Genomic DNA, 220,313 nt, shown 5'->3' on the forward strand with positions numbered 1-220,313 from the left:
CGTACTGTTTCATGAATACTGGAGCTACCTTAGAATTTCTTTCCATTAAAAACCAACCACACAGAAAAGAATCCTACCCCACAGTAAACAACAACAACAAAAAACCCAACAATTTTTGTACTTTTGTGACTAAAAACATGAACTACTCTTTATGAACTAGGAGGGGATCTCATTAATGCATATAAATATGTCAAAGGCAGGTGCTAAGAGAATGGTGCCAGACCCTTTTCAGTGGTGCCCTTTTCAGTGACAGGATGAGAAGCAATGGCCATAAACTAAAACACAAGAAGTTTCACCTCAAGATGAGGAAGAACTTCCGTACATTGAGGGTGGCAGAGCACTGGAACAGGCTGCCCAGGGATACCATGGTGTCTCCCTCTCTGGAGACATTCAAAACCTGGACATGTTCCTGGTTTTGCCATCTGCTCTAGGTGACCCTTCTATCTTGGCAGGAGGGTTGGACTAGATGATCTCCAGAGGTCCCTTCCAACCCTAACAATTCTGTGAACTAAGTTTTTGCTATTACATATGTTTGTAAAGGTCTATACAGAATCTGAAAGCTAATGCCTTTTCTAACTAAACTCATTATTTCATTTGCACGGCCAAACTTCATCCATTTAAAAAAGATCTAATAGAGCAAACTTTTCAGTAGAGCAGCATCTTGCCAACCTTTTTTGGTACAGGTACCACCTGACCTTAACAAAACATCCAAAGACCATCTTAACAGTGTTGGTGTGGTAGGTTTCATTTTCAGTCAAATAAAAATCAAACTTAACTTCTAATGTCCATTTATCATTTTTATTTTCCAATGTCTTGTTTCCTTGGCTGCATTTGGCTTGCCTGTATGAACAATTAAACACATTTTGAACTCATGTTCTTATGGCTTATCAGAGTGTGAGAATCACTGTTATAGGACATAAACCTAACAGCTGGCAGGCAACTACTAAACCTGAGGGAATCAAATCACCAAATGAAGGAATGAATAGAATGCATGAAGGTAAACATTACAAGAGTAGAGGGAAGAAACCAAAATGCAGAAGTAATAGAAGTATCCTTTCTTACGTTCTGACTTGTAAGTAATGGTCTTTCTCTCCTTACACACCTGCACCTGTACACACACACTGTTAATCTCTAGGATAAGTAAGCAAATTCTCACATGAGAACTGAGGCTGTTTATCTCCAGATTTATTTAGCTCCTGGTACAGCCATTAGTAGTTTTTAACTTCCCATGTACAAATTTTATGATTTAGTTACGAAGAATAGACTAAAAGCACAAGGTGGGTGGGAATGCTGGCGTTATTTACCCCCCTGTACTATGGAAAACGCCCGAAAAAAGTATTAACTTAAAAGTTACATTGCAAGCATTTCTCCCTTTAAGGAGCAAATTCCAAGAGTTCTCTGATCAAAAAAATGTGCTGTGATCCTCTCAGTGGTCCCATACAGACATCACTAGCAAAAATGCATTACTTAATCAGCTGCCACAGCACGATAGGCAGCCATCATATAGCTTACATCCAGACCACACAGTAGGTTAAAGATCAATACAATACCTTGCACTACCTCCAAAAAATAAAACAATCCACAGCTTATAGCTACATTCTGCATCAACTGACATGTTTCATCGTTGTTATTCAGTGAGGGGAGAATGACAGGAATTTTACAGAAAAATAGAGATAGAAATAAACGTAGAAAAAGCATTGCTAAGCTGTTTAGTTACACCTCGTGAGCACCATTACCCTCTGCTCACCATTACCCTCACCTCTCTGGTGAGAGGTCTGCACACATTTCATTTACACGGCAGAAATGCGCAAATTCACTTGTTCCTAATTCTAAAACATAGTATGGTCTTTCACAAGTTTGAATCTCATCAGGCATCATTTTATCCTATTTTGTATCTTGGCAAGGCTTTAGGAATGCAGACACCCAGCCACTGGTTCTATAACAATGATGTACAGTGTAAAGCAATCCACATTGTGCTGCTTGGCCTAAGCAACTACATGTATTTTGGAGTGGATGTACTTGTGTGTGCCTAAAGAGAACAACACACTTCCCATGAAAGTACCCATGTATGATGACTAGTACACCATCTTTTCCTGATCTGTCACTAAAGGAGAGAAACAGAGCGCCCTAGTGTAGCCTGGTCTCACCTTTTTTATTTGAGTCAATAAGCATTTCCTACTCTGTGGAATGAGGCCACTGTCAGAGAAAATGAAGTAAATGCTTGGCTTTTGTCTGCAGCTGTAAGACCCAAATTCCTTATTGTAACAGGCTGGAAACTGGGTGATGGCATAACAAAATGCAGAAACTGTCGAGACAATACTAGTTATGCTGCTACCACCTTTGTAATTATCTTGTCCTTGAGTGTCAGGCTATTTCACGAATACTTGTAGGTATTGGCTAGTGCTTAGACTGGACCAATTTTTTTGCATGTCAGAAACCAAGAGGGGATCAATCAAATTACGATCGATTACATTTCAAGTGAACTGTGTAATTTTTGCAGTTTCTGGATGAATCTTAAGCCTAACAACAGTCATTATTCAGTGGTCTCTAATTTATGCTTAGATGCAGACTTTCGCCTTTTATTAAGAAATATAAACAACAGATAGAGGTTTTAGGAGTTTTATACCAGTAAAATGGGGATGAATATCTCAGAAAAGAGATACACCATATCCTAACACAGCAAACCTGAAAAATCATACTCTGCCACATTCAAGTTTTGTCACCAGAAGAAAATACATCACTTTTTTCCTTGTGTATAATTGTTTTTTGGTTATATTTGACAAATCCTCTGAAATGTTCAAGGACATTGATGTCTAAAACTGTACTGAGCTTTAGGTTGAGAGGCAGCTTTGGAGAAATCACTTTTCAGCCCAGGGTATTTTCAACACTTGTCTGCATGTTACGTTCTTCAAGGAGAGTCTTTCACATTCCATCTCACTTAGACTGGCTCTTCGCTGTCAGAGCCAGCATGTTCTAAATGTAGAATCTCAACTTTATTTCCTCTGAAGATTGAGCAGGCTGATATTAAAATAAGCAAAAGATGTGCTAAGGAAGACATACAGGTAGGTTTCTATATGCATGTTTGAAAGTGGCCTGTAACAGTCTGTAAGACAACAGAGTTATGCATTATATACACATGAACTCTTATGTAGAACAATATAGAAGTATGCTTCTAGTTTAAGTATAGCTGCTGGATATTACTGGGATTAGGCTTTGACTTTCCTATCTAAAGTTGTCTTAAAAGATGATTTAGCTCCACAACAGCTTTTGCTGATGAGACTGGTGCTGTTTGCATCCTGCTCTATTCACAAATATATGTTCTTTTTTTCAGTACTGGTGTTCATTGGACCCACAGTGAAACAGTTTGGAGTCCTGAACTTGCAAAAACGCCTAAACCTCCTACATCAGTGATACAAAATATATATAAGTAGGTAAAGCTACACCAAGCTTACATCACAGCTCTAGGGAAAGCAAAATGACAGTCTCTATCATATTAAATTCATTTTCTCTTTTCCACAAAACTATGAAAGTCTTAAAGACATGAACACCCCATACAGCTCAGAGAAAAGCTCAACTGGAAGAAAGAGAAGCATCTAAAAATAGCAGCTATTGAACATGAACACCTCCCTTATCGCCGTACCATTTAGAAACAAAAAAGGGGATGTCAAGCTCTTCCCATTGATCTAGATTTTCTTTATGTTCTATCTCTTCAGCTCAAACTGTGCAACAACCACAAATGGAGCACATACCTCCTGTGTGAGGAATGTTTACAGCATTACATGTTCTTTATTTACCAAAGAAAGAAGCTAGTGCTACTCTGGGAAAAAAAACAGTGCAGATTACTGCTCCTGATATATAGATTTTTTGTAAAGGCCAACGGGGAATTCTGAATCCTCTTCCCAAGGCTTTGTCTTCATCGTGTCATTACCAGAGATTCCTTCAATTTGGGTGGGAGCCTTATATTTGAAATGAGCTTTGAAGAGCGGAAGTAGGACATTTTCCCCCTCCTTTCCTCTCTACCTCTACTCTGGAGAATTAAAAATATTTTGAACATGGAAATCTGAAAACTGCTAGATTAATGACCCTTTTTTTACACTAGCTTGTTCCATTATAGATGTAAAAGGAAACTCCAATACACAGTTGGTAATCTTTCTTGCAATGTGTGTTGCTGAAGGCTTTAGCATAAGGAACAAAGAACCTGGTAAGCACGTATTTGAATGAGTAGTTATGGGTAGAAACTGGTATTTGCATTATTTTTCTTTTTACATTGTAAAAAAAGATGGGCGATAGGGAGGCAAGCCCGTTCCTACAATTTTCCCACCACAGTTATAAGCTAGTAGGATAGCAGATAGCATGCCCTGCCTGAGCCGAGCTTGCATCTATTTGTTTTGCTTTGTGTAATAGCCTTCCATTTTTACTGGCTGCACTAAATTTTTAGCCTCACAGTTCCAAATACTGCCACTGGTGTGGTCAACAGCTGTTTGTAAATGAAACGTTTTAATAGAAAGAACTCAGGGTAAGATTGAAATCTTTCTGATCATTGGAGGAAGAGCTAGCAGTGTAAACCAGCTGGAATTACTGACAGCATGGGGAAAAAATATTCCCAATGACTTTAGGTTGCTTTCTTTTTCAGATAATGGAAATATCGGCAAGACATACTTGCTTATGAGATACAGATTTTAATATTTTACTATGCTGCCTTTTTCAACTTCAAGTCCAAATTATCCTAGCAAGCAATATTTCACAAAGCAATAGCATTAGAGAATAACAATTTTCAATTTGAAAGCTGAAATTCCAAGGTTTTAGGTGATAGGCTTACAAATGTAACAGGTATTCTAGCCCTAACAGTTTGATACTGAAGAAATCAGGTCAGAACTGAGAGGAAAGGTAAAATGGCAAAATATGCATAAGATTTTCAAGCTTTCTGGTGTCTGACAGTCACAAAATATGATAAAGGAAAAGCATAAGGAGCAACAAAGTCTCAGTGAGAGACAAAACAGGAATTGAAAAAAATCTATATAGGCAGACACAAATCCTTCATACAGACATTATGGGCTGCTTACCCTCCTGCTGACATTGCAGAGAGAGACAATAGGTCAGACTTGAATTGCCTAAACTGCCACATAGCAGCTTTGTGTGTTGGTTCATAGGAGGCACAGACATTTACTGCCCAAGACACTCCTTCAGCAACACACAGACCTTTATTCCCCCAACTGCAGCAGTTAGTGTCCTTAAAATCCTGCAGCCTTTGGTAGCTTGCTTTCTCAGTTCTGAAGCCATAGGTATTCTGTTGTATTTCTTGACATTATTAGTTGTTGAGGCAGAAGTTGTTTCCTTGCAGTAGGTAACTTTTATGTTTCAAAATACATAAAAGGGAACAGTTTGATGCAGGTTTCTAAACCATAAACATTTTTTCAGAGCTTTACTTACCTCTTAGGACAAAATCTTGGATTAGCACTGTTGACAATAGCTTTACATGGAAAGAAAACTTGTGTATTCCAATTGAACTAAACTCACCATTTTAGATACCCTACTGAATTTTCTTGAAGTAGATTCACTGATGCCGTGATCGGATTTGTAAGTGATGGAAGGGCAAACCAGCATCCTGATGCCAACAGCATCTACAAAGCTTTATATGTACTTACAGATCTTTATGTACATTCTAAAAAGAATAATCGAATGCAAAACAACTCTCTTAAATGCTTTATCAGTATGTTGTGCAAAGTTTCACTTGAAGTTTGAGTGAAGTAACTGAAGAACCCAGATTTAACCAAAATGTAGGAAAAAAGTCAGAGTAAATTAAATCACATAAACCTATTATTAATAAGCCTATTATTAGTGTTTCTTCTAAGTTCCTATTAGCATGTAATAACTCAAAAGAAGAACAATAGCAGCTTAAGAAACCTAGGATAACAGATTAAATATTTGAACAAAAATATTTTTAATCCAGGATTAATTTAGTGTCATATTGTGCCCAGAGAGGGCTCTAATAGCATTCAGCTACAGCTATCCAGTTCTTACACTCCTAACATCTAGAGTGAAAGAGTTGCTATTAAGCCTCAGTGTTAATTTGTCAGCTCACAAATCCACAAAATTGAACCCTTCCAGTATCTGCTTGCAATTCCTTACAGACAGCTATTATTAGTTCACAGGTCCTATCTCAGCACGTAAAAGTCAGACAACACTAATGCTATCTATGCTATCTTCCATACCACACTACAAAGTATTTGTTTGAATACAGTAGGAGGTCCCTGTTCTTAATTATGTTAATACAGAAATATAAACATTACACAAAGCTTACTAAACTTTTATAAACAGTATTACACTTTTTTATTTCATAAATATGACTCACTGAACAGCTGGTGTTGCTGCTGTGTGTACTTCAGAGACAAGAATCCTGCAGTTCACTTGTAGGTGAAACTTGTTATCCTCTTGAAAACCATGGAACAAAATATCCGGACTGGCAAGCTAGGATTTTGTGTAGTAGCATTCTGAAATCTGGGTATTTAGTCACTTTTACCATTAATGCACAGTCTCTAAAATGTTAGTTTGAACAGATGCCTACTGAACTAAACTGGCACATGCTCCCCCAGCAGTGCCAGAAGAGCCATCACTGTTTTCTAGCTGTCAAACGAGATTATCGCCTCTTTCTCTTTGCCAAGGGAAAGGATAGTCCAGACAGTTAAGACCACTTCAGGCAAAGTCAGCAGGGCTAGTTCAATTTGCTCATGAAGATTGCTTCAGATAATTGGCTTAATTAACTGTAATGGATTAGGGAGTACTCACATGGCCTTTCCTGGCAGCAGAGCTGCAGGATGGAAGAATTCCATCCTTGGAGTTTCTAGATGTCTGAGAGGCTGTTTATTCCTATCTTTTGTGCTGAGAATTAGTAAAAAAATAGTTCCTGTAAACCAGGTCATAAGTTTTGCTGTCCACAGGCCGATCCCAACAGTTTAGAATGCTCCCAAGACCATACTGGAATGACAAACCATGCTTGGCTTAAGACTGCAGCTCAGTAATTTCTAAAAGGGCTAACAGCCCATTAGGCAGTGCTTCTTCTTGTCAGTCCTACAGTTTCTTAAATGGCTTAAGCTTCTTCGTGAGTGGCTTCAGCCTTAGTAATGCAACAGCTCAGGGAGTGTCAGTGCAGGCTTCCCCAGAGGCATCCTGGACCTCTGTGCAGGAATCAAATTTAAGCACAATTCTTCAGTTCAGCTTTCCCACTTCTGGTTTATCACCAACATCTGAACATGTTTAATAAGAAACCAAAACCAATCTAACAAACCCAGACTTACTACTACAATCAGGGAACATCTTCTAACAATTGTTACTATTGATTAGTATGACAGATTTGAATACTACAAAGACGTATCATACAGACAAGATATCCTAACCCAGAAAAATTAAAATTTCTAAGAAGAATAGAAAATACAACACACACACCCCCCAGATTCTAAATATTTGAAAAATATTACATTTTCTCCACATCACATCAGTTGATCTATAAATTCCAGTTTCGGAAGCTGGACTTGAATCCCATTAGGACCATGAAACATGGTTAATAAATTTCAGTGATTCTTATTCTGATTAAGTCCTCTAAAGTCTGAACTACCAGAAAAGATAATATAATTTATTCCTTTGAGGAAGGACAGACAGGATATTTAAGAACTAACCTCAAGTCTGAGAAGTAATAGATAGCAGAATAGAATCAAGGAACTATATAAAGGCACTTGCTTCCTACAGATTTATGTTTCTTCCACTAGTAGAAGAGCTATCGGAGTTCTTACAAAGTCTTAGCTGGTTCCCCAACTGTGAGGTATTTTCCTGAAAACTATGAACCTGAAAATTTGGGGGTTTGAAAAAGAATGTACTCAAGGCACTTTAAAGGCTTAAACAGAAAGGGTCTGTTAGCTTATGGCAGCAGGATACACTTTTAGGAAAAGGTAAAGAGCCTGTACTCAGGAAGCACACCAGCAAGAGCACAGAGCCACCCTCGTAACCTGCTTGTGTGACATTACACCCAAGAGAGCACAAGCCCTACACTGTACGAGAGTATCCAAGCAGAACAGCCAGAGGAGAATCAAATTAGGAGAAATTTAAGAGATTGCTTAAATTTATATATGAACTTCCTATTCAGGTATCTATTAAGTCTTGATGCAAAACAGAAGGGTAAAAGAAAATTCATACAACTGAAGTGACACTGCATCTGAGAATCTACTTTGTTTATTTCAGCAAGAAGTGCCCCCAAACCTAAAGTACAACATTTTAAAATCTACAACACAAAAATAGAAAATATTCAAAATGCACAGAAACACAAGTCACCTTTAATGTGATTAAAACGTCACATGAGATTTTTTGCAGTTAAGTGGCAATTAAGGATGTGCTTTACAACACTGTATAGAAATCTGCAAGTTCCTGTACAGGCAGGATCCTCACGCTTGTGCAAGTCGTTCTAGGACTCTTCGGTAATCTGAAACAAGCTGTTGGAAGCTCTCTTCTAACTGCTCACGTTGCATGTTTAGGTCTATTTGGTTCAACTGATTAGTCATCTCCTCTGGTCTTAGACACCTTCTCATCTTGGCAAGTTCTCTCTGTTTTTTCTAAGCAATCAAACAAATAGCAGTTTGAACACAACAATAATTATCAAGAATATGGTATTTCATTAAAATTTATTCAATTTCAGTATCTAGTTCTTTAAGAGGTCCCTAATCCCAAAAAAAGCATTTACAGTGTCTGATTAGTACATCTGTTCTGTTAAAGCCTTACAGTTTCTGTATTACCAATGAACTAGTGAAGTGAAAAATGGTTTTGATTTTTTTCCTTAACCAAACAGATTAGGTCTAACAATACACCTACTACTGAAGATGTATGGCATGAAAAACCCGATTGTAAAAAAATGACCAGGATATTTAGTTCTACACTGACATTAATCACACTGGTGTCCCACTGTGTGGCTGTTCAGCCAACTAATTTCCCCATAACTATCAAAAATTAATTTTAAGCCTCCTGTATACAGAAAATTTTCACAAATTCTTACAAATTATTCAAGTAACAGTTGTCAGGGACTAGCAGTAACAACAGTGAAATGAAATAAGATTATTTAAAAGCATAAGTGTATTTGTACAGCAAGAAGATGAGTTCTCCTTGCTGTGTCACATGTGATATTTTTACCTGTTTCTTAAAAACACTTCAAAATGCTTTTGTATTTCCTTTTCCCAGATATACTTTTATACAGCTGATATCTATATCTGAATATATAGATCTTCAGGTACTTTTAATTCTTCAGTCTTCTCTTGCTTTGTAAAAGCAGAATGTCATTCAACATTTCATTAAAAAAAGACATTATGTATGCCTGGCATCTTATCAATAAATCTTTGCAATGCCTATGGAATCAAGAAAATTTCACCCAACTATTTCTACCATCAGTCTCAAAATTAATCTCCTTCTGTTCTCTAATTTTACAGTTATCTCTCACAGGAATATTTGTTTTCTTTCTGTGGTTGATGCTGAGGGTCATGAAGGAGGAGTGGAGACCACAGTAAACTGTAAATGAGTAAGATCAGAAAAGCTTTTATAATCTCCCACAGATTCCACAGATAGGCAAAGTTCAGTTCAGAAAAGGAGATTCTGTACTTAAGTCCTGATAAGGCCTCCAGGCACATTTCTGCCAACAATCAAGAAACCTTTCTTTGTAGAAAATGTCAAAAGCAGCACAGATGTTCAAGTTTTAGATTCTTGTTAGCTCTACCTAGTCAAAATGTATAAGATACTCAAAACATGTGGTGAGTTGCCCAAATCAAAATAGAGATGAGTACCTTCTGACCAAGCTTCTGTCAGTAGAAGAAAACCTTCTTATTCTAAATCTAAGTCTGCTTAATTAACAGGAATATCTGTTTAGATTATAAGTATTAGCTCTGAAAAAAGGCTGTCAGCTTTTAAATGCCCATTGCATCTGATGCTGTAGCGTTAGACCATCTCTAAGTTCCAGATTCCTGGTAAAAAGCAAGCTCCCTTTGCGTGTTTCAGATAACCAGTTGTTCCAATATCCATTTCCCTCCAAATATACTACCAGCACATCCAGGGACACAAGATTCTGAAAACTGCCATCAGTAACATTTTATCTGGGCAGTTTCAAGAGGATTCTTAGGGAGCAAGTTACTGGGCTAGGCAGAAAAGTATATTCTGTTGAACTAGCAAACCCAAACAAAGTTATCAGCACAGCAATGGTATTTACTTCCAACAGGGATGACATGAAGAACAAAGACATGATCAGGGAGACATGTCTACCAGCACAGTCCACTAATATCAAAATCAAATCATCGTCAATTAATCAAAAGCAGAGTTCTTCAGAAATGAAGAAACTTCACAAGCTGCTCACCCTCCAACTACCTTAAAGTGATGCTCTGTTCACTAATATAACAAATCTTCTATTTCCTGTATTAGTATTGCTTATACAGAGAGCAACATACCTGCTGTATCAGTCATTCCAATCTAGTGGTGCCATATATATAAAAGTCTCAGTATGTTTAGCAACCTTGCTAATGTGAAGACTTCAATGAGAATAGATATATTACATGTTTTTTCCCCTAAAGTTTCCACATATAGTTTTATTACTGCTACTGTTAGCCAGGAAATAGCTGTAAGATGCAGTATCATTTCTACTAAGGTAGTGACAATTTAGAATTATTCTATTATACAGCACTATTAAAATGAAGCTATCATATGCTTCACATAATAAAATGATATCAGTAGTAGAGTATGCAGTAATATTCCTGATTGTTTATTAAAGTTTGCTCTCCCTCCCTCCAAATTACCATCTATATATTAAAAGTTAGTTTAATTTTATTTCTGAAAATTTTTTGAAAACAGCACTGTAACTAAAATTTATTGGAAATTGTTTAAAATGAGTGTATGAGTAAGCTGTTTACTAGGTAGAACTATCACAAACAAGGTGACTATTTCAGAACATGAAACTTAAAATCAGGGAAAAAGGTTTTGGTTGCTTTAAGGATTCCTTTGAATCCTCATTGAAATAGCAGAAAAATCAGAAATGCAATATTCTAAAGTAGTAATATTGCACATCTAGCAATACAAAATCCATTCATTATCCATGCATTTATTGCATGAAAAGACTGAAGTGGAAACACCTGCTGGAAGCAGTAGAATTGAAGCTGCTTATTGGGAATTTTGCGTTTCCCTCACAGGACTTCAGTACTGAGTGAATGAACTGAAACCATGTAATAGTCCTGTTTGCTGAAAAATCACCTTATTTGTAGTGGACACTGACTGAAATTTAACAAATGAGACAAGACACTCATGAAAGAGAAAATGTATTGATTAAGGTTCTGCCACTCAGCATGACATGGTGTTATCTCCAGATCAGACAAGTATTTAATACAGTGCTGGGCTCTCATTTCTGCTAACAGCCCCCATAATCCCAACATGAATACAATCAAAGTTTTGGTATTGTAGTATAACAGGGTAAGTGCTGCTTTAGGAAGGTTTGCAAGCTAATCGAGGTATTCCTCATACTCTTTTTTCAACAGGATTTTGGTTTCCTTAGCAAGTACCTAATTGATGAGAGTAGCTAATGTGCCAGTTATAGCAATAAATCTGGATTTATTTGTGGTCTTTTTTCATCAAGAGTCAAAGACTGATGCCATTAGCAACTAGGATATAATTTTTTCAACCTGTATGTCAAAGGGTCAGTTTATGCAACACAGACCAACTATAGTGAAGATCCTGGAACCCATAATTAATAGGAACTAAGAAAATTACTTTGTATCTAGTTTAGTATTTGCTTGAATTTTACTGCTGAAATTACTGTATATTCCATCTGCACAGAGTTCTATGTTGATTACTCCTAGCAAGTTGTTTTGTTAAGACCTAGCTAACAAGTAGAACAGGAACCTAAACTACTACCTAGTCTGCAGTATAAACTTATTACAGCATTTACATCTTCAAATTTTTGGCTTGCCTATTTAAGATATATTTTTAGCCTTTTCAAGAAATTGACAATTTTTTCCCCTTAAACCTACATGGGCATAATGCCACTTGTAGCTAGATACCATAAGCTTAATAGCAACCTCCTGCTGGAATTGGGCAGGAAACAGTCAGGATCTTCAGCACTGCAATGTACGAATGATCTCTTCATCTGTACACGTGCCAGCTGAACACTGCATAACTAATAGTAGTTGATTGGCAACATAATTGGCATCAACTACATTTATGGAAATGAAAGTAAAATCAAGTATAATTAGCCCTGAAAAAAGTATTAAATGATACTTAAGTTATATACACCTTATAGGGGCCAATCAGTCTTCTCTTAACGTCCAACCGGTAGCTCCTGGACTGTTCCGCATCCCCCATATTTGTTGCACGCAATCGGAGAATTTCATAGACTCGTCTTGTGTGTTGCTAATGAACAGAAAGGAGAACAAAAACCACGTCTGAATGAAGAGGTCACTCAACAGAACTCAAAGTGGAGAAATATTGAAATATTAGAGTAATTCCTCAACCTATCAGAAGACAATCAGAGGCATGGACAGAGCCTCTGTCAAATCTATCCTCCTATCAGCTGGGTTAAATGAATAAACATTCTTCTTTTAACTTCAAAACCATTTTCTTCCATGCAGCCAGTGTCCGGTCTCTCAAAGTGTTGCACCAGCTGTAGAGGTGCTTCAAGGACCTACTGTTAATAAACAGCAGAAAGCCCAGAAACCAGAATCCAAAAATACTTCAAAGAACTGAAGGACTGGAACTAGAGTGACATTAAACAATATCAAACAGTAGCTACTCTGTTAATTTTAATAATCCCCATATACCTACTGCCCTTCAGAAGGCCCACGAAGTTCTAAATATGAAAATGAAACAAAAATATTTAAAGTTTTTTGTTTACTAGTGAAGAAAATTAATTAGTAAACGGAAAAACAGAAGTGCTTTTGGTATCACTATCTGATAGTATGACATCTGGGGAGAAAAAAACCCCACAGGTTGTATGAAAGCAGAATTTAAGACCAAGTATAAATAAGGTGGTTTGTTTGCTATACTAGCATGTTTTTACACCATTAAAAAAACCCAAACCGAACATTTATCCTTTCAGATTTAAAATACAGAAGGTTTACACAAACTATACCATTTTCATGAACACATCTGAATATGGCTTCACATTCCCCATCCCTCAAGCCTCAAAGTTTTCATTAAACTACATTCGAATACATTTTTTTATTAAGCAACTCTGCCATTTCACTATACTCACAAACGAGTTTAATAACTTACTGAGATTACCAGCAAATTTAATTTTCAATTTACCTGTTCAGTTCTCCAAGTGTTTAGAGTTGCCTTAGTAGCAGTTGTTTACCACTTACGTGTTTATTCCCAAAGCAACATTTATTATTTACATAAATACACTTGAAAGACATCAAAACCATGTCAAACTCTATTACAACAACAGACTTTTGTAAGTAAAAAAGGCATTTATCTAAAACCAATAGCTAGGTCTCTCCAGACACATCCTGAAAAACTGTCAAAATAAGCCAGAGTGTGTAAATTCCAAGTCTCCATCTCTAAGTTTATATTGTTATTCTATTATTTTGATAAGAATATGTCCAACTACAATGGTTCTGATTTAGTACCTTATTTATTTTTAATTTTTGTTGAGCTTCCGTCACCATTTCTTGACTGAAACCCTGCATTAACTTTACTGGGGAAAAGCACAGCAAATCCTGACAGAGCTTTACAAGAACAAAGTCTCTTAGCTTCACATAGTTCTCCGACGGATCTTCAGCTAGAAAGAATAAAAAAAGCCTATCAGCATTATTTGTTTTCTCATCTCTGGGATGTAATTACAAGGAACTATGGACAACAAAAGCAGATACAGCATTCATCAGTGTAATACCAAGGTTGTGGGTTTGGTCCCCTTATGGGCCATTAAGATTAAGACTCAATGATCCTTGTGGGTCCTTTCTGACTCAGATTATTCTGTGATTCTGTGATATAAAAAACTGTGTTGTTTAAGTAGTTAATTTTAAGTACTGCTATCAAAGGTTTAGGTGTTTGACAGCAAACATCAAGCAGGTCACTGAAAGAGAAACTTGTAATATTTGTGTATGCAGTACTGTACAGTTTTATATTATGTGCATTTATAAGAAACTAACATACACGTTCAATCCCATTTAACTTCTTAGGGAAACAAGACTACTCTGTGTATAACACCTTTTTTTCTATATCCTCTGTCTATTCTATATTTGACAGAGTGGTAGAACTACTAAAACACAAATAAATTAGGTGGACAAAGAGTGGTGAAAATATCCTACTGTACACAAGTAAGCTAGCTGAAGACAGGTACTGACCACGATTTATAGTCTATGTTAGCAAGGAAGACAGGAAAAGGTAGAAAGACCCAAAGGACACGATTATCCAAAATTAAAAGGCTGGAACCACCTAAGCAAAAGTTGATCACAATTTCAAGTTACTTCCATTTTGCTTAAAATGACAGCATAGCTATCAAAATTGCTGCTTTAAGAAAAAAACACCAAAGTTGAGAACTAGCCTCAGTTAACATCAAAGTGGTCCCATCCACATTGTTCCTATTTATGAACAACATTGTGAATATATTTCTTTCTTCCTTGTTTGTTTAGACAGGCTCACCACAAATAAGTAGCAGGGCCATGTTTCCCCCCAACCCTCATTTTCGCATGAACTAACCTTGTTGAGTTTATTGCTAACCAGCTTATACCCCACCTGTGTTTTTCTTTAGTTTTGAGGAACACTGTAAATAGTTGAAATTTGCAGTTTTAGGATGATCAAAAAGAAAAAACAAAAGTTACCAAGGACTGGGATAGAAGTTTTTGCTATCTTTGTCCAGCACTACACAACTATTTTTTTTGGTTGGAGGATGCTTATGATGATTGTATCAGTTAACATGTTTTATGCATGAGTGGCCTAATCTCGTATGGCAAACCTTATAGCACTTACTCTACAAAAGAGATTGGAGAAGGTGCACTAAAGTTCACTCCATTCGTTTGAGCTCAGATTAGTTAAGAGAAACATGAGGCGGTTTCTGTACAGTAAGCACTATCAGCATACATTTTGTGTGTGTCAGCATGACCAGGTATAAGCAGAACAAAATATTTGTTGTAAATGTGAAACTCGGAAGTTTTTTAATACATTGTTAGCTCTTTCAAAGAGGTTAACTCTTTTCAGAAAGGTTAAAGGCTTTACTTCTCAATTTTACATGATACTTAACTAAATACCCTGCCAATGTCAGGACTGTCCAGCCGAATTTCCTGCTCAAAAGGACAATAAATAATTCTGTAAGAGCCTTGAATGAGATGTAGAATATTGTAAACTTTCTCCTGCTTCATTCCATAAAAAAATTAAACCCTGTTTTAGTGCACATTTACTGGTTGCTACAACCCTGTATTTAAGGCACTGAGCCATGCATATGTCAAATGATTTATGCAGTACCACACGTTAAGACTTTATTCATCCTCAGTTAAAGCTTTGTACTATTAAAAGGAAAAAGTAAATGCATGATGCAGATGATTTTCTGTTGCATAAACAAAGTTATACTTCCTTGGGTTCCCATGAACTGGATTAAAATTATGAGGTGGATTACCTTTTGGTATGATTATGCTGCAACAATGCATTATGAAGCAAGCAGTCAATTGTGTTTTAATTAGAATGGGGAGTTATTTCTAACCAAGATGAGACTGCACATAGAATTGAATGGTCAAGTTGTGCTTCAACTGTATTTCTTCCTATGCTAGACTTGAAACCACAGGACAGATGTCACACTTGTGGCAATTTCTAGTGTTATTTTTGTTATGCACATCCACCCTTTATCCCCTCTGCCATTTCCTCAATAATCTTTTATTTTTAGGTATTTGTGCACACACCTCTAATATCACAGATGCCTTCAGCCAGCAATGTGTGCTCCTAGAGCACAAGTTCTCTACGGACTTTTACTGTCTGTAAAATTTCATCTTGCACACTAATATTAATATGCTATTTTAGTTAGATGAGTGTGTGCCCCCGAAGTTTGAGTTTTGGTTAACAGAAGGAAGTTGAACAAGGAATTTGACAAAGCTTGATCTCTTGGCAAACTCAGCTGTGTATCTCACAATAAAATGGCTAATTAGCTGGTAATCCATTCATGCTAGGGATGGAATTTTCCTGGTGTACTGTTCTCTAAGTAAAGTATTTAAGGAGCTACATTATATACACTTCTGTAAACCAGGGCACTATTGATGCTGGACTGCGCAGAAGCTGAATCTTCAAAAGGCTGTGTAATTCTGACAAATGAACACAGAAGTTAGCTTGTGGGCTCACAACCTGTGAATGCTACAAGTTGCTTGTTAAAAATTTAACACAAACCTGTTATATCAAGTACTGTAGGAGAAGACATATAGTATCTATGAACTGTTTCAAGCAGCTGAGCACCATGGCCTTCTCCTTGGAATGGTGGCAAGATCAGCATCTGACTACAGACAAAGGAATGCATTTTCAGTTCAAATTATGCATTTGCAAATATAAAGTCTTAAAAACAAAATGGTATTTCATTTTAGATTAAAGTATGTGTAGCAACCTTAATGTTAAAATGTAATTTTCAACAGTCTTAAAATTGTTAAATATTCCAAACTTGTTTGAGATTCCCTCCGCTTCAAGAAGGAAACAATGAAATAAATCAGTGCATAGACAGCTAATAATGGGGATTTTTTTAAACAAATCAACACCATTATAAACAAGTATTGGGAACTTCAGCAGTTCCCTCTTCTGAAATAAAAGGCAAGGCACGAGTTACACCGCCAATTACCTTACACGTGGCCGGGTTTTGTCTGGGTACACATAGTAATTATAGACTGTCATGTAGCCTACGGTCGCAAAGAGCGTCGCTCCATCCTTATTATACTTCTCAAATCTGCAGATAAAACAGAAAGCCAAGCAGGTCAATTACAGTCGCGCTCCCATGCAGTGTCCATTTTCTTTTCCATTCTCCAACTGAATTTTCAGTGTCAGCAAGCTACTCTGTGAGGGCCCAATGGGTACACCTGCTATGTTCTGAATGTACAATTCACTTAATTGGTGTGCAGCAACTTGGATAAATCAGGCCTCTTTACAGCACTTCAGTGCACTTGCCTATTATAAAGATGAATAGGTGGCAAGTAAAAGAAAACACAGGCAAAGCTCATTTTACTGTTTAAGCCTACATTCAGGGCTCTAACGGACAACAGCATTTAATTCAGCTCTATTCTCAGGCTTTCCCAAAGCATAATGGAGGAAAACTCAAGCCTCATAAACAATGGTTTTTCTTTCCTGGGAAAAATATCATTATACTGCTCCAATAATTGGCCAGCCACAATTAAAATGCAGGCTTTGTGGAGGTAATAAGGTCCACTGTTGCTTTAGAACTGTACTTACACTAGAAAGTAGTTCCATCTTTCATCATCTACATCAATAAAGCTAGCAGTTTCAATAAACCACATCAAGAACGTCTGAAGCCTTTCATGATATTCTCGAAAGCCTGGACATGTCATGTCAGCCTAGGGAAAAAGCCAGGAGAAGTCAGGTGAAACCTATCACAGATGTAAGAGGACAAAAAATATGCAAAACATAATTAAATTCTCGGATATAAAAAAGCATGTTTACAATGATTAATAAATGGATAAAATGATAGTATTTATATACTATAGTTGAATCATTACAGAAAGTGCATCCTTGCAAAATAAAATTGCATTTGGTTGCTCGAAAGCAGAAGTTTAACTTAATTTTTCATACCTTGTATATCTGGTATGTTATATCTTCACCAGCTTCCTCATTATGGATAGAATATGTGTGTAGCAGCATTCCAAAGGGCTTAAAGTTGACCTCCTTCTCCAGCAGAGACACAAAGTCATCTGTGTTTGTGCAAAAACCAGGCGGAATGATTTCTCTAATTTTACTTTCAACATCATCTGCCTGCAGATTACAAAAAGGGGCAGGATCAGTGGAAGATGAGAAAAAACCAGCATTGATGTCATTATTGTGCTATAAGAAATGATTATATGAGAGATGATATGGCCTACCAGTAAATTAAAAAAAAAAAAAAAAAAAAAAAAAGAAGGGAAGCATTTCTGTTGTTTAGTGGTGACCTTCCAGCAAGTAAAGAAGCTGCACTGGTGAAATCAGAAAGGTCACAATCCAGCCACTGTAAGCATCAAAAAGTTCTTGGTTACAGCATAAGTTAATGAACACTATTATGTTTAGAGATTGCTACACTTGTCCAAGTTTGTCTAAGAGTGTTGATAGCTATTCTGTAAGTGGAGCACATTCAGAAGCTAAGACATTCCAGACAGCAATTCTCCAAGACTATGCTATGCAACACAGCCTTGTAGAATTCAGGTTTCCAAACAAGCAGCTTGCAATAACTACTAGGTAATGCAGAACTAAGCAGAGAAACAGACACAAAGATCAAAAATGTTAGCTCCCAAACAGAAAAGTGACAGCTAGCACACTCTTGCATTCTTGTGTTCCCCTGCTTGAAATGCCTGTCTACAGGATCAGCTGCAAAACACATTACAAACTCAGACAACCACATCCCCCATTCTAATAAAAGACAGTTTTGAAAACAAAGTTTGACACAAAATAGTACAATTTAAGAATACTGTCAGCAAATCTGACCTGTAGCCTAACGTACTGTGGAAGACAAAATATTCTGACACCAAAATTTAATTCAGAGATTTCACTTTGGTTATCTGAAAAGTTAGAGACTATCAGCTGAGCAGACTTCATAATCCTTTTCAGACCCCCAGAAGACCACTTGATTGAATACATTTACTACTTCTTTTTAACCATGAATATTTGATGAAGTTTCACAATAACGTATTACTGCTTCTCACCAGGCAATAAAACTTAATGAATTGGTCTCAACTTAACAAAACCGTTCTCCTCAATACAACCCCTAAAAGCCTGACATTACATTCAACAAAATGAGCTTACATTCAATTCAAACTTGCCTCTAGACAATGAATCCAGGTTTTTACTTAATGGAGTTTGCCGTGAGTTCAGCTGTAATGTTTGTATTGTATCTATTTCCACAAGGACGGACACAAGAACACTTTGTGTTAACTTACTAAGCAGCTCTTTCACACCGTTTACATGCATGATGGGTATTAGTTCAAAACCAAGACCCTTGCTACTTAGCATTCAAAACAGGGAAATTAAGATGCTTAGAACAAAATACACTACAAAAGGCTAATACAACATGCTACTAATTCCTGTCCTTTCAACCACAGGCCCTTAAGTAGAAGCAATGCACCTGCAAATGAATAGCACTTTATCATTCAGTTACAGTTTTATTGTAGAGAAAGATGGATTTAGTTCAGCACAAACAAGTTTTATTCTTAATGGTTTGGTACTACCAACATTTATATTTATATTTGGAGAGAGAGCTATTAAGCAGTTAAAATACAGCTCTACAATACTTGGTGTAAGAACCAAGTTAAAACATGTACAGTCTTTACATCCATTTCATTCTCAAAACAAAGATAATTTATTGGAGCCTTTGCTATTCTTCACAGACCAATATTAACTAAAACATTTTCTTTACACTTACTGATTTAAGTGCATTACATAAAATCAGCCATTTTTTCAGAATCAATGAAATACATTAAAAAACATATTTATATGGAATACATTTTAGAAAATACTTTTTTTTTTAAAACCATGCAAATGCACTGTTTAAGCAGATCTTAGTCTGCACTGCTTACAGAGCTGTAGGGAACCACAACTAAGAATCCATAGTGACTCATTTTATATAGCTGAAATAGGCATGTAATAACAACCTAGAATTAAAACAGTACTTCCAAGCATCAGTTCAGTATCTCAGGCTATGTGGAAGCTATCTAAAAAAGGTGAACATACAGTATGAGATACCATATAAATAATGATTAAGTAATTTTGCATCCCTTCATATTTGTAACTTTCTTCATTAGTGGTGAGAAGGAAGCCAAACTTTCACCTGCTGAAAGCCTGTAAGATAACACATCCATCACTGGTTGCCACCAAGGAAAAATCTTACTTTCAAAAAAATAGAAAGGATTAAAAGATGACAGAGACTTAGCAGATAAAGCACCAGATAATACTTCTTGGTTCTATATGACTAAAACATATTTTCACCTATTGCCTCCTAAAAATTCTCTCCCCTTGAAATGGGATCTGACATAATTTAAGAAATGAAAATATAGTCTTCAGTTACTTTTAGGGTTAACAGGATTTCTCTCTCTTACAGAGCAAATCCCAGAATCCTCAGTTGGAGTGATGGCAGAAGTTTAAGTGATCCAATTTTCAATTAGCAAGTCCTGGAATACTGGAATCTTGACATATCAACAACATAAAAAATAATGTTTCATTAACACCTGTACTTTTTAACAGAAACATTAATTACTTTGTAGGCCCTTTCCAAACCCTTCTGAGGTGCTCACATAATCCAAGGACCTACCAGAATTTGTTTACTGCCTTCCCTTGTGTATTTCCTTGCTATTGTTGAGAGGGTAATTTCACTCATATCTTACCAACAGGAATGGATGCACGTAATGGCACAGAAGTTTCTCTTCAGAAAAACAATCCTGTTGACTACTCCAACAATGTTTAACATAGGCAAAGCCACATACAATGAAGCAATGCAAAACCCTGAATTAAGCCAGCCAAGAACTGTTGAGCTTTTGGTTCATAGAAATGCTGCCTGTAATGTATTACCTTCATAATCAGAATCATGTGTGGTGATGACAGGGAATTTGGTATAGGCTTGTAATTACACTTGATTTCTAGTAGGACTGTTTAAATGGGTAATGTCTTTGTACATTGCATTTGAGTCTGGATAATTTTAATATAGAGATTATTCTTGTACTAACAGGCAGCTATGACATTTGTATACCATGTAGATGCTGTTTCAAAGTGACTGAATTTAATTATAGAAGCATATTTAAAAGCTGAATTTCTCTAACAATTACATGCATGTATTTCAGTGGGGAGCAATGGAGTGATCAGCAGTATTACATGAAAGAAAGAAAAATATGCCAATATTAAAATAACACTTTTTCATTAACTTTTGTATCAAAGTCTATAAACGTATAGACTAGCTGCAAAGCAAGATATATAGAGTTTAGTGAAATACTTTTCCTCCATCCTATCATAAAATGCAGATGAAAAGGAAAATATTGGAACAGCTGCAAATCTCAAAGCAGCAATACAGAGGTCAATGCTATTAATATTTACACTAGAAGAAAGCAGCTTCTCTTTAGATATTTGAAAGAATCAACTTCACCCAAGGGAAAATTCTGTCTATTTTCATTAAATGAAGTGCCAACTTCTGTTCAAAACACAATCATACTCTGCTGAGCCTTCCTCAATAAAGATGGAGCTAAACCATGTTCAGATGTATAAATATGACTGGAGTTCTGTCTCTTGACATTTCAGGATCGTATCTTTTCCTCATGTTCAAAAACATCTTGGAGAAAAAAAAAGAAGAGGTATTGGGATAAGTATTTCTGTCAGTCCTAGCAGGGACTGTAGCAGCTGCTTTAGCAATAATCAAACCAAATTTAATATCACAGAATAAAACCACCTGCCATTGAATGGGCTTGTATGGGTATTTAGATACAAAATCCTAAGCTGTGAATAACTTTGTGGAGCATTAAAACCAACATCTTACTTGTAACCAGTTATGTTAAAGGCAGAAACTGCTGTCCTTTCCTAAACACCATCTATTCACAGCACAAAAATTATCTGTCATGCATGGTGGATAATCTGCCTCTTAGTATAATTATCCTCAAGGAGCAGAGATCAGCAAACAAACAGTTAACTCAGAAAAATAAATGTTAATGTGCATTCAAATTAACATCCTGCTGTAATGACAGCTTATGTTTTAATCTCTGCAAATGCATTCATACTTTAAGGTGGTTAAACTGATGGCAAATACAAATGAGAGCAAGATTGATTACAGCCATGTCTTTTTTTCTGCATAGGTTTAGATACAGCAATATGAGCAGCCTATTTGAATGTACAGTGTTAGTAACACTAAGGAAAGCACAGAGTGAGCAACCACATTCTTCCCATCCAGTCAAAGCCTGTAAATGCTCTGGAAAGCACAGAGAAGCCTCCCTCAAAATGATCCTCTTTTCTGTCTTCACCTCAATCCCTTAATCAATTGGAGGAATAATTCTGCATAAGAAACAGGGCTTGAAAAAAGCAATGATTCTGATCAATTAAAAGTTTCAGTATGCTTAGGACAAGACAGACCTTGTTTACCTTGCCTGTACCTCCAGAAAAGTAAAGTGGGTCTCCATTTGTACAGAAAATAGACTGTCAGTAAAAAGGTGCTATGGTGTGAATTCCTGTTGTGATAATTATGAAATTATACTGGTGAAAGGTTGGACCATTTGATTTTAATATGTTTACTACATCGCCAACAGCTTTCCTTTTTCCCTTATTTCCAAAAAACTTCTTAAGATTGAAGAACATGACCTTTCACTCCTAAGATATGTTGCTCTAGCCTTGAAAGTATTTCAGATATTGTCCAGGCACTTAGCCTGTTGAACTAAGTATACTCTAAAACACCTTCAGAATAAAGAAGGACAAACCTTTAAAATTCACTTACCAAAGTAATTCCAATGTATTTCTCCCTTTACAATAGGCCTCTCCTTGCAATTATTTAAATAAACTCCAATGAACTTGAAATTAGTAATTTACATACAGCTCAGAATATTCTCAGAATATTCTGAGAGCATATAGACAGTACGAGAGAAAATAAATCTTTTCTACAAGTATTCTACAAGCTCAGAAAACCTGTAGGCAAAAATAGGAAAAACAAACAAAAAACCCTGCAGATAACTGTATATCATATTTCTTTAAGATGTAAAGCACACATGATACCTGTCCACAAGTTTATAATCTCTCTTCTGCCTTACTTGTCCTCCACATTTAAAGAGACACACATACCACATCATGAAGTGCTTACAGGAATCTCCTTTTCCTTCTTACTGAATTCTCTTCAGCATAAAACCTGGACTCAGTTAACGTGAAAATACAGACTTGTCAAGTAGAGGGATTTTCTGTGGAATTGGCTTTGGTATTAGCACTTCATGTCTCACTGTACTGCTTGACACAGTTTTGATGGCACTGGAGTCAAAGAAGGGGAAAATGTACAGATGAAGTCCATAGTTCTTTTACAGCTTAGCAAAAAAGGAAGGTTTTTTTGTTTACTGTTAAGTTAAATCATGCTTTGGAGGGATATTACTAAACCTAGAATTCCTGTCCATGCCCAAGTAAACCTTCTAAATGTCATGTCAAAGGTAGAAGCACACCTGCACTTACCTCCACACAGTCAAACTTCTCGCTTACTTTCGATGTGTATTCAATGCGGAAGAACGTCGACAGGTTACCAGCGATGTAATACAAAAGGATCTTCAGCCCCTTGTAGCCAAAAGCAATTTCACTGAGAAAGAAGAAAAGAACAATCAGGAACTCTACACAAAGCAAAATATTCACATCACAGTGCTTTCATCTCATTGGAAGTTCACATCATCTTTCCCAGTAAGGTAGAGTAAGCTTCCCAATAGGAAAAGGGAATCAAACTGGATTGTGCACTATCCGGACAGAGACAATGACTTAAACTATTGCTACTGTGGTGCTCCTCTAGTGGAGAAATACAACATGTTTCTGAACTCAGCAAGGCAATGTCTCTGCCCTTACTGTAACAGCTCAGGAGAGATATAGCTAATACCTGAAATAGCTAATACTGTGTTTATGTTTTTTCAATAGCTTAAACTCCTTAACAGGTCGATCAATAACATTTATTAGAAATTACTTTGCAGTGTAGTATAACATTTTGGAATAAACTACTGCAATTTATACTGTACAAAACACAGATAATGAGACATAGCAATATGTGGACAGTTTTTGGTTGAGTTTCTGTTTAGTTATCCAATGTCACCAGAACTGAGCAAATGCAAAAAAAAAAAAAATATATATATAACACAAAAGCCTTTTCTACACTTTGAAAATATGAGTTGCCTGAATACAAACCCTATATTCTTATGAAGTATAGAGAATTGTTTTTCTAGCAAAAATCTTGATAAAACAGTAGTGTTCACAAATTAACAGGTCAATTTTTGTTATTTTAAAGCATAGTTGTTTTTTTTTACTGGGATTTTTCTTTTATGATAGCACATTCATAATTTAAAACTTGAAATAGAAGTTCCAGAACAATTGCTTGTTAGTTATACTAACAGATTGGAGAGTTCTCCCATTACTAGAATTATAATTATTGTCAATAATAGCTGCAATAGATGTGTAATAGTGTAACTAATTTATTACAATTTATATACATAGTTAATTGTAATTGGAGTACTCAGAATGCTTTTAAAAAGGAAATGGAAATTAAGAAACATAACTATTTCAAGAAGCCCACAGAAACATGCATCTGGATTTTCCTTAGTAGGTTGGGTTTGTTGTTGTTGTTGATCTTTTTTAACTATGGTCAGATTGTTGAATATCACTCTACTGAAAATATGAAATGACACTTCAGCACTAGGGACAGAGTGGCTGACTTCCCTACAGTACTAATTAAGTCAGCATACTCTAAAAAGAAGAAACAATACTTTTCTACTTTGACTTTAGTAAGGATTTTTGACACCATTTCTAAAGCATTCTTTTGGACAAACTGGCTGCTCATGGTTTGGACATGTGCACTGTTCACTGGGTAAAAAACTGGATGGATGGCCAAGCCCAAAAAGTGGTGGGGAATGGACTTAAATCCAGCTGCAGTTGGTCACGTGTGGTGCTCCCCTGGGCTCAGTGGTAGGGACAGTCCTGTTTAATATCTTTATCAATGACCTTAATGAGGGCATCAAGGGCCCCCTCAGTCGATTTGCAGACAACACCAAGTTGGGCAGAATGTTGAGCTGCTGGACTTGGGTCACAACAACCCCACTACAGCACAACAGACCTGGGGAAGAGCAGCTGGAAAGCTGCCCAGCAGAAAAGGACCTGGGGGTGCTGGTCAACAGCAGCTGAACATGAGCCAGTGTGTGCCCAGGTGGGCAAGAAGGCCAACAGTGTCCTGGCCTGTATCAGCAACAGTGTGGCCAGCAGGACTAGGGTGGTGATTTTCCTCCTGTACTCAGTATAGCAGGACTTCTTGTTTTCTAACAATTTGGAAGCAACTCTTCCCTTCTGGACCTATTAATTTGACTATGGGAACTTTAACTTACTCATCTCCAAACACTTGATGGCTGTACTCTGGATTAAATGTTGTGTTGTCATCCTCCAAATCCTCAGGAAAGCGAACTGAGAAGGGGGAAAAAAAAGATCATGACCAAGTCATTGGCTTTGGTTTGTTTATCCACAGATGCCCTGGTAGCTGTTCATGCATTCTTCTGCACAGACAACTTCAGTTAAGAAACTATCTCCATTAGGCTGACATACAAATGAAATGACATCCTGTACAATTCAGGTGCATGTTGTTTGATCTGAGGATGTCAAATCACTATTCAGAATAAAACTGAGAAACTGCCACAGATGCACACATGTATATGTTTCATACATGTATCTCCTGAATATTCTGCCTTTAACTTCATCTTGCACACTGAGGACACTGCCCAGTTGGCTATTCCTGCAATAAGCACATCAATCATGTAATCAATGTTGCCTTCTTCTGTCATTCTTCTCCTAGACGCAGGTGAGAACACTTCACTGTAGATGATTTTCAAGGAGAGATGACTGGAAAGGAATGTTTATGTGCATTTATATTCATGTCAAAATTTTGGAGAATCAGCATGGATACATACAAAACAGCTGCAACAATATTATACTGGTACTTGTACCAATATTACCAAAATACTTAGTGATTTTTTTTTCTTCCTGGTTCTTTACTTTTCTTCAAAGCCTAGTAATAAACATGGCTTTCTCTGGTAATGTAAAAACATTCACTATTATGGCATCTATTCAAACTCAGCAACTTACTGAACAAGCATTTTATTCATGCTTATGGAATTATAGCTTGCTCCACAGCAATTATGACAGAAGTTCTTCCATCATTAAACATATGATTTATTAGTGGATGAAATTAGAGATTAAAGTAAGATTTTCTAGGAAAAAAATTTAAAATAGTGAGAAACTTGATTCCTAAACATTCTGTGTATTTGCAGTTTAAAAAAAATGCCTAGAATTGGAAGGGCTGTAACTCTTAACTTAGGCATTAAAGATACAGTTCAGTCATGCTAACAAAGTACAAGTAGCTCAAAACAACTGTTACAGTTTTAATGCTGAATGAGTTGATATTGCATTAGCATGAGTATGCAATGCTGCAAGAGTTAATATTGCTATTACAGCTTTTTTTTTAAACCATGTGGAATATTGAACTACAGCTTCATTGCTGCTTTACTCCAGTAAAACCAGAGACAAAGAAAAGTTTTTTTCTGATAATATTAGAGAGGAATTATTCAAAGAGAAAAATGTGAATGAGGAGTGTCCAAGTGACAAGATAAAAGTCTGACCCTCTCAAAAGCAAAAGAGATGGTTGCTCTTGCCTTCTCAGGTTTAATTCAGAGACCAACAGATTTGAGGCAAAGTAACAAGTGTTAAAAGAAAGCAAACAAAAGAGAAACAAAACAAAAACCAAAGAGCAATTCTCAGAAGAAATTATGACCCTGAAGATGATAGTGTATGACTGCTTTTATATCCCATGAAAAACATGCAATGTTTGGTATTTTTTTAAATGGTACAACTTTGTAGCATCTCATATCTTCCTCTTAACACAATTTGTATGTGGAACATCTAAACTCCCTGGAAGAAAAAAAGCAAAAAATTTTAGCTGAAATGGGCAATGGGTACCTTAATTAAAAACCTGATATAGTAGCTCCTTGGATTTCTAGACAAGTTTCACTCAGATGTCATTATCTCTAATTTTTTTGTCTTTAGAAAGGTGGAAGAGAAAAACAGAACATTCGGTCTACTCTTTGAAATAATCTTTCAGAGTAAGAGAAATATTCACAAATACAGTGGTTGAAAAACTAAAGTATTTTGCTTATAACAACATTTTGGCTCACAAGCCATTGTGTACTGAAAATGCTACTAAGCTGTACAGAACAGATTGCTAATAGTTCTGAAAAGTGCTTAACAAGTTTATTACTTCAATTTCCTTAATAAATTAAGGTATATGTACTGCTCAAGGGAACAAATAGTTGAGGGGCTGTAAAGATTAAAAATTAGACAGATACACCTTATTCTTCAAGTTATTACAGCTGCACGTAAGTTTAAGACATAAGCAAGTCCACCAAGAGTTCTGTAATTGTGACTGTATTTTAAGTATCCTAGTAAGCAAATTGGCTAAAGAGAGCAATAAACAGTTCTTGAAAGATCGGTATATTTTCTCTTCAGATTTTAAACAAATTTCACTAAAAATGTCTTGTGTAATCCAGATGTCAAGGGGGAAGGGCAGCAAAAACCCCAACCCAACAACACTTTTTAGCCTTTTATCCCCCCCCCATCAAAGAAAGAGGAAAGGGAAGTATGTTAAAAACATATAATTAGATATTTGTAACCCTAAAGAAATTAGTTCTGCTGCTATGGTCACCATGAAGTCAACACATACTTAGGACTACACCATGTCACAAGGATTACAGAAGCAAAGAATATAACAAATGCTTCAAGAAAATAAGATGATGTAATTCCAATGCACTCTGGTAACATGGTAATAAAGTGCTGATTATCATGCAGAGATAGGACTGAATTTCTACAGCTGTACTTTAATTCCAGTAGTCTCAGCAAACTAGACCATGTATTTCTTTCTTGAGTTGCATGCTCACATTAACAAGGACATATTAATACCTGGGTGAATTTAAGTATAAGAACATTTCTTAGGAAGGTACTGATACTCCAATATCAATTGTACAGCATTTAAAAAGGGACATTACCTAGCTTCAGCTGAATTGCTTCATTTGTATTACACTTGTACTCAGCCAGCTTCTTCTCCATAGCAGTAAGTCCTGAAGAAAAAGTTGGGTTTTTTAAGGTTTAAGGGGTGTTCAGTCTATGTGTCACTATTATTCAAAGATCATATTAGAAAAAGGGTTGTAAAAACTACAGAAAACACACAACACAAAACCACTGAACAAGATTAAGAAAAGCTACAATATGCTACAGTGTGGTAACATGGAGAACATAGAAATTTATCTTAAACACTTCTCTGGAACTATAAACGAGAACTAGAAAACAGACAAGCATCTCTCCATTTAGGTTCTAAGAATTAAAGACATTACCATAAAATTAGCAAGTGTTATAAATTATTACCAATTAAACATGTATTTTAAAATGTAAGTATGAAATTAAGAATTCAATCTAACATGTTATTTAAAAGAAACTGGTTAAGTAACACGTATTAAGTGTTTGCATTAAGTCATTTTCACAAACAGGTGTTCATGAACTGCAGTGGTATGTAAACCACCGGCAATTATTTGGCTACCACTGCTCTTCCAGAGCGGATGTGGGAGAAAAAAGCAAGCGAACTGCATTTAGTCTGTTTTCCAAAGAATCCAGCACAGAAGACATTTCACTGATGGCATTTTCCAAGTGCTTTACGAACACAGCCCCCCTTCACTCCAGAAGTATCACCAGAAAGCTCTAATATAGCTTACTTCAGTCAGTGAACTTGGGAGGAAAAACAGTTTCGGGCTATTAATTCCCTGCCCACTCCCAAGAAACTCGCGGACAAGGAGATATACTCCGGCTCAGCACTACCGAGCTCGGGGGCCGTGAGCCCGAGGACGCCCCGCAGCAAGAGCACGACCAGGGTAGCCGGGAGACAGAGACACGGCCGGCGGCAGAGGCAGCCGCGCTCCCCTCCCTCACACCCCGTACCGCGGACCGTCCCTGCCGCCCGCTGCCCCCGTCCCGGCCTCACCCGCCATGTCCGAGCGGCCCGCGCAGCGCGAACCAACCCGCGCGCCCGCCCGCCGGAAGTAAGCGCGCGCGAACGCGCTTCCGCTTCCGCCCGCCGACAGCGGGCCAGGAGCCAATGGCTGTGCCGCGCGGCGCGCGCGGCTCGCGCGCATGCCCAGCGCTGCCTCGAGCCCTGCGCTCGCGCGCTCGCGCGCTCGCTCGCCTGCCCGGCCCCGCCTCGCCCCGCCCAGGGGGGGCGCGCATGCGCAATGCTGGCGGCGCGGGCTCGCACGTGTCCCAGCCCCGGCGTGACGGGAACGTCCGCCCGCTCGGCCCAGCGCCCTTCGCCTCAGCGCCCCCCGCACGCACCGAGCGCACGGCCCAGCGCCACGGGCACGCTGCAGCCGAGCAAAGAACCAGAGCTGTAGCGTTAGGAAATAAATAAATAAATAAAAATCCGTGTGCTGAACCGCTTGTTACAGCCACCGCGTAGAGGATATTTCTGCCATTTTCTTTTAAGGGATTGGTTTTTGATGCACTTATAAACACAGATTGTTACTCTGTGTGCTGCTTTGGACTGGGATAGAGCGATTACTTTTCTTCCCAGTGGCTGGTGTGGGGCCAGTGGTGGATTTGTGCTGAACACAGGGTTGATAATACAGAGTTATTTCTGTTATTGCTGAGCAGGGCTTGCGCAGAGCCAAGGCGTTTTCTGCTCTCTTGTGCTGCCACACTGGCAGGGAGGGGGGTGTGCATGGGAGGCTGGGAGGAGACACAGCTGGGACAGGTGACCCCAACTGACCACAGGGATATTCCAGACCGTGTGGCGTGCTCAGTATAGAAAGTGGGGGAAAGAAGGAGGAAGGGGGGATGTTTGGAGTGATGGTGTTTGTGGTTATACATGGTGGGGGCCCTGCTTTCCTGGAGGTGGCTGAACACCTGCCTGCCATGGGAAGCAGTGAATTAATTCCATGTCTGACTTTGCTTGTGTGCATGGCTTTTGCTTTCCCTATTAAACTGCCTTTGTCTCAACCCACGAGTTTTCCATCTTTTACCCTTCCTGTTCTCTCCCCAGTCCTGCTGATGGGGAAGTGAGTGGCTCTGTGGGGCTTGGCTGCTGGGTGGGTTAAACCACGACACTCTGCAATTAGTATATATTTATGGACTTGCTGAGCAAGACACTCTAGTGGTCAGATGCTTATCAAATGCCTATCAGATGCCTATCAAATAGGCAGATTTCTATCAAAACTGTTCTTGCTGTCAGTTGTGACATAGCATGTGAACTCTGAGTTATATTCAAAGAATTTTTGTTGACCTATAGCCAAGAAAAGTTCTGCTTTCTAGAGAAAATTAGTTGTTTTAAACTTAAGAAAAGTGACTCATTTTGTGACCACTATTATAAACTGCCAACTACTGTATTGTAGTTTTATATCTCGCTGTGCTATTTGGCGTGTACCAGAATCTGCCCTTTTTATATTTTCCAGTGGCATGTGATAAAAGACACCTTGTTGGGGCCTTGAAATAATACAGCAAGACAGAACATGTAGTATTAGTTAAGCCAGGTTTTACAAGCACTTACTGTGATGGAACTGTCCAAATGAAACATGAGCTTGTCCTTTCTTGTGGCTGTGGCCTGTATGCTTTTCATTTTGAGATATAACACGAGTGTGCTCTACTGCTAAAGACCCTGTCAGAAGTTACTGAATTCCAGCCAGGTCTGATAACTTTGCCTCTGGTTCCTTTGTTTGAAATACAGGGCTACTACTAATTTGCAGCCAAGCTGCCAGAACATCAGTCTGTGAACTTGGAACCAACAGGTCAGCTGACCCTTGAGAGAGCAGCTGCATCTGTCACGCCAGAAATGAGCTTCACCAGCGTTTACAGGAGCTCGGTTTTGCACTGTGCAGGTGCAGCCAGCAGCCCCCGGCAGGACCCGCACCCGCGCCGCCGGTGCCTCGGTGGGGGCAGACACGGCACCCAGACGGCTCCAACGGCGGTGTCCGGCACCGGCCGCCGAGGGCAGCGGGCAGGGCCGGGCCGGGCCGGGCGCGGCGCTCCCCCCACAGCGCTGCGCTGAGGCAGCGGCTGCTGCGGCGGCGCGGCGGGCGGGCGGCTCCTCCTCCTCTCCGTCCTCCTCCTCCTCGGCGGGCGCAGCATGGCGGTCAAGGTGACTCTCCCGCTCCGCCGCTTGTGGCAGGAGGAAGCGGGCGGACCCCGCGCGGGGCCGGGGGCGGGCGGGCGGCGGGAGGAGGCGGTGGCCGCCGCCGGCGCTGAGGGAGCCCGCGGGGGCCAGGGGGAGCGGCCGGCGGTGATGGTGGGGCGGCCCCGGCGAGCGGCAGCACGGCGAGCGGCAGCACAGCCCGCGGTGCCTCCGCCGCCGCGGTGCCGCGGGGGGTGCGGGCCGGGGCCCCTGGAGGTGGCGGGGGTTGTGGCGGAGCCGGCCTGGCCCGCGGGCCGTGGCGGGGCCGTTCCGAGGGGCCGTTCCGGGGCCGGGGCGCCGCGGCTCTCGCAGGCAGCCCGGGGCTGACAGCTGTCACCGGCACCGAGCCTGGTGCGGTCCCACAGCAGCACAGCGCGGTCTTGGCTGGGGTTGGGCCTGTGGGTCTCAAGGGACGCCCCATGGCCGCCCTTACAGCGAGTGGTGTCGGGGCTCTGTCAGTGGCACGGCTCTCGAAGCAGTATCTTGCTTGTGTTTACAGGTGCACTCAGCCAAAAGAGCGGACCCCGCCGAACTACGAAATATTTTTTTGCAGGTAAAAAGATCTGTCTAGCGTTGTTTAAGTGACAGACTTCTGCTTTTTGCCCTCCCAGCAGTTTGCCATGGAATCAAACACATGTTGTGCTGCTGGGATACTTAAAACTTCACTTCGCAGGCACAGTGTATTGAAGAGGCTGTCAGGCATCGAGCAGAAACTGCTGGTGACACAAATCCTGATTAACCATTTCCAAATTATAATACTAAATATTTTTCTGAAGTATTTTCAAGTTTTCTATAAAATAAATAGCTATAACTAAGTACTGTTATTTTTAAAATATACTTTTCCAAGATTCAAAAAAATTATTCTGCCTGTATGTTTTATCTTTGGGGTTTATGTGTGTTCCTCTCACAAATGGATGGACCGCTGGCAATGTTTTTGGAACTTAAAATTGATAACTAAAGATTTATGCATTTCATAATATTATCCCTTGCAGGGCCTTATAATTGAGATATATATAAATAAGAGCATGAAGCTTTTTACACTCCCTTAGTTACAGTAAAGCACAGTCAGAAAGGAAAATCAAGTCAAACCTGTAACTTTGGTAATAAGCTATGAATCAGGCTTATGGAATAAGAACAACAACTGTGTTTTAGGTCCATAGTTGGGGCACTGATATTTCAAAATCACTAAAATAACTTCTTTTCCTTTTCTATTGAATGTTAACACAGTATATTCAAGAAGGTTTTCTCTGTGAAAAAGTTAAGAATATAAAATGAATATTAAAGCTAATACTGTAAATAATAAAATCTATTATTTTTGACATGTAACTTCTGGTTCTACTGTATTATCTAATACTTTCCACATATTACAAGTAGTCAGAGAGACCTTTTTGCCTGAGAGAGAGTTGTTAGATCCCAACCCTGATTTTGGCGGATATTTGTATACTGGATTACACTGGTAGTATTCCAGGAGTGCAAAAACTTAGAATGCTGACATCAAACTGTGACATCCCAGCATTTAATTTCTAGCAAAAAATCTTCCAACAGCCTGGGGGACAGTCTGGTTTTAAAACAGCTTCTTGGTCTTCTCCATGTCTTATCTTGTTATCTTCTAAGAAACATGCAAATTAAGTTGTGGATTGTTGCATGCTCTGAGGGATGAAAAAAATGAACACTCTTCTCTCTCCCCTTAAGTATTTGAGATTTGCAGTAAAAAGAGCATAGAAAGAAAGTTTATTTTGCATTATATTTGATTAAAATTGAGTTTGAAATTGTGTTTCTGTTTGATGGGTAGCAATTGAACTTAGTTGCAAGCTTCAAAAACATCAAAGGAGAATCATTCTTTCCAAGACTTAAGTTGTAGAGAAATACTGCTAGTGTTGCACACATCAGGGGTCAAATGTGTTGTGCTCTTTGCTGAGAGTGCTGGCCTGTCTGTGAGCTTCAGCTAAAGGTCATGCATTCCTTCCTAAATTTGGCATCCCTTGGAAATGGTTAGAAGGGAAGATGTGAACTGTAGGCCTCATCACCATCCACCTTAATCATAGAGAGTGTACTTAAATTTCCTTCTCTTCATGCATGTCTTCTAAAGGGCTATGTGCCCTCTGTCCATGTAGTTTACGTTGTATTAGTGGATTTCCAAAAGCTTGCTATATGTTTATTTTTACTATTTTGAACTGTTAAAACCCTAACATTTTACTTGCATTAAAAAGATGTGCTATTATTTCTCTGTAATCCTGTAACTATGAAATGCAGGCATTGAAATTCTTTGTCTGTGCACCATCAGCTAACTTAGGTGTTTGCTAAGCAGGCTTCAGTAACAATCATAAAAGAACATATTGGATAACAAATTATCCCTGAAGGATAAAAGAGTTAGGTAGAAACACAGCTGCTAGATTTCTTAGTGAACCTTCATTCTTTTTTCTTAGGGAAGACACAGTCAGTCTTTGGGAAATATAGTTGAATTATTCCCTGCTTGCTGAGTTCAAGTGTAACCTGTTCCAGCAAGGTGAAGAAAGAAACAAAAACAAATTCTCAGTTTTAATACAGGAAACTTTCCCCACCACCGCTTAAAAATTACCTGAGTCTCTTGCTCATAGCTTAACTTGATTTTAAAAATGTAATGTTGATAGTACCTGTAGGTCTCTTCTGCTTTGGAACTTCTCTCTCTTCTGCCCAGGTAAAATCATTGGGATAGAAAACTCCTTTAAATTGAAAACTAACCAATTTTAAAAATAAAGCAGTGTTTCTGAAAGTGTGGTGTGTACCTAGCACTAGATTGTACAACTAGAGTAGAGGGTTTGTGTGTTCATTTTAATGTGATGAATTTTAAAAGTCTCATGCAAATTCATCAAGTGCTTACCCAAGACAGTCTTTAAACGTATGGTAAGAATTTTGTGTTATAGCATTCAGGACTGAGGAAAATACAGATTTAATTGATGTGTTATATTTTACATTCATATTTAGTCATAATTTACATTTGCTTATTTTGTGCTAAAAGAGTCTTGATTTAAGTTGCATGGTGAAAAGGTAACCTGAGGACAAATGTATTTACATGCCTGGCTACTTTGTTAGGCCTTAATTTATTGGCTTGCTGCCAAGCTCTTCCAAAATGCCATGACCTTCTCATATGGAGCTCAATGTATCTGTCAGTTAATTATTTTTGTCTCAAAATTTTTGTAATAAAACTTCCTGGACACATTTTTTATTGTAGAACAAATCATTGTTTATAATAAAGTCAGATAAATTGTTATCTGGAGAAAAAAAGATGGTGGTGTTTAGATTTTGACTGTCTTTGATATGCACCTCTGCTGTCATACAGTTGAATTCCATTATTCTTGAAGATATGCTCAATACTCTGCATGTTTGATGGTCCTTCATACATAACATTTTCTTTGGATTTCATGTCTTGCAGCAGAATTGTGCTTCGTAATGCATTTTCAGTCACTTGTGTGTACGACTGGGAAGAGAACCTTTCAGAGTTGATTCAAGGAAGCCACAATTTCCTTATGCTATCATGTTGGCAGCAACATAGCTGAATTAAAGGATTCCTGTCCACTGTTTTTTGTTCCTGTTTTTGTGGAAATAATCTGTTTTAATTCTGCACAAATTCAGTAATCTGGTTTACAGTGCAGTCTTGCAAATAGCTGTCATCACAGCTGTAGGGTGGAAGAGGGAGAGGTGATGAGGGGATGTGAGGGACTGGTATTGTGGAAGGGATACAGGAGGTGCTGAAGCAGGCACTGATGCTGGTGCAAGCTCCTTTCTGCCTAAAGTGTGTCCAGACTGAACTGGTGGTGAAACAAGTATGAGACATGAGAATGATTCCCTTTACCTTACTGGAGTGTTACACCTTAACAGGTATTGTGTGTACATCTTATTGTTACTACTGTAATTCCTGTGGGTCCCTGGCAGAGTAAGCGTCTGTTTTGAGAGCTGACACTCCTTCATGTAAAGCTGTGTCAGCTGAATCAAGGTACTGCAGCATATAGTGGAAAAGGCCATTAGTTGAAGTTTGAATTCATTAGCAGAGATGTTGCACTTTAGATATTTGGAGGCACTGCTGTTTCTTTTTCTGCAGAGAATGCTTATTTGCTAGGACTTAGAAAAGCATAACACATTTTTACAAATAAATTAAAAATCACTACTTCTAATGCAAATCAATAATAAAATTTTAAATCTGCCTATGATTTTTATTTTAAAATTCAATGCTAGTAAAATTGAAAGAAATAACATTTCGATTTACTCAAATCCTATTTTTTTGTGTGTGACTTTTTACTTAAAATCATTCATTTCAGGATAAAAATTAATCTGGAAGTTTATTTCTCACAAAAAGAGAAAAGAAATAATATATGTTTTCCAAAATAATTATAGTAACTATCAAGAACAATTGTTCAGAAAATATCTGCTACTAGAAATGGTAGGAAAACTTACATACTGTGTTTTCAGCAAATGGAAAGCTACAGCATGGTTGTAATACCTGACAGTTTCTGAAAATATATAATTGTCTTTTAATTAGAAGATATTGATCGTTATGTGAACATATATATTCTTCAGGGAAATCTGATTGTTGGTAGTATAAAACTAGTACAGTAACACTGTTAGTTTAATCGAGGACTTTAATTTCAGAGCAGTTATGTGCAGACAGTTGTGCAACGTTTTAAGTTACATTCAGTAAAGTTACTAGTTTGTTAATCACCAATAATTAGCATTTAAATGGATTAATCTTTGTTTGTGTGCTTATGTTTTTTTTATTTTTACTGTAGTATGCAAGTGTTGAGAAAGATGGTGAACATTACATGACCCCAGAAGATTTTGTGCAGAAATATCTAGGACTTCATACAGATCCACATCACAATCCTAAAACAGTGCAGCTGTTGGCTGGAGTGGCAGATCAAACTAAGGATGGGTGAGAATTTTGCTTTCCATTTGAAACTTGTAATGCATTAGTACATGTGTGACTCGTGAGTTGGATAACTTCATCTTCTAAAATACATTATTGATTTTATTACACTTTAAGCTTATTTAGATAAGTTTGTTTACAAGTACAGTAGACTATAGATTTGGGAAAACTGGGGAAAAAAGGTGGTGTTTAACATGGGGTTTTTTTAAGTTCAGATTTGTTTTAGTGACATTTTAATAAATACTACAAATGCCGAGGAAGTCGAACTGCAGGGAAGTTCAGCGTAGTATGATTGCCTTGGAGTTCTTTTCTGTGTGTTCATGTCCATGATTAGATACTGTATAGCATCTTCAGTACCTGTAATTAAACATGAAAATATGGAAGAGCATTCTTATTTCTGTAGTGTGCAATTCAAATCAAACCGTTGAGGTCTTTTTTAAAGTGCTGACTCTTAGAAAAGAGAAACGTGAATGACTCTACTCAGGAAGAAGGTGTTTGCCTAATGAAGATAAGGTCACAGCACATAAAGCTTTTCCAGTGCTACTTACAGATGATCCTGCTTGCTTCTAGACAGTTCCCTCAAATCAATTTGCAAAATGTCTACTCTGCTGAGGTAGTACCCCCTAACTCATTTGTCTTCCACGGAGCCTTTTTTTTTGCTGTGTGTAGGCTTCTAGTTTTGGCCTTGGATTGTAGGAGGATGTATGGACAATGTTGAAGTAAATTGACAAAGTTAAGATGGATCAGAGAACAGGTCAAGAATGCAGAAGTGAGTGGGTATTTGGTATGGAGGAAAATGCTGTTAAAATAGTAAACATTTGTAAATGTGTAGATGTAACTTATTTTAAATTGAACTTAAATGTTTTTGTTTCCCTGTTGTGTTCTGCTTTAGAATATTTTATTAATTTGCTTATTGTCTTGAGCAGCTTGCTGCACAGTATCTGTGCTATACAAGTGAAATGATATATGCTATATACTTTTTACACTAAATGACGAAAGTAGGATCTTCTGTTTGATGTGTTACATGATTTTTCTTTTTATAAAGCTGCACTACTTTGCTAATACATTTGAATGTGCATACATTTTGTAAATCTAAATAACCTGTCTCTATTTCCAGTACATGGCTGCAGTTTGTTGCTCTGTTTCGAATTGGAAAGGATGTTTTGTATGTATCTGTTGAAATAATAGTCTATTTGATGACTAGTAAACCAACAAGCTTAGTATCTTGTTCCTCTCAAAAAGCTGTTGGTTATCTTTTATGGTATGCATTTCTTCAGAAAATGTCTTATAAAAGGATCTTTCTTGCAGTAAGAAATCAATAATTTGTTTTATTGCTAGAACAGAACTTTGAGGCATCACTTTTTGTTACTTTCCCTGTAAATTGAATATAAAGGGATTTTTTTTTTGGTGGTTTTTTTTATTTTTTTTTTAATCTGGGTAATATTTGAAGTGAATTAATCAAATATGGGTAAGTGTGCTTTATCGGCTTCTGTATGGGAAGGGTGGGATTTTTATTTTGCACTACTATATAGTCTGCAGTGCAAAATGTTTATCTGCTTGAATACTTGTCTGAAACTTATTTTTCTAAATGTTTTAAATATTTCTCCATAATCTGTATTTCATGTAAAGAATTTGTTATACCCCCATCATCATCAGTTTATTTATTTACTTCTACATTCACATTCTTTCATTTGGGGTGAGTTTTAATATATCAAAATCCAGACACTAATAACTATATAATCTGCATAGAGAGTTTAATCTGTAGCATGAATAACTATTGTAATCTTCAACTGAATTCCAGAATGCATCACATCTTTCCGAGGACATAAGTTATACAGAAGTGCAAGGAAGCCCTATTCCATACATACATTTGTAAATTAAATGACAACCCAACATCATGCAGCAAGTCATTGAGAAGCTTTGGGTTCTCTTACAAGATTTCATTTCTGTATCTACTGTTGTAGTCTCTTAGCCTTGCTTGCTCTTCAGATAAATAGTCACAGTGTTCTTGCTTGCTTTCATTGTTAATATTTTTTTATGTCTTTTAGGTTTAAGTTTGGCACTTCACAAAAAAAAAAAAAGGACATTTTGGAACTGGCTCTCTGTAGGCATGTGTTTAAAAAAAAATGGTTTTTTACTTTTTTTCTGATGGTAACCTGATCCTCATTTAACTGTTCCAGAGTACTGTTGCCTTCTCCCGTTACTGCAGTACAAGACTGGTTTGCTTTAGTGGAACTCAGTAAGGCAGTTTATAAAACAAAAGACTGTTCACTTTCAAAATGTTTATTCCTCATTGTTAAAAATGCATGTTCTTAGCAATTAATGCAATGACCTCTAAATCAGAATTTCACCTGAACTTCCTTGTCTCTTGCCTGTTTAATACAGCAGGATTTCACTGATGCTGTAAACATTCCTATGTCTTCAGGCTGCTGGCACTGGTTTTGAAATTAGGATAAATACCCTCTCTGAATAATGTACTTATATATATATGTGCCTAAACCAGTTTCTCAATTATATAAGTCAATTACCATTAGTAGGTATTGCAATTTTAAAATAAAAGATTTTTTCTCCCTTCAGGCCTTCAAAATTTCACGGTAGTAATTCAAAATTCTTCATTTTAGTTGCTTGTTTCTACATACTCTTTTTGTCAGCATATCATCCTTAAATCTGGAAATACATTCTTGAGCAAAGTTCTGAAGAAAGAGTTGGTATTTCACATAGTGGAGAGTCACAGCAGAGCTATACATAATGTCTAAAAAGCTGTGTTGTGTGGGGAAAAATGAACAAAGAGTTGTAGTAGGAAAAAAGGAAAGATAGAGAAGAACTGTAAACACATGGGTTACTTAGTGTGCTTTTGGAGGGTAAAAGTAGAGAGGAAATAAGAGGAAAAGAAATTTTTTTAAAAATGTTACAAATTAAATGAAAGGTGAGTGATTTGGTATCGTTATGGACTCTGTAGTGCAGTGGGTTCACTGGGTGATACTTGAGTAGTGATCGGGTGGGAAGCTCCATCATTCCGTGTAATCCAGTTCCTGTTATCTCCCCGCTAATGGAGGATCACGGAGGATATCCCTGCTCTTAGACATTGCAAGTTGAATGTATGGAAAGGCAATTGAATGTGTCTGTCTCCTTTTGCTGTAGGCACTGTTAAAGTGAGACCTCTGAAGACATCTTCTTTCAGGTTCAGGCTTCTACGAATGCGTTCTACAGAGATCGCCACTTGATTTTGTCAGTTGTAAAGCTTCCTGATTAGGAATTAATTTGTATGTCAGCTTTATGCTTGTATGTGAGGTATATTTTGAAATGATAGTATTTACAATTGTTTTAAAGGATCATCTGTTTCATACTAACCCCTTGTTTACCAAGGTCATCCTTCGGATGAGATTGGCTTTGCGTCCAAAGAACCATTCTCATATCTCTGATTTTTGTGGCTGAAATGCGACACATTAATACCATAATTCCATATTTGCCAGATCTTAATTATTTTCAAAATCACTATTTTTTTCTGTATTTCCTGTGTAATATCTATATGCAAGGATGTTAACATATGTAACCTTTTTTTAAAGTGTCTCAATTCTGCTTCTTGTGTACTTTGATAGAGAAAGACTAGATAAAGTAATGAATAGTGTAGCTTGATTTTCTTCTGTTTTTTTTTTCTTTGTAGGGAACAGAATTTATACTTGACTTATTAGCACTAAGCAGTGTTGTGTGAAGTAATTAAACTAAAGATATCCTTTGAAGAGTACTAAATTCAGATCAATTGTGTACATTTTCTAGGAAAATGCACCATCTACAATGATATTCTGTTTTAACAGCATTTACTGAAATAGTAATTTTTTGTTTAATTAAAGAAATGTAATTGGAATTCTTATTGCCATTGATAATTTATTTGATGCTAAAATATATATCCCATCGTTTTCTGTGCCAGCATTATCCTTTATCTTAGCTTAAGGCTTATCTTTCTGCAACTCTTTTTGCATGCGGCATTCGGACCCCTTCTAAATATTTTGTTTTTCTGTTAGTCAGAGTAAGCTGAGTGCCTCTAGAAAAAGTACTTATTATTATCCTAACAAATTATCTGTGCATTCAAGTCTGAGTTTATATGTAGTGACCACAGGGACTTGGATTTTCTCTTCAGTGTTGCAGAGATGATGTGGGAACCTTATCTGGGGCTATCGCTGCTTCCTTATCTTGCACAGAAACAACTTTCCTAATGCATCCTGAGTTGGCTTTTTTCTGTGTAGCAATTGTCTTGCATAAACAACTCAGAATCTTGTGATCTGCTGTTACACTGAAGTCCTTCCCTACCTTGTCATGTCTAACTGTTCTTGTGTCCAAATGTTCCTACATTCTTTATTGTCCCCAAGTACATGACTTGGTGGTTCGCATGATATTTGAAGTGTAATATTCTTTCTGTATGTGTAGTAAAGTTTAACTTTTTTTGACCCTGGTTTTTTTAATGAACGTTATACATTGTTTTAAGAAAATTTATGTTTTGTAGTATATTCCTGTACTTGAATTAAAGCATCTTTTCTTTCTCAGTAGAAATATATATAGTAATACAATGTCAGACCTGTAGATTTCATGGTAATAGAATTTCTGTGGTTTTATCTCTTAATTTTTAAGTGCTGTGTACTTACATTTAGAATTACGAAGTAATGAATTATAGGTGTTCAGTGGGAATTGATTATGTTTTGGCTTTGATGGATATGAAGAATTCAGTTGCTTTATAGAGGAAGAGAGTTGCATGAAGGTTAAGTAACTACTTAAATGTAACAAATACTTTTGAGTTTCTAGAGTCTTAATTATTTTATGTTAGAATTTTATTTTAATATGTGGATCATATAGTTTTCTAGAGTATCAAGTGCAAATGATCATTGTTATTATGAATATTTTTGTAAATCTTAGTAACTTCTGTGTTTTCCTTTGTAGGTTAATTTCGTTTCAAGAATTTTTGGCATTTGAATCTGTTTTGTGTACTCCAGATGCAATATTCATTGTTGCTTTTCAGTTATTTGACAGGAATGGCAATGGAGAAGTAACATTTGGTAAGAATACCTAAAGAAAAACAGTTTAAGAAAGTGATTATAATAGTATCAGTCATAATAATGGTTCCTGACCACAGGTGCATAGAAATGTATATTGTGCAGTACTGTACTGTTTCCCTAAGAGTTTGCATGAGTAGAACTTTTTTTTTCAAGTGATACAAGCTTAAGAAGTACACAGAGGCAAAATATGTTCTGCTCTGTCATCTTGAATCAAGATTTTTCATTTTCCTGAGGTAGTTTATACAATGATGTTTTGCTCAGTGTCATCCTAAGTGAAATTTTATGTCCTGGACTTTAAACTGCTTCAACAATGGGGGAGTTTTAAAATACATTCTGGATCTCCACATATCTTTGAAGAATTGTCATTAGATACAATAAGAGCTCAATATAGAAATTAAGGAGGTCTAATCTTTTGATTTCCTAGGTTAGTGTTCCTTTTCTTGAGGAGCAAATGTTTAATGTTATGAGTGTAACTTACAACTAGATCATATATTTGAAAAACTAGGAAGAAAATAATGGCCTTCAGTTTTGTTACCTTTTTTCCCCAATCTCATAAATTAGTAATCAGACAAAATTCTTTAGGCCAACTATACTGCTTTATGATATTGCTAAATAACTGTTATTAACATTGCAGTTTAAGGAGGAGTAGGCTTTATTTTTAAAACTTCATGTTTATGAAAATTAGATAAATCAATGGTAAGAATTTTAATAAAATGGATTGAGAATTAAATGTTATTTTTATCCAAAAGAATAAAGCTCTTAATAAAGAAAATACAAACTATGCTTGGATTTGTAACCACTTGCTGTTTGTACTATTTCATTCGTATGAAAAGTGTTTCAACTTGTTGAAAAAAAAGCGAGGGTCGTTTTATGGAAACAAACTGCTTGACTTACGATGTCTGTTAAATTACATCGTTAACTGAAGAGTCAAATACTAAGCAATTGGGATACACAACATCTTGAAAAGAAAATCTTTTAGAATTTACGTAAAGACGAAGTCAGTAAATGCAGTCATTACGAATTGGAGAAACTACTGCAATCAGTGTGACCACGTTAATGATGGTGTATTTAACAGTCTCACAAAACGGGGATTTGAACTTCGTAGCTCTCATGAGCACACCTGAAATTGCTGGTTCCATAAATGAACAAAATTGTATGCATTTCAAATTTTATACAGATTGCTCAGTCAGACTGAGGATTGTTACTTTTATGAGTGTGTAATTAAATTAAAGTCTAAAAGAACAACACAAACAAGAAAAATTGTAAACCAGAAAATGGCATGTTTTTTCTATATCTTGCTGAATTTTTTTAATAGGGCTGATAAATCTTGAATAGGAAATTCCTTAGGGAACTTAAAATTTACTGTTGGTTTCTTGTTTTTTTACGAAATTAATTATATTGCAGTTATTACTATATGTTGCAACATAACATAGTACATATTTTCTGTGCTACAGTTCCCACATTTACTGCTGCTTTTTTGCCTTTTTTAATTCTTGTTTGTAACATGGGCTGTTTACTTCATATGCCTAACATACAAATTAATACATGTGTGAAAAATGGCAATGACGATATGTGATGTTCAGAATTTGGTAACCCTTCAGGCAATTTCCAAGTCAATCTTCTGGCCTTTAGAGGCTGTTTTATGCATGAGTCCTGCACTCTTTCGTTTTCATAGCACATAAACAGAAAGGCACAGAGTTTAGTTTCACGTGGAAACAGGACAATATGGAAAAATAAGTCTTAAAATTAAAAGTTTTAGTAAATTATTAGAAATGTTCTGAAACGGAATAAGTTTAGATGGTGTGGGAATTGCTGTCAGACAAGTCAAGTCTGTTATGGACTGTGTAATGTACCCAAGTCTGCAGGTAAACCATGTTGGTTATGGGAGCAAACACCAGTCAAGATTTTCTAGCTCAGATGAAATGCTCTGTGGATGTGATTGCATTGATGCCAAAGCTAACTCAGACCAGTAAGTCTTGCCAGAAGCAGCATGGATTTACTGAGGTTTTCCTGCACTGTGCATCTGGAGCAAGGGACAGAATTAACTTGGATCTGTCTGTTAGACCAGTAACTTGAACCCAACACTGGCCTTGTGTGAGAGAATGCATTTTCAAAAAATATTCTCATAACTCAAATTTTCAGTTATCTGGAGAAAGTTAAGTATACTTGTTGAATTTTAGAACTGGCTCTGTACTTGAAAGCAGTTTGGTCTAGTTGAGTTCACATCTGCTATTTAGGATTTGTTTACTGACATGATTTTGGACCATGCTAAAGCACGTTAGCATTTTACAGTCCTCTTGAGCCTGTCTGCCACTTGTCTCTTAAAATGTTGAGCTTCCAACTCTCCAATGATGAAACTATTATTTAAATTGTATTACGGAAGAACTATCTTAGAAGAGGAGCAAGAGTTTATGATTCTTTAGAAACTGTTTTATAGAAATACTTGTCAGCTATGCTGTGCTAATCAAAGTACTTGTCTGTGCAATATCATATGTTAGTTGGAATTGTTGAAACATGAAGCCTTCTGTCACTTTAATATCATCTGCTTTCTTAATGCTTTGGGACAGTTTTCCAGGAGTTTTGGACATCCAGAAACCCTGTATGAATGACTTCCATAAATATGCATTTAGTATTCTGCAGCATTTGTATAGTAGGTTCATTGCAACGAGAAATTGTACCTACTTAGTATGAGCAAACTGCACAGTGTGCTTAGTACACTGGACTTGCTGTCAACCTGGTGAATAAAAAGCAGTAAAATGACTATTTTAATAACCCAGTGATACAGCTGATAGTGTAGTTTGTTACTTTTTAATTCATGTAGAAATGGAGAAATAGCATGTATTTTCCTGATCAAGTGATTCTACATCTTCATAAATGCTTCCTAGGTGAATATTTTATGCAAAATGTGTTGCTGATGAGCCCTTACAATACTGCATTAACCATAAAATATTTAAAAGGTAACAGCTAAAGCTGATGCAGAAAAGTGATTTTTTTCTCATGCATTGTTTTCTTGTTACGGGTTTCTGTCTGTAGCCAGAGAAAACTGACAAGTGCTTTGCTCTTTTGATCATGGGATGTAACTGCCTAAGCTGCTTGGAGAGTGAAATATTTGAAAACACTCCATAAAATTTATACTGTTGTACTAAGGAATATTATCTCTCTTCTGTGCAGGTCTTTTGACCTGAATTCAGGTTAAAGCAGACCTGAATTTGCTCAGGCTATTTGTGTTTTTCCAGTGTTGAAGCAGATAATCCTTACTGTGGCTCAAAGATGAAATCTGTGACTATGACTGAAACTTCTCTGAAAAACAGGTTGTCTAACTGGAAGTAAAAAGATTCTTTGTAATTTATCTCTTTGGCACACGATACAATGGTCTGGACTGCATCAGTTTTTCAAGGCTTTTCCCAGCTGTTCTTCCTTGTAGACTCACCACAAAGAAAGCCATTCTCTGATAAACTGGGGAATTTCAGAGATGCTTTTTTAGTTAAATACACATGCAGATACAGATAGAAAGATAGAGCTGAATTTGTTCGTGATTCTTGTGCACTCAGAATTATTTTGGAGATAATTGGAAAATATTTATGGAACTGAACATAAGGCTTTTAAAAACATCCTGCAACTCAAAATCTAATTACAAATATCTTGCAGAGTATAATAGCAGTCTTCTTCAAAAGTATTGAGGAGGAGGAAAGCAATCAGATGCCTAGTAATGCAACTATTTGAAAATTATATGATATTGGTGAACTGAAATAATAAACATCAATTTAATAGTTTCAGAAGTTGGGTGTACAGTGATACTGAAGTCTTGCCCATCTATTTTCTTAAACCAGTTTTAATCTGGGAGAGAAAGTTCAGGATTCCTCTAATCAGGACATAGAGTTTGAGAACACTGGAAGAAGATGAGCAAGAAGAACAAGAGAAAGGAGTTGAATATATGTTGTTATTAGTGCTTTTATTTTTGAGCATCAGGAAACATGGATCACTCCTAGTGCTCACTTCTCCACCGTTTCTGAAAGGGCAGTTGGATTGGAAATGGTAGGATTTGGATTTAATTGTAAAAGTTCTGCGTTCTAAAATATTATTTGCAACCATAAAGGCTGGAAACCTTTTATAATGTAAACAGAAAAATACAATCACATGTCTACAGAGCTGAGGATGTAAGAAAAACACTGTGTTTTTATTAAGTGTGCTATAAACCAGAACTGCTATTTTTTTGGCTTCCTGGTAGCTGTTAGTTGCCTGTTTTCAAGGTGTCTTTTACTTAACACGTGCAGATAATGTAGGAAACACCACTTCCTTCTGTCTTTTTTTTGTTTTGGTATGATCTTTTCAGACTTAAACCACAGTTTTAAATACATGTGAACAATGCAGGTTGGCAACTCCGTAATAATACTAAGTTCAAAACCATAGTTCAACAACAGGGAACAGAAAAGGAATTTTTTGTTAAGGCTGTCATTAATCTTAACTTTAAATAGATTCACTAATCCTTTTAAAATAAAAGTAGAAATACTATGTAGCTATTTCTAATTTGGCTTTCTCATGTCAAAGTAATTATTGTATTACTTACCTTTGGATCACTTTTAATATACTTCTGCGGCATCAGGTGCTACAAAAAAGTCTTTCTGCCTTTAACTGTGATTCTTTATTTTAGGCTTCAAAGTGAAAATATGCTATTTGCAGAAATAATGAAAACCAGCAACATAAATTTTAAAATGCATATGTACATTAGGCCTGAAATATCTACAAATGGGACAGTAGATTACTGAGTAGACAGAAGAAACTGCAAAACAACCCTGATAAACAACAAACCTTTAGTATGCTTTTGCTGCTACTTAAGACTTGCCACTTTTATATTTTTGTGTCCCTAACAAGCACGATTGATGTTTCATCACTGGTGAGAAGCAATGGCAAACTCTGTTAACACGTTGTTGGCACTGGAATTGTGTGAGGTTTCCACTCTGCTTCTTAGGGAGCTGCTAAGTCAAAACAAATAATAGGTACTACCTCAAGGTTTACTTGGGGTACTGAGCTCATCCTTACAGTGGGCCACCAACAAGACATCGTAGTGTTTATAATTTAAAGTATTCTTTCTCCTTATATGATATGGAGTATTGCCTAGAAACTTTGTTTTTCTCCTATCATTTTTCTGAGCCTGATAGGTAAGAATGTTTGATGGAGGTTGAGCCAGCCATGTGTACGCTGCCTGCAGATAGCTGCTCCAGGCATCTATAATTTGTTTAAAATGATTGGGTGGGGAAATTCTGCAGCAATCTTGTGAGAATGTGTGTTGCCTTGGAGGTAATGTACTAGTGCACTAGAGTAGTAGGTTTATTGTTCCTGGCGCTGATGGTAAGTTGAGTGTGTCATCAGGCTGCTGACTTGTATGCCCATCTGAGAAGAAAATGTACTCCTGTAAGCCTGGAAAGAAAGTTATCAGCTCAGTAGGAAAGAATTCCACTGTGGAAAGGTGAGCAAAGAGTAGAAGACATTAGTAAATGAGCAGCATGTATTGACAGAGATGATGAATGCATTCTGTAAAATGTCATACTAAAATGAAAGGCTTTAAAAGTGATTTGCTGTTTGCCCCCTGCAGAATAGCTCTGTTGGAAATTTGAAACATGTGTAGTTTATCTTAATTTAGAAATGTTACTAGGTTTCTGAGGGAGATAAACACGGGCAAACCCAGCATCTGTACCTTAACGTTACCTGTTTTCTTTGTTGTCAATGCTTTGGTACTACTGTGGGGAAAAAAAATAATTAAAAATTAAACATTTCTTCATAATTCAGAGTGGTGAAAATGGAGGTGATGATCACATTATGTATTATTTCTGAAATGTGATTGTCTGTTTGCTGCTTCTCATCACACAAGTTGTTAGCTGTGGTGATGGCTATTTCCTTTAGTATAAGAGAATAGCCAGCAAAATTGGATTAAAAAGGTATTCTTGATACATTGTGAAGAAAGCACCCATGCTCTTGGGTAGACACAGTAAATTTTAGCACCTGTTGAGAGGTGTTTGAGAATCTCAGATGGCTTTGGAAGATTGTGTTTAGTGTTTCTGTGGTTTTAACTGTGAGTGTGGTGTGGCACTGGCACAGGTTGCCCAGAGAAGCTGTGGCTACCCCATGCCTGGAGGTGCTCAAGGCCAGGCTGGACGGGGCTTTGAGCAATGTGATCTAGTGAAAGGTGTCCTGGTGGAGGGGGTGGAACTAGGTAATCTTTAAGGTCCCTTCCAACCTAAACCATTCTATGACTGTTCAGAACAAGTACACAATTTTGTCTCTGTACTCCAAGTGTTTCATAAACAAAGCCAACATGGAATTAATTAAGCATTAGATACAAGAGCATATCTTTAAACCCAGACTACTATAGTACGTGCAGTACACGTTACTGGGTGTGAATGCCTGTGGAAGAGAAATGGATAAGGCACCAAAATTTTCAGAGAAGCAACAGGCTAATTTGGAGACCATTTATTAAAGCTAGTTAGCCACTTCTGGAATTCTTCAAGTACTAGTACGCTCAACTGTTGAATATAAATTTATTAATTTAACTTATTTTTATGTGCTGAAGCATCTTGACTTGTGAGATGTTGATGACTAGTTATAAATGTTTTTATGAAGATAATAGTTTAAGATTCTTGGTTGTTTAGTACACAATTAAATGCTGGAGTGAGAGTTGTGAAAACACTAGGGGCTTGAGTCTCATTAAAAGTAAGTGAAAGGTCTATCTCTATGAACATGGATGGATAAGAAAAGAAATGTTTTAAGAAAAAAGACCATTTTTTTTTTAACCTTTGTTTAAGGTTAAAAGAAGCAATTATCAGAAACAAGTGATTTAAATGATTTAAATTCTCTGGCTGCTTCAGCACATTCTTTCCTAAGTTTTCATTAGGGGAATTTGGTGTTTATTAGAAATCAGTTTATACAGACATGTAGGTAGTTGCTGCTTGGCACCCTATTTGTACATTAGTAGCCAAGCCAACAGACCCAGTGAAGGAGGCCTGTCTTCTTCACTGCCCACAGTTCAGTGCTGTTTTGCAGAGTCCACAGTGAGCTGCACTGACCTGATTGTGTTTGTAGTACATGCAGACTCCAGGTAACTTGGTCAGAAGCTCCAGTGAATTAGTGGCAGATGGGGAATTTGAATTTACAGATCTTGGTTTGTTGATAAATAAAATAGTTTAACACTGTGTATTTGGTACTTTATCTCTCTTTTTCTTAACCCTCACCTTGCACATTGATACTGGTGAGTAGGTATGAGTGGACAGTTACAAGTACTCAGAATAGTTTTTTAGGTTTCTTGTTTACTCTAACAGCTCCTTTTGCCTACCTTGCAGTGGAAACTGGTTTTGTTTGTAGGTTTTTGACTATATTCTGTGTTTGACCTTTAAGTAAGGGTTATATTACAGTTAAACTACTAGCCAAAGTCTGCCCTTTGAATATGTAATCTCAGTCTAACTGCAAAGCAGATAATCTAGCCAAGGAATCCTACTTTGTATGTGCCTCTACTGAGACACATATATTCTGGACATTTACCTTCCTTTTCTCACTGAAAACATAAAACCATATGTAGTTTGCCTAGATTTGATCTAGAACTAGTAGAAAGGCTATTGAATTGAAACAATGAGTGAATCAAGTAGTCTTTTAACACAGAGAAAACAGTGGATTTGCTCCAAACAAATAGCTCTTGATAGAGTTATCAGATGATAATTAAATATCTTGTTGCATTTGGTCTTTTAGCATAACTGTTTAAACATATAAAAGATGTGGTTTCAGCTAAAATATTTTGTACTTTGCTTTAAATTTAAGCTGTATACCACATTTTATTTTGGTTGTCATCAGGTTCTGGGTTGATAAAAACAAACCATTTCAGGTACTATGAGGTAAATTTTGAAAAGTGTTCATATGATATGGGTAGATGTCCAGTTATACAGTTTATGTGGTTGGATAATCTGCACAAAAAGCAGGCTTGTTTGCAGCATGGCAATGCTGTGTATGAATAATGCACACCGTTTTTCAGATGAGGTTTTTGACTAAATTCAGATAATATGTTTAGCATTGGGATTTCAGTTGTACAGTATACATGTGGAGAATTCCATAATCTAAAATAGCGTTTTTTTTCTTCATTTAAAAGAGGACATCTCTATCTTCACTTATCTTAAAACATTTTAATAACTGAGACTATCAATTATGTTTTATAGGATTTGATTTTTGTGCTAAGGCCTTATCAAAAGCATCTAATAACGTGCTTTCCGCTGAGTTAATGATACGTTTTAGATGTCATTTCTTATACCTATCTTCAATAGCCATATTCAGACAGTGTGATTGTAATAATGAAGTTTCAATCAAACCATACTTAGTATGACAAATATTGCCTGAGACTGTAATGCAGGTATTCGTGCTCTTGATAAAGGGCCTAATTTGACTCCTGGCAGAGACAGAGAACCACTATTGATTTTTATATCAGAATGCAAAATAGCTCTTATTTGTCATGTATGAGAGAAATTGCTTCTTAATTAAAACGAAATAAAACACTCATTCCAAGGTTTTATGCAGTAATACAAAAAGTATCACGTTGTGTCTCAAATATATTCTTATAGGTCTGTAAAGGTTCAGTTAGCAATTATTCTTAACAAGCTAAAACACTTCTTAAACAGCTGCTGAAATCATCATTTGTTTGTATCCTTCCTGGAATGTTTGTAGATTTATTGTACTCCGAGGCTCACTTGTTGTTTTTCCCTCCCCCAAAGCAAATGTCAAAGAAATATTTGAACAAACTCTTACTCATCTTCAAATCCCCTTCAACTGGGACTGTGAGTTCATTCGACTGCATTTTGGACATAACAGGAAGAAGCATCTTAACTATTCAGAGTTCACTCAGTTTCTTCAGGTCAGTTATTAACCTTCTTCGAAAGTAGAACTGAAACTCATTTCACTTCTATTAATACACTAATACCATTATAAATTTTGAGCTTATTCTGGTAGCGGTAATCCTTATCTGATACTAATCCTGACAGTTATGATGAACTGTTATTTCTCCATTGTGAGCAGCATGTACTCATTGTGCTTTAATTTGCATACCATACTTTCAAAGAATAGGACTAAACATACTGTTTACGGAATTAACAATTTTACTGATTGTTGTTACACTGGATTGAGGGTCTACTTTTTCTGTCACAGGAGTTTAATAGCAAAATTAACCTCTACCAGAGAAACTTAGCATCCTTAATATAGCTAGTTGTTATCAACCATATAACTTCCCATATAGAGGTTTTAGCTTCTGTAACATTTCTTTTAGTTTTATAAATGTTATCCTAATACTTTTCTTCACTCACTGGCTTGCATGCTACCGCACATATATTGGGAGTTAAGTCTTAAATGCAGCCAACTTTGCAGGAGGTAAATCTGATTTCCTGAGATGTTGCTGAAACATCCTCTAGGAATTGGGCTTTAAAGGATTTCACTTGTTGAACTGCACCTTGTGCTAAGCCAAAAAGTTAACAGTTAAAACATTATGAATTGAACATTATACTAGAAAGAAATAAAGGAAGTTGTCAGTTATAAAGGATAGAGAAAGAGGAAAGTAGGAGGAATGTGCATTATAATTCGTGGAAGAGGAGTTGACGGAATTGTAGGTAATTGCACTGAATTCCATAAATTAACATACAATGATCACCTCATGATATAATTTTCTGTCTAGTAGACATGAAGAAAAATAGATCATGCACTTCCAGAGCTGGTCCTTGGTACAAAAAAAGTTTTGTATGTACTGTCTTAAAAGTAAGGGGTGATAATGTGCTTTGACATCTGCAATTATTGTCCAGGATAAAAATAGGTATCACAGAATAGTTTGGGTTGGAAGGGGCCTTTAAAGGTCATCTAGTCCACCCCCGCCTGCAATGTGCAGGGACATCGTCAACTAGATCAGGTTGCACATAGCTCTGTTCAACCTGACCTTGAGTGTTTCTAGGAATGAGGCACCTACCACCTCTCTGGGCAACTTGTTCCAGTGTTTCACCCTCATCATAGAGAACGTCATCCTTATTTCTGATCTGAATCTACCCTTTTTTTAGTTTAAAACCATTACCCCTTGCCCTACCACAATGAGCCCTAAGAAGTGTGCCCCCATCTTTCTTATAAGCCCTCTTTTAAGTATTGAAAGGCCATAGAAAGATCTTCCAGGATCCTTCTGTTTTCATCTGTCCAGGCTGAACAGTCCCAGCTCTCTCAGCCCTTTCTCATAGGGTAGGTGCTCCAGCCCTCTGTCATTTTTGTGGCCCTCTGCTGGACCTGCTCCAGCAAGTCCATGTCTTTCCTATACTGAGATGTGTCTTGATCTAGAGCAGACTCTAGAAAAACATACCTAACTGGAGGAACTGAAGTCTATATTGAGATACTGGAGTTTGGCACAGTTCTTTCAAGGCTGCAGTATAACTTGATACTTTGAAGTAACAAACTGTGTCCCATGTTTGACACTACATATTTTAAGTGATCCCAGGCACAAATCTGGGACATGAGTGCAGAAATGAGCCCCCAGATTATTAGTGAGAAGAACCCTTTTGTTGGGAACTCAGAGCAAAGTGATAAATATCTGTTCTGGTTTTATGTTTATTGTTCCAAGATACTGCCATGTAAGATAAAGTAACCTCTTACTGTCATCATATAATAAAAACCCTTAGCAGAGAAGGCTAGTATGGGTTGCAGTAGTTTCAGTATGTACACAAATTGGATATTGTTATCCCTTCTTTTAGATCAGGTGGTTTTTCTCATTTGGTTTAATGGCATCTTTTGGGGTTTGGGACTTGGATCAGAGCACATTTGTTGCACCTTGATCTAGAAAACCTTGATGATGAGTTTATGAATAGAGTTGAGAAATTACTGCAAAGGTGATATAAGCCAGATGGTTTGCCCTCTTCTTGCTGTCTGTCAGAACATGGTTATTATTTTAGCAGCTTCTAGAGATCTGAATGACAGCTGAATGTGCATTTATTGTTTGCTTGAATAGAAGGAAACAACTTTTTCTGGACATAGAATTTACAACCATCATTATTATCTTGAGGTTAGGTTACCACAGTGTGCTTTATATGAAGGTTTTTACAGTTGGTATAGGAGTTTTAAATTGCCTGAAATGAATGACTATTTCTGACATTATGGAAGATAGCTGTTTGGGGCAATCTAAATCTATATTATATAATTTTCACTGTCCTCCTGTTTATTTTCAAGTACTTTTCAATGAGTTAGTTTATAATAGCCCAGTCATATCTCATCTTGGATGTGTAAGAGATCAGCTCACTTTGAGTCTTTAAGATCAATACCAGAAGTTTCTCTAGCAGTATTTAATAAAGAAATAGATAGCAGACAGGAGAAGGGTATATGAAGTTTATTTTTCAAGTCATTTAATGAAAGTGCGTGTTTCCTTACAGTTGAATTGAGGCTTTTCTTTGAGAGAGGAATGATCTGTGGATAGAATCAGTGTGCAGACTTCTTGTTTTAGTTGAGCTAGTCTTGAAGTTTAAACTGTAGTTGTGCTGTGGTCTGTGTGCACAGACCTGTTGGAGCATAAGATTGTGAAATTAGCTAAAGTTTTGTGAACAGTGAGTTACAGAATTTGTTTCTAATCTGCTGTCTCTGAATATTCATTCTAGGAGCTGCAGTCAGAACATGCAAGACAAGCCTTTGCTCTGAAGGACAAAAACAAAACTGGTCTGATAACTGGGCTGGACTTCAATGAGATCATGGTTACCATTCGCTCACATATGCTAACTCCATTTGTGGAAGAAAATTTAGTTTCTGTAAGTGTAAAAAAAAAGGCCTTGAGTTCAGCAGTTTTTAGCTGTTATGCTTTAAGATGGTCCTGCTTCTCCCACTTTGTCGTCTACCTACTTGTCACTGCCTTGGTGCTAGAGATTAAGCTTCATAATAGAGTGGTCAGGGTGAAACATGGCAGCATTCCTTGGCTGCAGTAGTGAAAAGGTTGCCAGTCTGGTTTACATGTTTGAAGTGCCATTGGAAGCAGTTTGAGTTAGTCTACTGTACTTTCCACTAGAGCAGGGCAGACTTTGCTTGGCAAAGAAAGAATTGCAGAATTGTAGAACCATTTAGGTTGGAAGAAACCCTTAAAATCACCAAGTCCCATGGAAGTAATTTAGAACAAAAGGATTCAATTTTTATATTTGAATATATGACAAATCTCAGGAACTGGAGACTACTTACGGTTTTGTCCTTTTATATACTCTTGCACTCTTTTCTTTTTCAGATCAGAATTTGGAAAATCAGTATGTAGATTCTAGAGGTAGACTGGTTATGACTGTGATAGTTTGGCAAGATCTGTAGGTAAAGTAATGACATACAAGTTATAAACTTAAATAGCATGAAAATTATATAAGAATGAAATTTAGATAAAAGATAAAATGATTACTTTTATCTTATTATCTTACCTATAAATCTTGCCTTGCCTTACTAATAAGGCATATTGTCTTCCATAGAATGTAGAGTATCTACTCATTTTAGACTTTGAAGTAGATGGTCATTGATGTATGTGATGCAGCAGTCAGTTAGTACCTTTATCTGAAGTAGCATTTGCATGCATTTTTCTTGTAGAAAATTACTCAGTGACACATTTAGTGTGTCTATCAGATATATTGAACAATAATCTACTTACGTGATTATTTCCTAATCATTTCCTGATGTTCAATTTTTACTACAAAAATAGTATCCTGTCTAATAATTCTCCTCTCATGTTTCCATTAAAAATATCTTGAAATTACAGGAATAGAAGGATAACTTTAATTCTTTCATAATTTGCTCAAATGGATGTTTCTATAATTTGTAATTAGATGTTGTAGAAGGGCTTAAGGCACTTAACTGCATTCATTTCATTTTTAAAGGTAGCTGGTGGAACTGTTTCTCATCAGGTCAGCTTCTCCTTTTTCAATGCATTTAATGCCCTTTTGAATAACATGGATCTTGTTAGGAAGATATACAGTAATATAGCAGGTACAAGAAGAGATATTGAAGTCACAAAAGGTAAAGTATATTTCCTACATTTTATTAATTTTTTAGTTCTGTCAATTTTGTAATCTGGTGATGGTTAAGGCAAGTCAGAAGCTGCAATGGTATGCAAGGTTAGGGCTTCTGTAAAAGTGGTTTTTTAACCGTGAGTGATTTTCATCCTCATAGGTTAGTAAGTATTTTCAGTTAGCTCATTAAAGAGAAGATTCTGGCAGAAGTTGTGTTGCCCTTATTAGTTTGAATGGGTAACTGCAAGTCAGTATATTATTATATATATCTCACTGAAAGAGGTGCCTTGTTGCTTAGAGATAGAAAGATCCTGGAGAATGTGGTAAAATGGATTAAGTTTTAAGATCCATCATGAGTAATCTCTGCGTTGTTTTAGCTCTAGTTACTTTATTTATTATTAAATCTTTTTTTAGAGAAATTGTATGAGTTTATAACCTCATAAGTGCTTACTTGCCTGAGTGTTTTTATGTACAGTTTATGTCTGTTAGTACATGGCAAATCCCTGTGCATGGGAAAGGTTGCCATATCTAAGTCTCGCCACAGGCACGAGCGGATTGCTTCTGTAGTCATTTTATGGTAGATTTTATCACCAATTTTATTACCTGTATGGATGACACCAGTCAAATCATTGTGTGGTAAAAACATGCCAAATTATTTTTTTTCTTTTTCCTCTTTGTTTGGCTTATATTCCTGTGCTCTGCATAGGAAAGCATAAAATTCCTGTTTTCATCCTCCAAATTGTGCTAACAAATTGCCTAGCAATGTTTTTTGGTACAGATGCATAAATACATCTTGTTTGGGTTTGTGCTGAGAGAAGAGGCTGCTGTGTTTTCACTGCTCAGACTTGTTAATTTGGCTGGATGAATACCCAAACTTGGAGTCATTCAGAACTAGAAGAGGAAGAAGTCTGGACAGGATGGCAGTAGATGAGTCAGTTGCCCTTAATGCTGTAAATAATGGACCATTATTCTATCCTGTTCTGTTTTGCAGAACTTTAGAAGCAAGAATCACAAATTGTGGGGGTCATTTTATTAAGCTTTCTCATATGAGGAGTTTTGCTGTTTTTGATGAATTCTTACCATAAATCAGAGTTGCAGAGTCAGATTTGCTCTGTTGCAAAGGCCTGTTTCAGGATAGATGTTTTCCTAAAGATATCTTTCCCCTTTGCATTATGGATTTTGCTTCTTGGTGATAGACTTCATTTTTATGATATTAAAGTTATTTGTGACCATTTAAAGAGGAAGTGTGACAAATAACCCAGTTGTTGTATTTCTATTTCCCTTTTAAATCCAGAGGAATTTACCCACTCTGCAATCCACTTTGGACAAGTTACACCAATGGAAATAGATATTCTCTACCAACTTACAGATTTATACAGTGTTACCGGGTAACATAATGATTATTTTATCATTTTGCAATCATTATTTTTCTGTTTTCTGTGTGAAAACTACTTAGTTTTGTCTTAATCTTAAAAAGTGTTATGTTTCATTGTATTTCGTTACAGTAATTTGTTCAATGTAAACTGATTTTGGTGTGTGCAGGGGTTTTGTAAATGGATTGTGTATATGAAGTACAGTTATTAATTGTTCTATTATAGATATACATATGAAATAGCAAAACAGTATAAAAACAGTACTGCCAAAAGGCTGCAATGCACTGGTTGATGTTTTGCATGGATCTTTAATGCAAACGAGATCTTAGGTAGAAATAGCTAGAAATAGTTTAACTTGTGTATTATATTCCTTATTACTGGTAATCAAGAACTCGCTTCTGAATAACCCAAGCTCCCTTCATCTCCAAGCATTCTTTATTGCAGTGTAGCAGAGTTCTTAGGTGTGCATTTAAATATGACAGTCTTTTTTTAAACTCAGATGTACTCTCTGGGGGGGTGGCCAGGAATACTGTATTGAATATGTTTGATGTTTTATCTGACCGTAATTTGCTTTTCTCTGCCGTGTGTAAAGGCGTTTAACTTTGGCAGATATTGAGAGAATAGCACCACTGGCTGAAGGTGCATTACCTTACAACCTGGCAGAACTCCAGAGGCAGGTGGGTAGAAGAATAGAATTGTTGAAATTATGGGAATGTTTGCATGTACTTGCAAATGAAAAATAAGATTAATACACTTTTCACAGATTCCTAACAAGTGAAACATGCTGTGTGTATTGCTGTGAGGATAGAAACAGGGCAGACTATCAGACACTGTATGTGTCTAAACAGGGTATTAGATGTCATATTGAAGAATGGCCAGTTTAAGTACAAGCATGTATAGATACTTGGATTCCTTACCAAAAATACATTTGTTTGGTCCTGAAAAGGCTTTTCACAGGACACATCCCTCCATGAATTTCTCCAATACGAGTCCTTCCCATAGGCTGCAGTTCTTCATGAACTGCTCCAGTGTGGGTCCCTTCCATGGGATGCAGTCCTTCAGGAATAGCTCCAGCATGGGTCCCCTGTGGCATCACAGCCTCCTTTGGGCACATCCACCTGTTCCTGTGTGGGGTCCTCCAGGGACTGCAGGGGGATCTCTGCTCCACTGTGGACCTCCATGTGCTACAGAAGGACAGCCTGCCTCACTCTGGTCTTCATCACAGGCTGCAGGGGAATCTCTGCTGTCTGGAGCACATCCTCCCCCTCCTCCTTCACTGACCTTGGTGCCTGCAGAGTTGTTTCTCTGCCATGTTCTCACTCTTCTCTCCAGCTGCCATTGTGCAGGGGTTTTTTTCCCCTTCTTAAATACCTTTTCCCAGAGGTGCTACCACTTCCACTGATGGACTTGGCCTTGGCCAGCAGTGGATCCATCCTGGAGCTCGCTGCCATTGGCTCTGTCTGACATGGGGGAAACTTCTATCAGCTTCTCACAGAAGCCACTCCTGTCCCCCCCACCCCCAGCCTTGCCACACAAACTCAATATAGGTAGTAAAAAATATGAGTATTAAATGCAAAGCTTATAAATGTGGTCTTTTTTGAAAAATTGGATGAAATTATTGGCTTAACCATTCATCTGAAATAATAATTGGAATTTACTTGTTGGCAATTTGATCAAGACAGTAGAAGAGAAGCTCAAATGTATTGGGACTGATGAAAAGGGTAGAAATAAAAGATGAAAAATATCATAGTAGAAAGTTAACCCTTTATTTCACCAGACCTTTACATTCATGTTAGCTAGCTTTGCTTTTATCGTAGTTTCCTTAATAAACATACACATGTATAGCACAGCATAAGAATTCCAGGCTGTGCAGTAGGACGTTGACTATAAATAGTTTCTTACTTCAGTGGCTCTTTTAACAATGGTAAGAACTAAAGATATAGGGCCAAACATTATGCAGGTGTTTAGCTTAAGTTTAGACTTTCCACCACAGTTACTAGATACCATATTGCTCACTTTCGAGAGTATAGCTTTCAAGTTGTGTTAAAAATAAATCTAGATTTTGGGGCTTATCTTCACTATATTTTTTTGTTCAGGAGTCTGAGAGGTTTTCTCTTGCAAGCAGATCTGTCTAATGGTAGTTAAGTTGTGGATTAAATTTTACCTTAACCTTGGATCAGAAGTACTGATGCTATTGAAGCTCTCAACATAATGCTGTCCTGCTAATAGAAATATTCTGTTCTGTTCCATTCCATGCAAGATATATTTTAGGGAAATCCTTTTCCTGAAGCATTTTATGGGAGACTGCTCTCACAGGAGTAAATCAGAGGAAGTTAACTGTTAATAATGTAGAGATAATAATGCTCTCAAGAAAATCCTTGACACGGTTACACATCAGATTCAGAATGGAAGACATCCATACATGTTGAATTACATGGCTGCATAATCATAATATACATAGGCCAGTTGCACATTAGTGGTTATTATGCATAACAAAAAGTAGGATCTGATCTTAAAAGTTTCTGATGTGCAATCTTTGATTTATTTTTTACTGTTAGAACTTCATGAGAAATTGCAATTCCACACTGAGCTGTACGTTCTCGATCAAGACAAGAAAAGACAGTAGTGTTCATCTGAACTGGTGCATTTTGCAAGGATGTCTCCACATCCCCTTTCCCCCAGTAATATACAAAGGGAAGGAGGCTATCTAGGTCTTCACATCTCGTATGAACATATGGCATAGTGCTGGCTAAGTACGCCTTTGCGTACATCTCAGTAGATAAGTATAATTTTTCACCCCGAAGATTCCCAATTTCTTCCAATGTCTAAACAAATGTGTCCCAATTTCTTCCAGTGTCCAACTCACTCTCTTTGAGTCTGTCTTAAGAGTTTATGGAATGCCTATCAAGACATCCAAGGCTCTGATTCCCAAGTGGGCATAGCCTGGCTTGGGCTGGATTCTGCTCCCTGGCCATAACTCACTTGCACATAGGTAGCTGAGCTTCTTAGAATGAACCGCTGAGCAATCACATCTTGCAGCTTAGCATTTGTGACCCCAAATAAATAAATAAAAATTTCACTCATCACTAGAAAAAAATATACTCTTTTCACAGTCTTGAAGTAATACATTATGTTTTCCTCTTACTCTACTTTCTGTGTTAAGACCAGACAGCAGAAAGCAAAGTTCCTTTGATTTATAAGGAACAGTCTTTTATTAGACCTTATCCTAAGTGAACCCTATATTAACTTATTTTACTGTATTGACAAAATGAAAGATACTCCTTCATGAAGAGCAAATACCATCCCACTTAGGTCCAGCTGTCCCTGGAAAACGAAACCAATTCTATAATCACTTTTATGTGATTTAAAAGTTCCTTTGTAAAGAAAAATCTAAATTTTTACATAAAATCACTCTATATAGATTTAGTAGAAATGAAAATTAGCCTGCTTTCAACCATGTTTACTTTATTGTCAGTTTTTTTTCATTGTGTAAGATTTTTTTAAAGCCTAGCAGCTGAATATCCTATGGGGATGACAGCTACAGTAATTTTCTGTTTATAAATATTCATGATTTGAAAGCTATAGCATTAATTACACTCATTTACATATCCATCTGAACACACAAGTAAACTGAAAACTTTGTGAACACTTATTTAATAATATAAAAGTGACATTTCCTTCAGAAAGAATTTGATTTTTAACATTCAGTGATGTATTCATTAAGATTAATGTCTAAATGCAATGATTAGATTTTGATGAGAGCCATGTGAAGCTTAGAAAAAAAGAATAATCTTAAAACAGCTGAAAGGCAGCAGGTGTGCTAAACTAGGAGAAAATTTTTGTGGAAGAACTAGTTCTGCATCTAAGGCTTTTTGAGGTATATTATTGCATGTGTCTTTCATTTACATGAATCAAAAGGTTTGTATCCATATTTTTCAATTTATTTTTATGGGGTTTTTTAATTATTTTTTAATAGGAAATTATAGTAGTTTTGAAATATTGAGGATATTCTTCAAATTTATTACTTCTATTTGCTTGTAAAAGCAGTACATTTGATTTATGCTATTTTTATGCTGGTCCACATGTGCAGTGTTGGTGCTACCTAGAATTTCACTATTCCTCTCTGTTTACGTGTATTGCGGGGGAGGAAAATGCCTTGTGGAGGGAAGTGGTTTCAGCTGTATCTTTATTCTGTGGAAAAATTGTATAAAATATAATTCATGTTTCTTTACAGATAATGATCTCATGTTGATCTCATAGGCTTTTGTCCTACACTGTGTATGTACAGTGTAACTTTATGCAGTAAAGGCAGGTTTTTGCACACCCAGTGTAACCCCAGCCCCATCAGAGTGGGTTGCACTGAGGTCCGTGTTGTTTGCAGGGGGTATTTCACTTTTCAGAGCTTCAGAGTGCTGAACGTACCTTAGATCAGTAGCCTTGGTGAGTTAGCTGGGAGGTGTGCCCGTGGTAATCCTTGTGAAGAATTCCTGGTGTGCCTCAGAGCAAAGCCTCCTGTGGCAGTCTGGGTTCTGTAGACATTCCAGCTGTGCTGTCAGGAGCACATCTGCTAACAATACAGGGTACTTTTAAGAAAAACAGGCTTGTGTTTGGGAATCAAACTTTTGTGTCTGCTTTAATATGGAATTTAACAGTTAATATCTTGGCCCCTTATATGGCCCAGACGAATTATACTGCATAATATAAATAATCATCTTGTTTATGGTTGGAAGAAAATTTGGCCCGTCTTGCATACTTTATAGTACAAGTTTGTGAACACTTACATCTTGTTTATCAGTTACCTTGTTTCTAACAGCCATCTAATAATATGATTATGAGTCTCTGCAGATACTTTCTGTGCAGACTTGTATCTATTTAGAACACTAACAGATTTATAGTAGTATATGTCATTGAAATGAGTGAGGTCAGCATTGTATCTGTAAATTAACAACTGCCTGAAAAAGTCTTGTGGAGAATTCTTTGGGGAATAATTGACTTTCTGCTTCTTTTGAAAACATGAAATGTCATATTTATGCTATGCATTAATGTATATGTAATCTTAAAGTATGTCCTGTGCTGATAGACCCTGTCTGTGAGATACTGAATTCCTTTTGAGATATTTTGAGTCAAAATGGAGTTCCATGCCTTACAAATTCAACGGCAATGGAATGGAAAATAGCAAAGTTGTTTTGAATTTCTGTCTCTTTTTCTTGACCGTAGTTGTTACTAGTGTGCTGGTTTTGACACAACCAGGAATATGAAAGGAAGAATATTTTCTAAAAGGAGTATTTGAAAAATATGGTTCATTCATTAGGTGTAATATAGTAATTATTTTTTTCTTCCTCCTTAACATAAAGCTACCAATTTTTATCAGGTTCTTTCTGTAACATTATAAAAGCCATGTTTTCCCATGCAGATTTTCAAGTTGTTGTTTTTTTTTTCTCCTCACACAGCAATCTTTTGGACAATTAGGCAGACCTGTTTGGCTCCAGATAGCTGAGTCAGCTTACAGGTTCACTTTGGGCTCAATTGCTGGAGGTGAGTAATATTTCTGCTTTCTGTTTTCAAGCTTGGGTTAGTTTAACACTTTCACCAGACTATTTGATCTCATCTGAGGTGCATTTCTTGGTTATACATGTGAAGAATTGGATAATGGAACTGTTTTGATTGTGCTATTCCCTTTCTTTCCTTATCACTTGAGTTTTAGAATCCCTCCACAGTCCTTTGAAACTCTACTCCAGTAACAGATTTCCTTATTTGTAATTCAGATTGATTTCCTTCATTCTACACACCATTTTTATTTAATAGTGTCATCCTTTCTCCTTGAGACTTTTTTCTAGACCTTCGGTGTTGCTCTTTCTTGCTTCCAACATATCTTACCAGCTTATGTATTCTTTGTGTTTAAATAAATGCTGTAGAAAATCATCACAGTAATTACATACTACACTAACAATGATGTTGCAGAAATAATACTCCAAATGCTTTCTTACAGCTGTTGGTGCTACTGCAGTGTATCCCATAGACCTGGTGAAAACTCGTATGCAGAATCAGCGCTCCACAGGTTCAGTCGTAGGAGAGTTGATGTATAAAAACAGCTTTGACTGCTTTAAAAAGGTTTTGCGTTTTGAAGGCTTTTTTGGTCTTTACAGAGGTAAGTGAATAAAAAAAAAGGTGTACATATATCAAGTTGGTAATTTTCTGTCCCCCCTCCCTTTTTTCTAATACCTCAACAGCTAGTTTCCTATGAGAAAATCAGGATACTTGATTTCATGTACAATTTTGCTTTCAATTCAGAGCTCAATATTCATCTTCCATTGAGCACCCTTCATCATAAATAATTGCTGGGAAAAACTGGGCATTTTTTTGTTGTTGTTACTGACTTACTCCTTGCTGCTTAAGTTGTTTAAAGTCCTAATTTTTTGGGTGTAAGTGTTGTGGACCTGATTGTGGACAAATTGAGGATTGCAACTTTTGGCTCGAGTAAAACATTGGGAGTGGATTACTGTCTGAGGAATAAACATCCATTTTACTGCAAATATTTCTTTCTTAAGAGACAAAAGACAGTCATTTTGAAATGTACCTGTAAACTGGATGCCAGATCTTATGCCTCATTCTTTTGCAGGTAGTGGGACTTGTTTTATGATTTTATCCCATGAACAAAAATTGCATCCTGCTGTTGAATTATTTTGCTTTATTAAAATATCAACAGTGGAACTCAGAAAACTGTAATTTAAAAAAAGAATAAAACTCTAAAATACAGGTTAAGAATTCAGTTCCTTATCAGTTAGACTGGAAGTTATCTAATATCTTGTTTTAGCTTAGAATCTGAAAGAGTTTTTATCACATTGGTAAGCTGACTTACATACAGGGTACATGCTTGCCAGTTCTCTGAAATAGATGTTTGGTTGAATCTCTATTTTTAATTGTAATTTCACAGAACTTAATGAAGTTCACAATTTTCTTAAGGGTCAGTAAGGTATTTATTAATTGGCACACCTTTTTTTTTTTGGTTGGAGCAAAGTCACTCACTTCTGTGATGGTCACAGCATTTTGCTTTGTAAAGGACAGTATCTAAGTACATGTGAAAGCCTGTGGGTTCTGGCTAAAGAGTGTTTTGTAGTCTTGAAGGATTTTGCTATGAAAGTGAGTAAAGGGAGGAATAAGTTGATGAAAGGTTAATGAAATATCTGTAGTCTCCGTAAATTACATCTTACTGGTAAATTGTTTTCCTTTTTTGTTGCTAAATCTTTCACAAAAGCAAATAGTCTTTGAGTTCCATCTATGAGACTATTTCTATAATGCTGTTCTACAGTACTGTTTTCTTTCTCTTACTCCCCTGCCTCATTTTTGCATAGGAGCATCTAAAACTGATAATTAATTATTTTTAATTTGGTTTTCTAACCTTTCTCAAACACTTTGAAACTAATGATGATTCCATTGATGAGTTAAAAGCAGTGCTTTACACTAAAGAAACAATGTACTTGTTTGAAAGAATGTCAGTTTGCTAAACTTTTTAGTAGTCTGTTTAGTAATTGTCTTTAAGATTGTTTAGTGTAAGAAGTTCCTGTAGTGGTTTTGAAAATGTTACAGTTAATGGTCAGCATGTTGCTAAGATTTTGGATGCATAGAATTAGATGGTCTGTGGAAATACATTGAACAGCAGAAACATTTATGGTTCTTACATTCCTGAGCTGGATTATCCTAATTGTACTGTAATATAATGATACATATATACTGTAATGTAATGGTATCTACAGTAGTTGTTTACTGCAGTTTAAAAGATAGAACTCAATGCATACTGGAAATGTCATAATTTTAAAAAACTTATAATTTTTGGTCAAGAAAATTAAGATGCTTTTGAGTCCTGGCATCCAACTTTGGAACTAATGAAGTATCTTCTGAAGTCCCTCACTAGACCATGCAGGTCCCAGGTTCTCTGGCACACTAAATGTGTGTGCCCAATGAATTCAGCATGAAAGGGAGTGGAGGGATTGTCTTGTGGTTTTTTGTCTGGTAGCTTTGGGTTTTTTAAGTGTAGGCATTGATGAACTGGGTTGTCTTTTCGTGGTAAATCAGAGATTCAGACTGGGAGGGCACCATTTCTTTTCTATATTGTCAGCCTTTCTTTGTATTTAATAACTACTTTTCCTCAGCATAGTAAGTCTGGAAATCGCACAGAAAGTGCTACTTTGGAAGGAAACACTACACTCAATACATTAACTACTGCACTTTCTATTTAGGTACATTTGTTCTGAGCTTCCTTTTAAGAAAGTAGTATAAAAATTCTGCAGGCTGAGTATTTTGGGAATTTTGAACATTTAAAATTAATTTTTAGCTATGATTCTTTTTACTTAACAAATAGTGGAAAGCTGCATCAAGATGGTTTCATTGCTGTGGGATTTTTTATTAGTTAACTGGCAAACACTTTTGACAAAATGATATTCCATAATTATGGAATAACTTTAGGAAGTGACCACATCTAATAAAAATAAGCCTTTTGAGTTTATAGTCTATGCATATGCCAAAATTACCGTGGAGAAAATGGATTTAAAAATAGCAGATGTAGTTATAATGTGGTATGTTAGGAAGTTAAGACTGCCATCTACTGATTTTTTTCTTAAATCTATTAGTTCTTAGAAAAGTGTGTATGCTTTTGTCAAATGACATTTCATTTTGATAATAGCTATTTTCCAGGAGCAAGGGCCTTGTCAAAATCAGTTTCTATCCACTAATACTTCCTCTTAGTGAGATAAAAAATGCTTAATATGAATAGGGTTTAAAGAAGTTCATGCTGCCATGTTGAACTAAAAGGGGAAAATCCTTCATATCCTTAGTTGACTGGAGCCTTCAGAAAACTCAGATTAGTGAGTCAAGTAGAAGTGATTTGATAATTTATCATAGTTATGTGTATATCTCACAATTACTCTCCTATTTTAAAAAGTCATTGCAAGCCTTTGCATGGGAAAATGATCTTAAGGGGCTAAAAAAGTCAAACAAACTTTTATGTAGTAGGCATATCCAAGGTGTATGTTTGGTCTTTACACTTTTTTTTTTTCCTTCTGTACAGCAGCAGTAGCAGGCTTGACTTAGTTGAGGAAGGCAGATCTGGTCACCCTTTTCTTTATCATTTTCAACAGAAATTGTAATATAAAATTGTACTGGTATGAATATGCAGTGCTCTAGCAGCATCTCGTGCTTGAATGCCATCCACCGCAAAGGATATCCCCTGTGCAGAAAGGCATTTCTGTACAGCACTTATAAAATACTAATTTCTCTATTAGGAAGATAATGTTGCCTTATGATGTCTTTGTTTCTATAGGCTTGTTACCACAGCTGATAGGTGTTGCTCCAGAAAAGGCTATTAAGCTAACTGTACGTATCTTTTTTTTTTTTTCTCCTTGGCATCCTTTTGTTTTTTAACATGCACAGGATTTATTTCCTAAAATGTGTGAAAGATGACCACTTACAAGCACTCTAATATATATGTATACAGATGTACTTGATATATATTAATAAGGGGGAAAAATAACTCAAAATAGTGTGTAATATATTGTATCTTTATTAGGTTAATGACTTTGTCAGAGACAAATTTACTACGAAAGATGGTTCCATTCCATTCCCTGCAGAGGTCCTTGCTGGAGGCTGTGTAAGTATCTGTCCTGTATTCCTAGGAAAAATTGATTCTCAGTCATGTGCAGAATAGTTGGAATGGCAGTTAATGAGTGTGCTTTGTCAATTTGAACAGGAGTGTTCTTTTTTCTCCCAGTCACAAGTACTAAAACAAGTATTTTTTCTGTTTGGAAAGTTTTGTATACTTCTGAGTTAAGTTTCCTTGGAATTACATACTTAAACTACTTCTTTTGGCCCAGTATGTAACAGTTTCAGCACTGGTTTTATTCACAAAGGCTAAAGAGAGGGTGCCTATTCTGCCTTTCCATATGTTCTACTTGGTTGCTGTTCATCATTTGTTTGGGAAGATACAGATATTCCTTGAGAGTGGATTATAGACATGATTGAGTTTCCTTTGGGGGCAGGGGTGGAGGTGGCTAGAATGGTTCTAAAACATCTTTTTCTTGCTGAATATTTTAAGAAGGAAAAGAAATACCCTCTCTAACTTGCTCTATGTGAATTTTTTTTCTGTTTGCGAAAATGTGGAAAAAATGAATGATGTAGCCTTACCTTTCAGGTAACAGGTATGAGTGAATTGTCCATTTAAATGACTTTGTATAAAATGTAGCTGTGTTGCTCCAGATGCTAATTGCATCCCTCGTCTAAATACAGTTAAAAAACATACTGTGTTTTTGTTTAGATTGAGGGTTGAAATTCAGTGGATGTTTTAGCAATCTGTAAGTGGTTTGAATTGATATTGATGATAGATTTCTTTTGGTTTTGCACATTGGCTAATTTCATTTGTGAGATTCTCCTACAGTTCTTAACCCTATAAAATGTTTAAGGCTTGAGACAGGTTTCTTTTGTAGCAGAGAACACTAATAACTTCCAGTTGAGTAGGCTGACAGGCTGGTATAAAACCTCCTCAGCTTACAACAAAACCTGGGGCAGAAAGGTTGTTGACCTCTGCAAACTTTTAATTCAAAGAAACAGCCCTGAAGGGAGGCTGCTTATAGTTCTGCCTGATTGAATTTGACAGCCTGGTACATGGTTGAGTCTTCACCTGTCAGTGTACAAAGTTTATTTTCTGAGAAATGTGAGAAAGCAGCTATAATGTGTAGCTAGCAGAAGACTAACCTTTTTCTAGAAAGCTCAGTAACAGAGAAAGCACATACAGGTCATTTATAACAGAAGCTAATATAATTCGTTAGTGTTTTTCTCTGTGTTGTGTTTAAATTCATAATTAAAAACAAACATCAGATAATTTTATTATTTTACATTATTTTGTACTGAAATATATAATATTAAATTCAATCTACATTAGAGGCTTTTCCACTTCATGGTAGGTACTTCTTTTTCAAAGTAACTTCATTGTCTGACTGTAGTGAACATGCAAAAATTGGGGAGAAACTGAATTTCAGATAAGCTTTCAGAAATTTGGATGTTTCTGTGAAGCTGAGCAGATTTGTAATCTGTCCAAACACAACACTTTGTTCTAGCTGACTGTCTTAGCTGATATTCTCATCTCCTTTTTCAAGATAATATTCTTCTCACTCAATCTGGGAAAATTTTAAACAAAATTATAGAAGAGCTGTTGGCCACAGTTTGGCAACCTGGGGGGTGTTTCTCTGTAGCTTCCTCTGGATCATCTGATAATCTTACCACTTGATGACTTCTCTGTCTGTGCTGCTGCTTAGTTACATTTTAGCAATTCCACTTCTTCCTAAATACCAGAATCTTTATTGGCAAGCTTATGCAGTTAGGAGTCTGAAAGTGTAAGTTCATTGAAGCAGGACCAAGTTGATGTTAGTCTTTTTTATCCTCAGACCTTTTAATCCTCGTTGTGACAGCTCTTTTTTATTTTGACTTGCTCTGAAATAGTGTTATCTTTGCACTTTTCATGTTCATTTTGTACTGTTTTTCTACAAAATACTATGGGACATAACCAACAGTTACATCCAAGGAAGTGCCACAAGTAAGCTTTCTCCATTGCCTTGTGCAGGGGCACACAAGGCTGTGTGCTTTGTGTTTGAGTGATGCTACCTTTCTTTTTCATTTTTCCTTTATTCTCTTCCTTCTCTCTTTGTTAGTTCAAAATGATGGGTTACTTTGGGATTGTTTGGGGTTTATACATGCCAAAATTATTTTCAGCATCTGGATTTGGGTAACTTGGTTTTTTGTGGCTTTTCTTTACTGTTCAACACTTAAATGCCTTGCTAATAGTGCACTATAAATATAGGGTAAATTTAAAATATACTTTTTACCTTGTCATAACATCGGAAGAAATAGCATTATATCTGTATGTAGTTCTCAGAGATGTACTTATTACTGTCTCTGACTGTCAGTTGCCTCTGTTTAGTGTTGAACCATCTCCTCATTAACAGCAATAATGCAGTTTTTCATCATTTCTGCTGTGGAACTGCTTGCAAATGGATGAGCCAGATGAGCAAGTTGTATTTGCAGCCATTTTAGAGTTTACAGCAGAGGCCTTCCATGCTTTTGAAGCCTTCCCTCTTGCAAGGTGTCCAAAAGCACACTGTGCATACCACATACCACATCAGTCCTCAAACAGCAACCAAAAAAATTCTTGTGAGGAAGTGGAGGCAGCTTGGGAAAGGTTCCAGCAGACATAGCAGTTTTCTCCTCTCTGGATGGCAGTGCTGTATCAAAGCTTATGAATGGTGTTGCAGTCTTCTAAGACCCACACATGAGGACAGGTGAAACCTTTACATTAAGACAGTAGTGATTCAAGAGACCCTACCTAGGCTGTTCAGTATCTCAGCTCTGGAGTGTGTACAAGCAGTGTTGGACTGTCCAGCAAAGTTGCTGCTCACAGGCGTGGGCCTCATCCAGCAATGCTGATGCCCAGAGTCTGTATCTCTTTGGCCAAAATCATACTTCTCAGGCTTCAATTATTCTCAGCTTCTGTAAGCTTGTGGAATGAACTCTCATTTTCATTTAGAGGAAATGTCTTGATTCTCACAGCAGTTAGCAAAGACACCTTCCCAGGCAGTGGCCTGTTTATATGGTCAGCTGCCTGTCGGTTTTTTCCTTCCTTACTGCAGGGCAGGGACCTCCCACAGGCAGCCCGTGCCCTGTGCTCCTTTAAACCTACCTGATGGCTGCTGGGCAGTGTAAATGTCACTGGGAAGTGTAGGGTCTGCTCTGTCAGAGCCCAGATATTCCCAGCTGCTCTCAAGCTGTTGCTGTATTTGAAAACTGCAGAGCAGCTACATGGGGCAGCTCAGTTACAGCAGTCAGGTCATACTTGTCAATGAAAGGGCTCTGGTCCCTGATGGATGAAACTGATATCCCATCTTCCTACCTTCCTCAGAGTATGCTGGTTTGTTAATCATCAAAGGACTATCCACATTTATGCATGTTCAGAGCAAACAATTTCTTTCCCTACTGTTACTGCAATTAATTGAATTACATTTCATTACAATTCAGTGATTAACCTGCATTCCTGCCTTTGGAGTTTTCAGTTACTGGTAGCTTTGAGTTGCAGGGAGACTGAGTGAGGCTTTGGCAGTGCTTTCCTCTATCCCAACAGAGGCCTGGGAAGCAGAGAGTGCATACCTGATATGGACAGTGCTTCCCAAAGGAGCTCACATGCATGACACATGTGAGTACATGGAGAGGGGAAGGTGTTGTAGGGCAACTGCTCATCTCCACCTGGGAAGTGATGTTAAAGTAGACATCCAATGCTGAGTAAATGATTCATAATTACTGTTGCAGGAGACAGAGATGCTGTGATTTTAGGCTGTAATTCCTGTGAGTTACACAGGAAGAAATGGATTGATTCCTATCATCATTGTAATGTGCATGGTGCTTAGCATTTCGAATGGATGAATCATGGTGCATCAGAAAGATGTTTTTGCTTTATGCTGCAGGGAGGAAGAGGATGTGGAGTGCCAGGCAGAAAGGGTCTAGGAACCCTCACTGAGGTGTAGGCAATGCATCTGTTGATAATTAGGGGTTGGGATATGTGTGTGTGTTTCCACATACATACACAGAGAGGTCCAAATTTACCACTGATTTTAAAAGTTTTCTAAACATTAAATCTAACATTTAGTCTAAATGTTTTGGTATACTTGTAAAAAATAATTTCCATACATTTATTAAGATATACATACATACAACCAAATGTGTATATGGCTTTATCAAGCAAATAGGAATGTGTCAAATATTTATTTTTGAAAAAATAATTTAAAATGTTAATGGTTTTGTTTAACAAACACAAAAATATAGAATTATAGCTGTCAGGCTATTTTTCCTTCAAAATCCTGAAGATACTCTGCTTCTTTTATCATACTTTAAACAGATAAAGTTAGAAGCAGAATTAAACTTTACTACTTTATCTTGATCTCTGTTGTGGACATTTAAAATCTTTGAGAAAATGGTTGTTTTTAATAAAAGAGACAGTAAGCTTACTGTAGGTTCATGAAAAATGACAGCTTTGCCTTGAGAAAGAAGTGCAAGTTTTTTTGTTGTTTTTAAACAAGTCTGGTTTAAGTAACATCTTATTTCAGCTGCTTGTATGGGACATAGCTGTAGTCCAGGATGTGGTGGGTTCAAAAAGGAAGGAAGGAAGGAAGGGCTTGAAATAGGCCTCTCCCCCTTTGTAGCATATGCCTCTGGGGTGGAATTGGAAAGGGCAAGAGGTCTCATGTTGCAGGGTCATTTGTGTATTTCCTTCAGCCTTTGGCATGTCATGGGGCGTTTGCTGTGGGATCTCAAACTACATCTTTTCTTTCATAACCTTTGCTGTCAGATTTAGTTCCTTCATTTGCTCCTTGTAGAGTTATTTTACATGACATTAAGGTTAAGTAGAAGCTTTTATTACTGGTATTTTTGATGTGTATGAATAACCTCCATTCTGAAACAAATTTGTCAACCTTTTTTAAAGTGTCTGTTGCAATTTATGTGTGAAGAGAGGTTTTTATGAGGGGGGGAATCTAGATTTAGTGCACCATCTCCAAAAGAAATTCAAGGAGTGCAATGTATACCTCTGTGTGAATGTACACGTGCACAGGTATTTAACATACACAGCTGACAGCTGAAGTAAGATACTTTGAAAAAGAATGACACTGATTGCCAGTGATTTGTACAGGAGCATGGAGATTTGTGTTGCAACCCTGCATGCTTCCAGTTCATTTTTATTTGGAGATCCTTTGTGTCACTCTCCTCTGCATCCTCTTCTGCTCCCCAAGGCAGCCCTCTCCTCCACCTTGCATGTTATTAGTCAGATAGATAGTCCACCTTTTACTTAAAAAGAAACCACAAACTAACAAAAAGCAACCCTTGCATACATTCTTTAAAAAATACACAGTGAAAAAATGAGTTTTCTTGTTACATGTTCTGTATTAAAGTCAATGCTTGTCTTATGTGTACTTGTGATGTTGAAGGACCCAACTCCCCTGAACACAGCACTCCTCTTCATGTGAATCAAATCACTGCTGTGCACAAAAGTGTGCTGAGCTCCAAGTACAACAGTATGATAAGTCAAGACTTGGTTAGAAGTACATGGTGCTCATAGGGAGTATTTAACTGGGTATCCAGATAGTTACAACTCTTTTTGAGAAATTTGCCTGTTGAGAAGTTTGTCAACACTGTAAATACTCAATGTTCAAAGTGCTGATGTAACTAAAGAGCTTTTCAATTGGTTTTCTACTGATAATATAAGCACAGAGGTTTCCTTATATTTTATTTTGCTCAATAACCCAGTAATCAAACCATATTTTAATATTGTTGGAATACATAATTCTGTATTAATTATATAGAATTTCTAACATCGTATATATAATTAGTGTTGCTGCTAAATTATTAAAATGTGTTAAGAGTCTTCTCTTTTCCTTTCTGTATCAGAAGAGGGCTGTTGCTGATTTTGACAGAAAGGTAGGCAGTTGTGCACCTAGGAGAGGAAAATGTTAATTGCTGGAAGATTGAATTCCAAGTAGAAAATAGAAATGTTTACAAATTGGCCTGTTTGTGTTTCTATGGTGGCTGTTAGGCAAATAGGAAAAGTTATTTTGGCTGCTCTGCAGGATGTTCTAATTTTTAACATTAAAAATGAAAAATGGAATTTCACATATACATGTAAACAAATAATGCATATTTAGGAGGCAGATAGCTGGTAATTGTCTAGAAAGAGTGAATTTCTAGCCTAGTGTTGCAATTTAAAGTTATTTGAATTTTTTTGTGTGGACCATTGTACTATATAGTCAGAACATGCGGCTTAACATTTTATCTACCAAAATTATTTTTTAAAACTATGCAAGGAAGTGCTAAACATTTGAAATTGGTTTTCTGCTTAATGCAATACAAACAAAAAAAATTAGGTTGTTTAAATAACTTGCCAGATGCAAATTTTATAAATTGTATTTAGATTGGAACTTTGTCTAGCAAGACAGCCCCTCTCATCTTGCATGTGTGGGTGTGTGTGACCTGGGAAGGAAAAGGCGAGATGAGAAGTAAAGAGAGGCTGAAGAATGCCTTTGGGCATGAGTGGTGTCACATAACTGAGTTAACACCATGCAGTAAGTCCAAGGAACAGAGAAAATGGGAATCATTTTGGCTGGTCTGGGAGTTCTAGTGATCTTCCTGATGGTTGCAATAAATGTCCACAAAAACGTAGGCTTTATTTCTGAGAAGTGAAGTGAGGGAATAAAATTAAGATCTATAATATAGACCGATAATTTGAGTGAAAATGTTAAAGACAGTTACTGCTACAGTGGAGATGATTCATAAAAGCGAGGGTTGATCTCACTGTTTGGGTCAATGTGCCTCAGTAAAGCTGTAATGGTGCCAGTAATGAGTGGAGTAATAAATGAGGCTTGCAGTAACAGGCGGGCAGTGGGCTCAGGAACAGCTCAGTGAGGTACCAGACATGTGGCCAGTGGAGATGTCGATGCTTCCTGAGCCCATCCCATGGATAGTACTGAAGGGCTTGGTCCCAGCAAGAGCTGATGAGGTTTCCAATGCTCTTTTGTCTCTAGTCTAAATAATTCAGGTTACCAACTTCTAAACCGTGCTTCAGGGCTAATCTCCAGTTTATTGTGCCTGCTGCTGGAGAGAGGAAGATTGTTCTAAGGCAGAAAGGATTAGTGTTCATTAGCTCTGAATCAATTAGCAGAGAGCACCGTGCATGCTGTCTTGGAGTATCAACTATTGATTTTACTGCACCACACCTCTGCATGCACACACATCCCCCCAATACTACAGGAATGGTTTCTTTCCTGGTAAAATGTTTTAATTGCAGATGGTGTGCATTTGGTTATTTCACTGAAATTTGATGGATTAGAGGAACAGATCAGAATTAAGATGAGCTTTTATATTATGGAAGAAATGCTTTTTAAAGTTGGCTGTATTCAAGTGGTTATATGCCATAAATTTTAAGGAAGTGGGTTTAATTTTTAAATGAAAAAGGGTGGCTTAGGGAGAAAGGGGGAGAAGCTTAGTAAAATCTAGCTGTTTTGTGATGAACCACATACTTCTTCAGAAGTGAATGGTAGTACCTACAGCAAACCAGGGAGAAATATAAACATGTCATTTTAAATAGGTTTACGTGTCTCTGAAACTGAACTGTCAGACTGAATCCCTCTCAAACCTGAAACACAGTTCTTTGAAAGTCTTTGGTTAAAGTGCAGAATCAGAAGCAGCTTTTCAATGCTATTGCCAGGAAGTTTGCAAGGTAGTCCTTCAGTGCTGCTAACAGAGTATTTCCTCCAAGTAAATTCTGTCATGCTCAGCTCAAAGATATGGCTTCTCTTTCTATCTATTTTGAAATGTTATTCTTCCTATTTAAATTTCATATTTTGTTTCCACTTAGGACAATTAAAGACTGCTAAACAAAACTCCAAACACCTTTTCTAATAATTTAAAATTACACCATTACATGCAAATTTACCTTTTAAACAGTATCACTTCTAAATGCAAATGGCATGTCTACACATTTGTGATGGATTATTATTGAATAAACATAAGGTCTTCTTTATGTGTGTTTGATGCTCTAGTAGCACAAGTCTAATGATTATTTTAGTTTAGTATTTCCTGTAATATCTAATAGACAGTTAAACAGAGCCACGACTTCTAGAAAATGATGTCAAGGAGAAGAGAGAAACTGAATTAATCCACCTCTGTGAACTATAAACATGTAAATGTAAAAATTTATTTTGTACAAACGCATGATTTCTGACCTGGGGCTTTTAAGTTCCACACAGGTGCTTTATTAAATATCTCTCATATATTTTTACATGAGAATATCAGCCAAAGCAGTGAGAAGTGCAGGCCCTCAGCACATTGCAAAAGTTGGTACATCACCACATGCTCTTGTAATGCAATTTACTTTCTTTTTCTTTGGGTTTGCAGGCAGGAGCTTCCCAGGTCATCTTCACTAATCCTCTGGAAATTGTAAAGATTCGGTTGCAGGTAGCAGGAGAAATTACTACAGGACCCAGAGTCAGTGCCCTCTCTGTTATAAAAGATCTGGGCTTTCTTGGTCTTTATAAGGTACGTGCTTCTGCTTGGAGTGGCTCCATCGTTTTATGCTAAACTTTTGTATTGTTGAAACAAAAATTGTTAAAAACAAAGACTTATCTTTTGAATTTAAAACCAATCTCTTCCTGCAGGGCAGCCCCATAGTGGAAAACTGAAGAAACTCACTTCTAAATTAATGGCAGTGGGATACAAAAAAATACTCCCCCATTCTATCCTTTGGGCTTTTATGCCAAGCTACAGGGAGTCCTGTATTGCAGACCTGCTGGCTCCTGGCACTGATCATTTCCTTTGGTGGGGTTTTTTGAGAAGTTTCTCTAGCTTTCCCTGTGCGTTTTTCTTACATTTATTTTGAATCTCTGTTATCTCTATTGTTATCTTTCCAGCAGGATATTCTCTTTGTCTTAATAATTTGATGGCAGTGAAACAGTAGTGGAGTTTAGTAGGATTCAGATTTTTAAGAAGTTAAGTGGTGGGATTTGTCAATAAATTCCACTGAAAAAAGCCCATACTGTATGGTACTTCAGCAGAATGCCAGTCAACAGATTCCTTCCCTGCAGGTGTACTTACTGCCATCATTACAGATCAGATGTAATGGAGCAGAAGCTATTAGTTTTCTTAAACAAGGAAGAGTGTTTCTTCCTGTATGTTCTGCCAGTGCAAGGGGTAACACGTAAATTCAGCAGTTATATTAGCTGTGCACTTACAAAACATTGCTTTATGTGATTTGTCCATAGACCTGCAATAATACTATGAAAATGTGTACGTTTACTTTCAGAGTTGAAGGGTTTTGTTTTGAATTCAGTAGATGAGATTCATGACCATTGCATTTCCTTACTAAACTGTGCCCATTTCACAGCTTTTTTTTTCTCTTTTTGTTACCTTTCCAGTGCAGCTTCTTTGGTCAACCAGATGATGACCAGTGTGAGGTCTTACAGTCCTCGCTAGTATTTTAAAAGTGCTTTTGTGTTTGGTGGAAAGAATGGCCTGCAGGGACTTGTCTTGCTGCTTCCCTGGCTGTGGGTTGTTGTCAGCAAGATGTAAGGGACTGATCTTTGTCACTTCATTGCCTTTGGAGACATAATGTATAAAAAGTATTTATCCTAGGTACTGATGTTAGGATTGATGTCATGTATGGCTTAAAATCTTCCTGATTCCAGACACTTACTTTAGATGTGCTTTATTCTTATTTTCAAATTCCCCGTATCTTCTGTTTCCTGAGACATTTTATTTTCTGTGTTATTTATGTGGCAGATAAAAAGAGTTTGTGCTTTCTGGGTTCAGGCTGCTTGCTGGATATGAATTTTAGCCCTATCTACAGAATTTATTTGCATTATGTTTCTTTCTCTGTGTCAGGGTGCCAAAGCGTGTTTCCTCAGAGACATTCCCTTTTCTGCAATCTACTTTCCGGTTTATGCTCATAGTAAACTGATGTTTGCTGATGAAAGTGGCCATGTGGGAGGGCTTAATCTCCTTGCAGCTGGAGCCATTGCAGGTAATATTGCAGAATGTTTTCCAAAAGTAATTTTTTTATTCTTTAGTGAGTAACATTTAATATTCATTCAGTAGCCCCATATAAAGGAAGGGCACTGTACCATTGTATGTGATTTAATCTAAATTTGATCACTGTTACCCTTAGTGGGAGGCGATGTAATTTTGATGAGAGCTAATTACATTTGCATAATGTGGATAAACAGCGTAATGCAGCTCAGCAACTTGTAGTCAAATTTGATCTGTCTGTCTCAATGGGGTTTTACTTGTTACTGAGCTCTCAGAGTTGAAGGCTAATTTGAATCTTTGATGAACATAAAATGAGAGATCATAAGAGCTCGGAAGAAAATTGCTTACCTAGTTTGGGATTCTAGAATAACTAAAAGAAACTTTTTTCAAATCTATTTGCTAAAAATATGGCATTAGTTTGTAAAGAAGATGAAGTTAAAGTATCATACTCTCAAATTTAAAATATTTTAAGGCTTCTCAAACAAGTTTAGTATAAAGACAATATGCAGCTGTAATAAAAAGTTTTTACTGAATGGCAAGGGGTGTAAAAATAGAAGCTGTAGGAACTGCAGTGGTGGATATTTAAACATGCAGCCAGAGATCACCAGGTTCTGCACTGCCAAGAATGAGCTCAGTGGATGAAAACCAGGTATCTGCACACAGCCTCTCCATTGTGAACGATTCAGTGTTGGAATCTGCAGTTTAGAAACACCCTTGGGCTGAGCAAGGCCCTTTGTTACTTGTTACAATCATAAGGAGTCACTATAAACACATCAGTCACAAGCACCTGTGTGGGAAGAGCATTTCCCACACTGGACTTGATACAGAGCTTGGCTGCACCTCCTCTCTGCCAGCTGGTGTGTTCCTTGTGCCAGAGGGAAAGGAGACCAGCTAGGAAATGAGTGTTCGTAGCCCTGATAACTTCAGTAGTGCAGAGCTGCCAGAAGTGGAAGATTATTTAGCTTCCTGTACTCGTACAATACTCATATATATCTTTTAGTATATCACTAACTTGTGTCTCATACAAGACTTTATTTTTAGACTGCAACCTTTACAGCTTCTCTCCATTTGATCGGTGTTTCTATGTTGCTCATACTAAGTGATGAACTCTGTTAAAAATGTGTGTAAATCTTGCAGGCCTAGTTTTAGAGTATATACAGGAATCTGCCTTTCTGAATTGCAGATTTCAAATTCCCAATTGCTCACTCTATTCCTGTTATGCAGTCTGAACCCATCTGCCTGCAAAGGGAAATCTGCTTATGGTTGCTATTAGTGTGTGCTTGTAGGGTTAACCACAGTGCTTCTGTTTTCTTTTAAAACCTCCTGACTTGGTCAGTGACACTTTAGAGTTTATCATCACCTATGCGAGTCAGTGACTTGTTAAAATTTTTAATTCAATATTAACAAACTGTAAAAGTTCAACAGAAGTCTACATTAATTTCAGAATTCTAAGTCAGAAGATGGTTCATCTTTTTAAGGGGATGAAATTTTTACAGTATTCACAAGTATTCAGAAATCTCTCAGATAACACAGTTATATACTGTGGAGTACATTTATGGAAACCTTCTCCTTTCCTTTGGCTAGAAAGCCAAGAGTGGTGCCTTGGAAGTAGAGATTTGTTCTTCCATCACTGTTGGCTAATATCATGCTTTTGGTACTAAGCAGACTTGTAAAACACCTTCATTGTCCTCAGTCTTTTTATGGCTTGCCTACTGAAGTAAGCAGCATCTGTTCTCCTACAGAACAATCCAAACAGCAGTACAGACATGTTTCTGTAGAAAAGGTGTTTTAAGTAGTAGTTTTCTCATTAGCACCCTTAACAAATGGATGCATAGCATTCAATTCCCAAATCAATCATCTATGTAACTTGCAAAATATGTTGTAGAGTATTAATAAATACAGTAAGGCTGCATAACTAATTTTTATATATTACATATATAGCCTCTTTTATCTTGTTTCAAACTACTGTTAATGCCAGACCACTAGAAGATGCTGAGAGATTCGTTGGTGATAGTTTATTCTCTTTACTGTCAGTTATAGCCTTTAAAAGAAACACAAAACTATACCAAGCACAACAGTGTATATGAGCATCAAGAGTAAGAACCTGCATTTTTGGTAATGTCTAACCCTTGTAAAAATCTGAAAGTTTGCAGTTGTATTTTTCAGTTAGAAGTGTTTCATCTTTTACAAGATCCTTTGTGCAAATTAAATGTGGTTTTCTTCTAAAAGGTGTGCCTGCTGCTTCTTTGGTAACCCCTGCTGATGTCATCAAGACAAGACTGCAAGTGGCAGCTCGCGCTGGTCAGACAACATACAGTGGAGTTATCGACTGCTTTAGGAAGATTCTGAGGGAAGAAGGCCCCTCGGCTCTGTGGAAGGGAGCTGGAGGTGAGAAATGGACTCTCAATATTAAGGCTGACCCCAAACCTACAGATTAGCACTTGCTTTGTTAAGGACTCAAATTAGAGCAGTATTTACAAGGTCTGATTGTGAAAAACATACACCTTGTTAAAAATGTTTAGCTTCTTTCCTGAGAAATTCTTTCATTTGTTTAACACTGTGATTTGTAATATTTAACAGCTCGCGTGTTCAGATCTTCACCCCAGTTTGGTGTTACTTTGGTCACTTATGAACTTCTGCAGAGATGGTTTTATGTTGATTTTGGAGGCCTGTAAGTCAACTATTTGCTATTTAGCTTGCACAAAACAACTACCAAATTTAAAAAAACAAAACTATTTTTTTCATGCATGGGACCCATTAAAACTCATTGAGCACCTGTACTTAAAATTGCACCATTTAAAAAATCCCCCCCCCTTTTATATAATTGAGGGAAACTTGCATGCTCCTTCTAAACAGATGAGGAAATAAAGAGCCATTTCATATTTATTTCAATACACTAATTTCTATTTCCATTGTAGCAAGATAGTTTTGTCCATTTTCCTTGTGGCACTGGAAGTTAAAAGAATTTTAACTTTTACAGTAAAACTGTAACTTCAGTTTTGGGGTTGATTTAAAATTAAGTAGTGGTCTGGCTTCCACTTCACTATCAGAGTTAATTAAGGTCAGCTTTAACAGTCTTCCATACTCAGACAAAAGACTGAAGCATTTAAGCCTGAGTAACTTTATTTAAAGTTATTTCTTAGTCTAGATTTCATAACAAAAAGGCTTTTTTTCTTTTTCTTTGTTCAAACAGCAAACCTGCTGGATCAGAAGCTGCCCCAAAAACTCGAATTTCAGATCTTCCTCCTGTAAACCCTGCACATATAGGCGGATATAGACTTGCTACAGCTACATTTGCTGGTATAGAAAATAAATTTGGTTTATATCTTCCAAAGTTTCGAGCTCCTGGCATCACCTCAGTTCAAGCAAAAAGTAGCAGCTGAATCCTGAAAAGATGTTTCAACCTAACGAAGTGATGCGGTGGAAAGAGTTCACAAGAGTACTACTGTATTTTTCCCAGTCAGCTGCATGTGTTCTAGCTGAACTGAGCTTGCAAATCTAACTGCTCCTTTCTAATATTCATACATACCTGCATTTATTTATTTACACACAAGGAACTGATTGAAGCTGTGGTTCTATGCCTTGTTTTAACTGGTGGCATGAAGCTGTAGCCTAGACTTTGCCTTGCACAGCTTGCATTTAATGTTACTGTACATATTGTACATCTTTGTACAGAGACATCAGGGCATCTATACACGTACATTTATATAATGGGTATTGCAGTTCAAAATAGTTTGAAATGTACAGATGTTTTGAAGGCGTTTTGTTAACAATCGTGACAATAAAATGTTTAAAACCACTTACGTCAGTTCACTTCTTTGAGTTTAGAGAAAGTTGTCCAGTAGGACAACTTCCACAGATTAAAGAGCAGATGTGCCCACTTACTGAATGTACAGGACAGGACACAGCCTTTGCAGGAATGCACTTTGCTGTAGTTACAGCAAAGGAATTAAAATGCCATGTGCTGGATTGTAAGTGTAAGAGGATACAGTACCTAGATGAGCACAGCCAATATTTTATTGCAGCACTACTTTGTGACAAGGAATTACCTGGAAATACATGGTCCTAGTAAATGTGTAATAGATCTTACCTCTATGGTAGCATATTTAAAACACAATGAGAGATTTGCCAATTATTAGCAGACTCAAGAATTTTTACAGGGCTTACTACTGAGTGCTTTCTTTCCAGAATAGAAAACTTGTTATAAAAAAATTGAAGGCATTCTCTTTATTTTAGATTGTTGTACCATTGAAAGATTATGTTATTCTGTGGGGGTAAAAAAAAAAAAGTTACTTATTATATTATTTTTATATGCAAAACTGATTGGAGTGGAAGCTGAGTGGAAGTGAAAGGGGAGGAAAAAGCAAAAGCTTGAACTGTTTCTGGCTTAGTGTCTGCTCAAAGTTTCCCTGGTATAATATTTAAATGCAAAAATGTCAGAGGAAATAGGGGAGTCTAGATTTCTACAGTCCTAGAGGTAAAGGTAGTTATACTGCCCTTGCAGCCAGAGAAGAGATGGGTGGGTTTCCAGCCTTGCTCACTGAAGCACAGCAGCCTCCTATGTTGAGGTTTACGTGTTTCTTCTTGGGTTTAGCACCCTAGAGTGCAGCATGTCCCAGTGGTATGAACTGATTCAAGGTTCTGTTATTTACTTATTCAGGTGATAGCAGACCAATCAGAGATTTAGACAGTTTATGAAGAAACGGCTTCTTAAAAACTGAACACTACACAGACAAGCCCTCCTTCAGCTCTAGCCTCCAAGCAAGATACAAAATATTCTGATGCCTAATAATATTGAGCCAGAGGTTACAATAGACCTTGGGAGTTTGATCACTATTCTGCATCATGCATATATATAACCCAATGGGAAGGCTTCCTGTCTTTATTAGTTTTATTCTGTTTAAGGAATTCCTTGTTCTGTACAGTTCTCTGCACAGAGACAGGCTTCCCAGGAACCCTCTCTTGTATCTGTATATTTTGTCCTGTGCTTTTCTAAACAGATACAAAAGTGGTGGGTACCCACTGGCATTTAATCTTAGTCACAGCTTGTTGAGTGACTTGATCAAGGCCTTAGGAGACTTTACAATGCACAACAACATTTGTATTTCTTACAGCTCTAAAACTGGACAGTTTGGCTCCCAGAATGGTCATTTACAGTACCTACCATCACTGTTGGTCTCCATGTTGTAGGTATGGGTTTGACAACATTTTTAATCTGGACTCAGCTATTCTGAGAGGGAGGAAAACAAGCAGGAATGAATATAGAGTAGTACTAAATTTAATAAATGAAAATTACTAAAAAGGTTGAAACTACACAAAACTAGTGCCCTATGACCCGCAACATGTGTGCAACAGTCACTGGAAGAAAGTCTGATCTGCTGGATTTCTGAAAAGAAAAAGTCTGACAGAAATGTATTCTCAGGATAAAAACCTACAAGAACAACCGACCAAAATCCCAAGCACCCCCTCCCCCCAAAAACATCATGAAAACAGACACTCTGCTCACTAAGAATTCTTGTGCCCAAAGGGTACAAACCATCACATGATGTGCCTGTTCTTTATGTAGTTCACATGCTTCTCAGCTGAACAGAGCTGCTGTTGTAAGGTTGAGGAAAACATGCAGGGTAAATATCTGCAAACCAAGCAGCCTGACTGCATGGGAAAGGGGGGGGACACAGTCATTTTTAACACACCAACACCAATGGAAGCCTGAACACATTTCACTTTCAGACCCACTGAAAAAAAAAACCTCATGAAGACAGAACTGCTGTTCCTGCTGCCTATGTCTCTATAAACTACTCAGAACTGAGAGGAGGAGAAACAGAAAAAAATCCAAACAAACCAGAAAAGTTAAAATACAAACAATGAAGAAACAAGGAGAATACTTCTGGACATAAAGCTGATCAATAAATATAAGCCTATTTCCTATTTTTAAGCATATAAAACCAGCTCTTCTGAGAAAACAATAAACTTGTAGCAGATTTAAGAACAGCAGAAACAAATGTAGAATCCTAAGTTAAAGGCATCAATACTGGTTTAGAATCTAATTATTACAACTCAGAATATTCATTAAAAACCCCCAAACCACCAAAACCAACCCAAAAGCAAACAACAGGCCCCCATCCCCACTGCAACCAGTCTTGATGGAAAACTTTATAATGTGCTAAGAAAGAAAAAAATTAACCTTTAACAGAAATTGCAACCATTCTGTTTGAAGCCATTACAAAGTTTGTTTACAACAAAAATGTTAAAAATCAATGAAAAAAATCTTCCTTTAACTTAATACAGAAAATTAGTAGCAAGCCTGTGCAAATCATCATGCCATAGAAATTAAGTAAAAATCTAGTTCCTTATCCTTTGGAAAAGAAAAATTTGACAATAGCCTTTTTCCTATCAGCCCATGGCTTTGGTAGGAAGTGGAGGTTGAGGGTAGAAAAGAATTCTGTGATGTCTATAGTAAAACAAAAGGAGCAGCTCCCAGAAACTTTAAACTACTGCAGGGACACAGATTGGAGGTCAGGGCAGCTGACAAGTTCTTGTATTTATTTATGAATCAATCTCACCTTTTAATGCACCAATTCAGACAAAAAGAACTTGGTATTAAATATGTATTTCATTAATTCAGGGTGGATTATCAAGTAAGTTTGTAACTACAGACAAGTTTTATTCACATATATTACCCACTACCAGAGTCTGAGGCTTATCTATATATGAACAATGACATTTACTTGGAACATAGGCATGCATATCCATGGGTAATATGAGGAGTTCATTAAAGAATGCTTCAGACATTTACTACCTAATGAAGGTTAGTCTGTGTAATACAGAAAGTTTTAGGAACAGAACTTCTACTTTTCAGAAAGATACTGTTTCAGACTGGAATTTTCAGAAGCCAAGTAGCAAATTTATACCAGGTTAGTGTTTCAGCAAAGTAAGTTCCTTGCAAAGTCAAAGTTAACTGTATTAAAAGTTACACAAATCCAAGAATGTGCTTGTAATTTATATATAAAAAGTGACAATGCAAGATCTGATTTTCAGTGATCTTAATATGTTTTCAAAGTTCATAGTTGAATCCATACATTCCTCCCTTAAGCTATGATTTGAACTGACACATGCTTGCACTTTTAGGATTTGCATCAAATCATTCACAAATCTACCAGTGCTGCCTATTTTCCAGCTCTAGGCCGGGATTCGGGTCGCAGCTTCCTCTTCTGCGTCAGCTCTGTTGGCGTTTATTTCTGCCAGCGTCCGACCAAAGCGAGTCCACTCATCACCACGAGGAACAGCAATTTGCTGTGGACAAGGAGAGTGTTATTTAGACCTAATGATAAATAAATCTGAGCTCACTTTGAACGGCAGAGCACTTAAGAAATATTCAGAAGAGGTTCTCATAGAAAAGCTTACCTTTATTTAGTGTCACTTTTTAAAACAGTCTGACCATCAATAGCTCTAACTAATAAAACAAGCAGAATTTGAGAATCCTACATTTAAGTATATAATGATATTATTACAAACTTGGGCTATACACCTCCATCTGAGAGACTGCCTCCAAAACTGAATCCTAATGCTATATCCTCAGCCCATCAATCAGTTTTGTACTACTGCAGTACACATACTTGCAATAGCAACAGCTTCCCTGCAGGAACAAAATAGGAACTGCTCCACTGCAGTCACAATTCACATGTGCCACAGTTACAAAGAAGACAAAGTCTCTACAAACAAAACCACTGGTTCTTTCATCTTATTTTGCCAGCCTTACAGTAATGTTTTTCCTTTTTAACAGAGTGACAGCACACTAAAAAGTTATGCTAGAACACCCTAAATAAAACCCTAAAAGGAATCATTAATTTGAAAATAAAAATTAAACCTAAAAGTGATTCCTGTAATGACAGGAGAAAAAAAGTGAAAAGCAAGTTGCTAAGTAAAGGGCAAAGAAACTCAATATACTTTGCACAATATATGGTGTACATACCTCTCCCACATCATATATAACTATTTGTCCCTCTGAATCACCTACAGCAATCTCTCTCCCAGAATGTGTCCATCTCACACGGTTCAGAGCAGGATTGCCCTCCACAGTGATGCTTGCAGTTGGTACCTATGTGGATTTGAAACACATTGCTAAAAATGCATCCGGTTTCATAAGCTGTAGATTACAGAACACACCTACTCCCTCCATGCTGTATCAAAAGAAGTTCCCAGCACTTCAACTGATGCGCAGTAGGCAGATCAGAGACTGCACACCATACAAAGACTCAGTGACATGACTAAAACAACACAGTTTCTGTCCCTTGGCCAAAGTTCAAATGTCCTCTATCAAAAAACACATCTGCACTCTTCCTGCGAGACAGGAGGCACAGACATGCATTGAAGTCAACGACAAGGAGTCCTGGGATCTCAAGAAAGATTATGACAGAGGGCAGGGATGAAATCAGGTGTTTTGGCACGTCAAGTCCTGTCCAAAAGGCTAGAACCAGGTAATTCCAATTTGAAGCCAGGGGCTGGCATACGGTCTACAACTTTCTTCTATATGTAGTTTTAAGAAGGTGAAATTTAAGTACTAAGTATCTGTCAGGTTTTTCCTCTGACCTACCTCCAACAAGTCTTGGAAAAGACTTATACTATAATGAAGTTCATAACTCACGCTGGAAAACCAAACATTCAATTCTCTAAGTTGAGAAACAAATGACACCTTCACTGCAGTATTACCATGGCAATAGGAACAACAGTGGGGTGTGGTAACAGGTTTGTTCACACTGTTAAGCTATAGGCTGACAAGGTCACAGGGTGGGAGATCTAAAATCACTTTCACAACATGGATCAGTGTTACACCAGTAGACGTTTTGCACTCTTGTCACAGGTAAAACAATTATTGCTGTTATTCATTATAAGGAGTCATCTGAGTTGCAACCCTGTAATCAAAGAATGCGGTCTATTACACAGAAGCTACTTGAACTACAGAATATCTAAGAACAACAAAAAACCAAACCAAAACACTACGGTAAACTCTTGCCTTCTTTTTAAGTGTACAAACAGTTTTCCAGCTACATTTGACAGTTAACCTGACTTCCTCACCTCAGTATCATTGTTGAGATTCCACAGGTCAAGTCTGCCCATCCCATCCACACAGGCAAACAAGGCAGGGTGAGTTGGAGACCACATCACATCATAAACATAATCTGAGTTGTCTTCAAAGGAGTAGAGAGGTTTGTTATTCTGAAAAAAAGCAAAGATGAAAATGCAATACCCAAAACCTGCAATTCAAAATTATAAAGCTAAAGGGCAAACCAAAATAGAGAACTTCAATATAACTAAAAAGTAATTCACATTTTGACTTGCTTTAAAAAAATGCCTCTGCAGAAACCAGCCCAAAATTAATGCTATTATTAAAGGTATGCTTTCCAAAGCATACAGTCCTTTTGCTGGCTGCTACTGTAAAACAATCAATAGCAAGACAACATTTTAAAAGACTGTAAATTTAACACATTAAGAATCTTGTAAATCAAGCCAGTGATAATTCACTGACAGCACTTCAGACTGTTACTGGGAGATTCTAACTCTGCTTCCTCTGCTTTGCATTCTTCAGGGCATCAAACTGACAAAGAAGTAATTCTGGCAATGGGAATGACATATTTCAATTGTGAGCCTCATGAAGTTTAACTGACATCAGTTTTGATGCTGTCCCCTAGTCCTCCACAAAAATTGTAGCAAAACATTTGCCTTATGAATATATGAAGCAACTGACTTTACAACATGATTTACATTTGATTACATTGTAATCATTGTTGATAACAAAGGGCAAAAGGGTGAAAAGAATGGATCAGAAGTATACAAATGATGCACAAGCTGAAAGCAAAGCTTTATGTTGTTAACCGTAGTTTTGCTCATCAGCTGCCTCCTCTTTGCAGGACTGCAGCTAAGAACCTCAGGGCTTCACAGGATTTGACTTCAGGTTAGTGAACTGCCTTAAGTAGCTTACATTATAGCACCACCTTGTGTCAAGGGCTACGAAGAAAACCACTGAACTATCTAAGTTACCTTAGTTGTCCAAAGCTTTACTGTCCAGTCAAAAGAAGAGGTGACAAAAAGATGTGAGAAGTCTACAGGTCCAACTGCTGCATGGCAGTTGATACCTGTGATTGGTCCCTGGTGTCCTTCAAACATCTCACTGATTCCAGCTTTGCTGTTTCAGAATATACAACCAAGGTTAATTTATTTGGAAACTGTACATCTGCAGACAGAGATAGCACTGAAATGCAATTTAAACATAGCCACAGGAAGATTTTGCTGCTTTATATGGATGTTACCTCACTGCAAAAGGCTTCACCACAGCAGGATCGCAGAAGACCAGGCTTGAAAACAGACCTTAAGTTCAACATCTATTTTCTACTAACCCTCAGTGCCAGAATATATCCCAGGGAGAAGAGACTCATTCAGCAGGTACCAGTCCACACATTTAACTACATTGTCCTCCAAGCAATAGCTAAAACTTCCATTCACACAAGGAACAAAATCCAGTCTTCAGGAATGAGCATAAAACTCCCACTGATTTAAGAGAAGTTTATGGACACGGGGTTCAGACATAAACCAGTAACAATATATCCCTAATAGCCTCCTATCAGGAGCAATGAAAAAGAAGGGGGGGAACAGATGGGAAAGATGTTACACAGAAGTGATACAATTTTGGGTATTTTGGAACCAAAAAGCTGTGCAGCGAAGGTGATATGTATTTGAGATGAAACCTGGACACTCAATTGTATTTAAGAAAGCAATTGATAAGATACAGTCAAGACAATTTCAAAATAGATTGAACAGCAGGAGAACAGCTAGCCAATTTAAGATTTGTGCGTGATGTTACTGTACAATTATCTACAAAACTGATACGAAGTTTGGAATGTTCTGCTACAATTCAAATGAATAAAACCACAGTAACCTATGCTGTCCTCATCAACACAACTCATAATACCAATTCAATATTCCAACTTCTCCTGTTTTTAATGAAGCTCTTAGTCAGGAAAAAGTGTGCACTGCAATTCACAAACAGCTACTTTGAACTCCTTCAACACAAAGGAGGAAATATGCACTTTAAATGATTTTAGGAGTGTAAAGCATGCAGGGACTCATCTTTTCACTATTTTTATTTCCTTTGAATAATTAAAGTTTGTATTCACCTGCCATGACGGCATGCAGTGTACACTGAGCCTTCTTCACTGCCAACAACAAAGTTGTTGACATCTCCAATAGGGAAAGACATGCAGGTAACAGCCACAGCCTTGGACTGTTTGTGAACCAGCTCCATGCTATCCTGTAGTGAAAATATCAGCAACTTAATTTATGAAAAGAAATATTAACACCTACAAAATCATTTAGATTTTGCAATAGGAAGGGGTTTTTACTTCACTTGTATAGATTGGGCAGGAATAAGGAAGTTTTCTTATTAAAATTGTTTCCACCACTAATAAAAGTGCAACAAAAATATACAAAAGGATCAACAGAAAATATTTGATTCCACAGGTGGGCAAATATTTTATCAAATATCAAGCTATTTTAATTCTGGGTGTTGGGAAACTGTTGATTACTGTTTCTGAAGTTAGTTAAATTTTTTTACAAAATATTAACCTGGAATAAATACTGTATATATCCAAAGTTATCTTACCTGTGGTTGGGAAAGCATGTCCAGACTCCAAGAGCATATTTTCCCATCAGTTGAGATACTAATCAAATTATGAGCATTCTGGGTCCCAACAACATTCACACAGTACACTGGGTGCTAAGAAATGTAAAATACTGTCAGAAAGGAATTTACAGGTAATAACTGGTTCTGATATAATTAACATACAGTAAAATATACAACTTCACCTTTTAACAAAGCATAAAAGATTGAACAGATTGTCAAAAGTACAAATACTCCCCTATAAAACTGATACTTATTTTTCTGACACTGCGATAATGCCTAAATGTTCATGTCCATATTTTGGACATTCAGAAAAATCAATCAAGTGCACTGGACAGTTTCCTAGACATTAAATACATCTCAACATGGCACAGTCCTTAAAGATATTTCACCTCCTACCGTGTGAGCAGCAGCTGAAAGTGGAGTTCTCTGCACTGGGGTTCTCTTATTGCTGCGATTATCCCATAGCACTATCTGGCCTGAGTATGTGCCACCAACCACCAGATTGGGATGAAATTTTGCAAATGTAGCTGACATCACTGCTGACTGATAGAAAGAAAAACAAACAACAAAATATACATAAACTATCATTCAATGACACTATGTCTAAAGAAAATGAGGACAAATATCAGAACAAGTTCTTTGCCTAGATTCATTCAATACACTGTTTCAGTGTCCAATGAACTTAAGGATTCACATACCCTTTTTGACCCCTCAACAGTCTTTTTATCATTATAAAATGAAGTTTTCCTTGTCTTTTCTTTCACATGCATACATCTGTATTCCTCTGAACACAGTTTGTTAGCAAAGGAAGGCCCAATAACACACAAAATTTTGATAATGTTTTGCCAAATTCTGTGCTTATTTTCTTAGAGAATGTAGAAATACATTTTGATACAACAAAGTTACTTCTGCAATCTGGGCTTTGACAGTAACGTGACAACTTCAGGTTAAATTTCAATTCAACTATGTAATTTTCCAAAACAACAGAAAAAAAAGTGGCTATCTCAGGCTTGGCATAATGGAAGAGATTTGCATGTTTTTATCTTTCAGAAAACTACTAGAAAACTTTCATCTGCCTTTTTCTTGATGCATATTTCTAGTTTTCATCCTTGCTCCATCTCCTCAGGCTGTCTTCATTTTATTCAGTAAAATAAGCTGTAGTAGTATATGCAATCCCACTCAATCCCCTTACATACAAACCTTTGTGGTTCAACCATTACACAAAAAGACTTTTTTGTTTTTTAAATAAAGTAAGAGAATCAGTTCTCAAACACGACTGAATTCTGAATGACGTCAGAAATTCTGAAACAGGATAATGTTTCTCAGCCACAATCTCTAGCTATCAACATCTGTTGGCAAATAAACATGGTTAAAGTGAATGCCAGCCCAATGAAATAATTATATTGACAAACATCAGGAAGGTACTTGTCCAAATTCATCATGATAAAATCTTGAGCCTCCCAAGACAGAATCATACCTGGCAGTGAAAGACATACTCTGGGGTAGTTTTCTTGTACTTCATATTCCATACAAGGGCGACCCCATCAGGCTCGTGAGGCGCATCCTCATTGTTGTTGTAAGAGGCTACAAGTAGTTCTGGGTACTGCACAGTAAGTGGAAAAAAACCTCAAAGTAAGGAAGATGACTAGCTAATGGTTCAGATAATCTAGAATCTTTGCTTTCTTTCACCAAAATAGGGTTAAAAAAACCCACCTTACATTACAAACGAATGAAAAATTGTCAGTTAAAACTGTAATCGTTACTAATTTAGTTCATAAAACAGCATTAATGTACACATCAGTTCTTTCATCATAACTTGCTTTTAACTGTAAAACCCAGTACTTTTAAGTGAGCTTTCTTTTCAGTGGAGCTCGGAGTTACCTTTAAGTAGTCCATAAACCAAAAGCAAATATGCCAAAGACTTTTTTCATAATACAAACCTTTTGCTACTTTTCACAAAAGATTAACAGCTCTGTCTACTTTTTGCAAATCACGGTGAGAACACATTTAGAAATGCAGCCTGTATCAACTGTACTTCTTATTTGAGTCAAATACACAGAACAATTTACAAAGGTAACTGTTTAATCTAAGCATTATTTCTTACCTGAGATGACCAGTCCAAACAACTGACAACACGATGCTTTGACCAACGTTCATCAAAAAACTGCCTGTTTAATGACAGTTTTGCTCCTGCTTGAATCTCTCTATAAAGACAATTAGGAGATATTAATATTAGATCACTTTTTCAATTAAAAGTATTGGACATGGAAGTATTCAAAATTCACATTACCCTTCTTTGTCCTCTAAGTCTCTTCCACTGTAGTCAAAGAAAATGTTGATTTGCTCAGAAAGGGCTCTTTCAACAATCCTTGTGGAGTGATCAAAGAAACTTAAAAATTCTTCAGAATGCAAAATTTGTTGTTTTTCTTCTTCAGTAAGTTCATGAGGGGCAGCTGAAAAAAATTTATACATATGTTTTCTGAACTACATGCTTTCACCAATTCTTTTCAAGAATGAAAAACAAATATTTATCATGATTTAAAATAATTTTTACGTTTTATATTTTGCTAGCTGACTGATATTTAACAAATTAATTTTAAATGAATGGAACAAAAAGTTAAAAATGTATTGATGCCTTTCTTTACAGCACACTGAGAATGTCTTGAGGTAAACTGTACCTTCTTCCTCCTCCTCTTTTTTTAATGTTTTTTCTTCCTCAGGTTCCACTAACGGTTTTGGTGCAACAACATCATCTTCCTCTTCCTCATCTAAGGAGAAACATTATGGTGAGACTGTCAGTGTTTCTAAAGAGTAACAGTAACATTCCAGAAGAATCTCAAATAAGCTGATGTAAAATGGTATCATGCAGCTTAAAATGGTTGTATTTGTAAAATGCAGTCCCCAGGATAACATTATCGCAACCAAAATATCATTGGAATACTGTCTACACCTGGGTTTTAGTTGCACTAAATTACGTAGTTGCATAAACTGAACTAAGACACACAAGAAATTGTAAAGAATCCAAAGCAGAAATCTCTTACAGGCATTCACGATTCCACACAAAACCATGTGGTGGATGCATGTTCTGTGTAACATATTGACACATTAATGCTGCAGAATAAAGAAAAATCAAGTGTCTAAGTCTACAGAGCAGCTGCTTATCTGCGATCTGAAACCATCAGAGTCTAATGGGTCTGCACATGGCATGAAGATGGCTTACATTAGCTTTCAGGTTGCTATTCTGAGAGGCAAATTTTGCTAAGGATAATAGCAGAGAGATTACATTTTTTCTGTCATTCTAGATGCAAGTCTCATTATCTGTATCATGTTTGGCAATGAGAACTTTACAGGAAAATGTGTTTTCCCTAATTGCAATGAATAACAAAATGTTAATGTTCGGGAATACTGACAAGGCTTACAGCACTTTCTGCATTTCTACATTTTATTCTTTGAATACCGTAAACCAGAAAATACCTTTAAATTACTTAGTGTTTTGGAATATGTATTTCCTGGCTTTTCTTCATCCACTTTCTAGAATAAGCTTCTGAAAAGATTCTTTTTATTGGTTAAACAGCTATGTCATCTGCTTACAAAGGAATGGCAGCAGGAGACTGCTGCATGCCTCATCACAAGTAATGAGACAGTATTCAACAGGGACTAGGCTTGTTTGTTGCAGCCTCTCCCTGACCCATGTTCAAAGTTATCTAACACAAAAAGTAAAGGAAAAAAAAAATCCACATGCATGCACACAAAAAGGGTTAAAAAAAAAGGGGGTGGTTAAGGGATGGGAACCAGCTGCCAAGCCATGGTCCCAGCAGCCAGGCCAGCTGACTAGATAGCAACAACCAGATGGTACTGCTAGGATTGTCTCTCTACTGTGAGGTGGCAATGGGATGGCACAACATTTTTCTGCCTGACTGCTTCCAATCATGTCTTTCCCCAATGGCAAGCCTGTGCAATTACCAGCACTCCAGGAGGTCTACAGACAAGCCTTTACCCTGCAAACAAAATACAGCTTGTAGGCCATACCAGCTGCCAAACCACACACATAGTGATAGGTTTAAAGAGGTCTGAAAATCTTTCTAACTCCATAGTATAGGCAATAAAAATATAACTGTACCTGCAGGAAAGAAAGCTTTAAATGACACCGTATAATGCACACAATAATACAAACTCCAACTTAATCAAAATGATAATGACGTATGCCAATCCTACATTACTTGAAATTGAGCGATTTTTATGTTCTGACAAGTTTACAGAACTAGGATAAATGGCATGAATGATTTCAATATATGCTCATACTTTTGAACCAAATGGTGAAGGTTAAAATCTTTCCTTTCAAGGGCCTCAATCAGCCACAAAGGAAAACAGTAATCACTGTCTTTTCAGCCAGCCCAACCGCATTTGTCAGCCCTTTCTCCGTCAATGCAGCCAGAGCAATCAACCTGCCAAACATTCAGAATGGAAAAACAATCTGAAAATACAGGGTATAATGCACCTGCCAGTGAAAATGGCCATTTCAAGAAAAGCTAGTGATCTCAGTGACCCTGCTGAGGAGGCGGTGGTGCAAAGGGGAAAGAACCCGTAAAAGAATTCTTAGTGATCTCCACTCTCTTGCACATTGACACTTCCTTACAAAGCATGCCAATTACAGCTTTTGTGCTACTTAAAAAAAATGAAAGCTTTTTTGGGCAAAATAATCACGCAGAGAAACAGAAAGACACTGCTCCTTTTTAGATGGATTCGCATGTACAGCAGACTTGTAACCTGAAAACTGTATAACTTATAGCCATTCTAAAGAATGGAATTCTTAATGTCAAATCACTACAGGTATGAACAATGATTAAATAAAAAATGTAATACGAGTTAACATACATGGATTTTAAGAACAACAAATACAGGACCACATATTCATGTTACAGTGACTTCAATAAAAATCCCCCTCTTGTTCACTCTGCCAATCAATCTTGCAGAATTAAATGATGCCTTCAAATTTACAGATTTGGTTTTGGGTCACCCTGGATACATTATTCTAGCTTTGAAAGTCCCAAATTAGAAATTTCAGCCCAACCCCCCATTAGTCATACTACACTGATTCTAAGTACCATTTTCAGTGACAGGAGTCAACTTCTTGTCAAAGTAGACGGTCAACCCCTTAGTGCTAAGTGACCTTCTAATCTACATATTTTATTCAAAAGATCATATAGTTGATTGCTCCTGCCTTTTAATGTTTGAAACATAAATGGCATATATTATACAGAGCTCTAAATTCCTTCATAGTACTTTCACTGCATACAGCCAGCTGATATTACTGCATTTAAATGCAGGATACAGCACTTATTTTAATATTCTCGAAGTATCAGACTTGAAATTGAACATGTCATCTCACTGATTTATCTGTAACTACATAAATCTAAAACCTTCTGTCTAAAAAAGTGTCATATGCAAACTTTCTCATTCAGGGATCTGTAGGGGAAAAAAACCCAAAACAAAAAAACCCTACATATATACAAGTTCTTGACCTTATTATCCAAAACTAGAATGCTGCTTATCCAAACCTGGGATGCTTTCTCAGAGAAGTTTACGATCAAAAAAGGAAGCATTAAACTACTGGACTACAAAAGAGGTAAGAAATGTTTGTTTTAATTAGTTTTCTTGTGTCTCCTTTATCTTGAATTTATTTGATAACAAGTAAGATGCTGGAATTTGCAAGGAATTGGCATAATAATAACATATCACCAAAAGACTGAAAGGTTGGACACACTATTTCTGAAAAAGTTCCACATTTATGAAGTCAAGAACCACGATACAGTTGCGCACTGCATTTATTTCAAGTCAGCCAGCTCAATTTGGAAACCTTAAGGGAACTTCCTAACTTCATCCTCCTTATTCATTATTGACTGTCCCTACTGGCATTTTACGCCACTTCAATTGTCAGTATACCAAATACAATTTCAGATTTAAAAAAGGCTGCTAAGACTAGGAAAAGTCATAAGGCCGTGAAGACAGGAAATGGGACTGTCACATCAACATATTAATGAATATTCATTATAATATGCTAAGGGATTTACACCATATTGTTTCTGACAGGCGAACAGGGGATCTAAGGTTACAAACTGAGCAGCAAAGTAGCTGCTATTTTTATGCAATCTTTAATGGCAACAAATTTCTTGTCAATGAATGCTAAAAACGGATTTAATGAACCACTGAATTTTTACTTTGAGTTAACATCGAAATTGTGATGTATTTTGGCAAGACAGAAAGAAAAGCAGTGCTATAAATTAGGCTGCACCTAGCAATAAACACTGTAGAGTGCAGTTCCAGTTGTCTGAGTAATCTGTTGCTGCAGAGTAGGTTAATCAAAGTTAAATCATCTGTGAAATGGGTGGCTTTTGTTAAGCTGAATGTCTTCATATCAAGTTTTCCCATCTATATTTCACTGTACATTTAAAGGCATGTACTAGATAATACAGAACCACAGAATACTCTGAGTTGAAAGGGACCCACAAGGATCATACACGAATATACAAGGGTCTGGTATTATTATTAAAATATTAAAATGCATAAATGCTACATTCATCATAACAGCATCCAAGAAGCAAATCCTATACACCATACTGTTATTACTCTGCTTAATATTTTAATTCTATGTCTTGGAGACATTAGCAGACAATGCTCAAAGAGTGGAGCTAATACATTAATACTGTCCGCCTTAATTGTGACAGCTGAGCAAAATCATATTCCCCTATATGCCCATCTTTCTTTGAATTAATGACTTCAAGGACTCAGAACACATCTTTACTGGGCATACTGGTGGCTAATTTCTTTCCATGTGATTTTGAACAATATGTTATCAAATCACAAAGGAAGAGACCAAATAGTATAGTAGAGACCAGTGTAGCAAGATGTATAGATAAGAAAAAAAGAATTAACACCAATGATTACAATACTGTGTGTAGTGGTCAACATAGAGCCTGCAGAACATTAAGATATACCAGAGTTCACATCTGAATTACATCTTTGTTGTTGAAACAATTTCTGCTGCCTGCTAGAAAAAAATGAGTCAAGGAATGGAACATAATTTCAAATGTATTTTCAGATAGTAGATCTGAAAAATTCGTTGCCAAATAGAGGTTAAATAACAGCCCTAATAACCAGCTGACCAACACCAAAATTGAACAATGAGAGAACAAGGAGAAGTGTTACACACAGCACCAGTGAGAAATAGCAGAAAAGGGGATGTCAGAAAAAGGATGTTGCGGAATGAAGCAACCTAAACACCGTATGTTCATGTTATGATCATGACAAGTTACTGTAGTAATGGCATACAGACAGAGACACTTAGGCTTAGTTTATCAAGTAAGGGAGAACAGCACCAAGTATGGCACAACACTTTTATCAAGCCAAAAATAATTTAATTGGTCACTAAATAAAAAAGATGGTCATCATTACTGTATGTACAGAATGACAAAACTCACCAAAACAGAAACAGAACATGCTAAAAGAACATGGAAAAAAAAGGACCTATTTTCTCTGCTATATTCCTCATAACAATGAACCATTTCATCATTTCATTTTCTTTTACGTAACAAATACAACTGCTACAGGAAAGGAGGGTGAAAACTAAGGCTATTGAAAATTTAAGAGAAAAAAATCAAACCAATAGTGTGAGGAAAAACACCCCAACAAGTATTGCAAATTTACCTTCTAAGTGTACTTTGGATGTGGGCATCTTCCTATAGTGAAACATGTTCATCTTCCTATATGAAACATGTTTATTAACTTCAATTAATGGGGAAGTTTAAGATTCCACAGAGTTCAGTATACAGTGAATGACTTCCTGTGACAAAATACTTACCACTCTACATAAAATTCAACCTATAATCTCAGTGAAACTGACTTCTAGGAGACCCCAATTTTATTGTTTTACAATAAAAAAGACTTAATCTTCCTAAGACAGGCAGTTTCTCAAATACTTCGAGGTCATAATAAATCAACACATTAGTACTGCACTAAAATAATGGAAGTTGTAAGAACTGTTAGCACACCCAAGGAAGCTGTTCATCACCCAAGGAAGCTGTCACATTTCAAAATTAATTTAACTGTTACACTGAATCCAAAACAGGCATTTCCAAATGCCAACTTTTAGTTGAGGACATGAAGTCTCTTCTATTTAACTTACCTGGTATGTGTTGCCATTTCCATAACAACTGGAAACTGTTTTAAAACTAATTTACTTCTATTTCCTATTTATCTGTCTCTGGTGGGACAGACTGGTTGTAGTTTGAATGTTTCCTAATTCAGATTACAATACAACTACAAAACCACTGTGCCACACAGAATTGGATCAGAGAGAACTATTTAATTTGGTGTTTTGTTGTTTTTATTTCCTCCCCCCCCCGCTTCCAAATCAGTGTTAGCACAATGAAACCTACAGCACAAGCAGACCTAAACCTGCAGAATAACTGCACAGCATATCTAATAAAACTGCTTCTATCTTCCTTTATTCAAAAGCACAGCTCCAGCAGCATTCTAAAATCTCGAGATATATTAATTAAGGGTCCAGTTCACTTCATTTTATACGGAGGTGTGAACACTGGATCTAACTGAGCTCAGATGCAACTTTGTTCCTTTACAAAGGAGCTATTGCAGGTATAAATTCAGTTGCAAGCTCCACTTTCAAGTGTACTTTGCAAGGTAACTTTGTTTACAGTACGTGCTCTTAGATAAATAAAAACCACAACAACTCAGATTGTGAGAATAAGAAACTATAAGACACATTTTATAGAATTTAAATTTATCTAATTGCACCCAAAAATTCAGCATATTGCTTTTGTCAATTGTTTTTAAAGAGGTCAAAGTTTTCTTCCCACAATAAAAATCTCTTACCTAGTGTCTCCTTTTTTGGAGGCAGCGTGATTTACTCTTTTTTTAAGCCTAGGTCCTATTTGTGTTGTCATTGTAAAATGTGAACACAGAGCTTAATTATGAATGTATTCAAGCAGTCTTAAGACAGACCTCAAAAAGATCTTTGCTAATATTATAAAAAGGTACCTGTAAGCACACATACATTAAAAAAATTTATGATGGCCCTAGAGAAATCAGTCTTTCTAAGGTGGAATGGATCAGGAGACAACACATGTATTAGAGAGCTTTCTGGTAAATGTAGAAATAAAAATGACCACCTTTCCAACTGCACTACAGTAAACCTCTACTACAGCCTATCCACTGTGAAACTCAGATCATACAATCCCAAGCAATTTCCACTGTCAGCAGGCAGCAGAAATAAAACTCTTCAAGCACATAAACTATGAACGGAGTCTTCAGATTCCATGAACCTGACAGAGGGAAGAAAAAGAGACCTGAGGGATTAGAGAAAGGAAACGTTAAGGTCATAGGAGAAACGAAAGCAGGAAAACCCTAAACACTTATCTGTGCAGGGATACAGACAAAATGAAGAATGGAAAAGAAGCACAGTTAGCAAAAAAGCATATCCTCTGGCTCTCTGAATAATGAAGTTTGGAGGTATTTGCATAAATACCCAAAAGTTCACATACTAAAGAGCAGGAAAATGCAAAATTATGAATGTAGAATTAGGTACTAAAATTACTAGCAAAGACACATACTCAAAGTCAGTCACATTAAACTACCAAGAGATTGTGTTGTAGAACTACACACAAGTTAGGTCAAGACTAGTATTTTTGTTTGCAGCTAAATTCAAGTATTTCAACATTGTAAAGCAAATTTGTCCCAACCTAAGTACTTGGTGTTGTTGAACCTCATGAGATTCCCATGGTCCCACTTCTAGAGCTTGTTGAGGTCCCTCTGGATGGCATCCCATCCTTCAGGCACGTCAACCACCCCACTCAGCCTTGTGTCACCTGCAAATTTGCCAAGGGTGCACTCAATTCCTTTGTCTATGTCACTAACAAAGGTATGAAATAACACTAGTCCCAATATGGACCCCTGAGGGACATCACTTGTCACTGATGTCCACTGGGACTCTGAACCATTGACCACCACCCTCTGGATACAGCTGTTCATTCTATTCTTTATCCAACTGACAGTTCACCCACCAAATCCATCTCTCTCCAATTTAGAGAGAAAGGTGTTGTGGGGGACTGTGTCAAAGGCCTTACAGAAGTCCAAAGAGACGACATGTGTAGCCCTCCCCTTGTCCTCTGGTGTAGTCACTCCACTGTAGAAAGCCAGTAGGTCGGTCAGGACTTGCCCTTGGTGAAGCCAAGCCAGTTGTCTCAAATCATGTCCCTGTCCTACATGTGCCAAGTTGTGTGTGTATTCTAAAACGTCATAAATGCAAAATATATCCCATTTATTTATCAGCTGTCAGCTAATTAAGCAACTCAGTGTCTAATCTGAACAGTGACTAGGAGTGTGAAAATACCATGTATTAGTAGTAAGAGTGATGTTAAACAAGATGCAGAATGACAGTTAGCAAGACCTGTATGAATTTAATAACAGAATTTATATCAATTATCTCACATATCAACCTTCATTTACCTTATTAAGTTTCAAGATCACAAATGCTGGTTTCAATTCAGCCAGTCATTGTTATAATAATCGAAGACACCAAAAAATAACTTAGGTAGCAATAAGTTAATCATTCACCTTCCTTTGGCTGAGTCATAACAGGTGTTTGGGTCTCCTTTGTATATGTAACAATTTCTCGAGGAGGAAAGTCAACTTGTGTAATTTTGGCCATTCCAAGTTTAACAGGTCCACGTCTAAATAAAATTAATACAGAGATCAGAAAAAAAAATTAACTTTATTAATTATTTCATATTTTGCCCACAATAATACCCAAGTCATCCTGTCACAGCACTGCTTAGTCAAACTTAAATCCAGTGAAAGCTCAACTCTGAAGAAGTCACACAATTAAGACTAATATTTTATCATTATTATTTAAAATCAGCTATTTATACATCTGTGACAAAAAGAAATATGTGCATATATAAATATCTGGACTGTAGGATGTAATTTTAAATTTTTGCTCTTTCCGTTTGACCAGAGTACTGCCACATATATGACACATCCCCATTTTCAGTGGAACAGATCTGCTGACAAGTCATGTTTGTAGAGCAACAGTTCTAGGATTTTAAAGTTTGCAAACCAACCTAGTTATTCTGCAGGGAAAAGCATTTCCTAGTCTTTTAACTTTGGTGCCCTTTTTTGTTCAGCTCTAACAGTATTTATCCATAATATGTTATTCCAGAGCACAATACTGAAAACCTCTGAGCTTTCTGGCTTTAATTTATGGAAGATCCTAAAAAGGTAGATATAGCTAACATCAAACTACAATATATAATGTACTTCCAAAACTGGCACAAAATTAATTCAGTCATTGTAGCTTCCTATAAAAGCTAATTGCAGTATGTCCTCTAATAATACTGCAATGATCCAACAATTTACCTATATCTAATTGAGTTGTTTATTATCTACTCCTTTCCTAAGATAAAAGTGGAAGAGTAACACCTTTTGAAAGGTTTTGGTGAGCAGAATCATAATTCTTAGAGCACAATACAGATTCTAGTAAGTGCTTATAATGAGATACAGTTTTTATAAACATATTTATAAGAAAAAACGGGAGTTGCTCTGTTTTTAAATACAGTCATTCTAACTTTTTTATATTAAATAAATTACTTCCTAAAGTTTACATTTTGTCAAAGAAAGACTCAAAGGAAAACACAAATAAGTTTTGTTATTAGAAATAAGCATCTAATGTATATTAAATAATATAAAAATTTCCCATTACAAGCAAATTGTGCTAGGTCTAGGGACAGTGAATTTCTATCACTTACACAACAGTTTCTTAACAACAACAACAACTTGAAGTGTTAAAGAAAAAATAAGCTCTTATACTTATTATCCATAAGCATATGAAAGAGGGAATATAAGAAATCTATGCAATACCCCAGATCGGAATCAGAGTGGAGCTGAAGAACTGATGGATCAGTATCCCAATGCAGCGTCCTGATACCCCAGGTTGAACAATCATGCAGCATTAGCAAAAAAGGCCAGAGATTAGCGAAGCAAATACACACTATAAAATTCTAGAGTTACAGCAAGCTTATAGTTATTTCATTATTCACAAGAAACGAGGCAATGCAACATCAGTTATGGGAAATTCAGCACTCAGTGCAATAACACATGCAGTAATTATAAAAGTTAAGAAGCAAACACAGAATTCAGAGCTATCAGCAAAGAATTAAACTATTTTAAAGACTGAAAGTTAAAGACCTGCAAAAAATGTAGCTCTTATGAAAGGCAAATAAAAATACTGACAAGAACCACTAGAAACTTCACATTCCTTTTAAAATCTGTTCAAATTTGTTCATGTCATATGAAGACAGATTTGTTAACATAATGCAAACTTGCCCAGAGCAGTAAATATGTGGAGGAAACTGTCATATTGGTAAAGGAAATGAGTCAACACATAAGCCTTTTGGTAGTGGGGTAAAAAAGCATTTCCACTGGGATAGAGAAGTGCTAGAGTTTCCAAGATGTGACATTGCAGTAATTATGGGTTAAGCACTGCCTTGGGCTTGTAAGTGTCATCTGAGTTAGAGCCAACTCCATTTAAGATACTTAAAATCTTTTAGAAATAGTGGGCTTTGGATTAATAATACGTTTCAAAGTCATGTGGAATAATGAACAGAATGGATCTATTTCAAGTTGCTTTTGTATCAGAAGAAATATGAAGGGGGAAATCAATATTCCCTCCCCCTTCATTTTTAGCCCTCATCCTTTCTTCACAAATTTTCACGTAGTCTATTGGCTGCTATCAGGCTTGGGCTGAATTTTAAAAACGCACTTGTAAGAGATTAACAGATTAACAAGCATGTTTTTTTCTGAAATTCTCAGATATTATTATATATATATAAAAATACCATATTTTTGAATAAAGAAAATAAGTAATTTTACATTTTCAACCAATACATGGTAACTTTCCTATAAACCAGGTGCAGAATTCCTAAAAGCAAAGTTGATCTGAAAAATGTACACACAATGCCATAAAAGCTCATAAATACGAGTGTCATGCACTACCTTGTTCTTGTAGAAAGTATGCATTAGAAGTATTAATCATAGTTTAATTAAGAATTACAAATCCACTGTCTTCATATCTAGCAAATCGATTACATCCACAGCAATAACTTCACACCTCTATCTCCAAAACCTTTTCATATCTTTTGTGGATCAGAAAACACATGATTTTAGCCTGAAGTCAATTACTTTGAGTATACTTATTTGTTACATCTCTGCTATCATTCTTGACCAAAGAGAATTAAGCTTGGAGTTTAATCTGGTGCCTGAGACTTCAAGCTGTATATTGCATTTCATGTTCAATCATAAGCAAAACCAAACCACCACCCAAAACTTCACGTTGCAAAGGGTAACTTAGCTAGAGATACAAATGTTGCATCACCACAATACTTTGTCAAACATTTTCTCAACTTTCTCAATCTCATTTGAGAGGAACCTGGGGAAAGGGCTACAAATATAAAACGCTCCAACTTGCACCTGCTTAAGATCCAGCCCTTATTGAGGGAGCTTTCCTGCTTTCAAAGCACTCTTTTCACTTTCAAGAGTTGTTGCAGTGGTGCCAGGGACAGTCTGTCTTTTAAAATAGTTGAAGTCAACAAGCAGAGCAGGATAAACAATTAAGATGTTTCTCAGAGATATTCTTTTAATATAAAGATAACATTCTGAGATAAAATTCAACTATTACATATGTACCAAAATGATGTAAACCACTGTTTCTCTAGTTTTCCAGTTGTTTGTTATACCCTGAGTTAAATGAATTTATCTACAAGCTTCAGTTAACAGAAGTGCCCATTCTTCCACATATGCCTGAACTACCCTGTATCCAGGTACATTCCGAATGCCTCCAGTATCTCTAAAAAGTCTTTTTTGCTTTTGAACTAGTTCTATGAAGCATCCACTTAGCCAAAAAGTAAATCAACTGTATTCATTTCTAGTCTTGAACTTATACTCTTAACTGAGGAAAAGGGAAAAAAACAGGTTCAAACTAGGAAACAACTCTTTACTGATGAAAACAAAGCAAGACAGATGGAAGTAACAGCAGGAGCAGTCTGAACACTGTTCTACTAATTAGTAAAAGAGTTACTGACAAGATTCAGCACCACAGAAGAGGCCTTCTAACACATCTCATATTGATACGAGTCACCTGTGAAATACCAGAAAAAAGACCAAGTGACATCAAAGAGTCCAACTTTCAGGTTCAAATGTATGGGTATGTTAGAAATGTATGAACTTGTACTAATAGTCTGGGATACTGACACCTCTTTCCCGGGGGAGTGGAAGAATATTATCCAGTGGTCAGAGAATAAGCAAGGGGACTCTTACAGGGACTCTGTAGTGCCTTCAATGTAGCTGTACATTCACACCTCCATGCCTTTAATACCACAATCCTGACACAGATTTAAAGTTTGAAAATGCATGAAGGTACTGAGGCTTAGGGTATGAGTTTTCTCAGGGTTTCATAAGAAAATGTATGCATACAACACTGTGTTACTATGTTTGAGAACATACAATCAGAGAGCAGAGTGCACTGATGAGGTAGAAATAAATTTACTACACCACATGGTGTTCAGTTACAGGTATGTGGCCTATACATACTGTTTCCTTGTGAATTTAAATTAGGTATGAATGGAAAAAGTTCTTTTCTTTTTAAAAAGTTATCATCGAATACTTCTTGTTTATTCTTCCAGATAGTAAATTTAAATATAAAATTACTATTTAATAAGCAATAATCACATATTTAAAATAATTAAAATCTGCTTGTTACCCAGTTAAGGAACAACTACATTGTTTCTTAATTACCATGATGGACAAACAAGATCACACCTGGGCACTGTTAAAAAAAAAAAGTTTGGGTTCATATTTGCTGCCTGATGTATTCTCTGTTTTAACATAATGATTTCTACTCAGAAATAGGCACCATAAAACTGCTGTTCAGGTCATTAACATTTTGAATATTTGCAGATTAAGACTGTATATAATTAAGAATGCATGATCCACATGTATACAAGATGCCACTGCAGTCTTTTTAAAAGATATTTCAAAGTGGTCTAAATACTCATTCCTTCTCCAAAACAAGTATATGATCAAAAGTAACTGATGATAACTGCTGAGGTTACTGTGCTTTAACTAAATTTCATCCACAATGCATATTCAGTAAATTTTAAGTACAGGAACTTAATTTGCTGAGAAAATATCTTACCAATATTAACAGGCAGCTACTGCTCTTATTCGCAGATCATGCACAGGAAACAGTAGGAATACCCTTTGGAAGTAGTGTTTCCCACCTTATCACCACTTTGAATATATAACAAATATTTATCTGACTCTACTTTACAGCAGCCTGTCTCAAATCATCATGTACAAAGAAATGGTCAAATAGATGGGGCAAGTATTGGCAAAGAAAAAAGACCAAAATGACTGTGGCTGCATTAAGATGGTGTTATGTTTTGGCAAAATAAGAGAGACTGCAAGTGCTGTAGCTGTGTTACACAGACGGCTGCAAAGTGAAATAATGAGAAATACGGTTCTGAGTAAGGAAAAATTAAAACCAGAAGTAATGCAAAGTCTGTAGACATTATCTTTTATTAGACCAACTAGGACTGAGGAAAAAGGGAAATACACTATACACATACACACTCTTCTTTAGAAAAAGCTGGAAGAGCCCAGAAGTTGGACTTTTCCTGTTTGCTGCTGTCCCAAGACAATCATTCTACTTTAAACTTGCAAGTTTAAACAACTCCACATTATTGTAGTTGCACTTCAAATTTTAAAGTAAAGCACTTCTGCAAAACAATCCTGTACACTGTAACCTCATGCTATTATAATCAAGTAATTAATCTTGACTCCTTCTGAAGCTCAGTTATTCAAAATACAAGTAGTGAGCAAAGCAACACGACAAGGAAAGTGACGTACCTAGATCCAACAGCACCATCTCCGGAGTCCTGGCTCCCAGCCTCACTTGGCGTACTCACGGATTTGGAAGACGGAGAGGTAGGAGGAGGGACTAAATAGTGAAACAGACAGGTATCCGCTGTTACTACTCGCAGAGGTTGCACAGCTTAGGATGTTTTCAAATTAATTTAAAATGAAGTATTAAAAAAAAAAAAAAAAGTGATGGCAAACAAAAAAAATACATGGATGAAAATGAACAGCAGAAAGAGAGGGGAAAAGACAATGTTAACAATTCATGCTGGACTTTCATGCAATTGTTTGGCATTTATGCATCTGGGGCGTACAAAAAAAAAAAACATGGAGCGAAAGACATTTAAGAGAAAATGAACTGAAAAAATATCCTTAAACTGAACTTTTGACAAATGATGACACCGATTTTCAAAGGGTAATTTCCACGAGATCACGTTGCTTAAACATAAAAAAGGATAGTTGTTAATACAGCTTTGACATCAGTCTTTGTTAAAAATTAGACAATGAAAGTGTTAAATTGGCAATGTTGTTTCAAAATATATGATCGCTAAAATGTGGACCAAAAAGTGGCTTTGTCATGCAGCATGCAGTTATTTTTGTTCTGGTTTGAATCAAATCCACATAAATCTTGTGTCTTACAATAAAGTTTCTACTGTTGGGTTTTGAGGATGATTTTCTTTTTTAATTGACAGTAAACAGTCTAGTACTGCTATACTGAAACTTTATCTTAAGAGTCAGTTCATTTTCAGCATACAGGTGAAGACTGCATTCACACTTTAAAAAGGAACATGTTTTTTGCAACTGATACATAATAGTGAATGATACCATGCAATCTGATACAAACACAAAGTTATTTTGACATTTCTTTTAACTTTTTTTAGAAATAGCCAAATCTATTATTTAATGAAACTTAGGGTTGATACTTAGGAATCAGGGGGTGTGTTGAAGCTACTCATATGCTTCATTTTTCAGTAATATGTCAAACATTCACTGTTTAGGAACCCTTAAAAAGTACCTTTAATCAACAGAACACAAATTATGTACATAAACTGGTATCTACTCTGTCAAGGGTCAGGCATAGAAGAACTGTGAATTTAGATCTGCAAGATTTCTACAGAATTTCCTGAAATCACAAGTATATTGTGAATTCGAGAGAATTTTTCCGTCCCATCCCAAAACAGAGACACGACTTTGGCTGAAAAAAATTCTCCCCTAATTTTAGAAAACCCACGGTGAATTCCTCAATTTTTTTTTAAAAAAATCATTCTTCCAACAGGAGAGAAATTTTTTATAGGTTTAGAGTTATATTTTGTTAATTCGCACATATTTATATAAATAGGGATGTATATTCTTCAACTCCTTATCGCCGTGCACGATTAATTTACCCCAAAGGAAACGCCCACAGGCCCTTCTATCGCTGTTTTTGAGCATTACCAGGCGCGCTGAGAGGAATTCTGAGGTCTCAGGACGCGCAGCCCGAGGAACCCGCGCCCAGCGCTGGTGCTGCACCGCCCTCTTGTGGGAAAAGCCATTTTCGGGAGAGCCCTCCCGTAACTGGGGGGAATCCCATTGAGAGACCAACATCTTACCAAAAGAACAAATGAAATTTCACCTACCCCAACAGACGATTCAGCTACAATACCTTCTTGAAAGTAATTCTGGTTCACTAACTTATGGCTTCTTATATAAGAAGTACAGTAGATATCAAAATCATACTGACATTGCTGTGGTCCCTCCTCCCATAAGAGAGCTCTCTCTCTCTCTCTCTCTGGCAGTTAATAGGACAGGATTTGTCTTAGGAATGTTTAATACAATTTTCTATGAAGGAATCTAACGTCAAGGTATCCACCTCCACCGACAGTGCCAGCACACAAGCTTCCTGCACACCAAGCAGCTCAGCCATGAGTTACCTTCAGCTCAGGGACAGGATCACTGCATCTGCCAGCAGAAAAGGAGCCTGTGCCTTAGGCATGCTAATTCCGAGGTACCAAGGATATATTAGCTTGATTTAGGATCCACATCAGATCTGGTTATCTTGAAAGGGAACAGAATGAATCCCCTGCAAACCCTCCACTGAAGGGTGTGGTTAAGTAGATGCTCAGTGGAATTAACCACAACATGCAGGGCTGTGCACCAGTCTTGGATGTCAACACTCCCAAGCTCTTCATGAACAGCTACTCTGAGCCTATGCAACAACTTGCTTTGAGGACTGACTATTCTGTGGTTTTTGGATCCTCTCACAGATTTGAAAAAAACCAATAGCCCTAAGTTTCTACAAAAGTCTTATCAACTGCCTTGGCAAAACTTTATGCAAGGGAAGTGTTCAACCATTAGTCTAGCAAGCAAAATCAGTAGTAGGTCAGAACTGATTACTTAAAAAGCTGTATGCCAGTGCTAACATAGCCCAAATGCACTCTCTCAACAATGCAAAGAGTTCAAATTACCAGAAATGACTGCTGTGGCTGTTGGAATGGAACCAGCAGTAAGAGTGTTTATTCCATGCTTGCTTTTGACTGCTTGAGGATTATGCAAAAGCAATTATGAAAATATAATCACAGATATACTATATCCATAAGAAATTATTATTAGTTATTTCCAAACCCAGTTGAAATAGAACCTCACCAATCAGCCAAACTGACAAGCTTTAAACCTCCTCAATTTCAGAGTTAGAGACAAAAAGTGGAGTTGAATTATCACACTCTTTGCTTTCATCTTCCAGAGCAATGTGTCTACGTAAAGGTAAAAATCAACAACCAATATGCTGCACAGGTATCAGTCATCACCCTTGCTAGTTAATTTTTATACTCAGCCTTGCTAATGCTCCATCAAAGTCAGTCAGGTAAATGACATAAGAAAAACAAGGGTGTAAAAGATACAGAAAGGAAACACGCCAACTCCAAACAAAAATACTGGCACTAAAATTTGGCATTATGAAAAAGAGTAAGGAGAAAAAGTACAGTAGAATAATGTGCAGGAAAAATAGGGGGGGGGGATAAAACACATACATGATATTTATATATTTTAACTAATATACTTCAAATAACACACTAAGGGTAAAACACGTATTTTACAAAAGAGTGTTATGTAATGTGTACTGAAGCACATCACTTGGTATTTATACCAAAGACCATGAGGACAAATTAGTATTAAAACCAGACATGTACACTCCCCCAAAAAAGTGGCCAGAGAATTTTTATTTTAGATATGTAAATACCTCAACCCTAACCAAAACAAACAAACAAACCACCACCACAAAAAACCACCACCAACACCCCCCCCCCCCAAAAAAACAAACAAAAAAATCTCAAACATTCATCTCAAACAAATATTAACATTCCTACCAACGGGAGAGTCAGGTGTTAACCCCATGCTCTGAAGTAATGCTTCAGCTTCTCTTCTCTTCTTTTCAAGATCAGATTCTTCTTGTACAGGAAGAACTTCTTTCTTCTGGTCAGTCTAAAAGTGATTCAATAATTAAGTTATAGCATTTAACAGCATTTAACCTTTCATTTATTTTGAGACCTCATAGGACTTCTTTGTTCTTCTGAAACCTATCATCATACGGGTTAAGTATTTGACTCCAGTAATTCTGATGGTCCTTTTTGTAGATAAAGTAGACAGGAATAACAAAGTTCTGTAGCTTTGGTACTGTCTTTAAAAGACATATATAAACATCCAAAAAGTTTGCCACAATGAATAACACTTCATAAGATTAAGAATACCTTTTTTTTACGCTAATGCTAAGCACTGTAAAATGCAAAGACTGAAGACACAATAATCTGTATCTGTGTATGAAAGTGTTTTAGAGACATTGTCATATTGTTACAATTTTGAAATTACAATGACTGTATCAAGGAAAAGTAGTTATCTTTAAGTTGTGTTATTATCTGCTAGATTTTAAAAAAACCCACTCAAAAACCTACACCTCCTCCTCTTTAATTTAGACATAAGGCAAGCTCTACTACACTCTGTATCTTTCCACAATCATTTAACTGCTTTTTTAAAAAGCAATTCCCAAATTTTAGAGCAAGTTCTCAGCTGCTAAGCTATTGTATCACATGTGGAATCTCAGATACAGGCAATACATTAGTACAAGATCATTAGAACATGATTTGAGATATTTCCCTCTCCTTTTTGTCTGAATCATGTAGTTGGCAGCTGTCCAGTCTTCAGTCATATCCTAATTTAGAACACCAACCAGATTATAACCAAAACACAAAGAAGTCTTGAAAAAGTATCCCCAAACACCAAAACATTACAGCAAAAGTTTCTTTTATAAGGCATAATCCGCATTCAGGAGAAATAGCAATAAATCTCTGATTGTCACATCTTTTAGGAGACAGAAATCCAGAAGACAATGTTAACAAACCAAGTCTAACACACAAGTACTATATGCATCCTGAGTACTGACTTTAAAATTCACCCTATGGATGGGTCAAAGAGCACAAGACCATAGCACAGTATTTGTACCATGATAATACTGACAGTCAGACAACTCATATAGACATCCTGTGGACTGTACTTCAGAAATAAGTTAACACCACTCCAACTTATTAAGCAGAGCTTTCAGGTAATAGTTTACAGTGATTTGATTAATGATGTTACATGCACAAAAGTAGTTTTAGAAATCAGAACTTTATACCAGTGTAGGATTAAAAAACCCCAGAATTAATACATAACATCGTATGGACAATTCTAAAGAAAACAGCAGCTGTTTCCTCTCCTCAGACAGTGGAAATACTACATTTGTACTGGCACCAGCCATTAAACAGACACTCCCTGAACTACACGTAGCAAATGATCATGTGAACCTAACCTTAAATTTTGGGCAAGTTACATATGCAAAGCCAAACTTCAAAGCGAAAATTATTTCTTACTTCTTTTTTCTTTCTCTCCTCCTCCTTTCTCTTCTTCTCCTCTCTGATTTGAGCCAATCGCTGCTTCTTGCGCTCCAACTCCGCCTTCAGCTCACTTTTGTCCGACATGGCTGAAATGCTGATCAACAGAAATCACATCACTGTTTGGGTTTTGTTTTGGTTGTTTGGGGTTTTTCGTTTGCTGAGTTTTTTTTAAGAGAGCAGCTTTCCTTTAAAGAAGCTATCCTTAAAGAAATTACACTAGCTTACCACGACCAGAAGCCTGAAAAGTCACTAATAATTGGAAGAAAAAAATCACATTCCTATTTCCTTTTTTCTTTCACTTAACACATTCTCAAGGGATTGATTTAAAACAGACAGAACTATGACATGGTGACAGCATCCATTCTTAAGGTAGTTCTGATGCTGTTTGAAGGAACTACTTTGAAAGAAACATTAGGTACTGAAGATGGGAGTATTTGATTTTCCCATAGGATTCTGTACAGCTACAGAGCCAACTGAGACTGAAAACAGCAAGGAGAGCACCAAGACAGTATTTATCTTTCACTTTTCACTTCAACAGCTAAATATCGGCACACTATAACTTAGTATGTAAACTATATATACTTCTACATACTGTATGATTCAAAATATTTATTAAGAGATTTAGTAGCATTACTATAAACTACAAGACAATGTAAGTACAAGTGTGATGGTCAAAGAAAACTATAAAATATGTGTATTATCAATTTTTGTCCCCAAACTTTTTGTACACTGTTAAGAAATTGGTGGATCTTTTAAAGACAAAAATGCTACAGAAAGTTTTGCTATATAACTAACTCAGATACAGATGAGAAGGTCAACAACAAAAGGTGGGAAACTCCCAAACTTAGAACTTAACAAAGATTTAGAACACAGGTATGAAAAACTGTGTGAATGGTCTAAAGGGAGACCAGCCTAATTTTACCGCTTTTAAGCAAACCTAAGTCTGAAAAGAAAATGTAGAAGTGGTTCTACAACAACTGAGTGGTTCCACAATAAATGCTTTTTACACTAAGCTTGACACCGAGGACACAGGATTATGCATTAGTAATATAACTACGCACTTATTCAAAATTAAGAATACCTGCGTTTGCATTGCACACCTAAGCACAGACAAGAATGCAAAATGCTGCAAGCCTCATACGTCTACCAGTACTTAAACATTTAAGTACCAATAAATAAATACTCTACGGTTGGCTTTCTTGAATGGCATTCCGTGTCACTTTGGCACAGCACCAGGAAGGCGCGTTGTCACACCGCGGGTCCCCGCCCCGCCCGCCTAGGGAAGGGATTCCCGAGGAGCGAGAGGGGCGCCCGCCCCGCCCCGCCCCGCCCGGGGCTGACAGCGGCACGAACCTGGTGCCGCCAGAACCAAAGACCCCATCCCAAACCCCATGGGGGCCGCACCGGGGAGCGCGCCCGGCAGCCCCGGCAGGGTCCTCCCCCACACCCGCGGCCCAGGAGGCGGCGGCACTCCCCGGTCTCTCCCCCTCAGGGAGCCCCGGCCAGGCCGCCCCCAGCCCCACCCTGCCGCCCGGCCCTCGCTCCGCAGGGCGAGCCCCAGGGAAGGAGCGTTCACTCCCCGTGGGCAGCAGCGGCCCGAGCGCCACTCGGCCCCCGCACCTGCCGGTGCCTCCTGCGCCGCTCCGGTCCCGCTCCGCCGCCCCTGCGCCCCTTCCGCCGCCGCACAAAGGCGCCGGCAGCGGGAGGGCGGCGGCCTACGGCGAGCGCCGAAGGACAAACCGGCTCTAACTGCGTTGCGGGATGCGCAGGAACTTACGAGAACTGCGGAAGAACACGGAGACCTGTTCAGGAAGACACCTAAGGCGCTACTCAGCGAGGGACCCAAAACCAATTTACACGGGGAACGAGAGCGAAGAGAGGCGGGGACGGGGCGCTTCCCGGGCCCGGCACCGCGCCCCTCCCGCGGGGCGGGGCTGGAGAAGACGCTCGGAGAACAACGACGCCCGGCATGCAGCGCGCGCCGCCGGGCGTGACTCGACGCCGGCGCCCCGCCGCGAGGGAGCGTGACGCCGTCGCGCGTTGCATGAAGGGAGCTGTAGTCCTTCTGGGGCGCGGACGCTCGGCGGCGGGGAGCGCGTGCGGCGGCCGAGGCGCCCGGGCGGGATCCACTGGGCGGGGCTACGAGCTCTCCGTCGGGGTTGGGTCCCGGGGCAAGGAGGGATCAACCGCCTCAGCCCACCCCCGTCAGTGAGGATCTGTCTTAGCCCAGCCACCTCAGCCCACCCCCGTCAGTGAGGATGTACCTTAGCCCAGCCGCCTCAGCCCACCCCCGTCAGTGAGGATGTACCTTAGCCCAGCCGCCTCAGACTCCGCCTTGCCGATCAGTGATACGGATCGTGTCGCTGCGGGCGCTGGTTGAACTGTAGGGTTTTCTCTGCGGGCCAGGCGTAGGGCCAGTGCCGTAATCACTCCAGTGAGCTGGGGATGAGAGCTGTGAACGCCTGCTGTGCCCTGAGCGTCAGGCGAGGGACAAATGGCCCGCGCAGAGGGTGCCGTGCGGGGTGTCCCGCCGTGGCCTTGGGCTGTCCCGGGGACACGGCGCTGTCCCTCACGGGCGTCGTGCGGGAGTGAAGTTACACCTCGTTCGGGTACAGCTACAAACTGGTAGCAAGTGCCGTTGCTCTTCCCCGCTCCTCCTAAATTAATAAGTATATTGTCGCTTGCGTCCTGTGGAAACCTGTATCAAAATCTTCCGCCTGTTTTTCCAACTGCTGGGCTGGTGCTGCTGAATGTATCTCACTGAAGTGCGTGACACCTCAGCCTGCTGATCTTCCTGAGCTGTGCTTTCCAAGGCAGAATTAATATCGATGATTCTTGCAACACCCTACAAAACGAAGCTTTTGGAAGCAGTAACTATTAACTCCATAGCAGGTTAAATTTGCTACTATTGCAAATTGGAATAATTTATTTGCAATCACTGGATCTACAAATAGCTATGCCTGGTGAGTATATCTTTTGAACTCGTCCTGACAAGCACTGGAAAAAGGCCATGTTTGCAGTCAGCCTTTGTCAGGCTGCAATTCTGCTAGGTATCATAAACTGAACAGGTTGGTTGGTACTTTGCTGGGAGAGCTGCCAGGAGAACTTCAATTGCTGCAGGAATCAGTGTTGATTATTTACTGTCTTCCATGTGAGTCAGGGTTCACACTGTACCTTAAGAAAATTTAGAGAAACTGTCTGTTGTCTAGATGGCTTCTGATCATTGAATAACCTCCATACGTTTTGTGAGAGTATGGGTGTTACCATTCAGAGAAACTGTTAAGTGAAAGTGTCAAAGAAAATTGTATGATGTGCAAGACAAGAGGTTGCATCTTTCTCCAGAGATGGAAATATGAAGATGATAGTAATGAACTTCCACTGACATCTGTCGTCCTTGGATTTGTTTGCCAGAATTTTCTAATACCACTTAAAGGAATGTGTGCACCTCAGAACAGGAATCTATGTTTTATGTCTGTATTTTACTATATTTCTTGTCTGGCTATAAAATATTAATTTTGCATTTGATGCTTTCCAGTAATATTTTTTAAGTTTACATTTAAAATTATGAATGTAGGAACCAGATATCTCACATTTCTAATTAATTTAGCCAATTGCTTTTTGGTAATTGATCTTCAATACTGAAGTGTATTTCTTGGTCTTGAACCTACATATATATGCTAAAGGTCATGTTATTATTTTTCACATTAGTCCTTCATTTTAGAACACAGAAAATAGAATAGCTAATTTTTGCAGCACTGACATCCCCCTTTTTCTTTGTAAGTGATAGCTGTAGTTTTCAAATAACTCTACCCGAGTCAGTTTAGCAGTGACACAAACACCGACAGAGTACTAACTCTACACAAATAAATTTGTGGGGCCTTAGCAGTCATGGATCTCACAAGTAACAGCAGTTTCAGTTTAAGTAAGCTGGTACATTTTGGATCAGCTGGAAGGCGTGAGGTCTGTGGTGGGAGGACAGGCTGGAGAAAGCACACAGGTTGTAGCTGTTTACAAGTGAGTGTTTTCTTCCAGCCTCAGCTTCCCGGTGGTGGCATCTTTTCGTTGTAGCAAACCCCAATTTTATAATGGCCTGTAAGAATGTGGATGAGTTACACTGTGAGGTGAACTCTTTCAGCAGCCAGCACTGGGAAAACAGCTTATAGGGGATTTTATACACCCATCCTGTGCATTGGTTCTTGGATGGTCACAGCTTGGTTAAGACACGAACACCAGAGTTCACAGTGATTGTGTACCCATGCAAACAGAACTAGTGTATTACTGAGAAGTTATTTTGAGACATGTAAAAGAATGATAAAGGTGCATCAGGTCTCTCTGCAGGTGAGCAGGAATCCAGACTAAGCAGAGGAAAATACCATTTGATTCAGAAGAGTCTCTAACTTTTGGTTTTTTTGGAGAACATTAGACTCCTCTGCTGCCTGAATCATAAGGGTAGAGAGCAAAGGCAACTGGGCCATCATCTTGCTCTGTCACCTCCTTGTGCTGCTGAGGAACAGTGATTTGCTCTGGAGCATGAGCCCAAGATCTGTGCTGGAGAGGGTAGTTCCTTCCCCAAGTAACTGCCAGTGCTGTGCTGTCCTCTCAGGAAGTACAGGAGTCCAGGAAAAGGCAGCTGGCCTACCTTTCTCCACTGAGGCTCCCTTTTTTCCCCCTCATATTTCAGGGCAATTAAAAGTCCCTCCTACAGACTTACTGGAATTGAAATAATCAGGAAGATTTTATTTCATGATATAAATATATAACTTTTCTAATATCGTTTGTTAGTCTGTGCTTTTGCTTAGAAAATTTGCCGCATTGCTAATATAAGTTTCTTTCCCCTTCCCTATTCCTGCTAGATGGACATATTTTTTTCCTGTTGTATCACAATAAGGTGGTGGTGAATGGGTCCTTTTTGAAGATTACAGAAAATAAGGTTACCAGTTGAAAAATTCCAAGTTCTCCTTCCTCAGTGTGGTCTGTGTATGGTACTCTCTTCTTTTTTTTTCTATTATGTGGTTAAGAGAGGAGATAATGGCAGCTTCCTAAGGGATCCTGTAACGCACCAAAACCTGCACTAGCTCTGGTTTTATGAGAGAATATGAGAACTACCAAGAGATCAGAGCAAAGGAAAGGTTTTAAAGTATGTTGTATGCCAGCCTACAGTCTACCCTCAGCTTGAGAACCTCTTTCCCGTTAATCTTTGGGGAAGTTTTGTTGAGAGGGGAGAGTATGTTTGAACATTCGTTAAGATGATATCAGAGTTCCTTTTGTATGAATTAGTTAGTGTTGCTAGCCAAAAAGGTAATAGGATAAATAGGAGAGAGAAAGTGTTAACTTTTTTCAGGGACTTTATTTAACTTTGCATTAGGATTTAATTATTTTTCTGTGTGTAAGCAAAAGGGATATCTTATATAATCATAAAATATATTCTAAACTAGAATTATTATGAACTAAGGGACACTAAAATACTACATTTTACTTAAAGTGAATGCACTTTTCATCCAGTGACATCAAATTATCTCATTCTGGAAATGTTAAATAATTGCCAGATCAAGTACTTAATTATTATTTACAAATGAAATAAGAGCCTTAAAAAGACAAAGTGACAAGACCACAGAGATTAGCATTTAGGATTCCTAGCTTCTGATATTCTATTCTTATCATGAAGTAATATTTATTCTGCTGTAACTGTTAACTGGAACAGTTAAATTTTAATCTTTTCACATTGTTATGAGAATTAGTTGAGTCACTGATTCACAGCATCAGTCAATTCTATTTGATAAAGACTGGTGCCATGGAGTCATTTTACTGCTGACAGAATTGTAAGTAAAGATAGAATTTGTTCCTTTTCTGTATCTTTGCTAAGAAACTTGCTGTGTGGGTTCCTATGAAAAAATTAACAGAAAAAATTTTAAATTCAAACCATAAAATTCCTAAACATAATTTGGATAGCTAAACCCATCTACTTGCTAGCGTAGGACTAATTTTATTTTAATGTTTTATTCTCAAACCGGATTTCCTTTTTTTAATTTATAGACATGTTTTCTAGACAAGCACGTCATATCGTATTAAACTGTTCATTATATTTTTTAATCAGGATTAATTTTTTCTTTCTACTTTGCTTGACCTAAATTTGGTTACATTAGTATCCTGTTATTTAATCTATTTGACAAGTGTTTTGGTTTATGTTTTCTTCTGAGATAGTCTGATCTGTGCAAGTAGTTTAGTTTAAAAAATAACGTTTTGAACAAAAGGAATCCGCTTAGGTTTGACTGGTACATCTTTCAATGCCTTTGACTGCATTAGTGCACATGTTTTCAGACAGAGAAAGAGAATAAACCTGCAAAAGGCCTTTTGTAAGGCTTGTAAATGGAATATATATGTGTGAACTTGTAGAGACCTAAGTAAGTGTACATCTTTCCCATGACATGTGATTTTGAGACTCCAGAAAACCATAAAACAGTGAAATGCACACGTTTTCTAATGGTAGAAATCTAAACAGCTGTTTCTTTCAGTTCTTTAAAGGCTGAGAGAAGTATGCAATTTTCAACAAATAAAGTATATTTTGCTGGTATGTGTGTGTATAAGTGGCTACTGTACTGCTGGCAAATATTTATTCAATAACTGCTTTTAAACATAGGCATCATCACCACGGGTCTTGATGGCTGTTAGTACTCAGATTTCTGTTGAGTCAAATCTGTTGTTCCTGTCAGAAAAAGTTTTATAAGAAATGAGCCTGTTTGTCTTAGAGAAAGCAGTTTGTGGTGTTGTTTTGTTAAATTTGCTACTGGAACCTCTTCTATCTGGAATTTTTAACAGGAGATTAGACAGCTATTACATGTTAAAGAACACTTATTCTGCTAAAGCAGATTAGATCTCTGATGTCCTTTTCAAGTCTGTATTCTGAGAGTGCTGTGAGTACAGAAAGAAAAAACAACCAACTCATATAGTTTTTCTCATGGAACATCTTGTGAAACAGCCATCTGGACTTTTCTGTGGCTTTAAAAGTTTACAATCAAAATCTACTACTCTGCAAAAAATAAATAATTTGAAAAAATTAAATTCTTCAATTACATTATACTTGCAGAAAAAAACTTATAAAAATAAAACTTTTTAAAATAATAATAAATATATGTTTATAGTTGGGGACTTGCACTTATTTTACAGTAAATAGAATATGTTCAAATATTCTTCTGGAAAAAATCTACACGTATAATTTGGCATTTCTTGTTCTGCATAACATACACAAAGCACCATCCAGCCTGTTAAATTTTTTTATAGCGCTATGACAAAAAGTAAACAGCACTGGTTTTGTTAGTATTGTGTATGCCAGTAATGCTACCAAGCTCTAACACATTTGCAGATCTGTTTTTATGAGCAAAATGTATTTACAGCTGGTATTACAGTCAGAGGAAGTATGTCTTTCCTGCATTCATTCCCCTAAAGATGGCTGCAATTCAGAAGTGAGGCAAAAAACCCATTATAGAGGCTGGCTTAAATTCATTGTATATATCCACAGCCAGTTACTGATCAGCTGTTGTGATTTATTTTGACGGCCAATTAGAGTCCAAAAGAAAGTAAAAAATACAGATCCATGAGATTTTATAATTTCCTGGTTTTCATTTTTACGTTTAGTGATAAATCTAACATTTTGTAGCGTTTCTTTCTCCGAGAGAAAAAACCTTGTGGCTAGTTCATAGAACAATTCCTCTTAAAAGGACCATTTTCGCAGCTCTTACCCCTGCTCTGGAATTGTGGGGGCAAGTGACTGCAGTCAGGTCTTGAATTTCACCTTGGTGTCACAGGAGGAAAGGTGGTGTTTTGCCACCAGTAGTTTTTGCCACTGGTTACTAGGTTACAGACCTATCTTTATTTTTTCTTAGTCTCAGTTGTTTAGTGTGTCAAATTAACCATATTTATTTCAATAGCAATATTTCTTACTGCTAAAGCTATGTGATTTGATATTTGAAAGGAAGCCTTTTGAATGGAAGGCATCATATGTAATTTGGAGTGTTACTAAAATCATATCTGCATGGCGTAGATCATAACTTCGTTACTAACAAACAAATCAATAACTGAATCATACCTGAGTGGTTTTTGAGCTTTTCTTCCTGCCACATATCAGAAAGTGACAGTTACCCTTGTGATGCAGGTCTAAAGTAAGGATGGCAAATACTATCCAGTTTTACAGGAGTTAATTCAAAATCAGTCACAGATACTCAAGTGACGATTAAGAATTGCCCTTCAATCTCCTAGCTCCATGATCGATTCAGAAGAACATACTAGTTTTCTTAAATATCAAATAATATTTAGGAGTAAGCATTTTAAATGACTGCAAAGTCTAAATTTGTGAGGTTAAAAGATTATCTCCACAGGGTGGAAATTTCTGTGGGCCATTGTTTGAACTCCTGAAATGTACTAGAGCAAATTTCATACTTATTTCCATTGAGAAGGCAAATTACTTTTCATAGAAAGGGATCAAAAGCATCAGAGTGGATATGGTATGTTAATAATAGGAGGTGGGACAGTGAGGGTAGAACTGATGGGACACTTACGGTTCAAGGAATTCAGCACTTTTCATTTATGCTGGAAAAAATGTAAATTATGTCACCCTCGCCTCCTAGTGCAAAGTTATCAGACAGACATCACTAAGTGATATCTCTGCCATTAAAATGAATGGAATGTTATTTCCTTCTATTTATTTCTTTTGGAAATCTTGCAATATCTTATTGCAAATGAAACAAAAATCCACATATAATGACGTAAGAAACAAAGATTTTTCTATAGTTTCAATGCTGGATTATTGCTGTTCTATCTCAAAGCTAATTGAAATCCAAGGTGTTTGTATCAAAGCTGTAATGAGACACTGGCAAATACCTTTCTGCCCCACTGGAAATGTAATCTTTCTATTGAACACTTTGTCCTGGAAAACTCCATCTGCAACAGGAATAGGTGTTTTGCATTTGATTCAAGGAGGTCACTCCTTTGGATCAGATGATACCGTGCACACTCCACTTGCCTTTAGATGAAAGTGATCCTTTGCTGCCTTGAGCATGACTATGCATTTTTTACACCTAATTATCTTCTTGTTTCATATAGATGAATTTGGAATGCTAACACTATCACCCCTTTCTGATCTTTGCATATGTCAGTGAGACAATTCTCTGAAAGGCCAGATATTCCCTACATAGGAATACTTTTAAAACACTCAGTTGCGTTTCTTTACTACATAAAACAGAATAAGATCACAGTGTTTCATTTATTGATAGAATGTTTCATAACATTTTCCTCACTTGCAGCAGTAAAGCAATAGTTCTGTGTATAGTTACTCAAACTTGTAGGCCTCTAAACAGCTAGGTATTCAACGTTGTTTTACTCATAAATAATGCCATTGACTTCAGGGAAGAGAGGCAACATAAAATTGAGGGGCAGTTGCAATGTGTTCACTCTTAAGTGTTAAAACTTCCATTACCTTTGGAAATGTGACTTGTTTTTTGGTTTGTTGTTTTTTGATTTGTTATTTTTTTTTTTTTTGTAATATAAGGTGAATTGCACTGAGTGTATGTACAAAATCATTATTTCCTTTTTTCTTTTGTTTTGACATGAATATATGCTCTTAGAGGTTTCATTTCACATCAAGTGTGTAGGTTATTTGTACAAAAAATGGGAAGAAATCTCTAACTATGGAAGGGATAGTGTGAAAGGCATAAATAGCAGCTAGTCTCTGCAGGTATGAACCTGTTCTTATTTAAATCAATGAAAATTTCAGTGCCAGCTGCAGTAAATGCAGGATCAAGTCCTCAGCTCCTTCTGAAAATGAATTAGATGCATTCTTATCAGATTTTCATGCCTTTGAAAATCTATCTCTAAATTACTGATGGAAACTGATCAATTAGATTTCCAAGATCATTTTATTAAAATAAATTCCACAAGGTTGTGTAAAATGAAAAGAAATGCTTAAATTTACTGGCTTTTTATTTATCCAAAAAGAGTGAGCTACATCTGAGATTGTCAAATCACCTTGTTTTATTTGCTGAAGCATGTAGGACTTAACAGAATGCTGGTGTGACTCTGTGTATTATGAATTGTTTCTGCACTGGGAAGAATAGTGCTGGTGGTAAGAAGCTGAGTGATTAGAAATTGCTCTGTCAGGCCTTGGACTGAAATACCTTTTAAATACACTTTTTAGATGGTGCTGTAGCAATTGAAAGTTCTGATTCAGCGCCTGCTAAGAAAATATTGGAAATGCTTTTAGAATTTTCTTAGCCAACTGAAGTTTAGTAATAGTGGATAACAAAAAATATAATTATTAGGAAGATTAAGCAATATTTAATGCAAAAATCTGTGGTTTGTTCTGATTTGTATCTGTTTTGAATGTTCCATTGTTCACAGGAGGTTCGGTGGTGGCTGAAGGGTTCGTGACCCGAGCTGCCGGGTGGTACAGCATAAGGTTTGCATAAAGGTAATTTTTCCATGTCTCCCATCTTCATCTGCTGTCTTTCAGGTGCAATAACCTCTTTCTTTAAACTGTGTTACTGGTTTTTATATATATGTGTGTGTGTGTTTATATATATATGACCATGATGTCATAAAATGTCATGTTATACATTATGCCACACTGTGCTGTATTTACCTAGAGAACAAAATATTCTTTTGAAATCTTACCTAGTTATATAGCTTTTACAGATTTAAAATTACAATATTAACATCTCTGTTATGTAATTAAGCTATATTTTGAGATATAAGACCATCTATTTATTATTATAATATAAATTAAAATTATGTAATTGAGGTAATGTATCAATACATGCATGTAGTATGTATGTTAACATGCACAGTTCATATAGTAAAGATATTGAGGTTATTACTAGTTTTATTTAATGAATTCAGATAGTGAGTCAAGTCAAAAGATGCTCTAAATACCGTACAACTTAACAAAAACAAACTTCGGGAGGAACTTCAAAACAAAAAAGATTGGAAGTGGTATTTGAGATGTTACTATATCATACTTACTTATAGTTAGGAGGATAAGAATTAAATGAATGGAAATAAGGAACTATTGCATTTGCCAACTGTATCTGTATATATTTGAAAGCCTGATCCTCTAAAACTACTGAGTGCATTCTCTTCCAACTAAAAATGGTAAAAATGTAACTGTTAGCCTGAGAACAAGCCTGAGAAGTATTAACCTAGAGATAATTGCTTTAAAAAGTTATTTTAAGCTAATGAAAAGAAGATCATAGAAGAAAAGTGCCATCTCAACCGTGTAAGGGTAATAATACCAGCTAATGCAGCAATGTGTTCTGGCAAAAATAAATAAGCATTGCAAAACCTGATATGGCCAGTATGGAATACAGAAACATATCCAAGTGAGTAAGCATCAAATGAAGGATTATCCCTACTTGTGGAGAATCCATTCCAGCAAGAAACTGAACCATGGACTACTGCATCTGAACTTCATAAGACTCCCTAGAGAGCTAAAAGTGAATCTGCAGATTCTGTCATCAGTATGCCAAAGATCTCTGCACTGTACTGTGGTGCACAAAGGTAAATGTTCCTGAGATTTCCCTTCTTAAAGGACTTCTTTCAGAATAGTAATCAAACCTCAGTGTTCTGAGTTTTTAAAACTACAGCTAAGTTCTCTTTGCTGTTGCTTTGTATGTGAATGCAGGAAAGAAGTTCTTATTTTCTGAAGGTTCTAAAATAAGAGTAAAAATATTGAGGTGTTCTGAAATGGCTTGAAAGGTAAATAGAAGGTTCTAAAATGTTACCAAATGTGCAGGCTAACCACAGAGAAAGAGAAAGAATAAGCATTTAAAGCAAAATATTTTATTCCATATTTAGCTTGAATTGGAAAGAGTCTTTCCAAAGCAAATAACAGAAAGACAACCAGATGTGCAAAACTATGTGTCAGGAGACTGCAGAAGCGTGGAGGATGAAACTTCTGAGATTCCAATATAAAGATGTTAGGAATAAATTAGAACTGACTTTGTACTGGAGGAGCTGCCAAAATGATGATGCTAGAATATACTGATGCAGGAACACCCTATATGTGTTGCATATATCTCAAACAACTTCCAGAACATCATGCTAGACCACTCCAGAGCAAACTCCATGGATAGTGAGTTGAAGAGAGAAAAGATTTTTATATGTCTTTGTTAATATGGTATAGAGAATAGAACTGCTGAACAAGAAAATGACAAACTGGGTATTCTTAAGATTATTAACTGTATGAGCTAAAATGAACACCAAGAATGATAATGACCTCAACAGTCAATTATGGGTGTTCAATAGTTCTAAAAAAACCATCCTAACACATCTCAAATAGACACACTTAAATGGACACATACAAAATCAATAATCTCCTTAAAAACTGTGGTGAAAAGCACAACTGTCTTTTACTTGGACACCTGTTTTGTTTGGAAAAGGATCACATTATGAGATTCTGTCTCTGGCCTTGAGAAATAATGTGATCTGTAGAACTGATACTACGAAAGACTTTACAATTTTACTGGATTTTTGTATGTTTGTGTTCTGTATTTCTCCTTCCACATGTTCAATGGTAGGCTCACTACAATGTGTTATACTTCTCATATCATCAGGAAACCTGTGACAGATATTGTTTTTATTTTAGAAACACTTGTTTGCTGATTCATTCTGCAAGCCTTCCCATCTTGATTTTGATTCAATCTTGTGTACAGCTGCATAAAGATGGGGAAGTAGGGTCTATCATACACAAAACTGTTCTGAAGAATCAAGAGATTTTAGCAGAATATCCCAGCAACCAGAACTGTGCAGATGAGTTCACTTAAGATATGGTTAAATACTTTTTGCCAACCTTTAATGAAAAACACTGTTGTAAAGCTGACAACAACAACTAAGAAATATAAACATATATTTAAGTCAATGAAAACTAACTAATTAGATGAGCTCTCTGACATCAATGTGATTTGATTATAAATCCAGAAAGGAAGCTTCATTATTATGAAAGCTTTTCCAGTGACATTGTAATGAATTGCAGCACATCTTTGCCCATGCTTTTTGACCCAGTGAAACACAAAAAAAATCATTTTGTTTATTCTATAACAAATGGCTGCATGTGTGTGATAACACTGTAATAAACAGCATTGACTTGTGGAATGTTAAGCACACTTTCTTAATGAGATTTTTCATTATTTCAAGCAAAGCAGATGTATTCATAATTTCATCTTTGGGTGGATATACAAATACTTTTACTGTAGAAATCTAGGTTTAAGCCCCTTAGACCTTCAGTCATACAACTCAGTTGAATTCAATACAGTGGACATTTTCTGCTGTCCTCAGTGAAAAGCTTTCTTCTTATTATATTTGTATTACTGATATAAATCGGCTCACAGCTCAAGCACAGAGGGTAATAGTGAATGGGGTAACATCAGACTGGTGACCTGTCACTACTGGGTTTCCACAGGGCTCCATCTTGGGCCCTGTGCTCTTCAATATCTTCATAAATGATTTGGATGCAGGACTAGAAGGAATACTAAGCAAGTCTGCAGACGACACAAAACTGGGAGGAGCTGTTGACTCCCTCAAAGGCCCTGCAGAGAGACCTGGACAAATGAGAGGGCTGAGCAATCATCAACCACATGAAGTTCAACAAAGGGAAGTGCCGGATTCTGCATCTGGGGTGGGGCAACCTCAGATGTCCATACAGACTGGGGAATGAAATACTGGAAAGCAGTGCCATGGAAAGGGACTTGGGGGTCCTGGTTGATGGCAAGTTGACTCGGCAGTGCCCTGGCAGCCAGGAGGGCCAACTGTGTCCTGGGGGGGCATCAGGCAAAGCATCGCCAGGTGGTTGAGGGAGGGGATTTTCCTGCTCTGCTCTGCACTGGGGCAGCCTCACCTTGAATATTGTGTGCAGTTTTGGGTGCCACAATATAAGAAAGATATTAAGCTACTAGAGGGTGTCCAAAGGAGGGCAACGAAGATTGTGAAGGGCCTTGAGGGGAAGCCGTGTGAGGAACGGCTGAGGGCACTTTGTCTGTTCAGTCTGGAGGAGACTGAGGGGAGACCTCATTGCAGTTACAACTTCCTTGTGAGGGGAAGAGGAGAGGAAGGCGCTGGTCTCTTCTCTGTGGTGACCAGTGACAGACAGAAACCAGGGGAATGGCCTGAAGTTGTGTCAGGGAGGTTTAGGTTGGATATGAAAAAGGGGTTCTTCTCCTAGAGGGTCGTTGGGCACTAGAACAGGTTTCCCAGGGAAGTTGTCACAGCACCAACCCTGACAAAGCTCAAGAAGTGTTTGGATAATACTCTCAGGCACATGGTGTGACTCTTTGCGATGGTCCTGTGCAGGGCCAGGAGTCAGACTCAATGATCCTTGTGAGTCCCTTCCAACACAGCATAAATAGGGGTTCTAGTCAGGAACAAGGAATTTGCTGTACAATGGACTATACAAATAAAAAGCAAAAGGATTGTTCTTCATTGGTGTATCCAATAATCCAAGTACAAAATAGATTGGGCAGAGGTAGGCAGCTTAGCATTAAGCTTAATTTTTAAAAAATCCAAGACAGTATTGACTGGTATAATAGGTAGTGATTTCAGTGTATCAGTGAAGCACTGTAAAGTTTTGGTAAGCATCAGGGAATAAGACAGTTTTAAGGGAAGAGCTCCAGAGATCTGGCAAGACTGGATCCCAACAGCTTAGACAGCTGCTTAGGCAACTGCTCATAAGTCTGTTGGTAAGGGACACTTAAATCAGGTCAAACGTTTGTATGTTTTGGCTGACTTCTTTACTACAAATAGAATACAAAGATGAGTCCTCTCAAACTGGTAGAAGCTAATGCATGGTTAAATATACACTAAAACACTTGAAGGGCTTTAGATACGTCTTTGAGTAAGTGTTGGTTAGATTTTATTATTATTTTATTATCCTTTTAAGGCACCAAAAATTAATTACTACCATTTAAAAGCACAGTTGGTTCCATCAGTGCATACAAAATGATGGCAACATAAAGCTGCCCTGCTAGTTAATTCATATGAAAAAATGTGTTCATTCTACAGTATATATACATGTATGTATGTATGTATATGTATGTACCTGCATAAACTTTCTCACATGTAGACACACACAATAGTCAAGGCTCTTGTTTTCAGAAAAACTTTCAGTCTTACAACATTTCTAAGCTATTCATGTAGAATCTTAATTAGGTACCTAAAAAGTTTTTGTTAATTACAGTTTGGAACAATGTGTCTAGAGTAAGGAGAATATTCTATCATCAAAGTTCTTTAACTGCCATTTTTTTTCTGTATGCTTGCACACAATTTCTGAACTGATATGGGTATTATTGATTAAAGACCTACAACTTTTGATTTGTAGAAGGTCAAAATAGTTCACAGAGGTTGGACTTCACACTGAACTTTCTGGTAAGGCACCTTGCCCTGAATTTCATCGTTAGAAATCTCATTAGCCAACTGTGAAAAATAGAGAGGGGAGAAATAAGACACTTCTTGTTCTCTAGTGCTCTCTTCCCCATGCAAGAGGAATTAAAGTGAAATGTGACATAGCAGAAGAGAGTAAAACAAATAAGAGGTTTTGAAACAAAAAAGTCTACGTCAACACTCCACTCTAAAAGCAGAGGGGGCAAAATGTAAAACCCCGAATCAAGTCTCAATTTACCATGTTTTGAAAAGAAAATAAATGGTTTTGGAAAGTAGATAAATGCTAATGAGTCTATACCATAACCCTCATGGTAATTTTTTAGCTATGTATCAGGTTATTAGGTTTATCTCCAAAATAATTCTGTGTTCAGGAGAGTCTCAGTAAAATGGTGAGTTCACTAAGAATTTGGGTGCTCAGATAAACTTCTAAACTGCAGGAAGCTTGTCTTGTAACTAACTGAACAAAAAGGGAACAAAATTAATTCTTACCCATCTTTCTATTATATACATCTAGTTCAGGAACTCCAGACTATTTACCTCAGTAATATGATACTATCTTCCAGTTACTTAATTTAAACTTTTAGATCAAGTAGATAATATTTATTTCTCATTTGTTCAATTACTGACTCATTATGGTATTTAATTTATTTGGTGTATATTATTTAATTAGAAAAATTACTAAAATTTGGTTAAATGATCTATTAATAATTACATTTGAAAACCTATACCCTCTCAGTGCCAAACTCCCTCAAACTGCCTTCTACCCACAGTATTTCTTGTGTGCTTACTGTGGAGTGTTGCTTTTGAAGTTTCCTGCATTGTGATGCAAACTTTTCTCAGTATCTCAAAAGATTGCATTTTCCATAGGTACTGTAGGTTGACAGAAGATAACAGTCTGCCAACTGGCTGGAAATGATTTCAGGTTGCACAAACCTGCTTTATAAACAAAAATCTTAACCCCTGTTTAAATGTTCAGAGCATGTAATTCAAAATTAAAGAATGTGCAAAAGACTGTACAGACAATGAATTGCTAAAATAACTGTAACGATGCACAGTTCTACACTCACTCTTTTCTCTCTGCTGAAGGACTCCACATATCGGGCAAATCACCACCCAGCGAATTCTGATGAGAGTTTTTGTTAATTACGTTTATGTTACAAGATGTGCTATGACAGTTCTATATAAAACCAGTACATTGCTTCCATTATAGTTGGACATTTGCATTAAACTACAAAGAGTTTACTTCTTTATCTTGTTCCTGGCTTGAGACCAGTAGCTTTCTTGCTTTTTATTAGTTGCAGCATAACCTAAAATAGAGGCTGAATAAAGTAATTGACCAAGAATATAGCTTCAAATAATATTGTCTATGTGCCCCACTCTGTCTTTCCCTTTTCTGTCTCTCCCTAGGGGAAAAGCAGTTATCTTCCTTATGCTAAATCCAGTTTCTATCCACAGCAATCATGTAAATCTTGGCATCAGTCTCACAGCAGAATAGAAAGTCAAATCAGCAGGAAACTTCCCCATAAGAGCAACAGGCAGCCCCAGGAGGAAATAAAAAAAAAATCACAACAAAAATATCCTCTCAAACTCTTCCATTTATTTCCTTTCAAAAATACGAGTTCTCTCATTAGAAACACTTCAGGTTTTCTTGTATTTTTAAAGATAATATGCCTTCAAAATATAACAACTCATTGTTCAGCAAGCCTGCCAGCCTTTCAAAGCCTTTTATTTCAAAGCTTCTTTCTGAATAAACAAATTTATAAAGAGAACAGATTGAAGTTTCTGCTTCTCCTAGTGTTTTACATAGAGGCTACACAAGCTGTCTTCTCTCAAAATGAGTCAGACCTTAAATTATAAAGTAACTAAAAATTTTTTGGATGTAGCTAGTGGGATGGGTTTTATATCTTTTACATACAGACTGACTCTAAAGCAACAAAAATATTCTTAATTGAAAATTCAAAATGTTAGAGCAAACCCCCAAAATATTTTTTATTATTACAGTCCTAAATGTTAAAAAATATTATTAGTAATTTGATTAGGGATGGTTTAAATGTTTAGAGATAGGCAAAGGAAGACTAAGTGTACTACAAATAACTATCATATAAACATGTCGATAACATAATAAAACCATACATGTGGTTTGTAATATAATTTTAATTTGTACATATTGGACTGATGTACAAAATGTCTTTTTACCCAGTTATTACATTCCACAAGAGCTGATTTCACTTCAGAGTGAATTAGTCCTTTAAGGCATTAGGAGGAATTGTCTACCTCCAAGGCATTGGGAGGTAACTGAGCTACCGTCCCAAAAATGAGAGATTACTTACTAGGGTTATAAACCAGAGAAAACATACCCAGAGATATAAAGATTTCATTTACTAGAGCAGAGATTCAGGGAATACAAATATAGGAATAAAATGTCCTTAGAAGAAATGGAGAAAGGAGTTTGGAATAAGAAGGAAATGTTAATTAGTGAATGGAGCACATGTAACTCAGTAGCTTGGAAAGCATAATGTTAGTAAGTACAAAATAATGTGAAAGAAATGGGAAAAAATGTCTGAACTCTCACAGGATTGTAGTCACCTCTTTACTTAGTAAGAAGACATGGGAGTCGCTGTGGAGATCTCAAACCATGTGTAGATTCCTTGATAGAGCTTCCTATAGTTAGTACCTGAGTAGCAATGGAAAATCAGAAAGAGGTTCAAAGTACACAAGACTCTCCGATGACTGGTGTAGGCTTGCAAAGGAAGAAATCAAAAGCCACACTCTATGTGATTCTGTGCCAGAATATTTGACTTCTTATTAAAAGCAGGTACAAATGCAGTACAGGTACAGTCAGAGACTGGAATAACAGTGAACTCTACTGTCTCTGAAGTCAACTAAAATCACTGGGAGCAATTCTTACTTAAAGATACTTTTCTTTGAAGTGGAGTAACACTACTGTGGGGGATTTGAACAGCTGTTGATGTGTCAGTGGCTGACTGCCTGTACTGCCTGTGAATTTTGTCATTTATTTGAGGATAGGATAGCAGTGCTTAGGTCTGTATGCAAACTCAAACAGTGCTTATGGTTATACACTTACAGTCTCATGGATAGGCAAATAGGCTTTTGCAGTGCCATTGCCAAGGTCCCACTGCTTGGTAGCCAAGAAGAGTTCATCCAAATCCATGTATAACAGTGCCTTCTTTGCAGGGCTGCAGTTGTTAATTCCAGTCACCAGCTGTATAGTTATCAGTACATTTTGAAAGCTGCTGAGGTTCTGTTTTGCAAGGCTCTTGCAACTTCTTACAGTATGCAATAAAGTGAGGACAAGATTTATCTCTCATTTTACATTGCTACAGATTTTAAGCATACTTTTCAACATGGAAACGTATATTTGCAGATGCTACTCTTATTAGGTGTGGAGACCTGTGAAGTGATGGTATTGTTTTGCATCATTGTAAATGCAGGAAAAAAATTGCTTTATGGACTAACTGTCCAGCAAACATCTTAGTTCATTTCATGCACCTCATCTGTTATTTGTAGATTATAACTAAAATGTAATTTTGAGGCTTTTTAAGCATAGTATTTCCATAAAACAATATGAAGAGAAGAAATAGTTATAAATGGAGAAGCCCCGGCATGTCTACAGCAAGTACTCCATTTCTGAGTCCAGGCTGAATATGTCAGGGAGCAATGAGGGCTGGCTGGGAGCGGGGCAGGCATGGAAATGGCAACCAGGTTCAACTGCTGAGGCAGGTCAATAGTCATGCTGGAAAGTCAATCCACAGGTCATAACCCGACCTACCGAGGGTTAGAGTCCTGTGCTTACTGGGCAGGTCCTTGGTGATGGGGTCAGGCAGAAATCAGGCCAAGAAGTCAGGTCCAAGGGGCACAGGCAAACCCCAAAACACCCAGACTGAGCTTAATTAGAGCCCTTGGATTTATGGGCAGGCATGTGGGGGTGAGGCTGGTCAGGGCCGCTAAGGCCTATCAGTGTTTGAACCTGTCTGGCATGGGAGACCCTACCGAAGGCATGTACCATCACCAGCACAGCTTGCAACCGCATAGCGGTACACAGGCTTCTTTCCCACTCTAAATGGTTAGGGCAAGCCATTCACTCCCTACTTTTCTGCCACCCATCTATACTCAAACACAGGGAAATAACCAGGAACATCCCTTTGTCCTGACCACCCTTTCGGGACGCAATAAATAAATCCAAAATAAACCTAACCTGGGCAAGTGAGCCAAAACCAAGCCGTTCCAGCCCCTGCACCCACCCGGGGCTTGGGTATCTCCCATGGCCCCAGCCCAGCCAAAACCCTCCAGCCCCCCAAGGGAACCCAGAATCTACCCGGCCTTATCCTCCCCCCACTGTGTTACCACAGATCTTCCCTCACGCTGCTCTCCTGCGACACTCCATACAGGGCTGCTCCGCCCGCCCTCCCGCCGGTCTGAGGACCCCCATGGCTTGGCGGCCACATGGGCACAGCACAGCCCGCGGGTCTGAGGACCCCCATGGCTTGGCAGCACAGCCCAGCCCGGTGGCCAGCACGTGGTGGCTCCACAGTGCAGCCCTGGTGAAACCAGCACATGGTGGTGTCTGTCCTTGTTAATATAGTGGTGAGTATCCCTGCCTGTCACGCGGGATACTCAGGTTCAATTTCCCGACGGGGAGGTTCTCCTAACACAACACTGACCTACAAAAATGGCATATTTGTTAAAGTTTACTGTGTTTAAACATTTTTAAAAGCTGAAGTAGATAAAAATTTATGTAGTGTTTAAAAAATTAGGAAATTATGTGCTGTCTGAAACTGTCTTTATTCCAACATGAACAATGGTAAATTTGGACTTGTAGTGGGCTCTGCAACTTTTACAAGAGATTATAATAGAAAGGCTCATCATTTTTGACATGCAATCAAAATAATCTACTATACTTATTCTTCTATAGTAGTAAAAATATAAATATTGTTTATATCTGTGATATTAATGAATGAGCATAATACATTAATATTTCAATTATTAGAAAAAGCTATAAGAGTAAAGTGCCAGTAGAGACTCAGACTGCATTATTTAACACTCTAATTTCAAATTAAAAAGTCATAGAGTTTAGATAGTTTGCTTATAAAGTACGTCTTCATGCCTGTGACAATAATGATTGTATCAGTGTGGAGATACCCAAACTGGCTTTCAGTTAATAGGTAACACTTCAATCAAATCAGCAAAGCTCAGCTGTTTCTTTCAGAAAGCATTTCTTACTTCAGGCTCCTTTTTTTCTGACAGACTGATAGTAGTCTTTTCTGGTTGCTCACCTAATCCTAGTCTAGTGCCATAAATCAACAGAACTGTGCAATCAAATAAAGATAGTAAAATGCTGCCTTCTGGGATAAAAGGAAGACTTGGTTCAAGTGATATATTTTTTCTAAGTGTGTTTCTATAGCTTTTCAAATAAGACAAATTCTGCATTTGGATTTCCATTCTGCATTTCCTTAGATTTCAGTAATGATTGCACATAATCCAAAACCAAATGTTGTCTGTATACAATATATTTGGTAGAGTCTGTTAAAAAGTCAACAGATACATTCTGATTTAGAAAAAAAAATAACCCACAAGTTTGTAAAGGAAACATAACATTTTATGAAGTTATCAAGCAAACTTTTAATTTCTTGTTTTGAATTAAAAATTTTAGACTAAAATTGGAGTAATTTTTATGGAGCAACTCTTCAAAGTGCTGAATTACCTCAAATCCCATAGATCTCAGCAGCTGGTGAGGGGGTTAATCAGCTAGAGAAATCACATCTCTAAAAAACTGAACATTACCAGAAAGTTTATGCGTGAACAACTAAATTCTTCTGTCTAGTATACTGCATGACTGAGTCATAACCTGCAAAATCAGAGCAAAATTTAGTCTCAATCTTGTTAATTTTTCATGGCTATAAGTGATATAAGCATAAAATTAAGAAATTATATGGAAAACATTTTTAATTATGTGATGTCATTCATGTCATTCATGTCATTCATGCTCTCATTTTTTAAATGAGAACTGAGCAGGAACCAGTATAATATGTTTGGGACTTACTGGAATTTAAACTCATATGCAGAAAACTTGAGTCTCTTTGAGCAAGCCATAATGAAAATAACCCCTCAACCTATTTTTATATCAATACAACTATTAGAAGGAACCCCACCAGGGGGACAGGCAGATTTTAGCAGTATAATAGTACTTTTATTCTGTGTATTTTCTTTACATAGTTGATCTTTGGCTTGATTCATCAAATTTGAGGTTTTGTTTTCTGGCTGCTTCAGTATTGATCCTCATATCAGATTTATCTGCATTACTACTACTTGTCATTGTGGATTCCACCTCTGTGCCTTCAGCAGTCCCTCCAATGGGCCGCAGGACTTTAGTGTTCTCTTCTAGAGGGCGCTTCCAATGGGGCCTGCTTGCCATCCACAAAATAAGTAAACCAAATATGACAAGCAAAAGACCAAGACAGTTGACAAAAGTTGCTTCTGGTGGGGATGAACTGTATGCAGGATCTCTCCTTTGAAAGAGGAAAGAGAAAGGAAAAGTCAGAAAAGATTGTTTTGAAGACAATCCTGGTCCAAAACCAGCAGTCTCCTGCTGGGTAGTCTTTTTAAAACAAAACAATGTCCCAATACTAGATGCTTATTATTCTGGGCAAACAGAAGTATAGTTTCCAATTAATAACTTCAAAAACAAGTGGAAAAAATACTTACAATGAAAATAAAAGCTTTTCTGTGATTCCCATGAGAGCAGTTGCAATCACTGTTGCAAAGATGGTAAGACCCGAATAAACGTGTATTGGCATGAGAAGTGCTCGGAGATAAACTGGAGCAAAAGGCAGCAGAAAGACAGCAAAACCAAAGAAGAGCTAAACACAAAACAGATTTATAGTTAAAGTTATATAGAAAACAAGCTGCACTTCTCAAGCAGAATAAAAATAATCGTAAAAATTCCATTCTCAGATGTCTTCTGGTAAAAATTTGAAAATAATTGGCATTTCTATTTTTGAATGTGTTTCCCTTCAAAACCAAAGAAAATTCTGGATTAGCACTTAGGAAGCAGACATCAAATATTTTAAAAATAATCCTACTTAATACCAGTGTTCAAACTTATAGGTAATGCTAAAACTGCAACCAAACTAAGTACTGAAAACACAAGTTTTCAGTGTCACTAATACAATGATATCTTAAAGGTGTGGGTAGCTACTTTTTTACAGTCTCTTCAAGTCCTGTTCTCTGCTCCTGTTACAGATTTACACGTAAAGGAAGTTCAGAAGGCAGTCTAACCTTCTGACTTGAGTGAATTAAATAATTTTACTTTTTTAAAGTTTTAGTTAAATTAAAGTACATATCCTCAGAAGGGGAATAGTCTCTCAATGTATCAATCAGATGGCATTTACAGAGAAGATATGTATGAGTGGTGTCAAGTTATTGAGAGGAGATTAGTTCTCCCATTAGCACTATTTTCATGATGGAAAATAATCCATCGTGTCACATGGTTGCAGTCACAGGCTTGCCCAGACATACTGAAGTTGCATCCCTTCTTTAGTTTGTTCTACCATTACTCAGCCCTGCTGCTAAATTAGAAATAGTGCATGAATTTGTATTTCATCTTGCTTTAACTTCCTGTCTTAGTCCTTGTTTTGTCTTTCCATGACAGATTAAGGAGCCCAATACTTTCTCCCTGGGAAGCTTTTTAATACACTGTAATCAAGTCATCTCTTAATCTTCCTTAGATTTGCTAAACAGTTAGAACTTTTTAAATCTTGCACTGGAAGATAAGTTTTTCCAGCTCTCAAATTACTTTTTTTTCCTGGTCATTCTTTTTATATTTAAAAAAAAAATTATTCCACAGTATTTCATATAAGTTTTGCTAATGCCATGTTTTTCTTATTGTCACAGCTTTGTGAGAAGTCATTTTGAGATTCATGTAATTTTTGAGTACTTCATTCCAAAGACATTGTTTTCCAAGTTACAGTCTACATTTTAAATTTCTGCCCTATTCTTAAATGTATGTCTGTGTGCTATACTGTATTAACATACATTTGACATAAATACATTTACACTATTGTTCCGGGAGGCAGAGTATGTGAGCATAAGAACTGACATGCCATTTCCCTGAAATAGCTGCATTATTAGGACAAAGATTTTTATAACATTGTTCCTTCTTATTTATACTCATTCCATTAACTTTTTCACCTATAGAGAATATACTCAACAATACTGCAATATGCTTCCTATTTTTCTAAGTGTTAAAAACACTATTTCAACACTATTTCCTGTAGCTCCTAGCCTGAGCAGTGAAGGATAAAAGTCCAGAACCCAAACCCCTCAGCTGAGGATTTTCTGTGCTTGATCACAGATAATGAAGTCTTTTTTCTTTTTAGTGTTTTTGCAAAAAAAAATATTTGAAAGAACAAAATAAATTTCCATAGTGTAATAACACAATATAGGGAGTTCAGAATGTATATGCAGAAACATCACATCTGTATGTGTACTGTAAATGTCAGGGCACGCCTGGTCCTCTTCTATGCCAAATGCAAAATAATAAGTTAGCTCATTTTACATTATGATAACAGTAATTCTCTGCCAATGGGAGCAGTTAAAAGCATGCCCACAAACATCTGTCAAAGTTTTCCTGATTCAGGAAAACTGCTTAGCCAGTAGTAGCTCATTCAGATGTCAGATCCTTTAGATCTCTACTGCTTCCTGCAGCACTTGTTCTGCTGATAAACAGAACAAGGCCAGAAAGTGACTACTTAAAATTATGACAGCTGAAAAAAAAGAAAAGCAGTTATTTCATTTGAGACATCCTTAATAAAAGCTTTAACTTCAGGAGTTAACAGAGCTTAGAAACACACTGTGTAACTGTACAGTAAATAAATGGCCACTATCCCAGCAAATAAACAAAATATGCTTTAAGATGCATTTTTCTTCAAAATCAAGGATCCAGTATTTGCACATTTACATGCTAATTTACCAAATCACAGTGTAAAATGGCTATCCCAGTAGTTACGAGGTACTAGGGAGAGCCTATTGTGCCTAAATTACCTGAAACATTCCTCAAAGTTACAACCCATTTACAAATACAGTTAGATTCTGACCTGGAGAGAATAAAATATAAGAGCAGTCAGCCCGATCCAGCTGTGCAGACTGTACATGTTAGGAATGTTCTGGGCATTGTGGTATTCGAAGGCGGCTACCATAGAAACGATGGCAAGAATCAGAGCTATGGTGTTTAATCCAGCGTGTATGAACTTCATTAGAAGTTTGCTGCACTTCCAGGTCCAGGGCAATCTGTACACAATAATAGCTGAAGAAAGGACAGAAACAAGATTTTATGCCTTATAACTTCTCTCAGATGTTAAAAATTATGCATAATTCACATAGTTCCATTGTAATTACAGAAAAATCCAACCTTTAGTCCTCTATAAGTCTATTAAAAGGCTTTTTCTCATACACATAGCATAGCATATTCTGAATATACAACTGAGGTTTAAATATAGCTTTTAGGGAGACTTTTTCCTAATTAAAAAAAACGCAAATTTAAGCATGTTTCAAAAAAACCCAAAACAAAAAACAAACTAGTAAACAACTTGGTGTCATCTTTTCCTTAGTCATTAAATTGATCTAACAGGGATTCTGCATAGGATTTTGATTGTTCTCCTACTAGTCAGATTGGAGGAATAGAGCCTGATTCTTCTATTTAGAATATCTCACTTGTTGAGAATGTGTGTCAGATTATTTTCTAATATTTATTCTCTTTGCCAACTTTAGATAATGCTATTCTGTAATTATGGAAATATTTGTATGACTGTCTGTTGCATTGATATTAACATATCTACTTTAAATGGAAAAGTGCTCTTTGGCATAAGGGAATCATAACCTTACTTGTAAGAGACAAAAGCATTTGGCAAATACAACTCTTCCACCACTGGTAGATGACTGTAGGGGGGTTTTGCCTATACTTGCATTAATAACTGTAGCAGATAGTGTTTAGTCCAGTCTGAACAAAACAACAATCCAGTGTTGGATCCAGTGATCCAACACCAGATGGTCCATAAGAATAACTTAGCCTAGAGCTGCTTCTTGCCAAGTTTTCTTCAAGATCCCCCCTACCCCTTCCCTGCCACGACTGTCCCCTGCCTGTCATATGACCCAGGTGCTTTGTACAGCAGATGCAAACAGGCCAGATTAGATCAGTGAAGCCCCAGGTACATCTGATTACAAACTAGGTAGTAATTCTGGATGTGTGACAGCACATAAGTATATTTAGATAAGAGGGGTCAAATATGTATAAGGACAAGTGATAACCTGGCCAATAAAAGCTAATGTCCACATCCATAATGTCTTGGCTGAGCAAAAAGCCCCATTCAGTGATTCATCACATCCTCATTTAAGGTTTCTGCTTGTGGAATTACACTGAAATCTGTACATATAATTAGATATACTAAAACAAAAGAATAATAATGTATTCAGGTTTTTTAAAACTTCCTGTTCCAAACATAGAAATAGAAAAGTATTACCTTATAAATGCAAAAATTAGGAGTTTTCTTAAGTGATTCTCATGTGCCTTACTGATTACTCATGACTCCTCCATAACCCTAGCTTTTTAGGCAAAAAGCATTGATTGTAAACAGAATACTCTTTCTGTATGTAGTGAATAATAATAATAAATGATTAATTCATTTCAAAGTTCTGTTTACACTTTTTTTTTACTTGGATGCATGCCAGTAAATACAGTACCGCACTAAATAATTCTCAAAGAAAACACTATTCATGAGTCAAATTTCCAGACTATGATCAGATTTTAAATCAATGTATGCTTTTACATACTGTGTGAAAACGTAATAGTGGAATGAAAGTGTCCCTTTAAATATTTAAATATATTCAGCACTTAGGCAGTTCTCAGCTTTCTACTTTAAAAAGCAACAGTAGTAATTCCTACAAAATCAGGAAGAGAGAGACCTTGTTTTTAGGAAGGTTTTACTTTACTTACATATGTAAGTATGACTCAGCACACCAAGCTTACAATCACTTCCAACAGTTTCCCAAAAGTTAAATGGTAATGTTAGAATCATAGAATCATTAAGGTTGAAAAAGACCTCTCAGACCATTGAGTTCAACCACTAACCTATCACTGCCATGTTCACACTAAACCATATCCCTGAGCACCACATGTAGACGGTTTTTGAACACCTCCAGGGACAGTGATTCCACCACTTCGCTCGGCACTCTGTTCAGTACCTGACCACCCTCCAGTGAAGAAATTCTTCCAAGTGAATGGCACTGGTGCAACTGGCCATTTTCTCTTGTTACTTGGGAGATAAGATCAATCCCCACTAGCCACAGTCTCCTTTCAGGTAGTTGCAGAGAATGATAAGGTCCTCCCTGAGCCTCCTTTTCTCCAGGCTAAATGACCCCAGCTCCCTCAGCTGCTCATCAGACTTGTGCTCCAGACCCTTTACCAAGCTCTGCTGCCTGTCTCTAGACTAGTTCCAGCACCTCAATGTCTGTCTTGAATTGAGGGACCCAGAACTGAACGCAGCACTCGAGGTGCAGCCTCACCAGTGCCCAGCACAGGGAGAAAATCACTGCCCTGGTCCTGCTGGTCACAGTATTTCTGATATAGGCCAGGATTCTGTTGGCTGCCTCGGCCACCTGGGCACACTGCTGGCTCAGTTCAGCCAGCTGCCAATAATATCCTGCATTAGACTATTATTAAATCAACTTAGTGCTGATGATAATGATTTCTAATTTTGTAAAGCAGGTATGTCAAAGGGCCCCAAACAAGCCTCAACATCCCATGAGGATATTCCCGGTAAATCCTCCTTACCATATGGCCCACAGTATTGTCAATCATTTATTCAAAGTGCAGCAGAGTAATGGACTCTGTACATCCTAAAGAAAACTTCATGAGCATAGGTTTTCAGTCTTTGATCTCAGACAGTCAAGTCCAGGCTAAAATGTTTCTATAATGTTTTTCTGGTTTCATCTAGTTGATTTAACTTCACAAATCACTATCAAATTCACCAGTCCCTTGTCCACATAGTCTCAGATCTTCATCCGAGCCTTGAATTTTCTGGGCTGTTTCCCATAAACGATATGATAGAAAACCACAGAATACAGACTAATGGTCTGGACACTTGTTAACAATACCATGCATTAGTATGTTACATGCCACAGCCCAGGACATATGCAAGGTAGTACAATTTGTTTTAATCCTCTTTCTGTGAGGGCTATGTATGAAGCTACACATTGCAACTTCAGCAGATCTGACTGTTTATCAGTGTGAAAAGACACACAGTCTATTTCCCCATCACCTCTTCTGTGTGCTTTTCCCTGCCTTTCTCATAACTAGTGCTTTTTTGACCTGCCAGAGGAAACAAGACAATCTGGGGAACAGAGGGGAGAAAAGGAAGATTTGTCTTTCAGTAGTTCAAGCTCTTAAAACTTACTCAGATGTGATGTGTAATTTCATCTCAAAATTAAAGCCTTGGTTAAAAGCACATACACAGTTACAGAATTTTTAGTGGGTACATAGTAAAGCAGCCCTGTGAATAACTTTCTCTAGGTACAGCATCTCTAGTACTGTTAAGTCATTTGATAGTCTAGGCATCCTAGACTGAACTTTTTCACTCGGATCTCCTGTTTTGAGCTATGATTTCAAAACACATCACACAGGCCAGAGTGATCTTGCAACATCTTTATGTGGCATGGGACACCTTTCTTTGACAAACGTACACGGCAGAACTCTAGAGTTGGCTTTCTAGTTATTTCTGGCATGTGCTTCACGTGCTGTAGGAAGTGTCACAGATTACTCATGAGATGCCTTCCACCTTAGCAGGCACACAGAATGGCTCTGTGAGTGCACTAGGACTGCATTGCACAACACCTCAAAGCTGTCAGAAAGGAATGGTCCTCTTCACTCTGCCTGTTTCCTCTTCTGCCTTCTTGGCTGATCCTGTTGCTTACCTTTGGAAGTTCTGAATCCCCAATAGATTCTTTGGAAACCACTTCAATGCTAGAACCAAGAAGTGCCCATTTATGATTTCAAAGGGACTTAAACTAAGCTCATCAAGAGAGCGGCCTCTTCACAAGTTGCCTCTGATGAGACCCTCACAGTTCACCAGTCATTTGCCCTTCCAGTTCTTGAAAATTCTGCAGCCTATTGGATGTTAGGAGCTCCAGCATCTAACTATCTTTCCTTTGAACAAATGTTTTGTTATGTTTGAAGCAAAAGTAATCATGTGTGTCAGATAGCTCAGAGCAAGCATTATCCTTAGCTGTGATTTCAAGATGAAAGCCTATGCTTGCTTTAAAATAGATTTACACTCCTTCTCCTCGCTCTTGCACATTGTCCACCATCTCCCTTCTCCCATGTGCGGCAGTTCAGAGACCCTTCATGCAGGCAATTCAGCTTTTTATTCGAGCAAAAAATTCACTTGAGGAGTGTGTGTGTGTGTGTGTGTGTGTTAATTTTCTGCTAATTGAGTTAATTCAGTTTATGCATCTAACAAGGGCCAGCTGTCTGACAATGGCCAGAGCTGGCACAAACAGATGTGTATGAAGATGAAGTCTTAGTCAAGGAGAAAGCTGAAAGGGAGAAGTAGAGGAAAAAAGCAGAAATATTTCAACCATAGTGAGCTGTTGGACTGTCTCACCTAGGTAGGTAATTTCATCCACACAGATGAAGTTTGACTCTATAAAACCACATGGTGATGTGGTAGACTTGAATTTTTCCTTCTCTTTTCTGTGTAAGCACTCTTAAGTAACATTCTTATCGTATTCCTTTATTAATGTACTGCTGATGTTAAGCTACTGATGATGTTAAGCTACACTCTCATGTATTAAGACCATTTAAAATACAAGTTATATGATTTTTATAAATCATCTATGATGAGGAATATTAATTTTCCAAGCACCTTCCAAGATTTAGTGTCAATCTACAACTTTATTGTATAGAGCATACATGTGACTCATAAGCAGCAGAAGACTGATCTGAGGATGGAAGACCGACTACCCCACCTTCCTTGTTCTGACTCACTCTTTTATTCAATCTTCCACACCCCAAAAGCCACCACGCTGCTTTTCAGTCTGCAACAGAGATTGTCACCTCTTTGTAGAAAAAAAAAGATATTCTTTTATAAGGTGAGTAATGGGAAATTCTCAAAAACCATTTACACCACATTATATCTTGATGGCTTTCTTAATTATTCTTATGAGAGGACTAATCATTCGCAGGCCAAACATGAACTATCATGCAAATATTCCTTTGGATCATGTTCTGAGTCTGCAGTCACTGTTCAACAATTGCACATGTGAATTTATTAATTTATTTAACCCATTCTATCACACTACTATTCCTTCAAGCTCTTCTTAAAACTCATCTTTTCATCATTTTTTTTTCTTTTTTTCAAAAATGTTGCTGTACTAATATGCACACAGTTTTATTGCCTGCGTTTTTCTCACTTTAAGTCTAGGAAATCTTGTGGACAATTACTGTGCACTGATAGTGTTTTGTCAGGTATCATTTACCCATAGGTGCTGATCCACAAATATTAAATCTTAATATTACCATGCCTACAGCTTTTCCACTTGATTGACAAGATATATACAACACTTTTATTAGGGCACATCTACTTCCCAGTATGCACATTATATTATAGTCATCTCTTCTACCTCCTACAGACAATACAATATTTCTATCCTTTGTATAGACTAATAAACTCAAGAAACAATTGGTTTTGTTATTATTTAAAATCCTCCACAAAAATTTAAGCAAGATTTTTTTAGATACTCCTACTTTTAACTACTTAAAGACTTGTGTTTCTTGTGTGTTTCCAAAGAGGTACCTGATTTCCCAGTCTCATCCAAATTACTTTGAATTCAGTGGCAGACTTTTGTCAGTCAAATTTGAATCAGATTCACAGTGGTCTCTTATCTGTTGATATTTTATCTGATTTACTACAATACTCCTTCAGTCTCTAACTTTGCTTTTCATGTTGTATAACAGGATTTCCTCCGTAAATAATGATCTAAGTGAATTCCTTGTATATGTGGGGGTTTTAACTATGGTAAACCTCCATTTACTTTACATATATCCAGAAGGTTTGAGACAACACCCTTTCTCTGTGACACAGGGGAAAAAACTGAGTTTCAGAGGAAAAAAAAATAGAAAACACATAGGAAAAAGCTGCAGAAAATCTCTCCCTATTTTCTTTAAAAATGCTATGCTTATATAAAAAAAACCAGTAGCTTAAGCACAGTAAGTAGTATAGATCTTAGTGAAGTCAACAGGTGAATTTCATTGCTTATTTATAGCCTGAAATTACACTTCCTATTGAGCAATATTTTGTAGAACAAGCTCGAAGTACTGTTTATTGCTCAATAGTACTTTGTAACTTGAAGCCACAAAACTGAGAATACCACCACTCCCAGTGAAAAAAAAAATTTACAGTGTATGTTCAAATTACAACATTCCCTTCACCTCCGGAACTAGACAGCCTTCGGCATCTTCCAACCTCTTGACTGGCTGGGCTCCTGCTGGAGAGCAAGCAAGCACACGAGATGCATACAACATGTTCCACTGAAATGAATGCTGGACGAATGCAATATATCATTCAGTAATGAAGCAAATGTAAATAAGGTTATTAAAAATTAAATTCCAAGTTTGTCTAGATAAAATTTGAGTTTATATTCTATTACAAAGAAGAAATACTCCTGCTTACAATTATAGTCTAAGTCGCCAGAGGTTCTTCCTTCCTTAAAAACAATGAAATCTTCCCTGTCCTCTCCCCTCAAAACTCAGTGGTAATATTGTGGGAGCATTTCCACTGTTCTATGCAGTATTTATTTGCCCTTTGTGGGGCGGTTACTAATGTTTCACTTAGTTCTCCACATACTGAAATTAGCAAGATTTGTGTCACTGAGTTTATAAAAACATTACTGTTGGATGCTGTTCTCTCTGCCAGATTTTCCCATTACTTTTTAATGCCATTAGCATAAATTTACACTCCCAAATTTCAGGATTTTAAAGGTACAGTGTAGTGATGTTATTTTTTGCAATATTTAGCTCTGGTTAGAATATATTCACAGGGTAAATAAGCACTTCTGTGGCGCTCTCTCATTATCTGCATTTCAAACTTTACAGAAAGCATTGTATATTTCTTTCCTAAATTGACAGTTTAGCAACTACAGTGTGTTTAATTTAGTTGATTTATTGGAATTACCCAACGATGCCAACAGCAAAACACAGTTCCAACTCCCGTATTCCTGCTGGCCTCAAGGAACAACCCTTGCACAGAAGACCCAACACACTAATTGTGTGGGATGGAAAAAATGATACTGTTCATTTTCTAAGTGTAATGGGAAACAGTTAAATGTCAGTACAAGGCTGAACTCTGTGAAGTCAAATGTTCATACACTCTATAAGCAACAAAACAAAACAAAAAAGCAACACTGCATCATAATAATTGCATGCTATTTAGGTAACAAAATTAAGAATTAATTTAAAATATATATTTTACAAAACGACTTATGCTAAGTCTGGGCTGAAGAACTGCATTTTAATGGTGCTATATTTTCTCTGGCACAAACCCCATTCCTGGATCAAGCTTCTGTGGTATTGAACTTTCCTTTCTCCTCTCGGGACATGGGAGAGAGCCAAAAGAGAAACTTTCCTAGGGCAGCATTTCTGGCATTTAGATTCTCAACCTGCATAAATTCAGGCTGCCTAGGAAAACACACCTCTCAAATATTACTCAAAGTACACAGCAATCCTAGGCCAGGGTAAACAAGGTCCTACAGGAAAAAGAAAGCCCAAACCGATACGTAGCAGTTTTGGCTTATTACAAGGGACTCTTTGTCCCTTCTCGGGGAGTGCTGGCTTCCCTGAACCGCTCCGTCCGTGCACCAAGGACCAGCCGCAGCGCTCCCGCTGTCACCCGCTATCGCCCGGGGGCCGCCCCGGGGCTCCGCCCGCCGCCCCCGCCAGGCTCCTCCGCAGCCCCGCGCCCACCCGCCCCGGCCCTCTCCGCGTCAGCCCCGGACCCGGGCCCCCGACGCACCAATGCCCTGGATGAAGACGAAGCCCGTGACGAGGAGGACGGGGTGCCAGTTGAACTCTCCCGCGCCGCCGTCCCAGCTCAGCCCCTCGCGGTAGTGGAAGACCCAGACGAAGGAGAGGATGACGGACACGAAGCCGACCAGCAGCGCGGAGGCCAGCAGCGCCAAGAATCGCCCGTAGTCCTCCATCTTCCGCGCCCCGAGTGCAGCAGCGAGCGCCGCGGAGTAGGGGCGGGCCGGCGGCCGGGCGGGGTCGAGGTCGGGCCCGGCGGGGATGGGACGGGACGGGACGGGACGGGGAGCTGCAGGGTCGGGAGCAGGGCAGCACGCCGCGCCCTTCCGCGCCCCTCCGCCCTGCGCGCCGGCCGCCCGGCGTCCCGCGGCCGTCTCAGCGCTGCTTTTTACGAGGAACGTATTGCCATTTTTTTTTTTTTTAAGTTTTCACAAGCTCTGAGTGTGCCCTCGGATTCAGAACCGCGCCTTAGAAAAGAATTTTCTGTGTCAGCCTGTCCCTTTCCAGGGTGGCGGCCCCACTGCGCTCCCCCCAGCAGCGGAGTAAAGGAGCTGATAGTCGGGGGTTTTGTGGGGGAGCCCGTAGTGGACGTTGGGGAATTTAGAGACCTGCCATAAAGATAAGCCACTACAGCCATAAGGACTTACAGATAAAGCAGGAGCGCTGCTGTGACGAAGAGGCAGACAGAGCATACAGAAAATATAGAGTTGGAGGAGCGCACTTAAAGATACTGATGGATTTGGCTGTACTTGGAGCACGGCTTGCCATCATGATCGTCCCCTTCCAACTGGATTCGAGTGCTGCAAATGTAGAACAGATGCTAACCGGTTTCACATATGGAGTCTGGCCTAAGTATGCAGGAGGATGTGGACATTGTTCTGTTGAATAGCATAAATATATCAAATGTCCAGTAGCTAAGAAGGGGAGTGCATGAAACTTAAGACAATTCCAACAGGTATGGAAGGACCCATTGCAGGGAAGTTAGAGAGGAAAAGAGAAGGAAATAAAACAGAATTGCAGAAGAGACAACAGGCAGCACCTGCCAGAAATATAACATGATAGATTAGACCAGTTTTTTCAAATCATGTATTCAGTCACTTTTTGCTTTGCTTAAGAACATTCAGCTGGCTCTGAAGACTGTCAAATGCAGTAGCGATACTGAAAAGCGACAAACAAACTTGTTAACTCCTATTTGTAGGTATTAAAAAGCAGCATGCTGGATGTTCAGAGGACAGCTCCTCTAATCAAATGTGCCAAATGACAGACAGACAGGGCTTTTTATTGCATATTACATATTCATTAGATATTCTCGCTTAATACAGTGTCATTAGTTTGCTTTGCATAGTCACCCCCCCATAGTCAGCACCCTTGTTTGGTCCTGCTGAATCTTCTTCATTGTCTTGACCTCAGTTCTTGAGCAGGCACAGCATCATTGTGTTTCACCACCAAAAACAGTAACGTTTATTCTTTATCTTATTTGAGTATGCAGAGCTTAGTTTACATCCTATTTGTTTGAGTACATCCCTCATCTAATTCTCTAGGATTCTCTGAGATTATATTGTTCCTTATTTGGGCATTCCGGAGTGCTGTGAACAGTGTTTCTGTTTCTCCTGTCAGTAGGAGGCTATGCCCAAACATATATTCAGCACTACTTTCTGGTATTTGATTAGCTTACTTTTAAAATATACATATAGTATCGAAATACATATGATATGACTTAGAAATTCATTAACTGATTGAGAGAAAAAATATTTTTTTTTTACTCTGGCTAGTCTTTGAGCTGTCTGGTGTCTCACACTCAAATTGAGGCCTAAAAAAATGAAAGGAAACAGTTTTATGGAACTTAAAATAGTTTCAGGAGAATACTGCCAATTCAAACACTGTACTTATGAAAGTGCTGGAAACATTTACATAGAGACATGAAGACCAGGCCAGATTGGAAGAGGATGCAAATATATTTCTTCATTATTCTCTCTAATCTCTTAAAAATAGATGCTGGGCTCTGACATTTTAAAGAAAAGCTTCACTTGGGCATCAATTGTTTACAGATGTTTAGCTTTAATTTGCATGGATTTGGTGTGACCTGCCCTCAGGATGTAAGTGGTTGCTCATTCTAGTCACAATGGGAACTAGAACTGATAACACTGATACCATTAAGTTTCACAAATCACAGCATCTCTGAGAAGCAAAGATCTAAGCCCTAAATCTTCTGATGAATGCACTTTCAAGGACGCTGTGATTAGCTTATGAGGCACAAAGGTCATCTCAATATTATGGTCATAAAAATTTTACTAAGTTTTTTATGGATTGTTAAATGAAGTGAATCTTTTTATTCTTTATGTGCAAACCAGCATATAGTAAAACCATAGCTCTGCCTACTTGTACACAAAAAATATCATGTGGGTTAAACAAAATGGTATTTATGAGCTATCAGTTTTGGGGTATTTTTCTATAATTATTTGGAATTCTTTACTCACCATCTTTTGAACAATCAATCTTTGTTATATTTTTTGAAAAATAGCATTTACTTAAAGAGTATTGTAAAACCTTCAGATTGATGTTGAAATTTTACAGATAGCAAAGCATTGTTTTTATGGTGCTTGTCAGTTCCATGCAAGGAATTGCAAAAATATTACATAAAATTCCAAAAAAAGGATTCACAGGCTCCAAAATGTGTCCATTCTTTTCCAGTTATATGGCGTGGTCTAATAAAATTACTCTTGTCTCTGTAAAGCCTAAAAACTGATGCAAATATTTATTTTGATTTACCTTCTATGAACCTAAATCTCCCAACTGCAAAATACTTCAAGTTCCCACTGATTTCGACAAGCTTTCATTACATCCAGTGCCCCAACAGTCCCATATAGATACCTTCTACCCAAGTGGATTTTACTTATACCTAAAACTATATTTCTCAGAAGGCTTTCATGAATTCCTATAGCTCAAACCAGTTTACCCTGTTAAGCAGCAAATAACAAGATCAAACGCAAAATCTTATTGAACTGAAAAATGAGGCCCAGTTTTGCCAACTAACCACGGATGAATATTTTGAAAACAGAATTAAAGAAATGTGAAAGCTTACAGATTGCTACGTAAACCAAACCAGAACAAACTGCAAAATAAATTCTTAGACAAAGTGAAATGTTCTTTACGGAACATCTGTAATACAAAGAGGATTAGTAACTCCTACCTGTATTTCTCCTTGTTTCCTGTTCTTCCGCCTCTTCTTGCCCACCTGATGCAAATGTCAGATTGGTCTTGAATCAGAAGCAATCCTTAGCACAGCTACAATGTCCAAGTGGATTCCATGTTTACATGGGAGTGGGAACTCAACGTGATACAGCTAACTGCTGAGTGCTGAATGATTCATTTGATAATCTCTTGGGAGAGAAGGGCAGGATGGGCACTCTTTTAATACTCAAAGCAGATCTTATCAAGAAAAGTCAATCCTTCCTTATCTTTTCATTTCCTAGGCACTGACTGGGAAATTCCACCTTGGCATCTGCACACCTGTGCTTATCAAATACAAACAGAATCATAGAATCAGCTGGGTTGGATGGGATGTCTGAGATCATTAAGTCCAACCCTTGGTCCACTACTGCCATGGTTGCTAGACCATGGCGCTAAGTGCCACATCCAGTCTCATCTGAAAAACCTCCAGGGATGGAGAATCCACCACTTCCCTGGGCAGCCCATTCCAATGCCTGATTACCCTTTGTGTAAAGAATTTCTTCCTAATATATAACCTAAACCTCCCCTGGCACAGCTGAAGACCGTGTCCTCTTGTCTTGCTGGTAGTTGCCTGGGAGAAGAGACCGATGCCCACCTGGCTCCAACCTCCTTTCAGGGAGCTGTAGAGAGTGAGGAGGTCTCCCCTGAGCCTCCTCTTCTCCAGGCTGAACAGCCCCAGCTCCCTCAGCCTCTCCTCATAGGACTTGTGCTCAAGTCCCTTCACCAGCCTTGTTGCTCTTCTCTGGACCTGTGCCAGCACCTCAATGTCCTTCCTGAACTGAGGGGCCCAGAACTGGACACAGCACTCCAGGTGTGGCCTCACCAGCGCTGAGTACAGGGGAAGAATCACTTCCCTGGTCCTGTTGGCCACACTGTTCCTGATCCAGGCCAGGATGCCACTGGCCTTCCTGGCCACCTGAGCACACTGCTGGCTCATGTTCAGCTTCCTGTCAATCCAAACTCCCAGGTCCCTTTCTGTCTGGCTGCTCTCCAGCCGCTCTGTGCCCAGCCTGTAGCGCTGCAGGGGGTTGTTGTGGCCTTGTTGAACCTCATCCCGTTGGAATCAGCCCAACTCTCCAGCCTGTCCAGGTCCCTCTGCAGAGCCCTCCTGCCTTCCAGCTGATTGACACTTCCCCCCAACTTAGTGTCATCTGCAAATTTGCTGATGGTGGACTCAATCCCCTCATCTAAATCATTGATAAAGATATTAAACAGAACTGGGCCCAACACTGATCCCTGGCGGACACCACTAGTGACCAGCCACCAACTGGATGCAGCCCCATTCACCACCACTCTCTGGGCCCGGCCCTCCAGCCAGTTCCTAACCCAGCACAGAGTGCCCCTGTCCAAGCTGAGGGCTACCAGCTTTTCCAGGAGTATGCTGTGGGAGAGGGTGTCAAAGGCTTTGCTGAAGTCCAGGTAGACACATCCACAGCCTTCCCCTCATCCACCAGGTGGGTCACCTGATCATAAAAGGAGATCAGGTTGGTCAGACAGGATCCTAAACCCATGCTGGCTGGGTCTGATCCTTTGTCCATCCTGTAGGTGCTGTGTGATTGCACTGAGGATGATCTGCTCCATAACCTTGCCAGGCACTGAGGTCAGGCTGACGGACCTGTAGTTTCCCGGGTCCTTCTTCCACCCCTTTTTGTGGATCAGCGTGACATTTGCCAACTTTCAATCATCTGGTACCTCCCCAGTGAGCCAAGACTGCTGGTAAATGATGGAGAGCGGCTTGGCGAGCTCTTCCGCCAGCTCCCTCATCACCCTTGGGTGGATCCCATCTGGTCCCACAGAATTGTGGGGATCCAAGTGGCTCAGTAGGTCACTAACTGTTTCCTCCTGGATTACAGGGGAGCTATTCAGGTTCTTATCTCTTTCTACAAGCTCCAGAAGCCAGCTGTCCTCAGGACAACCTTTCTTACTGTTGAAAACTGAGGTAAACTGAGGTAAAGAAGGTGTTTCCTCATCTTTGATAACTATATTCCCACTTGTGTCCAATAAAGAATGGAGGTTTTCCTTGCCCCTCCTTTTGCTCTTGATGTATCTGTAGAAGGACTTTTTGTTATCCTTCACAGAATTGGTGAGATTAAGTTCAAGTCATGCCTTTGTCTCTCTAATTTTCTTTCTGCATGACCTAACTATATTCCTAAACTCTTCCTGAGTAGCCAGCCCTTTTTTCCATAATCGGTAGGCTCTCTTCTTTACCCTAATTTCCTTCAAACTCTCCCTGTTCAGCCAGACCAGTTGTCTTCCCTGTCGGCTTGCCTTTCAGCACACTGGGACAGCCTGCTCCTGTCCTTTCAAGACTTCCTTCTTGAAGCATGTCCATCCCTCCTGGACCCCTTTGTTTTCAAGGGTTGTTTCCCAGGGTACCCTCTGAACCAGTCTTCTGAATAGGCCAAAATCTGCCCTGTGGAAGTCCAGTGTAGAGGTTTTATTGATGGCCCTTCTTGCATCCCTGAGTATTGAAAACTATTATTTCATGGTCACTGTGCCCCAGACGGCCTCCAACCACCACATCTCCCACCAGCCCCTCTCTGTTTGTGAACAGAAGGTCTAGTGGGGCCCCATCTCTGGTAGGCTCATTTACCAGCTGGAGCAGGAAATTATCCTCTATACACTGTAGGAATCTCCTAGACTGCCTCTTCTCCGCTGCGTGGAGTTCCCAGCAGACATCCGGCAGGTTAAAGTCACCCACGAGAATGAGGGCTGGCGATTTTGAGACATCTGCCAGCTGCTTGTAGAATAATTCATCACCCTCATCATCCTGGTTGGGTGGTCTGCAACAGACTCCCACCAGCATGTCAGCCTTGTTGGCCTTCCCCCTGATTTTGATCCACAGGCACTCAACCTTATTGTTACTGACTTCAACTGATTTTGTTGAAGTAGAAATGCTGGAAGTAGGCTGCATTAGTCCACAAAACAAAATGTTTCTAAGACAGTCATAAAATCAAGCCAGCTTCCAGGCAGCACAAAGAAGGGCAGTGGCATTATAAAGGGGTAAACTAGGAAGGGCGTAGTGTCAACATTCAGTTTACTAGATCTCCAATGCCCCAGAGCATGGAAATGTGCTGCGACCACGTGCAAGGTGCATGTTAGAGGCAGCCAACACACACATTACATACCCAAGGTTGAGACTAACCTCAGATATAATCAGGAAAACTGCTCGTGTATGAGTCTAAATGTGGAGCATCCAAGCCAACATGTTCACAGAATAACTTTCCTGTCTGTCTGCTGGCAAATAGCTCTCACTGGGGGCTGTCTGGAGAGCCTGCAGTCCTATCATGTGGAATGCATTGCTTCTCCTGCAGCATCTCAAGTAAGCCAGAGCTCTTTAACCACCCAGTGGAGTAATACCAGTGAATTTTAGATTCGCATTCCATGTTTCCTTTTTCTCTTCCTGAGAAGAATGTGCACTTACTCTTCCTTAAAAATATATTCCCAAGAACTCAGTTTCCTTCTCCACACAGGCAGGAACAAGGCATTTGTACTCCCAGTTTACTAAACGAGTTATTAAGCTATACCAAGCAGCTCTTAACAATTGCATCATTGTAATTCTTCACTCAACTAGGATACCTAGTTCTTTGTATTAAAAAAAAGAAACCCAGCCTATTTTTGCAGTTCATGTAATCTTTTGTTAGCCGAAGAAAACGCTTTAACTACTTTAAATTTGTTCAATCTATAAACATTAGAATGCATTGACATAAAATTGTTTTGGAGCTCCTGAAGGTTATTTGGGTCATCAGTTTGTAACTTCAGTAAAGCAGAAATAAATACTAAAGTTATAATTGCATAAATGCCAAGTGTAGCAACCAGAGAGCTTCAAGTGATCCTCTCTGAAAATCTAAGCTTGTGAAACAGCTGCAAAAAAATATGTTCCCTTAAATATCTCTAACATTGATTTAAATACTGGAATTCTTGTTTCCTTCTTTTAGTACTCATAACATATCAGTCTGTGTATCAGAGACACCTGAAATCATGTTGACTCAATGCAATTATTATTGGTGAGCCATTGCAACATACATATCAGATCAACTCACACATCTTCCAGAAAAAAAAAGCTCTTTAAAAGTTTTGTACTGTGGCTGTAGCAATACTTGGCGGTCAGGAAAGAACTCAGTTGCTGTTCCATGTTCTTTTGTGGTTCAGACTTAGAAAACCATATTTTTCCTACCTTTTCCCCTTTTTTGTTCTTATCATTTAGATTTTGTTCATTCTGGCAACAGCAAAAAGCTTGTATCATACAACACTACATGAAATCCAACGTGACTTCACTAGTTTGTGATCTTTTTACTTCCTAGACCAACATTTTGCCATTTGCAGGCAGAGTGCCCAGAGATCTTGCTTTGAGCAGCTGACAGCAGTTCCTCCCAACTGTTCTTTCAGGAAACAGCCTACATGCCACCCTATGCAGATGTCCTTTCTAGCAGGTATTCCTATTAACAATCTTTATCATAACTGGGAAGCAAATTAATTTATTAGTTGTTCCATCATGTGGGATAGCTGTTACAGCTCCATAAGGAAAACAAATCTCTTGCTGGTGAGTTTTTGGCAGTCTTCAGTTAACGTTAAGTAATATAAATGGTATTTTTCTCAATAACAAAAGGAAAATAAAATACAAAATGGGAATAAAATGAGCAAGAAACTGTGCTGCTAAAGTAACTGGACATATCCAGAAACAAACAAACAAAAGAATAAAGAAACATTTCTCCACATTGAAAATGCAGAAAGTTTGGATGAAATCACCTAACTGGCAAAAGTGAGTAAGATCCCTTCAACTCTATGTTTGAAATACACATTTGAGTCTTTATTCACATTAACGTTTCACATATATATTTACATCTCTCTATATACGTATATATAATCTTCTCCTTGCACATCTAGTGCTAGTGAAAATAAAAGAAGCATGAACTTTTCAGCTTTGATCTTTTATTAAATTGCATTTGAAATAATTAATTGAGGCTTTATCTGCAGACTCTGGAAGCCATGGCATGAGTGCTAAGCACCCTCTGAAATACACAGGAAGTAAGGGAACTCACAATTTCATGCCAAGAGTTCCTTAGTCTGACTTTTGTAAAACAAAAAACTATCAGTAAAGGGGTTTCTTGATCATTAAGCTACTGCCTATGAGAAGAAAATTTTTGTCTTCTCTATTTTATTAATGTTAATTTCTGAAGTTAGAAATGGGAAATAAAACTACATTTGAAAAAGTTACTTCTGTTTTTTCAAAGCTTTTTTTCCCCCTCTTTTCTTGTACTAATGTCACATTTTGGTGTTTGCAGATAATTATGCTGGGCATGTGCACAAGAATATTTTTTCCTCTGTAATGGAAACCACATAGGTTTCCTCAGAACTTTTCCACTTTACACACACTGTTACTCTTTAGCATACTGAATTATTCAGATTTTGTAAGAGATTTCCAAGCATATAATTTACATTATGAAAAAGAGAAACCTAAGTGCTCTAGAATCATCATAAACAGACATCAAAATATAGGTCTACAAGTCAGATTTAATGCATTAATTCAAACTATCAATTTGACACTGCACAGTAGTACACCCCTGCCAGCAACAGTGACCAAAAAATGCCTACATATGAAGTCTCCTGGCAAAGTAGGTTTTTTCTGGTGGATGAGTTTAAAAATGTAACTTGAAATAAAAGCAGCTGATTCAAGTGAGCTGCTACCAAGCATGCAGGTATTTTTATTTGGTTTAGATAGAGTTATTTTTTTACAGTGTAAAAAATTACTGGTTTGTGGTCAGGATTTTCATCCCATTTAAATAGAAGTTTATTTTTAGAATTTTCTGAGTCTCTGCATAGGTACAGAAGGCAACTCACAGCTTGATTGTTTCTTTGGTGTGTTCCAGCCCATTAGTAAGTAGGGTGTGAAGACAGAAGTGCTCAGGCCTAATGACTGGGGATTCTTTATTCTTAAATAGCTTTCAAGGTGTTTTAAAGCAAAATACTCCTGTTTCTGAATGAAAATGTCTATGTGTGATCTTCCAGGATGGAACATCTGCCATTATCTGCAGTGCAGCAACACGGTGAGTGTTTAGAGTGATAGAATTTCTTACCTGAGATCCCATAATCTTCATCAAAGTCTGGGCTGCCTTTTGGTCATTACAAATTGCTGCATTTTTGGATACTGATGTGCATTTATAGATTTATCAGAATATCAATTCAGAAGTCTGTAATAATTTAAGAATAAGCCACTGGGAAGTATAGCAAACCCTTGAAAGCTAGAGCTGATCTACATGAACAGCACTTGCAGTATTTAATAAACAATGAAGTTTAAATGTCTTTTTCTAGGAGGAACTGCTTCAATAACCCAAACAGAAATGAGCATAAAATGTATCTTAAGTAACTGCTTGAGATTTGGGTCTTCTGCCTTATAGACTCATTACCTTCATATATTAGTTATGTAGTTATTTATAAAATAGCAGGTAATGGACAGGTGTTCTTTCCTGGACACTAAGTGAAAATTTATGGAAGCCAGGGTGGAAACTAGGTGTTGCTGCTGCCCTTTATTACTACTGCTGTTTCATTATCTTCATAAATGTCCATTTCGTGTTGTTTTTTCTTTCCACAATTGTAGTTCACTTTCTCTCTTGCATTACACTTTTTCTAAAAACTCAAAATAGAAAATTTTTATCATTCTTCTAGAGCTCTTCTCTATTGCACCTTCTAGAATGATCCATGATTAATTAGTAAAGCTTGGAGTAAAAAGAATATTTGCATTTAGAATTACCACAGTCATGATGATGGTGGTGGTAGTGAGAAAGCAGATGTTGGTCATGCCCTCCAAGAGCTATTCTCCTGAGCCCATCTTTGGCTTGCATTTGGAAACACTCTTTATCACCATGAAGTCTACAGCCTGAGTTTTGTTGTGGGTGCTTTTTAATTTAAAATGAAAGCCCGCATTCTGCAGATTCTGAATGTACCCCATGGTGCTTCCATGCATCAGGCAGGATGCACACAGTGATCAGGGTGAGCAGCTGGGAGCTTTGGCTCAGACTCCTGACAACTCCTGACCCTTGGCACAGGGAGAACCAGAGAACTGCTATATGTATCTGTAAAAATATATATTAAAAAGACAGTAAAATACATAATTGATTAATATTTCTCTTTAAACCAACACACAACCAGAAAACCTGCGTGATTTTATTTCTCACACAAAAGCAAGAGAAGGTTTTTGTCTAAGTGGTTTAATGGTAACACTGCAATTTTCATGCTACATATAAAATTTATCCTAGACAGTTTTATATACTTTGTTTAATTGACAGTCTATATTAGAGTTGCATAGGTAAAACTATGTGAGACATCACAGCAGATGGCAGATAATCAGTAAGTCCACATCTTTCTCCTTGATGTCCAGTATTTCGATCCTATTGCTGAAGAGAAGCAATAAATGCTGCACCTAGCATTAATGAACTGGTAAATACATGAAAAGCCATTATGGACTACAGGCAAGTGTACAGTGTTACAAAGAAAAAAAAAAACCCAAACCTCTTGTAGCAGTACAAAATGTTACGATTAAATCCTGTCAGAAAAACAGTAGCTGACTACTTTCTATGTATGGAGTCCTTAAATAACATCCAAACTGAAGTCTCTGTAGTTGTTATGGTTTAAATATATTCAAAAGTTCTCCCTCCTTTTTTACAAAACACTTTCTGTTTTTTCATGGCTTGAACATTAATCATCTTTTGCAGTATCACAGACCATTTGGTAAACGTAACAACTGAATCTCCTGTTAGGCTTCTGTTCTATATGTAATACAAGGTCTTTGTCGAAGTAAACTTCATGACTATAAGTCTGAAATGAGAAAAAAAAATTTGGATTGTAGTCTCTATTTCCACAACTTGTTAATATCCATACCATTTTCCACGAGGAACAAAAAATATTTAACATTGGTGACCTCCATGATCAGGCAGGATTTTTGTGGGGATACACAGAGATTGCCCTTCCAGATAAAGGACAGCATTTTAAAACTTCGAGAGGTTTCTCACATACCTATTTGAGGCATCTAACTGCAATTAGATGCATCTGATTTAAGATATCAAGTTGCCTACGCAGTCAATGATAAAAGAGGTGCAAAGGTGTTGAAAATTTCAGACCATCTAAGCTGGATGTCCACCTAAACTTGGACTGTATGAACAGCCCATTCCATCTCTCCAGATACACACGCAGGGAGGTCCATGCTTAATTCTACGCATGAGTAGTTCAAGCTAAGACAGTGAAATTATTTACAAGTTGTAAAGTTAATCTGATGAAACTAGCCATAGGGTGAGTATTTAAGTTGATAAATACTTCAGGAATACATAAGGCCAGCCCTTTCCCCAACCAAAAAACCCAAACAAATCAACAAACAAAAAGAATAATAATTTCAAATAATGGAGATTTTCAGATAAATGAGCTACTGTCTGATGGAATACTTACAATTTTAGAGTTTGTAATTATTATTTTATACAAATCTCATCCCTTGGCAACACTATTTATATATTTGCTTCAAATCTAAACAAAAATGGCAGGTAAACGAGTATAGGGAAGAGACAGTGTGAACAAAAGACAGGAATTTTCCTCACCACATCCCAGGACTCCCGAAATGGAATACTCTTAAGGAGAATCCCATGTTCATTACAATGAAAATCAAGGTGAGCTCTTCCATCAGCTCCTATCTGAGTAACTGCCACAGTGGATAATAAATCCAGTTCATCTTCATAATCCACGATTTTGAATGTCTTAGGAAAAACAAAACCTCAAGTTTAGAAATCAAACGTAAATTCACATTCCCCTCCACCTAAATTGAATAGCTCTTTTTTCTTTCTGGTGAAAGCAGAATTGGAAAAATTCTAGTTCTTAAGTCTTCTGGTCTGACAAAGAAAACTTTGGGACACTGATACCCAACAGGCATCTTTCCCAACACAAGTTGTCCAGTGTATTTCAGTGAAATTCCTTAAGCAGGAGAAAATAAAGTGATATTCTGAAGAATCCTAATATGCAAGTAGATGTATTTTTATATATAACATATAGGATATAGAAAAAAGGTACTTCTAAAGTGGCAGAAGAAATATATTTAAGCTCTTGATGCAGAAATGGTAGAGACAGCGTAGCTTAAAACCTTTACTGGTTTTGAGAGGATGAGTATATTAGGGTAATTCCATTCACATGAATATTTCTATGTTCTGTTCAGAGCTCTCTCTTGCTCCACCGAGTGTGTCAGTGAAGAACTGAGACCAAAATGTAAAGACTGTGAACTAACTTAATTGCTTTTATTTCACTGTGACATACTCATTAAATTCACGCCAGTCTTTTTCTTCCATAATGTAAAAACATCTACTGGAATCTCAAGTAAAGTGTAACAGCAAGGGGAAAAAAGAGTGTGTAGACTATTTTTATTATGGTTAAAAGAAAAATTGGATAGAAATGAACTGCAGACCCTTAAGGGTTATATTGGACTGTGCTGTAGTTTTACCATAGTAAAATCTATTTTCTCAGAAAAAAAGAAGTGACTGCCAGAAACTGATGCATTTTAACTGTTGTGCTTATGACAATTACAGCTCCAGCTCTAGATAGAGAGCTAAAAAATATTTTTCACAACCTCTTGAAGACTCAACACCAAGGCATGTGGCGTTTTCATTCTCAAGAAGCAGTTACTTAAAGGAAAAGCGTTAAATACCTTTTCCTGCAATCTAATCAAAGTAACTGGGAAAGGAAATGCAGTTTAGAGATATTACATCAAAGACAAGAGGAACCTAAAGCAGAGAAAAAAAAAGAAATTTCTTTAATTTCATAAAATGCTTTGTAAGGAGCATTTAAAGGAGATATTTGAATGGAGAAAAGAGTAATGGTTTGTCACATTAATATCTCCTTTCTTTGCCACTGAAGTCACATGGAGTTATGATGGTATTGTGGGGCACAAGAGCAGTTCTTGCAAGAAAGAGAAAATCCATTGCTCAAATGTCAACTAAGGGGAAAAGATGACAGAGCATTTGAAGCAATTAGAAGTTGAGAAGACAGACACAGAAGAGGAATAAAGAACTCAAAGACATACATAGCTAATGGTTATACCCACTGCACCTGAAACAAGAATGACTTCTGGATAGCTAAGCATCTAAAATAATCCATGAAGTGGTCTTACTCACTGCATCAGTTACCTCTTGTTCTGGGTCATCATCCAGCAAGTTAAAACGCTTTTTCACCACTCGACCAGAAGCTGTTACAGTAACAGTGTTGTTCACCTTTGGAGAAACATAGAGAAGTGTCTCTAGACTTCAAAGCGTTTTAGTTTCCATCTTTTTGACAATTTCCTATATTTTGCTTTCTGAGCTTGTTTTAATCTCTCAGACCTTGTTTCACTCATTAGCTGTGCATCGCCCTAGTGCTGCTATGGCTTCTTTATGAGGCTTCATGAACTCAGTGACTTTAATTGAGGTATTATTGATATTTACTCATATTCAGAAGTTCTCAGTCCTGTAGAGGTGGCAAAGGTTCTCAGCTACCATGATTTTTAGAACAGAAGTGTCAGAAACTAAGATGCTGGAATGAGAATTGACACAGCAAAGTCACCATCAGCTTGTTTCTTAAACTCTTAGTTGCAGAAGATGGGAAAAGTAGCATCTTAAACCACCATGGCTGCTTCCACTGGGCTTCTTTACCACAAGAAACATTCAAAACTGGGTTATCAATGTCACAATGGAAGTCAAAAGGAATAGGCACAGCACAAACAGGATTAAAACTCATATTTCTTTGTTCTTACTATAACAGAAGTTACCCAAACAAAGCCTAAAAAACCAGTTTGGCAAGTCATTAGATGACCTAGCTTTCAGTTTCTGAATTCAATGGAAGATTTACTCCTGAGTTTGTGAAGATTTTTAATACATGAACCTTTTTCTGGAAAAGCTTCAAAATTTTAGTTTGACCAATTTCCAGGCATCTTACAGTACTAAAACTAAAAAACCTGCTAGTAGGTAAGACATAACCTTGTCTGCTGAAGCAAAATGACAGTTCCAGCCATTATAAAAAAATTTTCTTCATGAGTGTGCTCTTTAACCTTTTTGATGTTACATTGTCTTTGTGATTTTACATCACAAAAGACTTCACAAAACAACTGAGGTGATTTAAGAGCTCAGTCCTACCAGTAGGTTTAGATCATCTCCTCACCACTTGATTCTACCTTTCTGCACTCTTCTGATCCACTGATGATTCAGTTCTGTTCTGCTCCAGTTCAGCTCAGCAAGCAAGCAGACAAGCACTCACCTTTTCTATTATTGTAGTGCACTGATTTGGCTCACCAAGAGTTAGCTGAATGCCAAACCTGTCACAAGAGAGTGACAGGTGTGCACGGCCAGGAAAAGAAACAGACTTTTGGAAGCAACGTATTGTCTTTGTTGTCTTATGAAGACTTACCCCTAAGTTATGAGGGACTTGGAACATTTCTAGCATTTGTATGATCATATTACCTGAGCACCAGAAAGGCACACAATTATCACTTAGTGGTGCCTTCATTTGAAGGAAATCTGTTATCATCTATTAAGTATGTTTTATATCCATGACACATGTGATACTGCACACCATAAAGAATGCTGAAAACTAAAGAAAAAACTGGAGGTTTCAGAAATCTATCCTGAAAATGTTACTGTTTTCAAAAATTTTTTTAAACTCTGATGATGACACAGAATGTCTTTCAGTAAACCTTGAATAGAGCCCATAAAACACAGTGATTACTCATATATGCAAACCCCCCTTGTATTGCTCAAAGTCATACATTGTGATCTCAGACACTAAACTCACACAGTTTTCTCTGTTGGCTACAATCGTAAAATCTTCTGCAATCTCCATTTGATCTGTACGATTTTTAACTTCCTTAAGCTTCAAGACTCTACAAAAGAAACAGAAATTACAAAGTCAGTCACATATTCTAATCTGCCTACTACAACACTTCTATATAATCTTTTTAAACTGTGTACATAAAAACATCAGAAATAAGTGTAATGGAAATCAATTATTTTTGTAATTTATGCTTATCAATGACATTTTAACACAGTGGTCCTTGAACATTTTTCATATAAAAATCTAGACTCTGGCCTCCAGTCCCCATATTCATCACATAGAAATCTGCAGATGTTTCTACCAGAACTTCTGACAAATTTAAGACATTTTACAGTTTCTATAGTTTAATGAGTGCTTGGGCCTGCAAACTGTCAAACTACTGAATTTGTGCAGTTATGCAACCTCTGCTCTGATGAAAATAGGATTTGAAAAAAAAAAAGAAGCTCATACTTTATCAAATTTGGTCCCACGTGGATTATTCTACCTGACATATCTGGATGGAAATATATCCAGTCAGGTTCAAGTGAACAGCATTTCATATCCTGTATGCCATTTTTTGCCTGAAGAAGAAAAGGAATATTAGTATTTTGAAAGTCTCACAGATCTAATTAAAGAGGAAATACTGAGCTCCTCACTACATACCTCTGAAGGTTTTTAAGTATTGCTCCTAATCATGACCAGAAAGGATGGCAGTGGAACAATAATAATAATAACAACAATAATAAAAAGACTCAGTTCCAATTCTCAAGACATTCCATGGAACAGTTTTAACATTTTTAATATGCAATAAGCAATGACCTTGTATCTTAGCTATATATAGTCCTTTCTCTCCTGAAACTAAGCAAAATGAAGATTTAGCCTACACTCTGCAAATACATCAACAATTTCAGCAACCTGAATATCCAAGACATGGGATGTGTCAAGACATGAGACAAACATTAGCACAAAGTTTGACTTGAGCTTCAAACCTCAGGCTTAGCCTCTTATGTGCAAATTATTTGTGGAGCATGTAAGCCTGGGACAGCTCGTGATTTCAGCAATCAGATGCAAGCTCGTTAAAACCTTGGGACTCTGGCAGTAGCTTTTTGTTGGTAAATTTAGCTGACACTAATCATTCAAATTTCCAAACATATGAACCCACATAGAAAAAAACAGATAAGAAAGGATTGTACATGTCCATTTTAATCAAAATTGATCTTCAGCTAGAGCTGTGAAACAACAGTTTTGAAAATAAGACATAGGAGGGCAAATCATTGATTTGATCAGGCTAGCAAAAGAGAGAGGGACATCTACAGATGAGACTTATTTAGCCAAGAACTCTGAACAGGCCTAGAAGCTGCTTGTATTACAGAATCTTCAGGTCAACTCCAGGTTAAAAATAAAAGCCGAGATAGAGAGCTCACACAAAAGAATATCTGATGAACAGTACATAAAAATAATTAGGAATAGATTATACTGAGTCATAAAACCTTTCTAGGCACAGAGAGGGATTAAACTGAGCAATGAAGTCTTTCTAGGGAGATTGAGAAGGCAAAAATCAAAAATAAACTACAAACATTAAGGAAATTTATTCTGCAATTTCTTAAAATTTAAAATAATTCTTTAGTCAGCATTTGGTAGGCTGACTACGCAGAAGTGCATTAAGATGTTACCATGCAAGGAATCAGGTAATGAGACTTAACTTTTAAGTCACGAATACAGTGCTTTGTAGGCCTGACAGTGCCACTATTATATTGGAATGAAGGAAATATGAGAAGCAGTACTAATTCAGAAGGAAACATTTTATACATGACTCCATGGGATAGCTGATTTGATACTCTGGGGTGATCCCTGCAAAAGCACCACATTGGAAAACAAGGGTATTATTACCTCAAATGCTACTCAGAATAAGAGATGAAGACAGACATGATACACATTAATTTCAGAGAAGCTGCTATCTGAATATATTACCAAAGCATTGTCTTTCAGAGAACAAATATGGAAGACTCCTTTATGTTTTTTCTTGTTAGGTGTGATGATATAATGCCAAGGGTAACCTCCAATTTGAAATGCATTCTCCAGAGAAGATGCTTCAAATAGCAAAGGTGGGGTATCTGCAAATATTCGGTAATGTTAACACCATTAGTAGCAGAACATTCATAATTCCATTGATCCTTACAATTCTAAATTCCAATAAAGCTACTAATTGTTCAGAACTTTTGAAGATTGGTCGAAGTGCATTGGCTGTGAACTTTTTTCCAGCACCAGCTATGCTACCTCAGCTAACATCCAAGCACAGATCTGCAGCTCCCTGTGGAGGGTTACTGCCTTCTCAGACGTTGATGCTGAACTGCTCTTCTAATACCTTTGACTTACTTCACTCCAAACAAGCTGGATGAGCAAAGACATAGCAAATAATTAAAATTAATCCAGTTCACCTGACTGAGAAAGGATGTACACATGAACAGATCAAAAGACCGTATCAAAAGGGTCAATATTCTCTTGGGAAAAATAGCCATAAATAGCTGGAAACAGCAAGCAGCAGTCTCAAATAACAGCATTAAATGCAGAATCTGAATATTCTTTCTCCTTTTGTGTAATACAACAAAATAGTGTGGACCACAATGAATGCAATCTATAATCAATAAAAATACGGAAATTTTTGTAATTAATGTTTTTTAGTTTTCCTTTTCAGTTCAGTTGGGATAAATTATAGAGATGTAATATGCCATTCTTACAAGTCTTCTGTTTAGTAAATGAGAGAAGCATCTTTGAACGAAATGGACCACACAGAACTTTACAACTTCTGACAACGAGCTAAATTAAAGCCATTTCTACAGCTGCCATAACTGAATCAATTTTAGACTGAAGATCAGCTCTTTCTAACAATACAAAGAAAAGCTGGGGAAAAAAACTGACAAAATCTGCAGTTACAAGAGGCATTTAAACTGGCAGAATATAAAAACACAAACTGAATTACTGTGAGGAGAGCAATGTTCTTATCTGGACTCCTGTGTGCCAAAGGTTTTATCCAAATTTAGACTTGTTCTTATCCTGCTTAGTCTAGATAATTATCCAGGTTCTAGCCAATGGTGCTGAGATGTCACATGACATGAGATACTGTGTTTACAGAGTGCTTCTCGCTTCTCTCTTCTTCCTTTGTTCACGTTTCCAGCATATAGATTGAATGGAATTAGTTCACTGCCAATGGAAATGAAGTCTTTCCTGAGCTGGAAAGTGGCTAGTTGTCTAGCTGTCTTTTGGACTAACACATAGGAAATGGGAGATTCTGTGCAAGATATAACAAAGTTATAAAAAACTCAGGCATCTGCTGAAAATGTAGAGAATATTGAAGACGGAAGCATAAGCAGAGGACCTACTGATATTAAAATCAGTCAGAAAATGAAAAATGAGTTAAGAAAATTTGTTAACATTTAGTCCTACCAACTTTTAAAATAAAATATCTAGCAAGGTTCCTCAAAAATTCTCGTAGATGGACTAAATGATACAGTTAAATATGTATATGTATGGTATGATTAAGTAGCATATCAATCCTGAGCAGTACAGACTGTTGATAAAATATGCCTTTCTTTTTATGTTCATTTGGCAAAGATTTGCAAGATCATAGCCACTTAAACCACTGTGATAATGTCACTCTGCTGCCTCAACTCTCACTTTCCTGCTGTGTGTCACTCGCTCTTGTTGCTTAACACCCGTTTTATTGTTTGCAAGTTCTTTCCCAAGTCTTGCCAGTTTTCAATCTCCAGTTGAGCTTCTTTGTTCACTTCCTTAAAACTTTCCAGACTCATCTAAAATAAAGTCATAAAGTAGTTCATGGCAGCACTAATAAGTATTTGCTCTTAAAAAAAAAAATCTACAAAGTATCTTCCTCCTTGTTTTCTTATGAAATTACTGTATCCTCTAACAATAAATCAAACTAGTTTTAAGTTCTGGACCTTCAGAAGTTACATAATGAAGATTTAGAGGTACTTTTCCATTCCTTCCACTGTGACCAAAATCAAAATCCTCACCAGTTAACAATTGTAAATGAAGTGGTAAGTACATAGTTTTGATCTCTATACACTTGTTTTTGGGTATCTCACACCATAAAAACAGTACTGTAATAATGGCCATCCCTTCAGGCAATTTCTGTAGGGAGGCTAGGACTAAATAAGAAGGAAAATGACACACAATTAAGTTATAGTAAATACAAGCCTAAACTCTGAAATAAGATCTTAAGATCTTGCTCACTGAAGCATTTGGCCATCTTGTTCTTAGAAGAAAACAATCGAAACCCACAGAAATACAAGTATCTGCAAAGAGCAGCCATGGCAAATGTGTGTCATGAGTTCAAAACTCCCACAAGCTCTTGCATAGAATTCAAGATCAAAAATGTGGTTTCCAGCACACTGGTTTTAAATCTCAAAACTAAAAACTACAATGATCTATAAGCACGTTTTCCACAGGGCCCATAATATTAAATGGTGGTTTCACAGACTGAGAGAGAGAAAAAAGAGGAAAAATTTCCCTTTGCAGAAACTGAGCCATCAATTATAGCAACGTATACTTTGTGTTGATAAAACATTGCATTTTAACTGAAAGCCTTTACTATGTGAGTCTGTATTTTATGTATTCCCTCATTTTTATGTAAATCTGGATGGTTTGTTTCTTATCTGACAGTTGAAGAATATAAAGATCAAAAGCATTTTTTATGTGGACAATCACCTGTAAAAAACATTTAACAGAAAAACCTTCAAAATTAAAGAACTAAAAGAATGCATTCTTTGATACTTGTGAAACCAACTTTTTTTTCTTTCTTTACTTTTTTTTTTTTTTTTTGCAAGTGCCTTGAGTGTGAACTTGTGAGAATGTATTTTTGTTTCAAAGAAAGTCTCGGTCTTTGGTCACTCATTAAGAATCTTAGCACTAAATTCTAATCTTAAATGCACCAACAGAAATCACTGTCTGATTTCAGAGAAATTATAGTCACTACACAAAGCAGAACATTTTTAAGTTAATGATTTAAGGCATAAGAATTGGTTTTAATAATTTGTTCTCTTCTCAGGAGTTAATTTTACTGAAACTGGCACATTTCTGACAACCTAGAATTACCAAAATGCAAGTCAGACAAATTGTATTCAGTTTTCTTAAACTTCCTCTGCAAATTAGATTAAATGTTCTCACATGTTTGCTTACATACCATGTACTGTTTCGGGGTGCTACTAGCAGCTATCCTAGCCCTTCCTCTTTCCCAAGAGCAGTTGTGTCTCAGAAATGAGGAAGAAGTTTCCATTTCATGCATTGCTTATGAGGTTTTTCAGATAGTTTAGTTGCTGTAATAGTTTTCTAGGTAGTCTTACATAATTATAATTGTAATTACAACTAAAGCAAAACACGTTTTTACTATAATGTAAATCCAGAAATATAGCTATGGCACAATATAAGCACAGTAATTTTAATTTTCTTGGTGTGAAATAAGTAATAATTACATCATAAAAGTCACCAGCCAAGATAATACAAAGATCATAATTACCTGTTATTTTAATGTTACATGGAAGACCAAATGGATACTTTCCTACAACTCCCACCTGACCATTCCAGTTGAATTCTTGTCCCAAATCAAATGGCTGTTCCATGAACTAAAATAACACAGAACAATTTAGCTTTATTGATGCATATTTACTTACTGTTTAGTTTTACTGCCCCATTGCTACTGCATTCTTTATCCTGTTAGATACTGCTCGAGGTCTTATTTTTGAATCAACGTTCGATTTTTGATTGGAAGGATGTAAACTCCAAAGGCTCCCTGCAGTTCTGTTTGAGATCAATCTTCCACACCCACCAGTTTTTGGCCTTAACAATCATCTAAAGTTACAGGCTAGGTGTGTAAAGAGGAGCACATCTGGTCTAACGTTTACATAACTCCTCTGAAGTGCCCGTCTGACCCCCCCATGTTTTGCCCCCTGTAACTAGTGCAGGCAGAATTTTCTGATAGTGTATCCATTTACATGTTCTGACTATAAATAAATTTAGGCAGGAACTCTATCCTTTGACACAACCCCCATGTACCTATGCAGCATTATGTGAATATTTATGACTTGTTGCCCCAAAATAGCACGCACTGTATGAAAACTTCTGTATTTCATTACCTGTTCCAAAATGGCCTTGAAGTTATAGAGTCTGACCAGACCCACGCTATACATTACAATCAGGATTCCATTAGAAACAGCAACATCTGTCACACTATTACCAAATATCTGGAATAAAAGGAAGCAAAATGCATTCTATTAGAGAAGAAATAATTGAGACAATGCAAAATAGTGACATTAAGTCCTTAATTTTGCAATCACTTTCCTTTTTTATTCTGATCAAACCCTATGATCAGTGTTTTAAGTTCATGAAGTTTTCTGTAATTTATCTGTGCTGCTGAGTTTCTGTAATACTTTGCACTGCTGTAACACCTAAGGTTAGATTAGTCATAATCTGCAAGCGGATTCATTCCCTAATCAGTTCTCAGTATATCTTTATACCATGTTACCCTGATATTGTCATACATGAATAGATTATATTATCCAGCACGTCACAAGAATGTTAGCAGAACTAGCAACTCAATCTACAAGTCCTGATTTCAGATCTTCTTTCTTTATCACCAGGGTAAAATACTAGTCTAATCACAGCTCTTTGTACAGCTGTACCAAAACTACATTATCCAGCTGTCACAGAGTACAGGATCCTCTCTGAATCCAAATTAGACACAACATGAGAAGCTTTTAATAATTATGCAGTATTCGTTTGTGCCACTGTTTAACACATCACTGAGAAATCCCCACAAACTAATTCTTCATATTTAATGAATAACAACATGTGATGTTTGTAATTTTTCCAGTAGGTATGCTTGGAAATGTAGTTTTCATTTCTTTAATCTGACTCACTATGTGAAAAAAGCAATTAAACCAGTTAGAACAGGCTTAAAAACCCAAAAGCTGCAAGACATCTTAACACTATTTGATATTACCATTAATAACGCTGTTGCTAATTAATGTTTCAGCTGCTTTTACAAGCTGTAAGTATGGCTTCTGAAATTCTGAAACAAGTGCCTAAACTAGAACTGTCATAGAACTACACTACGGATCAACTTAATAGAGAAATTAACTTACCTTTTTGTTTATTTCTAGCATTCCAATGAAAGAAAGAGGTAAAACTTGGAATACAGCAAGATAAAACAATACAGACTGTTGTATTCCTGCCTGGGAAAGAACAATATTGAATATAGTTATTAATGGTAGGACACCTTGATCTTCTGCCATAATTACAAATTATAATTATAAAATTATAATAACAAATTATAAATGTCTCCATCTTTGTACTTGTATATTTTTTTGATCAATATTGTAAAATTGACAGTTTTTCAACAAACATACCTGCCGTGCTGCTGCAGGGAGCTTATTCTGAATTGTCTTTACAACCATTACCTCTTGAGGAGTATCCCAGCTCAGATACCTATTTGTGACAAGAAAGGCCTATCTTAATTGCTTAAAAAACCATTCATTAGTAAATATATTACTTCCCATAAAATGTAATCTACTATAACTATGCAGATGCCTATGCCCAGGCAAACTTCAGTATTTGGTTCGGAAGAGGTGCTCAAGATGTTTGCTGTTTGCAATAGTGCAGAACCCACGGAAGTAGGGATGGCTTATTTCATACAGGATTGTGAGAAAAATTTGGAAAGCACGAACACTTCCCATCTTAGTTTTTCTCCTTCCTTTCATAATCACCTCCTTCTTATCCTTCAGCCTAAAGGAAATAATTTCTTCTGAGAACTGAAAAAAAAAGCAGCAGTTTACCAGAAGCAGTAACTGCTCTGCTTTAAAAGAGCAAAATGGAGAAGAATGTTAGCATGTTCAAAACAGCTCAAACTTTAAATGTATATTTTTGTATGTTTGTTGAGGTTTGTTCTACAGCTCTTAAAGGTCCTTTCCTGGTATGTTGCCATTGCAATATTAAAGGCTGTAAAGTTGTCAGAGAAAAGCAAATAGTAGCATAGGTTTTGTGGAACCTGATACCAAATTTAAGACTATAATACTTAAGTTGATAAAATTCTTCTACAGGTAAGAGCATGCAGGAGCAATACTCCAGGTAATGTTCTAGACTAACAAACCTGTAGTCAGCCACAGGATGGTACTAAAATAAACATGACTTCCCTTCTCCACTATAATACTAATGACTGTTAATTATATAAAGCTTAGTTGTTGTTTAATACCTGAAGGACTTGCAACAGGAACCAGCAAGGTATATTTTTTCCAGTACTTCTCCACTATCAGCAGAGAGACGTAGAAGCCAGTTCTGCACCGTCAAGACTATCAGGGAAGCTTTATAATCTGAGGGACTTGGTAACATTTCCCCCTGCATAAAAAAAAGTTATTAGAAAAATATTTGTACCAGGAGGATACATAACGTTTGGACACAGTCAGAAGAACTTAATACACATTCCTCAAAAGCTAAATGAGGAAAGCAGCCTGCTAATGGCATCAGTATCTCTGAGATCATGTCCATGCCAAATAATCGTCTATCACATAAATAATCTGTTGTCACACTTTTTGCAAGACAGTTACCTTTTCTAGAAAACACATCTTTTAAAACTTCCCTGCCTTGCAAAAAGTTAAGTGTAACTGCTTATTGATCTATTTGATACCAGTCTGGAAAATTGTTGAAGTATTGCAAAATAAGACATTCAATGGTAACTCAACAGTAACTGCTAAGAAAAGTATTTACGCTGCTTTATTTTTATGCACCTCAAGGATTGGCCTAATATTTCTAAGATCTGTGGACGCTGGATGGGATAAAAACTCCTTGTGGGGGAGAGAAATTATATAATATATTAGTTAGAAACAGTAGAACAGATTTTGGGCAGAGTTGCTTCAATGGGCCTTCAGTGCATCTGCTTGTTCGTTTTTTTAATGTGAACAGATCTAGTGAAAACTAAAGCTCCCAGCTACTGTCCTTGCTATTTAAAAAATAAAGAAAAATATAAACAGAATCTATTTTGTAAGGAATTAAGAGTTAGTTGCATAAGCATAAAGGCATAAAATCTTCCATGAAAACTTACCAAAAAAGCATTTGAATGCACTATTGAGAAATGCAGAGAAGTATACCTCTAAATGTTCAGTTAATATAAATCAGCACATGTTGAAAACCTTTAATGACCTAACTCCATAAAACATTGAGAAAGTAGTTTGCAGGGAAAGAGTGCTCTATTCTAAACATATTTCACTGAAATATATTCCTTTACTATTTTGCACAACAATGCTCTAGTAAAAAATAATCTTACCAGTGGGCATTCCAATAATAAAGCATCTTCTATTTTTTCTGACTTAGCACACTTTGATTTTTGATAAAGTATTCTTGGGGCTTGTGCAATGCTAGAGGAAAATGATGGATAATCATTAGTCTGTTTTGTAGACCACATTCTATCAACAAGTCATTTCATATAGTCTTATAAATCCTGCATTTTCCTTAGGCAGATCAGAAATCTAAACATCTTATTTTTACTCTGTAAATATAACTGAAATTTCTCTCAAAATAAGGCCTAATAAACAATAGTTAATATAATGTAACATTTAAAAGCTAACCTTCTCAATATCTTCCTGTTTGGTGTTATGATTTGGGTAGGGGTTTTGTTTGTTTGTTTTGGGTTTGTTTTTGTTTTCTTTTAGTAACAAACTTAATAGTAACATTCTTCCTTTAGTGATATACATTAAAAAGAAAGCATATTTCAGAAACTAACGATCATCCTGGAACCTTCCCCTCGAGTTCTTCCAATGTTGCCTTTCATAACATAAAGGTTAGATATTTTTAAACAAACCCTACTAACTAAAATGAAAGCTTTGTACTGTGCATAGTTTTCCCCTCTGGAAGAGGATGAGACAAAGATAAACCTGAAAGATGTTAGACAGGTTAACCCAGTACTGAAAGCATTCAGACAATGTAGGAATAGAAGTAGATTTAGATCTCAGCTGTAAGTGATAGATTAATTTAATTAACTCTCAGTGGTTTACACTGACAGAGTAATTTGTCTTCTATGTATCATATGACTTCTATGTCTCAAAACTGCTCTGACCACAACTTACTCAGCAGTGCAGTTCTCCAAGACCATGCTACGTCCCTCGCAGGAGGGACGGGCAAGGACAAGGGCTGGTGTACACAGATTTCCCATCCTCTACCCTGCCATATGCTGCCTCCTAACCTGTGCCTCTGCAACTGATGATGGAATAAGAGAGTACATCAGATCAGAGAATTGATCTGCAAAATACATTAGCAAAAACCAGCATATGCTCTGCATGCCGTACTTTCACATGAAAAATAATTTACCTATTTTATACAGAATTCATAGACAAGAGGCTTGTTACATTGCCTGATTTTGTGACACACTCTTTAGTACACTGCTAGTTACCAGACTGCAGAGAACTACTGTTCATTTGGCTTTTCAGTGCCAGATTATAAAATGGTGATAATCTTCCACTCCTATTAAAGTACTCTGAAAGCTGAAGTTAATACAGCACCAGTAAGATCAGACTTTCTTTTATCAAAGCAAGTGTCACATTAAAATACAAGGGCATCTAAATGTAATTCAACAGAGATTTATGCACCTGGTTATTTCTTGTTCCTAGGTAAATTCCACTCAATTCACAGCAGCTATTTGAGTGAGTAAAGTTAGCAACATGTCTAACACAGAATCACAGTCTCAAAACTGTCAGGGTGCCTTGTAATTGTAAATTTATTACCTGCTAATGCAGCACTGGTAATTGTCCATGTATATTCTTCCTCTTTCATACGCAATAGGAGATGCAGAATGAGTTGTCCAAACGTTCTTGAATTTAGTACTTTCCTGAAACACAGTAGTTGTAATAATGATGGCTTTTATAACAAACTTTGCTTCTGGAAAATATTTTATTTGGCTCCTGCAGCTTAATAACTTACATGAATTGAAACTTTATAGTTGAAAATATAAAAGAGATTCTTATTTGTTTTTTTTAAACCAAATTGAAAGACCTTTCTTAAGGAAAAATTGTCTTTTTTTTTTAACCAAATTAAAAGATTTTTTATTACCTATAATGGACAGCATGGGTGAGGAATGTTCTGTCATTAATTTACCTGCATTAAAGCTGGCAACTAAACTTTCATGGTGACTTTTGAAATCAAGAACTAAACTCCCCAGAGTTTAAATATGCATAGAATTCTCTTATATGTAATTAATTGTATTTATTGAACATCTAATTCCACTTTGCCAGCCGTGTTTGGAGTGAAAGGCAGAAAAATGTGTTTGCAGTTATTTGCAAAAAGTGCCTGAAATGTTAATGGAATAAACTGCTTCCATAAAAGTTTCTTGCATGCATTATAGGTATCAGTTGCTTTATACCATTAACAAAGGTTCTAGTCTTGCAAAAAAAAAAAAGTGTAGGTCAAATGAACTTATTTTTATTCCAATAAACTTTGCATGCCCATTGATCTAATTACATTAGAACACACTTCAGCTGACTTCCAATAAGTGTATTTTCAATATAACATAACTGCCAATTCCCTTCCACTTTCAATGTATTCCTATCAACTATTGCACAGGAGCAGTAATCATTTTGATTAAAAAAAGAGTTCAGTTTCTAATTGCTTTAATTCCTTTTCTTATGTTACCATCAATTCACTGATTGGTTAGGGTTATGTTTACCTGAAGAACTCTGCTGATTAGCTTACTTAGTTGTGAGAACTCCTTTCAAGTTTAACGTTGACGCTCTCTTAAGCGCTATGAATTTAATATTGGCATTAAATATGAAGCCATTTTAGGGAAATAAGTGATATAAAACCTCACAAAAGCTTATTTATAACACAATTATTAGATTTACAGGTGCTTCTGCAGTTTTTGCACAGCATAATCGTCTCTACATTTCTAGGTCTGAGACTCGAGAAGTAAATTTAACCATTTCTAACTCTCCTCAGTAAAACTGCAGATGTTTTTTTCCCCAAACTTGTTCGCCAGCGTGACCAGGGACTTCTCAAACACCTGGGCTAAGCACTGACACTCCGCCCCCCCGACTGAAAGCCGGTACCCGCAGGGATTCAGCCAGCGCCGAAACGCCCCGCTATTACCTGACACATGATCTTCCTGAGGAGTCCCAGGTTTTTCCTGTGGGCGACACCAGCATCCCTGGCATAGAAGCCGTGGGCCCTGCGGGCGAGGACGCGGCAAACGTTGTGAGGGCCGGGCGTGCGGGGGGCGGCCCTGACTCGGCCGGGGGCCGCCTGCGGGCACATTCCCGGCCGGCGGGGGGGCACCGCCTTCCTGCCCCGCTCCCGGCTCGCCTTCCTGCCCCGCTCCAGCCTGGCGGTGGGAGGGTCGCGCAGCCTTGCTGGGCCCGGGCCCGCCCCGGGTTTCTCTCAAACCCCCGCGAGAGCTGAAGCGAAGCGGGGAAAGGCCCGAGCGGCCTCTTGTTCCCTGACTCCCGAGAGACGCACACCGAGGCCTCCCTACGGGGCTCCGCTCCCCGCGCTTCCCCCGCCGCCACAGCGCCGAGTTCCCGCAAAGCAGGCACGAACAGCCCTGCGCCGCCGTCGCCTCCCCGTGGCCCGCCGGGTACTGTAGTTTTCAGGGGCGGAATCGCGCGGCGCGCCCGGACTTCACCTCCCGCCGCGGCTCCCCGGGCCCCGCTGCCGGGCCCGGCCGGGCCCCGCGCGTGGGTGGCGGAGCGGGGCCGCTCCCGAGTCGGCAGCGCTGCGGCGTCGGCCAGGCACCGCTCGGAGGACCGGGCAGGAGGGAGGCGCTGCGCGGGGGTCGGGGAGAGCCGGCGAGCTGCCCCGGGAGCTCTGCCCCGGCCGGGCTGGCACCTGCGGGCCGGTGGCACCGGCCACCACCCCTTTTGGGTACGGCGGGGTGGGATGGAGCGTACCGGGACTTGGGGGAAGGTTGGAAATGTTAAGGGATTTGTTTAACCCTGTGTAAGACTCCAAGGTCAACAGCAACTCCTTAAGATGGATGGCGCTTCAGTTGTGTATTTTTAGAGCTACATTCCAAAAGTTGTCACAGTTATCAGTCACTGCTTGCCGGCGGAGCAGCTGAAGTCTGCGGAAAAAACTTCTTTCCCCTGGTTGCCAGGGGCCAGGCGCCCACATGGGGTAATGCGGAAGTTGCTGATACTTTGTGTGTTTTGTCCGTGTCTGTTCTTCGGGGTCTCTGAGTGAAACCTTTAATCTTCACTGATACTGTAAGCAAAGAGAGAGGCCTTTAATTTTCTGGTGCTTTACAGTTATTTGATGAAGTGAGTTAAACACACAAGCACGGTGGTTGCAGTTGCTCCTTCAAAGACCTGGGTAGGGCAGTAAGTGCATCCTGCCCAGTGGATCTGCAACACTGCCACTGATTTCAGAGCTGACAGGGCAGGTTGCAGCTAAGCCAAGTCCATATGGACACCCAGAGTCTTGCAGGAATGTTAGTGAATGAAGTGCTTCAATATAAATTGTAGACAGTAGTAAAATTCATGTTGCTCTATCCCAATTCTCATCATCTTTAATAGAAGGAAAACATCGTTTGTGTTGAGACAAATCATCTTTTGCTAGACAATACAGTTAAATGTTCGATATTTCGTACAAAATAGGATTAAAAACAGTTTAAGTGATTGCATTTGGAGGTTAAGATGCATCTTCACTGAGCATGTATATGTGATGACACAAAGTCACCACAGCTCCTTTTTTTTTCCTCTTCTTTTTCCTCCTTCCTGTGTAAGCAGCAGCCAGCAGAGGGTGTGCAGGGTAACGGGTAACTCTTCTGTGATTCAAGTAAATGTTTTCAGAACATCAGCAGGGTTTATCTCCCGTTCTCTCTCTCCCTCTACCATTGTAGAAACTATTTGCTCTTTCTTCGACTATATTTGACAGGCTACCTGGCAGCTGGTGTAAGAACAGGCACTTCTCACTCAACATTTGTGTACACGTGATTAAAATCATATGTGGTGGCATTGATTTGTTTGTTTTTATCTGCTTTGCTTTTTAACCAGTGTTAACTGTGTTGTCTGTATAGAAGTCAGAATAAATCAAAATAATTTTTCTTTTGTTTTTCTCTTCTCCTTGGGAGTCGGTGCTCTGCAGCAGTTTTGCTGAAGTTGCTGTATGCCCACAGGGAGGTCTGCATCATTCTTGGTTATTATGCACGAGGAAGAAAAACAATTGAAAATTTTAGATCTGCTGAGTTTGAAAAGTTGTGAAATATCCTATTGTTTCAAATGTGCATGTTTTTTTGGAAGTATATAATTGAAAAACTAATCATGAAACCTCAAGAGGACATGATTAGTCACTTGGTAGAATAGAATAGCAGTAAGCATTCAGTTGATGAATGAGTCTGGTTGACAGTAGTCGCCCCCATCCCTCTGGATTTGAAATATTGAGAAATATTAATATGTATGTATTTTAAAAATAGCCACTGGTAATTCATAGTTATACCTTCTGTGTAACCATTATCTTGAAAATTTTTTTCCTTTGTGTCCATGATTGTCACTTGCATCTGTTTTGTGTAAAGTGTTTTGAGTTTTGGTAGTGTTTGATGGTGATAAAATAGATCAGCTGTGCTTTACAGGAGAGTGTTGGGGATTAATGGTCAAATGTCTAGATATGCTTCTAGGTGCCAAGCAAAAGTGACTGTATGAAGTTAATTGTTTCCAGAATACTTTTCTGTCCAGGAATGTAACATAAGCTGCACATACTGTTCCTAGTGTAGGCTATTTTTGCTTTATAACCGAGGCCCTACAAGTTGGCTTAGTGATTGGAGATGGAAAAAGTTGTTATATTTGTAATTGGAGATCAGTCAAATGTCAAAATATTTTCATCTAGTAAGTTCATTAAATTAGTTTCTTGGACAGAAATAAAAGGTTATTTCTGTTCTTTTTGATTTTTTTTTTCCCCACTGACATCTCCCTCAGAACTGATACTTTTAAAGGATTTTACTCATCAGTTAACTGGTTTACATATGTTTTGGGGTGTAATCCGCCATTAAAAAACATTAAAACAGTTCCTTTCTCCTGTATCTTTATTTTTGTCTCTGTGGCTGTGACTGCTCAAGGTTTTAATGGCAACATCAATTAAAAATGTATTCTTTCAGGTGTAGCTTGCATTTGATGTGTATTCATTCTTTTGCATGTCCACTTTCAAAAAGTATTGGTAAAAGTACTGTGTTAGCTGGTTTGAAGAGAGGAGGAGTTTTAAGGCTGTTTTCTCAACTAAACTGATCTATACTTGTAACAATGACAAAATTATAAAGGATAAAAGGCAGCACTCCACAGGGGAAAAAAAGTCTTCCATGTTGCTTTTCAGCATGGTTATCAATTGCATTGCTTCTTTAAAGTTTTTCTTTTTCTGAAAAATAGCTATGCTGCCACAAAATTTAGCCATTTTTAATGTAGTTCAGTTTAGTGTTAATTTCTTTAAAGATGAAGGTTAAATTGCTTTGATTAATAATAAAACTTAAACTATTCCTGACTGTGCCTCTGAACAAGGAAATAACTCCTAATTCTTTCAGACATTTCTTGCTGTCGTGACTTCAGGGTATGATCATGTTACCTGACAAAGAGAAAGGGTGTTTGCATGTTTCATTAGCAGAAATCACTTAGAGAAACAACTGAGCAAGGACTTGCTTCTGAAAATGTTATTTAGGTTTCCAAGTAATTTAGATGCATTTTCAACTTTTAGTAGCCAGGTTGTCCACTTATCTCATGATCTGTGGATCACTTTTAATTCTCAGGGATATACATGCATGTCTCCAAGGGGTTCATTCACATTTAACACTGGATGTAACAGTAAATTTAAATTCCACACCTACCTCTCTCTCCTTGCTTTTTCCAGAATTTATCAGCTAAAATTGTTCACTTACCACTCAAAGGATTACATTTTCATAGAAAGAGTTTCATATCTGGATTTTACTGATGCAAGATCATCTGAGTCATCTGACTATAATTGCCATCTGTGCATCTTTTCATGTTCTTATTGAGATATTTAGAAAGCCAAAAAAAATTATGTGACTAGCCTAGCAGCTGAATCATATTTTATGGTGAATATCAATGCTGGCACAGGAAATGCAAGATACTAACTCAGATCTTTTCGAATGATTGAAGAAGGAAGAGGATTTGTAAACAGTTTGCATTGTAATAATGGAATCTTTATCCAGGCATTACTGTAATTTAATAATAATAATTTTAGATCAGATTAAAGTTTGGGGTTTTGAAGAATTTTCTATTTGTTTTTGTTTTCAAGAACGTTCCCTTTATGTAAATTACACATTTTGCAGAAATTGTCATAATGTCTTAATTTTCATGTCTCATAATTATTATTATATCCCATATATGTTATGCATTGTGTTATGAAAAATACATACATATTTTCAAATACAAAGCTTAAACAATTTGTAGTAATTGAAGTATAAACTGAAATTGTTTTAGTTGCTGAGCCACATTTAAGAAAAAAAAAACATAATAAACTTGCTAACATTAGAAATTCTGATTTTTTTAATAGGACAGCATGATATATTTTCACTGTATGGCAGTGCCCCCATATCCTGGAAACATTGCAGTCTTATTGGCCGAAATTAACAACAATTTTATTTGGCATTGACAACTATAAGGTAAACTTCATTTTATTTAATCTTTCACAAATAAATTTTAATCTTTTTTCCTTTTTTTTTTCTGTAGGCTTAAGTGAATAAACAATGCCCTTTTTAAAGCATGACTCATTCAAAAGTACACCTTAAATGAGTAGTTGTTCATTTAATTAGTGATTCCTTTGCCAGTTTTTGTAGTGATGTGTACAAATTAATAAGTTTTGATTCACAGTACAAGATTTGTGATCAAATAGTACTATTTTCTGCAAGATAAAAATCTTCTTTTTGTAACCAATTTGCACACAATGTTTTCTAGTAGTGTCTTGTGCCTGTTCTTTTGTAACTACATTTTGTATTTCCACTGCATTAAATTTGTATGTGTGGTTTTTACAGAAGCAGCACTCCAAAAAAAAAAAAAAAAAGAAGAAAAAAAAAGTAGAACTAAGAATAATTTTTAAAGTCATGCAGAACATTTGAAAGAAAAAAGAACAAAGGCACATCAGGATAAAAGTAGTATTAGGAGGTGTATTTAATTTTATTCATCTCATAGAAAGCCTACATTAATGAGAATATACAAAAAAAAAAACAAACAAAGAAAATAAAAACCCAAGAAAAAATGCTGGTATGAGATACACACACTTGTTATCTTTCATTACTTGGACTTTCTTGATATTGTATGAAGAAATTTCAAGTAAAGTAAAATATAGATGTATAAGACAGAATTATACATGTAATAAGAAAAATCTCAATCACTTTATAATTTGCATAGGCAGAAATTTAACATTTAGGACCATTCATTTTGGAAGGCTTTCTGGTGCATAATGTTTGCACTCTAAAAATAAAAATGTTTCATTTCCTATTTAAAAGCATAAAACCAGAGTCACAGATCTAGAATGAAATCTTTTGAAGATGATGAGTGGGGTGAAAAAGTCAGTCTTGGTGACAGAATGTACCCACTAGAACAAGTGGTTTCTTTACTGATCATTTCTTGCTTGTCTTTGTCAAGGTGCAATATCAGACTTGGATTATTGTTTTACCGTATATTGCTTTTCTTTCCCCTGCCTCATAGGACTTTGAAATGATACCAAATAATTTGTCCTTCAATTGGTTTCATTCCAGCCTACTCTGTGATTATTTGGGTTTTCAGCGCACTGAAGGGATGTTGCTGTTCCAAAAAGCATTTAAATTGAACTGTAGTAGATTATTATTACTAAAGCCGATACTGGTGCTTGGTTATTTGACCTGTTTCTCATGTAAGCGACATAAACAATTAAGTTACAGCAAAATTGTAATTTGAGTTAAATGTGTTTTCAGGTCTCTGAACAAAATGAATTTCATTACAAGGCTTTCTGCTTTATGTCTGAGGAAAAGCAAGATGCAACACAGGCACCAAAGTAATAGACGACCAGCTGCTCCACTTGGATCACGGATTTTAACTGATCCTTCTAAGGTCTTTGAGCATAACATGTGGTGAGATGTTTTTTCAAGGCTGATTTTCATATAATTTTGTATACTGTTTACTATGATGAATAATGACGTGTGTGCATGTGTGTATAAAAGGAGGTACTGCCAGTAAAGACATGTAAAGGGAGCACTAGAGAAAACTTGAGATTGTCACGAGTAATCTGACCATTACAAGTTCTCAATGACTTCTGTAAAAAGCTGCTGAGTATGTAGTTAGTCAAGGAATGAAATGCAAAATATTGTTATGCATCAGTAATTAATTAAGAGACAGAAGGTGTAGCAATAAGATAGTCCATATTATTTATAATGGCAGAAGGTTACTTGTTAGGTACAAGGATGTTGCATGCTGGATTAGCGACCTAGTCTAAAACTGACACCACTTTGAAAGGAACATGTGAATTACTTGTATTCTTCTAAAGGTGTACTGAAGATGTTACAGATCATTCAGCAGAGATTTCCATGCAGTGTGCAATTATCAAAAAAAGTAAATTGAATCTTAACATAAATAAGCGATATAACAGCAGAGAAGACATCGATGTGTAGATGTTAACCAGAAGAGTTGTCCTGATTTGCAACAGTGCATCTCCATCTCTAAAAGGTATTTTTGTATTTAATGGGCCCTCAGAAAAGAGGGAGAATGCTGGTCAACACAGTGGGAAAAATTAGACTAAAAAGGCTAAGATTTTTTGCTGTGGAATGGAGATGAATACAAAACAGCAAGTGATACAGGAAGTGTTAGGAGGATAGAAGAATATCTAAATCTGTTTAGAAAGTAGAAGAATATCTACCTAACATATTGGGGAAACCCGGAATTTTTCTTCCTATAGTTCATAACTTAAAACCAAGGAATATTTGATGAAAAGTGGTGAATTTAGAAACTATACAAGAAATTATTTTCTACATAAATTTTAAATGTATTTTTTAATTGTGTCACTATTTTTGATAGGAAGGCTTTAGCAATATTCGAAAAAGAGACTGGAAGTGGCTAATAATAACCAATGGGTAACATAACATAGAAGTAGCAGATAACAAGTTTCAGGCCTTAAGCTTACTTCATAGAACTAATCTACAGTTCTTATAGTTTCCTCAGAGGTGTCCTCTGCTGTCAGCTGTCAGAGAAGTTACTTGACAAGGTTGTGTTCTGAAATGAAGTTTCACCTTGCTGTTTGTTTGGGTTTTTTTTAATTACTATTCTTTTTAGTAGTCCATTTTATTTGTTCATTGGTCCACTTTGCTTTTTAATCTAAATTATTTCAAAAGATTCTCTAATCAAATTCTGATTAATAAAAAGGTCTTAAGAATATGACACAGAAAATTGTCCTCTGGTTAATGAACTAGCATCTTTGTTACTCTTTTTAGTCTCTAAATTTGGACTTAGCTGATTAGTTAACTAGATCTGCCACCTGTTAGTGTTTTCTAAACTTGGTGTCCCCAAGCCATGGTCCTCAACACTTACCATCCTAAGGCCAAATTTGGAGTTAACTGTACTTCCATACATTCCTTGGTCAAGAAAGCTGGAAGCTGGCTGATTATTGTGTTAAGAGTGTAAAGTTAATCTGTGTTTCATCAATCTATAAGCAGTGTAGTTCTTTAACATATTCCAGGCTGAGTGCTTTCTGCTAGGTGTTAAAATCCTTTACCTGTGTAAATGCTGATTTAAATGTACGTAATCAAGGTAGGAAAAGATTTTAAAATCTTTTTTAAAAGATCTTTTAGGAAAAGGACATCCTTTTTCTGTAACATTGTATCTCAATGAAATTCAGTTTTGGGATTGTTTTTCTGATTGTTTGGGTTTGTTTTGTTTGGGTTTTTTTTTTTTAATTTCCCTCCAAAAAACTGATCGTGTGTAGCTTCAGTTTTTCCTGCTAGCCTTTGGTGACAGTCTAATAGAGTTATCAAACTATGATGCAGATGGTTGGGATGGATTGTGAAAACGAGAGTGAACGGAACAGTGTTGTTCAGAAAATGGATCTGCAGATGAATCCGTGTAGCTCACAAGGGAAAGTAGGTGAAACTGAGTTGAAGCAGAGGCGCGTGGAAGTTGTGATGGTCTTGATAAATCAAGAACCTGGCTATGAAGAGGTGTAGGACCTTGGATCTGAAGCTCACTGAACTGGCACAGTTCTCACTAGGGAGATAAAGGGGATTAGGATGAGGGGTGGTAGTGCTGAATAGATTATGCAGGGTGAGCATAAGATATTCATCTTCTCTAGCGTTGATGTATGATATCCTTTTGTTTTCCACTCATCATCTTTGGTACTTCATGCTTTGTCATTCTTTTTGTCTGTGTGTGAATTGGCAGAGAGCCAAGAGCTGCTACCATTGCTGCTAGACATACTAAGTAGATTAAATTTGAGAACTAATGCTTTAGATGTTTGCTGTGGTGCTTTTCTGTCATTTCAAGAGAGAACTAATGAGTAAGGTTAAACATTGGAGCAAAAAATGTCTGCTTCTATTCATGTTAGTAATTGGGATAGTTTTCACATTATCACAGAGATAATGAAACCCTATGTTAGCAAACAAGTTAGTGGAGAAGGACTAAGTTGAATAAACTGAACTAAAAGCAGCATTGTTTGATCTTGTATTAGGCCTACTCATGTTAACAGCTCCTGGTGTGGTTAAAATGGATAGCTTGCTTTGCTGCTGTCAGTGTTCAGCTTAAAACACTTCTGTATTTAAACACTTCCGTGCTTAGGATTCTCCTGTGTCCTGTATTTCTGCCAGCTTGTATTGCCTCATTTGAAGCATCCAAACTGTGTAAATAGTTTGCATAAGAACTATGCTATGTCTCCTCCTTTGTAGATTTTGATCAGGAAGTGCTGCTGCAGTCATGTTGTTTGGGACCTACCATACAGAAATTTCTAGGAAAGAGCCAAAAGATCCTTCTTCAGCTTTATGAATTTCCAAGGAAGGAAAAAGGGAAAAAAAGATTGTTGAAGATGGAGGGCTTCAGGCACCCTTAAGGGCTCTGGCAGACACACAATGATAGATTAAAATTGATCAGCTGAAGATTATACCACAGCAAGTCATCTGTCAGAAGGGCTGACTGTGTATTCTTGCCATCTGAATAGTCCTTGCTTTCAGGTTGCTGGAGTAGGCAAGGTCAAAAGTGGTGATAGCAGTGAGGGAAGCAAGTCTTTCCAAGAGGATGACTGCCTAGTAATGCTTTTGGTCATTCAGTTTATTCTACTGCAGCATGTCTGTTAGAGCCGTGACACTGCACAGGAACATTTGGTATATGAACAAATACAGGAAGGGGAGAGGCAACCTGCTGGGGACAATAATGAGAAATATTTCAGTAGAGATGCGGAAATCAAGTCTGAGGCAAGCAGACAAATACATACCAATTAGTCTCCCACAATTAACAAAAGAGGAACAGCGAAGGTCTAAGAATTAAATTACCTATATATCACCAGGTACAGAACAGGAAGATGCTCATTAGCTTCTAGAGACAATCAGCTCTTCCCAAGTTGGCACCTTATCTCTTTTCCCATAGTAACCAATGGAATTTTAGTCATGGGCTTTCAGTTAGTTGATTTCAGTAGGATTAGGATCTAATAGATTACTTGAATTATATTATTTATTTAATCTGTTCAGACTGAATGATTTGGAGGGACAGCTGATTGGCTTTTAAAAACAGCCAGCAGCACATTTTTGGGCACTTCCCATTGCAGCCTGATCCAAACACAGAATCTGCAGGGAACGCAGTTTAGTCATCACTGTCAGATCTGGGCTTGGTTCTGTGATGGTTTAATTGATTAACATAACATTTGGTTAACCACTTTATGCAGATAGAGAGGACATAAACTTTGGAACCATTGTAGCACTGCTTGTCTTTTCTTATGTATGTCTCATTCTTTTTTTTAAATGTTATTTGTCTCTGTTCCCCAAATAAGTAAAATCGTGTTCATCAATTCCACTGGTTCCAGTTGCATAGGTGGATTATGCTCCCTGTTTCAGGAACAGCTGATTTCTTTGCTAAATGACCTCAGTTCTTCATTATAAACACTAGTAATGCAAGAAGTTTCTTGCATTAGGTGTTTATTGGTAGGTCTATTGTATTCAGCTAAACATGGTTCTAATGGGACACTCAAAATACGTTCCTGTACACACACTCAATCTACAAGATATATATTAATCCTGTTATTAAGGAAACTACTTACTTCATACTACTTCAGTCTCTTTGCAGTTGGGAGATGTTTCTGAATCACTTGAGTTTTACCTAACTGGTGATTAATTCTTATCTATCATACACTGAAACTTGGGTTTTACCTGTCAGTCTCCTTGTGGTCGTTTGATTGCACTCAAAAAAAAAAAAAAAGTATTTGAGACAGTATAGCTAATTTGATACTGTTTTTCCTGGAAAAAAAATATTATGGAAAATCCTATGAAATAGCTGGTTCTTCAACTGCCTTTTTCAGGGACCACATGCAATGGTCACAAGAAGAAGAGGAGAGTGCCAAGAAAAAAGCAGCAGAGAACTCGCTTGTGAAAGTTCAATGGGAAGACCAAGGTAAAAAATTCCTAATGGCATAAAAATTCTTATTTTAATGCTGTTTAAGAAAACATTTAAAATGGCTTTAGAATCCAGGAACACCCTTTTTATTTCTACATTCTCTTGTCTGAATTTTTTTGTTTGTTTTGGGGTTTTTTCCCTTTATTGCCTCAAAAGATCTCAAAGTGTGTTTTTCTAGCAATTCAGTTACTTATTTGAACAATTTTGCAATTGGGGGAGCAATAGACTCTATGTAAAACAAGTACATCAGTATGGTATGGTTGTTCTGATTCCTTTTGCAGTTCTTCAGAATGAAACTACTACACGGGACTTTTACAGAATCAGAGGAATGAGTTTGCATCCAGCTATGGTGCTGGGGATGAAAGTTCCCATGTACAGTGTTCAAATGCTTTTTAATGATTAGTAGACTATTTAGAGAGCTTGTGTTTGTGCATTGCACTGTATTTCAGTTGAGCACCATGAAGGTTGCACTGGTCCCAGCTGGTCCCACCTTGCTGTCTTTGCCAGGCTGAACTGGGAGTGCTTCAGGAAGCAGTATGTTCACTTCGTGTGGAAGGTGTTCCAATACAATGCAGAATTTGCACTGTAAATGATTAACAAATTTTGTGCCTATCTTCAGAAGGGAAGTTTAATGTGTTCTGAGTTTCTGAAGAATGATAGCTCTAGGTTCAAACTGGCAAACTAAACCATAGACTAAACTCTAGGGTAGTTATGTTTGCTAAAGCTGCGGTATCAACTTGATGGTGTCATAGAAGACTGGATTCTTAATTTGTTATAGTGTTAGAAAGATATTCTGAAAAAAATTACTTGGATATCTTGGACCTCAGTTTACTTAGCATGTCTTGAATCTGTCAAATTAGATAGTGTCATTATGATCCTGTGCTGAGTTTCACTGATATAACTAAGGCACATGTTGGAGTTTATTTGAATTACCTGAGAATGTGCCTTGCATTTGTGCCCTTCATCACTCTGAATGCTCTGGGATTGTCAGCCTGCCTTTTTCTGTTATCTCTCACATTCTTTATCTAAGTACAATGTTTGTTTTTCAGAAATTACATCTAGTATTTTCCTTTGGTTTGTATAAAAAGCTGAAAAAGAGCTCATAATTGAAAAGTAAGCTGTGTGAACATGTAGCTCACAGAACCTTTAATTCTTCATCTACAATCAGTTAGAACTTAGTTTGTGCTGGTGAGAAATGGAATAATTAGGCATTTGTCTATTGCCAAGAAATACAAGAATCCAAGGACATTTCCTATGAATGCCCCTCTGTTTAGAACTTGAATAGGTAAGCACAGCTGATAGTGTTCCTTCAGAAAGCTTCAGCTTCATTCTGCAAGTGGAAGTACATTTTGGCCTATTTGTGTAAACAATGAACTAGACTGAAGCTAACGAGCAGGTTATTTTGGGGCCTTGAAAACTACAGTAAGGGGAAAAAGACAAGACAGATTTCAACAGTATTATTATATCACTAAAATAGAATAGTTCTGGTAGGCCTTTTTAAGGCAAGAGATGTTAAATTGAATGAACTCATGATACTACTTTTAGGAATTTGATTTACTTATTAGCATGTCTAGTTTCTTCTCAGGCATGCTTGCTAGTTTTGGAAGATTCTGTTAAGGAGAAACATCAATTGACAAAGTAAGGGATTTTTTTTTTTTACTTGGAAGTTTATATGTTCTTTAGTTTTGCCATTTGTACATGCTTTGGAAAATTTAGTAGGTAGGCTACTTAAATATACAAAATGAAGCAAAAGTTTTATAATAATGCTGCATGCATAGCTATTACACAGTGGTGCAGGAGTGACCAGTGAAACAATGCAAAATGAAGTGTTCTTTCACTTGAACCTATGTAATTCCATATTAATACAGTTTGAAAAGCTGACTTTTGGTATTTCTTTCCTTCATTTCTGAAATCTGGAAAACTTGATGTGAATTTAAGTACAAGGGTTCTGAGCAGACTTATAGAAAAGTAATGACTGTAACAAGGGGTGATAATAATTTAAAAACCTTTTGACTAGAAGGGGTTTTTGTTTTTATACTGAAGCTGAGCAGTCTGTGAATGTGCAACTTATGCTACTGAAATCTGATATATATGACCTCAATCAACTCTGAACTTACATTATAGAACAAGTCTGTGCAATTACTCTGCATGACCAGGTCTGGCCCTTTAATAATACAATTGGATGTATTACATGTTAATTTTAAAACATTATGCAGATTTCTAGGACAAGGCATACTGCCACCTCCTTCCCACTTCCCACTGCCTGTCTGTGCCTCTAATGATAATTCTCAGGAAATAATATGTTAAGATTTAAATGAGAGTAGTAGGAGAAATGCACCATATATTTACTCTGTGCATTTTTTATTGAAAAAATTAATGGGTCAGTGTGAGTGGGGACAAAATTAAAAAGGCAACACATTATATGATCTACACTTAGCAAGAGATGTCAGGGCTAACAAGATACTTTTGTAAATGCTTTGGGAATGAGGGGGAAAACACCCAGGAAAAAAGATTTAGTTTGGTACTTTGGTGGAATAAGGAAGGGAAAACCATCAACAAAAGAGACATTGAAAAAACTGTAATTCTTATCTTTTTATCAGCCTGCCTTTGAAAGGGTTAGCTGCAGTCCAGTGGCTAGCACAATTAGTGCTGGTGAGAAGGAGGAAAGATTGTTCTGGAACTGAGAAAGAACAGGTTACAAAGTACATCCATAGAGTACATGGATGACTGGAAAAGCAGAAAAGAGAATATTTACTTTTTTAAAGAAGGGAGGTGGGAAAAAAAGAAGAGTCAGATAATTAGTTTCGGTTCCTGGAAAAATACTGGAAGAGTACATCCAGAGCTTGCAGACACTGGGTTTGAAAGAACAAAGGAGATGAAAACTGGCCAGCAAATATTTTTTCAAGAATAAATCATGTAAAATCAAGCTAATTTCCTTCTTGGAGAAGGTTACAAGCCCTGGGGATAAGGGAAAACCAGCAGGCGTCCTGAAGTTTATCCTTAGTCAGGCTTCTGACTTGCTTTATTTGACATTTTCATAAGCAAGTTAGGCAAGCGAGAGCTAATGAAACTGCTTTTGGGTGAGTGAATGCCTAGAGAGATCTTTCAGAACAGAAGGCTGTGCTGGGTGAGGAGTGTTTTATTCTGTGTCCAGTTCTGCTTGGTATTTTCATTAGTGACCTCAGGAAATCGGAGACCTGAAGATGATATTAAGTGAAGAGATGTTTGAAGTGTGGTAAAGGACAGGATTAAGATTCAGAAAGATCTGGACAAATGGGGGGAAAAAAGAATTTGAAATATGTAAGTTTGCTAAAAATAAATGCAGAATACAGTGCTTTGGAATAATTCCTTGAAAAAAATACTAGGCTCTGGAACAATTGGCTAGGTAGTCATTTTGCAGAAGAAGATCTGAGGGTTGTGGTGAATCACTAGCTGAATCAGCAGTCATGCTGTTGCAAAATGGCAAGCTGGGAGTTATAAACAGGATTACAGCCTGTGAGCCTTGTAAAATACTCCTTTTGCTCTGCATTGATAATGCCTTTACCAGAATACAGCACTGAAAAGTAATAAATCAATTGGAAAGAATCTAGAGAAGAAGAATTAAAATTATCAAAAGTCTAAAAATCAGGAGTTACACTGAAAAAAGAAGAGAGGTTTCTAGAAAAGACATTTAATGGGAGACATAGTAAAGCACTTCAAATATATAAATAGGTGTTGCAAAGAGAAAAGTGAGTAATCTCTGCTTTATCTACTTGGTTAATGGGACAAGAATTGCTGGACCTAATTGCAATACAGAAATTATAGTTAGGTAGTGGAAAAGATTTCTAACTGTATTGAAAGTTAAGGACAGTAATATATTACTGAAGAAAGTTGTTAAACCTATATGAAAGGTGGTATTTTAAGAATAAGTTGGAGAGATCTTTGTGGAGAAGGGGTATGAATTCCCTGACTGAGTGAAATCCCTTCCAGTCCTATTCCTTTACATTCTAACATTCCGTTACAATCTTTCGTGAATTAAAAGATCTATTGTAAGACTCGGAAGTGTTTTGAAAGTAAGAAAGCCAGTATGTTTCTTCTGACTGTATTGTTGAATGGTTAAGCATGAATTACTGTCTATATGCTATGCAGTAGCATCTATCACTCATGTTCACAGAACTAGATTTCTAATTGCTGGGGTTTTTAAGAGATGATGAGCTGCCAACAAATCTACAATTGATGACAGAATTTCATAAAACATAAAATTAATTTCAATTTAGTATTTCTTAAATAATTGAAAAGATGCATTGCTTTTATAATGTGAGACAAATGAAAGTTTGAGAATCTTCAGATTGCATGTTTTGGTGATGCTGTTCTATTATATCACTATATTAAAAAAAGTGATGCAGAAAGCCTGTCTGCCCCTTTCTAAGTGACGTAAAATCTAATTAAACCTTCATAGGAATAAATTTGAGCAGATTAAGGTAAATCCAAAATCTATATGTTTTAATTTAAAAGTACGATCTGTGGAACCATGGGTTTTTAAACTGTATATTTGAGGTCTAAATTCCATGTTGCTTTAGAGTATTTTGTAGCTAAGCTCATATTCACCAAGGTTTTGTTCTCTTTTAATTTCAGATAAATATGAGAGAGAAGCCAGTAAATATTGGAATGAATTTTACAAGACCCATAAAAATAACTTTTTCAAGGATCGTAATTGGCTATTTCTGGAATTTCCAGAAATTCTTCCAGAAGAAAAGAGACAAGAATTGCGAAGAGAAGAAAGATCTTCAGAACACAGAAAAATAAATAGTACTAACAGTTTTTCACACAAAAATGAAATGTTTGATGAAGGAGAAAAATACTGGAAGAAAAATTATCAAGGTGGTTCTACTGCTCTACAAGGACGTGTATATAATAAAAACCAAGCAGAAACACTTAGTGAAAATCCTCAGGGTAAAAATTGTGGAGAAGAACTTGACAGGCTAGAATCTTTCCCTGGAAGTGATGCCACTTATAGAATATTAGAGGTAATGCACTGCAAAAGTTCTACTCATCATATAGAGCTCCACTTAATTGCTCACAAATCTGATAAACATACTTAGTAAGTATCAAAAAAGTGAGCATTTAGAATTTAACATACTATATTCATTTATGGCAGAAACTTTCACAGAAACCTAGCATATGGACTTTGTTTTTCCTTTAAAGTTTCTCCCAAATCAGAACAGGGCTAGATAATCAGATTCCATTGTCATTGAAAGTTGGGTTTCTGATATCCTAAGGAAACTTATATTTTTGTTTTGTCTAAAAGTGCAATTAGTTGATGTATTCTTGCCAAATGGTGAAATTGGACAAGAATATTGCATTTTCTTATGCAGTTTGAGAGATGGATTCTCTCAACTTTAGAAAGACATTGAGGAGAAACATGATCATATAAATTATTTGAGAATTTTGGTATGAGCTGTTTATACCTTTTCTGTCCAACATACCTTCAACTTTAATGGGTCCTATGTGCCAACTAATTTAAGACAAAAATAACAAAAAAGGTTTTATTTGCCTATTTATTTTACCTTTGTTTCTCTTCTTGTTTTAGGTTGGTTGTGGAGCTGGAAACAGCGTCTTTCCTATTTTGGAAGTTCTATGGTACATAGTGTTGGATTTTCAAATATGAGAGTTGTATTCTCATCTTCTTCATTTTCTCCAAATTTTGGTGCTAGACTAGTGCTGCAGAAAGTGTTGAGTGGATCATTTTACAGCCCTGAAATTCTTACTGTGCCCAGACCACAGATAATGTTGGTAGCACCATATACAGGATACTCCTCATATTGCTTAATCTTGGTCTTGGGGAGACCATATTTGCTGACAGAGTTTTGTCTTCAGGTTCATTCAGGCTGATTTCTTGTAGTTAATCTCAGGCAGACAAAATATTCTTTTGTCTTACATGTCACTGTAAAGCTACCAGATATCTCTTAAAAAGGCCAAAATCAGAGACAGTAGATAATGGCATGTGATCTACTGGAAAGAAGTTGCATTGTTTCTGAATTGGCTGGTGTACTTTGTCACATTGCCTCAGATTTTAGTGTCAGGGAAGGCACAAGTCATGTATTGCATTACTTAATTCACTGAAACATCTTAATCCACTTAGCTTCCAGTTTTAGAAAAAACTGTTATGACAGCTTGTCCTCCCATCCATGTAGGCAGGAAGGTTTTATTGGAAAGACTATGTATGTATCAGGGGTTGAAATAGATTTCTTTTTAGTCATGCCTTTAAGAGTTTGAGTACAGAACAGTTCATTATTCTGCAACTGAATTTTTATTGCTAGTATCACCACTATACAAAAATATTCCATTTTGCAGATATGGAAACACAGCAGGAGGAATCAAGTGATGCACCAGGGTCATCCATGAAACCTGTGATAGCAATGCATCTTCATCCCACAGGAAATGCTTTACTTTAGACAGCATGTAATGAAAGGGGAGCCCTGTTTCATATGAAAACTTTGAAAAGTAGCACTGTATAGGAAAAGATATCCTGTAGCTGTATTAGAAAAGATGAGACAAACTTTTATGTTTTCCTCACAGGAGGCATTAGTCATAGATTGGCATTTCTGATAATTAAGAATCTACTCTTTGGATATTTTTCCTGGTGATCTCTATTTTTATGCAAATCCTTCAGTCGATCACATCGGTTGATACACTGAAAAACTACCTCATTTGTCTTGTATATGACTGAGTGGAAACATCTCTTACCTTTTAGTAGGCCTGGCTTTATAGAACACTTGCTTTTACTCTGAATTTAATAATACAGAAATTGCCTTTTGTATGCATATAAAAGGAAGCCAGTGTCAAGCATGAGTGTACCCTGGCTGCAAAAAATTTTTTCACTTAGGTTTGTAATGTAGCTTTTAAAACTGCTTCCCCCTGCCTCCCTTAAAATTTAAGTTGCTGCTTTTTAATATGATGCATCATGAGAACACCATCCAGATCAAGCTGTGTCTTTGTTTTAGGTTGACTTTCTACATAGCTTCTATTCTGCTCTAAAAAAAAAAAAGAAATAACGTTCTAACAAGTCAACTAGGAAATCAGCGTAACCTTTCCCAAGGGACTAACTGGGTCCAAAGCCTAGCTGCTTCTCATTGTCTCTAATAAATATCTAAATTCATCAATTCTCATGATGGGCACAGAGCTGATAAAAGTTGTGCTCGGCAGTGAGCACAGAGTGTATTTTGTTCCAGAATTGTTCTCCTGTTGAGCCCTCAGAGAAGTCAGTAACTCAGCTGTGTATACTGTGAGATCTTATAGGCACTGACAGAGTTTGTTGATTCCCTTCTAAAGAAGCCATCCGTCCAAAATCTCAAATATGTTTTTAAAAGAAATTAATTGATCATGAGTTGACCATGAGGTCATCCCTCAGTGGGTTTTGAGTGGCTTGCTCAGTTTATATTAAATGAATTTTTCAGAGGTGAAAAAAACCTCTTCCTAGAATTACTATTATATGATAAATGGTACAAGGAAATTTGCAACTGGCTTAGTCTTGGATGGCAAGGGAAGAGAAAACAGTGCTACAGGAAATTCTTATTTATCCTGGCTTACAAAACAAAAGGGATAATGGAGGGAAACAACCAATACTACTTAATCTAATCAAAAGCACAAAACCAAACATCTACAGAACTGGATGATTTTTGCAACACCCTACCCCTGCCTAAATCATACAGCTAATTAAACTGCATGATAGAGACTTAATGCAGTGCTTCTGTAAGAAAACGTGACCTATTAACGTGCATTTATGCGTTACAACACCAGGACATTGTCATCAGTCCTGACAGCCCTCTGTGACCTTCTTTCTTTTCCTTTTTGCTTCCTTCCTGACAAGGCTCTAATTCTTTTTATACTAACTGCCTGTTGGTATTCTTACAAATTTGTCTGCCCTGTTGGTTCATTACAACCTATGTGGCTTTCCACGTGCTAGACATCAAGAAGGCATGCTTGATCAAACCTGTGGAGAACCCCAAAGGGCCCTCTGTAGTTCCATGAACACTGATGTAGACTTTCATCTTTTACAATAATAATTTTTTAACTGATGTTGCTTTTGTTTTCTTAGCAATACACCTGGAACCTTTCTATACTGTTGTGATTTTGCTTCAGGAGCAGTGGAGCTGGTAAAGGTAATTCATACGCTCGCTTTAGAGTACCTTATAAGCCTGTAATTCAGGAGGCTGCCAGGAAGCCATCTTCATGAAAAAGAATGTGATGGCTTTGACAACTTTTAACTGAAGTTTTCAATATTCCAAAGAACAAAGTCTTACTGTATGCAGAGAGGAATGAATACCATCAGTGAGCTTGCTTCTCAGCTTGAGTAAGATACCAGACAGAATAGGCTTTTATATGAGATGTTTTACAATGCAGAATAATTGAAGAAAAAAAGTTTCTTGAGTCACAGTAAACGTACTAACTACTACTGTTCTCTCTGTGCCCCTTTTCATCTTTTTTCTGACAGTCACATTCGTCCTACAATTCAGCCTGGTGTTCTGCCTTTGTTCATGATGTGTGTGATGACGCTTTACCCTATCCTTTTCCAGATGAGATCCTGGATGTCATTCTCCTTGTCTTTGTGCTCTCTACTATTCATCCTGACAGGTAAATGAAGACTAAAGGGCAAAGCAAATGGGTTAAATCTCTCTTTTCACTGGAGTTTTTCAAGAATAGCAAAAGAAGATGATGAGTCTTTAATTTATTACTTAGCAAGCTACAATATGTATAAAACAAGGTATTTTAAATGCTGTTTTCCATTTTCAGGCTTCAAGAGAAAAGCTTGTCAGGCTAATTCATTAGTGAGTCTCCAGTCTCCATCAAAATACAAGGAGTATATTGTAACTATAATAACACAACCCTATTAGAAGCAAGGGATTCAAAAAACCTGCAAATTAAAAACCAAACTAGTCTTCTAGAAGGAAGTTATTTTTAGTAATCAAAACTAAACATTCATGACTTAACAGCTTACAATATGTTGATATAGACTTAGGTTGCTGATTTAGCCACATACAAATGCTTATATGCAGGCCTTTTAAACCAAAATGCATCCAGAATTTTTTAACTTGTTTAGATTAAGAAAATTTGATCTAGTTTTCATGTATAGTGTTATGTTGGGTACTGTTAGCCTTTACTAATGCCTCTCTATGTCTAATGAACCAAATTTTTTGACTGTTATGGCTGGCTGATTGTGAAAATCCCATTTTTTGACGGGAAAAATGTATAGGAGGGCATAAGTTAAACTGCTTGACTCTTCCTTTAACTGGATTATATGAAGGGAAATACATGCTGTATGTGTGATAATATATTTACTACACTAAGAATGTCATTAAAATGGGCTTGGCAAACAGAACAGTATTTGCCTAAGTCTGAGAACTGTTTCTCTGCTTAAGTTACTAATGATTAGCTTTACAGAAACCCTTTCCCATATGTGATACTGCTCCTTCCTGTTTGTTCAGAGATGAGCACAAGTTGTGCAAAGCCAGGGTCCAGATTCCAGAAACAATTCAAGCAGTAGACTTCAGATCTCTGTGACTGCCATGATGCTGCCAGGAAGATATTGGAAAATAGTGTTTCATTCATTAAATCAATCACTTTGCCTGTCGAAGCAGTATTCTGCTTATTTCTGTGTGTCTTTTCCTATTAGTCTTTTAAGAATGTGTTTGAGTTTTTTTGTGGTTTGTTGGTTGTGGTTTTTCTCTCAGGGCTGACATGGATGCTTTTTTGTGCATATGTGTGTATACACACATAAAAATTTCTGTGTAATTATCTGTGTTGTGAGACCCACTTTCCAAAGCTGTGTTAGTCATTACTGCCATCTCGTAGAATTAAAATGACTGCATAAAGGAAAATGTGATCCAGATTCATCTTGCTCAGTATATATTTTTTCTGGAAACTTTGAAAGTGAGAAATGAAAAAGAAAACCAAGGGAACTGTGATGCAGAACTTATATACTTGGGAAAGATGGAAAATATATGTGAGAGGAACACATTTATATTCAGAAAATTCTTACTTAGTGATTTCTCTTCAGGCTGTTGTGCTAAGTTTTTGATAATTGCTACTCTTGTAGTAAATTTTTAACACACTTCAGTTCTGCTAGAAGGCACCTCTAAGATTTGGTTGCAGAATTGGAAGATATTAAACTTTCTTCAAGCTATATAATTGATGTCTTCTAGTTCTGCTGGATGAGATTTCTCAAAGCACTTTTACTTTTTATGCATATACATTTTTTCCTTTGTGCACAAAACTTAAGTTTATATAGGTGAAGTCTGTAATTCTGGGCACAACTACCCGTCTTGAAGTGTCTCTTATTCTTAGGTGGTGCTGCCTTTTCTGTCTGTGGCAGCACACTTGGTTGCTTATGTTTGCAAATATCACCAGTATCCCATCTATTTTCTAAGGATGCAAAGGGTTGTAAATAGGTTGGCTAAGCTACTGAAACCTGGAGGAATGTTGTTATTTCGAGACTATGGAAGATATGATACAGCTCAACTTCGTTTTAAAAAAGGTAATTCCTGAATGGCTTTGTAGTTCATTGTTCATTTTAACTTTTTTGAAAAAAAAAAGTGACGTCCTTTTGCATTACTGTCCCAATTTCCTAGGTCATTGCTTGTCAGAAAATTTTTATGTACGAGGAGATGGAACCAGAGTATATTTCTTTACCAAAGGTATGGAAAGTTATAGTTTCATAGAAAGGGTTAAATTTCTCTCAAGATTGAATTATAAAAGCTTATCTTTAAAAAAAAACTTAAAGAAGGTTTTATTGGCTTTTTAAAATTCTCTGCTTTTAAAAAGACCAATGCTAACTTTTGTAAGAAAATAATTTCCTTTATGTGTACACTTGTTGCATTTGGGGTCTTGCAAGATGGCTTAAAGACATCACCAGAAATTTCTCTTTATATAAGTGTCCTATGTCTAATGGTATGCTCAAATTTTGTTATTTAAATATGTACATGATTTCTCTCTTAAAATTGAGATAAACATGCTTGGAAGGAGAGTTTGTAGCAGTGCTCTGATGTTTTGTTATGCCGTGTTGGTGAATCTAAACTGTGAGGCTGCTCTTTATACAGGAGCTAAACTTCAGTTCCTGCTTATGTATACTATTCCTCATTACCTGTCCACTCACTTGGTTCAGCTGGCAGACAGCTTAGACTGGTATATTGTGAAATTGTGAAAGTGAGCATCACAATACTTTTTTTTTCTTTTTCTTTTTACCCTCTGCAACCTCGACTGTAAGCAACAGAGATGGATCAGGATTTATCCCAGCCTTAGTAATTTTAGAAGTGAGAAGAAGGATCTGAGACATATATGTAGGAAATCACTTGAATTTAAAGAACCTTCTCAGTTTTTAAATATGTTTCATGCTTCCTTAAGACAAAGAAGCTTAAGGTTTTCCAGTGATGACTGAGAAGAAGGAACTAATTACATATATTTAATATAAATGTATATGTGTGTGTATGCACATATATATATACACACATATATATATGTGTATATATATATAAACACACACATGCACATATATATATATATAAGGCATAAAAGTCTGGATTGTCATTTGGCAGGTGCAATAGCTTTATCTGGGTGTAATAGGTGAACAGTGACCAAATGGCATTTGTTTAGTCAATTCTGGCATATTGAACCCTGTGAAGAAAGGGTATCTATGGGTGCCATGTGTAATAACCAATGTGGTTTGGGCCTCAACATAAGAATTTTTACTGCAATGTAAATCAAGAGCTGTGAGAATGAATTTCTAATAAAAGACTTCTTAGAGGCAGTGTCCTTGATCTTTCGTATTGCAAAACAGATTTAGTTCCATTTGGTTGAACTGAAGGTTGTTAATTGCTACATTCTACAAATTACCTTTTTCTTTTTTTTATTACAATAATTCTTCTTATGAAAAAATAGATGAGGTATGGAACATGTTCAACTTGGCTGGATTAACTGAAGTACAGAATTTAGTTGATCGGCGATTACAAGTAAACAGGAAGAAAAAAGTGAAAATGCAGCGAGTTTGGATTCAAAGCAAGTTCCAGAAACCATTGCTGTCTCTGCATAATCCTGAAGAAACAACCAAAAGGCACCCTTATAAATAATTGTACTCCAGAAATGTAGTACAGCAATGAACTCCAGTAGCAGAAGCAAATTGGAGTATGTATATTTCCAGTAAACGTTGTGTTAATCACTGAAAAGGATAAATATATTGAACTGAAAATTAAAACCTTTTCCCTAACTTTCTTTTCTTTATAAAAAAATATGTGTGAGAAAGATCTGGGGTGGTGGTGGGGAAGGCCATTTCTCACTTCTGCTTTATATGCAATAAAGGGATATGCATTAATCTTTTCATAATTGTGACCATGCACTATTCTACTTCCTGGAATAGGAATAGTCAATAAGTATATATCTCATTCCTGTTGAAATTCACAATATGTAAAAAGTTTTAGACTGAAACACGATTTTTTCAGAGATTTAGAGAAAGAGAATATCTCTTCTCACTGTTGCTACAAGCTGCACTGTGTTAATTTCTGAGTCATGTCTTTTTTAACCACTGTGTGTCTTGCAACTGTGTTTCCTCTTTTGGGGGAAATTTTTTTGTGCATAAATAATGAAGACAAAATCTCTTTCTGATTTGCATGTAAGTAATTATTCCACACTAACTGCATGTGACATGCACACGTATCATACTAGTCAGTGATTGGTGTCCTCCACTGTGACTGACTTGTGCTGTTGAAATGTCCACTTTTCATCTACATGCTCATGAGGAACATGGCAAATTCGACTTTCTGTAACACCTTAGTGACACATATATTCAAAGTGCTTGGGTTGTAAACTGAACGTTTTGTGTAGAAAAGAACTACCAGAATGCCTAAACAATGCTGAAAAAAATCGTTAATATTTGTCTGGATAAATACAAACATTATTTTTATGATATGTTAGATATGCTAGAGCGAGGAGCAAAAACAGTAGTCCAGAGTACATTTTATTGTTATTGTTATGGGGTAATGTAATCACACTAAAATGGTAATCTACCTGGCAGCTGAGATATTTTTGTCATTTACAGATAGAAGTTGCTTTCTTAGGGATTGAATATTAGAAAGAAAACACAATATTTTGTATTGACCAGGTGGAGATACAGTAAAGGACATGACTACAGTAGTACTTTAAATGCTTTTAAGAAGCAAACCAAAATGCAAACACTGTTTTCAAATGCAGAACATGATACTGAGGCTGTTGAGCTAGTAGTTAAAGATGCCACTTCTGCTACTTAAATGTAATTTTAAATCACTTAGCCACAAGAAGAGGACAAGAAAAAGGTGAATGAATAAAATAAATCTCTTCTTTCAAAAAGGGTATGGAATGCATGTAACCTATAAAATGCAGCTTTGAGTGCCATTAATACAGTGACACTCTCAAAGTTTCTTCTTGCTTTTGTTTTAGTCTGAAGAGTAAACACGTCAGAGCTGACAACCATTGATTTTTTTTTTTTGCAAGTTGTTAGCTGCTAAGCTAAGTAGAACTGATTATCTTGTAGAAAAAAAAACAGTTATCTAAACGTGGATATCAAGTAGCTTCATCATCTTTAACAAGATGAGAGACCTGCTTAATTTCCATAAACCCAGATCTGTTTCAAGAATAAGGTACAATAAAGGGAGTTGGAAGGTAGGATCTGATCCTGCATCTTTGGTATATTCTAAACTGCCATAAGACACTGTTTTATTAATTAAGAGATTCAGGAAGCTTTGGTTAGCAATGGCATTGTTGCAACCAGCAATAAAACTCTTGTGGTTAAAACACAGCTTAAGCCCTAAGTCTTAAAAGACTATAGTAGTCTTCATGCGAAATACCAATAAATATCTGCTTATATTTTAATTATGTTGCTACCCTGTTTAATAATTGTGACTTCTGAATATACAGAGCTCTTAGTATAATACAAATCGTTTTCACTTGTAGAATTTTCTGGGGCCAGTGATGGTGATAAGCTCCTGAGCATCATGCAGTCTTACTCATGTATGTGACTTAGATTTTCCATGTGTAAAGGTTAATATAATGTTTGCTTTGGCACTCACAAGGATATGTTGATTCTGGGAAGGCTTTAATATGCTATGTTATTAGTTTAACAAAAATGTGACATCAGAAGAAACCGAAACCTGAATTTTGAATGGCCTTAAGCAAAATTGTTTCTCTTCTACAATTTGCAAAATAAGTGTTGGCTGTCTCTTTGAGAATAATGGTGCCTGCTTTAGAAGTAATAAGATCAGCTACTATTTATAAATGTAGACTATCTGCTGTCTGAACAGTTGTAAGATTCATAAAAGGGGAGTGGAAATGAAAAAAGACATCATTCCCAATAAGAACTTCTGAATCTGAGTAAGACTTTCAGTATTTTGGTTTCATGACATTTCAGTTTCCAAAAAGCTTAATCAAGGATATATTTTTAAAATACTTTCAAATTATCTGTATTAGTTGGGAAAACTACTATTACAATATTGTCAAAAAAAAAGAAAAGAGATGCAGAAAACTGTATAGGAAGTGCAGTTTAAAATGTCTTATTGTTAATTAATTTCTGGAGTAAAAAAGAAAATAGTTTATTGCAACCAAATGTGCCCAGTCTAGAAAAAGGCTTTAAGTTTCACTTTTGACATCTAAAGTTATTTCTTTACTCAGATACATACCTAAAATTAACTTATAGAAGTACCCATTCTATAAAAACATTTTAATTTATAATTGCAAATTTTCTTTAATATTTTTGTTGTTGTTGTTCAGCATGACTTCCTAATGGCAATTAGAAAAGGTAATCTTATTAGAATTGAGCTTTGGCTTCATTGGCTTTGGCTTGCTTTCTCAATAGTGTGTAGTTTTTGCCCATCTCCACTGATATTGTATTACATTTATATACATGGCCACTTGAGAAGGGTACTTATTGGTCTAGACCCTTCTTAGTTTTGAAGCAAGTGTAAGACAGCTATAAAGAAAGCAACTAACCTTTTTGTACACTAATTTTGAAGTATCTAGTCAATAACAATTAGCTCATATAAAAGAAGATTGGTTTTTTTCCCAGCAAAACCAAGGCAAGTGCTTGTGCCATATCTACAAATCCACAGACTCTGAAAGACAGCCAAAATGCAGGTCTGATGAGGAGACAGCAGAAACTCTAGCAACACTAGGGAAAGTTTGTTGTCTTGGAAACTGCTCAGCTAATCTCCTGATTCTACTGTTTAATAATTTATAACTAACAACCCCAAAATTTGTATTAAACACCAGTGGATATCACTTAACATAAATTTTGCTACTTCATTTTCATTTGTAGTGTGAACTTTATTCAGTGTTCCAGTGTACTCTTTGATCTGTTGACATACGGCTTATTTCCTTTCTCCTGTGCATAGTGGACATTAGGCAGTTTTCACAGGAGGTATATACACAGACATTTGCAGTAAAGTTTGCTGGCTGAGTTATTGCTAGGATTGAAGCAAGAGAGTTTTATTTCCTTCTGCTTTTTGTTTTTGTGTGAATGCAATGAATTATAAAGATGCCAAATTATATACAGTGGTGTTGGGTGCATTTTTTTAGTTATTTTAGATCAAATATCATAGGACCATAGAACAGTTTGGGTTGTAAGGAACCTTGAAAATCCTGTAGTTTCAACCACCCTGCTGCAGGCACAGACACCTTCCACTAAACCAGGTTGCTCAAAGCCCCGTGCAACCCAGCCTTGAACGTGAGTATGCTGTCTGTGATAACAGACAGTTCATATATAAACTATTTCTTCTCCATAGAGTGTCTTCATAATGGGTGATTGAACAACCTTGGAAATAAACCCTTTATACATATTATAAAAATATTAAACATTGCTATTGTTAATAATACAGGTCACTTTGCCTTTCAGTATGTGTAGACTTCTTTCCATGTTTGAAACAAGGATTGGACTTTGGGGTGACCATCCTTCACCCTTTGCTGGTACCAAGCAACTAAAAAAGGAGAATTGTCTGATTTGAAAGCAAGAGCCATACATGCAGGAAGGGAGGAAAATGAAGATGCGGCTCAAAGTCAAACAAGAGAAGGAGTGAGTGTTTCCTCTGGGAACTAGGATAAGAGGAAACTTGGATAGACTCACCAAAAAGAACGAGATGCAGAACGGAACAAGGAACTGAGGAACAGAAACCCATGGGCACCATATATGGAGAAGATGTGTAACAGGAGGCAGTGTGGCAGGGTGAGAACACTGGGCCTAGAAATGAGTGGCATGAAATGGTGGAGGCAAGAAGAAAAAGGGGCCTATCTGTCACAGAAATAAGGTGAAATCTGGGTAAACAAAGAAACTGGGTGTAAGGATTGGAGGTAGAACGATGTATTCTTCCAAGTGGTATTGTATTTTCACATTATGGTGGAATATTACAGGTTTTGTCTTTCATCCATATGTGCACAATCTATTTCAATTCATTAAAATGATGGAATGTTTTATTTGTTGTAGTTTGTGCTATGCACTTGTTTGCAACAGTGCAGGCAAGTGTATGATACACCTGCTTTTGCTTTTTCCTTAGGGAACAATGTTTTTACCTTCTTTCACGTAGAACCCCATAGTGACAGAAGCTACATTCCTAACCTCCTGGGAAGCAAATACAAAAGAATAACAGAAGTGTCTCCATCCTGATTGTGTTCAATCAAGGTAGAACAATTAAATTTACTCCATATGTTCTGATGTTGTCCCATTTAAATCAAGATCATATCTGCAGATTATCACATTGTAGTGCCTCCCCATATCAGTTTCTGTTATACTTGCATCTGTTCAACAGAACTTAAAACAAATTTGTATAAACTAGAAATAAAGCTTAAGGGAAAATAGCAGGATAGGCTTTATCTGGGATTACAACAATTCAGAGATGGAATACATTTTATTATTTTAAAATACTCACTGTTGCAGAGGAGCACTTACCCAAGGGGCAGAAAATTTAGCTTATTTGAGGTATAATGTAGGTCAAGAATACTAAAGCTAATAGCCATGTTCTGAAGCTTTGTATATGTAGTGTTAGCCAAAGATATCTTGTCAATTGTGAAAAAGAATTTAGCAATGAGATAGTCTCATTTTCAGATGATGTTTTATTGATCAGGTTACTACAATTTTGAAGGGAACACGAAAGATTAAGAAAGCAAGTGAATTAGCTTAATAATGGCTAAAACCCACGGATGACATATACAATTTAATAAATAATTAAATTAAGAATAATCTAGACATTCCTAGATTATTATTTCCTAGTGTATTGATACTAAATGAAATTTTAAGTTCATTAAAAAAACAGACTTAGTGTATGCTGCTAGTTATAAAAACAACCAAAGTGTTAAAATCTGTAAGTATGATGTAAAAATAGAAAGCTCTATAGCTACTGCATAAATCTAGTGTATAGTCTTCTCTGTAGTGTGTCCTGTTCAGCTAGGAAAAAAAAAATGCTGTAAAAATAGATAGTGGAATTTTTCCACGTGTCTAGGAATTTTCATATGAAGACATGTTAGGGAAATTAATGATAGACATTGTGCGAATGGCGTATAATGTTACATTTTAGTATTTAGAAGGTCTAATTTACACCTTTACATTATACAAAAAGAAAGGTAAATTAGTCAAGTTGGCAGGCAACAAACCTACATGGATAAATGTATGCAACGTGCCCTTAAAAACACAAGGAATCACAATGTTCATGAGGCTAAAAGATTGGTGAGTTACCAAAAATGAGTTGTATTAGATTTTTCCATTTTTATTTTTATATGTGTGAAAGGGAAAATTTGCATATTTACTGTTAAAGATTTTAAAATACCTCCAGTTAAAAACCAAAACAAACCAAACACATCAAAACCAAACAACAATCCTAAAACCTTTCTCGTTACTTTTTGTGAGGTCCTAACATTGCTCAGCAGTAGCGCTGGAGAACAAGCCTGAATACAGAACGGGTCTAATAGACACAGTTATCGAATTAAGAAAAGATAGAGGGGGAAAAGGTAGGAAAAAAAGAGAACATACTAATTAGTATGACATGTAGTCCTGTAGCAATCATAGAGCAGTTAGTATTTTATATAGAATAACAAATTCAGCTCAGTGCCTGAGAAAGGAAGAGAGACGTCAGTCTTACCACACTTCCCCATCACTTACAACTGTAAACTGGCATGTGGACAAGTCAAAAGCTGAAGAATAAAAGTAATTGGTTTGCTAAAAGAGCACACAATTGATTAATTATGCTTGAGTGAGACTGGCTGTTTTGGACGGTCTCGTTGCAGAGACAACATTAATTTTTTCTTTCTTTAGTGTCAGGCACACTCTAGCCTCCATTTCCTCTGAGATAACAAGTGCCCTTTAAATGGAGAAGCTGCATCTTTGAACTTGAATAAAAGGATTGTTGTGTAGTGTAGGATTTAGCAGATGGGGTTAGGGAATCTGAATTTACCACTAGTCTTTTATTCTACACTAGGAAAAGCTTTGCCATTTGTAATGGCTCTGTTTGCTACACTCGCTATTAAGGAGAGTAGTCAGATGTTGTTCTGAGGAATTGGGCAGCTTAGCTTCCAATGACATTGATTACACTCAACAGTGAGAGTATGAGAACAAGTGGTGGGTGGAGAAGTGAAAAGGCAGTGTGAGGCATTTCAAGGAGGAGGTTTGCACTCCAGCACTTGCATGTGGGTGACAATCCCTCAAAGAAACAGGTTTTACTCTGAAGTGGAGCAGAGTTGAATCTTCTGTGCTCACTTCAGGTTTAATCTTCATCCCCACAAACTACCAGTGCAGCCTGTAGTTAATTGTGCATTTACTTGAAAATAACAGTAGCAAGAAGCTGCATCTTTAGAAAGGAGCTGTGATTTCAGAGGGAGAGACCCTGGCATGTTAATCCCTGGCATAAATGGGTGTAATTCTCAATGACAATGCTAAACCTGTAGACACATGGGCTGAGCTAAACCCAAAGATGGCACACAATGCTATTCAAAATCAATCATTTAATCCTTTTGAAATTTTTGTGATCTAACAACCAGAGATGTTTGTGTTAAGAAAAGATGGTGTGAAAAAGTTCTAGTTGTCACTGACCGTGACTTTCTTTAAGATACAAATTATGACAAACAAACTCATGATCTTATTTTAGATAAACATTTCATGTTTTTGTTCAAGAGTGAACATTAGTGAATTGAATAAACCCTCAGTGATAGTTACCAAACTCTGAAATAAGATCTAGTTTTTAAATTGGAAACAGTCCAAGCAAGCTTATACAAAAAAAGAAGAACAAAATTATCCTGGCAATAAGTCTATGTTTTATTTTACTGAAGTTTATGAGGAATCAATATAACCAAAAACAACCTTGAGTTTAGTTTCTTTTTCTTTTGCATGTATATATTTTAATACAAATAAAAGCAGATGGAAAAGGAAACGCATAGTACACAGTCTACAAAGCATACAAGTATTATATCACTTAAGATATGTAACAAGCTTCTAAACCACGCTCTTCTCTTCTTGCATCAGTTGGCTTGAGACAGAGTATCAGAAACAGTAAATATTTATTTTACTTTGAAACAATGTTAGTAAAAGGCCTTGGGGTTATTCTGAAAGAAAAAAAAAAAATCTTTGAATCTTTGACCCAAATTTCCAACATAATTTATGTCACTGTAAGTCCAAAAGATTCTTGTACTCTGTAGAATGTCCTCAAGATGTAGACTAGTTGCTCGCAATTGGAATCCAAATTAACTGGCACCTGTTCTGGTTTGGGCTGGGGTAGAGTTAAATGTCCTTCACAGTGGCTGGTATGGTGGTATGTTTTAGATTTGTGCTGAAAACAATTTGATAATACAGAGATGATGTGAGCAGTGCTTGCATCCTCTCAAGCTTCTGTGCTGCCCCACCAGTGAGGAGGCTGGGGGTGCACAAGAAACTGGGAGAGGACACAGCCAGGACAGCTGACTCCAGCTGACTAAAGGGATATTACAGACCATGTGGTGTCATGCTCAGCATGTAAAACTGGGGGAAGAAGGAGAAAGGAGGACATTTGGAGGGACGGCATTTGTCTTCCCAAGTCACCCTGTTGTCCTGGAGAAGGCTAAACACTTGCCTGCCCTTGGGAAGTGGTGGATGAATGCCTTGTTTGGCTTTGCTTGCATGTGCAGTTTTTGCATTCCTTATTGAACTGTCTACCTCAACCCCTGAGTTCTCTCGCTTTTACCCTCATGATCCTCTCTCCCATCCCACCGGGGGGAAGTGAGCAAGTGGCTCTGTGCTGCTTAGTTGCTGGCTGGGGTTGAACAAGGACAGTGCTTAGTATTAATTGTAAAGATAAAAATGCAAACATAGAAGTACAAAAATACTTTGTTCACTACTCTTACTTTGTTTAAGAGCTGAAATTTGGTTTGGGCTTAAGATGCTCACATACCTGTGTTTATATGTTTCTGTAGGATTTTCAGAATTTTTTATCCTACAACATTCTGTAATGGCTAATAAGTATTATGAATCTTAGCAACCAACCAGATAAGTATGATAGATTAAAGTAAGTGATTTAAAATAAAGTCCTTAAGGCATGTTTGTGTTTGTAATGTTTCTCTCTCAAATACTTTTAAAAGTTCCTGTGAGAAAGTATGCCTATTCTTAAAAGACCTTTGAAGTCCTGAATAACAAAGTGAAGATTGAAAAAAAAAAACAAGAGGGGAAAAAATGGCTTTTTAAATGCACTGTCAGAAAGTGAAAATGCATATTTATGTTTTCCTATGTTTTTAGCTTTCATAGAAATTGTGTTATTTTATCACCAAAAGACTTTGCATAATGGTATGTGATTCTAAGGAAATACCAGTAAAGCAGTATAATCTAAACTTATATTATGCTTTGGGCTTCCACTTTTTTCCAATTGTTCGTTCTCCTTTTCCTAAACCAGACCACTGGATTAAAAAAGAAAGCAAACATAATGACACTTTTTGAAAGCAAAAAATTATTGAAGTTAATGCAGGCAAATATTAACTGTTTTTTCCAGTGGATTTTCCTTCCCTATGTGAGATCAAGAATAGGGCAGTTGTTACCAGCAAATTGCTTAGTAGAGGTATACTATACCTGTGGTTTGGATACTTCGTATCATTTTCACGTTCTTGTTTCCAGCTACCCTACTTTCTATTTACCTTAATAAAGCTTTTGGAGATTCTCAAGAGGGGCGTGTAAGTAAGTAAGTATTGCTTACATATTACTTACATTATCTGAGTATTACTGCTTATATTCGTAAAGTGAATAAATACAAATTTTAACATAAGTATGCATGTGTGACCATGTCTAACCATGTGAACAGTGACAGCTTCAGGCTTCTTGATTTTCATGCCCACCTTGCTTGGTGAGATCAGCAATGAACGTGCAAACTTTCCCCGGGGTAGCCTAGAGCGACCTTTTTTATCTCTGACGGTGCTGCCAAGTGTTTCAGTGTTCTCTGATTTAAAAACAAAACAAAACTAAACCACAATGAAACAGTTATTGCCAAATCTAAACCTGAAGGGCTTAGATTATATACATACATACGTACATACATATGTATATGTGTGTGTATGTATAAAAATAAAACGAGAGCATAGAGAACATCAGCAGGCTGGGAGGTAGAGAAATGGAAATTGGCTGGCATCCAGTTAAAGAAAGGTCCAGGCATGAGAAAAAAGAAATTCTTTAAATAGGCATTTAACATAAGGTAAAAGAGAACAGCTGTTTGCTTCGAACTTTTTCCTAAAACAAAATGGTTGTATGGGACAAGAAGTAAAAGAAAAGTTAATAAGGGTCTTTCTGTTCTTAGTCTGGAAAACTGTGTAAGCCAGACTTTCACGTTCAGACTTTCTAAGCACTTTTATGCAAGGGGCCTGCTGGGGATCCACATTCTTCTGCAGTCAGGATGGATGCTGAGTCATCAGGAAAGCTGGCCATTTGGTTTACAGTTTCTAAATATAGAGGTGAACATTTAAAGCCCTAATCTGGGAACAGTGGACATTCGTGTGCAGCTTTGGTGACATGAAGATTTCATTTGTAATAGGCTTGTATCAAAACCAAAGTTGTGCTTCTATTATGTGTTGCTGACAAACTGTAGCTCCTATGACAAAACCCAATTAATTAAAATTTAAAATTTTTTAAAAGAAAAATAGAAGAGTGATAAGTTTCAGTTTTTGCTAAACATCAGAACTCTGTCAGGATAGCTTGTGTATCTTTGCTCTATGCAGAAGAGGTAGAAAAAGTAGACTTTGGGGGAGGGAGCATAAGAGCAACCTAAATTAAGAAAGGAAGCTCAGGTTAAGGTTAGAAGTGGTGAATTTTGACTCTTCAATTGGATTTTAGCTATTGTGTTCAGTGGGTAAGGAATGTGAGTTTGTGGGAGTCTGACTGGAAATTGTCAGTTTGCTGAATAAATATTATCAGATATTTATCCTAACATTACCTTTGCAGTTGGTGTAATATACCAACATTCAGTAAGTTGGTGGGGTGGTTTTTTAATTTCTGGTGAACTTCTGCACACTAGGTTTGTTGGTTTGTTTGTTTGGGAACTTTGCTACAATAGGACCTTTGATATTCAGTGCTTTGACAGAGAATTAGAATTTAAAGATGCATTTTCACTTTCACTGTAGATGAATTTTTATAATCCAGTGTTGCATAGTAGGAGTTCCTTCTTAAAAAAGCAAGGTTTTACATGGGTGATTCAGTGTTTTATTTTGACAGCATTTCTGTGCCTTCTGCATAGATCCCAGCTGAAGAAATGCTTGCTGAGTGCTTTGCCACCTGAAAATGTGGGGCAGGGAGGGAGAAATCCTGCCTGGGCAACAGTTATGTCAGTTTGGCTAAACATGTGCATTGCTGACAGTGGTGTCGTGGCTCTGCCAGGGCAGGCCCAGCCATTGCACCTGCTGGTGCCACCGAGGTGCCGTGACTCACCCCTGGTTCTCTCTGTATGGATCTGCTGCTGCAGAGCATGTGCAGCACAGGTGCCATCTCCCCACCCAGCTATCAGTGTCTTCCAGGACAGTGAGTCCTTCAATAAGCTATGAGGTCCAAGAGGTATTGTTCTGGCAGGCCAGGTGTGGCCCAGGGGCACCAGTGCCTGGCTCTGCTTTGAGTGAAGAAAGTGCTTCATTATTTAGATTGCTTACAGTGCAAGCAGGCAAAACTCTTGGTAACTGAATTAAGGAAAGAATATCCAGTAAGTGGATGGCAGCAGAGGAAAGACTGTTTGGAGGAAAAATAGGGTTTTTTCTTGAAATTTTGTGTCAAATTTTCATTCTGAGTATGTACAGTATGTTTTAGGAGCTATTTTTGTAGCTGAAATAGCTGCAAACAGAAGTCTTAATAGGGTGCAAAAAACGTGTGGCTGTGTTAAGCGACAAAGCTCTAGGCATCGCATCCAACATGCAGTGCTTTTGTACAGTGGCAGTTCATGTGCAGCTGATTCATCAGTCAAAAAAAAGTCATTACCTTACTATAAGATGTGAGCTTCAAAATGAGACTCTGCCCTCATTTTCTATGAAAACTTTAAACATGCAAAGTTTGAGGTTTTAAAAGTTAGTCAGCCATGCGTGAGTTATAAAACCACAAGTTAGCAACTCATGTTAAATTTTGAAAAGACTGGTTTTTATTTGCTTCTGGCTCAAAATTAATTTTATCCATTTCCTTCCAACTGGTGTAAGACTAAGACAGATGATTTTACAATAAAATGGAGTTTCTTGACAGTATTACAACAGCATGATGAGAAGAATCTTTTTCTGATTAAACTGGGATGGAGGATTGTTCTGACACTTGTCTTAAAAGGTCTGACCTTGGCCACAGACATCTTGTCTGTTGCTCTCATGGAGTTTCTCAGCAGCATGTAGGTGGAGTCAAGGTCTCTGGGCTCCAGAAGACAAAAGCTTAATAGGTGACCTCCAAGTGTATTTCTGCTGCCTGGGATAGATATAAACAAAGCAAGAAAGTCACGGTTTATTCCACTAGGACAAAAATCAGTAAATGTTTATTATCAGGAAATGAAAGTCCATTTTATCAGGACTTTCTAGCATGTTCTCTGGAGAGAACTGAATCCTTCTTTCAATTATGCATGGTGTGCTGAAGGTATTCATTTGGAACTTTATTACCAGTCTTTATTATAATTGTCTTTATTTTGGGTGCTATCTTTGCACAGAATCAAAACTAGAATGTGTCTCTTCTTCTTAATTGAATTTCTTACTGTTATTTGTCTATTTTCTATCTACAACATTAAAAACACTAGTTATTTCATCCATTAATATATAATGGATGAGACCTTGGTACACTTAAAAAAATACAGAATACAGCTGAGACAGAAATATGAACTGAATTATTGACTGTGTAAAATATAGCCACAATTTCAGTTAAACTCTTAACATTGTGTGACCAGTTGCTGTGTCTCATTTGAATCTTATGTGAAAAGAAACATGGAAAATGCAAAACATTTTCTGTATCCACAAAACTGCTAGTGCTTCTTTCTCCAGTGGAAGTGACTCCCCTCTGTCTTTAACAGTGAGCTAAACCCGGTAAGGTAGCAGTAGTTCCCAGTAGTATCATTCAGTTTTTGTTTTCTTGTGGAAATCAGTGCCATTTTCAATCAGTCTTTTTTTTTCATATGAAGGTCCTGAAGTGTCACTCATCCCAGTGCTGCTCTATGAGTTATGGTGAAATTAAATTTCCATAGAAAAGGCAAATTTTGTGTATAACATATACTTGCAGATTTCTCTAATGAATGTGCAATGCCATAAAGGGCCCACAGCAGCTTCCTAGTCAGTGGCTATTATTATGGAGCATTTAATTTGTGCACAAGTATAGTCTTTCTTGTCTATATATGTCTCTATATGTCTCTAATATGACTAATATAATATAATATAACGTTTTCTTTCATGTGATTCCTAAGACCTTGCCTCAAAATTGGTATAACAAATATTGTTCTGACCAATAGGAACCAAGAAAAAAATTGGCCACAGGCTTCACAAAAGACAAGATCTCATCATAAAGAAATTTCATAGTCAGATCTAGAGCTACTGTGCATAGCTGTTCAGGTAGATCTGTTGACCGTTGGATGAGTGTAGTATCAAGAGTCATTGGGCTGCATTTTCTGGGACCTTCTTGATATTTGTGATTTTACTCTTCTATAAATGAAAACATAGAATCTTTTGGCAAAATGAAAAGGAAAGAAAAAATGTTGCAGCTTGATTATATCTGTATGTTGCTGTATTGTTAGACTTGTTTTTTAAATTAGTTTTTAAGTTCTTCTCAGAAGTGCTGTAGTAAAATATTAATGTTGGTGTTGAGCAGTCACAGGACAGAAGCAGTCCAGAGTCTGTATGTGCTTCATACAAAAAAGCCTGTAATAGAATCAGCAGAATGCCTTAATACGAAGAAGTTTGAAAAGGAAACTAAACTGTTCTGTATTCTCATTTATTAGACAGGGAGAGGGAACTGAAGAGTAACCTTTAAGGAACTCAAATTGCACCTGAATAATTTGCATTTAGAAAGGATGTTCCTTTCGTGTTCAACTGGTTTATTGAATCCATGTTAGATTCCTGTAAATGCTACACAGCTTTGCATCTCCAGTATTTTGCCTAAATGAAAGACTAACCTTTGGAACCTGGCTTGGCTATATTACATTTATGTTTAGTCTAATATAGGTGATGAAAGTCATTGAACTGAATAGCACACATTCCTTTGGTCCTTTAGAAGCAGCTTTAACAATAATCTCACTTGGATGTTCAGAGTGACAGGAATTAACATCATTCCTATACATTGGAACATGCTTCTGCTTGAAACAGCCTTCTCAAATGCATGTTGCTACAAGGGCAGAGTGTGGAGCAGAAGAAAGAAAAGCTGAATATACTTTTCATTCCCAAGAGAAATTAAAAAGAAGGCAAGTGCTTTGAGTGGTGAGCAAGCATGCCTTCATTTTGATTCTACTGACCTGCCATAAAGAAATGAAACAATGCTCATTTTACTGAAAAAAACCCACTTTGAAAACGAGTGTCTTAAGGAGCTGTGGGGTTGGTGTGAATGTGGACTGAGCTCATTTTGTTCCTTCAGTGTACAGAATATGTTGACAGTAAATTCTTCCTGCAGATACTGGTCATGAGAAGTTTTGCCTTGAGGGTTACACAAAAAACTGTATTAGAAGTATATGAGAAATCTTGCTGTGTATGTGGGACCTCTATATAATACACCTATTTCAGTCCCTTTCTGTTTCAGCTTTTTCGTGAGATCTCTCAAGTATCTTGTACAGAGTCTTTATGGGCAAGGTAGTATTTAACAAGGTGCTTTAGACCTATAATGTTTTGGGATTTGTTTGTGATTTTTATGCAAAAGCAAAATCATAATGAAATCAGACATTAATCTATTTGTGAATTACACTGAGAAGTGCTTTGTGGAAAAATACCCAAATCACTAACAGAGATTGGGGATTTAATATTCTACATTAATATACCCAGAATTAGACACATCACATTGTAAGCAGCATTTTTGAGTTTATTCATAGCAATAACTACTTTTTTGTGTTTAGGGAGGGTGATAGTTTGGTTCTGATCCTGAAAAACAGGAAAAAGCTAATGTCTTTGTGAACTCTGCACTCACAGTCTCTTTCGGGGAACTTTGCAATAGCTGTGCAATTGCTCTTTTGAGTCAGAGTCTGGGATCTCCTGAGTTATTCTGAATGTGTGCTAGCCTCAATTATTCCTCTGGTCCCCAGGTGGATTTTTTTCTTCCACTGCTCTACAGCATTCCTTACCTTTTCCCACATGAAGGTAGAAGGGCTAGAGTTTGGAATGACAGTACTGGAAATTGAAAGCTTCTGTAAAAGAGGAATCATAACTTTTGCCCAGAAAATCTCTGTGTAGTCTTTGCTTTCATATTGTTGAATCCCATGCCAAGAAGCTACGCAGTAAACAGTTTGCCATAACTAAGCATCAGGACCAAATAACAAGAGCCATGGATAAGATAACCACCATAATAAAGGTCCACTTAAACCATATATAAACAAAGCCTTCCCAAACAACCTGGATATTTTGTACCTGTCACATCAGCAAAAAAGGCATGGCTACAATCCTCGAATTCAGTACAGCTGCTTAACTGTAATTGGTTCTGAAGTTGTGTAAGAAATTGTCCCGTCCTGGTGAATGATCATCTCATCTCATTCATTGTTAGTTCATGATTGGGTTAGAGCGAGGGTGATATAATAACACACAAAGCAGTAACTTTGGTAGCTAAGACTTGCAGCTACCACAAAATGATGCTGTGTATTCTCAGAGGTGGAGGATACAGCCCATCTGACTTGTTCTTTGCTCTACCTATTCAAAGAGTAATAAATTGATATCAGTATTCTGCTCTATTTTCTCTAGACACTCCAAGAGTGAGATTTGGAGTATTTAAGGGATCTACTAAAGTTCAGAAATGAAACACAGGTTATCTAGAACAATGGATCTTTCCACAGTAATAGCAAAGCTTGACCATGTGAGAACAGAATTTTCTTTGGAAACAGTTCAGCTCTGTCTCAGAAACTACAGATAAGGAACGTAAGTACCCATGTTTGTGTGCATGTGTGTGTAAAACAAAATAAAAATTCCAAAACAAAGCAAGTTGACTTGCTCCTTCCCAGCTCCACATAGACAGAATTGTAGAACTGCAGAGACAATAATTGTTCTTTAGGCAGGCTTTATGCATGCCTGAAGCGTGGTCAGGAAACAAAATAGAAATACATAAAAAAATAGAATGGAAAAAATAAACTAATGTGCAGAAATATCTCGCTGCTGTTCTGCTTGTCTCTCTATATAGTGTAAATAAATGAGTATGTGCAGTTGACCATGAATTATCCTTTACCCTTGAGGTTCTAAAAACTTAATTTGGAACAAGTTTGACAGGGTATTTCACAACTTCTTTGGATTTTTTTTTTTTAATTTTTAATAACTTGGCATATGAATTTATGAGTGTACTGTGGTACTATCATCAAAAAGAAGATCAAAATAGTGACTAGAATAAGTGAAAAGGAGATAGAACTGGCACAAAATCTGTATGGAACAAAGAAGTTACATTTATTATTCAAAGTACAACTCCCATTGGGAACTTGCATAGGTATCATATAAGTCATGATGGAATAGGTCCTCTAACGAAGGACCATTATTATGAGAAGCAGGTAGTCTCCATTTAAAATAAAAAGCTAGGCACAATTATACTGGTTGTTAGCATGCAAGCAGCTAAAAGAGCCCTGTGTGTTATTAGGCACTAACCCTTACTACGTGAAATGGAATTGTCTGATAGGAAAATTGGGTAGGACTTTCTGTGGAAAAAAATGCAAATTGTGGATAAAGTATCTGTAGGAGTCTTATGACTGATATTAATGGTTTAAGTTTTGTTGGCAATGAAACAAATATTTTGGCTGTTCCTGAGGTCTGTGAGCTTTATTAAGTACATGAATTACAAGTAATCTGATAGCATACTATGTTCTCTTTGCTTCCCTAGGATCCTTGAACCTCTCTCATCTGAGACAGGCATTGCTTTCACTGTTGTTTCTATGACAGCTGAATGTGAATGGTGAATGCATCTTTGGAAGGCAGAAGGTGAGGTGCATTGTCTTTTAGTGGTCAAGTCTGATAGACATCCTTTTTTATGTGTTGGTATTGAGTTTTATATAAGATTTTGCAAAAGTGAAAATAAGTTTTCCCTAGAGAGAAAGATAAGAAATAAAAGATTAGGATATCTCTCCATACAATAACTCCTGCTGTGAAATTCTAGCCCTATTTGTAATGCTAGGTTAATAGTTGGAATTGATGATCTTAAAAAGGTCTATGATTCTAATAAGAGCTTTGCTACCGACTTCAGGATGATCACAGTTTTACTCCTAAGGTGCAGTTGTGCTTTTCTAGGAAAGCTAAAGTATAAAATACAGCTTCTGCCAGCACACCATCAATGCAATAGGAAGGGAAGAGGATGACACTGAATTACATCCATAGCCAATAATAGCTGCTGTGAGCATCCTGATGATCAGTGTATTAATGTTAGTCATCAGCTTTTTGAGTTTGTATAAGATTATTTTCTTCAAATCTGAATGAAGTAGACTCAAGATGAGTTTGAGTTCTTTATGGAACTGTAGTTAGTATTTTTTTTTTAAACTCTTTAAAGAATGTCAGATGTGGTAAAGCTTCTTAGATTTTTATTAATAAAGCACACCATTTATAACTAACTAAGTTTTGAAGCCCTCCAAGGCACTGTTTAATTTTTCAGCTCTCTTTTTATGGTTCTATCTAGTTCTGTATTAGCTTCCTATCATCAGGTCTTGCCTTTCGTAAAGCAGACATTCTCATGCACACATTTCTGGGACGTACTGTGTACATCATGAAAGAAGGAAAATGACTCTTGATTGGGATCCCAGTCTTCACTGACCCACTGCTCAGTGGGTATTAGATAGTGTGCTTGGCTATCAGCAACATTGCAGAGGGTCTTTGGCCAGTACATTGCCTACAAGTCATGGATTGAAGACTGTTCCTTCATATATTTCAGGCAGAGCTAACATACTCTTTTTGATAGGGCTGTTTTGATGTCAGCTAAGAAAATAACTCTTTGATGTGTTTGCATGAGAATGAATCCTGTAGATAAAATTATATTGCATAATAGTTTCCTGCAGCTCCCCAGATACTTATTAGAGTATTCGGAAATTTAATTCAGCCTCTCCCTAAGAATTGAGATCTCCACTTTGTACTTCTGATTGCTTCTCTCAGCTCAATTAATGACATGGAAGCACTTGTTCTTTCTCCGAATAGTGTCTGGGTGCCTCCTGCCAGAGCAATGGAGATCACCTTCTGCTGAGCTTATAGATATATGCAGGAATAGAGCCATAATGGGTGCTTCAGCGCACTGTGTAATATCCTCTTCCAAATTAAGGAAGCTCTGAGACCAGTCAGTTTTTCCCTGCCTGTATTTGATTGCACACTTAAAATCAGCTGACTCTCAGATCAAGTGGTGCCTTGTAGCTTTAAGCTCAGCAGTGGCTGTTGTCTGTGTTAGGGAATTTTTCTGTCACTATAAAAGGCAAAACAAGACTAAAGATACTAAAGATGGCCCTGGAATTTTTTTGCAGTGATGCTCCCTGAGAAACTTGAAATTTCTTGATTGCAAATAGGAAAACTCTTGAAGTTTCCTACTTGGTAGTACACGGTAGAGAGAACTTGAGAAGGGAAGAAAAGGGTTTCATTGAATACTTTCCAAAAATAAAGTGAAAAAAAATTATGTATATCAAATCAGAAGGAAATAGAATAGTAGGGTGCGGTGACAAAGTCCTCTTACAATCTGATAGTACTCAAGACTTGGCAAAGTTCTGCATTGTGGTGTTAGATGTCAACATCCTGAGATATTCAGCTTGGCACAGCGAGACCACTTCATTGCCTCATTTCATGTTAGTGTGTTTCAGGCTATGTGCTGAATATTTCCAGTACTTGGCTTTTTATACTATGTGCAATAGATTAAATTTTCCTATTTTGACAGGGAATATCTTTAGCAGGATGCCTTGAAATGCCTTAGGGATTCAAGCTGTCCCTTAATCAATGCTGCAGAGGATGCAGTTTTGATTTTTTTCCTCTAATATATGAACTATGACACTAGATTCATCCTGGCATACATCTGCCAGAGCAGACTGAAGGCATTCAGTTAGAGACACTTCATGACCAGCATAGGGCCAACAAATAGGAGGCAATCTAAAAAGGGGGGATTGAAATATAATATAGATGGGAAATATAAGATATCTCAAAATAAGGTCATAATGGAGGACATAAATTGCACATCTATGCAGACAGCAACAGGACATCCTCAAAATATCCTACACTATCTGCATACTGATACTGACTTTTACAAATATGTAACAGGTATGGATTGTTTCTGAAAAGAACAGCTATGGGTCAAGATGTAACATAACAGAGAAAACAACTCTGCGAATATAAATATTTATTATTAGTGGAGAGAAACTGCTTCCTACTAAAATTGACAAGAATGATGAATCCAACCCTCTTACTATTTATTGGAGAATTAGAAGCCTAATGAGGTGCAGCGAAAAACCCTTTTCTGCCTTCTAGAAAAATCAGCAAAGCTAACACTGTCAGACCATAATGAAGAATATTCCAGCATATTGAGAGCTACTGGGCTGCAGATCCACCACTAAAAATCTCTAGTGCCTGATACTGAACCAAAAAGAGAAAAATACAAAATGCAAATTCCTACATTACCTGAAGGACATGCAGAATTCTTTTCCATCTGTATTTTTTGTGATTGTTAATACTTGTGTGAAACACTGCAGGACTGCCATAGAGCAAATTACAAGCAAGAGATGACTGTGTCTAGTTTGGTCTTTGAGCTTCTTTGATTAGATGCAGGTAAAAGTCAATGTCATCTCTACATATTGTGGCATGTTTAACATCTGCTGTTCCTTTCTGGGTTGGTTTGCAGTTTGAGTCCTTAACTTATGACCTTTTCTTTTTCTTTGATTTAGCCATCGATTATAGCCCAGAAGATGTGATTCATTTGAACTACAAAATCTCTGCTTGTTGTGGTACTAATAAGCATTGTGCCTACTGAAAGCTGTAGCAGAAGAGAAAGGGAGGAGGCCTAACATGCCTGACACTGTCTTTTGTCTGTGTTGCAGCAAGGGGAGAAGGATAGATGTATAGGAATTGTTTTATCATCATGCACACATATACACACATAAGCATTTTTATTTGTTTATCTAATCTTCTGGATGCTTTTTCAATGCCTGTTTTAACCCTTTGTTCTTGAAGTAAGGAAGGAAAAGCTATATGACAGGCATTTAATTTTTTTCTTTCTTGAGAGCAGCTAGTGTCCCTTATGTTGAGAAGAAAATAGTACCGTGTGGAAAGCTAAATTTCAATTAACACATCAAAGGGCAGTTTGTGGTGTTTTGCCTATAACTAAGGCTTAACTGAGTTGCAGGACTCTGGGAATTTTGTGTTTTCCTATATGCTCACTTACTGCATTCTTAGCTCTCCTACTTTTCTAGTCTTCCTCTGCTTCTCCAAATGGGACTAATGAAAGCAGTATAATCTTGTCGAATATGGTTCTTGCTGAGGAATTAGATGAACAGCTGCTGGGAACAGTCTGGGAATACAATTTGGTGGAAAAAAAAGAGATGAGGTACAAACAAATTCCCTTATGATGCCATTCATTCTATATGCAGTATTATACCAGAGGGTAGAAAAATGGGAAGGCCTAAAATTCAATTTCAATTTGAGCTGGTTTAAAAAGAAGCAATTCTACATACATTGCAGCCACAAAAGCATATATTTATAGGCACAGGCTTTCACTTTGTAGGTAGAAACTCCACAGCTGGTTGTGTACATCTGGGTTTTTGCATGCATAAGAACTTAGTTTTACAGGCAAAACTATTGTACTTTCTTCTCAGTGTTTCCCAAACAGTTATGCTAATTCCTACATTATCTAGTTCATATCTCTTCTTTGTGCTCTAAACAAGGTTGGGAAGGGGAAGAAAACCCTACATTTTGGCATGCAGGACAATCAAAAATCCAATCCAGAAAATGAAAAAGTCATTGGTATGTGTCAGTGTTCCTGCAATATCCTCCCACTCACATTTTTGCATTGTAAAAATCCAGCATGCAGTTGTTGGTTAGGACTGGAAATTAAAGCTAATCCCCTCAGTTGCCTTATGCATGTCATACACCAATTGAAGCAATGGTATTTTGCTTTCTTGTCTTGCTACTTCAGTGAATTTCTTCTTGAGTCCTTTACACCTGGGAAACACACACAGAATTAAACACGCCTGTCTACAGAAATGGGAGAGCCAAACACAAGAATTACGTTGATCTTGGATAAATTATAATTTAGTGTAGTTCTAATAATTCACACTATTTTGTAAAGTTTGGTGGGGATCTTGGTAATATAGAACATGCTGTGGCCTTTGGCCACACATCCCATATTTTGAACCAGATTTCCACCAACTTGTTTCCTTTCATCCCACTGATGGCCAGTAACCAGTAGTAGGAGTTGGATTCTTTTCTTGATTGGTGGGTTAGAACACATGGAAACCCTCTTATGCTGTGTATGTTTTGTAAACTGCAAGCTTGGACTGAAAACAGCCATTTTAGAGTTCTAGGAAAGTAATCTTAAAGAAATACTTCAAAATATTATTCTGGAACTGAATTTTTTCCAATTTTTTAAAATTGGAAGAGGCCTTCTTGGTAGTGATGAAGAAAGAAATATGTATTTTTTAAAAATAACTCTTAGAAATCATCTAAAAGTTTAACAGTCATAAAGACTTCATCATAAATGACATTTTGGTTTCTTTAAAAGGGATTGCATTAGCTCTCAGAATGGAAGTGTCACCAGATCAACTGTAACTATAGCTTGACACTTCGTGCTTCTGTGCATGTGCACAGCTTGATATTATCTAAGTACTGGTAACAGTGATACCTAAGGCTGCCCTGGATAAACACAGGTTTCTGATGACAGCATCTTAAGTACAGGAGAAAAGCTCTTGTGCAGTTTACATTTATGATACCATCATATCCCTGAGGTGCTGACAGAGCTTCATTCACAGTTTTTCGGTGAGTTGTTTTTCTGTATTTCATGTATCACTTCTCTTTCTTGGTGAAAATCATTGATATTTCTTCTCTTTAATAAAGCCAGATTAAAATGAAGAATGAACATCAAAATACCTTTCACTAACCTCATTATTTTAAAAGAATTCAAAATCCCAATTTGACTTCTTAATGGTTGTAAAATGTATGTTTTGGACAATAGAACTGTATTTTAAGAAATAAAGTAATAAATAAAGAATATTTTTGACACATTTATGTTTAAAAATTGCTAAAGTTAGTTTATTTTTTTCATTTTCATAGTTATTTTTTATTGTATGTGGAGGTTTGTTTTATTTTACTAAGGCCTTGGTTCACCACAACAGTTGTACTGCCTAATCTATAGCAACCAAGTTAAATAAAACAGGTTCTCCAGTACTGAAATCATTATAGGGAAAAAAAAAAAAAAGGAGGTCCAGTCCATCCCTACTGTGGCAGGAAATGGGTAACTAGGTCATCCCTGACAGATGTTTGTATAGGCTGCTGTTAAAAACCACAAATGAAGGGGATTCCACAACCTCTTAAACCTATTCCATCTAATCTAGACTTTAAGTTGAAAGGATTTTTTTGTTGTTGTTTCATTTTTTATATGTACTCTGCTGCATAATTGTTATAATTCAGGTGGGTACAAAGATCTGTTGTCCATGACTTTCTGTATGCTACCTTTTAAAATACACATTTTCCTTCCGGTCTTCTTTTTCTGAGGAAGCCAAGCCCCATTCCTTCAATCTTTCTTTGTAAGTCATATTTTCAAAATAATTTACCATTCTTGTTGGTTTCATTTCAACTCCATCCAAATTGCTGAAATTGTTCTTAGAGTGCATTGCCCAAAATTGCACAGAATGCTCCAGCTGAGGCCTCAGCAGCACTGAAGACTGCAAAATAATTAGGTCCTGCATCTCACATACTGCACACTCCTAGTACATCCTGGAATGCAAAATGCCTTTCTGCAACATCATCATGTTGTTGCCTAATATTTAGTTTGAAATCCACTTGAACCTTCCTATCCTTCTATCATCATCAGGTTATATTAATATACTCTGTTTTAATTTTGTCATGGGTAGTACCTAATTTCTCTCTGTCTAGTATGAGCTTGTTGCGGTTATACTGTTTCTCACATTAGCTAAATATTTTGGTTTCTGATCTGCTTTCTTATGTATTTGCAACCCTCTTCGAGATTTTTTTGCAAATTTTACAAGTTTAGTCCCTGTTTTATTATCCAAGCTGTTCAATGAAAAATTGAATAGAATAGGATGGATGAGAAATCCCTGAAGGATGTTACTGCAGTGCCATCCTACTCTGTCAGGAAATGTTGATAAATACTTTTTGAGAGAAATACTTAACGACTTGTGTGTCTACACCATTTTTTTGTTGCAGGTAAAATTAATGAGGACCCAACTAAAAGCTTTGTTAAAGTACAGATATCACATTTACTGCTTCCTTCTTATTCAATAGGCCTGGTGCCCTTTCTAGGAAGGAAATTGGAGAGGTTTGACACAATAGTGATTCTAAGATTACATTTTAAAATCTTACTACTTAACTGTTTTCTGTCATACTGTTATCTTCGTGCCTATACACTAACTGCCTAATAACCTAGGATAGTATCCCTCAGAGATGGATGAAGTTATTTATGAAAGTTAGGTCAATTGAACTTTATTTCCTAAGACAGGCAGCATTTTCATCCTTTCTAGTCTTCTAGGACCTCCCTTGCACTTAATGAATTCTCAAAACCCCAAAACCAAAACAAAAAACCGCACCACAACCTCCCTTCCCCCTGCATCGTCATGCAGAGATTATTTTATCTTTTAAGTGCTCTGGGGTAATTTTTAGCAGATTTTCGTATGGGAACACAGTTTATATGATCACATGTATGACCAGCCAGACCACACTATGCCTTTTGAACTTGCTGTTCACTCTGCAACTGAACTGGACTGGGTAGGGGTGGTCTCAAAGGTACTACATTTCTATAGATCTTGTGAAAATGAGCAGGTAAATAGAGAGTATTCCATGGCAACAAGGAACTCAGTGTAAATGAAACCCCGATATCAGGCATTGGAAAACTCACAGAAGAATGTTATGAATATTCCAGCCATAAATTTCAGTCAGACTTTTTGCTCTGGGCTAATGCAAACAGGAGACATAAGGCTACAGGGAGACAAGCTTTATCCACTGCTTTCTGAACTACGTGTTTAAGTCAGCAGGATTGGAAACTGGCATTTCTTAATATTGCTTAACCCATTCCTTCCCTTTTCTGGTCTGTGCGTCTTGGACTTTAGTAAATTGCTTTGCATGTCAGACGCTAAGATATTTTGTAGCTATGTTAGGCAAAAAAGAGCATTGAATATTTCAGTCTTCTCTGTGTCACATTATTTCCTGTCTTTCAGTTAGATACTGGTTTTGAACCTCCCTATGTCTGCATTACTTTGTGTATGTGTGTGTGTGTGTAACCTTTTATTGGCTTTTAGGTCCTTTCCTAGATTAACTCATTTTGCCTCTTAGCCTTCATGATTTTTTCCCCCTGTGAGTATACTATTCTTTTAAACCCATTTTTAGTCACTGGTTCTTGTGTTCACTTTTTTGTGTCATTCCTTCTGGATTTTCACTTAACCAAATAGCTCCTGATGAAGTTTTGCTGCTCTCTTGCAGTGCTTACTTTGTGTCAGGGTAGTCTGCTGCTGTGCCTTTAATACACTTCTTTCAGTAACTGTCAGCTCTCCTATGCTCCCATTTCCTTATGAATTTCTTCCAAAATATCTAGCTACCCATTCATTCCCTAAGCCAACAAAAATCCGCTTTTAGAAGCCCATGCTCTTTCTGTCAGTCCATGCTTTCTTTGGCATCATTAATATTTTTGTTTTGTGATCAGTTTTATATTTATATCTTCCACCTTTGTCTTATCAGGAAGTATTAACTGATGAGCTAAATATGCAAAACAGCCTTTCATCTCCTATCTCCTCAACTGTCTGAAATCTCTGTACCCTGAAAGAAAGGTTGTTCCAAATCTGCTGAATAAGGGATAGGACACTGAACTGGGTGCGTATCAGATCAGATGGAGCAAAGCAGCTTCCCTATTCCCAGCACAGAATGGGGCAGCAGACCAGCTGCTGGAAGGGAACAGAGGCAGAGAATTTGTAAATTAGAATACTGTTATTTTAATATCTAATATTTCATCATCTGTCAGGCTTATTGTTGATGTTTTGTGGCCAAAATTTGAAGGCCTTATTCAACAACTACCAAAAAAGCAAACCAACAGTGCTAAATTGGTATGACTTTTGCCTGAAAAAAAAGCATCAAGACATGCCCCATTGCTATTAGAAACCACATACAGACATGGCTCTCTGCAAACACTGACTGTCTCTAATGGCTTAAAATCAAAGGCAACAAAATAAGCTGCAGGCAAGACAGATACTTCAGGAAAGGAGATATAAGGTGTAAAGAGTGAGACAGAAGTATGAAAGATGTGTGGAAAAGCAGGAGCTTAAAAAAACATGGAGAGGAAGCCTGGCAGATAAGAGAGGCCTATTTACCTGAGAGCAGCATTGTAAAAGGAATAGTCTGTGTGTAGGAAAAAATTGCAGGGAAGAGAATACAAGAAGATTGTAAGGAGCATGGGAAGAAAAGAAATATAATAAAATGAAAACAGGTGAGGAAAAAGAAAGTGAATGTAGCATCCATCAGGATGGGTTTTTTTAATTTTTTCACCAGGGAATATTTAAAATCAAATATTTTTTATTAAAATGACATACACAAGAAGGGATTGTAAAACTGTCCTTGATTCTGACTGGACTGTAGCTAATAATCATAGTAGCTAGAGCTGGAGTCAAGAGGAATATTTCTATGGCAAAAACCCCAAAAACCAAATTCCATTTGATTTTTCTGTTCGGTTTGAAGGGAAGCTGTTTGCAGGCCTCTCGGAGATTTGGAGCAAAAATCATTACAGCAGAGGTGGATCACTGGATCTGACGGATGGTGATGGTATCAAAGGTATAATAAATGCAGTTTATGACAATTACATGTATGATAAAGCTAGATCTGTGCTTACATGGTGTTTGTGTCTACTTCTTAAATGTAGGCTTAATGTGATACCATTGTTTTCATTTTAGCTTCTCTGCATTTTGATATACTGGTATATTTAGGGAAGATATTTTTGCTACTATATGATTTTATGTATGTTTTTGTTACCTTGCAACTCAGAGTTGATAGCAAGTGCTATATTAAAAAAATTATAAAGCATGTAGTGCAATATATAGCTCAAGGAAACAGCTCTAATTCAGTGAGCCTCAAAATTGATTTAATAAAGATCAAAATAAATTCTTCCTATAAAAATGTTCTTGCGCTAAATCAGTTTTAGAAAACTTAAACTAAACTTGAAAATTAATGTTTGTACAATTGCAACATTCCTATTTGCTCACAAATAGAAATGCTTTGTGAGAATTAGGTGCAGAAGCTGTTACGATCTGAGATGGTGTTCTATCACAGCAATGGACTTCCTGTCACAGTCACTGGGCATTTTACCTTGTAGTTCTGTCAAAACTGCATTTTGAATCTTCTGAGCTACAGAACACAGACTGGAAGATTCTAGTCATTATCCAAGCCCAGAGTGGCCAGGTGCATGTTGGTCTGATACATGTACTCAGCTGTGTCAAGAGAAGGAAGGACAGAGGAATTTGAGCTACAAACTCCCAGCATTCATCAAGACAGCAAACAGTATTTTCTTCTCCCAAGTTATGTTTTCCCAGCATACTGCATTCCATCTAACCTAGAAATGTCATCAATACATCATTTTGATTATGAAATAATGTAGGCATTTTCTATACAAACTGCTGTACCAGTGTGCCTATTTAGTTGTAAGAATATTTTTCTACTCTGCTAGTTAAATCAGATTGGCTGCTGGTGTTGGCAAAGATATAGGGGATGTGTATGTCTTTCTATATATGGGATAGTTGAGTGTATGTGTTACGCATATTTCTATGTATAAAATTCATAAATATTGGCAAATATACTGGCAAATATACAATGAGGCATACTGTAAGGGCTTATGCTTTAAGAAAATACTGCTATAGGTCTATTATCCAGTGCTAGGATGACAGGGAACTAACAAAGAATTTGAAGCCTTCTTAACAAACAAAACCTCAGTTTCACTGGCATTAAAAATAATTGATGGGCTAAATAAAAGGATATTAACAAGTCTGGGTTGCTCTGCTGTCTTTTGCCAAGGCCAAGAAAAGGTAAAAAGAGGAGACGTAATACCCTTGTTGGGCGTATTTTAGAACTCTTAATCAAAAGTAGTCAATGAGGAAAAGAGATGCCAAAAGCATCTGAAGCAAAAGCCCTAGCAATCTCTGATTCCTGACATTTCCCTGGGTTCTAGCTGATAGAGACTGATTTAAGTTTGGAAGCATATAGTTTAGTACTTTTCCAAGGATGTTGTCATTTATCATAACTCTGGAAAGTCTTGACTTTCATTCCTAAAAGTACAAGCCTGCTAAATCAAGTTCCTCTTCTACCTCTAATTCCTCCAATCATCTTGTGAAGTTGAGGCCTTCCTTCTAATTATTGACATAATTAAAAAATGGTCTTATTTAGAACCCAAATACAAATATATGTTATTCATATAATCAGTTACCTTATGCGGTCAGTCACTGCGCCCCGATATTGCAGCATCTGCTGCTTGCCTGAAACCTAAGCCAGCTAATAGCAAATTGATTTTAGTGGGAAAAAGAGAGGTAAGACATACCCAGTTATTAAGAACATGTATTATTTGATATTATTAGATACATATCTTTCATGAGGACACCAAAATGTATTTGGTGCCTATGAGCAATGAAGGTGAGGGTCTCAGAATAGGGAAAAAACTGTAATGTCTCTGGTTCCACAATCATAGCATATTCTTCCTCAAGAACATCTGGGATAAACTCTGGATTTTACATGTAATGTTTGAAATTATGTCTTTGTTCTGTAAAGGATATATGTAAAAGTTTTCTAACTGACATCTCACTTGAGTACACAGTTATCTTTATAGACACCATGGAGATGTCTCCAAAAACTCACTCCCACTGTCATCTTCCTTATTGTCACTATTCATCAATTCCTTTCTTTAAATGCTTTTCTTCACTATCCACCAGTTAACTTCCCTTAACTTCCTAGAGATTGTGAACTTACTGTGATAAAAGTTTCTTGCACAAATAATTCCAGTGGCAAAGTTGAAAGCTCTAGGAATTTTAATTTTGGGGAATTTTGTTGCTTAGCTTTTTTATTTTTGGAATAAGGAAAACTCATTATGCTTTTCTGTTCCTCAACTGTCCTCAGTTAGAGAGTTACTACTGCAATAAACCTTGCTAACTTTCATTCGACACCTTCTTATGAGGAAAAAGAGCACACAGGCATTTCACTCCTCTCTGTTCTGATCTGAATTTTGAGGTCATCTTCCTTAGGAGTTAGCAAAACTAAATGAGCTTTCTGGGGCTTCAGCTGGAATGAAGTTTTCCCATGTAGGTAGGTGTGTGACACCTTCATCATTATTATCCAGTGCAATCCCACTGAAAGGGCACTTCCTTATATCTATATATCTACTACTTCAAGTTATGCCTAATGTCAATGGTATGCAGTGTTTACATAGGAAAGCTTGATAGCAGACTATTCTGTTCCTAAAAATTAGAAGGCAAAGAGAAAGATTTAATATTTATTATATTTTTTTAAAGAGTAATACTTACTAGGAACTATTTGAGTTTGATTTAGTTTTGAACATTTTGGGCAGGTGACACTGACTGACTGCTCACCACTGTGAGAGAAAGGTCATCTATCTATTTGGCCACTGGAACATAAAGTTCTATTGCAAAATAAAGACAGGGCATTAAAAGAAAAGCATTATGTACATTTATAATGATATTTAATAAGGGAAGTATTTTGAAATTTCTGAAAGGTTTTACTGAAGATGTTCTCTTGTGCCATGATACTATTAAATTGGTAACACTGAACCAATGTGGCTTTCCAAATAAATCAGTGTCAGCTCTAACTCACTAAGAAAGTAGGTTTTCTATGAACTACAGAGGGGAAATATACCCAGCTCCATGTATTTTTGAAGTTATATAGGTTGTGTCATCTGGAGATGATCTGTATAATTCACACTGTGCTTTCAATCTACATCAACAGCTCACAAAACCAAGACATACAGCTCTGCTATGTTACAAAAAGTAGACCCAACATGTATTTTGCAGCAAGTACTGTGCTCTCGTGGAGAGTCCTGCAGTACATGCCACTTCCTCTTGGTCCCTTGGTGAGGTGTCTTCTAACACATTACAACATTGCAAAGATCTGATTACTATTCATAGTGTTAATATATGACACCTCAGCATTTTTAAACTGGACGTCTGCTAGAAGAAGTAATGAATCGGATCTTCTTCATGTCCTGGTTCCCCTAATCAAAGCAACTGATGCTTTATTTAAACAGGAAGTCTCAACCCTGTTGGTGGAATGACTTGTAGGCAACAGTTTGTAAGCAAAACTGGCAGAAAGCATGCTTGCTTATGTATGTTTTTGTAAGGATAGCAGGGGGTTGTATTAAGCGGATGCAAATGGTTATAAACAAAGATACTAAATTTCTTTAACTTATTGCTTCTTACTTGGCAGATTTTAAAAGCAGCATGCTGCAGCAGGATATACTCATGAGGAAATAAGGTGCATGCTCACTTATGCTATTGTATGGATTGTGAGATTATGAGTATGTCAATTTGGTTTTAACCTTGCAAGAATATTCTATGCCAGCTGCTAAACATTAATATTGTAGTCAGAGTGAACTAGCACTGTTTTACTTTATGCCCATGTACTGGCAATTTCCTGGTATAATTTGCTTAGGTAAAATCTGAGAAGTTTTCTTTCAGATCAAGTCTTTAAAAACAAGTCTTGGTTGAAATATCAAATCACTTCTCTCTGCCAAAAAAAAAAAAGTATAGCTGTTACTAAATATATGTCCTGGAACAGACTTGTTTAGCAAGAAAACAAAATAATTTTTACTTAATACCAAATTGCAAAGAAACTTGCAGCTATGCTGTATATTTGTGGGAGGTGAAGATCTTAGATAATTTGACAGATGTCACTTTAAAAAGAAGATACAGAATTAGTAATATGTGTGTTGTGCACAGAGCTGCAATCCAGCATTAGTAATCTATTCCTGTAATTCTCAAATAGAGGGGAAAGTAGGTTAGTAGATGGCCAGGATGTCTCCACACAGCAACCACAAAATGAGTGCTAAGGCCTGACGAATATATTCTTCATCTATGCAAAATGCAATATATCTGCAACCCGTTATTTTTTTTAAATAATCAAAAGTTATTGTTATACCTAAGTTGCACTGGTAAATTAATAGGTTTTGTTCCAAAACTGACTTTCCATATATCTCACGTTCTCAGTGATGACTATGTTAGTTTTAAGAAAGGAAAAACTGAAAAATGTGTTTACAGTCAGCCAAGTTTTCACTTTAGACTCTAAACTCAAGGCAGAGAGGAACGTTTTCAAAGATGCCCAGGTCTGGGTTGGTGCCCAGCTGCGTGGGTGAGGTGAGTGAGTGGTGGTGGGCCTGGCACATGGCTCCTGCCCGAGTTCGAGTTAATCAGATGGGAGCTCCTGCTCTAGAAGGCTGGCGAGCAAAGCCCTCTCCCTCGGGACATCAGCTTCTCCCAGGTCCCCCCGACTCTCCGCCGCCACACCATCCTGTCCGGGAAAAGAAAAGCACTGCGATGCGGCAGGCGCCTGACAGCGCGCGGAGGAGATGCTGCCGAAACACCGCTCACCTGGACCGTGCCGGGAGGCGCCGGCCCAGCGCCTCCGCTGCCGCCCGCACTCCCCGCGGCCGCGGGCTGGGCTGGCCTCGCACGGCAGCACGCCGGGGTGGTGCCGGACGGCGCGGCCCCGGCCCCGGCCCCGGCAGCCGCG

The 220,313-nt window shown here is 37.2% G+C and overlaps 5 protein-coding genes and 2 long non-coding RNA genes across 27 annotated transcripts; 4 read left to right on the forward strand and 3 right to left on the reverse strand.

The window, feature by feature from the left end:
• Positions 1-8,205: 8,205 nt before the first annotated feature.
• HAT1 (histone acetyltransferase 1) lies at positions 8,206-29,027 on the reverse strand. 3 transcript variants are annotated; one of them, XM_027637195.1, is made up of 11 exons: positions 28,904-28,963; positions 27,954-28,025; positions 25,251-25,326; positions 23,353-23,473; positions 17,779-17,958; positions 17,422-17,543; positions 16,817-16,921; positions 16,378-16,484; positions 13,635-13,786; positions 12,301-12,417; positions 8,206-8,600 (listed from the first exon to the last, which is right to left on the reverse strand). In XM_027637195.1, the coding sequence occupies exons 1-11, from the start codon at positions 28,944-28,946 to the stop codon at positions 8,433-8,435; spliced, it is 1,263 nt and encodes a 420-aa protein (XP_027492996.1). In that variant the 5' UTR covers positions 28,947-28,963; the 3' UTR covers positions 8,206-8,432. The 3 variants fall into 3 exon arrangements, with proteins under 3 accessions (XP_027492996.1, XP_027492997.1, XP_027492998.1); XM_027637196.1 differs by having other exon boundaries at positions 8,303-8,600; positions 28,940-29,027; XM_027637197.1 differs by lacking the exon at positions 28,904-28,963 and adding an exon at positions 28,674-28,871 and having other exon boundaries at positions 8,303-8,600.
• A 1,980-nt stretch (positions 29,028-31,007) lies between these two features.
• On the forward strand, positions 31,008-78,852 carry SLC25A12 (solute carrier family 25 member 12). Of its 3 annotated transcripts, none has more exons than XM_027637274.1 (18): positions 31,008-31,084; positions 31,617-31,670; positions 35,881-36,023; positions 40,950-41,065; positions 49,813-49,952; positions 52,708-52,854; positions 53,950-54,088; positions 55,376-55,469; positions 56,047-56,131; positions 60,905-60,989; positions 61,444-61,602; positions 64,771-64,823; positions 65,017-65,097; positions 73,431-73,571; positions 74,913-75,051; positions 77,286-77,444; positions 77,637-77,727; positions 78,250-78,852. In XM_027637274.1, exons 1-18 carry the CDS (start codon positions 31,073-31,075, stop codon positions 78,437-78,439), a joined length of 2,028 nt encoding a protein of 675 aa, XP_027493075.1. In that variant the 5' UTR covers positions 31,008-31,072; the 3' UTR covers positions 78,440-78,852. The 3 variants fall into 3 exon arrangements, with proteins under 3 accessions (XP_027493075.1, XP_027493076.1, XP_027493077.1); XM_027637275.1 differs by lacking the exon at positions 31,008-31,084 and adding an exon at positions 31,214-31,231; XM_027637276.1 differs by lacking the exons at positions 31,008-31,084; positions 31,617-31,670; positions 40,950-41,065 and having other exon boundaries at positions 35,910-36,023.
• Positions 78,853-81,568: 2,716 nt separating this feature from the next.
• DYNC1I2 (dynein cytoplasmic 1 intermediate chain 2) lies at positions 81,569-109,948 on the reverse strand. 10 transcript variants are annotated; one of them, XM_027637277.1, is made up of 18 exons: positions 109,396-109,573; positions 107,595-107,712; positions 106,059-106,173; positions 105,162-105,233; positions 102,709-102,799; positions 98,665-98,724; positions 97,363-97,478; positions 89,412-89,501; positions 89,024-89,186; positions 88,838-88,937; positions 88,211-88,336; positions 87,130-87,276; positions 86,713-86,826; positions 86,228-86,361; positions 85,095-85,239; positions 84,132-84,272; positions 83,029-83,154; positions 81,569-82,349 (listed from the first exon to the last, which is right to left on the reverse strand). In XM_027637277.1, the coding sequence occupies exons 2-18, from the start codon at positions 107,700-107,702 to the stop codon at positions 82,236-82,238; spliced, it is 1,962 nt and encodes a 653-aa protein (XP_027493078.1). In that variant the 5' UTR covers positions 107,703-107,712; positions 109,396-109,573; the 3' UTR covers positions 81,569-82,235. The 10 variants fall into 10 exon arrangements, with proteins under 10 accessions (XP_027493078.1, XP_027493086.1, XP_027493081.1 ...); XM_027637280.1 differs by lacking the exon at positions 109,396-109,573 and adding an exon at positions 109,927-109,948 and having other exon boundaries at positions 82,079-82,349; XM_027637279.1 differs by lacking the exon at positions 109,396-109,573 and adding an exon at positions 109,252-109,320 and having other exon boundaries at positions 82,079-82,349.
• Positions 109,949-110,456: 508 nt separating this feature from the next.
• On the forward strand, positions 110,457-121,177 carry LOC113944323. Its single transcript, XR_003526643.1, has 3 exons — positions 110,457-110,581; positions 118,008-118,077; positions 120,250-121,177. It is a non-coding gene; the product is annotated as an uncharacterized LOC113944323 (long non-coding RNA).
• A 7,368-nt stretch (positions 121,178-128,545) lies between these two features.
• DCAF17 (DDB1 and CUL4 associated factor 17) lies at positions 128,546-167,490 on the reverse strand. Of its 5 annotated transcripts, none has more exons than XM_027637287.1 (14): positions 167,308-167,490; positions 165,951-166,054; positions 164,498-164,588; positions 163,430-163,572; positions 162,588-162,666; positions 162,324-162,413; positions 161,316-161,423; positions 160,700-160,805; positions 157,138-157,280; positions 155,638-155,747; positions 155,151-155,236; positions 132,149-132,357; positions 129,759-129,913; positions 128,546-129,562 (listed from the first exon to the last, which is right to left on the reverse strand). In XM_027637287.1, the coding sequence occupies exons 1-14, from the start codon at positions 167,470-167,472 to the stop codon at positions 129,262-129,264; spliced, it is 1,890 nt and encodes a 629-aa protein (XP_027493088.1). In that variant the 5' UTR covers positions 167,473-167,490; the 3' UTR covers positions 128,546-129,261. The 5 variants fall into 5 exon arrangements, with proteins under 5 accessions (XP_027493088.1, XP_027493092.1, XP_027493090.1 ...); XM_027637289.1 differs by lacking the exons at positions 128,546-129,562; positions 129,759-129,913; positions 132,149-132,357 and adding exons at positions 148,144-151,170; positions 151,941-152,096; positions 153,513-153,596 and having other exon boundaries at positions 155,149-155,236; positions 167,308-167,487; XM_027637288.1 differs by lacking the exons at positions 128,546-129,562; positions 129,759-129,913; positions 132,149-132,357 and adding exons at positions 148,144-151,170; positions 151,941-152,096; positions 153,501-153,596 and having other exon boundaries at positions 155,149-155,236; positions 167,308-167,487.
• A 395-nt stretch (positions 167,491-167,885) lies between these two features.
• On the forward strand, positions 167,886-190,281 carry METTL8 (methyltransferase like 8). 4 transcript variants are annotated; one of them, XM_027637295.1, is made up of 10 exons: positions 167,886-168,078; positions 173,111-173,266; positions 177,682-177,773; positions 182,391-182,782; positions 183,346-183,395; positions 185,854-185,917; positions 186,250-186,389; positions 188,183-188,289; positions 188,384-188,449; positions 189,690-190,281. In XM_027637295.1, the coding sequence occupies exons 2-10, from the start codon at positions 173,124-173,126 to the stop codon at positions 189,875-189,877; spliced, it is 1,242 nt and encodes a 413-aa protein (XP_027493096.1). In that variant the 5' UTR covers positions 167,886-168,078; positions 173,111-173,123; the 3' UTR covers positions 189,878-190,281. The 4 variants fall into 4 exon arrangements, with proteins under 4 accessions (XP_027493096.1, XP_027493095.1, XP_027493093.1 ...); XM_027637292.1 differs by lacking the exon at positions 167,886-168,078 and adding an exon at positions 170,639-171,820; XM_027637293.1 differs by lacking the exon at positions 167,886-168,078 and adding an exon at positions 173,680-173,858 and having other exon boundaries at positions 173,156-173,266.
• Positions 190,282-192,951: 2,670 nt separating this feature from the next.
• On the forward strand, positions 192,952-208,778 carry LOC113944322. Its single transcript, XR_003526642.1, has 4 exons — positions 192,952-193,992; positions 194,321-194,445; positions 205,134-205,307; positions 206,251-208,778. It is a non-coding gene; the product is annotated as an uncharacterized LOC113944322 (long non-coding RNA).
• The last annotated feature ends 11,535 nt before the right edge of the window (positions 208,779-220,313 follow it).

Source organism: Corapipo altera, unplaced genomic scaffold (assembly GCF_003945725.1).
Source record: "Corapipo altera isolate COAL_440 unplaced genomic scaffold, ASM394572v1 45, whole genome shotgun sequence".
NCBI classification, from domain to species: Eukaryota; Metazoa; Chordata; class Aves; order Passeriformes; family Pipridae; genus Corapipo; species Corapipo altera.

Bases quoted from the DNA above. Each gene is read 5' to 3' on its own strand.
- HAT1 (XM_027637195.1), bottom strand. From the start codon at position 28,946: ATGGCGGGTGAGGCCGGGACGGGGGCAGCGGGCGGCAGGGACG. The intron at 23,474-25,250 runs GTAAGTTAAAGT...CTTCTTTCTCAG, and splicing joins CATCAAGTGTTTGGAGATGA to TGAAATTGCTTTTGGCTACA. The intron at 17,544-17,778 runs GTATGAAAAATT...CTTTTTCCCTAG, and splicing joins TAACATACCAGATATACAAG to GCTGACATGACATGTCCAGG.
- SLC25A12 (XM_027637274.1), top strand. The intron at 31,671-35,880 runs GTAAAAAGATCT...TTTTTACTGTAG, and splicing joins TACGAAATATTTTTTTGCAG to TATGCAAGTGTTGAGAAAGA. The intron at 55,470-56,046 runs GTAACATAATGA...CCGTGTGTAAAG, and splicing joins GATTTATACAGTGTTACCGG to GCGTTTAACTTTGGCAGATA.
- DYNC1I2 (XM_027637277.1), bottom strand. From the start codon at position 107,702: ATGTCGGACAAAAGTGAGCTGAAGGCGGAGTTGGAGCGCAAGAAGCAG. The intron at 97,479-98,664 runs GTATTGCATAGA...AATTTTATTTAG, and splicing joins CACTCTGATTCCGATCTGGG to ACGTGGACCTGTTAAACTTG. The intron at 86,362-86,712 runs GTAAGATAACTT...TTTTCACTACAG, and splicing joins ACATGCTTTCCCAACCACAG to GATAGCATGGAGCTGGTTCA.
- DCAF17 (XM_027637287.1), bottom strand. From the start codon at position 167,472: ATGTGCCCGCAGGCGGCCCCCGGCCGAGTCAGGGCCGCCCCCCGCACG. The intron at 162,667-163,429 runs GTATTAAACAAC...TGTCACAAATAG, and splicing joins TCCTGTTGCAAGTCCTTCAG to GTATCTGAGCTGGGATACTC. The intron at 160,806-161,315 runs GTAATGAAATAC...GTGTTATTTTAG, and splicing joins TCAAGGCCATTTTGGAACAG to TTCATGGAACAGCCATTTGA.
- METTL8 (XM_027637295.1), top strand. From the start codon at position 173,124: ATGAATTTCATTACAAGGCTTTCTGCTTTATGTCTGAGGAAAAGCAAG. The intron at 173,267-177,681 runs GTGAGATGTTTT...TGCCTTTTTCAG, and splicing joins GTCTTTGAGCATAACATGTG to GGACCACATGCAATGGTCAC. The intron at 188,290-188,383 runs GTAATTCCTGAA...CCAATTTCCTAG, and splicing joins TCAACTTCGTTTTAAAAAAG to GTCATTGCTTGTCAGAAAAT.